Genomic DNA, 269,865 nt, shown 5'->3' on the forward strand with positions numbered 1-269,865 from the left:
AGGAAATACTTAGTCACACTATGCACAGTCAACATGTGAAACTTGTTGCCAGAGGATGTTGTTAAGGCCAAAAGTGTAACTGGGTTAAAAAAAGAATTAGACATATTCATGGAGGATAGGTCCATCAATGGCTATTAGCCAAGATGGTCAGGGATGCTACCCCATCTCTGGGTGTTCCTAAGCCTCTGACTGCCAGAAGCTGGGAATGCGTGACAAGGGATGGATCACTGAATGATTATCTGTTCTGTTCATTCCCTCTCAAGCACCTGGCATTGGCCACTATAGGAAGACAGGATCCTGAGCTAGATAGACCATTGGTCTGACCCAGTCTGGCTGTTCTTTTTTTCTCAACTACTGGGTAGGTGGGATTCCATGCAGGAGGTCAAACTAGATGATCATAAAGTTGTCTTCTGGCCTGAAAATCTGTGAGTTCTCAGAAAAAGACAAGGGGAAATGGATCTCATTAACCAGCTTCTGGTACGTAGCTTTTCCTGTTATAATGCAGAGGCAGGACAGGCCCAGATGCAAAGTATAAACAAGCAAATACATTTAACAGAGGGGAGCACACTCTCAGCCAGTCCTTTCTGGGAAGCCCTTGACTTTGGAATGGAAGAGGTTATGCTGTAATTTATGTTTTGTCAGGCCCCAAAGCCACATGGACCACATGGTCATTAATAAGTTACCACCAAGCCACTTAGTAATGCTTCTTACACAGCCATAGAGGTCAAGCCAGAAAATGTTGCACTTCTTCTGTAGACTGCTGGGTCAGAAGTTCCCTCCTATTGTTCGAGGCACAGCCCTCAGAGAAGCTGGACCAGAGTAGATGGATTTTTCCATTCACTGGCAATTCCTGGGGAAAAAATTGGGGGTCAAAAGTTTTAGCAAATTGAAAAAGTTTTAAAAAATTGTTTCAGGTCAAACAGAATGTCTTATTCAACCTTAAACAAAGTATTTTGTTTAGCTGTTGAGCCTTTTCCATCTTTTTTTGATTAGTTCTTTAATAAAATTGAAGGAAATTTCAAACCAAAACCTTATGTTGAACAAGGGAAAAATCAAAACATTTTGGGGAAATTCTTTGCAAAAGCTGGTTAGGGCTGAAAGAATTGAGTGACACTGACGTGCGTTCGCTAAAAATTTTGGTGTCATCAAATGTGCATTTTTCACTGAAAAAAGTTTCAGCTGGAAAACTTTCACTCGGCTCTAGCTCAGAGCCTGTTTGGCCTGTGCCGGGGGAGGATCTGAGCCAGCGTATTTCATCTCATACCACAGAACAGAGGATAAGCAAAACAACACAGCCAGAGTCATGAGAGGCTAGAGGATCCAGATGTGGATATGGAGTTGGGCATCAGTTTATTGCTAGAATTATTTATACTTCAATGAGGGCTGGTCAATTTGATCATTGCAAAAGCTCCAGTAAATTTCATTCACTATTTCCCCACATCCTCTAGTGTCAGTCTGTATTAATATATAACAATGTTTTCCATATATGTAAATAATGACCCCACAACGAGCCAGGGATTGAACCAGCATCAAAGGCATAAGCTTCTGCCACTGGAACCAAAGGAGCAACTCCATCAGCTGGCACTAGTAGTAAGCTTTTATCTTCTGTGTAGATTAGCTATTAGAAGGGGGCACAACTCACTCAGCCAGTGTGTTTTTACACAGAAACAGGTGCCCATTTGAAGGGATGGAAAAAGTGTGTCTTCAACAAATGACTAATAAACCTAACTTTCAGGGTCCGATTGCTGCTGGAGCTCCCACTGGGATGGGAGTGCTTGGCTCCGCCCCCTACAGGTGCCTTAAAGGCACAATCTAGCCCAAAATCTTTTTAAAGTAAAACTCAGTGATCTCTGACTCCCCTGTGTGGCTGGTGATGCCGAGGGGCTCGTCGCTCTTCTGGGAGGTGCAACGGAACCATCCCAGGTAGGTGGCTGATTCGAAGTGGTGGGTGCTGCCTGTGAGAGTGTTGTTGAACATGAAGCTCTTCGTTTCCTCAGGGTGTTTATACAGGTCCATGATGAGCCTGTCCTGCGAGAAGCAGAGAAGGAGACACTGCCATAGGGGAGATATGAACATTCTTCCCTCTGCTTTGATCCTGTGGGGAGCAGCTTAGGGGGGCCCCTTGTGTGGCACCACGGGGCAGCACAGGCTGGGAGGTAGAGAGCCTGAGAGAACCCCAGAGTCTGTCTGGATCCAGCAGCCTCAATAGCAAGTCCCCTTTAGATTCATCACAGCCAAGTCCTGACTCTTCTCTGAAATGGAAGGCATCACAAGCCTTGCACAGGACCCAGCCTACCTCCAGCTAGAACCCAGAGAGAGGTGTGTTCAGAGCAGAGTCTCCGATTACTTTCACTCTGGAATTTTACAAACTGGTTTTGAATTAACATTGCAAAACACCACCTAGATAAGAGGGAGTTGCTAAAACCCTGGTCTCAGGAGCACTCATCTCCAGATACAGCACAGGCTGGGCCACTGAGCCGGAGGATAGACAGCACTTCCTGTCACGGACACCCATAATGATAGCAAAGCTTTTGACACGGATTCCCACAGTATTCTTTCCAGCAAGTTAAAGAAGTATGGGCTGGATGAATGGACTATAAGGTGGATGGAAAGCTGGCTAGATTGTCAGGCATAATGGGTAGTGACCAATGGCTCCATGTCTAATTGGCAGCCGGTATCAAGTGGAATGCCGAAAGGGTCAGTCCTGGGGCCAGTTTTGTTCAATATCTTCATTAATGATCTGGAGGACGGCGTGGATTGCACCCTCAGCAAGTTTGCAGATGACACTAAACTGGGAGGAGAGGTAGATACGCTGGAGGGGAGGGATAGGGTACAGCGGGCCCTAGACAAATCAGAGTATTGGACCAAAAGAAATCTGACGAGGTTCAACAAGGACAAGTGCAGAGTCCTGCACTTAGGACGGAAGAATCCCATGCACCACTACAGACTAGGGACCGAATGGCTAGGCAGCAGTTCTGCAGAAAAGGACCTAGGGGTTACATTGGATGAGAAGCTGGATATGAGTCAACAGTGTGCCCTTGTCAAGAAGGCCAATGGCATTTTGGGGTGTATAAGTAGGGGCATAGCAAGCAGATCGAGGGATGTGATCGTTCCCCTCTGTTCAACATTGGTGAGGCCTCATCTGGAGTACTGTGTCCAGTTTTGGGCCCCACACTACAAGGATGTGAAAAAATTAAGGGTTAAACTTCCAGGATGGTAAAAGTGCCCCCTCCAGGATGGTGAATTCAGGTGGTGCTGTGATGCTTCAGCACCTTCTCTCTGGTCTCCTACCCTGTAAGCAGTCCCTGCCAGGGTGTCTGGAGGGGAGTAACAGCCCAGGACCTGCTGTTGCTGCTCAGCCCAGGTTCCTGGGTCATGAGTCAGTTTAAAATTGGGAGATTCCAGTTTCCTTTTGCAATGGCCCAGTCCCCAGGCAGGATCCTTTCTGGACCTTCACAGGAATTAGAATCCTCCCTCAGAGCCGATCCTGGGCAAGCGGATTTAGATCACACCAAACACATTTGTGTCAGGGTGAATCAGGAATAAGGGGTGAATTTAGCCCCTGGCCTTATGGTTTGCCTGCATGTCACTGACTCAATAGCAAGAATAATGAACCACGTTGGACCCATAGATTATCCCTGTTCTGTAAGTCTATAGTTAGAAATCAGACCTCTCAAAGGGTTCTTGCCAAGTGCACTGAACTTGCTGAACAAATCTTCCATGTCTTTATCAACATGGGGCACCCTGGGGCGTTATCCTCTCTCTTTGCCAGGCCCCTGTTGTATCAACCAGGCAAGGTACTAACAAGCTTCAACAGGACTTTGTTTTTAAAAAGTGGAAACTTCTTTACCAAGCTGTGGCTGCACCCTCTGTAGCTTTCTCCCAGCCTCTCAACTCCTCACCCCACCTTCCTGTTTCCTGTCCTTTCAGACTCCCAACAGCCAGTGTTCCCAATTCTAATAATTACAAGCAACATCTAAACACCACATTCCCTCCTCTCTTAAGAAACTCTCCCAATTACAATAAACGTTGTTCTAACCACAGGAACAAATATGAAACAAGACACTATACTATTGGCAGAAATATTACACTGAAAACACTGTAGATACTACATAACATAGTCTAGTCCAGACAGGTGGTCATCTGGGTTTGACAGGCTGTCTCTCAAGCCCCAGTTCCAGTGCAATGTCTTGTTGTGTTGATACTATGGTGAAGTCATCCAATGCAGACTGGGTGTTGGCATAATCTCCTCTTGGTGTATAGGCAGGTGCAAGATAAGAGCATTCCATACCCGCCCATCAGAAAGTCGATAGGTGTAAGGTCCCTTCTTCTCTATGATTTTAAGAGGAGCTGTGAATTTATGGTCCCCTTTGTGTAAAATTCCAGGTGTTCGTATTCTAACGAAGGAACCACACTCAAACTTTGGTTCCTTAGCACCCTGCCGCTTGTCTGTGAAAGCCTTAGACTTTGTTTGGTTCTGTTCAACTGTTTTTCTCACATCATCCTCGTTTGGGGCAACAGGTCGTGCCTTTAACAATCAAGCAATGTTCAGTTTGGTATTCATCTGTTTCCCATGCAGTAACTCTGTGGGTGATCTTTGCATTGTGGCATGTCGTGTAGCTTGGTGTACTTGCAATAAATCAGAAGTGAAGGTTATCCACAATCAACCTTCCAGTTTAGCCGTTTGCAAACTCTCTTTCAAACTTCTGTTAAACCGCTCAATTTCCCCATTGGCTTGAGGGTAATATAGGGATGACCTTCTGTGTAAAATGTGTAAGATGACCTTCTGTGCTAGAAAAGTTTCGAACTCCAGGGAAGTAAATTGACTACCATTATCTGAAACCAGTTCTTTGGGGTTACCTTCCCTGCTAAAAACTGAAGAGAGGAACTTAATTACTGTAGCAAAAGAGATTTGCAATGTAAACACTACCTCAAGCCATTTACTGAAATAGTCTATTAAGGTGATGGCATAACGGCAGTCAATTGAAGCAGTATCAAAGGGTCCTACAAATGTCAATTGCCACTTTTTCCCATGCAGATTCAGGAAGAGGAACAGGCTGTAATGCACAGGTACATGTCACTGCTGTCTTATCATGCATTTGGCAAATGACACAGGATTTTATGAGTGCTTCAGTTTGAGAGTCCATCCCTGGCCACCAATACAGATCTCGTAGTCGTTGTTTGGTTCGGACAATTCCTTGATGAGTATCGTGTGCCAGGTGTATGAGTTTTGACTATAATTCTTCTGGCACAAGGAGCTGGTGTATACCTTGTAGCAGACAGCCATCAAACAAAGAAAGTTCACCCCAAACTCTAAAATAAGGCAGCAAAACTGGGTCAAGGTTTTTAGGGTTACTGGGGCATCTCTGTCAGAAATTCCCATAGTGTTTTTGTTGAATTGGACATGCTGCACAAGCAGCTTGAAATTGTTCTCTTGTAACTGCAGTGAGAGTGCTTGTAATAAGCGCACGCAACCACTACATCCTCATCCTCCGGTGGACATCTGGTGAAGGCAAAGGCAGGCGAGAAAGGCAATCAGCGACCACATTTTGGTTTCCAGGCTTATATTCCAGTTCATAATTGAAAGAGAGTAATCTTGCAGACCATCTAGCAATACAATATCCTGCTCTTCCCAGTTCTTTCGTGGTGAGCAACATTGTCAAAGGGCTGTGGTCTGTGCGCAACTTGAACGTGCGGCCCCACAGGTAAGTTCTCCATTTTTCAGTACCCCAGACACAAGCAAGTGCTTCTTTTTCAACTGTAGAATATTTTCTCTCAGCATTACTTAGTGTCCTTGAAGCAAATGCAACAGTCCTCTCTGTGTTGTCCTCATGCAGTTGTGTGAGAAAAGCCCCAAGTCCATAATCAGAAGCATCAGTAGTTACAATTGTGGGCAATGCAGGACTGAATAGTGCAAGTACTGGACTATGTACAATCAAATCTTTCACCGTTTCGAAACTAGCTTTTGCATCTTCTTGTCCATGCTAAGGTTGAATTTCTCCGTAGTAATTCCCGTAACGGTTCAATGACAGAAGCATAATTGGGAATGAATTTTGCATACCAGGAGGTAAGATCCAAGAAGGAACGTAAGGTTTGCAAATCTGTTGGAGGAGGAGCATTTGAAATTGCCAGGATATGATCTGGATCAGGTTTTAGTCCAGCCTGTGAAATTGAATGCCCCAGAAAGGAGAGTTCAGTTTGTCTAAATTTGCATTTGGACCTATTGAGCTTGAGGCCTGCTTTGCTGAGGCAGTTTAGTACAGACTGCAGGTTATTGTCATGCTCCTCAGAAGTATTTCCAAACACAATATCATCCAGATAGCACTGAACTCCATGTTGATCCTTCAGAATCAATTACATCATTTTTTGGAAGGCACTTGGGGCAGATGCAAGACCGTATGGAACATGAAAGGAGAGGAAAGTGATCAGGAACAGCCAGCATGGATTCACCAAGGGAAGGTCATGCCTGACTAATCTAATTGCCTTTTATGATGAGATTACTGGTTCTGTGGATGAAGGGAAAGCAGTGGATGTATTGTTTCTTGACTTTAGCAAAGCTTTTGACACGGTCTCCCACAGTATTCTTGTCAGCAAGTTAAGGAAGTATGGGCTGGATGAATGCACTATAAGGTGGGTAGAAAGCTGGCTAGCTTGTCGGGCTCAACGGGTAGTGATCAATGGCTCCATGTCTAGTTGGCAGCCGGTATCAAGTGGAGTGCCCCAAGGGTCGGTCCTGGGGCCGGTTTTGTTCAATATCTTCATAAATGATCTGGAGGATGGTGTGGATTGCACTCTCAGCAAATTTGCGGATGATACTAAACTGGGAGGAGTGGTAGATACGCTGGAGGGGAGGGATAGGATACAGAAGGACCTAGACAAATTGGAGGATTGGGCCAAAAGAAATCTGATGAGGTTCAATAAGGATAAGTGCAGGGTCCTGCACTTAGGATGGAAGAATCCAATGCACCGCTGCAGACTAGAGACCGAATGGCTAGGCAGCAGTTCTGCGGAAAAGGACCTAGGGGTGACAGTGGACGAGAAGCTGGATATGAGTCAGCAGTGTGCCCTTGTTGCCAAGAAGGCCAATGGCATTTTGGGATGTATAAGTAGGGGCATAGCAAGCAGATCGAGGGACGTGATCGTTCCCCTCTATTCGACATTGGTGAGGCCTCATCTGAAATACTGTGTCCAGTTTTGGGCCCCACACTACAAGAAGGATGTGGATAAATTGGAGAGAGTCCAGCGAAGGGCAACAAAAATGATTAGGGGTCTAGAACACATGACTTATGAGGAGAGGCTGAGGGAGCTGGGATTGTTTAGCCTGCAGAAGAGAAGAATGAGGGGGGATTTGATAGCTGCTTTCAACTACCTGAAAGGGGGTTCCAAAGAGGATGGCTCTAGACTGTTCTCAATGGTAGCAGATGACAGAACGAGATGAAGTGAGCTGTAGTTCACGAAAGCTTATGCTCTAATAAATTGGTTAGTCTCTAAGGTGCTACAAGTACTCCTTTTCTTTTTGCGAATACAGACTAACACGGCTGTTACTCTGAAACCTGTCAGAACGAGGAGTAATGGTCTCAAGTTGCAGTGGGGGAGGTTTAGATTGGATATTAGGAAAATCTTTTTCACTAAGAGGGTGGTGAAACACTGGAATGCGTTACCTAGGGAGGTGGTAGAATCTCCTTCCTTAGAGGTTTTTAAGGTCAGGCTTGACAAAGCCCTGGCTTGGATGATTTAACTGGGAATTGGTCCTGCTTCGAGCAGGGGGTTGGACTAGATGACCTTCTGGGGTCCCTTCCAACCGTGATATTCTATGATTCTATGTTTAAAACGAAATAGTCCCTCATGTGTAATAAATGCTGTGAGGCCTCTGCTGTCTCATGCAAAATAACCTGGTGGTATGCGCTCTGCAAACCAAGAGTAGAAAACATCTTTGCTCCACAGAGTTCTGCAAATACTTCTTCTAGGTGAGGAAGAGGATGGTTGTCAATCACAATAGCTTTATTTGGCTCCCTTAAGTCCACACAAAGGCGAATGCCTCCATCCTTCTTCTGCATAACTACTATAGGTGAAACCCATTCCAAGGAGTCAATCTCTTCAATAATGTCCTTTTGAGCAAGTTTTCTAAGTTCCTCTGAAACAGCTTCCCTGACTGAAAATGGTAAGTGCCGTAACCTCTGTCGTACAGGCATCACATTATTCCACATTTTAACTTTATGCAGAAATCCATAAGCACAGCCGAGTTTCTCCTCAACCTGGTGTTGGGTCCCAGTTGAAACTGGTGTGTGTACCGCAAGAGTGCTTTGCTGAGGAAGATCAATTCATCCATTAACTACCCTGAGATTTAAAGCAGCCAATAAATCTCTGCCAAGGATAGGAGTGCCTTTGTGGACAATGTAGAACTCTGCAGTTACACAGCAATCACCAAAAGTAACTATTGCTGGCAGGCAGCCATGTACTGGAACATGGTTTTTCAAATAGCACACCAAGTGAAGTTTGGGTTCAGTAAGAGGCACATCTCTAAAGTAATGCAGATAGATGGAATCAGGTAGTATAGACACTGCTGACCCAGTGCCCAACATTAGTTGAATAGAGTGTGATTTGTCTGAGGGTATGGCGGAAACGTTTACCGTGCACTTTATTTGTTCTGGAATATGTGCAGTAGTGATTTTGTCCACGCTCAGCACAGTAACATCTGGTGTTGTAACTGCATGCACCTGTTAATTGAACTGGCTACTGCGATATACTTTAGCAAAAAGTCCAATCTTTTTGCAATGATTGCACTGAGCTATTTTTGCCGGACATCCTGTGTAGCTTGCAAGGTTTCATGGGAATCCACAGCGAAAACATGCTTTTACTGTATTTTGAATTTGCTGATTCGGTGGTTTTTCATTAGTTTTCCTCTTGCAATTGTGTGTCTGCAGCGATAGTGAACTTTTCTGCAAAGGAGTCACAGCCTGGACTGTGCCTCCTGTATCCATGCTCATTATTTTGGCTTCAGCTGTAGCTGACTCAATCTGAGTAGCAATGGTTATTGCTTTTTCTAATGTAAGTTGTGGTTCTAGAAGTAAGCGTTCTCTTACATGAAGCATGGTTGTTTTCTCAATGAGCTGGTCTCTAATCATCTCATCTGCCATATTCCCAATCAGACTCCTCAGGGAAGCAATATACTGCATTATAGTTTCCCCTGGTTTCTGCTCACACTGGTGAAATCTGTAGCGATTAGCTACTACATTCACTTTTGGCACAAAAAATTCTTTAATGCAGTGAGTGCAGTCTCATATTTATCATCTGCAAGGGGAAAAGTGTAAAATATATGCTGCCCTTCTGCTCCAAGGCAGTGGATTAGCAGAGCACCCTTTCTTACTTCAGAAATCTCTGTAGCAGTGATTGCAAGCAGAGAAGTCTCAAACATATGGATACAGGTAGTAAAAGCAATTGGAGGCTCACGTGGGCTTTGCAGAAAGGGTGCAGGTGGATTCAGAGGCAGAAGATCCATCCTCATCTCCAAAATGTTTTTTTAACCAGGCGAGGTACTAACAAGCTTCAACAGGACTTTATTTTAAAAAGTGGAAACCTCTTTACCAAGCTGCTGCTGCACCCTCTGTAGCTTTCTCCCAGCCTCTCAACTCCTCCCCCCTCCTTCCTGTTTCCTGTCCTTTCAGACTCCCAACAGCCAGTGCTCCCAATTCTAATAATTACAAGCAACATCTAAACACCACAGCCCCTCACTGTGCCTAGCTGCTGATGGGTGCTCGGTGGAAGCCAGCTGGGTGCCTGGGGTGTCCTCATGGCTTGAGTGTTGAGCAGCGTTCTGCGGCTGTGAAATACAGATGGGCATCGGTTATTAGCTATACCACTTCTTCAGAGCTCAGCTATCAAAGGCTGGAGCTTTTCTCCCCCCTCACCCACCTCCTTTAAAACCAAGGTTGCATTTGCAATTCTATCCCATCGCCACCCTCAAGGCCCAGGACCCCTCGCTGCTAGAGATGGGAGAGCAGCCCCTTTCAAAGCAGGCACCAGACGAGGTCCTTGCCAAGATGGATAAGGAAGGGCTGGGTCCCCCTGCCAGGAGAGGTTATGCCCATAACGGTTTTCTATTGCCCATTGCTCTGTATATGGCTGCCTTGTGCTCTGGGCTTGACTGTGATTCTTGGATAATCAGCCCACTTGTCCTTTATAACCATGGCGTGATTGCAACTGTAGCAGAGGGACAACTCACTAGTGTGGCACTTCCTGCTGGTCATCTGGGAATTAGCTCTTTTCCAGCATATGGAGCATATGGAATCTCCTTCCTTAGAAGTTTTTAAGGTCAGGCTTGACAAAGCCCTGGCTGGGATGATTTAATTGGGTATGGGTCCTGCTTTTGAGCAGGGGTTGGACTAGATGACCTCCTGAGGTCCCTTCCAACCCTGATATTCTATGATTCTATGCTGCAGGCCGGTGTCTCACCTGCCAGTGGCCCCGTGTCCCTCCCAGACCCCGGTAACCCTCTAAACCCACCTTGCCTCAGTGGCTACTGCCAGTCATCATCTAGCCCCCACTCACTGCAGTCCATGATGGCCACTCATCATTGGCAAGGGGTTTAGGACCTTCTGCCTTTGCCTATCCCCAGGCTGTATCTCTGCAGCCCCAGTACCTCTGTAGGCCTTCACCAAGGCCTGCAGCCTGGGGGTTTAACAGGCTGGAGCTCCCCAGCTTCTCTTGCCCTTCCCCAGCACTGCTCTACTTCAGGTACCTTGCTCTCAGGAAGCTAGCCCTTCCCATTCCAGGGCTAGAGTGAGACTCCTCCAGGTCCTGGCCCCCAGTCCTGTTATCAGGGCCAGCTGGGCCCTGACTGAGCTAGCCACGCCTGTGGTCAGCTACTCCCTCAGCTACTTTCACTCCTTTTCCCAGCCGCAGCCCTCTCCAGAGCTGCTTTTAACCCCTGTTCTGCGGGAATGGGGCAGTTGCCCAATTGCAGGGAGAGGTCAGTCTACGTGGGCTGCCCTCCTAGCTGGAGCTCTCCCTCCCTTGGGCCGCTGCTGCTGGCTGGAGCTCCCTGCCTTCCTCCCTGGGTCACTGCTGGCTGAAGCTCTTCTTCCCTGGGCCGCTGCTGGCTGGAGCCCTTCCTCCCTTGAGCCACTGCTGCTGACTGGAGCTCTCCTTCCCTGGGTTGCTGCTGGCTGGGACCCCTTCTGGCAGCTGCTGTTGTGGGGAAGGGGGGGACTTGCTGGCCTGCCCCCCCCCATCCCCACTCCTTTGGAGGAAGGAGAAGCAAGGACCCCACTACCACCTCTTCTGCCTGGGTCCTCCCCTGGCTGGCCACCGCCTGCTTGCTGCTGCTGTTCCTGAGCCTGCTGCCCCGTCAAGGAGGAGAAAGACTGTTGTGAGAACTGTGGAGGGGACTGAGTACTATAACTGGACTGAGTGACTAACACCTGTGCTTCTGGGGTGGTGGTAGCCTCTGCTGTTGTGGGGGACCAGGGGAGTGGCATGAAGCCCTCCCCCAGTCCAGCTGCCCCCCCGCCCCCCCACTGCCACCCCCTCCACTGACCCAGCTAACTACCAACATCTGCTGCTCGCTCCTTGACGGGGCCACCTGCTCCCATCCCCACCACCACCACCTGGGACTGCCTGAAGCAGCAAGCAAGGACTGGAGTGAGCCCCACAAGTGCTCCTGGGTGCACTCCCCCCTCCCCTTTTTTTGGGCTTGGTCCCCATTCCCCGGTTGCATTGGGCGGGGGTGTAACAACGCTGGTTCTGGCGGGACCCAACTGAGAGTGCCAATTCAGGACAAATTGCTCTAAGCAGGGCAGTTACAACCCAAGGCTGGGGTTTCTATGCACACCAAGGCAAACCAAACCAGCCAGACAGAGAAGACTTTGGTTTTACCCCACTGGCTAACCACAAGTCACACAAGCAATTCCCTTAGACACTCCAGTTTCTCAGTATCACCATCAATGCCATTCGTTATGGGGACAGATGGTTATGAAAACCAATACCCCAGTAAAAGAAAAAAGGGTCTCTTGATGCCAAAGGACCAAGCCCCAGACCCAGGTCAATACACTAATCAGATCTTACCCACAAATCACACTGTTGCCAATCCTTTAGAATCTAAAATCTAAAGGTGTAATCATACAGGGAAAAAGATATAGATGAGAGCTAGAATTGGTTTAATGGAATCAATTACATACAGTAACGACAAAATTCTTAATTCAGGCTTGTAGCAATGATGGAATAAACTGCAGGTTCAAATCAAGTCTCTGGAGAACATCCACACCTGGGATGGGTCATCAGTCCTTTGTTTAGAGCTTCCTTTTGTAGCAAAGTCCCTCCAGAGATATGAAGCAGGATTGAAGACCAGATGGAGATGAGGCATCAGCCTTTTATAGTCTTTTCCAGGTGTAAGAACCGTTCTTTGTTCTTACTGTGGAAAATTACAGCAAAATGGAGTTTGGAGTCACATGGGCAGGTCCCTGCATACCTTGCTGAGTCACAAGGCTTATCTGCCTTTTCTCAATGGGTCAGTTGTGTAGCTGTTGGTCCTTAATAGGCCATCAAGCAGGCTAGACAGAGCTGACACCAATTTATCTGGGGTGTCACCCAGAAGCATAGCACAAGTTTGAACTACAGACAGTATAGAGCCAATATTCATAACTTTAACTACAAAAATGATACCCACATATAGACAGCATAATCATAACCAGCAAACCCTAACCTTGTCTTAGACACCTGATTTGACCCGCTTTATACAAGATTTGGTGCCACTACACGACCTTTGTTGCAACAATGATCTACACAGTCCCAGATTATGTCAATAACGTCACAGGGGAGCCTCCCCAGAACCCTCCAGCCCAGTTTATTCCCTCCCTCCCTCCCTCCCTCCCATAGCTCCCCAGAAGATTTTCCCCTGTTTGTTTGCCCGCCCTGCCCCAACCGCTGCAAGTTTGTTGCTTTGTCTGCCCCGCCCTTCCCCTGGAAGTTTGGTCCCCCCTTGTGCTCTCCCTCCCCCGCCCTCAGCTATTTCCTGTTCCCCCTACCTCCCGCTGGCCCCTGCTCCACTCCCTGAGCACTTGTGCCCCCCGCCTTTAAGTTGTATACCCTGATCACCCCACTCCCCTGATGCCATTGTAGCTCTTCCCCATCCGAGTGCAGCTGGTGCCCCACACTGCGCCCATGATTGTCCTCCTCCCGTTCCGCCCCTGTGTCCCTCTACCATTGGCATGCTCCTCCCCTATAGAATCAGAGAATATCAGGGTTGGAAGGGTCCTCAAGAGGTCATCTAGTCCAACCCCCTGCTCAAAGCAGGACCAATCCCCAACTAAATCATCCCAGCCAGGGCTTTGTCAAGCCTGACCTTAAAAACTTCTAAGGAGGGAGATTTCACCACTTCCCTAGGTAACGCATTCCAGTGTTTCACCACCCTCCTAGTGAAAAAGTTTTTCCTAATATCCAACCTAAACCTCCCCCACTGCAACTTGAGACCAGTACTCCTTGTTCTGTCATCAGCTACCACTGAGAACAGTCTAGAGCCATCCTCTTTGGAACCCCCTTTCAGGTAGTTGAAAGCAGCTATAAAACCCCCCCTCATTCTTCTCTTCTGCAGACTAAACAATCCCAGCTCCCTCAGCCTCTCCTCATAAGTCATGTGTTCCAGTCCCCTAATCATTTTTTGTTGCCCTCTGCTGGATGTTTTCCAATTTTTCCACATCCTTCTTGTAGTGTGGGGCCCAAAACTGGACACAGTACTCCAGATGAGGCCTCACCAATGTCGAATAGAGGGGAACGATCACGTCCCTCGATCTGCTGGCAATGCCCCTACATATACATCCCAAAATGCCATTGGCCTTCTTGGCAACAAGGGCACATTGCTGACTCATATCCAGCTTCTCATCCACCGTAACCCCTAGGTCCTTTTCTGCAGAACTGCTGCCGAGCCATTCGGTCCCTAGTCTGGAGCAGTGCATGGGATTCTTCCATCCTAAGTGCAGGACTCTGCACTTGTCTTTGTTGAACCTCATCAGATTTCTTTTAGCCCAATCCTCTAATTTGTCTAGGTCCCTCTGTATCCTCCAGTGTATCTACCTCTCCTCCCAGTTTAGTGGCATCTGCAAACTTGCTGAGGGTGCAATCCACACCATCCTCCAGATCATTTATGAAGATATTGAACAAAACTGGCCCGAGGACCGACCCTTGAAGCACTCCACTTGATACCGGCTGCCAACTAGACATGGAGCCATAGATCACCACCTGTTGACCCCGACAATCTAGCCAACTTTCTATCCACATTACAGTCCATTCATCCAGCCCATACTTCTTTAACTTGCTGGCAAGAATACTGTGGGAGACTGTGTCAAAAGCTTTGCTAAAGTCAAGGAATAACACGTCCACTGCTTTCCCCTCATCTACAGAGCCAGTTCTCTCGTCATAGAAGGCAATTAGGTTAGTCAGGCATGACTTGCCCTTGGTGAATCCATGCTGACTGTTCCTGATCACTTTCCTCTTCTCTAAGTGCTTCAGAATTGATTCCTTGAGGACCTGCTCCATGATTTTTCCACTGACTGAGGTGAGGCTGACTGGCCTGTAGTTCCCCGGATCCTCCTCCTATCCTTTTTTAAAGATGGGCACTACATTAGCCTTTTTCCAGTCGTCCGGGACTTCCCCTGATTGACATGAGTTTTCAAAGATAATGGCCAATGGCTCTGCAATCACATCTGCCAACTCCTTTAGCACTCTCGGATGCAATGCATCCGGCCCCATGGACTTGTGCTCGTCCAGCTTTTCTAAATAGTCCCGAACCACTTCTTTCTCCACAGGGGGCTGGTCCCCTCCTCCCCATGCTGTGCTGCCCAGTGCAGTAGTCTGGGAGCTGACCTTGTTTTTGAAGACAGAGGCAAAAAACCATTGAGTACATTAGCTTTTTCCACATCCTCTGTCACTAGGTGGCCTCCCTCATTCAGTAAAGGGCCCACACTTTTCTTGACTTTCTTCTTGTTGCTAACATACCTGAAGAAACCCTTCTTGTTACTCTTAACATCTCTTGCTAGCTGCAACTCCAGGTGTGATTTGGCCTTCCTGATTTCACTCCTGCATGCCCGAGCAATATTTTTATACTCTTCCCTGGTCATTTGTCCAATCTTCCACTTCTTGTAAGCTTCTTTTTTGTGTTTAAGATCAGCAAGGATTTCACTGTTAAGCCAAGCTGGTCACCTGCCATATTTACTATTCTTTCTACACATCGGGATGGTTTGTCTCTGTAACCTCAATAAGGATTCTTTAAAATACAGCCAGCTTTCCTGGCCTCCTTTCCCCCTCATGTTATTCTCCCAGGGCATCCTGCCCATCAGTTCCCTGAGGGAGTCAAAGTCTGCTTTTCTGAAGTCCAGGGTACATATTCTGCTGCTCTCCTTTCTTCCCTGTGTCAGGATCCTGAACTCGACCATCTCATGGTCACTGCCTCCCAGGTTCCCATCCCCTTTAGCTTCCCCTACTAATTCTTCCCGGTTTGTGAGCAGGTTAAGAAGAGCTCTGCCCCTAGTTGGTTCCTCCAGCACTTGCACCAGGAAATTGTCCTCTACACTTTCCAAAAACTTCCTGGATTGTCTGTGCACCGCTGTATTGCTCTTCCAGCAGATATCAGGGTGATTGAAGTCTCCCATGAGAACCAAGGCCTGCGATCTAGTAACTTCCGTGAGTTGCCAGAAGAAAGCCTCGTCCACCTCATCCCCCTGGTCCGGTGGTCTACAGCAGACTCCCACCACGACATCACCCTTGTTGCTCACACTTCTAAACTTAATCCAGAGACACTCGGGTTTTTCTGCAGTTTCATACTTGAGCTCTGAGTAGTCATACTGCTCCCTTACATACAGTGCAACTCCCCCACCTTTTCTGCCCTGCCTGTCCTTCCTGAACAGTTTATATCCATCCATGACAGTATTCCAGTCATGTGAGTTATCCCACCAAGTCTCTGTTATTCCAATCACATCATAATTCCTTGACTGTGCCAGGACTTCCAGTTCTCCCTGCTTGTTTCCCTGGCTTCTTGCATTTGTGTATAGGCACTTGAGTTAACTCGCTGATCGTCCCTCTTTCTCAGTATGAGGCAGGAGCCCTGCCCTCTCGCACGCTCCTACTCGTGCTTCCTCCCGGTATCCCACTTCCCCACTTACCTCAGGGCTTTGGTCTCCTTCCCCCCATTGAACCTAGTTTAAAGCCCTCCTCACTAAGTTAGCTAGCCTGCTTGCGAAGATGCTCTTCCCTCTCTTCGTTAGGTGGAGCCCGTCTCTGCCTAGCACTCCTCCTTCTTGGAACGCCATCCCATGGTCAAAGAATCCAAAGCCTTCTCTCCGACACCACCTGCGTAGCCATTTGTTGACTTCCACGATTCGACGGTCTCTATCCAGGCCTTTTCCTTACATGGGGAGGATGGTCGAGAAGACCACTTGCGCCTCAAACTCCTTTATCCTTCTTCCCAGAGCCATGTAGTCCGCAGTGATCCGCTCAAGGTCATTCTTGGCAGTATCATTGGTGCCCACGTGGAGAAGCAGGAAGGGGTAGCGATCCGAGGGCTTGATGAGTCTTGGCAGTCTCTCCATCACATCGTGAATCCTAGCTCCTGGCAAGCAGCGGACTTCTCGGTTTTCCCGGTCGGAAAACCGGGTGGTGTTGAAGTCCCCGCCCAGGACCAGGCACTCGAGAGGATCCAGGGTGCTGAGGAAGGCCGATGCCTGCTGGTAGAAACGCACTTGTTCTGGGCCCGTGTTCAGGGCGTAAACATTGACCAGGTGTAATGTCAGCCCCCCCCCCACAGGCTGGATGTGCAGCAGGCAACCCAGCACGACCTCGGCGAGTGCCTGGTCCTGGGCGGGGACTTCAACACCACCCTCGAGGACCGGGACTGCTCAGGAGTCGAGACATCCCAGGCAGCCGCGGGTGTCCTCAGGGAGATCGTGAACCATCACTCCCAGGTGGTCTGGCGCGACCATCACCTGGACAACGATGTCACCTTCACCTATGTCCGGGTGGAGGAGGACCAGTCATGCCACTCCCGGTTGGACCACATTTATTTCTCGTGTTTCCATCTGGCAAGAGCCCACGCCTCCGGTGTCCGGCCAGCCCCATTCTCGGATCAACACTTGGTGACCGTGACGGCTTCTCTCAGCTCGGAGAGGCCGGGGCTGGCCTATTGGCATTTTAATAACAGTTTGCTGGTGGACGTGGGCTTTGTGGCGTCCTTGTGGGAGTTCTGGCTGGCTTGGTGGGGGCAGCGACACGCCTTCCCCTCGGCAAGGCAGTGGTGGGATGTGGGGAAGGTGTGCGCACGGCTCTTCTGCCGTGACTACACCCGGGGCTCCAGCCAGCGGAGGGATGCAGTGATAGGGCAGTTGGAGCGGGAGGTCTTAGAGATAGAGAGGCATCTGGCCTCCGGACCCGAGGATCCACCCCTCCGTGCAACGTACCGGGAGAAGTGGGAGGAGCTCCAGGCCCTGGAGGACCATCGGGCCCAGGGCGCCTTCATTTGATCCCACATCTGTCTCCTTCGGGAGATGGATCGCAGCTCCTGCTCCTTCTATGCCCTGGAGAAAAGGAGGGTGGCCAAAAAGCATGTCACCTGCCTCCTGGTGGAGGATGGCACCCCCCTCACGGATCCAGAGGAGATATGTGGAAGGGCCAGGGCCTTCTATGCCAGCCTCTTCTCCCCGGATCCGACCGATGCCTAAGCCTGCAGGGTGCTCTGGACCGAACTCCCGACGGTCAGCGCGGGCGACCGAGACTGGCTGGAGCTGCCTCTCTCTCTAGCCGAGCTCTCAGAAGCCCTCCTTCTCATACCCACCAACAAATCCCCGGGCATGAATGGGCTGACCGTGGAGTTCTGGGACGTCCTAGGCCCGGACTTTGTCACTGTCTGGGCCGAGTCCTGGCAAAGCGGGGTCCTCCCTCTCTTGTGCAGGTGAGCCGTGCTCGCCTTAATGCTGAAGAAGGGGGACCTCCGCGACCTACAGAATTGGCATCCCATCTCGCTCCTCAGCATGGACTATAAGGTTGTAGTGAAGGCCATCTCGCTGCGGCTATGGTCCATGCTGGTGGACATGGTCCATCCCGACCAGACTTACACCGTCCTGGGCCGGACCATATTTGATACCTTGTATTTGGTCCGGGACTTCTTGGAGCTGGGGCCTAGGGGTGGTCTGTCGTTCGCCCTCCTGTCTCTGGACCAGGAGAAAGCATTCGACAGGATGGACCACGGGTATCTCCTGGGCACTCTGTGGGCATTCGGCTTTGGGCCCCAGCTCTTGGGCTTTCTCCAGGTGCTGTATGCTGACGCGGAGTGTCTGGTCAGGTTCAACTGCACCCTGCCCGAACCAGTCAGCTTCGGGCAGAGAGTACGGCCGGGATGCCCCCTCTCGAGCCAGCTGTATGCTCTGGTGATCTAGCCCTTCCTCTGTCTCCTCCGCTGGAGGTTGACAGGGATGGCACTTCAGGAGCCAGAGCTGCAGCTGGTCCTGTCGGCGTACGCCGACAACGTGCTCTTCGTGGTCCAGGACCCGGATGACCTGGTGCAGGTGGAGGCCTGCCAGGCCGTTTACTTGACAGCCTCCTCCGCCCGGGTCAGCTGGGTCAAGAGCTCTGGTCTGGTGGTCGGGGACGGGTGGCAGGCGAGCTCCCTCCCACCCGCACTTCAAGCCATCCGGTGGAGCACGGGTCCGCTGCTCTATCTTGGCATTTATCTATCTGCCACGCATCCTTCTCCACTGGAGAACTGGCAGGGTTTGGAGGCCAGGGTGGGTGAGCGGCTGCGGAGATGGACAGGACTGCTCCGATGTCTCAAACTGTGAGGGAGGGCGCTGGTGCTGAACCAGCTAGTTCTGTCCACGCTCTGGCACCGGCTCAACACCCTGAGCCCGACCCAAGGGATCCTGGCCAGGCTCCAGAGGATGGCTCTGGAGTTTTTCTGGCCGGGGCTGCACTGGGTCTCTGCAGGGGTCCTGAGTCTTCCCCTGGAGGAAGGAGGACAGGGTCTGGTCTGCCTTTGTAGCCAGGTCCATATCTTCCGCCTCCAGGCCCTGCAGAGACTCCTTTACGGTGCAGGTAGTCCGGCATGGAGCACGTTGGCACACACCTTCCTCCGCCTCCTCCGAGGGCTCCGATACAAACGGCAGCTCTTTTTTCTCCACCCGAGGGGCCTTCTGCGAGACCTCTCCGAGCTGCCGGTCTTCTACCAGGACCTCCTCCAGACCTGGAAGCTTTTTTCAACGTCCAGGTCCTTTGTGGCCACCAAGGGGGCGGACCTCCTGTTACACAGCCCCTGTTACACAGCCCCAATCTACGTGTGCAGGTGGCAGAGTCTCCCTTGGTGCGCTGGAGGTTGGTCCTGGCAGAGACCACCAGAGTCAGAGAGCTCCTGGACTACAACGGGGGGACTGGGTGGCGCCCCGCGTGCTCAGTCGACGCATGGGGCTCTCCACCTTTCCAACCCCCAGGCGCGTACTCCAGGAGGTGGAGGCCGCCTTGTCACCCATTTCTGTCATCTTCCTGTGGTGGGCCCTGCGAGAGCCCCCACACCCCCAGCCCTCTGGACATTTTTCTTTGGCCCCTGTTCTGCAAGCCCCCCCCGGCCTCCCCACTCCCACACACCGAGCCGACTGCGCTCCCTGCAGCCGGTTCACTTCCAAACCATGCCCAGGGACCAACTGTACACACTCGTGTGCCACACACTGCATTTCCTCACCCTCGCGTCCTGCCCTGACACCAATGGTAGGACTATCTTCCACTTAAAGAGGGTGAGGAGCCAGCCTTTATTCCACCTTGGTCCCACGGCCTGCCGGGGACATCGGTTGGCGGCTCCTTCATGGAGCCGTGAGCACGGGCATGCACCTGGCGTGGTTCACCCCTATACCCGAGGCCTGCCCCTTTTGCAGCGTGAGGGAGAACCTGGCGCACACCTATCTTGAATGCGCCAGGTTGCAGCCCCTATTCCGGCTCCTCCAGAACCTCTTGTTGAGGTTCTGGCTGCACTTTTCCCCGCACTTGTTCCTTTTTGCACATCCCATCCGTGGCCCCATGAAGTCGCGAGACCTCCTGGTCAATCTCCTCCTGGCCCTGGCTACAGTCTCCATCTATAAAACCAGGAGGAGGATGTTGGACCAGGGGGTGCTCTGCGACTGTGGGGCCTATTTCCGTTCCTCCCTCGTCTCATGCATCCGGGCAGAGTTCCACTGGGCAGCGTCCGCTGGCTCCCTTGTTACCTTCGCGGAGCAGTGGGCGCTGTCCGGGGTTCTCTGCTCAGTATCCTCATCCAGTACCCTCGTTTTGAACCTATGACCTTCACTCCGATCCCTGTTTTTCATTAGTTGTCCTCCGCATTTATTTGGTCCCTGGGTCCAGTGGTCCCTCCCGCTAGTCTGGGGGAGGGGCCTTTAGAAGTGGGTGGGCTTGTGCCCGCCCACCTCCCGGGTTTCCAATACAACTACAGCAACTAACACAGGTCCATACCATGACCATGGAAGCCAATCCTACAGAGACGGGGTTACTGGGTTACTGGGGAAGAAAACAAAGGAAGATGAGATTTCTCTCCCTTCTTAGCATAGGTGGCAGGTATAATAGGCCAGAGGAGGCTAAGTCTCCCTTGGCGCAGCCACCGCTGACCTGCCACCAGACACCTGAGCTTCCCTTCCCTGTGCTGCTCCCTTCCCCGAGGCCCCCACCGCCCGCCGCTGCCTGGCTGAGTCCCTCCTCTCCTCCACTCCACCCGACCTCTCTGCAGGTCCCCACCACTTACTGCATCCCTCCTCTCCTCCACCCTCCTCCTACCTCATGAGGCTCCTCTGCCCACCATATCCCTGTGGGCAGAGGGAGCCTCATGGGGAAGGGGGTGGAGGAGAGGAGGGACATGGCAAGTGGCAGCAGGGGGGCTGAGTGGGAGCAGGGACGGGGCCTGGGGCGGAGCAGGGACGGGGCCTGGGGCAGAAGAGGTGGGGCTGTGGGCAGAAGAGGCAGGACAGGGAGCTAGCCTCCCCCGGGGAAGCTTCACTTGCCGCCAATGCTTTAGATCCCAGTGGCTTGGAGGCATGGGAGTGCTCCCGCCTTTTTGTTTTGTTCTGTTGTGTAAATGCTGATAGAAGTTTTCTTATAAAACTTTGCCATCTCTAGACACTCCAGATTCCTTCCTCAGGGCCTGAACAGGTCTCGGCAAATTGCCAGTCCCGCTTGTGAAGTCCTGGCTGCTACCTCCAGGCCAAAACAAACCAGTAGGGACCACAACCACCCATGGAGTCCTCTTCCAACACCTGCACCAAGTTCCCCTGCCAGGGATTTTTCTTTCTCAGCATCCCCACGGTTGTGCTGCTCAGTCATGCCTCAAACCTGGGCTTTCCTGTTCTCCAGCCTCCTGGAGGCAGCCCAGTCCCATGCCACACGGGGTCTGCTATACTGTTCCCTTTAAATCAATACCCACTGTACTCCAAAGGTAGCATACTCAGACAGCGAGGAACTTGCCCTTTCACCCAGGAAAGTCCTTAGTTCTGCTGGCTATCTGCAAATCTCTCTTCCTTCCATCCCAGCGAAGGAAGGATTTACATAGGCTCTTCTCCCAGCATGCCTTGATTCAGCCTAGGACTACAGCAGCCTTGGGAACTACAAATCCCAGCAGCCCCTCAAAGCTGAGAAAGTTGGCTGGGGGATGAGGGGATTCTTGCTGACCATGGAGCCTATTTCTTTTGACTTGTTTATATCATGCTTCTGGGTGGCTTCTTCTGACTCCCTAATGTTTCCCATAGAGACGGGATAGATAATAAGACAGTAAATATAATAATGTAACTATATAAATCCTTGGTATGCCCATATCTTGAGTATGGTGTGCAGTTCTGGTCGCCCCATCTCAGAAAAGATATGTTAGAAATGGAAAAGGTACAGAGAAGGGCAACTATAATGATTAGGGCTACGGAACATTTCCCATCTGAGGAGAGATTAAAAAGATTAGGACTTTTCAGCTTGGAAAAGAGATAACTAAGGGGGATATGACAGAGGTTTATGAAATCATGACTGGTATGGAGAAAGTGAATAGGGAAGTGTTATTTACACCTTCACATAACATCAGAACCAGGGTCACCCAATGAAATTGATAGGCAGCAGGCTTAAAAAAAAAAAAATTACTTCCTCACACAAGGCACAAGTCAACCTGTGGAACTCATTGCCAGGGGATGTTGTGAAGGCCAAAAGTATAACTGCGTTCAAAAAAGAATTAGATAAGTTCATGGACGACAGGTCCACCAGTGGCTATGAGCCAAGATGGTCAGGGCCTCTATGCTCTGGGAGTCCCTCAGCCTCTGAGTGTCAGATGCTGGGACTGGACAACAGGGGATGGATCACTCGATAGTTGCCCTGTTCTGTTCATTCTCTCTGAAGCATCTGGCACCAACCACTGTCGGAAGACAGGATACTGGGCTAGATGGACCTTTGGTCTGACCCAGTATGGCCGTCCTTATGTTCTTATATTCTCTGCCTATTGTCCCTTACTGGATTCCTCCTTCTGAGCCTGGGACCTCACTTCTGTTCCCATTTTCATCATCTTGAGCCATTCAGTTGATCCCTGGGTCCTTTGAGCTCTCCCCTTTGTTGGGGGGCAGGGGTGTTGCTGTTTGCATGCTGTTTGCCACATGGGGATCTAAGGAACCCTCCGTGCTAAGGGGAGCTCCAGCCCACCTTGCAGCTTGGGACTGGACAGAGGCAGCCATTCAAAGCTTCTCCTTGCATTCACACCGCCCTCCCAAGAGTGCTGTTGTGCAGAGGCCTCTCCCCTGAGTCATCCAAGGGATCAAGAGCCCAGATCAGTCTGTTACATAAAATTGTTCATGACAATCAGCAAAAGCTGGAGACAAACTGGGACAGAAGGGCAGAAAGGCCACCCAAATCTGGCCAGGTGATGAGCCTCTGAATAAAAATCTCAGTTCGCACATGCTCGGTAGAGACTTGTTAGTGTTTGGTGGCTAAATTTTTCGAAGATTCTATCCACACTGAGCATGCTCGATCACATGGCTGCCAGGGTGGAGCAGGACCAAGGATTATTATTATTTGTTGGGATTGCAGTAGTTGGTAAGCCCCAGTCAGGACGTGGGCCCTATTGTGCTAGGTGCTGAGACCAACACCCGTCATCCTGCCCAACATTGTCTCATTGTTTCCTTGGGCTCCCCTGTTGGTCTGTCTGTCTCCACCTGTTGTCTCTTGTGTTATATTTAGATTGTTCTCTCTTTGGACACACACACACATACACAAAAATACAGTCCCTGTCTCAAACATTCCTATATCTTTACAAGCTACTCCTCTCTGTCTCTCTTTGGCCCCTTCTGTGGCGTAATGACCCCACGGGGATATTTCTAACGCCTGTCTCTCAGCATATTTAGGGTAAGAAAAGCAAGAAATGAGCGAAGCCAAAGGCGGAAAAGAGGCTGTGCCATACATTGCTGAACCCCAGAAAGGCGAAATCACCCCAGAGACACGCTTCTAGCTGCCAGACTGTAGTTTGCACACAACTCCCAGCTCTCTGATCCATTCCTTGGCTCTCCCACAAAGCCGGAGAGCTCTCTGTGGAGGACCCAGGCAGCCATCTCTTCAGCCGTCCCCCAGCGATTTGTACTGTAATATAGGCGAGGCGGTTTCCCCTGGGGTAACCTTGGGAGTGCAAAATATTCACCTCACATTAGAGGAATTCCAGGAAAGAAGCAGGGGCAAAATATAGGTCGGGCCGGAAGACACAAAAGTAGGAATGGAAACCTGGGTGTCACCAGTGTCCTGGGGTACGGCCCTGCGGCAGCAAGTCTCAGAGGCCAGGCCTACAGACTCATGTGATGGAGCTAAACATAGCAGGGTAAACTTTCCCGCTCGGGCTGGAGTTTGGCTCCAAAACCTGGAGCTGGGAGGGGATGAGGGGGGAAGCCCAGTCTCAGAGCCTGAGCTCTAGCCTGAGCAGAAACGGCTACATTCCTATTTTTAGCCCTGTCGTGCAAACCTGAGTCTGTAGAACCAGACTCAGACTCACGGCTGTGGATCTTTTATTTTATTCTGCATTGTAGACGTGGCCCTGGGACCCATGCCTCCTTGCTAGCCCCTCCCAGCCCCACAGACATGTCGAGCGATAGCACTGACCAGACATCACCCTGCCTAAGTGAACACGGGGGCGTCTCGGGGTATGAGACCAACTCCCCACATGACCCTCTGGGGCTTCCTAAACAGGCAAAGCACAGAGCTGACCAGAGGATCTCCATCTACCCATGTAGCCAAGGCAGCTGGCAGAGCACATAGAGACCAAGTGAGTTCCCCAAGGCCACCCAGCAGTCTAGTGGCAGAGCCCAGAACAGGTTTCCTGAGTCCCAGCCCAGCACTCTATCCACTAGGCGGCACTGCCTCTGGACTCAATACTTGCCTGTTGCCAGCCAGGACGGACATGGCTATACGGACACATTGCACCCTCTACTCCAGGCAGCATCGCCAGAGCTGCGGGTGCATGTTGCAGACACTGAAGAGACTCTGTGTTTGCTCCCCCAACAATCAGTTCTGCCAGACATCTCCTCCCTGCTCAGAGAGATCTTATCTGTGAAGGAACCTGAACACGCCTCACTCTGCAAACATCCGATCCTATCTCTGGATACCGACCGGATTAACCGGGCTGTCTGCTGCCCAGGATTGGCCTTTGCAGTTACAGGGCTGTAGGCACGGTACCGGTCCACCCCCTGCTGCCCAGCCCCGGGGTATGAGTCCTAAGACCCAGTTCTAAATGGGACTTGTGCCATAAGCACGCCAGCTATTGTCTAGTACAGAGGCTTACTTCTCCTCCTGCCTGTGATCCTGACTGGAGCAGGTACTAGGGTCCCCAGGTTTTATGGCTAGCAAATACTGCTGCGTGTACAGCACCGGACACCCAGAGCCTTTATTTTTACACAGAACAGGCGCAGTGTGGGTCAGCCTTCCACACAGACCCACCCCTGCATCTCAACCCTGCTTGGAGGGCGCTCTTTCAGGGGCAACTTCGGAGCTCAGCCTCCCTGGCCCACTCATTCCCTTGCCTCTCTGAAGAGGGGCCAGTCAGTGGCGGATATTTCATGCAGCTCCATTACGTTCTGTTCAGAGTTCACCAAGTCACTTCCCAAAGTGCGACCACATACTATAGCTAGCAGAGAATACCAATGACCCAGGGTCACTGGTACACTCAGGGCTGACCCTAAGGAAAATGGCGCCCTGGGTCCACTTGTATTTTGGTACCCCTGGACTCCACTGCCTCCCTCTTGCCTCCCCACCATCACCCCTGTCCTCCACTGCCTCTCCAGGCTCCCACCCATCCCCCCATCAACCCTGGACCACACTGCCTCCCTGGGCGCCCGCCCCCGCCCCTCCACAATCATCCTCCAGCCCCGCTGCCTCTTCCTCCCTCCATTGCCCCGAGCTCCCTTCTGTGACCTCTCACCCGAGGCCCGCCCTGCTCTTTGCCTTTTGCGCATGGTGCCCCTCTGACCACGGTGCCCTGGGTGGTCTCTCCAGTCACCCACCCATAAGGCCAGCCCTGGGTGCACTGGCCATGGACCTAAAATTAAAGGTTCTGTCTCATCACCCTTCCCCTGAACCATCAAATCTCCCAGACAAGGTGGCTGGACCAAGGTGTGAACTATGCCAGTTTAGACTCAAAAAGAACAGGAGGACTTGTGGCACCTTAGAGACTAACCAATTTATTTGAGCATGAGCTTTCGTGAGCTACAGCTCACTTCATCGGATGCATACTGTGGAAAATACAGTGGGGATAGATTTCCACTCCATACGGCTAAATTCAGTGCCTTGCATAATGACAGGTTTCAGAGTAGCAGCCGTGTTAGTCTGTATCCACAAAAAGAACAGGAGGACTTGTGGCATCTTAGAGACTAACCAATTTATTTGAGCATGAGCTTTCGTGAGCTACAGCTCACTTCATCGGATGCGTGAGCTGGGCCCCAATTTCAGCCATCAGTGGCCTGACCCAGGAGAAGCTCCAGCTGTGGAAACCTTTAGAATAGACAAGCTAAACCACTGTCAGCCATGACTGACTTGGGAACAGTGCTCACCGCAGTTTATACCAGTGCCGCCAGTTTCATTTCAGTGAAAGAAATGTGCAAGGTAGATTGCCCCAGCTCTCGCTACAGCTTCCCTAAAGTGGGTCAGCAAAGTGCAAAAAGTGACCACAGTGGAGATTCTGAGTCAGAAAATATTTATTTCCTCTTGCTTGCTCCCATACAGAATTTCCAAGCTGCATTTAACCATGGGGGAAAACCAGAAAAGGAAGTCACTCATCACAATGTTTCAGAGTAGCAGCCGTGTTAGTCTGTATCTGCAAAAAGAAAAGGAGGACTTGTGGGACCTTAGAGACTAACCAATTTGTTAGTCGCTAAGGTCCCACAAGTCCTCCTTTTCTTTTTACTCATCACAATCTATCTGAGCTGCAGTGAGTGAATATCCGCTAAGTGGAAGTTTGGTTAGAAAAAGGCCAAACAGATACTGGGATGTGATCACAGTATTTCTGAAGGAGCCGTAAGCAAAGCCACCAACATGTACAATCCAACCACACAGCTCCCCATCTAGCCAGCGGCCCAGAGCTTGAACTATATTTCAAAGCATTTTATAGAGGTCTCAAAGCGAGATCCCCATTGACCTTAATGAAAGTGGCACTAAATTATCCAGGTGGTAATTTAATAATTCAAGGGATAATGTTTGGCATGTCCAGCCATGTTTCTGATGAATGTAACAAAACATCTTCATCTGAATATCTACAGGGGTATTTATTATCGTATTTCACTCATACACAGCACATGGTGACCCGGCTAATCTGCACTTCCCATTGAGTTCATATAGCAGAGGGTAGTCTAAAAATCCAAAGTATGGTGGGTTCACACTTAATAAAACACCAAAGGGTAGTGTTAGGGTTCCTTCCCCACTCTGAACTCTAGGGTATAGATGTGGGGACTCGCATGAAAGACCCCCTAAGCTTATTCTTACCAGCTTTGGTTAAAAACTTCCCCAGGGTACAAACTTTGCCTTGTCCTTGAGCAGTATGCTGCCACCACCAAGCGTTTTAAACAAAGAACAGGGAAAGAGCCCACTTGGAGATGTCTTCCCCCCAAAATATCCCCCCAAGCCCTACACACCCCCTTTCCTGGGGAGGCTTGAGAATAATATCCTAACCAATTTGTTACAAAATCATCAAAGACCCAAACCCCTGGATCTTGGAACAATGGAAAAATCAGTCAGGTTCTTAAAAGAAGGGTTTTGTTAAAAAAAAAGAAAGGTAAAAATCATCTCTGTAAAATCAGGATGGAAAATACTTTACAGGGTATTCAGATTCAAAACACAGAGGATCCCCCTCTGGGCAAAACCTTAAAGTTACAGAAAACAGAAATAAACCTCCCTCTCAACACAGGGAAAATTCACATAAACCAAAAGATAAACTAATCAGCCTTGCCTGGCTTACCTCTACTGGTTGCAATATTGGAGACTTGGATTAGGATGGGTTGGAGAAGATGGATTTCTGTCTGGCCTCTCTCAGTCCCAAGAGAGAACAACCACGTAAACAAAGAGCACAAACAAAAGCCTTCCCCCCACCCAAGATTTGAAAGTATCTTGTCCCCTTATTGGTCCTTTGGGTCAGGTGCCAGCCAGGTTAGCTGAGCTTCTTAACCCTTTACAGGTAACAGGATGTTGCCTCTGGCCAGGAGGGATTTTATAGCGCTGTATGCAGAAAGGTGGTTACCTTTCCCTTTATATTTATGACAGGTAGGTTAAGAAACAGTTTAACATTTTTAGCAATTACTTAGAAGAAAACATAAAAGCATCACTGAAAATTTGCAGATGACACAAAAATTGGGAGAGTGGTATATAACGAAGAGGACAGGTCACTGATACAGAGCGATCTGGATTGCTTGGTAAACTGGGCACAACTAAACAATATGTGTTTTAATACGACTAAATGGATACATCTGGGAACAAAGAAGGCAGGCCATATTGACATGACAGGGGACTCTACCCTAGGAAGCAGGGCCGCTGAAACAGATTTGGGGGGCACGGTGGGTCATCAGCTGAACATGAGCTCCCAGTGCAACGCTGTAGCCGAAAGAGCTCCTGTGATCCTGAGATGCACAAACGGGGGAATCTCGAGCAGGAGCAGGGAGGTGATTTTCCTTCTATATCTGACACTGCTGCGACCACAGCTGGAATCCTGTGTCCAGTTCTGGTGCCCACAGTTCAAGGATGTTGGTAAATGGGAGAGAGATCAAAGAAGAGCCACAAGAATGATTAAAGGATTAGAAAACCTGCATTACAGTGAGACACTCAAAGAGCTCCATCTATTTAGCTTAACAAAGAGAAGGGGTGGTTGATCAAAGTCTATAAGTATCTACAGGGGGAACAAGTATTTAATAATGGGCTCTTCAGTCTAGCAGAGGAAGGTCTAACAAGAGCCAATGGCTGGAAGTTGAAGCTAAATAAATTCAGACTGGAAATCAGATGTACCTTTTTAATAGTGAGAGTAATTAACCATGGGAACAATTTACCCAAGATCATGATGGATTCTCCATCACCGGGAATTTTTAAATCTATATGGGATGTTTTTTCTAACAGCTGTGCTCCAGGGATTATTGTGGACAGTTGTCTGGCTTGTGTGTCTCACAATGGTCCCTTCTGGCCTTGGAATCTGGGAATCTATGTGAGGGAGTGTAAATCTGGTGAGAGATGTCTAAGGACTCAGTCCAGCTAACACCTTAATCTTGCCTCTGCTGCTTCCTACTGCGAGGAGTTCTGCTGACTGCAATGAGCATGCAATGAATAGCCAGCAGCACACCCCGGAGTAAAGTGGCTGCAGAAACAGGCCTGTACCCATAGCATCCAAGCACTATAAGGTGTCTCATGGGATCTGGGAGCTTTCTAAGGAGATCAGAACCTGCACCATGGCCCTGAGTCAGGAAAGCACATGAGCCGCACTAATTTGAAGCATGTGTTTAAGTGCTGTATTGCCCACAGCTGCTTTCCTGCCCTGGATCCCATGCAAGGAGTGCTAGGGGACCACCAGAGTATGCAGGGCTGCAGAATGCCAGACGGTGGGTATTCTCCAGCGGGGTGCCCTTGTGAGTCCCTGTGCTGATGGCAGATCATAGAATCATAGAATATCAGGGTTGGAAGGGACCTCAGGAGGTCATCTAGTCCAACCTCCTGCTCAAAAGCAGGACCCATCCCCAATTAAATCATCCCAGCCAGGGCTTTGTCAAGCCTGACCTTAAAAACTTCTAAGGAAGGAGATTCCACCACCTCCCTAGGCAACGCATTCCAGTGTTTCACCACCCTCCTAGTGAAAAAGTTTTTCCTAATATCCAAGCTAAACCTCCCTCACTGCAACTTGAGACCAGTACTCCTTGTCCTGTCCTCTTCCACCACTGAGAATAGTCTAGAACCATCCTCTCTGGAACTACCTCTCAGGTAGTTGAAAGCAGCTATCAAATCCCCCCTCATTCTTCTCTTCCGCAGACTAAACAATCCCAGTTCCCTCAGCCTCTCCTCATAAGTCATGTGTTCCAGACCCCTAATCATTTTTGTTGCCCTTCGCTGGACTCTCTCCAATTTATCCACATCCTTCTTGTAGTGTGGGGCCCAAAACTGGACACAGTACTCCAGATGAGGCCTCACCAATGTCGAATAGAGGGGGACGATCACGTCCCTCGATCTGCTCGCTATGCCCCTACTTATACATCCCAAAATGCCATTGGCCTTCTTGGCAACAAGGGCACACTGCTGACTCATATCCAGCTTCTCGTCCACTGTCATCCCTAGGTCCTTTTCCGCAGAACTGCTGCCTAGCCATTCGGTCCCTAGTCTGTAGCTGTGCATTGGGTTCTTCCGTCCTAAGTGCAGGACCCTGCACTTATCCTTATTGAACCTCATCAGATTTCTTTTGGCCCAATCCTCCAATTTGTCTAGGTCCCTCTGTATCCCATCCCTGCCCTCCAGTGTATCTACCACTCCTCCCAGTTTAGTATCATCCACAAATTTGCTGAGAGTGCAATCCACACCATCCTCCAGATCATTTATGAAGATATTGAACAAAACCGGCCCCAGGACCGACCCCTGGGGCATTCCACTTGACACCGGCTGCCAACTAGACATGGAGCCATTGATCACTACCCGTTGAGCCCAACAATCTAGCCAGCTTTCTACCCACAGATCTAAGAGGGTCAGTGTCTGAACATGTTGCGTGCTCCGTTAATGGTTCTGCAGCATTTCCATGGGGCCACATGCTACGTGGGACCATATTTGTTAGTGCAATGCCCAATCCTATGTGAAACCATGTGACTGGGTCATGGGACCCTTGACGGTTGGCCCCAATGCAGGGGCTGGAGCTCCTTTTGGGATGGCTAGTGGGTACCTAGTGATGCTGGAACAGAGATTCCGAGAGTGGGGGCTCATCCTGCCCTGCTCTGCTCTGCTCTGAGTTTGCTGGCTGTGACCTTTTGCAGGATCTTTAATAGCAAAAGCTTTGCTCCCAACTGTGTGTTGAGTATTTTTGTTAACTGGAAGTTAATAAAAAACAAGATAATAAAAGCCAGCCTGGCAAAATATCCCATCCCCTCTCAGCTGCTCAGGATTTGCTTCCTTGGTGTGGGTGATGTCATAATGCCATGAGTTCCAGAGTCACCAGAGAGTCTCCCAGGAAAAGGAGAGTAGACAATACTTTAATTTCCAGCACTAAAAAGAAAAAGGCAATATTGTCTGGGGTGTGCAGGGGAACTTCTGCAGCCTTCTTCCCATCGCAGGCGGCTATTGGGTCAGAATCCTTTTGAAATAGAACTCAGTGATCTCTGTCTCGCCCGGGTGGTTGGTGATGCGGATGGGCTCGCTGCTCTTCTGGGAGGTGCAGAGAAACCAGCCCGGGTAGGTGGCTGACTCGAAGCGGTGGGTGCTGCCTTCGGGAATGTTGTGGAAAGTGAAGCGAGCGGCTTGCTCCTTGTCTTCAAACAATTCCATTATTTTCTTATCCTGAGCGGGGAACAGAAAGGAAGATGCCGTTGCAGGAAGCTGGATTATTTCCTGGGAACAACATTCCCTGGGCGTTTAGCCCTTAGTTCTGCTCGCACATCGGTGAGCTGACTGATCAGGAGTTCTGCAAGCGTCTCTGTTATTCCTAACCAGCCTCAGGACCAGCTAGGATAACAGTTATCAGCCTATTGGTTATTTGTGCATGGTCACTGTCGGCAATTGGTCACCAAAGTCACACGCTACTGATCCTGCTCGCTGATTGGCTGAATGTTGTTTTATAAACAGGGGACTAAGAAATCGTGAATATCCCTGTTGGCAGGTGACAATGGATGGTTATCTATCCCTTCCCCAAACATTTATGGGAACATAAGCCCACTCGTAGCAAGGGCTTACCCGCCTCTGGCTTTGGGCCTGTCTGCTGCCTCGGTTTCCCTTTCCTCCCCAAAAAGAAAAGGAGTACTTGTGGCACCTTAGAGACTAACCAATTTATTTGACTGAACTTCACGCTGCCAGTGTTTTCTCAATAACTCTCCCCTTCCGGGAGCCTGGTTTATTAGCACAAAGTTCTAAACACACAGATCTTCCCTGAGCCTTCCTAGGGGGCTCACCGCCTCGGGTCCAGGCTCTGAGTCCACTCCCTGCTGAGCCATCCTTCCTAGCAGGTCTCTCTCCCAGCTCTTCCAGCTCTGCAGAGACCCTCTACCTAGATCTCCTTGCCAGCTCTTTCCTAGAAGTGAAGCGAGCATCCACCCCCAGGTCTGCTCTCCCTGCAGTCTCCTCTGATTGCCCTCATATCCTGCAGCAGGCCTCGTACACCCCATCACATGACCCTTGTCTTCATTCCCTCCACCCAGGCAGGTGGGCTAAGATTGGCAGGGTCAGATCAAGATGAAAGGGTCAGATTGCCCTATGACTCTGTCCATACAGATGCCCATGAACCGTGCATCGCATGGGGCCACAAACATGGCAAATGGGGCAGCAGTTCAGAGCTCCGATGCATTTTATTAAGCACCATTCAGTCCATATTGGACCAGCTCCATGGTGGGGAGAGAAGATACCTTCATCAGCTCCGCTCCTGCCGGTGGCAAGGACAAATCCCGCTGAAAGTGAAACCAACCAGTGCCAGACTGTGGTTTCAAGGCCTGGGCAAGTGGGCTCAGAAGCTGAGGGGCAGGGGTCGGACCCTGATTTCCCCTGCCCCCATTGTGTCTCCATGATGGGGCAGGGTCCTGGGCAGGGCCTGCTGTCCCTCAGCTTCTTGCTGCCCCCTGATGGGCACATGGGTCCTACTCACCAAGCTCCCACGTGGGCAGCCTTATCCGGGAACCAAGTCCACTTAGCCCCCAGCACTTGTCTGATCCACGAGGAGCCCCGCAATGGCCAGACCAGAGCAGCCCACTGCCCCAGCTACTTCAGGATCCTGTCCCTGGTGGGGGCCACAAGCTGCCACCTCAGAGGAAGGTGCAAATTCTGCCCCCCAAAGCTGGTAACTACCCAGCTGAGGACACTCACCTCCAGCTGCAGCTTGGGTTGGGACAACGTTCCGCATGACAGGCAGCTACTTCCTCCCTGGACGCCCAGGATGATGGGGTACTGTTTGCCCTGTACGAACCGGTTAGGCACCACACTGAGTTTCTCTGCAGGTGGAACATGAGAGGGCTCAGGTCTCTAGACTGCCAAGAGTCACTTTTCCACAGGGGCACTCAGATGCCAGCGAGAGGCAGCATTACTTCACCCCCCCCAGGGAGCAACCATGCAGGCAGCCCTTGAACCACAGACCTGGCCCCCTTGTGCCCCAGCCTGGCTCCTGCTCTGCATTGAGCTCCCTTTCAGAATCCGCTGGGCTGGGGAGAGCGAGAGATTCAGTACACAGATTTCCTCCTCGCAGGGCACCACCCCGGAGAGGGCAACACGGCCCTCAATCCTCTCTGCCTCGGCTGGGGGAAAGCAGCAGGACAGCCAGCAAGAGTGGGAAATGAGAGGGAGCATGGAGCTCACCAGGGTCTGAGTTGGAGGCCTCAGCCACAAGATTGTTGCTCTGCAAGCGAATGACCTTCTGCTTGGCGTCACGCAGGGTGAAGATGAACGGCATGGGGAGGTCCGGAGGATTGGGAACACCATCTTCTGGATGATCGGGAAAGGCAAAATGTTAATGCAGGATCTTTAACAGTAGAAATTCTCCTATGGTGACGAGAACTAAAGGGATCTGCCCCCCACCCCCCGACAGCCCCATAGCTCCTTGCACTCATAGAATATCAGGGTTGGAAGGGACCTCAGGGTCATCCCCTCCTCCCCTTCATTGCCCTGCAATGTCATAGCTCCCGGCACCCCATGACCCCTCAGTGTGAATGGTGAATTCAGCTCCTTCCCTCTTAACTTGTCCCCTATAAACTATCCCAGGGCGAGCTCCTTCAAGGAAGCAGGTAACTGTGCGGGGCTTGCTGCTGCCCCTGCATCCGGTCCCCTGGGCTGTGCTCCAATGATACAGACTGGACTCTAAGAAATTGCATCTCCCTTTTCATGAGAGTCCGCTCCCCGGGAAGGATCTGGAAACTGGAGTTTTTCCCTGACATATGACCATAAAGCGAGCTGCTAGATCCCAGGGGAGATGGTTTAGACTGCACATAATTCAGGGCATGGCCCTGGGGCCAGATTCTGTTCTCAGGGATGCTGCTGTAAACTGGGGGTGCAAGCAGAGATACTGGAACAATTGTATAGTGGGGGTGCTGAGATCCATTGAACTATACTGTAAACCAGGGGGTGCAGCAGCACCCCCACACTCCTAGTTCCAGCACCTATCGGTGCAAGGCTTGTCATCTGACCCTGCCACGCCCCTCTTCGGCACTGGGCTGAGGACAAGAGTGAGCAGGAATTCAGCCGATGAGAAGGCACAAGAGGGGGTTTTGCCAGGGAGCCCTCTCAGGCCCTGAGGTTCTCCTTTATCTGGACCCCATGCCCAGAGACCCACCTTTCTTAATGAATGTGTCGAACAAATCCCTCATGTCTTTGTCCTGATTCCCACAGGGTCCACTCGGCCGTCTCCCTGTCCCTGCTCCTGGCTGGGATGCCATTGTGGTGGACGTGTGCCTGGTGTCTGTCATGTCCTGGCGGGAGCGGGGTGGCTGGGAAGGACAGATGGACACGAGCTCTCAGGCAGGCTGGTCCCATAGGGGGAGTCCCATTGGCCCTGCTGAGCCAAGTTCCCCCCTGGGGGGGGGAGGTCAGGGCCCATCTTTGGCCCACAGCCCCCTTCAGATCTTGGTAGCCAGCAGCACATAGCATGGGGTGTGGGAGTAAGCGCCATCTGCCGAGCAATCTGATTGGCTTGGATCTTGGTGGGCAGCCAATCAAGGCTCGTTCCCCGTCTCACCCCCCTTGGCCCAGCTCCGGGGCAGCTCCCCATGGAATCGCCAAAGGGGCCGCCAGCCCCGTGGCCGCAGCAGGAGGAAGGGCATGGACCAGCCACTGGCGATGCTGCCGGGGGTGGGATGCTTCCCCACTAGGGCCTGGCCCCAGGACGCAGCTGTGGGGACTATGGGCGGTGACCCCTCTCTGCACCGACAGGGCTCAGCCAGCCCAGGATGCCCTATGTAGCAGGATCCAGGCCTCACAGTGCCTGTTAGCTGCTGGCGGGATGTGCTGGGCAAAGGGTGTTTCTCCAGCCAGGCCAGAGCCAGGGAATGAGACAGACACCAGGGTCAGTTAGTAACTGACCCCCCCTTAACCTAATAGGCCACTGGCAATCCCGCCCCTCACTGCTCTGCCCAGGACAGGTCCCTGGGGGTAGAGCCAGGGAACAGCCTCTGCAAAGCAGGCCCCAGAGTGGGTCCAGGAGGCCAGGCTGGGTCCCCACCAGGAGGCTGTGCCCCTTTGGAACCCACTATGGCCAGCGCTCTGTGTATCCAACTGCCCCTGACCCTGGGCGGGGTGACATGAGCACAGATCAGTACTGTGTGTGTGGAGGCCGATCCTGCCGCTGAGACTGGGCCCTCAGGGTAACTGGGGAAAGAACAAGGAGCTGTGAAATTTCTCTTTCTTGGGGGAGCTGAGGGTCTCAGACATGGGAGCAGCATCTGCCTCACTCCCCATTTACACCTTGGTATGAAATTACTGTCAGAGATTATGAGCGCAGACACTCTGCTGCCCTCCCAGCCCCCCTCCAGGCCCACTGACCCCTGCTCTGCTAGTTTGGCTGCTCTTCTATGATGAGGACAGGGGAAGATCTGATCAGTTCTGGAATTTAGTACCCAGAAGTTCCTTCATTTCTTCAACCCTCTGTCTCCCATAAATAGCGTCTCTACCTTGCATTGTCTCTTTCTCAAGGTGTGATGTATATGATGGTGGTGGTGTAGTAACATACGCCCCGCCCCCCCACCCAGAGGTACAGCCGCACCAGAGTTTATATCCACATCTGCTGTGTTAATATTGCAAAACGCCTCGATGGATGCAGCATTTCTTGCCAGAGCCACAGAGTCTAAAGTGCTGCTGTCTCCTAAAAGCATTGTCCATACAATGGGAACAGACTTACCTGGAGACGGTCCTCAGATCCGTTGGTTTTGTAAGATCTCTTGGCAGGGCTGATTCTGAAAAGGAAAGAGAGAAAGAGAGAATTGTTTCTTTATGCTTCCCCATCTGTCTGTACCCACCTGCTCTTACTTGGCTTATCCTTAGATTATCAACTCTTTGGGTTCTGTGTCTGTACAGTGCCTAGCACAGCAGGAGACTTGGCCGTGACTAGTGCTCCTAGGTGCTACCACAATATAAATAAAATAATAGAAAAGCATCCAGAGGACAAGCACAGTAACAAGCAAAGCTAGAGGAAGGGCCAAAGCCATCTTGGGTGTTGCTGAAGGCCCAGGGGCTAGCAGTGGAAGGAGTATTCCCAGCAGCAGACCTGTCAACAGCAAAACCTGTTGGGTGTCTAGTGTCCTTCTGTCACATGCAGGCTCAGGCTGAGTTCTCTGTAGCAATCACCCAGCTATTTATACTGGGAGGAACGGGGAGGGGTGGTTCTCATGAGAATGACTTCAACATGCAAATAACCCACACATTAGGATTTCCAGCATGGATAAAAGATCCTTCTGGACAAACCGGCGGAGTAGTTGAAAAGAGCCAGGTACCAACTCATCCAGGAGACTCCTTCTGCAGACCCCCAACCAGGCTGGCTTCCAACAGCAGATGTCCTATTGTAGCTAATCAGCCACAGATAACTCAATGTAGCCCACTGGTGGGAGCACTAGGTCTGAGCATGCTGAGATGCACCAAGTGCCCACAAGCACATGGACAATGTGCTGTTCACACGCTCAGGGAGGGGGCCCTACTCTGCTCTCATTTACTCCAGTGTAGATCCAGAGTAACTGCATTGAGGGCCCAATCCAGTGACCAGTATTCAATGGCATTATGTCCACTGGCCCAGTGAAGAACACGACAATCGCAGCATCAAGTCCGGAGGGCGCTTGTCTCCTTTGGTTGTTTAGTAATTTTTCCTCCCGACTCGGTTCCCTATTGCTTGCTGAGCTTGGCAGGCCCAGAACTCCTGTAGTTGTCCCAGCAGCAGCAAAGCTGCAATCATGTAACCACCGGACTTGGAGCTTGGACTAGGAGATGCCATGGGGAGTCTCTGGTGTAGGTGTGTAACCCACTGGTGAGTGCGTGTTCCAAGGCGCCTCCATGCCTGATCCATAGAGGAGAGGAGCCTGGTATGGCCCCAGCAAAGACACGAGGCTATGCCAGGTCGGAAGGTCCCGAGGCGATGACAATTCCCCATAGAGGGTTACACTTGAGATTGGTCAGCGAGCTGGTATTTAATAGGGACTCACTGATTTGGTACAAGGCTAATTTTGTAATCAGAACATCTTGTGATACTAAATCAAATGCCTGCCAGAAGCTTGTTTTGTTAACACAGCTACATTTGTCAGCCCAATGTGTAATCTCATTGGGACCTGCTTTTCATGCTGACAGGTGTGCATTACCCTGCCATCTTGTAACTCTTTGTTCGTTCAATTCTGGATCAGTCTGGGATGGACATCAGGCTAATCAGCCTCTAGTGACCCAAGTCACCCTATATAAATATTGGCCCATCATAAGCTTTATGAGGCCCTTCATGCGGGGAAGGGAAGAAACCCCCCTTCGTGGCTGTAGAAGCCCCACCCCCACCCCACCCCACCTGTCATGCTTGCTCTCTGAGCGGGGGCATGGCCAATGGATCTGTGCAGTCACAGCCACCACTGGGACCCTTCCCCGGCTGCCCCCCAAGCCTCTCTATGGCAAAGTGGATGAAGCCTCCTGGAGCAAAGAGCTGCAGCACGCAAGTGTGCAGACCCCCCCGCCCCTCCCTTTACACAGTGGAACACCCAGGCTGCATTGGGCTCCAGGCCCAACCCCCACTCGTTCCAGTCCCCCCCTCCCTCCGTCATTTGCTCTCCCCCACCCTCACTTACTTTCACCAGGCCCAAGCCTGGTGAAGGCTCCAGCTGGGGGTGCGGGCTCTGTGGTGGGGCTGGGGATAAGGGGTTTGGGGTACAGAAGGGGGCTCAGGGCTGGGGCAGCGGGTTGGGGTGTGGTGTGTGTGTGGGCTCTGGGGTGGGGCCAGGGATTAGAGGTTTGGGGTGAAGGAGGGGGCTCAGGCTTGGGGCAGGGGCTTGGAGTGTTGGGGGGGTGTGGGCTCCGGGAGTTTGGGTGCAGGAGGGGACTCCGGGCTAGAGCAGGGGGTTGGGGTGCAGGAGGGGGTTTGGGATGCGGGATCCCGGTGGCGCTTACCCAGGAGGCAGCCACCAGGCCCCGCAGTGCAGCCCCTAGGCATATGGGCGACCAGGGAGGCTCTGCGTGCTTGTGCCCACAGGCGTCGCCCTCGCAGCTCCCTTTGGTTACAGTTCCCAGCCAATGGGAGCTGTAGAGCCAGCACTAGGGGTGGGGTCAGCATGCGAATCCTCCCTGGCCCCCCATGCACCTAGGGGCTGCAAGGACCTGGCAGCCACTTCTGGGAGCTGTGCAGAGCTAGGACAGGCGGGGAGCCTGCCTTAGATGCAAGCCCCTGCTGTGGCGCTGACTGGACTTTTAATGGCCCAGTTGACGGTGCCGACCGGAGCCACCAGGGTCCCTTTTTCTTATGAATTACACCTGGTAGGACACGCACACCAGTGCTGCGAATTACACCTGGTAGGACACGCACACCAGTGCTGCGAATTACACCTGGTAGGACACGCACACCAATGCTGCGAATTACACCTGGTAGGACACGCACACCAATGCTGCGAATTATACCTGACAGGTCATGCACAGTTCGAATCTAGGCTGAGGCACATAAACAAAGTCCACAACTGCAGAGGTCCCAAAGATACTAAGTTTATTACACTCGAGCGTGGTGCCTCCCTGCTAGCCAGGAGGGGACCCTGAATACAGATTATACAAAGGTTATATACTTTTTAGCAAAGCATGTTGCCCTCGTGCATTGGAAACCTTAGCCAATAAACAAACCCTTGTCTTATCTACCACCTATCCCTGCTTGGTGCATTCCTCGTGCTAAACCAGTATGTTAATTACACAGCATGGTCCTAAAGCCATGCATCAGTAACCTTTATTATTAGGATGGGAGGCCTCACATCAAGGCCAAGAGACAGGGAGTTAGAGACTGACAAAAACCAGATACTGGGAGTCAAGGCAGGCTGGAGACATGGAGGAGGATTTTCACAGGGATTCAGTATCTAAGGATCACTCCTCCTGGTGTATGATGTGCTGGCATTTAAACAATGGTGGGCCCCAAACCAAAATGGAGTCACATGTGCTAACTTTTTCTTAACATTTTCGACTGGGCGTTCAGGTCAAAAACCAGACATCTGGCAACCCTATTCCCAACAGCAACTCTGAGCAGCTGGCCCCTCCCATGTGTTTGTCATCTTCCTCGTCACTGCGGAAGGCAGGACGGAGCAGAGTCTACGCAACATGAACAATGCAGGGCGTGAAGGGGAGACCAGCCCACTAACTCAATCTCCTTGCTCAAGTTAAACTGGTGCAATGATAATCATACAAAGAGTTGTAAACACTTGGCCTGCCTGAGTGTGCTTCACTTCCTTAGCAGTCAGGATTCAATGAGTTTCCTACTCATCCTTAGAGTCATCCTGGACAGGGCGAGGCCTGAATTTTGTCATCTGCCTCTGAACTTCGCAGTGGAGAATCAAACACAAAACACCTGCAAAACAAACACCTCTCAGGTCTTCACCTACCGCAAAGGAGCCAAAGCCACATTTTTTAACATTGCAGGTCACCCAGAAGCTCCCTCTAGTGTTTGCCTCCCTGTGCTGCATTTGCTCCCTCCTGCTTTAGTCCAGTGCCATGAGCCTGGGTACGTTTCCTCATCGTTGTGATTCAGCCATGCTGAGAGACCCCCTGCGACCCTAGGCAGCGGGGACCGGGCCCAGTTGGCTCTGGCAGTGCATGGAGATTCCCAGGTGGCACCAGCACCTCTCACACACCTGTCTCTCCAGTTTGTTTCTTTGTCCTTTTTGTTTGGTTTATTGACAGGTGTAAATAGTCCCCTCCTGCCTGCCCTCCAGCCTGGAAGCATCACTCACCTCTGCCAAAGGATGCCACACACAAGGTGGGCTCCTGACCAGCGCCCCTCAGTCCCCTCAGTCCCTTCGGTTTTGCTCCTCGGATGCAGCTGGGGAGCGGATAGAGTTGGCCCATGACTCACACTTCTGCTTATTGTTTCCTGCCTGGTTCTGTGACTCATGGGGATCCTTTGCGGACGGCTGAGAACTGTCCAGGCTCTCTGCTCAGCATCCTCCTTCGGCGCCTTCCTTTGGATCTCCACCACCATCAGTTTTTGTCCCCCAGAACCTGTTGTTTTCTGGGTCTTACAGAGGGGTCAGTTGAGGGGGTGGGTCTTGAGTTCTGGGCGGGCCAAGGATTCATATAGGCCTGTCTGGTTCTGCTCTGACCTGTGCCAGGTGATCTTTGGTGCTGGGTAAATGACAGATGTTTGCTCTGTTAACTGGCCCTTTCCTGTGCTGCGAATCTGTTCCCCAGCTGTCCCATGCTCACCTGCGGCATTTACAGAGCTAAAAGATTTTCATTCTACTCCCATTAGCTCTGCAGAAACCAACCCTGACCCAGATGAGGGGGCTGACATGCAGCCTGGTTTGCGCATCAACAACAGTCGTTCCAGGTGTGGGAATCTTTCTGGGGGTTGATGCATGGGCCAGGAAGAGCCCCACTTAGCTCTCAGATCCCAGGGTAGGTTGGCAGGGAGCTTTGACCTGGAGGCACAATAAACATGGAGCCCATGAGCCTCTTCTGACTGTCACTTTTCAGCACAGAGCCGCTCTTTAACTGCCAGTGCAGCTGAATCTCTCGCTCAGTTGCCCAACACCAGCTGGGTCTTGACAGTTTGCCTGCACTGACTCAGCTTGTGGCAGTTCCTCTTGCAGACCTACAGCTAGTTGTAGCAGTTCATCATAAATGCTCTGCTGGAAGTTGCTCAGGTCTGGCACAAAGGCAAGTGGTGTTTTCTGGTTAGTCTCCCACCCCCACCCTTTTTTTTTTAGCACTAGTGGATCCATGTTGTGCAGCAAATATCTCCACTGGCCATAGATGGGACACTAGATGGGAAGGGCTCTTAGTTACTAGAGAGAATTCTTTCCCAGGTGTCTGGCTGGTGGGTCTTACCCACATGCTCAGGGTCGAACCGATTGCCAGATTTGGGTCAGGAAGGAATTTCCCCCGGGTCAGATTGGCAGAGACCCTAGGGAGGTTTCACCTTCCTCTGCAGCGTGGGGCCCAGGTCACTTGCAGGTTTAAACTAGTGGAAATGGAGGATTCTCTGTAACTTGGGTTCTTTAAACTATGAATTTAGGACATCAGTCACTCAGCCAGAGGTTCAGGGTCTGTTACAGGAGGGAGTGGGTGCAGTTCTGTGGCCTGCAATGTGCAGGAGGTCAGACTAGACGATCAGGATGGTCCATTCTGACCGTAAAGTCTATGAGTCTACCAGAGCCGGGATCAACACAGAAGCCCTGATCCAAACACTCCAGGCTCTGAGAACGTTTGGAATCCAGATCAGAAGGCAGTAGCTCAAACACTTTGGTTACCAGCTGCTCCTGACTGAGGCATACGGTGTAGGGAATCCAACACACGTCGCAGCCACATGCAGTCCATGTGTGAGAGCCATGTCTCTCTGCTGGCATTGTCCCAGGCACCTCATCTGGCATGCAGGGCTGGGCTAATGAGTGTGAAAGGGAGGAAACGAGATGACACAAGGTGAGTCAAACAAGGCTCAACTCAGAGGTTGCAAAAGAGGTTACAGGAAGCAAGGGGACGAGGTGCTGCCCCAGGCCCTGCTCCCTGACTAACAATAATTGCTCTGAATTTCCTCCATTGCTACTTGAGTGACATCTGCTTAGAGAAAAAAGAAAAGGAGGACTAGTGGCACCTTAGAGACTAACACATTTATTTGAGCATGAGCTTTCGTGAGCTACATGCATCCGATGAAGTGAGCCGTAGCCCACGAAAGCTCAGGCTCAAATAAATGTGTTAGTCTCTAAGGTGCCACAAGTACTCCTTTTCTTTTTGCGAATACAGACTAACACGGCTGCTACTCTGAAACCTGCTTAGCGAAGTGTGAGCGAGTCAGAATGGCTTCCCCTCGTGTGCTAACATGACCCTATATATCCTTCCCCACTGCCGGGTCTCTTCTCCTTGAGGGTAGGACAAGTCTAGCATTATTTCTATCCAACACAATCTCCGTCACCTGACCCTCACCCCCCACCAGTGTCTGAAAGACAAGGAAGGAAGGAAAAAAGTGATGGGGCCATGGCTCCCTAACCCGCCCCCCGTTCTGGTGCCCCTGCCTTGCGTAATATCAGTACTGCACCCACCTGCCCAGCCTCACCTGTTCCAGTGCTTTGCTGATTCGTTATCCTCACCTCTGGCTTTCTTGCGCCCAAACGCAGACTGTAACCTCGTCAGGGCAGGTCGCTGCCCGCACCCAGCCCTGCGCACTCAGCAGGGCGCACACCAAATGGGGTGGAGTTCAGGATCCCTGACACTAGGCCCACCTGCTAGAGAGGAATGACAACAGATTTGTGAGCCCAGATCCTCAGATCCTCTGCAGAGCTGGGCCATAGAGTCTAAGGCCAGAAGGGACCATAGTGGTCATCTAGTCATCTGTCAACTGTTTGAAATGGGATACCTTGTTTACATTGGCCTCATTAACACTAAAAAAGTGATTTGCACTCCTTCTTGTCAACTGTTGAGAATTGCCTACTTCCAACTTAAATTGAATTAGCTCGTTAGCACAGACCCCCCACTTGGTAAGGCAACTCCCATCTTTTCATATGCAGTGTATTTATACCTCCCTACTGAATGTTCCACTCCATCCATCTGATGAAGTGGGTTTTAGCCCATGAAAGCTTATGCCCAAATACATTTGTTAGTCTCTAAAGTTCCACAAGGACTCCTCGTTGTTTTTGCTGATACAGACTAACACGGCTACCACTCTGAAACTAGTCCGATCTCCTGCACAACACAGGCCAGAGAACTGCCCTGCATTACTTCCTGCATGACCTTGAGCCGATCTGTTGGAAAAACATCCCAGCTTGAGTTAGAAATGATCCATGATGGAGCCTCCACCCCAGCCCTCGGTAAATTATTCTTGTGCGGAATTGCTCTCACTTTTAAAGATCTGCACCGTGTTCCCAGTCTGAATTTGTCTAGCTTCACTCCGCTCATTAGGCCTTTGGCTGCTAGAGGGGGGTCACCAGATCAGATTCATCGCCAGCTGCAAGTGAGTGACAGAAGCCTCGTGGAGGCAAACGCAGAGCAAATGAGGGCTGATCTTAGATGAGATTGTCATTCTTCAGGGCAGGGGCTATGGTTTTGTCCTGGGTTTGTACAGTCCTGGCGCAATGGGGGTCCTGGTCCAGAACGGGGGCTGCTGGTCAGTCCAGCAATCCAGGTAATCAATAAGAGGTACGGTTATGCCTGTGCAAATTAAGAAGGATTTAGTGTTACTGACACCAACTCAGCATCGTCCCTTACCGGGGGGCTGGAACAATGTGTACAGTGGGGGTGCTGAGAGCCATTGAACCAAACTGTAAACCCTGGATATGATGGAAACCACTTCAAGCCAGGGGGTGCTGCACCCCTAATTCCAGCACCTCTGCTCCTCACTAAGCCATCTCACAGCTGGCCAGCGAGAGCTGCTGAGTGTGCAGACCAATAGCTCCGTGCTGGAGGTGCATGCTCAATCCACTTCCCCTTCAAAGTGTTGCCTCATTGGGTTTCCCCTCTTATTTACTGAATCCCCTCACTCATCAGTTTCAGTGACTGCCGGTATAAATCATAGAAATGCTGGGCAGGAAAGGCTCTCGACAGGACTTCTATGATTCTATAATCTAGTCCAATCCCCTGCACTCAGGCAGGAGCAAGTAAACTAAGACCAGCCCTGCCAGGGGTTTGTCCAGCCTGTTCTTAAAAACCTCCAGTGACGGGGATTCCACAACCTCCCTTGGGAGCCTGGTCCAGAGCCTTAGAGATAGACAGTTTTTCCTGCTATGTAACCTAAATCTCCCTTGCTGCAGATTAAGCACATTGCGTCTTGTCCTACCTTCAGTGGACATGGAGAACATTTGATCACAGTCCTCTTTCTAACAGCCCTTAACATGTTATCAGGTCCCCTCTCAGTCTTCTTTTCCCAAGACTAAATGTGCTCAGTTTTTTAACCTTTCCTTGCAGCTCAGGTTTGCTTTGACCATTTTTGTTGCTCTCACCTCAACGTGCTCCAGTTTGTCCCCATCTTTGCTAAAGTGTGGCGCCCAGAACTGGACACAGGACTCCAGCTGAGACCTCACCAGTGCCAAGTAGAGTGGGACAGTTACCTGCAGTGTCTTACCTACAACAGTCCTGCTTATTCACCTCAGAATGGTATTAGCCTTTTTCACAACTGCATCACAGTGTTCGCTCATATTCAATTTATGATCCACTACAACCCCCAGGTCCTTTGCATCAGGACTACCACCTACACTGTTATTCCCCATTTTGTAGGTGTGCATTTGATTTTTTTCCTTCCTAAATGTAGTTCTTTATTGAATTTCATTAAATTGATTTCAGACCAATTCTCCAATTTGTCAAGGTTGTTTTGAATTCTAATCCTGCCTTCCAAAGTGCTTGCAACCCTTCCCAGCTTGGTGCCATCTGCAAATTTTATAAGCCTATTCTCCAGTCCATTATCCAAGTCATTAATGAAAATGTTGAGTAGGATCAGACCAGGATTGACCCCTGTGGGACCCCACTAGATACATTACCCTAATTTGACAGCAAACCATTGATAACTACTCTTTAAGTAGGATCTTTCAACCAACTTTGCATCCACCTTGTAGTAATTTCACCTAGACCACATTTCCTCAGTTTGCTTATGAGAATCATATGGGACTGTGTCAAAAGCATTACAAAAATCAAGCTATATCACATCTATAGCTCACCCGCCCCATCCACTAGGCCAGTAACCCAGCTCCAGCCCCAGAGTCAGTGCCTATAAAAGGAGCCTCATGTGACGTATTACCCCATAATGCTTGATGGAAATATGCTTATGAGTGTAAATATGACATAACTGGAATATGTTTTATGCTAGATATGCCATGTAAAATATCTTTGCAAAGGTTATGTGCTTCTGCATGTATTCATCCTATTTGTATGCATGTATCATTTTTGTATTCAAAGTTATGAATATTGGCTGTGTACTTGTTTGATTTTAAGTAGCCTTAGTAAGGCATTTCATCAGCTTCTGAAGAAAGGAATTTGCAAGTTAAGCGCCCAATCAAGAAACACTGAATGGACAATGGACCTTGGAAGACTCCAAGCCACGTAAGAAGTCTACTTGAGGGTGTTCAAAGTAGCATGTGAGCAATGTCTGCCACCTGTAAAGTTCTGAGTCATGCATGGACATGTGACTTGTCCATGTGACTCCAAAACTCTATCTTGTAGCTGGGATTCTACACAGGGGGAGGGAGGGGTGTCCACCCACAAGAGAGGAACTATATAAAATCCTGGGAGACCCCTCCATTTTATCTTCAGCTGGCTGAAGAGATCACCACCTGGGAGAGGTTTAGATTGGATATTAGGAAAAACTTTTTCACTAAGAGGGTGGTGAAACACTGGAATGCGTTACCTAGGGAGGTGGTAGAATCTCCTTCCTTAGAGGTTTTTAAGGTCAGGCTTGACAAAGCCCTGGCTGGGATGATTTAACTGGGAATTGGTCCTGCTTTGAGCAGGGGGTTGGACTAGATGACCTTCTGGGGTCCCTTCCAACCCTGATATTCTATGATTCTATGATTCTACCTCTCCACCCCCAAGGATACCTGAAAGAAACTGGAATGACTACAGGAGGTGGGAGTGATTGCTGGACCCAGACTAGAAGGAGACTAGTCTGTAAAAGGAAGTTTACTGGAATTCCTCTAAGGGTGAGGTTTTTATCTGTATTCAGTTTTCTTTCTGTATTAGACATAGACTTGCGTGTTCTATTTTATTTTGTTTGGTAATTCACTTTGTTCTGTCTGCTATTACTCGGAACCACTTAAATCCTACTTTCTGTATTTAATAAAATCACTTTTTACTTATTAATTAATCCAGAATATGTATTAATACTTGGGGGGGGCAAACAGCTGTGCATATCTCTCTATCAGTGTTATAGAGCGCAAACAATATATGAGTTTACCCTGTATAAGCTTTATACAGGATAAAACGGATTTATTTGGGGTTTGGACCCCATTGGGAGTTGGGTATCTGAGTGTTAAAGACAAGAACACTTCTTAACCTGCTTTCAATTAAGCCTACAGCTGTTCGGGGACGTGGTTCAGACCTGGGTCTGGGTTTGCAGCAGGCTAGCGGGTCTGGCTCAAACCAGGCAGGGCTCTGAAGTCCCAAGCTGGGAGGGCAGGGAAAGCAGGGGCAGAAGCAGTCTTGGCACATCAGTTGGCAGCCCCAAGGGGGTTTCTGTGATCCAACCTGTCACAGCATCAACCTAATAAGGTAATTTGGTCAGAGATGTGCCAGAAAGGCTTCAGCAAGGTAAAAGCACTCTTGTCTGCGGAGCCTGTGCTGGCTAGCCCTGACTTTGATAAGCCTTCTGAATTGTGTACTGATGCATCAGACACAGGGTTGGATGCTGTGCTGATGCAAACAGGGGAAGACAGCAAGAAGCATCCCATTGCCTTCCTAAGTAAAAAGCTGTCCCCTGTCAAACAGAATTACTCTGTCGTAGAGAAGGAGTGCTATGGCATTGTGTTGGCCGTCAAACAACTAAGGCCTTAACACTTCAATAGGAGGTTCAGAATTGTAACTGATCATTCAGCTTTGGTATGGCTTCACCAGACTAAGGGCACAAACTCCAAACTGCTGTGCTGGAACCTGGTCCTGCAGGAATTTGACATGGAGATTATGCATATTAAAGGAAAGGAGAACTGGGTAGCAGATGCCCTGTCCAGAAAAGAGGAATTTTAGGTATACTGCCTCTGCCATGGACAGCGTCCAAGTCTCTGGCACTAAGTTCAGGAGAAGGGTGTGATGTTGCACCCCATAATGCTTTATGGAAATATGCTTATGAGTGTAAATATGACATAACTGGAATATGTTTTATGCTAGTTATGCCATGTAGAATATTTTTGCAAAGGTTATGTTCTTCTGCATGTATTCATCCTATTTGTATGCATGTATCATTTTTGTATTCAAAGTTATGAATACTGGCTGTGTACTTGTTTGATTTTAAGTAGCCTTAGTAAGGCATTTGGTCAGCTTCTGAAGAAAGGAATTTGCAAGTTAAGAGCCCAAACAAGAAACACTTAACGGACAATGGACCTTGGAAGACTCCAATCCACATAAGAAGTCTACTTGGGGGTGTTCAAAGTAGCATGTGAGCAATGTCTGCCACCTGTAAAGTTCTGAGTCATGCATGGACATGTGACTTGCCCATGTGACTCCAAAACTCCATCTAGTAGCTGGGATTCTACACAGGGAGAGGGAGGGGTGTCCACCCACAAGAGAGGAACTATATAAAGTCTTGGGAGACCCCTCCATTTTGTCTTCAGCTGGCTCAAGAGATAGCCTCTCCATCCCCAAAGGATACCTGAAAGAAACTGGAACCAAGGACAATGACCACAGGGGTGCGTGTGATTGCTGGACCCAGACTAGAAGGAGAGTAGTCTATAAAAGAAGCTTATTGGAACATCTCTGAGGGTAAGATTTCATTTGTAATCACTTTCTTACTGTATTAGGCTTAGACGTGCATGTTTTATTTTATCTTGCTTGGTAATTCACTTTGTTCTGTCTGTTATTACTTGGAACTTAAATCCTACTTTGTGTATTTAACAAAATCACATTTTATTTAATAATTAACCCAGATTACGTATTAATATCTAGGGGGGGCAAACAGTTGTGCATATCTCTCTATCAGTGTTATAGATGGTAAGCAATTTATGAGTTTACCTTGTATAAGCTTTATACAAGGTAAAATGGATTTATTTGGGTTTGGACCCCATTGGGAGCTGGGTACCTGAGTGTTGGAGACAGGAACACTTCTTAAGCTGTTTTGAGTTAAGCCTGCAGCTTTTGCGGGACGTGGTTCAGACCTGGGTCTGTGTTTGTAGTCGCCTAGCTTGTCTGGCACAACCAGGCAGGGCTCTGAAGTCCAAAGCTACCAGGGAAAATGGGCTTAGAGGTAGTCTCAGCACATCAGTTGGCAGTTTCCAAGGGGATTTCTGTGACCCAGCCCGTCACACCGCATATTAACTTCTGAAGAGCCGGAGCCACAGGTTGGCCACCTCTGAGCTAGTATATGGATAATGGCTGCTATGACTCATCAAAGCATGCAAGGGCATGTAACTAGATCATGTGATACTGGACTCCATTGTGGAAGAAAACTCAGTCTTCACTCTTAGGTTGGTTGCAACATGTCAGAGACAATTTATTCTCAAACAATAGCAAAAAGGTGAGTGTGCACGGACAGGGATTCCCCCTTCCTAGGCAGGTCTCCGCCAGATAAACAATTAGAGCAAGCATTTATACCTTTTGTTGCATACAATAATGATCAACAGCCGCATTTTGCTTTACATATTCCTTCCTGATATCTTACTTTTTCGCAACGGTTCCTGCTACAGTCTCCATTCCAATTCTTATCTAACACAAGGTCAAAATACAGGTTTCAGAGGAACAGCCGTGTTAGTCTGTATTCGCAAAAAGAAAAGGAGTACTTGTGGCACCTTAGAGACTAACCAATTTATTTGAGCATGAGCTTTCGTGAGCTACAGCTCACTTCATCAGATGTTTACCGTGGAAACTGCAGCAGACTTTATATACACACAGAAATCATGAAACAATACCTCCTCCCACCCCACTGTCCTGCTGGTAATAGCTTATCTAAAGTGATCAACAGGTGGGCCATTTCCAGCACAAATCCAGGTTTTCTCACCCTCCACCCCCCCACACAAATTCACTCTCCTGCTGGTGCTAGCCCATCCAAAGTGACAACTCTTTACATAATCAAGTCGGGCTATTTCCTGCATAGATCAAGGTTTTCTCACATCCCCCCCACCCCCATACACACACAAACTCACTCTCCTGCTGGTAATAGCTCATCTAAACTGACCATTCTCCAGGTTTAAATCCAAGTTAAACCAGAACATCTGGGGGGGGGGGTAGGAAAAAACAAGAGGAAACAGGCTACCTTGCATAATGACTTAGCCACTCCCAGTCTCTATTTAAGCCTAAATTAATAGTATCCAATTTGCAAATGAATTCCAATTCAGCAGTTTCTCGCTGGAGTCTGGATTTGAAGTTTTTTTGTTTTAAGATAGCGACCTTCATGTCTGTGATTGCGTGACCAGAGAGATTGAAGTGTTCTCCGACTGGTTTATGAATGTTATAATTCTTGACATCTGATTTGTGTCCATTTATTCTTTTACGTAGAGACTGTCCAGTTTGACCAATGTACATGGCAGAGGGGCATTGCTGGCACATGATGGCATAGATCACATTGGTGGATGTGCAGGTGAACGAGCCTCTGATAGTGTGGCTGATGTTATTAGGCCCTGTGATGGTGTCCCCTGAATAGATATGTGGGCACAATTGGCAACGGGCTTTGTTGCAAGGATAAGTTCCTGGGTTAGTGGTTCTGTTGTGTGGTATGTGGTTGTTGGTGAGTATTTGCTTCAGGTTGCGGGGCTGTCTGTAGGCAAGGACTGGCCTGTCTCCCAAGACTTGTGAGAGTGTTGGGTCATCCTTTAGGATAGGTTGTAGATCCTTAATAATGCGTTGGAGGGGTTTTAGTTGGGGGCTGAAGGTGACGGCTAGTGGCGTTCTGTTATTTTCTTTGTTAGGCCTGTCCTGTAGTAGGTAACTTCTGGGAACTCTTCTGGCTCTATCAATCTGTTTCTTTACTTCTGCAGGTGGGTATTGTAGTTGTAAGAAAGCTTGACAGAGATCTTGTAGGTGTTTGTCTCTGTCTGAGGGGTTGGAGCAAATGCGGTTGTATCGCAGAGCTTGGCTGTAGACGATGGATCGTGTGGTGTGGTCAGGGTGAAAGCTGGAGGCATGCAGGTAGGAATAGCGGTCAGTAGGTTTACGGTATAGGGTGGTGTTTATGTGGCCATTGTTTATTAGCACTGTAGTGTCCAGGAAGTGGATCTCTTGTGTGGACTGGACCAGGCTGAGGTTGGTGGTGGGATGGAAATTGTTGAAATCATGGTGGAATTCCTCAAGGGCTTCTTTTCCATGGGTCCAGATGATGAAGATGTCATCAATATAGCGCAAGTAGAGTAGGGGCTTTAGGGGACGAGAGCTGAGGAAGCGTTGTTCTAAATCAGCCCCACAGTATGCCAACATTTTTATGGCTGATTTAGAACAACGCTTCCTCAGCTCTCGTCCCCTAAAGCCCCTACTCTACTTGCGCTATATTGATGACATCTTCATCATCTGGACCCATGGAAAAGAAGCCCTTGAGGAATTCCACCATGATTTCAACAATTTCCATCCCACCACCAACCTCAGCCTGGTCCAGTCCACACAAGAGATCCACTTCCTGGACACTACAGTGCTAATAAACAATGGCCACATAAACACCACCCTATACCGTAAACCTACTGACCGCTATTCCTACCTGCATGCCTCCAGCTTTCACCCTGACCACACCACACGATCCATCGTCTACAGCCAAGCTCTGCGATACAACCGCATTTGCTCCAACCCCTCAGACAGAGACAAACACCTACAAGATCTCTGTCAAGCTTTCTTACAACTACAATACCCACCTGCAGAAGTAAAGAAACAGATTGATAGAGCCAGAAGAGTTCCCAGAAGTTACCTACTACAGGACAGGCCTAACAAAGAAAATAACAGAACGCCACTAGCCGTCACCTTCAGCCCCCAACTAAAACCCCTCCAACGCATTATTAAGGATCTACAACCTATCCTAAAGGATGACCCAACACTCTCACAAGTCTTGGGAGACAGGCCAGTCCTTGCCTACAGACAGCCCCGCAACCTGAAGCAAATACTCACCAACAACCACATACCACACAACAGAACCACTAACCCAGGAACTTATCCTTGCAACAAAGCCCGTTGCCAATTGTGCCCACATATCTATTCAGGGGACACCATCACAGGGCCTAATAACATCAGCCACACTATCAGAGGCTCGTTCACCTGCACATCCACCAATGTGATCTATGCCATCATGTGCCAGCAATGCCCCTCTGCCATGTACATTGGTCAAACTGGACAGTCTCTACGTAAAAGAATAAATGGACACAAATCAGATGTCAAGAATTATAACATTCATAAACCAGTCGGAGAACACTTCAATCTCTCTGGTCACGCAATCACAGACATGAAGGTCGCTATCTTAAAACAAAAAAACTTCAAATCCAGACTCCAGCGAGAAACTGCTGAATTGGAATTCATTTGCAAATTGGATACTATTAATTTAGGCTTAAATAGAGACTGGGAGTGGCTAAGTCATTATGCAAGGTAGCCTGTTTCCTCTTGTTTTTTCCTACCCCCCCCCCCAGATGTTCTGGTTTAACTTGGATTTAAACCTGGAGAGTGGTCAGTTTGGATGAGCTATTACCAGCAGGAGAGTGAGTTTGTGTGTGTATGGGGGTGGGGGGGATGTGAGAAAACCTTGATCTATGCAGGAAATAGCCCGACTTGATTATGTAAAGAGTTGTCACTTTGGATGGGCTAGCACCAGCAGGAGAGTGAATTTGTGTGGGGGGGTGGAGGGTGAGAAAACCTGGATTTGTGCTGGAAATGGCCCACCTGTTGATCACTTTAGATAAGCTATTACCAGCAGGACAGTGGGGTGGGAGGAGGTATTGTTTCATGATTTCTGTGTGTATATAAAGTCTGCTGCAGTTTCCACGGTAAACATCTGATGAAGTGAGCTGTAGCTCACGAAAGCTCATGCTCAAATAAATTGGTTAGTCTCTAAGGTGCCACAAGTACTCCTTTTCTTTTTAAGGTCAAAATAGCATCTCTTTCAGTTTTCCCACTCGCTTCCCATTCGCCCAGGCCCTGCCTTCAAGTCTCGCGTTATTAGAGTGAGAGTTAGCCTGATCCTTGCTCTATTCCAAAATCTGAGATGTCTGCATTCAAATTCCCTTTATCCCTTTTTCTACTTCCCCACTCCCCCTTTTGTGCTTCCAGCCCAACTATCAGTCTTAAACCTCCATTTTCATCAAACCTTGTATTTCTGACTCTAGGTCAAATGGTTCAGCCTCATGGGTTTGGCTGGATACAACGACAACACGCGGTTAGTATGAACGTAGACGGCGTTACTATTATTACATCCTTTTCTACAACAATAACATAACCCTAAACTGAACAGCAACAATGAAAGCATTAACATTCCCATGGCGATAACATGATGGGGTTGTCTTATAGCCTTAGTTACCTAGCACAATGCATCAGAATTAGTACATAACGTAAACACTCTATAGGCTGTATGAAAGGCATATTTTTCAATTTGCTACATATTTTGAAGCATATGAATTTGACCTTGTAATTCAGAGATTTCTCGGACCTCTGGTAGGAGTGAAAGCAAATTTTGGAACCGGGCAGGTACTAAGGCAGGTACTAAGGCAGTTCAATTAAAGGGTCACTGAAACCTAAGGGCTGATTGCAGGATTCTATCCACAGGCCAATAAATGATATAATTTCCTGCAGCAGTGGTGAGATTAAAATGTATGTCTTGCAAAGTGGTGACCTTAACATACACACAACTGTCATTAGCTTGGAAGAGCAGGTGTCCTGTCAGGGTAGTTCCTTGTCCCATACTCTCCCAACAAACATTATCATGAACAGTGACAACTTCCCCTGGCTTCAGTTTTCGTACACTGAAGCTGTGGGGGTTCTAAAGGCCAGAGTGTCCATTGACTCCCTATCCCTATCCAACTGTGCTGGGAACTTTGCTTGGAACAATGATATTCCGTCCACATGAAAGAAGCTCTAAAAGGGGGAAGTGACATTGTCCCTTCAGCTCACTCCCGCGCAGAACTGAATACCTGGAAACATGGCTAGATGACAAAGACTTTGACTGGGGAGGGGGTCCCAGGATGGAAAGGAGGAACCCCAGCCTGTGTGTGGAAGATTTGTGAACTGTTTGTACCATCAGGGTGAGACACTGCTTAATTCAAATCCTGTCTGGTTAATAGAACCCAGATTGTGAATTTGTTTTATTTCTTAGGTAATCAACTTTGATCTGTTTTATACTTATTACTTATAATCACTTAAAATCTTTCTGTAGTTAATAAATCTGCTTTATATTTTACCTAAAAGCAGTGTGGTTTGAGTGAAGTGCATGAAAAAAATCTTAGCTCAGTTAACAAAACCCTGTGCATGTCCTCTCCACTTTGAGGGAGGGGCAGAATGGGTTATAAACTTACACTGGCCAGCCTTTTGACCAGGGCAGAATGGTACAATTCTGGGGCCCTAGGGGTGTCACATATAGACACACTGAACCAGTGTAGAATGGGGCTTGTGCTGGTGCATCTGACTGGGCCAGCACATCTGCACTGGTGAATTACATCAGTGGTGCTATATTGGGGTCAAAAAACCCAGTTTAGATGGGGCCTCAGAGGGGAGGGTAGAAGCACATGGGAACCTCACTGGGTCGAGACCCCCTCCTCCTCCACAACAAAGAGGTGAGAGCACCTTTATCTCAGCAGAGGAAAAGGGGCTACGTGCTTCTCTCTCTGCCTATACAAAGTGCCCATGAGGGCAGTATCTGGGCATAGGATCCTTCCCAGGGTTCTGATGGGGAGTTTTGCAGGTGAGAAGGGGGGAAGCTGTAGCTGTGGTTACACTCTGTGATTTCAGTTGCAGAAGAACAGGAAAGCGCCTGCAGGTTATAATGGGTTGGTGGTTTGCAGCTCGCATGCAAGGTCAGGAAGTAGGAGGCTGGGGTATTTTTTTATTTGCAGAAAGTGTCTGTTCTGGAACCCCAAGCTGGCCCTGAAGCCATGACGCACTGGAACCCAGCGGCCACAATCACTCTGAGTTCAGTAGAAGTATCCCAGGGTGAGTTTAGCATCGACTCTCTGGACTTGCAAGCCACAAGTTCCACACCTGCTAGCTAGACATCCTCCATGACTCACAAGAGGAAACCGATGGTGCAAGTGCCCTGTCCTAGTTAGCAATAGCAAAGGAGCCCAGCAGAGCCATGTCCTAGTTAGCAATAGCAAAGGAGCCCAGCAGAGCCATGTCCTCACTGCAGGTCAAGCTGTGTTGGACGGTTCCAAGTGACCCAGTTATATCAGCTGTCCTAACCCCTGGACGTGGACCCTTTTCCAGTTGGGGATCTGCCCCCTGTCACACTCTGCTGGGTCCCTGTTCTCCACATAGACCCTGCATCCGATGCTGCACTCCCTGACCGGCAAACCCTTCTCCCTGCCACATTGTCTAAGAGTCTATGACACAGATCTTGTGTAATTTCACAATGAAGCCTGGTCTCTGTGCTGAAAAGTTTTGCTACTAGATCTATGTTGGATAGGGGTGAGGGCGGGAGGGATTTTCCACTGACATGCTGGCAAAAGCCCTAATGGAGACACAATTATACCATCAATAATGGGCTCTTCAATCTAGCAAAGAAAGATCTAACACAGGGGTCTCAAACTGAAATGACCATGAAAGCCACATGAGGACTAGTACATTGGCCCGAGGGTTGCACTACTGACCCCGCCCACTGCCCTGGCCCCACCCCCACTCCACCCCTTCTGTGAGGCCCTGCTCCTGCCCCACCTCTTCCCACCCCTTCCCTGTGCCCATTCCTACCCCTTTCCTGAAATCTGATTTGTGTCCATTTATTCTTTTACATTGGGACTGTCCAGTTTGGCCAATGTACATGGCAGAGGGGCATTGCTGGCACATGATGGTATCAAACTGGACAGTCTCTACGTAAAAGAATAAATAGACACAAATCAGATGTAAAGAATTATTTTGAATTATAACATTCAAAAACCAGTCGGAGAACACTTCAATCTCTTCGGTCTCTCGATTACAGACCTAAAAGTGGACATTCTTCAACAAAAAAACTTCAAAAACAGACTTCAACGAGAGACTGCTGAATTGAAATTAATTTGCAAACTGGATACAATTAACTTAGGCTTGAATAAAGACTGGGAGTGAATGGGTCATTACACAAAGTCCCCGTCCCCCCCCCCCCCGCATTCCTCAGATGTTCTTGTCAACTGCTGGAAATCGCCCACCTTGATTATCACCACAAAAGGTTCCCCCCCTCCCCCGCCCCGCTCTCCTGCTGGTAATAGCTCACCTTACCTGATCACTCTCCTTACAGTGTGGATGGTAACACCCATTGTTTCATGTTCTCTATGTATATAAATCTCCTCACTGTATTTTCCACTGAATGCATCCAATGAAGTGAGCTGTAGCTCATGAAAGCTTATGCTCAAATAAATTTGTTAGTCTCTAAGGTGCCACAAGTCCTCCTTTTCTTTTTGCGGATACAGACTAACACGGCTGCTACTCTGAAACCTAAAATTATTAGGGTTTTGGAACGGGTCCCATATAAGGAGAGATTAAAGAGGCTAGGACTTTTCAGCTTGGAAACGAGTAGACTAAGGGGGGATGTGATAGAGGTCTACAAAATCATGAGTGGTGTGGAGAAAGTGAATAAGGAAAAATTATTTACTTGTTCCCATAATATAAGAACTAGGGGCCACCAAATGAAATTAATGGGCAGCAGGTTTAAAACAAATAAAAGGAAGTTCTTCACACAGCGCAGTCAACATGTGGAACTCCTTGCCTGAGGAGGTTGTGAAGGCTAGGACTATAACAGGGTTTAAAAGAGAAAACTGGATAAATTCATGGAGGTTAAGTCCATTAATGGCTATTAGCCAGGATGGGTAAGGAATGGTGTCCCTACCCTCTGTTTGTCAGAGGGTGGAGATGGATGACAGGAGAGAGATCACTTCATCATTACCTGTTAGGTTCACTCCCTCTGGGGCACCTGGCATTGGCCACTGTCGGTAGACAGGATACTGGGCTGGATGGACCTTTGGTCTGACGCAGTATAGCCATTCTTATGGTCTTATGTTCTTAACCTCCAATGCTTAAAGACAGAACTGATCAGACTCAGCTGAGGATTCTCTTAGCTGTTTGGTGATCAGAAGAGCTGAAGTCACCAATAGGCTAGGACCTGGTGAGGCAGTGAAATACAGCAGTGAGGTTCCCCCCACTCACTGAAATCACTAAGAATTGGGCTAGGTGGGGGAACCTCCGAATGCAGAGGTTTCATCACTTGCCCGCTCAAGCGGTTGGAAGTAAACCCACCTGGGCTCTGGGATTTTGCTGGCTGAAAGTTCTGCCCGAGGTCACACAGGGTGGAGTTGGGATTGGAACCCAGGTCTCCAAAGTCCTAGGTACACACCCTAACCATTAGGCCATCCTGCCTCCATAGTCACAGTGACTTCAACGGCACTGCACCGAGTTCCCCTGTGGATGCTATGGCTGACAGTTCTGAAGAGATGCTGAGCAGAAGGATGTGGAATGTGGACCGGTGGTTCCCTGCCCGTTCTCCTGCCACAGCGAGAATTCCCCAGTAGCAGAGAAATGCCCACATTGCTCCTTGGCAAGATTGCTCAAGCAAAGGTGCTTCTGTCGCAGTCTCACTTCCCTCCCAGCAGGGATTTTCAGTCTCTTCCTTGCCGGGTGTGTGTCACTTTAGGGCAGTTCCAGGCTTTCCACAGCAGGAAAGATGGCAAATAAAGAATGCTCCCGGGGCTGGGGTGGGGGGTTGTTAGATGCACAATGGAAGGTAAACTGAGGCAGCAACGGCGCTGGAAGTCAGGCCAGGTAAGGCCCTGCTATGAGGTTTAAATCAAAGGAGAGCGAGTGATGCTGATCAGACCAGGAGCCCAGAGAAATGTAAATGCAGGCCCTTCCCCAGAAACTAACCAATTCCGTGGCCTCCTCCCTCTGCTGCATGTGTTAGGTCAGATCTTATAAGAGGGAATAAAATGCAACCTCATTGGAACCAGTTGGACCAATGTAATGCAACGACAGGGCAAGGAAAAGAACCCGCTCACGCAGATTGTTTACACTGCAATTACTTGCAGTACATTCAGGAAAGAGGGGCAGGGGTTATAAGTCTGTGACGCGCCACCCGGAGGCCAGACCAAGCGTCCTTTCTGTACCTGCAGAGTGACTCAGTACGAGGAAGGGGTAAAAGGACAAGGGAAAACCTGTTTTTCCGACCAACCTAGGCTGCCCCATCCGGGGCCAGTGAGGCAAAGGGATGGAGGGTGGGAGCGTGTTCTCGAGGAGAGACAGAAGGCTTGAGAGATGCCCCAAGACATCCCCAGAGCGCATTATTGATCAGAGGCCAGCGGCCACTCCACGGCCAGGAGAACAATTCCTTCTAGCCAGGGCTATCCACCGCCCCCTCAGCACTGCAGTCCTCCCAGCAGCAGTATCGCTGTCCACCCCGTAGGAGGACAGTTAGAAATATACCTGCCCACTCGGGTGTGTGTAGCCAGCCCCTTGCACTTGATTTTTTGTAACTGATGTTTCATAAAGTTCTCTCTTGTGGCAACCAGATTGATGGTCTTTGTCTGATGGAGGCAAACGTCCCCTGAGGCAATAGCACCCCTTCCCAAGAACACCCCCACCACCACCACCCCATATCCACAACTGATAACATTGGCTGGCTCCTACAGCCTGTCACTGTGCTCCTAGAGACACCCTCATCTGCACAGCACTCTCAGAGTATGCCTACACTGCAATGTACGCCCGGGCTCAATGCTAACCCCCTTGTGTCCACACTGCAATTGCCCTAACCTAGTGCTCAGACCCTGCAGGGCTGGAAGGTCCGAGCTCGAGTTAAGCCAGGACCCAGGGTCCGAGCCCTATTGTTTTGCAATGTAGACGCAGCCCCACTTGACTCGGCCCCTGGGAGTCAACCAGAAGTATCCCACAATTCCATGGGCCAACTTGCTCAGTCCTCCCTATCCCAACAATCTGTTATCCACTCTACTGAAAATGGACTCCTGCCCCACTTTGCAAACAGCAGTGGCTCAGGTCAGTGTTAACCATTGTCTTCTGAGCACTGATCTGCAAGCGCCCTTGCAGAGAGCCTCCTGGCTCTGTGATGGAGAGCCAACCAGTGGAGCCTTTTACAAAGCAAGCTTGTGATGGGGCACACTTCTCATCTGGCCCCACCTCCTGGCCACTCTGGGGATTAGTTCATCAGGCCAACACCCCTTCCCATGGCTGCATGCCGTCTCTCCCACTGGTCTGCAGCCCCTCCCTCACTCCAGGAACCGCAGCATCCTCTTCATGACAGCCCTTATATCAAAGTCTTTCCTTTAGCAGTCCTGGGCAGTCTTCCCATTCACTGCCTCAGGTGCCACTCTCTCAGTGGCTGGCAGGGGAACCCAACCCCATCCTCTACTCCAGATTCCAGACCAGGGACCCTCCAGCCAGCCATTCTGGGCTTTCCTCTCCCAGCCCTCACTGCTCCTTCCCTGGACTGCTTCCTGCACTCCTGGTTCCCCCACTTTCCCTGGGAGCTCCAACTCCCTTTTCCCTGGGAGTGACTGCCCCTTCCCAGCAGCCCCTGTCTGGTGCCAGCTTCCTGGCTTTAGCGGCCTTGCCTGTTCCTGCCTGAGCGTTCCGGTAATCAATTCCCTGCTCCCTGGCTCTTCCTCCAGGTGCAGCCTGTGGAGTTAACTGGTCTACCTGGCCACCTTAACTCCTTCCAGTCCTGGGTGGGGTGGGCACCCCATCACAGAGCCGCTTCCCGGTACCGGGCAGGGCAGGCAGTAAAGTTTTCCCACAGTACACCTTGGTTCTAGGGCTAGAGCAGCCACATTTTGGGGGCGGGTCCCTAGGAACTCTGGGATACGATTGCTTTGACTCGGGTCTGCACACCAGTGTGGACACCAGAGCCCCAGGTTCAAGCGCACGTCAGAAAATCTTTAACCTATGGTTAAAATACAGGGTAGATGCTCCAGTCCAGGGTTCCCTGATACGGGTCGGCTGCCTCAAGTCCCACTAACCCTGAGCTCACATGGAAGTGTAGACATTCCCTCGGGGTGCTAGTGACTGGCCTTGTCTCAGGCTGCTGGAAATCAGTGACCAGCCCGGCCACCTCCCCACTCCCCTTTGGCAGCTGCGCCTCCCGCTCGGCCTCACAGATGTTATGCAATACACAGCGTGCCACAAGAGCCTCAGCAAGGTTTCCTCCCTGAGATCCAGGCCTGTCATGAGACACCTCCACCTGTCCTGTGATCGGCCACGGGCCCCTCCACGGCTGCCCTGCATCAGCACAGGTGTGGGTTAAATCTGTCCTTGCTGCTGTCCAGGTGCATGGACAGCCCCCAGCATAGGTCGCCCACCCCCACACTGATTGTCTCATCCTTAGCCAAGTTAGCTACGTTAGTTCTCTGTGTGCCTTGCATCAGCACTTCCTCCAGTTACAGCATTTGCGGCCAGGAGTGATTCACCCTGTGACGTGGGAGCGGGCTCCATGCAAGGACGTGGCAGGGCTGAAATGCTATTTTCACGGCAGGCTGCTGTTTGGCTGCCTCCAGAGATCCTGCAAAGGGAAGCGTTCATCCCCACCGTTCATCCTCAGCGACTCCTGCTTCGCCCATCCACCCACCCTTAGCCTTCTCAGCAGCCAGAGAGGTGGCCACACTGCTACGGACAGTACTGGGTTTCCAGCGCCCTCTCATTTGCACCTGGGTATTTCCTTTGGCCTGTTATAAATGAGGGTCTTTTGGATTTGGGATTTTGAATGCTCACAGCATTCAGGGGCAGGGGGGGTGGCTTGGATCAGGGTCCCCGTTTCTCAGCAGAGATTTTCACAGCAAAGAGAACGTTGGCGTGATCTATGCTCACACGCACATTGGTTTAATTACACTTGTCATTAGTAGCTTACATTCCCTTCACAAAGGACATGGCAGGCGATTTATAACCAGGCTGTAGAGCAGGAAGAATCTAAACTGACCCACTCCTGGGAACAAGCCTGTGACACAGAAGCTGTGGGAGCAGGGCTCCCTGAGGAGTTCATTGCCTGTTCCCTTGCTATTCTCAGCCACAGCTGTCAGCAATAGCCCGCAGCCAACCTCCCAGCCTCTAGTAGAGATCAGCAAGGATTTCTGGCAGCTGTGACCCCAAAGGGCCAGTCTGTGCCTGGCTGCACGAGGTGGAGGGGGCCAGAAGCTGAGGAAAAGCCCTCAGCCTGCCTCATGAACAGGGCCAGATTAAGGTTATGAGGGGCCTAAGGTTAATGGGAGGGAAGGGCCTAAGTATGAATTACATAGTGCAAAAAAAATTATGAAGTCATCAAACTTGTATCTACATACATATTTACATGTTATTTATTTATGTCAAATTAAAAAACGTATTCTACTCTCATGACACTCAAATCCTCAAACAAACCATTTTCCCCCCCAGCTTTAGCTGTGGCAAAGTCATGAATGATGTCATTGTAATTCAAAGACTTGATGATTTCATTCTCAATGCTCAAGAGGGACAAAGCACCAAGATGCTCTTGAGTTATGGTGGATCAAGGACATATTTCACCCTTGTTATAAAAGAGAAGGAACGTTCTCCACTACAGCAAGTGATCATTAGTGACAAATACAGCCATAAGGCAGTTTCAACATTTGGGAAACATTCGATCACATTGGGTTCAATGATAACTCGGTACATCCAAATAGATTTGCTTTCGTCATCTTTTCTCTCTTTATCTGAGGGTGATGTGAATTCAAAAAATTGAAGAAATTCTTTAGTAAAATCTACTGGGAAATTGTCTGGGTACTTCTGACACAGACATTTGATACCTTCACTGATTTCGGAACTTGAAATGTTAGCATTTTGCAAGCTTAGACTCCACCTGCTGAATGGCTGAAGTATATCATTGCAGACCTCACACAAAATACCAGTTTCCAAAGTATGCATTGCATCACTCAGGATCGTTGCATCTTTTCTTGTTGCTGATTTTTTAGATTCATCATTCTTGATGCTCTCTAGTGCTTCAAGGTTGTTGGAGTTTCCCAGAACAACTGCATTCACAGCTTCAGCTAACTGACAATGTATGCTGTTCACTCATTGCATGATTGGTAATGTATGCAGTATTCTTCCAATCACTGAAGACTTCGCAGAACATGCCCCACTTTTTGGTATCATAAAACAGGTGGCAATAAAAACAATACTTTCTTCTTAGAAGGCAAATAGATGAGCAATTCTCGTGTGCCATTCTGTTTGTTAGGCTTCACATATTCAAATATTTGGTCAGATAATGATTCTAATTGGTGTACTCTTGCTTTGTCAATGAAAAGTCAGCACCTAGATTCTGGCATTTCTGTGGGCCCTTCTCAGTCCAATATGCAATGAAATCTTGAGAAGTCAAGTCCCACTTGCCTGGATCATTGGAGAAGGAGGTGTTTGTGTTACTATCACTGGGAAACTCTTCAGGGGAGTGGGGTCAGACTGCAGCTAGAGAAGTCACAGGAGGCTGCTCCTTTTCATCAGGCACAGGTGCAACAGATTCACTTGGGCAGGTATTTGCCTGGACTTCCTCACCACCAGACTTAGTAGTAGGAAAAAACATTAGGCGAGAAGGAGTTCCTTCCAGCACTGCATCTTGTCTTTGCCATCTTTCTCTGGTCTCCTTCAGGGAGGGATCGGGGGGGGGGGGACGACAATCACATGACCGGCAGCCCCGTCTGCATTCCTGCCACTCGGCTAAATTCTCATGCACCTGTCAGGGAAGGCGGCAGGCATTTGCCTGCACTTGCACATTTTCGCTGCTAGGGGATGCTCTTGTGCCTGTGGAGCGGGGAGCCTGCCTGGCACCTCCCCTCCCTGCTGGAGCAGGACAGGAAAGAGCATCTGGGAGGCAGTGGCGGCTGGAGGAGAAGGTGACTAAGGAAGCAACCTGATGAGGTGCCAGGTGCTGGCTCCAGACTGTCTCACCCGTCCGCTGCCCAGAGTCACAGCACCCACCCAGCCCCGGAACCCCAACTCCAGCCATCAGCAGGGGCCTCCTGCCCCCAGAGCAAGGCCAGGCACCTACCCCCACTCAGACTGTTGCACCCAGGCACCCGTGAGCACCACCCACCCCAGCCACTCTCCGTGCAGCGCCGGGTCCTGCTCCCAGCTGGCCCCAGTGCTGTATTGCAGTTATATCATAGCCCCTCCGTACATGCCCCACCGGGAAATGGCTTCTTTTCCAAACAGAAAAACAAGGCTCCCCTCGCATCCAGTCACACAGTACACATGACTCAAGCTATGGGACATATTCAAGCACCTAACTTTCACCCAGCTACCACTCCGTTGGCAATAAGACAGTGTCCTGAACTGCAGGTTTAATATTAATCCACTAAAGCAGATTGCAGCCATCTTCAGAGGAATCCTCCAAGCAGCCAGGTCTGAGGGCCAGGGCAGAGGTGAGGCCCTGAGAGTCATGCAAGCGGTCTGTTGCAGAGCAGTGAACTGAACCCTGAGTCCCAGGGTAGTACCCTAACCACTGGACCATCCTCCCTCTGTGCTCCCCTTGGCTCTGCACACACCTGTGTGTGCTGCATGCACTCAAGGCTGAGTTACAGCTACTGCAGGACCCAGAAATATGGCACTTGTGCACTTCTGCACAGCGTCCCTTGACCACGGCGCCCTGGACAGTTGCCCGAGCAACCCACCCCTAAGACCAGCCCTGTTACTCCCTAACTCCTGGGCAGTGAAAAACTCAGTCTTAGCGGAGCAGGGAAACCTGGTGTCCTGGGGGAAAGGAAATAGGGCAAATCATATAATGTGATCCATTCAGGCACTGCTGAGGCTTTATTTTCCCTAGTATCTGCAATACCGGGGTGGGGGGGGGGCTGCAATACTCATGGGAGGGGCTTTTTGGCAGCAGGGAGGGAGTTACAAGCAACAAATCCTGAGATCACGAGTGAGAAGAACGTTAGACTGAAATCTGCCTTTAAAAGGCAAACGTCACTTTCCTGGATTAGTTGATGGCAAGTAGGGGCTGGCGAGAGGTGCAGGTCAGCGACATATGTATTATGGTCATGCCTCAGGGCCAGCCAAGCATGGGGCCCCATTGTGCTAGGTGCTGGACAAACAGTGATTCTTAGATTCCCAGACCAGAAGGGACCATTGTGGTCAGCAGGTCTGAGCTCCTGTATAACACAGGCCAGAGACCTGCCCCAAAATAATTCCTAGGACAGATGTTTTAGAAAAAACATCCAATCTTGGTTTAAAAAATTGCCACTGATGGAGAATCCACTACAACCCTTGGTAAATTGTTCCCATGGTTAATTACTCTCACTGTTAAAAATATACATCTCATTTCCAGTCTGAATTTGTCTAGCTTCAACATCCAGCTAGTGGATCATGTTAGACCTTCCTCTGCTAGATTGAAGAGCCCTTTATTAAATATTTGTTCCCCATGTAGATACTGACAGACTGGGATCCAGTCCCCCCTTAACTGTCTCTTTGTTGAGCAAAATAGATTGAGCTCCTTGAGTCTCTCACTCTTAGGGTATATCTACACTACGAAATTAGGTAGAATTTATAGAAGCCAAATTTTTAGAAAGCGATTTTATACAGTCGATTGTGTGTGTCCCCACTTAAGACCATACGGAGTGCGTCCACAGTACCGAGGCTAGAGTCGACTTCTGGTGCGTTGCACTATGGGTAGCTATCCCACAGTTCCCGCAGTCTCTGCCACCCATTGGAATTCTGGTTTGAGATCCCAATGCCTGATGGGGCAAAAAACATTGTCGTTGATGGTTCTGGGTACATGTCAGGCCCCCATTCCCTCCCTCCCACTGTGAAAGCAACAACAGACAATCATTTCACTCCTTTTTTCCTGGGTTACCCGTGCAGACACCATACCATGGCAAGCATGGAGCCCGCTCAGCTCACCGTCACCGTACGTCTCTTGGGTGCTGGCAGACGTGGGACTGCATTGCTACACAGCAGCAGCTCATTGCCTTGTGGCAGCAGATAGTGCAGTACGACCAGTAGCCATCCTTGTCGTCTCCTGGGTGCTCTTGGCCGGCCTTGGTCAGGTCGGCAGGGGTGCCTGGGCAGACATGGGTGCTCCTGGCAGATCTCGGTGAGATCTGTCAGGGGTACCTGCACATAAATGGGAGTGATTCAGGTCATGCTCTTCTTTAAGTTTTGTCTAATGGAGATTCAGTCCTGCCTGGAATATTGGCAGAGGGATAGCTCAGTGCTTTGAGCATTGGCCTGCTAAACCCAGGGCTGTGAGTTCAATCCTTGAGGGGGCCATTCTGCCTCAGGCTGCTCTCCCACCCAGCAGCACCATCTGCTGCCAGCCTACCCCTTGCACCTCCCACCGTGAAAGCAACTACCAACAATCATTTCATGCCTTTTTCCGTGCAGGCGCCATATTGCTGTCAGCATCGTCATCCACCCGCCGCTTCCGCTGCTACTCTGCTCTCCTGCTCACAGCAAGCACGGAGCCTGCTCAGATCACTGTGGCAGTTGTGACCACTCTAAACACCACATGCATTATCATGCAGTATATGCAGAACCAGAACCTGCAAAAGCAGGCGAGTAGACGACGGCAGCGCGGTGAGGAGAGTGATGAGGACATGGACACAGACTTCTCTTAAAGAAGTCTGATGGGCCCCGGCAATTTGGCCATCCTTGTGGCAATGGGGCAGGCTCATGCCATGGAACGCTGATTCTGGGCCAGGGAAACAAGCACAGACTGGTGGGACCGCATAGTGTTGCGGATGATTCCCTGTGGCTGCGAAACTTTCGCATGCATAAGGGCACTTTCATGGAACTTTGTGACTTGCTTTTCCCTGCCCTGAAGCACAAGAATATCAAGATGAGAGCAGCCTTCAAAGTTCACAAGCGAGTGGCAATAGCCTTCTGGAAGCTTGCAACGCCAGACAGCTTCCGCTCAGTCGGGAATCAATTTGGAGTGGGCAAATCTACTGTGGGGGCTGCTGTGATGCAAGTAGCCAATGCGATTACTGAGCTGCTGCTATCAAGGGTAGGGACTCTGGGAAATGTGCAGGTCATAGTGGATGGCTTTGCTGCAATGGGATTCCCGAACGCATATCCCTATCTTGCATATCAGTTTGATCCTCCAGTAGCCTCAGCATTGCATCCTGCCTCCTCTCATCACACTGACTCCACCTCTCCTCTCGCTCGTCCCTCCTCTCCTCGCGTTCATTTTGTGCTTTCATAGATTCATAGATATTTAGGCCAGAAGGGACCATTATGATCATCTAGTCTGACCTCCTGCACAATGCAGGCCACAGAATTTCACCCACCACTCCTAAAAAAGACCTCACACCTATATCTGTGCTATTGAAGTCCTCAAATTGTAGTTTGAAGACCTCAAGGAGCAGAGAATCCTCCAGCAAGTGACCCGTGCCCCATGCTACAGAGGAAGGCGAAAAACCTCCAGGGCCTCTTCCAATCTGTCCTGGAGGAAAATTCCTTCCCGACCCCAAATATGGCGATCAGCTAAACCCTGAGCATATGGGCAAGATTCATCAGCCAGATACTATAGAAAATTCTTTCCCGGTAACTTGGATGTTACCCCATCTAAAAACCTATCACAGGCCATTGGGCCTATTTACCATGAATATTTAATTACCAAAACCATGTTATCCCATCATACCATCTCCTCCATAAACTTATCGAGTTTAATCTTAAAGCAAGATAGATCTTTTGCCCCCACTACTTCCCTCGGAAGGCTATTCCAAAACTTCACTCCTCTGATGGTTAGAAACCTTCGTCTAATTTCTAATCTAAATTTCCTAGTGGCCAGTTTATATCCATTTGTTCTTGTGTCCACATTGGTACTGAGTTTAAATAATTCCTCTCCCTCTCTGATATTTATCCCTCTGATATATTTATAGAGAGCAATCATATCTCCCCTCAACCTTCTTTTAGTTAGGCTAAACAAGCCAAGCTCCCTGAGTCTCCTTTCATAAGACAAGTTTTCTATTCCTCGGATCATCCTAGTAGCTCTTCTCTGTACCTGTTCCAGTTTGAATTCATCCTTCTTAAACATGGGAGACCAGAACTGCACACAGTATTCCAGGTGAGGTCTCACCAGTGCCTTATATAACGGTACTAAAACCTCCTTATCCCTACTGGAAATACCTCTCCTGATGCATCCCAAGACGACATTAGCTTTTTTCACAGCCATATCACATTGGCAGCTCATAGTCATCCTATGATCAACCAATACTCCAAGGTCCTTTTCCTCCTCCGTTACTTCTAATTGATGCGTCCCTAGCTTATAACTAAAATTCTTGTTATTAATCCCTAAATGCATGACCTTACACTTCTCACTATTAAATTTCATCCTATTCCTATTATTCCAGTTTACAAGGTCATCCAGATCCTCCTGTAGGGTATCCCTGTCCTTCTCTAAATTAGCAATACCTCCCAGCTTTGTATCATCTGCAAACTTTATTAGCACACTCCCACTTTTTGTGCCCAGGTCAGTAATAAAAAGATTAAATAAGATTGGTCCCAAAACTGATCCTTGAGGAACTCCACTGGTAACCTCCCTCCAACTTGACAGTTCACCTTTCAGTAGGACCCATTGTAGTCTCCCCTTTAACCAATTCCCTATCCACCTTTCAATTTTCCTATTGATGCCCATCTTATCCAATTTAACTAATAATTCCCCATGTGGCACAGTATCAAACGCCTTACTAAAATCTAAGTAAATTAGATCCACTGCGTTTCCTTTATCTAAAAAATCTGTTACTCTCTCAAAGAAGGAAATCAGGTTGGTTTGGCACGATCTACCTTTTGTAAAACCATGTTGTATTTTGTCCCATTTACCATTGACTTCAATGTCCTTAACTACCTTCTCCTTCAAAATTTTTTCCAAGACCTTGCATGCTACAGATGTCAAACTAACAGGCCTATAATTACTTGGATCACTTTTTTTCCCTTTCTTAAAAATAGGAACTATGTTAGCAATTCTCCAATCATACGGTACAGCCCCTGAGTTTACAGATTCATTAAAAATTCTTGCTAATGGGCTTGCAATTTCTTGTGCCAATTCTTTTAATATTCCTGGATGAAGATTATCTGGGCCCCCCGATTTAGTCCCATTAAGCTGTTTGAGTTTCGCTTCTACCTCAGATATGGTGATGTCTACCTCCATATCCTCATTCCCATTTATCATGCTACCATTATCCCTAAGATCCTCTTTAGTCTTATTAAAGACTGAGGCAAAGTATTTGTTTAGATATTGGGCCATGCCTAGATTATCCTTGACCTCCACTCCATCCTCAGTTTTTAGCGGTCCCACTTCTTTCTTTGTTTTCTTCCTATTTATATGACTATAGAACCTTTTACTATTGGTTTTAATTCCCTTTGCAAGGTCCAACTCTACTTGACTTTTAGCCTGTCTCACTTTATCCCTACATATTCTGACCTCAATAAGGTAGCTTTCCTTACTGATCCCTCCCTTCTTCCACTCCCTATATGCTTTCTGCTTTTTCTTAATTACCTCTCTAAGATGCTTGCTCATCCAGCTTGGTCTACAACTCCTGCCTATGAATTTTTTCCCCTTTCTTGGGATGCAGGCTTCCGATAGCTTCTGCAGCTTTAATTTAAAATAATCCCAGGCCTCCTCTACCTTTAAACCCATAAATTCTTCAGTCCAATCCACTTCCCTAACTAATTTCCTTAATTTTTGAAAGTCAGCCCTTTTGAAATCAAAAACCCTAGTTGCAGATTTATTTTTGTTAATCCTTCCATTCAATTTGAACTGAATTAGCTCATGATCACTTGAGCCAAGATTATCCCCTACAACCATTTCCTCTATGAGGTCCTCATTACTCACCAAGACCAAATCTAAAATGGCATCCCCTCTAGTCGGTTCAGCAACTACTTGCTGAAGGAATCCATCAGCTATCGCATCTAGGAAAATCTGAGCCCTTTTATTATTACTAGCACTCGTCCTCCAGTCTATATCTGGGAAGTTAAAGTCTCCCATGATCACACAGTTTCCATTAGTATTTACTTTATTAAAAACATTAAAAAGGGCTCTATCCATATCCAAATTAGATCCCGGCGGTCTATAGCACACCCCAAGCACTATCCCAGGGGAGGCTCTAATAGTTTTCTTCCCCAATTTAATTGTTGCCCAGACAGACTCAGTCATATCCATTTCATCGCTTCTTATTTCTTTACATTCTATCTCATCATTGATATACAGTGCTACTCCACCACCTTTACCTTTATTTCGGTCTTTCCTAAACAGCACAGACCCTTCAATACCTGTAGCCCAGTCATGACGACTATTCCACCAGGTCTCTGTTATACCTAGAATAGCTGGTTTCACTTCCTGCACCAGTAACTCTAATTCCTCCATTTTGTTACCTAGGCTCCTCGCATTAGTGTACAAACATCTTAATTTTTGCTGTTTGGCCTCACTCACATTCTGTACCCTATTAGGCACGGTTATTTTACTACCAGTATAACCTATTAGACTTGTATCTACACTGCCCTTCCTCCTACCTACAGCTGTATCCACTCTTACTTCATTTTCTTTCCACTCTATGCTAAATTCTGGCGTGGCGATTACCTGGACATCTCCCAACCATCTCCCCCAAATTCCTAGTTTAAAGCTCTCTTAATCAGTTGTGCCAGCCTCCGTCCTAGAAGTCTATTTCCTTCCCTACTCAGATGAAGTCCATCCCGAGAGAACTGTCCTCTATCCATGAATGCCTCCCAATGGCCATACATCCCAAAGCCCTCCTTATAGCACCACTGCCTAAGCCATCTATTGATAGTCATAATCTTGTCACACCTTTCTTGCCCTTCTCTAGGAACAGGCAGAATCCCACTAAAGATCACCTGAGCCTCAATTTCCTTAAGCGTCCTCCCCAGCCTAGCATAGTCTCCCTTAATACTTTCCAGCGAGAATCTAGCCGTATCATTTGTTCCCACATGAAGGATAATTAGGGGATTCTTTCCTGCTCCCTTTAGAATCCTTTTCAACCTCAGGTCTACATCCCGTATCTTAGCACCTGGAAGACAGCACACCCTCCTATTTTCTGGATCAGCTCTGGTTACAGGCCTATCTATTCTTCTCAGTAAAGAGTCCCCAATCACATAGACCTGCCTTTTCCTAGTGACGGTGCTATTCTCCACTCTATCCCCTGTTCCCTCTGGCTGCAAATTCTTTCCATTCCCATTCTCCCTTGTAATCCTTTTTAACCCATCCTGTATCCTCCTGGGGCTCATATTTGGTGTAATCTCCATTAACTCTTCCCCTTTTCCTATAGGACTAACCGCTCTTCTCTTCTTCCTTGCCCTGTCACCTTCAGTGACTACCTGCTGAGCCCCTTCTTCATTTCCCAACTCTGCAAACCTATTCTGAAGCTCTATTTCTCCTTCACTAGCCCGTCTTTTCCTCTGCCTAGTTCTTTTAGTCACATGCTTCCACTGACCACTTTCCTCACCCAGTCTCCCCTCAGAATTCCCTAGTCCTGCTTCCATCTGGAAGTCTGAGCTTTTCCCTTCAGATACCTCATGTCTTTGCTCCATAATCTGCTCAAACCCCTTCCTAAACTCTACCAGACTTTCCACCTGCATCTCCAAACCTCTGATCTTTTCCTCCATCAGCTCTATCAGACGGCATTTCATGCAGACAAAACTCTTACCAGGTGCCCCCTCCAGGATCATGTACATACCACAGCTTCCACATCCAGTCATCTTCATTGTGTCATCTGCTACATGGGTCACTCCCACTGCCACCTCTGAATCTGTCATAGCCTTCCCACCTAAATCCTGTTAGTCTGGGAAACACAAACCACACCAAAACACCACCACCCACAGCAAAACCAAACCCCACACAAGCACCACAAGACAAACTCCCCTTTCAAACTCCCCTGTTTACAGCTCTGTTTGCTAGCTCCTGTGCCGCTGCAGCTGTCTGACTCCACCTCTCCTCTCGCTCGTCCCTCCTCTCCTCGCGTTCATTTTGTGCTTTCCTGGACTCTGACATTGTCTCCCTCCATGCATTGTGCTGGGCTCTTTCAGCGTGGGAGGCCTGTGTGAGCTCAGAGAACATTTCATCGCGAGTGTGTTTTTTTCGGCTTCTAATCTTTGATAGCCTCTGGGACGGAAATGATATGTGGAGCGATGAAACATTTGAAGCTGTGGGAGGGAAAAAAGGGAGATTAGTCTTTAAAATGAGACATTTTAGAGAACAATGGGTAGACTCTTTCACCGTGAACCAAGCTGTTAACATTACATAGCACGTGTGCTTTCTTTACAAGGTTGCATTTTGCCTCTTATAGCGAGGGCCTGCCGGTATGGTGTGAGAGATCACACATGCAGGGCTGGCGGGCAACAGAATTCGGCTTGCAGGCAGACATGGTAAGCCACAGTCTTTTGGCATCTTTAACCTTCCTAACATGTGGGAATGGTTTCAAACAGCACCCTCATTTCACATACCAAGCACCCGTTGGGTTGGCCCTTTAAAATGGGTTGGCCATTTAAAAGGAGGGGCTGCGGTTTTCGGGTTAATGTGCAGCACAAACCCAACTAACACCCCCCCACACACACACACACAATTCTCTGTGATGATCGCTTCACCCCTCCCCCCACCGCATGGCTAACAGCAGGGATGATTTCTGTTCAGCCACAGGCAAACAGCCCAGCAGGAACAGCCACTTCTGAATCTCCCCTTAATAAAATTCCCCTATTTCAACCAGGTGACCATGAATGATATCACTCTCCTGAGGATAACACAGAGAGAAAAACAATGGATGTTGCTTGAATACCAGCAAACACCGGGACCATACACTGCCATGCTTTGTCATGCAATGATTCCAGACTATGTGCTGCTGGCCTGCCATGGTAAAGTGTCCTACCATGGAGGAAGGAATAAGGCGGCCCTCCCCAGAAACCTTTTGCAAAGTCTTTGGGAGTACATCCAGGAGAGCTTCATGGAGATGTCCCTGGAGGATTTCCGCTCCATCCCCACGTTAACAGACTTTTCCAGTAGCTGTACTGGCCGCGAATGCATCCCGAGTCTTCAGAGCAAATTAATCATTAAACACGCTTGCTTTTAAACCCTGTATTATATTTACAAAGGTACACTCACCAGAGGTCCCTTCTCCGCCTTCTAGGTCTGGGAGCCTGACTTCGGTGGGTTGGGAGGGTACTAGATCCAGGGTGAGAAACAGTTCCTGGCTGTTGGGGGAAAACAGTTTCTCCGCTCGCTTGCTTGCTGTGCTTCAACCTCCTCCTCCTCCTCATCTTCCTCTTCCCCAAAATTCGCATCCCTGTTGCATGAGAGTCCATTGACAGAGTCCACGCACAGGGCTGGGGTAGTTGTAGGGGTACCCCCTAGAATGGTATGCAGCTCATCATAGAAGCGGCATGTCTGGGGCTCTGACCTGGAGTGGCCGTTTGCCTCTCTGGTTCTTTGGTAGGCTTGCCTGAGCTCCTTAAGTTTCACTCTGCACTGCTGCGGGTCCCAAGTATAGCCTCTGTCCTTCATGCCCTTGGAGACTTTTTCAAATATTTTGGCATTTCGTCTTTTTGAATGGAGTTCTGATAGCACGGATTCGTCTCCCCATACAGCGATCAGATCCAGTACCTCCTGTTCGGTCCATGCTGGAGCTCTTTTGCGATTCTGGGACTGCATGGTCACCTGTGCTGAAGAGCTCTGCATGGTCACCTGTGCTGATCCGCTCGCCAAACAGGAAATGAAATTCAAAAGTTGGCAGGGCTTTTCCTGTCTACCTGGCCAGTGCATCTGAGTTGAGAGTGCTGTCCAGAGCAGTCACAATGGAGCACTCTGGGATAGCTCCCGGAGTCCAATACCGTTGAATTGCGTCCACACTACCCCAAATTGGACCCAGCAAGGTTGATTTCAGCGCTAATCCACTCGTCGGGGAGGAGTACAGAAACCGATTTTAAGAGCCCTTAAAGTAGGAAAAAATGGCTTCATAGTATGGACGAGTGCAGGACTAAACTGATCTAATGCTGCTAAATCTGACCTAAACTCATAGTGTAGACCAGGGCTAAGGCAGGTTTTCTAATTCTTTAATCATATATAAATCATAATATATATATAATCATCTATATATAACCATATCTTTAATATACACCATTATGTGCCAGCAATGCCCCTCTGCTATGTACATTGGCCAAACTGGACAGTCCCTATGTAAAAGGATAAATGGACACAAATCAGATATTAGGAATGGCAATATACAAAAACCTGTAGGAGAACACTTCAACCTCCCTGGACACACAATAGCAGATTTCAAGGTAGCCATCCTGCAGCCAAAAAACTTGAGGCCCAGACTTCAAAGAGAAACTGCTGAGCTTCAGTTCATTTGCAAATTTGACACCATCAGCTCAGGATTAAACAGACTGTGACTGGCTCCCCAACGACAAAAGCAATTTCTCCTCCCTTGGTGTTCACACCTCAACTGCTAGAAGAGGGCCCCATCCCCCCTGATTGAACTAACCTCGTTATCCCTAGTCTGATTCTTGCTTGCATATTTATACCTGCCTCTGGAAATTTCCACTTCATGCATCTGATGAAGTGGGTATTCACCCACGAAAGCTTATGCTCCAATACGTCTGTTAGTCTATAAGGTGCCACAGGACTCTTTGCCGCTTTTAATCATTCTCGTGGCTCTTCTCTGCCCCCTCTCCAATTTATCAACACCCCTCCTGAATTGTGGGCATTAGAACTGGGCACCAGATCCTAGCAGCAGTCGCACCAGTGCCAAAAACAGAGGTGAAATAACCACTCTGCTTCTACTTGAAATTCCTCTATTTATGCATCCCAGATCACATTAGCCCTTTTGGCCACAGCATCACACTGGGAACTTGTGTTCTGCTGATTATCCACCATGACCTGCAAATCTTTTTCAGAGTCCCTGCTTCCCAGGATAGAGTCCCCCAGCCTGTGAGTGTGGCTCACATTCTTTGTTCCCAGATGGTCCCTGCCCCAAAGAGCTTTCAGTCTCAATAGACAAGAGCAATAGGGGGTGGGAGAAGGGCAATAGGGGGTGGGAGAAGGGCAATGACACACAAGCGCAATGGCAGCAAATAGCACTTTAGGGCCTTTGTTTTTGTTGGGTGGGTTTATGCAGAAGGGGAGCAGCCAGTGGTGAGCTGGAGACAGTTCCCACCAGTTTGCTAGAACCGGTTGTTAAATTTAGAAAACCGGTTCTAAAAGGGTTCTAAATTTAACGGGCCAAACGTGGCGCCTTAGGCGCCGACTCCGTGTGTGCTCTGGGGCTGGAGCACCCATGGGGAAAATTTGATGGGTGCAGAGCACCCACCGGCAGCTCCCCGCCCCGCCCCGTGCCCGGCCCCAGCTCACCTCCACTCCACCTCCGCCCCTGAACGCGCTGCCCCGCTCTGCTTCTCCGCCCCCCGGCCCCGGCTTCCCGTGAATCAGCTGTTCGCGCGGGAAGCCGGGGCAGGCTGAGAAGCAGGCGGCGGCTTCACGCTCAGGCCCAGGGAGACGAAGGTGAGCTGGGGTGGGGGGGGCACAAGGAGGGCTGCCCGCGCCGCAGCAGGTAACCCCGGGGGGGGGACGGGGGGGCAGGGGAACCACTCCCCCCCCAGCTCACCTCCATCTCCCTGGGCCTGAGCAGGAAGCTGCCACCTGCTTCTCAGCCCTCCCAGGCTTCCCGTGTGAACAGCTGATTTATGGGAAGCGGGGGCAGTGGGGGGTGCAGAGAAGCAGAGCGGGGCGGCACATTCGGGGAGGAGGCGGAGCGGAGGTGAGCTGGGGCCAGGCATGAGGAGCTGCTGGTGGGGGCTCTGCACCCATCAAATTTTCACCGTGGGTGCTCCAGCCCTGGCGCACCCACGGAGTCGGCGCCTAAGGTGCCACTTTTGATGTGATCAGTGGGGGGAGCGGCCACTCCCCCTGCTCCCCCCAGCTATGCTCCCCCACCCCTAGGAGCCAGAGGGACCTGCTGGATGCTTCCTGGGAGCTGCCCCAGGTAAGCACTGCCGGGACTCCCCACCTCGCCCCCCGGCAGGTCCCTCTGACTCTTAGGGGCGGGGTGGGCACCCACTACGGTGGCCCACGAGACCCTCCTGCCTAGTTCTGGGGGCAGTCAGGGGACAGGGGAAGGTGGTGGATGGGGCAGGGGTCCTGGGGGGGGGGCGTCAAGGAACGTGGGGGGGGTTGGATGAGTTAGGAGTCCCCGGGGCGCGGGGGTAGGCCACAACCCCTCGTGGGGTGAGAAGGGAGCCGGTTGTTAAGATTTTGGCAGCTCATCACTGGGAGCATCTAAATGGAAAGGCCGGGAGGCAGGGCAGAGGAGAAGAGGGTGAGGTGTGGAGTGCATCACACACCCATCATCAGCCGCTAACTAGAGGGTGCAGGGCGGGGGCCATCCATGATATGCACATATACAGCTGCAGCACTGCATGGGAGCTAGACTGGACTTGAGCCCAGGTCCTGCCAGCCAAGTGCGGAGGAGCAGCTCCACTGAGGCTAATGGTGAGATGTCAGGATTCATTCTTTCCCGGAGCCAGACCCTTCGTCCATGGCTTTGTGTCCATTCAAGGAAGAGTCCCCCGCCTCGGTTTATCCCTGGGGCCACAGTGGACCCCCTGCCTGGCCCAGGATCTGCATGCCAGGAAGGCTGGGATGGAGGGATGGGTGTAACCCCCCTAGGTGGTGCTCTGGCCTCCTCTAGTGGTAGCCAGGCCACATACACAGGTGGCTGAGCCTGCTACAGCCTTGCCCAACACAGCTGGGGTTTCTCATTCAGGCAGCAAGGCTCCCGGATTTAGCTCCAGAGACCCACGCTTCCATCTTGACTGTGGACGATCCAGCAAGGGGCTTGGTGTTACGTGTGCATTGTTTTCTATCTACAGCCCGGGGGACGGTCCTAGACCTGCAGTGACAGGGTTTTAGGGGAGCTGCTGGGGACACAAGGCTGTGCTGCGGGGTTTGGGTGTGCCTGCCATGGGGGATTACACCTGGGCCCCTGGAGATGGAGCATTCAGAGGAGTCTCCTGGGGGTGCATTCCTGGGCTTCCCACCATCTGGGCCAGGATGGTCCCATGCAGCACATGTGGATTTGCCATGGAAATGCTCTGTGCTGAGAACACTGTGATCCTACAGCCACCTTCACCTGGACTCTAACATCCTGTCCCCCAACTCCACACTGAGGAAATGATCATACCTGTTCACCCAGCCAGCTCTGTGCGTGAGCCCTGCCAGGTCCCTGCAGTCAGAGGCAGAGTGTGCCCCCGCCTGGCAGGAAATGGACACAGGACAATGGGGAAAAAATCCAATCCAGGGTCACTGGTAGCAGGTGCTGCACTAGGGTGGACTAGAGCTGGGAGTGATTGGCTGGTCACCCTGCATCCTGAGATCAGCACCGGCTGCCAGGGAAACTTCAGGAGATTAACCTCTAAATGCTTTGCAGCTGGCTCCCGGAGAAATCTCCTGGCTTCTTGGGTGACCAGCGGAGTCACTAATTTGGGGGCTCCCTGCCAGGGCAATTTCTTGGCCTCCCCCTGCCTCTGTGCTGAAAACCCAGACATTTTAGGACACAGGGTGCAGGAGGATGGGTCCATCAATGGCTATTAGTCAAGATGGGCAGGGACGCAGTCCCATGCTCTGGGTGTCCATAAACCTCAGAAGCTGGGAGTGGACGACAGGAGATGTCTCACACAATAATTGCCCTGTGCTGTTCATTCCCTCTGAAGCACCTGTCAGAAAACAGGATACTGGGTTAGCCAGACCATTGGTCTGACCCAATATAGCCATTCTTATGGGGGTGGAGGGTTGTTACTGGGAAGACCCCTGCTGTTTGATTCCTCTGGAAAGTCTTCCCAAGACATCAACTGTTGCAATGGAGTTGAAAGGGTCCCAGCACCCCTTGCACCAGGAGGAACCTGCTGGGACTTCCCACTGGGCCAGAGCAGCTGGCCTGTATTGCTCTTACAACCCAAATACCGCCAGCCCCACAAGGAAATCTAGTGACTCTTGGGGCATTGGTGTAGGGTTGGGCCCAGTCCTCCCTCTTCCCCCAGCTCCTTTAGTAGCCAAGCTCCTGCTGGCACCCTGCCTGCTGCTGCCCCTCCTCTCTGGGATGCTGGTGTGCAGAGGAAGAAAGAACTTCAGGTGGCACTGACAGGGCAGGTATAAAGTGAGATGCCAAATTGCTGTCAGATCAGCATTGAGCTGTAGGCTCAAAGTAGGGATTGAGCTGTAGGCTTCAAAGCCAGAAGGGCCCATTGTGACCATTGAGTTGACATCATGCAACACACAGAGAACCCAGAAAACCCAGAGAACCTTAGCCAGCGATTCCTGCATCCAGACGTATCAGGTGGTTGAGCTAGAAGGGATCTTATAGATAGAGACATCCAGTCTTGATGTAGACACTCCAAGCAATGGAGAATCCACCACCTCCCTAGGCCAGCTGCTCCCTGGTTAACTAGCTGCCCTGGTTACACTGCCTTGTTTCCAGTGGGAGGGGGGATGGTGTCCTGGAGAGATGCCACCCCTCAGCCCAGCCTCTCTGGTGGAGGAGAGGGAAAGCAGGCCATGGAGCCACTGACACCAGCCCCCTACTCATCCCTTTCCCCCTCCCTGCCTCTCCCCAGCAGAGGGGAGCCCAGGCCTAGTGCTGAGCGCTGCATCCCACCTTCAGCACACTCATACACATGCCTGCCGAGTGACATGCAGCCTTTAGGGGGGAAATGGGGGAATGGCTTTATTGCCCCTGGAAGCTCACACAGCCCAGAGCTGGGGGGAGAGGGAGCCTGTGTTACAGCTTAGCTACCACTTAGAAGCTGAAGACAGCAGAGTCTAGTGGTTAGAGCCAGGGCCTGGATTCTGCTCCCTGCTCTGCCATGGTGTGAAGCTACTGCCTCTTTCTGTGCCTCACTTTCCCCATCTGCAGGGTGGATGCAGGGATGCTGGAACAATGTGTATAGCGGGGGTGCTGAGAGCCATTGAACCAAACTGTAAACCCTGGATATGATGGATACCATTTCAAGCCAAGAAGTGAAGCTGCACCCCCAGCACCCCAAGCTCCAGCACCTATGGACAGATCGAAGGAGCTGCAACCAGGTACAGCGAGGCTGGGATGAGGAATGTTAGCTTCTAGCTCCCCCTAGCTAGCTTCTAGCTCCCCCTAGCTAGCTTCTAGCTCCCCCTAGTGGATGCCTTTATGGATCCATGAGCCCTGCGCAGATATAAAATTTGTATCTGCATCCAACCAGCGATCCACAAACACAGCCCGCGGATATCTGCAGATTTGTAGAGCTCTATGGATCAACCCTTTCTGCAGGGACTTAAGCAACGAGATCCTGATTCGGCACATGCTGACCTTGAAGCCCGAGCTATGTGCGGCATGAATTGCACTGGGCCAGCTCCACCCCAGTGCAGACAAAGGAATCATCTGCTATGGGGCAAGTGGGCAGTTGGCCCCTCCCACAGCTTGATTCCTCCACACACACACACACACACACTTTTTCCATTATGTCTCCCACGCCACCCCTTCCCCAGGCTTTGCAGGATACAATAGAATTGCATGTAATGCTCTGTATGCTGCCACATCCCGGTCCTCTGAATTTTTCTGAAAGCAGGCCCCTGTGGGCAGGGATATTCAGGGCCTGGCCCCCAGTGCAGGATAGGGCAGTCCTCACTTGTGTCCCTGTTACAATAGCCCCTATGGACCATTGCAGGGGTGCAGGTCTGCCCCATCCACAACCCCTCCTGCCACAGCACAGGGGCTTGGTTGTGACAACTCCTTTTCCAGCAGCTTGGCCCGGCTCAGTGGTGCCTGCTGGCCAGCCTGGTACAGCAACTGCCTGGCAGGCATACTGGTCTCTGCTCCATCAACAGCCGTTTTGAATGTGGTGCCACTGAGAAGGCTGTGAGGAGAGTTGTGATACAGTCCCCGGTATTTCTAACACCCACTCAAGCCCTACCTGTAGCAGGACCAAGACAGGGGAAGAGGAAAGCTCAGCAGCTCAGATCTGTGCATGAACTCACCCTCCATGGGCAGGAATCCTGCAGCTGAGCAAAGGGCTCTGACTAAATGTGCTTTCCCTGCTGCTTGAATGCCACAAGCTCAAGAAGTATAAATCATGCAGAGACGGGATTGTATCATAGTGTATCATATCTCATACCATGCCTTGCCGTGTCCTAGAGCAGCACAACTCCCTTCTTTATTCTAGGAGGAATAGTTCTAGGAGGAACACACCTGTCTTTTAAGGCTTTCAATCTGAATTTAACAAACTTCTGGCAGACAGGCAGTGACCCCCTGAGCTGCCTCTCCCTTCCCTGGCATCACTCCTTTTCCTATTCCATCATTCATCTCCTTGGTCCTTCTCAACCCTCATAGCAACCCTGGGGGCTGGCAGAATAGATCAGACCAGGGGCCTGTGTCACCCAGTATGCCATCTCTGACAGGGCTTGGTCCCAGCCACATCAGAGGTTGGCGCAAGGAGCCCCCTGCCCTGACAGTGTGACCTGCCCCTTAGGAAAGGCCACTCATGAATTCAAGGCTGGCTTGTGCCCTAAAGAAAGAGTAATAGTTATTATAACTGTGATTGTTCCCATTCTCCATAACAACCTCTGATTCCTTAGCCTCACAGAGTTCTTGTGGCAGTCAGTTCCACAGGTTCCTTTGTCTTATGTGACATCTATCATCCTCACATCCACTCACCCCTCCCTGTCCCTTGTTGCTTCTCCTTTCCTTCAGGGCAGTAACTAGGCAGAAGCTGGTCTCCTGTAATGAGACCTGTCTGGAACCCTTCCACACACCCCTGTTACCCATAGGCCCCATCCATAGCCCCTTTCTTTCTGTGAGGCCATTAACACATACCCTGTATGGCCCATCCACAGAACCCATTATCCACTGTAGGGCTCATATACAACCCCAACCCCAACCCCACCCCCACCCCCCGGGGCCTATCCACAGCTCCCCTGCCTTCCATGGGCCCATCCACACACACAGCCCCAATAGGACCAATCCACAACCCTCCTTAGGGCCCATGGGTTTATTTGTCTAGTGTGGCTAGACATCCATGTTCTAACCCTTTCGTTCAGTGTAAGACAATCCTCTGACCAGGCGGGTTGGAACAACTTGTGCAGTGAGGGTGCTGAAAGCCATTGAACCAAACTGTAAACCCTGGATATGATGGAAACCACTTCAAGTCAGGGGGTGAGGCACCACCCCTAGTTCCATCACCTACACCTCTGACCTGGCTCCACCACCCACACCATGTCCCAAACCGGCATCAGATGCCCCAGCCTGGTTGGCAGCATGACATAGGGATGCCATATTTGAGGAACGGGCCTAGGAGCAGCGCTGCCCCACGAAGACTGGAGGGGGCTGTCAGACATTGATGAACGTTGTTTCTCAGTGAATTAATGCAGACTCAAGACTTCATTTTACAGGGTGTGTGGGCATGCATGCGTGTTAACACAGTGTCTCATTTTGCCGGAGGTGTGCATATAATTCCTCCCCTCCACCCCCAGTCTAGATAACATGGGGCAGGATAAGCCAATTGGCAGACTGGAGCAGAGTCAGGCACAGGTTCTGTTGTGCAAGAGGCGGTTGTGGAAAGGGGCCAACCATCTGGATTGCGACACCTTTAGCTTTGGCAACAAGATTCAGTACAGACATTCCTGCCTGTATTTACATGGAAGGCACCCAGATACTACAGTAATGGACAGCCAGATAAAACCTTAAGACAGATAGTGCCCCAGCCAAGACCAGGTATCTGCAATTGGAATGACTGCAGGCATCCTAGGTGCAGGATACATTCAGCTCCACTAGGGGAGCAACTGGTCCATGAATTTCTGATGTGAGACTTTGATCTGGTTTATACAGGATTTACACTAGCACAATCATTCCAAGTACACTGGGTGGCAGGTACATCTGGAATCAATTGGTTAATAAAAAGCCAGCAGTGGTAGTAAATGTCTCTCTCTCTCCTAGGAACGGCACATTGAACACCTGGAGTTTCAGGCAGTCGTTTAAGATATCCTGCAAACCAGGCCCCTTGTATCTATCTCCCCCATTAGTGCAATCCTGCCTGCCCCAGGCAGATACTTTGGAGAGCACTTCCCTGGTACCTTTCCATGGCCACAGAGTCATTGAAACTGACTTGAATGTGGAGTGCGCAGGAGGGTGTGTGCGTGAGGGCAAGGTTTGTCTCAGGGGTGGGTTTGGCAGCTGGATGACTGGGTCCTCTTCCTTGTTTCTCCTCTCCTCACCCTTTCAGTTGATCAACAGCAATCTGGTTGACATGCATAGGAGGAGGCAGCAGCAAGCCCCTTGGGGAATCACATTCTTCAGTGGCATTATCTGTCTTCGGACACTGCTGAGCTTTATGGTCTCACAATGGCTTAGGGGTCTACATGCATCCCAGCCAGCTCTTAGCCCTGCTCTTTGCCAGGTGACAGCTAGATGGCAAACTGCAGCTGCAAGGTGTGCTCTGCCCATCAGTTCCACTCCCCTGGGACTTACTCTACCTCGGGAGGTGGTAATTTCTGCACCTAGTTACATACATGAAGTGACAACTAATGTGAAGGGGAGCTCATTCGGGCTCGCTTTGAGCACTCCTGCCCCCTGATTTCTCCTGGCCAGAGAAGACACTTGTCAGAGGGTTTACTATCAGAAGGACGGATTAGTCCATCTACTCAACAGACTCTCTGAACAGAAAGACCAACAGCAATAGCTGGTCTGGAGCCAGCAAGGACCCAGCACCTCCTGGAGGCCTTCTTGTGATTTTAGGGGCTGATATTGCGGCACTGGGGCAATGCCTTAGCATAGACATGCTGGACTGGTGCATATGTGACTTGCTCTAGCACATTGGGGTAGCTACTCCAGTGGCCAGCGCCCCACAGCACTGGGTGGTGAAGGCACGGGCAGGACAGCCCGTGCAGAAAAGGTTCATTGTGTTGGAAGCAAGGAGACCTTTTCCCCATAATGCCCTGCACACAAGGAGTTGCATAAGCGACAGGCCCTTCCCTTGTCTCTGGCCTGCCTTCAAAATAGAACTGTTTGCAGGCCCAGGAGCTGCTCTAACCCCAGTTTATCTTCACGGGTCAGTGCAGGTTAAACTAAAGTGAGCTCAATCTTCCCCTGAAGAGAGCTTATGGTTCTGTACTAGTCTGCAGACAGCGTCCCTGGCACAATTTTAAATAGGGCCTGGCTTGACGCCTCCTTCTCAGCTCATAAACTTGTTAATTAGCCCCTAGTTCTACACTGAAACAATTAAAGCCAAGCACATGCCAAACAGTAATGAAGCCTGGGCACCCTGGTGGCATGGGTAATTATTACCCTCTCCATTTTACAGCCTGAACCATGCAGCCAGTCAGTAGCAGAGCCAGACATAGAGCCCAGGAGCTATGATCCCTGGTTCAGTGCTCTAATCACTAAGCCACATGCTCCTCACAGCCAGGAACAAAACTCAGGCGCTCTGGTTCCCAGTCCCCAGCTCATGCTGACAAGGTGCTGGCAACTGCTGGTGCTTTTATCACACATTGTAAAGCCCGGCTCTGCGAAGAATTAGATGACACAGCAGTGGATGTAAGCAAACTCCAAGGTGATCCCCACATGTGTTCAGGGCAGCACTGAGGGTTGGTAGGTGTTTTGGATCTCCCTGGCTAGGCTGTGAGGGTACCCCGCAGAACCTGGTTCAGACATACAGGAAGCAGTGCATGGAGCTGGCACGGCCAGCTAAAGAGCTTTCCTGAAGTGGGTGAATGGGCAAGGGCTAAACTGTCCCAATCCTCTGTGCCCAGAACCATCACTCAGGCTTGACTGATGCCTCCACCCCATCCCCACCAGTGCCTAGCACCCTCTCCCACCTATGCCCCCCCATCACCAACCACCTCCAGTGCCCTGCACCCACCCCATCACCACCCAGCCCCACCTAATCCTGCATCTGCCCCCCATCACCAACCACCTCCAGCGCCCTGCACCCACCCCATCAGCACCCAGCCCCACCTAATCCTGCATCTGCCCCCCATTACCAACCACCTCCAGGGCCCTGTACCCACCCCATCACCACCCAGCCCCACCTAATCCTGCACCTGCCCCCCATCACCAACCACCTCCAACATGGGGAATAGATGGCCAACCCTCTGTGGAGAAAGAGGTGGTTAGGGACTATTTAGAAAAGCTGGACGTGCACAAGTCCATGGGGCCGGACGGGTTGCATCCGAGAGTGCTAAAGGAACTGGCGGCTGTGATTGCAGAGCCATTGGCCATTATCTTTGAAAACTCGTGGCGAACGGGGAAGTCCCGGATGACTGGAAAAAGGCTAATGTAGTGCCAATCTTTAAAAAAGGGAAGAAGGAGGATCCTGGGAACTACAGGCCAGTCAGCCTCACCTCAGTCCCCGGAAAAATCATGGAGCAGGTCCTCAAAGAATCAATCCTGAAGCACTTACATGAGAGGAAAGTGATCAGGAACAGTCAGCATGGATTCACCAAGGGAAGGTCATGCCTGACTAATCTAATCGCCTTCTATGATGAGATTACTGGTTCTGTGGATGAAGGGAAAGCAGTGGATGTATTGTTTCTTGACTTTAGCAAAGCTTTTGACACGGTCTCCCACAGTATTCTTGTCAGCAAGTTAAAGAAGTATGGGCTGGATGAATGCACTATAAGGTGGGTAGAAAGTTGGCTAGATTGTCGGGCTCAACGGGTAGTGATCAATGGCTCCATGTCTAGTTGGCAGCTGGTGTCAAGTGGAGTGCCCCAGGGGTTGGTCCTGGGCCGGTTTTGTTCAATATCTTCATAAATGATCTGGAGGATGGTGTGGATTGCACTCTCAGCAAATTTGCGGATGATACTAAACTGGGAGGAGTGGTAGATACGCTGGAGGGCAGGGATAGGATACAGAGAGACCTAGACAAATTGGAGGATTGGGCCAAAAGAAATCTGATGAGGTTCAATAAGGATAAGTGCAGGGTCCTGCACTTAGGATGGAAGAACCCAATGCACAGCTACAGACTAGGGACCGAATGGCTAGGCAGCAGTTCTGCGGAAAAGGACCTAGGGGTGACAGTGGACGAGAAGCTGGATATATGAGTCAGCAGTGTGCCCTTGTTGCCAAGAAGGCCAATGGCATTTTGGGATGTATACGTAGGGGCATAGCGAGCAGATCAAGGGACGTGATCGTTCCCCTCTATTCGACATTGGTGAGGCCTCATCCAGAGTACTGCGTCCAGTTTTGGGCCCCACACTACAAGAAGAATGTGGAAAAATTGGAGAGTCCAGCGAAGAGCAACAAAAATGATTAGGAGTCTGGAACACATGACTTATGAGGAGAGGCTGAGGGAGCTGGGATTGTTTAGTCTGCAGAAGAGAAGAATGAGAGGGGATTTTATAGCTGCTTTCAACTACCTGAAAGGGGGTTCCAAAGAGGATGGCTCTAGACTGTTCTCAATGGTAGCAGATGACAGAACGAGGAGTAATGGTCTCAAGTTGCAGTGGGGGAGGTTTAGGTTGGATATTAGGAAAAACTTTTTCACTAGGAGGGTGGTGAAACACTGGAATGCGTTACCTAGGGAGGTGGTAGAATCTCCTTCCTTAGAGGTTTTTAAGGTCAGGCTTGACAAAGCCCTGGCTGGGATGATTTAACTGGGAATTGGTCCTGCTTCGAGCAGGGGGTTGGACTAGATGACCTTCTGGGGTCCCTTCCAACCCTGATAGTCTATGATTCCAGGGCCCTGCACCCACCCCATCACCACCCACCGCCCGCCATGTTCTGCACACACCCCTTGGCCCCCCCGCCTCGCTTTGGTCACGTGGTGGCGAGGCGGGCCCTCACGCATCGGCGGGGAACCCAGCGCGTCGCCGCCGGACGGGTCAAGGGCGACTCCCCGACACGTGACCTGGGCGTGGGCGCGGCGGCGCGGTGACGCAGGGGGCGGGGTGGCGGTAGTTGGCGCGCAGAGCGGCGGCCGCTGTCAGAGCACAACGGCGGGCGGGCGGGCCGGACGCGCCAGCAGGTACCGAGTGGCTTGGGGGGGAGGGCGCCGAGCGGGCGCGGGGAGCCCGTCTGCGGGGAGAGGGCGCCGCCTCGTGCCCCCCGCCGCCGCCCCCGGAGTGCCCTTGGCGCCGCCGCTCGGGCGCCTCAGGCGAGGGGAGGGTGGGGTCACGGGGAGTGACGGCAGCAATGGCCAATAAGGAGGCGGCGCGCTGCCATCCCCGCTGTGGCTAGGTCGGGCCGTCGGCGGGAGCTGAGGCGGGGCCGCTCGCTGATTGGATGGCGGGGGGCGGGGCCGCAGTCGCGAGTGGCCGAGACCCCAGCCCCGTGGAGGCCAGGAGCGCGCAGCCCCACGTGGAGGGAGCTGGGGCGGGGGTCCCCTCGCCCCTGCGGGGTCTGGGCCCTGCTCCCTGGAGAGGGAGCCGGCACCGTCACCCCGCTCGCGCAGGCGGGGAAACTGAGGCACAGAGCGAGTCAGGGGCCGGGCCGGGGCTGGAGCCCGAGCGCCCGGCCAGCTCTGCCCGGTCCCATCGGGGCTCGGCACTGAGCCACGCTGCCCTTTCCCCGCGTGGCGCTGTGGTTGGGTACCTCGGGGGCAGGCACGGGACCGGCTCATGGGGAAGCGGTTCCCCCCCGCCGCCGTAATGCTGCGGCCTAGTAGTGGCGAGCCCGTATCTCTCCCCTCCCGCGGGGTCTTGGTGCCTGGAGGTGGGAGCGGCCCTTTCCCTTCGCGGTCAGGTGGTGGCAGGAACAGCTTCCATGGCATCGGGTAGCTCCTAGCCAGAGGTCAGTATCGTGGTGAGAAGCCCCGAGTCCTTTTGCTTCTCGCTCCTTGGGGGTGGGTGCCAGCCTGCTCCCTCCAGCCTTTCCCAAGGAGCGTGCTTGTGGGTACCCTACTCACCTTCATGTTGACCTATGGTTGGTGGATTTTGCCTTGCTAGAAGTTATCTAACACAGTTACCAAGGCTGTGACCTCCATTTCCTCTTTTGCATGACTTAAACTCTTTCATGTAAACAAATTCCAGCCTCTGGGGAATGTGCCCTGCTTCTCTGCCTGGCACCTCCTAGCAAGAATTGGAAACTGTTAGGGCAAAAAGGAAGCTGCTGGTCCAGGCCTGACCCTTCTGGGCATTAACTATTGTGTGAGTCAGTGCTTGTCTTCCTGTGCAGCTGCTCTGCTGTCGCACTGCACATGAAGATGCTGCTGCACTGGCGGGAGAAGCAGCGTAATTAATCCACCTTTGCAATTAATCCACCTTTGCGAGAGGTAGCTGTGTTGGTGGGAGAAGCTCTTCTGTTGACATAGCGCTGTGTACACTGGGGCTGAAACCTGTGTTGCTCAGTGGTGTGGTTTTTTTTACACCCCTAAGCAATGTAGTTGTACCAATATATGTGTCTGTAGTACAGACTTGGCCATAGTCCTAGTCTTCAGTGAATGCTGTTAAATGTCCCTTCATGCCCACTTGGCCTATTTGAAAAAGAGAATTCTAATAGTGAAATTCAGCAGGTTTAATTGGCTCAAGTCAGGGAAGTGTAGGGTTGGTATGAAAAGTATTCTTACTGCTTGAATTACTGCTCTTCACTGCTTGATGTCATGATTTTGATTTAAAAATCTGATAGGGAGTTGAATGTAAGACACTCATTATACACAGAAGGTATGTTCTCACTGCAGTTAACAGAGATCTGGGAACCTAGATTGGCCAAGGTTGCATGTGAGCATCCACCCTGAGAAACCACACTCAAGTCAGACTGGTGAGCTGCATCTACTCTGATGTTTCAGTAACCTGGGTTAAGTGGTAGGATTTGTGGGGGTGTATCCCATGGTTCTTAGTACTGCACTAAGCTGCAGCGCTCTGTGATGTGAACCTCTGGCCAGGTAGTGGCATGCTGGGATGAGGATGACATCACTATTCAGAAAAAGAAAAGGAGGACTTGTGGCACCTTAGAGACTAACCAATTTATTAGAGCATAAGCTTTCGTGAGCTACAGCTCACTTCCTCAGATGCATATCGTGGAAACTGCAGCAGGCTTTATATATACACAGAGAATATGAAACAATACCTATTCCCACCCCACTATCTGTTACTCTGAAACCTATCACTATTCAGGTGTTTGTGGGCTGTGTGGAATGGGTTTAAATGCCAAACTAGTGTATATAAGCACTGAGTGCTGGTGCAGAAGAAGGGAGTGGGTAGAAAGATAGGAAAATACACCCCTGAGGGAATTGTGGGATGGTTTTGGAGGACTGTCAGCACTTAAGTTAAATAACTTGAGTTACAGCTAGATCCATACTACCAAATGAGCAGGTTACAGTCTGAATTAAAGCAGAACCAGGGTTCTGACCTGTACCCTCAACCAGATAAGGTAGTGCAGGCCCAAAAAACCTCCAAATCTGGGTCAAAGGTTTTTGTGTGTGGGTAGTAGGAGGCCTTGGACTAAAACCCACGTAAGCGCCTGTGTTAACTTGTAGCGAAGACATAGTTTGTCTTTGGATATCAGAAATGGCTTGCACAAAGAGGTGGACATATGCTGACAGTGGGGAGGAATGCAAGTGCCATTTTTATACACAGAATAGAATATGCTTGCTTTGCCTTTTAATAAAGTTGAAAAGTTTTGTTTTCATACAGATAGATCATTCTTGGTTTAAACCCTGTTGACTTCAGGGGAGTTATACATCGGATGAATGTGCACCATTCACTTTATTATAATACTAAACAGCTCAGCGATTGTATCTTGAGGGCAGAAAGCTATGACCTGCATAGATTCCTATAGGATAAATGTGATCAGGAACCTCATTTAGACAGAATGTCCTGCGGAAAACTCTTCAATATTTTTAAGAGAAGTGGTCAAGATTTTTTGGGGGTCATTTTTACCTTGTCATTTACTTTGTTATTAGTCCTGGTTGTAAGAGCTAATTGTCAGGAGTCTGTCTTTTTTTCAGTAGGCACTACTGAATAGCTTAAGGTTAAACAAACTGATAGCATGTGTTCTGTAGTTGTTTAGAAACTACTGTCCCATCACGTCTGGATCAGTTTGTTTAGTGGGGTTGCACTGAATATGTGTGTCAGGGTTTTAGTTATTGGGAACATGACTGGATTGACTTTCTTAGTGCATTTTTTTTTTTTTAACTCCAAATGAATTTTCAGCCCTAGCTGAGTGGAGGAAAAACTCACTCCATTTCCTGGTAGCACTATACTTAGTTGTCGTAGCTCCTGACCGAACCGTTCGAGGTGACCTTGAATAAGTACAGACCATCTTTAACAATAAAATGACTCTCTACAGCAGTAGTTAATGGTAAACATACTCAGACAGCCTCGGCCCCTTTCAACAAAAAAGTGCAAATTAATAGTTTTTACCAATATAAAAAAAATACAACTATCATTTGGTCACCTAGTAAGGAACCTGTGTTTTTAAAACTAATAACTGCACTTAGCAGTCTCAAAATATTTAACAAATGTTAGCAAAACTCAGACACTTCAAGATTTTTTCTTTCCTGTTACTCTGATTCTTAGATACATTGGGTTCATTGCACTTACTTAGCAGCCTGATTTTCCTCTAATCAAACATTAATTCTATTTAAATCCTCTGTTTGTTTGGCTTGGTTCTGATTTAACTAAAAACAATTCCGAAGTATCTATTTTCAATGGCAGGTTTCATTGACTCTTCTGGCTGCTTTGGGGCCAAATTAGTAGCTTAATCTACATTGTTTAATAGTATATTCTTGCATAGTTTGAACACTAGGTTTATTATGAATATTCTCATTCATTGATCTTTCAGTGAAAACAACTAAAAACAGGGAATTAGGGAAATTGTGAGTTCAAATCCAGCTTTAACGCTGCAGCCTTGCCCACACAGAAAGTTGTATATGTGATACGTTGTATGTTTTAATACTGTTTTAGTTAAACTGGTGCAGCTTTGTGTCTAAACTCTTATCAGTTTATCTTGTATCAGTAAACTTACAGACACAAGCTAAACTGAAGTATTTCATTTTAAACCAATATGAGTCCCCACAGACAGAAGTTGTAATGTTGTAACTAAGCTGATTCAAGTTAAACCTGTGACGCTTCTGTATATAGACAAGCTCAAGCACACTATTTGGAGCTGGACAGATCTCTTCTAAGCCAATGGATGCCTCAATTCTTAGGAGCCTAATAAGGACTTGTATACACAGAGTTGTTGCTGAATAACTCCATGTGTAGGCATTGTTATTTTGGAACAAGGGTGCCCTGTCCCTATTTTAAAGTGGGTTAAGCTAAACAGGAGCAAGGCAGTTTTGTTCCAAAATAAGAGTGTCTACACTTGGAGTTATTAAGAATAGCTATTGCTTGTTTCTACCTCCTTCACTGAGAGACGCAGAACCCCCATCAATTGCAGATATGAAATCAATAAACTTGTGTCCCAAAAGGCTGCCTTTTTTGTTTTATTGTGTTTGAAGCAAAACCATTGGGAATCTGGCAAGAGAGTTGGTGAGCTGTTGGCATACGAATAAGCAAAAGGCTAATAGAAATAAGATCGCTGCTATTTGTGATAGTAGCAATAAATTATATACAACAGTCAGATATTAATAAACAATTTTATTCAAAACTATGGCCAAAAGGGGAATCAGTAAAGATACCCTAGTTGACTTTTTTTAGTGGATTGTCTCTGTCACAGTTTTGACTCTCAGAAAGAACTTTCTGATGCTTCTCTAGAAATTGCAGAAATTACTCAGGCTATGAAAGAAATGAAGGTTGGAAAGACGCCTGGAGCAGATGGATTCCCAATTGAATTTTACAAAAAGTTCTCTGAAACTTTAACACCTAGATTATTGAATATGTTCAGTGCGGCCAAGAATGAGCACTCTCACCTACTCTAGCAGAAGCTGTTATTTCAGTTATTCGTAAACCTGGGAAAGAACTTGGACTATGTAGTAATTACAGGCCAGTTTCTTTAATCAATCGTGACACTATGATTTTAGCCAAAGTTTTTGTTATGCAATTGTACAAAGGTGTCTCACACAAGACAAGCTTGTCACATTAGACAGGTTCTAATTGGAATGCTTGGACCTGACTTTCAGAGATGTTGAGCTCTCACAGCAGTCATTGAGCACTGTAAGTGCTCAGCATCTTTGCAGGTCAGATCCAAAATGTCTTAGGACATGGCTACACTTGCAGATGTAGAGCGCTTTGAGTTAAACCCATCTTCAGAGAGTGCAGTAGGGAAAGCGCTGCAGTCTGTCCACACTGACAGGAACAAGTGCACTGGTGTGGCCACATTTGCTGCACTTGAAGCGGCATTGGGAGCGGTGCATTATGGGCAGCTACCCCACAGAACACCTCTTCCCATTCTGGCGCTGTGGCTTGTGGGAAGGGGGCGGGGGTTGCAGGGCATTCTGGGTCCTGTCCTAACACCCCGTCATGCATCGGTTCGCATCCCAGCAATCCCTGTGCTTCCGTCCACATTTGGTGCCATCTTTCAACGTTTTTTGTACTGCGTGCTCTGTCTTACCTTTCGGTCTGCGGGAATGGAGCCCAAACTGCTGAGGAGTATGCTGATGAGTCATAGAATCATAGAATAATAGAATATCAGGGTTGGAAGGGACCCCAGAAGGTCATCTAGTCCAACCCCCTGCTCAAAGCAGGACCAATTCCCAGTTAAATAATCCCAGCCAGGGCTTTGTCAAGCCTGACCTTAAAAACCTCTAAGGAAGGAGATTCTACCACCTCCCTAGGTAACGCATTCCAGTGTTTCACCACCCTCTTAGTGAAAAAGTTTTTCCTAATATCCAATCTAAACCTCCCCCACTGCAACTTGAGACCATTACTCCTCGTTCTGTCATCTGCTACCATTGAGAACAGTCTAGAGCCATCCTCTTTGGAACCCCCTTTCAGGTAGTTGAAAGCAGCTATCAAATCCCCCCTCATTCTTCTCTTCTGCAGGCTAAACAATCCCAGCTCCCTCAGCCTCTCCTCATAACTCATGTGTTCCAGTCCCCTAATCATTTTTGTTGCCCTTCGCTGGACTCTCTCCAATTTATCCACATCCTTCTTGAAGTGTGGGGCCCAAAACTGGACACAGTACTCCAGATGAGGCCTCACCAATGTCGAATAGAGGGGAACGATCACGTCCCTTGATCTGCTCGCTATGCCCCTACTTATACATCCCAAAATGCCATTGGCCTTCTTGGCAACAAGGGCACACTGCTGACTCATATCCAGCTTCTCGTCCACTGTCACCCCTAGGTCCTTTTCTGCAGAACTGCTGCCTAGCCATTCGGTCCCTAGTCTGTAGCTGTGCATTGGGTTCTTCCGTCCTAAGTGCAGGACCCTGCACTTATCCTTATTGAACCTCATCAGATTCCTTTTGGCCCAATCTTCCAATTGGTTTAGGTCCTTCTGTATCCTATCCCTCCCCTCCAGCATATCTACCACTCCTCCCAGTTTAGTATCATCCGCAAATTTGCTGAGAGTACAATCCACACCATCCTCCAGATCATTTATGAAGATATTGAATAAAACCGGCCCCAGGACCGACCCTTGGGGCACTCCACTTGATACCGGCTGCCAACTAGACATGGAGCCATTGATCACTACCCGTTGAGCCCGACAATCTAGCCAGCTTTCTACCCACCTTATAGTGCATTCATCCAGCCCATACTTCCTTAACTTGGTGACAAGAATACTATGGGAGACTGTGTCAAAGCTTTGCTAAAGTCAAGAAACAATACATCCACTGCTTTCCCTTCATCCACAGAACCAGTAATCTCATCATAAAAGGCGATTAGATTAGTCAGGCATGACCTTCCCTTGGTGAATCCATGCTGGCTGTTCCTGATCACTTTCCTCTCATGCAAGTGCTTCAGGATTGATTCTTTGAGGACCTGCTCCATGATTTTTCCGGGGACTGAGGTGAGGCTGACTGGCCTGTAGTTCCCAGGATCTTCCTTCTTCCCTTTTTTAAAGATTGGCACTACATTAGCCTTTTTCCAGTCATCTGGGACTTCCCCGGTTCGCCACGAGTTTTCAAAGATAATGGCCAGTGGCTCTGCAATCACAGCCGCCAATTCCTTCAGCACTCTCGGATGCAACTCGTCCGGCCCCATGGACTTGTGCACGTCCAGCTTTTCTAAATAGTCCCTAACCACCTCTTTCTCCACAGAGGGCTGGCCATCTCTTCCACATTTTGTGATGCCCAGCGCAGCAGTCTGAGAGCTGACCTTGTTAGTGAAAACAGAGGCAAAAAAAGCATTGAGTACATTAGCTTTTTCCACATCCTCTGTCACTAGGTTGCCTCCCTCATTCAGTAAGGGGCCCACACATTCCTTGGCTTTCTTCTTGTTGCCAACATACCTGAAGAAACCCTTCTTGTTACTCTTGACATCTCTGGCTAGCTGCAGCTCCAGGTGCGATTTGGCCCTCCTGATAACATTCCTACATGCCCGAGCAATATTTTTATACTCTTCCCTGGTCATATGTCCAACCTTCCACTTCTTGTAAGCTTCTTTTTTATGTTTAAGATCCGCTAGGATTTCACCATTAAGCCAAGCTGGTCGCCTGCCATATTTACTATTCTTTCGACTCATCGGGATGGTTTGTTCCTGTAACCTCAACAGGGATTCCTTGAAATACAGCCAGCTCTCCTGGACTCCTTTCCCCTTCAAGTTAGTCCCCCAGGGGATCCTGGCCATCCGTTCCCTGAGGGAGTCGAAGTCTGCTTTCCTGAAGTCCAGGGTCCTTATCCTGCTGCTTACCTTTCTTCCCTGCGTCAGGATCCTGAACTCAACCAACTCATGGTCACTGCCTCCCAGATTCCCATCCACTTTTGCTTCCCCCACTAATTCTACCCAGTTTGTGAGCAGCAGGTCAAGAAAAGCGCCCCCCCTAGTTGGCTCCTCTAGCACTTGCGCCAGGAAATTGTCCCCTACGCTTTCCAAAAACTTCCTGGATTGTCTATGCACCGCTGTATTGCTCTCCCAGCAGATATCAGGAAAATTAAAGTCACCCATGAGAATCAGGGCATGCGATCTAGTAGCTTCCGTGAGCTGCCGGAAGAAAGCCTCATCCACCTCATCCCCCTGGTCCGGTGGTCTATAGCAGACTCCCACCACTACATCACTCTTGTTGCACACACTTCTAAACTTAATCCAGAGACACTCAGGTTTTTCTGCAGTTTCGTACCGGAGCTCTGAGCAGTCATACTGCTCCCTTACATACAGTGCTACTCCCCCACCTTTTCTGCCCTGCCTGTCCTTCCTGAACAGTTTATAACCATCCATGACAGTACTCCAGTCATGTGAGTTATCCCACCAAGTCTCTGTTATTCCGATCACGTCATAGTTCCTTGACATCACCAGGACCTCCAGTTCTCCCTGCTTGTTTCCAAGGCTTTGTGCATTTGTATATAAGCACTTGAGATAACCTGTTGATCGCCCCTCATTGCCAGTATGAGGCAGGAGCCCTCCCCTCACAGACATTCCTGCCTGTGCTTCCTCCCGGTATCCCGCTTTCCCACTTACCTCAGGGCTTTGGTCTCCTTCCCCCGGTGAACCTAGTTTAAAGCCCTCCTCACTAGGTTAGCCAGCCTGCTGGCAAAGATGCTCTTCCCTCTCTTCATAAGATGGAGCCCGTCTCTGCCCAGCACTCCTCCTTCATGGAACACCATCCCATGGTCAAAGAAACCAAAGCCTTCTCTCCGACACCACCTGCGTAGCCATTCGTTGACTTCCACGATTCGACGCTCCCTACCTAGGCCTTTTCCTTCCACGGGGAGGATGGACGAGAACACCACTTGCGCCTCCAACTCCTTTATCCTTCTTCCTAGAGCCACATAGTCTTGCCAGCACGTCACGTTTGGCAGTCGAGTTATTATGATCCAAAGTGACAGTGAGGGCTCAGACGATGATATCGACTCAAGTAACGCATATGACGCAAGTTTGCGTGTGGCATTCATGGGCATGCTCACCACCGTGGAACACCACATTTGGGCTCAGGAAACAAGCACTGAGTGGTAGGATCGCATTGTCATGCAAGTCTGGGATGACGAGCAGTTGCTGCAGAACTTTCGGATGAGAAAAGCCACTTTCATGGGACTGTGTGAGGAGCTTGCTCCCACCCTGCAGCACAAGGACACGAGATTGAGAGCTGCCTTGACGATGGAGAAGCGGGTGGCTATTGCAATCTGGAAGCTGGCAACTCCAGATAGCTACCAATCGGTCGCTAAGCAGTTTGGAGTGGGGAAGTCGACCGTTGGAATCATGTTGATGCAAGTTTGCAGGGCCATTAATCGCATCCTGCTCAGAAGAACCGTGGCTCCCAATAATGTGCATGACATTGTGGATGGCTTTGCACAAATGGGTTTCCCTAACTGTGGAAGGGCGATAGATGGCACACACATTCCAATTTTGGCACCAGCCCAGCTAGCCTCCGAGTACATAAATCGGAAGGGGTATTTCTCTATGGTTCTCCAGGAGCTTGTGGATCACTGTGGGCGTTTCATTGACATTAACGCAGGCTGGCCTGGAAAAGTGCATGACGCATGCATCTTTTGGAACACAGGCCTGTTCAGGAAGCTGCAAGCCAGGACTTTCTTTCCAGACCAGAAGATCACTGTAGGGGAAGTCAAAATGCCTATTGTGATCCTTGGAGACCCCACTTACCCTTTAATGCCGTGGCTCATGAAACCCTACACAGGGAGCCTTGACAGCAGCAAGGAGCGGTTCAACAACAGGCTGAGTCGGTGCAGAATGGCTGTGGAGTGTGCTTTTGGCCGTTTAAAGGGCCGTTGGCACGCTCTGTATGGGAAGCTGGACCTGGCCAATGACAGCGTCCCTGTGGTTATATCCGCATGCTGTACCCTCCATAACATTTGTGAAGGGAAGGGTGAAAGATTCACTCGGGCATGGAACTCGGAGGTTCAACACCTGGAGGCTGAATTTGAACAGCCAGAGAGCAGGGCTATTAGAGGGGCCCAGCGTGGGGCTGCAAGGATTAGGGATGTCTTGAGGGACCAATTTGAGGCTGAAAGCCACCAGTAATATCTGGTGCCCTGCACAGGAATGAAGTGCAGTGGTTCCAATGTTAGTAGGAATCTGTGTTTGCTACGCTGACTTGCAGTACCTGTTTCTTTCCTGAGCTAAGGTATCTTACTTTATGCAATAATAAATAATGTTTTCAAAGCCAAAAAATCCATTTATTGAAAAGAAACACAACTGCTTGGGAAACAGGGCAAGGGGGTGGGGTGGGGAACGGTACAATCACAGATTTGCTTATGTCCTGTTATCATACTCAGCCTTCCTGTCTGGTGTGCTGTGCAATGAGTGCTGCACTTCAGGATGGCTGTACTGCATGGTGATGGGGGTTGAGTGCAGAGGGTAAGGGTCATAGTTTTTAGGGCTGGGTGGTGAAGCTACAGGTGTTGGAGGCAGCTGATGGCAGGAAGAACCCAGATGTTGGGGAAAGTGGGTTGGAGGTGTGATACAGCATGGCCAGAGGGCAGTAGGAGAGTGTTAGAAGGGAGCCTTATTCCCTGTAGAGGGAAGAAAGTTTGCTATAAATTAACTAAAGCACCTGAAGCCAGTCACATGATAAAACCATCCTGCTTCAATCAGACAAGAGGAGGAATTGAAGCAGGATTGGTGTTGGAGCAGAGAGCAGTTTGGAGGAGTTGAAGCAGAGGAGAGTTTGGAGAAGTGCTGCAGTGAGCTAAGAAGACCAAGACCCTAGGTAAAGGGACAGCTGGTTTGTGCAGAGGGAGGGCAGGAAGCCCCACAAGCTGAAGGGCAGGAGAGGGAAGTAGCCCAGGGGAAGGAACCGCTAGTTCTAGTGGTTTACTGCTATCCCTAGGGCCCCTGCACTGGGACCCAGAGTAGAGGGTGCGCCTGGGTCCCTCTCTCTCCACTCCCTCCTCTAGGACACTAGTGGGGCAGTTAATACCCCAGTTCAGGGGCAAGAAACGGTGCCCTGAACATCATCTCCCCCCCCAGAAGAGAGAGCGCAAGACCCATCAAGACCCATCATTTGCCACAGAGGTGATATGGGGGCACAAGGAAAAGAGTTTTGCGACAAGGGCTGCAGGGGGGGCGGGCTTGGTAGCGTTCCACATGCATGGCTACAAGTTTCTGGATCGAGTCCGCTTGGCGCTCCGTTATGCTTATCAGCCGATCTGTGCTTTGCCGCCGGAGCACCGCACTTTTGTGCCGGCGCCCCTCATTCTGCTGGCTGATCCTTCTTTCACTGTCCCGCCACTCCTGCACTTTTTGATTTTCATTACTTGAATGCTGCATTATTTCATGCAACATGTCTTCCTTGCTTCTACGTGGCATCTTTCTGATGCTTTGGAGTCTTTCAGCCAGTGATAACACGGACCCCTGAGATCTCAAGGTTGCATCTGTAAAGGCAAAATGCAACACTTAACAGAGGCAGCTTTGTTCACACCAGATAGAGCAATGATTCCCCGTACTTAAGGGCAAGCACAGGCTAAACAGTAGCATAATTTGCCTGTCCCAAAGCGAGTGCACATAATCCACAGGAGCCCCAAAATGGTGAGTAAGCACAGGGTCAAGCATGACTGATTGTTTCATGGCTGTACTGTCCTCTGGGTTTCTGTGCCTTGGGGACAGCCAACAGTGGCAGGGGGCTCTATACTGAACACTGTCCCCACATTTTCCACAGGAGTTCATCTTGGAAGATATCTCGCTGCTGAGGGTGACCTGGGAAGCAAGGGAGGGTCTTCTGCCACTATGCGGATTCCGCCCTGTCCCATATGCAGCTTGCCTGTGTGCAACAATGGTCCCCCCTGCCCCTCACGGCACAGTGGCTTGGATAAGTTAGCCTTACTGGGACAAGGAACACGGTGGCTCTCCCGAGAAATCTGCGCAAGCGCATTGCCCAAGTTCTGGATGAGACCTTTGAAGAGATCACTGAGGCCAGTTACCGTGATGTGAGAGGGCACGTCAATGCCCTATTCCGCATCTAGGCGTGCATTCAGCCCTAACCCTCCTCGCCCCAAGAGCCCGCACCAAATAACTTACTTCCCAAATTAAAAGCCGCTTACCGGGAACCTCCTCTGGTGTTTGTCCTTCCCCCAGCACTGGCTGCCACGACTGGCTACCTTCTTCCTGGCTCCTGACTGCGTTCATCTAGGGATTCCGGGGTGTCTTCCTCCACCTCAGCACCCTCGCTCCCACTTTTCTGCTCCTCCTCCTCCCGCCTTGTTGAACTGGGCTCTGAAGTGTCCATAGTGGTACTTGGAGTGGAGGTGGGGTCGGCCCCAAGTATCACGTCCAGCTCTTTGTAGAAATGGCAAGTCGCAGAGGCAGCACTGGAGCAGCTGTTTTCCTCGCGGGCTTTGCTGTAGGCATTCCACAGCTCCTTCACTTTAATCCTGCACTGCAGTGTGTCCCGCTCATGGCCCCTTTCCATCATGTCCCTTGATATCTGCCCGAAGGTATTGTAATTCCTACGGCTGGAGCTCAGCTGGGACTGGACAGCTTCCTCCCCTCAAACACTGATGAGGTCCAGCACCTCACCATTGCTCCATACTGGGGGATCGCCTGGCGCGTGGAGGCATGGTCACCTGGAAAGATTCACCAAGAGCACTCCACGCCTGGCTGAGCAAACAGGAAGGAGATTTTCAAAATTCCCAGAGAATTTAAAGGGCGTTTCTGACGGTTGGTCACCTGAGGGCAGGGCAGTAGAGTTCAAAGTGATGACCAGAGTGGCTAGCTCAGGCATTGTGGGACACGTCTGGAGGCCGATCAGAGTGCACTAACAGACCAGGGCGTCCACGCTGGCGCCGCAGTGTGGACAGGTAGTGAACTAGTGTGCCCTGGGCTCCTTTAATGCGCTGTAACTCACAAGTGTAGCCACTTGTTGGGCACCTAAATTAGAGGCTACTCTATAAGAAAAGTTGGTCCATAAGCCTCTCAGCATGAGGTAACTTCCATGAGGTAAAATCCTAGTGAAGACAAGGCAGTTTGTAGTTTTTCAAACAAGTTAGCAGGTCAACTTAAAGGCTATGTTTTCACTGCTAAAAAAAGTGTGGGTAAGCGGGTTAGAGTGAGTTATTTTGCTGTAAGATGCCACTCCTTTCTGTCAGAGAAGACATAGCCATAGACTGGGAGGGAGCTTAGGTGCTAAGTCATGTGAGAAACTGCAGCCTACCTTATCTTCACCACCCCTTAACTAACTCAAATTAAGAGCATACCTTTTTTCCTAGTGAAGATACAGCATAGGGTTGTGGCCTTTCAGTTCTTAGTCCCTGTTCTGAGACCTCTAACAAAGGAACCTGTTGCTAGGAGCCTTTGATGTGAACACCTGCCTCCTAGGAGCAGAACTGAGGCCCTAACTCATTTCACAGGTGTCATTTGCTAATGTGACCGACCGCTCTGTATCCTGTCACAAGTTTCCTGAGGCATTCAGTTCCATGACCTGTGTTCTTTGTCTTCATGAGCTCCCTTTTTAATAGTGCTGTGATGGGTGCATAGCAAGAAAGGTACTATACTTTTCAACTAGCACTCGACTGAATTTGGGCCAAAAGCACAATGATTGCTGAATGAGCAATGCAGCAAAATTGTATTTAGAAGAAAAAGTGCTGTTCCTGTTAACCAGTTTAAACTCTCAGCCAGTGCCTGCTAAATAGGAAAGAGGATAATGGAAAATGTTTCTAAGCTGGGTTCATGTAACTGAAGTTGTTTTCTTGTGGCTTTGGCTGTGATGGAGAGTTGTGCACTGTTTGAGTACATAGTCTTCACATTAGATTGGAACTGACAAAGTGTGACATTGAGCACTAAAATCCAGCTGCCAGACAAACGTTGCCAATGCTCAGCTAGGGATAGATCTGTTTTGATGTCCATTTAATGGGCACTCAGTGAACAAACTTAGGGGGTTTTTTTTTGTGAATGTTTTGTAAACCAAAGGCTTAACCACAATCTCCTCCCCATCTTCCTCCAAACATTTTCTCAAACTTGCAAGCCAGTATGCTGTGGAAGTAATTTCCAGGAAGTAATTCCCAGCTCGTGTGTCACTGTCTTAGGAAGGTCACTAAAGGCAGTTCTACACTACCGTAGGGATCAGTGCTCTGAGATCGTTACGCTGGCGGTCGATTTAGCGGGTCTAGTAAAGACCTGCCAGGTCAACTGCAGATCGCTCTCCAGTCAATCTCTGTACTCTACCCCGGACAAGAAGAGTAAGGTAAGTTGATGGGAGATTTTCTCTCGTTGACCCCCTGGAGTGTATACCCCATGGTAACTCGACCTAAGGTATGTCGACTCCAGCTACGTTATTCACGTAGCTAGAGTTGCATAGCATAGGTTGACTTACCATGGTAGTGTAGACATAGTCTGAGTGGTCACTGCCTTTCTTCTTCTTAAGATGGGTTTTAAAAAAAAAAAAAAAACTGCTTGGTATTCTGTGGCCTAATCATAGCTCTGCTAACACATTCAGTTGTTTTATCTGTGCAACTAGATGCCGTCATAACTTTTTCACAGTCATTCTTTTTTAAAGGGGAGTGAGTGTTTATCTCAAGCACTTGATTTGAAATGTTAACAGGAATAGCTGGTGAGGTGAGCAAAGGTGTAAGGGCCAGATTTTCAAATGTGTTCCATCCACTCCCATTGAAAAAATTTTCCTTTTTTTTTAAATGGGAAAAGGCAACTGTAAAAGGAATTTGGCAGAAGGACCAGAAATTATCTGAAGCTTTTTTTGAAGTCGACTTGATAATTATAGTACCTTCTCAGCTGAATTAATGTCATAGAATCATAGAATATCAGGATTGGAAGGGACCTCAGGAGGTTATCTAGTCCAACCCCTTACTCAAAGCAGGACCAATCCCCAACTCAATCATCCAATATGCTTTAGGCATAAAATAACTTGAGGAGTCTGGCTAACTAAGGCTAAGTCTTCACTGCAAAAAAAAAAACTGCATTTTTTTTTTTTAAATGTTGAGATCGCTGTCTTGATGTAAAATCGTAATGGAGAAAAGGCACAGGTAGTTTTTACATCAAGGTTGCTACTTGTGGTCAACCCTATGATCTCTCCTCTCCACCTGGAGTTTACCTCCATGTAGCTACACAAAGGCAAGAAATATTTTTGTCTTGTCTCCACTAAGATTTTGCTTTGAGATGTTAAAATGGAACCTTTTATTTTTTTCAGTGAAGAGAGAACCTCTGAATTCCAGTCCTCCACTCTCAAAAAGTGGAAATATGGGTTTCTAGCTATCTCTCAGCATTCTTAGTTGGTCAGCAAATCCATTAAGACTTTGTCCTTTTATACTTCTCACATGTAACTCCTTTAATTTTGCCTGATGATAGCTGATAATTTTTGCCCTGAAGCTTTAAGGACCTCTTCCTAGTGCAAGTAGGGACCAGTGGAGCACATGCTGTGAAATGCCGTGCATGCACTGTGCTGCAAGGAAGGACTGTTTTTTCCCTATTTCAGAAGTGAACACTAGTAAGGGCAAAAAGGTGAAGAGAACTGCAGAGAGGTGGGAATGGGAATAAAGTTCATCAGAAGTGTTGCTGTCTGAGTGGCAGTCTTAATCGCATGAAATAACCACTTTGCAGCCACTGCTTCCCATTAGTTATAATTACATTCTCTGGTGGGGTGCCTGCTCCTGTCAATAAATCCCAGTTCCCCACCATCCCCTTTGTTTATAATCATCCTTATCTCTTCTCTAACCTTGCTTCTGGTGGTCTTTGTCAGGAACCTAGTGACCAGCTTTCTCTGATCAAATTTACAGCCAAGATTTCCCTCCTCCATTCCTGTGCCCCGACAAGTATAAATGATGAGATCTTTCTCCTTTTGTCAGCTGTCATTAGAAAAAAATAGAACATCTATTCACAATGTAGTTGTACTTGATAACTGTGGAACTTACAAGTTAAGATATTAAATTCAGTTGCACCTGATATAAATTGAAAACAAAATAGGGGAGAAAAAAGTTGATGTTAGGTTTGATTGACAAATTTACATGTTTGGCTCAAAGCCATAAGTGATAACTACCCCCCCCCCAAAAAAAAAAAAAAGCTATTCCATTTTCTACTTTAAATTCCCTTCCCCTAATGACTGCCTGCGACTTGCTGGGGTGATAACCCAAAAGGATACTAGTCCATATCTTAAATTAGTAGTTATCCAATGCCAATACCTGTATTAAACTATTGGTTTCAAGTAGCCTAATTAGAAATCAGATTATGTAGGGGATGCAGTGTGGCCTCATGGATGGAGCATTGCACTAGGACATGTTAGTGGCTCTGCTACTGGTCTGCTGGGTGACCTCTCTGTGCCTCCATTTCCCCATCTGTAAAATGGAGATTGAGACTGATCTTTGAGAAGGGCTTTGAGATCTATGGATGAAAAATACTAAACAGCTAGGTGGTTATTAGGTTGATTTCTCTTTGTATACTGTGCATTGTTCTTCTGTAATGTCTAAAATACTTCTTATTCCTATACCAACAGGAGCTTGTGAGCGGCTACAGGACAAAAATGTTTCACTTAAGGACTTGTGCTGCTAAATTGAGGCCGTTGACGGCCTCACAGACTGTTAAGACAATTTCTCAACACAAGCCAGCAGCACCACGGACGTTTCAACAAATCAGGTGCTACAGTGCACCTGTTGCTGCTGAGCCATTTTTGAGTGGGACTAGTTCGAACTATGTGGAGGAAATGTACTATGCTTGGCTGGAAAATCCCAAAAGTGTACATAAGGTAAGGAGGAGCACCTGCCCCAGGATATTGTTGCTTCATCGCCTCTGTGTGTGCATGTGTGTGAGAGCCAAATGGCATGTTCAGGTAAGTGCAAATGTCCAGAAGGAATGTGGCACGAAGAGCCTGTGAATCATGAATCATCAGTTCTACGTCTGCTTTTGCGAAAAGAATCAACAGCATTTAGCTGAACAGTAGCAAAACAATATGATTTGTCTTTGTTCTGGATTGAATCTGACAAGCCCAGAGCATTCCGTCAATATTGGATATTCCACTTCGGGAATCAAACATGGATATGAAGAGGAGGAGTTGCCTTTCTTGGGAATCCCCCCTTTTGCTGAGCTGCTGCTTTTCCTTTGATGAAATGTAGGGAGAGCAGGGAGGAGGGAATTGAGTTCAAATTCTGATCTTTGTCCATTCCACTATTAATATGTAATTGTGCTCGATGCTGCTGTATTTGTTTTATGTGTAAGTACACTGACTCTGCTTTAGAGTTGTTCTTATAACACCATTTGGATGGCAGAAATGTGGCTAAAAAATTCAGCCTGCCACTACAACCTGGTGATGGGACTGGTTCAAATCCCCCATTGTGGTGAGCAGTGATCTTTCTACCAGCCATTTCTTAACTTTCCCTCAAGCAACTAACTTAAGAAGCTAACTGTTATAAGGTTGAAAGGTGCAGAACTGTAGTGGACATTAGTCTACGCAGAGTTTATATCGGGGAGCATGCCACCTCAAAATCTGTCACTAACGTACACGTAGCTTTGGGCTAATGGCCATCAGAATACAATCAAATTTAACATGCTCCCTGTGTTAAATTATTATACACTGAAACTTGTAGCCCTATTAGAAGGCCATATTCAACCATATATAAATGTGTGCAACTCTATTTGGCATAAGTGGCACTTAAATCCCTCTTCAGCAGGCCTGAATTTGGACTGCAGAATGCTGTCAGTTGGATGGTAATTGCTAGGAGCCATTATCAAGGGAAGTATCACTGGGAAGTCTGTGGAGTAATTGTGAGAAGCTAATAATAGACATTGAAGTAAGGCAGCTGTTGCTGTACACTGTGTAGTCTTAGTTTTATAAAATGTGAAATTAAAAACACTGCCACTAGGAAGGAATGATTGGTGGGGCTAGGAGGTAATCTTCTGCCTCATGTGTAAGGAAAGTCTGCTTTGCCTTCTCATCTCTGGCCAAGCTCTGGAGAGGCAGTTAACTGAGACCTAGAAGTGTGTGTGGAGAACTGAAGTTCTGAAAGCCTACTGCATGTCCCTCTTAATCTGGCATATGTAGCAAGATTTCTCTTCTGAGTAATTCAGATCTGCTAGTGTCATGGGAATTTATAAAGATTGCACTGAGAGATCTACATGTCCCTTGAGATACAAAGCAACAGAACAGGATTTCAGTTCATGTTCAGTGAACTATAATGAACACCAGAACAAACATCCCACAAACCAAAACTCACTCATTTATTCCCCTTTTCATAAATGTTGCGCTTTTGATAGCAAATCTGCCCTCAACAGTTATGCATGTCAATATTAAATACCTGTGAAATTTCGGTAGTGGTCTCATACAGCCAGAATACATAGCTCTATCTATCTCTGGGATGGTATTTGGCCAAAAGGCTTTCGGATGGGAGGAAAGCCAAATTTTGGCCTCCCTCTTAAATAAACAAGGGTTGTTTTTTTTTGTTTGTTAAACAATGGGTGTTTTTCCTAGGATTGTGGGGGTGGGGCACCTAAATACACAACTGCTCCCAGTCAAGGCCTTCTGTGTTTAATTATTGACACAGAGAGCACTTAACTCTGAAAGAACAAAACTACATAATTTTGGATTATGTGCCATTTGGCACAGCAGTAATTTAAGAAGAAAGTTGTGTATTTTTCATGCAGTTCTTCTGTTATGTGGAATAAATTATTTTAAAAGGTGGCATATAGAACTTCTAAACTGCTACACATGCATCTTAGTCTTATAATCTAATTTATAGTAAAGTGAGTAGGCGTCCTAACACTCATCCTTTTGATACATATGACTACACCCCTTAAAGAGCCCCACAACAGACTTCTTTAAAACGTGGTGGATTTGCCAGTCCACAGACCCTACTTAACACATCCTTCAAGGGATGTTCAAGGCAAAACACTGACCTGGTAATAAACTGAGAGCAATCTGTTGCAAGTGTCCTGTGAGTAACTTCAGGGCATGTTGGGCTTTTCAAAAATCTCATCTGCCCTCCCCCGCCCCCTTTTTTTTTTTTTTAAATATATATACACACTAAAGCAGGCTGTGTGCTGGCTGTGACCCTAAAATAAGAGTTACGTTTTTTCTTTATATAGACACATCGATACAGCTTAAGGTCAGATGAGACCGTTAGGTCCTCTGGTCTCACCTCCTGCACACTACATGCCATGGAATATCATCACAATTTCTTGTGACTAGGCTTCTGTGTAAGCCAGAACGCTATCCAAGGTGTATAGTTCTTGTTAACATAAGCAAAAACCCTTAACCCTGAGAAATGCAGGTAACTGGCACTAGATACATTCCAGAAACATTTTCCAAGAAGTATTTGTAAAGTGTAAGAATACTTAATACTCTCTGAACTTCTAACGCTGTTGTCCTTTGTTTGATGTTTCACATACTGCAGGAGAAGACTTCTAAAATAATCAGCTGATTTTTAAAGCCGCCCTCCTAGAACTGTGTAAGCCACCAGCAGCTAAAATATACACAAGTTCTTGCTGTCTTGTGATCTTGCTCCAGGAGCAACCTTGTGTGCAAGGTTAGGGCTTATGGGTGGTAATTAAAAACCTGGTGCCTCTTTTCTACAGATACAACAGTTGAGCCATAAGTGGTAGAAAACTGGAAGTCAGCAGCTGAATTGTGCCTGCTGTTAGCCATGGAAACAGAGGTCAGGTCAGCTGAAATAACCTTCATATCCTGCTTTTCTAAACAACTTCATATTTATGTAGTTCCCTCTGGCCCCTGTTTCCATGGCTAGGCTGCTGGTAACTGGCAAGCAGCCATACCTGAGAGCGAACTTGCTTGTAGATGTCAACTGCTAACTCTTTAATGTAATCTCCATATTGACACTTCTAAAATCCATAGTTGGTTTCTGGAGCCTTTTGGTAACATAAAACCGTGGTCCTCAAATCAGAGAAATTGATCAAGATGTTATTTGGATGGGCAAACTGGTTACATAGCTGCACAGCTTGGTTAACCGTGTGATTTAAAATCTTTGCTAGCCAGCCAGGCCACTGTTTTTATAGTAATTGCCTTCTAATGGCGTGGAGGGATGAGTACAAGAGTTGGGAGTCTGCAGTCCTAGGTTCTAATCCCGGGGTCGGCAGCCTTTTAGAAGTGGTGTGCCGAGTCTTCATTTATTCACTTTAATTCAAGGTTTTGCGTGCCAGTCATACATTTTAACGTTTTTTAGGAGGTGTCTCTCTCTATATAATATATAACTAAACTATTGTCGTATGTAAACAAAATTTTCAAAATGTTTAAGAAGCTTCATTTAAAATTAAATTAAAATGCTGATCTTATGCCACCGGCCCGCTCAGCCCGTTGCTGGCCTGGGGTTCCGTTCACCTAGACCGGCAGCGGGCTGAGCGGGGCCTGTGGCCGGGACCCTGGCTGGCAAGGGACAGGCAGCCAGAACCCCAGACTGGCAGCGGGCTGAGCCGCTCAGCCCACTGCCGGTCTGGGGTTCCATCTGCCGGCTCCTGCCAGCTTCTGCCAGCCAGGGTCCCGGCTGCTGGCCCAGAATCCCGGCCCTGTCCACACTGAGTAAGTACCTACCTTCTCCCTGGTTCTAGCCATTCTCTTACCCTCTCTGCACTGAGATGAGGGTGGGAGTGTGCTGAGAACAGGGCTGGGGGTGAAGGAGCAGGCTGGGGGTTGGGGTGCAGGGTCTGGCCAGGAGCTAGAATGAGGGAGGGGGCTCAGGGTTGGGGCAGGAGGTTTGGGTGTGGAGCGCTTACCTGGTCAGCTCCCATTTGGTGCAAGGGGTGCAGGTGGGAATGTGTGGGGGGGGGGGTGCAGGAGCTCCCGATTGGTGCTCAGGGTGGGAGTGGGGATGTGGGGGGTGCAAGAGTCAGGGCATGGGGGGGCTGGGTATGTGTGTGGGGGTGCAGGAGTCAGGGCAGGGGGCTGAGGGTGTGTGAGGAGGGTGCAGGAGTCAGGGCAGGGGGTTGGGGGGCTGGGTATGTGTGGGGGGTGCCGGAGTCAGGGCTGGGGTGGGGGGGGCAGGGCACGGGACTGGGGGGGGTGCAGGGGTGAGGGCAGAGGGCTGGGGGTGTGTGAGGGGGGTGCAGGGGTCAGGGCAGGGGGTGTGTGAGGGGGGTGCAGGGGTCAGGGCAGAGGGCTGGGGTATGTGGGGGGGTGCAGGGGACAGGGCAGACGACTGGGGGTGTGGGCTGGAGTCGTGGGTGTGTTCCCAGCCCCCTACCCTGAGCATCTCACAGCAGGGGGCTGGAGGGGATGTGCCCTGATTCCACCCCCTTCCCCAAGGTCCCGGAGCAGAGAGCGTGCTGCGGCTCCCGCTTTTACCTCTCCCACCCCTGGCAAGGGCTGTCAGCTCATCCGCAGCAGGGAGAGAGGGGAGGAGGGACAGGAACCCAGCACGCTGGGGGAAGAGGCGGAGGGAGGGGGAAGCTTGCCTGCCCTGCAAGGAGAGAACGGTGGGCAGGGGGTGGAAAAGAGTGGGCTGGGCAGGATTTTTAGTGGCACACTACTGTCTGCCCGGGTCCAGCAGACAGCAGCGTGCCATTAAAAATTGGCTCATGTGCCGTGTTTGGCACGCGGGCCATAGGTTGCCGACCTCTGTTCTAATCCCAGCACTGCAACTGATTTGCAGTGTGGTGTTGGACAAATCACTTTTCCCTCTGTGTTAAATGTGACTTCTTCAGAGATGTGAGGATTAATGTTTGTAAGGCACTTTGAATATTAACGTAGGTGTTCAAGTGTTATAAGCGTAATTTTAGAAAGCAGACGAATAAGCAAGACCATGCAGGTACAGTGCGGAGTAAAGACTCAACATGCATGTGGTGTTTAGAACAGTGGATAGGTTCTAATTTAGTTCTTCTAATTTAACAGTGTCCCTAGGTTAAGGATTAAACCTTGGATACCCAAGCTAAACTGCCTCTCAAACTCTGCTGAGTTGCAACTGAGAATTGGAGGTTTAATTCTTAGTTATGAATGATCCAACTCTGTCCGCATGGTGTGCTAATAGTGTGCCACTGTTTGTGGCAAGTGCCTCCAGGCATGAACAGATATTGCATAAAACGGAAACGTGTCTGCTTCTCACAGGGAAGCAAACTTGGTGTTTAAAAAAGCAAATGTATGTTAAATTGCTTTTTTAAAAAACCCCAAACTTTGCATGTATGATATTTAAAATGGGTTCTTGCTCTAGGGATTGGGGGATCACAGTTTTTATATTTCCTGCTTTTAAAACTTTTCTGGGCACTAAAATTTTTTTCCTAGTCTTGCAGACTTTCGGCATAGACTTTCATTTGTTCTTTCCTGTTTTTGGATCATTTTGGCTCGTGAAAAATCCATTTCAGTTGGAAGCCTTGTAACTGAGGATACAGGGTCCATGTGTTAGTATTTCTTCTATCCAAGATATCTGCCGTTTCTTGAAGCTGCGGTGTTAAATGAGAATATCATGGCTTTCCTTGCATTTGTCTTCAGGACAATGACTTCCAGTTCTGGCACTAACAATCATAATGCAGCATCATCAATATCATGCTGGTGGTTATTTAGTTGAGGGCCAGATGGCCATAAATCTAAGCTGCCATTTATCAGTGGCTTAGAAATCCCTCCTCCACCAACATCCCTAAATAGCCTCTTAAAATAAAAATATACTAACATGCACAGAGTACCCTTAGTCCAGTCCCAAGTGCTGCTGGCTTGGTGGGGTAATGTATACTGTCAGCAGTATCTTAATTGGACCAAAAAGAACAGGATATGAAATTTTGTCTCTTATGGGTCTGTTAACCATCAAACTCTTGCCTGCCCTTTGTGTGACCATAATATCGCTTTCTGTTTCTGTACCTTTCCTGGCAGCATTAGCTTAAGTAAACACTTGACAGGATGGATTTTTCAGTAGCTTTCTTACATGCCCCTTCCAAACATCTTGTTTTTCTGCTCTCTTCCTCTGATCTTGTTCTCACAAGTCTGACAGCAAGCTTCCTTTTGACTCTGGCAACAAGGAGTTAGCTTCCTTATCTGGTTTTCACTGTGTGCTGACACACCCAGTTATTGCAGTAATTAGTGTAGTGCATTTATTGTTCTACACAAGTACAAATTTTTCTACTAGCTTCTCCAGGAGCAAACAGGGCACTGATCCCTGTGTGCACTTTAGTGCATTAGTGTTAGTATACCCTGTCCATGGCGAAATCTTTCAGTAGGGTCACAACTTGATGTCATAGAATATTGGTGGGGAGGGGGTAACTATGGTTGAGGGAGCTCCAAACCTGTCCCCACAGGAACAATGGACAGCAGTGAAGCCCATAAAGCCTCTCCGGAATTAGCATTGCTCAGAGTGGGTGTTTTACCTTACTGAAAACAAGCCTGCTCTCTTTTCATCGTACTTTTGTTGTATGTTGCTTTAAGCAACCTAATGGATAGAGCAGGGCACAGGACTGGATTCAACTCCTTGCTCTGCCCCAGCTGCCTATATAACCTTGGACAAGTTATGTCCCCTCTGCCTCAGTTCCTCCACCTGTAAAATAGGGATAGTGAAAACACTCTGAGATCTTCTGATGAAAACAGGTAAGCTAGATCACTATTGAAGTAGAGGCTGCCATGTCAAGTAAGTGGCACCAGACCAGAAACAGAGGTTTCAGACTAGTGAATGTACCATCATGTACCATGAATGTACCTCCTGCTCTCCATATTATCTTTCTGCTTCTCAAGTGGCTGTGATAGTGGAACTAATGTCTGAGTCTTTATTGCACTCTGCACTTGGATAGCTTTCTTCACTAAAATCAGCAGACATTGGGCACAGTTTTTACCCATCATTTCCAAGTTAGTGTCATTCTCTTGTGTCCTTTTCTCTGGCCTTGAGAAATCCCTTCCTGCCCTGCTCATATCCATTCACAATGCTGCTTTGGAAAACCTGCTGTAAAAATCACTTTCTGGCCTGTCTCTTTGACCACGTCAGCCCTCCACTGGTTCCCCTTTCTCCATCCCATCAAACATAAGCTACTTATCTTCACTTCCAAGGCCCTTTGCAGTCTATCCCTATCCTACCTATCATCTCACGTGCTAGTGAGGTGTTGACAGCTGCCTGTGCTCTGCCAATCATGGTAGCCTTCATTGTCCACTTGCTATTCTTTCAGACCAGCTCCTTTGTGCTTTTTCCCCATGCCTGGGAGGAGCTCCCCACAAACATTGGCGGAGCCAGCTCATTGTCCTCCTTTATAGCTCTTCTCAGCCATGGTGCCTACAAAAAACTTGACAGTGGTTAAGCACATGCTGTGCGGTGAGCATTGCCAAAGGTCCAGGGTAATCCCAGCCTTTGTGCATACGTTTGCATGGTCTTGGCAACAAATATAAACTTGCTCTGTCAGTTGATGTTTTTGAAACACTAAATGGGCTCTGGTGGTCTCTGACTGTAGCGCTTTATTTTCCCATTATGATTGTTGCTGTTTGTGTACTTGTATAGTGCCATTCAGTTTGAAGGCTTCCAAAGTGACTGAGGGATTATGGGTTTATCTTTGGAATACTTTATTTAGTCTTTCCTGTGGTGGTTGTACTATCTGAGCACTTACACCTCCTTACCAGCTGGATATGTGAACTCAGCTGGCTCTAATATATTGTACTAGTTTATAACAGACCTTTTCTTAGTCCTACATCTCTTGTACACACAGCATGTAACATGATGGTCCAATGCTAATCACACTATCTCAGTTTTCGTACAAAGAACAAACTTTCACAGAATTTCCCCCAGGAGTTATAACTTGTGAAAACGGGTCCACAAAATGTACTCTTGTCATTTTGTTGAATAAAGTTAATGCTGATTGGGTTTTTTTTATTCCCCCATACATACAATCGCTCAAACTCTAACCCCTGAGTCATCTTATAATTCATTTAACCCACAAACTTGAAGCTAAACTTTGTGGGGAAGGTTTAAGCCAGGGTAAGTATTGGGATCTTCTGAGGCCTTTTCTAAATGGCTTTTGCACTGGGGTGTCAGGATTGTGCATCTCTCATATGCACATGCACACTATCGCCCCAATATAGTTAAAGCAGTTCATCCCCAAATGTGGAACCAGTTATACTCATAGGTTTCAGAGTAACAGCCGTGTTAGTCTGCATTCACAAAAAGAAAAGGAGTACTTGTAGCACCTTAGAGACTAACCATTTATTTGAGCATGAGCTTTCGTGAGCTACAGCTCACTTCATCGGATGCATACCGTGGAAACTGCAGCAGACTTTATATACACACAGAGATCATGAAACAATACCTCCTCCCACCCCACTGTCCTGCTGGTAATAGCTTATCTAAAGTGATCATCAAGTTGGACCATTTCCAGCACAAATCCAGGTTTTCTCACCCTCCACCCCCCCCACACACAAATTCACTCTCCTGCTGGTAATACTCATATAGCTTATTCCCCTTCCTATATGATGATAACTATACCAGTATAAGCATCCTGATACCAGTCAAAGTGCATCTATGCTGTGCAGGTTATATACTGGTTAGTTAAAGCAGTACAATTTTCTAGTATAGTGAAGGCTTTTGTGCCAGTGAGTGATCTGAATCTCCTCTCCTTCTATGTTTCTTTGAAAAGATGATTTATCCAGCTGTGCGGAGCCTGCTAACATAGCTCTGGAGTATTGGTTTAATACTTGCTTATTCCCCAGAGGCACGATCTTCTGCAACATTGTGGGTTTCCTTAGTGATCTCCCATCAAAGTCCTGAGCTGGGTTGACCCTGAATAGCTTCACATGTAAACTAAAGCAAATCTGTGACATGGTCACAAATGCCACTGTAAAAAGTCTTGTATAAATCCTGTTGCATGTGTGTGAGCAAAAGGTGCATCTCAAGTGCAGTGATCTGGTAACGCTCCAGTGCCTCCCTGATGCTCCCAGAGCAGACTTATTTCACTTAAACTTGCTTTCAGTGACCGGGCAAAAAATGTGTGTATCTATATCTAACGCATTGAATAGAATCTGCAACAGCCAAGGGCCTTGCACTGTACTATTTAACTTCTTAAGCCTAAAAAAGGTCAAACTAGCACAATTTAAGTGCAAATCTAACCTTGAGACCACTCTGTGTAATCCTTATCTCCCCTCTCTGCTCTTATTCATGTCCCGTATCCCTTGTCATATTTCCCTGTTACACCTAATGTAGGGCTAGTTTGTGGAGTTACCATGAGCTCCCAGTGGGGGATGGTACATAGACTGGACCAAGAATTGTATTGTAACTTGAAATCCTTGCTCAAGGGAGAGGTAAGCTGTGCCATCCTATACCTAGTTCTGTTTACTCCCATCCCCCTTTCGAGCTGACTTAGTTGAGCTGGCTGGTGTGTTGCAGTGAGCAAATCAGTGCTCCCCACCTGCTCTCTACCCACAGCCAAGCCATGTGAGCAAACTGCATAGGGCAGGGAGGAGGTGTTTTTATGCACCTTACTCCTGTGCATCGGTATGTAGAGAGCTAGGGTACTTAGAAGGTCTTCAGTCTTTTTAGCTGGCTGTAGCTTCAATCTTGACACTGTTAGTAACAAACACTTGGTTCTGCATCTAGGGCCTAGTTCTGTAATCTTTACTGCTGTAAAGGTTGCAGGATTGGTCCCCTAATGTGTAGTGTGATGTAGGAGGCCTGGTGGTGCCTTGCTTGAACTGTTTGCAAGGTTACACTAATACTTTCTGGCCAGGAGGTGGAGGGATTGGCTAGTGCTAGCCGGGGAAAACTACAACTCTTCCTGTATATATTATTGTTAGTTATAGCTGGGATACATCTGTTCTGAGCCTTGATTAATAAGTTTAACTTTTCACACTGTTACATTGAAATGAAATATCAGCTTGATCCTACGTTTCCATCAATCCAGTACTGTTCACGAGTAGGGCAAGCTCCATGTGAGAGAACTGCACTGCTGTGAGATGACCATATCTGTGGACGCATCCTTGCGTATAACTGAAGTTGCCTGGCCTGTTATCACGCAGTGTATCCCTAACGCCACTTGGAACTATTGACTATGGCACAGCAAGTAACTGAATTGTAACTGAATCTTGCAAAACCATAGGGCATTTAATAAATATTTCCTTGCAATAGGATCTCTGAGTCTGCAGAAAGATGAAAGGAAAACAAAAGCCAGGTGATTCTTTTCAAGTTAATGTACAATGGCATGCAAAGAAGTAAGTCTCTGACTGCTTAGTTTGGAGCCATTGGGCCGAGAAGGCCAGCTGGCTTCCTGACTTTGAGGCGAGGACTAGAGAGTTCTATGTGAGTGCTCTGTATAATCTGTTAGGACTCAGCAGGGATTGGTGTGGGGGAGATGTTCTTGAAGGAAAACTTTAAATAAAAAATAAATAAAAAAATCTGGTGTTATAATATGTATGATTTTTAGAACATGAAGCTAGCCTTGAATTTTGGCTTAGTATTAAGAGCAAGATGCTGTATCATGTTTGCTCCTCCTGTCCCATGCAGTGAGTGTGCTCAGCAAATGACAGACAGCATATACCTTTGGGATCCCTAAGGCCTGGTCGAAACTTTCAAGTTTCACCCTCAACTATGTTTGGGGTGTGACTTTCTTTTTCCTCCGGATATAGCTATACCATACAAGACCTAGTGTAGACAGCTATACAAGTATAAAGATGGTTATCCCAGTATAGCTTATTCCCTCATGAAGCTTTTAAAGTCGCAGTTTAAATCTTAGCAAAGAGGGGAGAAGGTTGAATAATGCTTCTCTGTGTTCTCTGTCTTTTAAAAGATGTGCCCAACCTCTCTGGCTATTTTGTAAACCTTGTATTGTACATATCTGGCAGCTGCTCAGCACGGCCTGATATGTCTGGCCTCTTGTTTGCCTGCTGAACATAATGGGTCATATTTATGCCCCCAGCGTACACCACAGACTTCACTGCAGTTCCACTAGGGATGAATATAGACCAGCGAGTGACCTTTTTACTCAGATATGTTAGCCGCACTGTGTGTGTGAGCACTGGGATTGCCTTACCCACATGCATGAAGGTTGGAAAAAGCAATTAGGCTGCTGTGATACCCTCAGGGTGAGAGCTATGGAAATAGCTACTATAACAGTAGTGCAGGAATTTCTGCATTCTTTGGGCGAGGGAGGAAATGTGGGGTGGGGGGAGGGATTCCTTCCAGAAAAACAGTTTTTACTTTGAAATAGCATGAATTCCTGCTTGATGGCCTTTCTCCTCCCCAGACAGGAAATTGCTCCCTCTTCCTGGGAACTGTTCGCAGCAGTACTGGCTCCCAGACAGCATCTCTGCCTTTCCTCTAGAGAGGAAAGGGACCCAGGAGTACAGCCCTCCCTCTGGGACCTTGGGAGGAGGGCTAGAGGAGCTAGAAATGAATGCTGTGTGCTGTTTGCAAAAAGAAAAGGAGTACTTGTGGCACCTTAGAGACTAACCAATTTATTAGAGCATGATGAAGTGAGCTGTAGCTCACGAAAGCTTATGCTCTAATAAATTGGTTAGTCTCTAAGGTGCTACAAGTCCTCCTTTTCTTTTTGCGAATACAGACTAACACGGCTGTTACTCTGAAACCTGTGTGCTGTTTGACTGTCTCTAAAGCCAGGCCACTAAAAGTCCTCACATGATCCAGCTTCTTAAACACAACTTGCTTCAATGTTAAAGCCTCAGTTCTTTGTTCTCTGAGGATGATTTGAAAACACAAGTATGTGATCCAGTCACAATCTAGTGACTCATAGAATCATAGAATATCAGGGTTGGAAGGGACCCCAGAAGGTCATCTAGTCCAACCCCCTGCTCGAAGCAGGACCAATTCCCAGTTAAATCATCCCAGCCCGGGCTTTGTCAAGCCTGACCTTAAAAACCTCTAAGGAAGGAGATTCTACCACCTCCCTAGGTAACGCATTCCAGTGTTTCACCACCCTCTTAGTGAAAAAGTTTTTCCTAATATCCGATCTAAACCTCCCCCACTGCAACTTGAGACCATTACTCCTCGTTCTGTCATCTGCTACCATTGAGAACAGTCTAGAGCCATCCTCTTTGGAACCCCCTTTCAGGTAGTTGAAAGCAGCTATCAAATCCCCCCTCATTCTTCTCTTCTGCAGGCTAAACAATCCCAGCTCCCTCAGCCTCTCCTCATAACTCATGTGTTCTAGACCCCTAATCATTTTTGTTGCCCTTCGCTGGACTCTCTCCAATTTCTCCACATCCTTCTTGAAGTGTGGGGCCCAAAACTGGACACAGTACTCCAGATGAGGCCTCACCAATGTCGAATAGAGGGGAACGATCACGTCCCTCGATCTGCTCGCTATGCCCCTACTTATACATCCCAAAATGCCATTGGCCTTCTTGGCAACAAGGGCACACTGCTGACTCATATCCAGCTTCTCATCCACTGTCACCCCTAGGTCCATTTCCGCAGAACTGCTGCCTAGCCATTCGGTCCCTAGTCTGTAGCTGTGCATTGGGTTCTTCCGTCCTAAGTGCAGGACCCTGCACTTATCCTTATTGAACCTCATCAGATTTCTTTTGGCCCAATCCTCCAATTTGTCTAGGTCCTTCTGTATCCTATCCCTGCCCTCCAGCGTATCTACCACTCCTCCCAGTTTAGTATCATCCGCAAATTTGCTGAGAGTGCAATCCACACCATCCTCCAGATCATTTATGAAGATATTGAACAAAACCGGCCCCAGGACCAACCCTTGGGGCACTCCACTTGATACCGGCTGCCAACTAGACGTGGAGCCATTGATCACTACCCGTTGAGCCCGACAATCTAGCCAGCTTTCTACCCACCTTATAGTGCATTCATTCAGCCCATACTTCCTTAACTTGCTGACAAGAATACTGTGGGAGACCGTGTCAAAAGCTTTGCTAAAGTCAAGAAACAATACATCCACTGCTTTCCCTTCATCCACAGAACCAGTAATCTCATCATAAAAGGCGATTAGATTAGTCAGGCATGACCTTCCCTTGGTGAATCCATGCTGGCTGTTCCTGATCACTTTCCTCATGCAAGTGCTTCAGGATTGATTCTTTGAGGACCTGCTCCATGATTTTTCCAGGGACTGAGGTGAGGCTGACTGGCCTGTAGTTCCCAGGATCCTCCTTCTTCCCTTTTTTAAAGATTGGCGCTACATTAGCCTTTTTCCAGTCATCTGTGACTTCCCAGGTTCGCCACGAGTTTTCAAAGTTTTCATCTTTCTTCAAACCATTCTTCTTCAAACCATCTTTCTTCAAACCATTTTCCAGCATTATAACAGTTAATTCTGGGACCAAGAGAAACAGAAAATTACATGCCACCCTTTGCTCCCTCACAAAAAAAGCAGGAACAATTAGCTAAACTGTCTCTAGAGGCTAGACTGTTTCCTTCAGTAATCTTCTCTTGGGCAGCAAGTCTGAAGTATAGGTATTTGCAAGTCCTATCTGGGTCCATGTGCATCCATCCTTTTGTTCAGCAATGCTGTCAAGCAGTTATAAATGACCGCAAAGATTTTTAGCTGAAGCTGGAAGACTAGGCATAAGTTCAGTATAGACCCCAGCTGAGTGTTCCAGCTATGGGAGAGTGATGTGTAAATCTCTGGATTTGTGTGCCTGGTTTATCTGATGGGAATAGGAACTTGGGTGTCAAGGCAAAAGGGAGCTGAGATTGCCAGTAGTAAATTATGTAAAGTTTCTGGGCTAGCATCCATGCTTGAAACGTGTCTAGTTGTTTATAGTGCAAAGTACAGTACACACGTTTGGGTAAACTGAGGTGATAAATGATTCCCTTCATGGTCATACTGAAGACAGGCTTTGTTGCAATATGTTTTGCAGAATTCACAAGATCTGTCAGTGTACAAGGTCTCATCTCAAAAGTCTTTCTGGCATGACTCAAACAGACTTGTTTGGCTGACACTGCCCTTTACAATCAAATGAAGTTGTGAAGATGAAAGCTAAGGATCCCAGCTTTTCAATGTGCTGGACCTTTTAACCCTTGATCTCCTAAACGATCAGACCAAGACAGTCGATGGCCATCGAGGTCTCTAGGTGGTCATTGGTTCATAAGTCTACCAGTGCATGTTTTGCTCCGATCAGAGTAACTTTCATATCCTACCCGTTGGTCGTCTGGCTTCTCTTGAACAAGATGTGACTGACTAGCAAACACTTAATTCCCGACAGCTGTGATGATACAAGGTCTGTGTTTCTCTGTAGATCAGGTATGAGAGCGGTCAGCCATGGACAGCTGGGAATCAGATTGTTGAGGAGACCATTTGAAAGAAAACAGAGGTCAGTAACAGTGGCCTTCACTGACTGTAGCAGAGAAAGATGCACTTCCCCTTACATGTTACACATGGGCTGTTTGAGATGGATCCAACTCTGTGTGGTTCAGTGGTTCCTAATCACCAATCTAGATTTTAATACTTTGCCTGTTTTGTGGTATCTGGGCCTGGGGAATGATACCTGGCCTAGTACTGATTGTGCCCCAGTGACTGGCACTGACTTTGTCCTGTCCTTTAGTGAGCCTCTGTATAGCGCCTGTGTGTTGCCAGTCTGCCACATTCCATGGGCACCGAAACCCACAGTGGAGTGTGAGCTCTTTCCAATCAGAGCTGTCACTCATTAGGAGAGTGTGTGGAGTTGTCTGGATGCTGCTTGGTGAGATGTTGCTGAGCAACTGGGCTAGTAAGGGACCCGCTTATAAATTTGTATTTGTGACGTGAGTTTAGTTCAAATGATCCACAACCACAAAATGGCACATTATTTTCGTTATGAGAATATTCATGTTTATATCTGTCTTGTAAATTTAATTGTATTTAGCTGTTGACTCTCCCAAGGCTATAAAATGGTACTTGTGGCTTGGTGGCCCAGTGGGGGAAGGTACAACATGGCTCCCAGCGCTCGGAGCCTGTCTACACTAGCGCTTTAAAGTGTTCAGACTTGCTGCGCTCAAGGGGGTGATTTTTTTTCACCCCCCTGAGCCAGCAAGTTAGAACACTAAAATGTAAGTGTAGACATACCCTAAGCCTCTCTCACTAAAACCAGCCAAAATCTGATCCAGTAGTTACTGAAAGGGAAAGACGACATTCTGTGTGCGCACTGTGGAAGTGTCTGTAATGACTCCCTAGTTAATGTTGTGTTGTGACTTGCTTTCCAAGCAGAACTAACATCCCTCTCTCATACCAATAGTTGAAGTTAGTTTCCAAGCTTGACACCATAACCCTGTGAAGGACAACTGAAACTTTCTATAATGCTTTGCCAAGATATTATCATATAAAGGGCTTCCTGACACTGCTGTTCTTGTCCTCTGAGCACAGACTCGGCAGTGCCTGGGTGCAGGCATCTTAGTCCCCCGATGCTGCATCCTTGACTCTGACACGTCCAGCAACAGCAGTGCTAGTGGAGCGTCTCAGCATTGGCGCCTTAAGGGCTCCACTGGCAGCAGTGTCAGGAGAGTCCTTTCTGCATGATGCAGAGAAACTGAGCCCCTGTCCATACCCAAAATCTCTTCTCCGCCACCTGCCACCACACCGCTTCCCCCGAACACTCCTGCTCACTACCACCACCCTGTCGTGTTTCCACTGGCACACTATGCAGCAGCTCTCTCGAGAGCCAAGACGGGGCGAGCAGCTGCGTAGGTGGAGTAGGGTTTTTGTAAGGGGAAACCCAGGCGAAGGGGATGCATTCGGCTGTATGGAGTCAGTGGTGTGGGGAGGGGATGATCAAGGATGTGCGGAAGAGGTATGGAGGAGCAGGGCTGTGTAGGGGGAGCACTGCCAGAAGGTGGGGCTTCAGCTGGAAGGAAAGAAGTGAAAGGGAGAGGAGCTATGTTTTTATATTCTTAATAAGGTGTTCTCAAAGGGCTCCACACTCTCTGGAGGGTGCTGGTTATTAGGAAGGCTTTTGGGGAGGTCTGTGACATTTTTGAGAGTAACTAACTCTGCCATGCTTCTAAAGCATGAAAAGCAAAAACTGAAATAACTAATTCAGGTAAAATAAAAATGTCCAGACTTCCAGATGTTTAGATGTATAATGTTCTCTTGACTTGTGGTAGCTACATCTAACTTACCCTTAATGCTCAATATTAAGGGTTCTGGTGTCGTTATGAATAAACAAGCTCTCAAACCTGGGAGTGGGCAAAGGAAGAGGTATTTGGAGGGAGTACAGTATCTCCTAGGAGCTTTGTCTGTAATTCCAGTAAAGCAAGTGTGTATCAGAATTGCTCTGGGCTGAGTTAGCCATAACAAATAAGAGCAGGAGGGAAAGAACAAGGAGTTTTGGCAATAATTGTCTTGTGTACCATCTTCCTCAGGTGCACAGATCTTCTGTTTGTCAAGGTGGGTGCTGCTCAAAAAGCTAGAGCATTCATGCAAACCAGTTCTTCCCACCAGTCTCTTGTAGTAGCAAGGTTTAGAATTGCATTTATCTTCATTCATTTGAGCAATGCTTGGAACACGGTCATGAGTACAAAGGAAGGTCAGAGGGAGGGAAACCTGATTAGAGTAATTGCATGCTGCAATTGACCTTCAGCATTTGCTGAAGTAAAAGTCAAAGTACATCGTCCTATGATAAGCCAAGATAGCATTTGGGAGGAGGATATTTAGTCATTTTCAAAAACATCTGTGCAGTATAAAGGGTTTCCAAAGGGCAGACCAAATGTAGCCCCCAGACTCCATTAATCGTTACAGTGGCGGTAAGGCTCCATGTTCTCAAATCTCCTGGTTTTATTGGCTGTGCCAAAGTTAGAAGCAACACAACAATCATCAACTTCTATAACTTCGTTTATAACCCCAACTTCAAATACATTAAATTAGCAGCCCTCAGTGAGGGCAAAGCCTGTGGTAAGTTTGAAATGTTTGGGAGTTATCCAGTGTGATAAAGTACCTGGAAAAACATATCTGAGCGTGAGTGTGTACCACAGTTTGAAAATGGCTGAATGAAATTTTGTTTAATTTACTTTACTTTCAGCCTAATGAGTAACTTGAAGGCTCAGGCACCAGGGGCTAGTGATGACCGTAACTGTGGTGGTGTCATGTGGACTAGGCTATAGGTAGGGCTCTTTGTTTTCAGTTTCTATTTAATTTTTCCCAGAAATTCATCAGTGTTTATTACCGTAACAACAAAAGCAGGTGAAAATCCGTGCAAAAAGCTAGTAATTTTTCTGGGTAAATATCCGGGTTTATTTGGGTAGATGGAAAGACGGGGAAAAAAGTATTCAGTAGATTGCTTTGAATTCCGTTCGTCAGTGTGGTTTGCTGCAGAACTAAAACAGAACTCAAAACACGGTGTCACCTCTGAGTTTAAGAAGACAGTATATCTCTAATCACCAAATAAAACTTTTCATTTGAATAAACAGTTGACTGTTATGGACTAATAGTTCTGTGTCTACAAGTATGTACATACACTCAACTTCATCCTTTTCTCCTGTTTTTGTGTTTTAAAACTTTTGACTATTTCCTTGTTCTGAAACATTGTGATACAGATTTTCATTTTCTTCCTATTTTAGTGTGTCAGATCTTTAAATCGTTATCTGCTAACCGCTGGAAATGTGTATGTGGTGGGCATGAGATTCATCAGTACGTTTAGATGCACACGCACTTCAGAATTTGCCTGCGTGCCTGTTTGTGTATCTTCTAGACTAACAAATAGCCTTACTTCAACAGACAGCTTTGCATATACCCACAGACTAAAGTATTTTCATAATAAAGCAAGTTATTTTTTATATATTTGAATGATACAAAAGTAGGGTGAAAATCAGAAAAAAATGAATAATTTTGTAAAACCTGGGAATTTTTCAATAAAAACCCGTTTAAACTGAGAATGAAGGGGCTTAGCTATAAGTAAAGCTACGATTTTTGTCACAGAGATCACAGAAATCACAGAATCCGTGACTTCCAAAGACCTCTGTGACTTCAGCCAGCGGTGGTTGGGAGCTGCAGGGTCCCACCGCCACCCACAGCGACTGGGAGCTGTGGGGTACCCTGGCTGCCCCCAGTGGAGCCCCGAAGCTACAAGCTGCTGTGGGGGACCCTGGACCTCAGCCCCCACAGGTGGTGGGGGGCCCTGGAGATCTGAGCTGGCCCTCACTGCTGCTTAACAGCTCCCCATTTTGTCATGAATTTTTTTAGTAAAAGTCAGGGACAGGTCACAGGCTTCTGTGAATTTTTCTTTATTGTCCCTGACTTTTACTAAAAAATATCCTTGACAGAAATCTTAGCCGTAGTTATAAGTGACCATTGGTGAACTTGTCAAGTGAAGAGTGTGTTGGAAGAGAATCAGCCAGCATGTTTCAGGATGCATACTGACCCCACACAGGATAGCCTAGCTCTTCTCTCCTCCCCGACCCCAAAAGAATGTAACACTGTGTGTTTAGTTGAGTTGCATTGGTTTCCCCTACTTTTGAATCATCAGGTGCTAGAAACTGGATGAGATGGGCTGTTGGTTTGGAAGAAACAGGATGGCACTATTGCTGAAATGGGTACATTGTTAGTACTTCTGGTTGTATTCAGCTGTAGCCCATCAAAGAGATATTTGTGCCTTATAAGTTTTGATGGTGAATATAACTCCTTGTTGCAGGATTTAATACCCTTTCTAAAAGACTGTTTTGGTGCTGAAAGACCTGTATGAGATGGAGAGAGATCCTTATAGTTGAACAAAAAGATTCCTCATGCGGAAGAACCGAGATTCAGTGTGATCTCTGAGGGCTTTTCATAGAATCCTAGAATATCAGGGTTGGAAGGGACCTCAGGAGGTCATCTAGTCCGACCCCCTGCTCAAAGCAGGACCTTCGGGAGGGAGGGACAGCTCAGTGTTTTGAGCATTGGCCTGCTAAACCCAGGGTTGTGAGTTCCCTCCTTGAGAGGGCTATTTAGGGATCTGGGGCAAAAATTGGGGATTGGCCCTGCTTTGAGCAGGGGGTTGGACTAGATGACCTCCTGAGGTCCCTTCCAACCCTGATATTCTAGGATTCTGTGATTCAATCCCCAATTTTTGCCCCAGATCCCTAAGTGGCCTCCTCAAGGATTGAACTCACAACCCTGGGTTTAGCAGGCCAATGCTCAAACCACTGAGCTATTTGTTGACCTCCCCTACTTGTTTCATTTTATTTCTCATACTGCTAGCATTTGTTTGAACACAGTAATTTGTGGTGGTCTGTCACTGAACAGCTGTTGCTTAGTTAGGCGAGGAAAAGAACAGGTGGAGCACTGCTGGGCTCTTGGTCCTGCATATGATACATGGAGAGCAAAAATTACTTTCTGCATTTTGTTTGAGGAAGAAACTACTGCTTTTGTGTGTTGTAACCCTTGTTTTGTGTAGTGGATGAAGCAATGGACTGAGACTTGGGGTTCTGTTCCCTGCTGGGTGACCTTGGGCAAGTCGTGAACTCTGTCCATCAGTTCCCCCCCTGTAAAATAGGGATAATGTTGCTGACCTTCCCTGAGGTGCTTTAAGATCTATGATGAAAAAGCAATATCTAAGAGCTAATAATGTTAGAGTGCCAGATTGGGGTGGTGGAGGGTGTTTAAGTTGCTCATATCTGCCTATGTGGTGGTTCTCCTAATCTCTGAGCCCCTGAATGGGAAGATCAATTTGACATCCCATGTCTGAGACCCAGCAATTGGGAACTCCGCCTTAAACCTGACAAAAGCCAAAGCCTCCCGAGTCTTCATCCTGCTCTGAGTCCCACATTTAAATCTGTCTTGAGAAATCTGGCAGCTGCACAGGATACTGTCAGCTGAGGAGAAAATCTCTCTGGTGCAGTCTCCCCATTTCTCAGTTCCCTTCCCAGACCTTTCTTTGGTCTCGAAATTCAGGCTTTTCGAATCTGTAGGAAAGCAAAGCAGAGACAAACTCCCTCCCATCAAAAGCAGCATTAATTATCTCTTCAGATTCCATCATTATAATGTCTGAGCCATTGTGATGTTTATCACAATATCCAGCAGTATAGTGAGTTTGTGTGTGTGGTTTTTGAGAAGGGGGGTGAGGGGGTGAGAGAACCTGGATTTGTGCAGGAAATGGCCCAACTTGATTATCATGCACATTGTGTAAAGAGTTGTCACTTTGGATGGGCTATCACCAGCAGGAGAGTGAATTTGTGTGGGGGGGTGGAGGGTGAGAAAACCTGGATTTGTGCTGGAAATGGCCCAACCTGATGATCACTTTAGATAAGCTATTACCAGCAGAACAGTGGGGTGGGAGGAGGTATTGTTTCATATTCTCTGTGTGTATATAAAGTCTGCTGCAGTTTCCACGGTATGCATCCGATGAAGTGAGCTGTAGCTCACGAAAGCTCATGCTCAAATAAATTGGTTAGTCTCTAAGGTGCCACAAGTCCTCCTTTTCTTTTTGCGAATACAGACTAACACGGCTGTTACTCTGAAACCTAAAAGAATCCTGCAGCTTTCCACAGCACTGCTGTGATGAAGACAAGTATTGACTAAATGTGTTGCTTTGTTTCAGAATCCCTGTACCTAGCACTGCTTTGACAAGTAGCTGTCAGGCCAGAGTGAGGCTTATCAGGACAGGTATGGAGAACAGACATGGGTATTAGACTGCTAGAGTTCATCAGATTTTTATAGCACCATGACTTTTAAATCCAAAGAAAAGAAATGGGTAGGGTATATGTTTCTGCTCAGTCATAGAATCATAGAATATCAGGGTTGGAAGGGACCTCAGGAGGTCATCTAGTCCAACCCCCTGCTCAAAGCAAGATCAATCCCCAACTAAAGCATCCCAGCCAGGGCTTTGTCAAGCCTGACCTTAAACTTCTAAGGAAGGAGATTCCACCACCTCCCTACCTAACGCATTCCAGTCAGCATTTCAGACCCAGACTAGTGTGTGGCTAATTTGGTATTGTTCCACATTAGTTACTGGAAGTGTCAGAATGGGCACTGTGGCACAAAGGGTCCCTCAGAAAAGCCTTGATTTAAGAATCTTCCTCTGTCTCATAGCCCTACCTTCTTTTGACCGTGGGTCCCTTTTTTATGTCATGGTTAGTCTGATGCCTGATTAACATGATTAAAATACAGAGAGCTCTTTGGCGCCAGGACCAATAAGTGAATTTTTAAAAACCACGGCTTATTTTCCTGCATTATGACCTCTTTCTAAATGTGTCACCTTGTGGAGCCATGTGAATGGTAGTCTGTAAATCAGAACGTCTGGAAATAGCTTCCCATTACCATGTGATCAGAGCAGAGCTCTTGCAGTGCTGGCAGAACACCAGTCCCTGGAAAACACCTGCTAGCAGAGAAAAGACTATTTTGCTTTCTGCAGAGCTTGGATGTATGTGTGTTCTGGCTTTCAGTAGTACTTGCTATTTCCTGACACCTGTAAACTCAGTTTTTTCTGACACTTGAACAGAAAAGGCACTGAAATGGATCTGAAAGCCATCCTAGTATTAGCCAAAATTATGTTCAGTGCTTTAAGTGCTGCTGTGGATACGATGTAGTCCTATAAAAGTTACTGCATGTTGTAGCAAGGTCTGCGTGGTAGCATTCACATCTCCTTTTGGAACCTGACCTTTAGCGTTGCCCTCCTCTCTCTCTCTCTCTCTCCTTTCATTTGAGGATTAATTTCAAAGCTCTTCAAAAACTTCTCACAAAGACCCCATCTGCGGGTAGATACTATATATGTTTCAGAGGTGAAGAGAGTAAATCACAGAGAAGGGAAGTGACTAGCCCGTGGTAACACAGCATGTCAGTGTAGTGTCAGCAAAGGGGCCCAGAACTCATGACCCCCACACTGTAGCCATGAGACTGTATTTTCTAAGAATAGCAAGAGCTAACATTACGGAACTATTTCTTAGTTCTTCCCTTTTATCTTAGAGGAGTTTCTTCCTCAGATAGCTGATCCCATTCACCACTAAGTCTGCAGGTAGACCGTTTATAAACTTCCCGCCGTTGTTAATACTGGTTCATAGACTTCAAGGCCAGAAGAGACCATTATGCACATGTAGTCTGTTCAGTTTAGCGCTCCCAGTGTTGCTAACACCAGTTAACATGGACAGGCCACCAGTTGCTGCACATGGTTTGTTAACAGTGTGTCATGGCTAATCAATATGAGGCTCAAAATGCTGGGAGAAGCCTGTCTACACTGCAGAAAAGTGGGCTGTGTTCGTTCTGAATAAGCCATATACAACTTGGGACAGTTGGAAGGTAGAAATTTGAGTTTGTCGTGTAAACGAACAAAGGGCCATCCATTAAGACCAGCTTTTGGTCACTCCTCTGTAAAATACAGATATGCTTGCAATAACTTTGATACAGTCACCCTCAGCCATTAGTTTGGTTTTCTTTCTAGCATAGGGTGTGAGGGCGAGTATTTAAATTAATGCATGAATGCTGGCTGCCTTTAAAAGTAACAAAACCATTTGAACAGAAACTTAACAGTCTGAGTGGGGCAAAGAGCGACACTAGAAAATGGGACCTCCTCTGGCTTCTAGGTGACTGGTTCAAAGCACACTAGTGACCAAAGCCCTCATGAATGGATGGCTCTTTGTTGGCTGTTGTAAAACAAGTTGCCCTTCCTACCATGCAACTGTCCCAAATTGCATTTGGCCTTATATCTAGGTACCTGTGTGGCCTACTTCCCTGCAGTATCTGAGTGCATCATTAGCAACCTGCAAAGAGAGAACTAGGATTAGATGTGTCATGCAGGCCCACCTATCCCTTCACTCTTAGGGTATGTCGACACTACGAAATTAGGTCGAATTTATAAAAGTCAAGTTATTAGCGGTTTTATACAGTCAGGTCATTCCCTTCTTTAAGTTTTGTCTAATGAAGATTCAGTCCTGCCTGGAATAGTGGCAGAGGGATAGCATTGGCCTGCTAAACCCAGGGTTGTGAGTTCAATCCTTGAGGGGGCCATTCTGCCTCAGGCTGCTCTCCCAGCCAGCAGCACCACGAGCACCCAGGAGACGATGACAGCTAGCAGTCGTACTGCACTGTCTGCTGCCAGCCTACCCCTTGCTCCCCCCCTCCCTCCCTCCATGAAAGCAATGGCCAACAATCGTTTCGTGCCTTTTTCCGTGCAGGCGCCATATTGCTGTCAGCATCGTCATCCACCCACCGCTTCCGCTGCCACTCTGCTCTCCTGCAGACGCAAACATGGAGCCCACTCGGATCACCGAAGCAGTTGTGACCGTTCTAAACACCATGCGCATTATCCAGCAGTATATCCAGAACCAGAACCTGCAAAAGCAGGCGAGCATGTGACAGCAGCGTGGTGAGGAGTGTGGTGAGGAAATGGACACAGACTTCTCTCAAAGTACAGGCCCTGGCAATTTGGCCATCCTGGTGGCAGTGGGGCAGGCTCATGCTGTGGAAGCCGATTCTGAGCCTAGGAAACAAGCACAGACTGGTGGGACCGCATAGTATTGCAGGTCTGGGATGATTCCCAATGACTGCAAAACTTTCGCATGCGTAAGGGCACTTCCATGGAACTTTGTGACTTGCTTTCCACTGCCCTGAAGCGCAAGAATACCAAGATGAGAGCAGCCTTCACAGTTCACAAGCAAGTGGTGATAGCCCTCTGGAAGCATGCAATGCCAGACAGCTACCGGTCAGTCGGGAATCAATTTGGAGTGGGCAAATCTACTGTGGGAGCTGGTGTGACGCAAGTAGCCAACGCGATCCCTGAGCTGCTGCTAACAAGGGTAGTGACTCTGGGAAATGTGCAGGTCATAGTGGATGGCTTTGCTGTAATGGGATTCCCTAACTGTGGTGGGGCGATGGACAGAACGCATATCCCTATCTTGGGACCGGACCACCAAGGCAGCCAATACATAAAACGAAAGGGGTACTTTTTCAATGGTGCTGCAAGCGCTGGTGGAGCACAAGGGATGTTTCACCAACATCAACGTGGGAAGGCCGGGAAAGGTACATGACACTCGCACTTTTCTGGTCTTTGGGAACGGCTGCAGCAAGGGACTTACTTTCCAGAACAGAAAATAACTGTTGGGGATGTTGAAATGCCTATAGTTATCCTTGGGGACCCAGCCTACGCCTTAATGTGATGGCTCATGAAGCCATACACAGGCACCCTGGACAGTAGTCAGGAGCTGTTCAACTATCATAGAATCATAGAATATCAGGGTTGGAAGGGACCTCAGGAGGTCATCTAGTCCAACCCCCTGCTCAAAGCAGGACCGATCCCCAATTAAATCATCCCAGCCAGGGCTTTGTCAAGCCTGACCTTAAAAACTTCTAAGGAAGGAGATTCCACCACCTCCCTAGGCAACGCATTCCAGTGTTTCACCACCCTCCTAGTGAAAAAGTTTTTCCTAATATCCAACCTAAATCTCCCCCACTGCAACTTGAGACCATTACTCCTTGTTCTGTCATCTACTACCACTGAGAACAGTCTAGATCCATCCTCTTTGGAACCCCCTTTCAGATAGTTGAAAGCAGCTATTAAATCCCCCGTCATTCTTCTCTTCCGTAGACTAAACATCCCCAGTTCCCTCAGCCTCTCCTCATAAGTAATGTGTTCCAGTCCCCTAATCATTTTTGTTGCCCTCTGCTGGACTCTTTCCAATTTTTCCACATCCTTCTTATAGTGTGGGGCCCAAAACTGGACACATTACTCCAGATGAGGCCTCACCAATGTTGAATAGAGGGGAACGATCACGTCCCTCCATCTGCTGGCAATGCCCCTACTTATAGATCCCAAAATGCCATTGGCCTTCTTGGCAACAAGGGCACACTGTTGACTCATATATCCAGCTTCTTGTCCACTATAACCCCTAGGTCCTTTTCTGCAGAACTGCTGCCGAGCTATTCGGTCCCTAGTCTGTAGCGGAGCATTGGATTCTTCCATCCTAAGTGCAGGACTCTGCACTTGTCCTTGTTGAACCTCATCAGATTTCTTTTGGCCCAATCCTCCAATTTGTCTAGGTCCCTCTGTATTCTATCCCTACCCACCAGCGTATCTACCACTCCTCTCAGTTTAGTGTCAGCTATAGGCTGAGCAAATGCAGAATGGTGGTAGAATGTGCATTTGGACATTTAAAAGTGCGCTGGTGCAGTTTACTGACTCAGCTAGACCTCAGCGAAACCCATATTCCCATCGTTATTACTGCTTGCTGTGTGCTCCACAATATCTGTGAGAGTAAGGGGGAGACGTTTATGGCGGGGTGGGAGGTTGAGGCAAATCACCTGGTCGCTGATTACGCACAGCCAGACACCAGGGCTGTTAGAAGAGCACAGGAGGGCGTGCTGCGCATCAGAGAAGCTTTGAAAGCCAGTTTTATGACTTGCCAGGCTATGGTGTGACAATTGTGTTCGTTTCTCCTTGATGAAAACCGACCCCCTTGGTTCCCTCTGCTTCCCTGTAAGCCAACCGCCCTCCCCTCCCCACTTTGATTACAGCTTGCAGAGGCAATAAAGTCATTGTTTCAAATTCATGCATTTTTTATTAATTCATCACACAAATGGGGGATAACTGCCAAGGTAGCCTGGGTGGGGTGGGGTGGTACTTGATCCAGGGTGAGAAACAGTTCCTGGCTGTTGGGGAGAAAACAGTTTCTCCGCTCGCTTGCTTGCTGTGCTTCAAGCTCCTCCTCCTCATCTTCCTTTTCCCCAAAATCCACATCCCTTTTGCATGAGAGTCCATTGATGGAGTCCACGCACAGGGCTGGGGTAGTTGTAGGGGCACTCCCTAGAATGGCATGCAACTCATCATAGAAGCGGCATGTCTGGGGCTCTGACCCGGAGTGGCTGTTTGTCTCTCTGGTTCTTGGTAGATTGCCTGAGCTCCTTAAGTTTCACACGGCACTGCTGTGGGTCCCTATTATAGCCTCTGTCCTTCATGCCCTTGGAGATTTTTTCAAATATTTTTGCATTTTGTCTTTTCGAATGGAGTTCTGATAGCACGGATTCATCTCCCCATACAGCGATCAGATCCAGTACCTCCTGTTCGGTCCATGCTGGAGCTCTTTTGCGATTCTGGGACTGCATGGTCACCTGTGCTGAAGAGCTCTGCATGGTCACCTGTGCTGATCAGCTCACCACGCTCGCCAAACAGGAAATGAAATTCAAAAGTTGGCGGGACTTTTCCTTGTCTACCTGGCCAGTGCATCTGAGTTGAGAGTGCTGTCCAGAGCAGTCACAATGGAGCACTCTGGGTTAGCTCCCAGAGTCCAATACCGTTGAATTGTGTCCACACTATCCCAAATTGGCCCCAGCAAGGTCAATTTCAGCACTAATCCACTCGTCGGGGAGGAGTACAGAAACCGATTTTAAGAGCCCTTAAAGTAGGAAAAAATGGCTTCGTAGTGTGGACGGGTGCAGGGTTAAACTGATCTAATGCTGCTAAATCCTACCTAAACTCATAGTGTAGACCAGGGCTTAGAGGTACCCCACCATGTCAAGATCGAGATACCTTCGCAGAGCAGCTTGTGTGAGGCAGTTTGAATGACTGCTGCTTGCAGGGCATCTGCATAGGGCTGGGAGCTGTGAACTCCAGAGTTGTTCTCCCATTCCTGCCTCTGAAATACTGTTTGTGGCCTTGGTCAGGTGGTCTGAGGATCTGCTTTCTTGAGGTGGTCTGCGCCCCAAAAAATCAGACTGTTACCCTCAGGACTCCGTTTCCTCATTTGTAAAATGGGGGCAGTGCTTATCTGCCTTCTTCACTGGAGCAGGATTGAGGATCAATGAGCTAATGTGTGTGCTCAGAGCTGTCTGCAGTGGTGGTGTAGCTGTGTCAATTCCAGGATACTAGAGAGACAAAGTGGGAGAAGTAAAATCTTTTATTGGAGCAACTTCTGTTGGTGAAAGAGACAAGCTTTTGAGCTACAGAGCTCTTTTGCAGAAGAGCTTTGTGTAACTCAAATGCACAATGTGTAACTCAAATGGACAGTGGGGTGGGAGGAGGTATTGTTTCATATTCTCTGTGTATATATAAAGCCTGCTGCAGTTTCCACGATATGCATCTGAGGAAGTGAGCTGTAGCTCACGAAAGCTTATGCTCTAATAAATTGGTTAGTCTCTAAGGTGCCACAAGTCCTCCTTTTCTTTTTGCAAATACAGACTAACACGGCTGTTACTCTGAAACCTGTCAAATGCTTGTCTCTTTCACGAACAGAAGTTGCTCCAATAAAAGATTTTTTACCTCACTAACTTTATGGTTAGTACGGTCACTCCACCACACTCCCACATCCACAGCCTTTAGGGGGGCAGGGAAGCTGAAGTGTGGGGGGGACTTAAAATTCCTCCCTCCCACCAGGTTTTGAACCTTAAATCCGTAAAGAATGGGTTAAATGTAGTAAATTTCATTCCAATCTCCGCCTCTTTCCATGCTGCTCCATGTGCATGGAAATATTATCCTGAGTGCTTTGGCTCTACCATTCATTCCTCCTATACATCTGCTACTTCCATGTTACTCACAAGTGAATTGTCCCATTGAAAATATATATATGTGCATATAGTTTATAAGTTTATACCAGAGGGTAGTAACCATATAACCTTATTACTGTAACCCTTCTCTTTTCTCATGCTAATTCTGTCTGGTGTGTTGTATGGTCTCTCAGTTTGTCACAGATCTTAAGTACTCTTGGGGCAGGGACCCTGTCAATGCCATCTCTTGCCCTCTCTACTTTCTGTGAATTGTACACAACATTATCTTAAATATGTTGTGGAGGGGGGATTTGTCCCAGTCATGCAATGTGTGCCATTCATGTGGAGCTGTGTTGGAAAAATCTATTAATTCATTAATTGCTCAGTGTTAGCAAGTCTACATTGTTAATATTTAAAATCTTAAATTGTGTGCTTGGCCTGTAGGGTGGTGCATGGTCATGAGGCAGCTGTGTGTCTTCTTCCCCCAACCCCTTAAAATTCATCACTGTTGGCTGCCAAGAAGGTAGCACTAGTGTAGACTAGTCTCTAGAGTAAAGAGGTTCTGTTATCTCTGTGTCTGGCTCTGGTGTGACTGCCGCTGGTGTCCAGTTCTGCTGTCGAGATTCAAGAAGGATGTTGATCAATTGGAGAGGGTTTGAAGAAGAGCCATGAGAATGATTAAAGGATTGGAAATCCCGCTTTAGACTGAAAGGGTCAAAGAACTCAATCTCCTTAATTTAACAAAGAGAAGGGAGGGATAGCTCAGTGTTTTGAGTATTGGCCTGCTAAACCCAGGGTTGTGAGTTCAATCCTTGAAGGGGCCGTTTAGGGATCTGGGGCAAAAATTGGGGATTGGTCCTGCTTTGAGCAGGGGGTTGGACTAGATGACCTCCTGAGGTCTCTTCCAACCCTGATATTCTATGATTCTAAGGTTAAGAGGTGACTTAAGCGGTCTGGAAGTACTTACGTGGGGAACAGAAATTTGATAACAGAGGTGTGATGGGTTGGACGCCCTCGGAAGTCACCTGGTGTGCTGAGCTGACTATTCCACCAGCCTGGGCCCCCTTTTACCTTGTCGTGCTGGGCTAGGCTCCCCAACATCTTCCAGCCAAGCACACAGGCAGGGCCACGCCACGCTGCACAGAGAGACAGAGGTCCACTCTGAGAAGGCTAAGCTTAAGGGGTTTGCCACAGCACCCAGATGTCCACCCCCACTTGGAGTACAAACCCAAAATTATATGAAATTTGCCTCTCCTCTCAATGTGGAGAAGGATATGCACAACTTCCCCTGCCCCCCCCCGCGTTAAAAATCACATAAATTGGGTTATATTGTAAACCAGAAATAAATTTATTAACTATAATGGTTACATGTAAGTTCTCACCCTTATGTGATTCTAGTCGTCATCTTCACAGACCAGACGCCCTTCCAGACTGGGTTCGGTTCTTTCACCCCCAGTTAGTCTTTGTTGTTTCTTGCAGTCATCTTGGGTGGGGTAGCAGGGGAGAACTCACAACTTGGATTACCTCACTCCCCACGTCCTTTATTTCCTAGTGTGACATTCTTCTTCTCTCCCCTCCCACCCCCAGCTTCTGGTGGAAAAGTACAGAATTCGAGATGGGTTTCAGTATCAGGTGACGTGGTCACATGCCTCTGTAGGGTCCTGTAGCCATTCTTCACAGGCTGACCCACATGTTCGCAGGAAGACTAAGGTCTTTTACAGTCCATTGTCTCTTGCTGATGGGCCATCACAGGCTTTTTCATTGTTGTACTTGAAGTGTTAGCAGGGGGTGTCACCCAAAGTAACACAGTTGAAATATAGATACGTAGTCAGTAATCCTAATTTCAGATACAGACATGATACATGCATACAAATAGGATAATCATATTCAGTAAATCATAACCTGTCCAGCGATACCTTACAAGGCCCTTCTTGCTTAAAGTACATCTTGGTTATGTCATACTCCTATCACAAGCATATTTTCATAAAGAATATGGAGTATAATGTCACGAGGGCTCTTCAGTGTGGCAGGGAAAAAGTATAACAGGATCCAATGGCTGAAAGTTGAAGCTAGACAAATTCTAACTGGAAATAAGGCACAAATTTTTAACAATAAGGGTAATTGATTGTTGGAACAACTTACCAACACTTGTAGTGGATTCTGCGTTAACAGAAAATTTGTAAATCAAGATTGGATGTCTTTCTAAAAGATATTCTCTAGTTCATGCGCAGCAATTGGACTTGCAGATGGATTTAATTCAGGGCAGTCATATGGCTTGTTTTATGCAGGGGATCAGACTACGCTACCACAGTGGTGCCTTCTGGCCATCAAATCTGACTCTCCAGCTGCTGTCAGTGTGTTTAGCTGTGTGAAACGGCAACTGTGAATAAGTGGGAGATCTTAGGCTACTGGGAGCCTGTCTACACTTGAAATGCTACAGTGGCGCAGCTGCACTGCTATAGTTCTTCAGTGTAGACACTACCCATGCCGACAGGAGGGGGTTCTCCTGTTGGTGTAGTTAAGGAACCCCTGCCCTCTCCCCTGACACCTTCCCCCCCCCCCCCCCCCCCCGCAAGAGGGAGTAGCTAAGTTGATAGAACAATTTTTCCAGAAACCTAGTCCTGTCTACACCAGAGGTTAGGTTGGCTTAAGTAATCGTTAAGAGGTGTGTGGATTTTTCACACCCCTGAGTGGTGTAGCTGGGTTGACCTAACTTTTGAGTGTAGATCAGTCCTAATGCTAGTGTAGACAAGGTCTGGGGTAGAGTTTAATGCTTTTGAATTTTTGTGCAATGGATTTATCACTCTTTTTCCTTTTGTCTCCTTAGTCATGGGACATATTCTTTCGCAATGCCAATGCTGGAGCTGCTCCAGGTACTGCTTACCAAAGCCCCCCTCCACTGAGCACCAGCCTGTCTGCACTGACGCAAGCACAGTCCCTGGTTCAAGCACAGCCAAATGTAGATAAACTAGTGGACGACCATCTTGCAGTGCAATCTCTTATCAGGGCATATCAGGTAAGAACACTTTTTTGTGTGGTGGTAGTGAATGGATACCAGTCTTCAGTTCAGGATTTGCTCCTTTTTAAAGACATGGGGCCTGATTCTTGACTGCCTGCAGCTTGTATAGCCATTGCCACTTGCCTTGCACTGGTGTCAATGCCTCCTAGACAAAGTGCAGCGTAATGGAGAATCAGCCCTGTTACTATTCAAGTTGTTGCCTGAAATCACATGCAGAATTTTGGTGACTGGGTCAGCAAACTGCGTGCTGTGCCACTTTTCTGAACTCCTGGTGGAGCTAAACCTGTTACTCTTGGGTGCTGGAAAAGGCTTCCATGTTCTGGCTGTTTTATGTTGCATTTACATGGTAAGTATATCTTAAGAATGTTTTCTTGCTGTTCTGTGTGTAAAATCTACCTAATTTTAACTGCAAGCCACTGATCTGTTGGCGAGGACGCATTAGCTGACGCTTCCTAGATAATAGGAGAGCCAAAACCATTGTTTTTACCCAAACAAATTGATTATCGCAGCTAAGCTAGTTATTCACCCCATCCCGGCAACTGCAAAACAAGAGACATACCTTTGCCCACCCCTACCTGTTTGGTTGATGATTAGTTTCTAGAATTAACTTCTTAACAATAATGCATCTCCCACTTCATTCCTAGCTTAAAACGTGCTGCTGTACAACAACTCTGTCTCCAGTGTTCCCAACATACTTCCAGGATTAATCCCTGATACCCTAAAATAAAAATGCAGGATACATTTCTCATCTGCAGTTAGGAAGAGGCCATGCTGTCGCTGACTACTTAAATATGTTTAAATATGCTGGCTGAAACATTCGGATCAATACAAAGCTTGATGCCAAAAATCAACCTGTCAAGGGGAGCAGGCATCCTGTCTTGGAGAGAACATCTATAAACTATGGAATCTGTACTGCTTCTGATTTCCTTGCAGAGGCTGGTTTTTCTCAAGATGCTCTTCAATTTACTTTGTTTTTGGTTTGTAGTGGTTTCCCATGCTGCTGCTGAGGGTGGTTCATATATTTTTTTAATTGCTCTCCACTTTGTCAGGCCTGTGATCTTTATTGTGCACAAGTCTCTCGCAATTTATACGCTTCAAAAAGAAAGTAATCTCATCTGATCATCCCTTCAACTCCACACACATTGTACCATCCCCTTTATTAGCAGCCCCATAGCAGGTTTGCAAAACTGCTAATTACCATTCAGGACTCTTTATTCTTAACTCTTGTCTCACCATCTCCCAGCTGCTGTCTGGCACTGCCGCTAAGGAAGAGCTCCCATGAGAAATTGGGATCACTCCAGGCATTGTAGGGGCCTGATCGCATTTGGAACTGTTGCCTAGGAAACTGGGTCAAGCCTATGCTTTCATAAAGGCTAGGTTTGTTTTCCCAGCCCCTGAATGCAAACCTTGTTACCTGAACTGTGTCGCCACTGGGAGAGCTGAAATGAGCTCAGTTAATACAGCTGTTCCAGCAGGATCGCTGTTGAGAGACATTGTGGCACCTCTGTTCCTCCTGCTGCAGAGCTGAGTCTCTTCTCTGCAGGACTCTAGGCTTTGCATGCTCATGCAACAAGTGGTCAAGTTTGCAGTACTTAGCTCATACCCTGCTTGGTAATGCATAGGCACTGGTTCTAGGCCAAAAGTCGGGCCATCGCTCAAGGTAAAGTTGAAATCTGCTGTAGATGGTCTTGGATCTCGTCCCTGATTGTGTGGCAGAATCATCCACTTCACTCTACTTCCCTCAGTCCCAATGCTAATTTATGTTAGCAGCTAAACCCAATGTCTGCCCATTCTTGGTTTGTAGAATAAGCAGGCAAACCAAAGAGAAAGATACTTGGATTTTAGTTGTGTATACATAGTCCAGCCTGAGGTTATTGTGGGTTTTGTTTTTTAAATCCGGTTACTGGTAAATATCAAATTCCCATTTCCTCCTTTTTTTCTCCCTGCCTTTGAAATGGCAGAATAAGAGTGTCCACACAGTGAGTTATACTGGTATAACTATTCTAGTAAAGTAGTGCCAGGATATCTCTCCCATGTAGAGAAGCCCATAAAGAAAGGGCTACAGAGCCTGGCAGATAAAGCAGATGTTTGTGACATATGGCCTCTTTAAAAGTACCAGGCAATTACCATCTTAAAAACTGGATTGAACGCGAATATCTCCAGATTAATCATAGGGGAACAGTGACCCTACTCTGCTGAGTTTCGTAATGGCAGCAATGGTGGTTTACTTTCTAATCATACCAGTAGTTATGTGTCTGATTAATTTTTGTAATGGCTGGTAGAGACTTGTTTTCCTGCCTTTGTATGATTGTAATGAAGGAAATAGTCATATGCCACCAACTCAGGCGGACTTCTATACCTTGCTGCTCTCATGGCTGCCTACACGGTTCAGCATGTCTGCACTGCAGAGCTGCTTTGTGTTAAATGTAGAAGATAAAAGGAAACTAACTTCTCCCAGTTCCCACACTCATTCAGGGATTTGGGACTTGGGTTAGAAACCAGACAACTATCAAATCCATCTCCTGGTGCTCTGAGTTCTGAGCTGTTTGACAGCCATAACCAGCCAATCTGACCCTCCTCTGTTCACCGTTTCCGAAGAACAGGATTTCTAGTATTGGAACCCCAGACCACTTGACATGCATGATTTGAGAAGCTGAACTGGTTGATCTAATGGGTCTCTCCATCTTTCAGTTACAGGACAATCTTCATCGATTATCACAGGCCTGTTCAAAGGGTGTGGAGTGGGTCCCAGACGGGTGCAGGGGAACTTTTTTCTTATTCTAATCCAAGACTGTGTGGGGATTCATCAGCAGTAGCTCTGGAGATGTCACATGATGTAGGTGCTCAGCGCTTTCTCAGTGAGTTCCCCTAATTTCAAACACTAAATTATGGCTCCTCAACGGATTAAACCACAGAAATCACTTCCTAAACCTCACTGGGATCCTTTACAGTACTAAGGCCTTGTCTATACATCCAAGTTGTGCCACTAACTATGCCAATATAGCTACATCCCAGTTATATTCAGGAAAGGAAATTAACAATACCATACAGCGGTATAGCTTTATCTGTATAACTGGGTCCACACTCGAGTGGGAGCTGCAAATATGATATCCTAACTTACAACTCAGAGTGGGAGCTGATCAGGAAGGGAGTCAAAATGTCTGCAAAATCCAGAGGCCTGGTCACCAAGATCAGGCAAGATACTGCCTTCAACTTGTAGTAAGCTTTCAGAAATCAAACTTTGTCTCTAGGCCCCCTAACTGAAACAGCAGGTCTGTTTCAAAATCAGCTGACACCAGTGGAATAAAGAACAGCAGTGTTTTAAGGCCCAAACAGATAGTTGTCCAGAAGCTGCAGATGGGTATATCTGTCTCCTAGCTGGAGCATAAAACTATAGATATTGAAAATAGAAGCTATTAACTCAAAGTTTCATCAGCTGAGCAAGCAGTTGGTGGGAATGACCCCAGTGGTTTCTGAGGGAAGAATTCATAACTCATTAGCAGGAAACTGTTTGGCATGAGACTTATTAAAACGACTAAGTTCTGATCTGGCATAGCATCTCTCATTGTGGGGTTAGGAAGCCAAGTCTCTCTGCATGTGTGAGCAATATCCAGATCAGAGCCCTCAGTAACACTTTCCTGAGTTTGAGTGTTATCTTCCCAACCTTTTCTGATATCAGAAGCTGAACTCCTGAAGCTGTTTCTGAAGAATACCTAGCAACAATTCACATAAGTAGAAAACAACCCAAAGTCTGTAATAGACCAGAGAGAGACTGAGAAACATCCTTTATCAAACCAATGTCTGCACAGCCTTTAGAATTTTCTCTGTCTGGGTGTCTATACTGTGCTCCTTGCTGTGGTATCTGAGTGCCTATACTTATTCCTTAACAGCCTAAAGCTCTTTAGAAAGATAATCTCTGAATCTGACTTGTAATATTGGCCTTTGATGGGTAACATCCTGCTTAGTCTGGAACTTGGTGTCAGTGGTAAGGTGGGGGCTCCGCTAGAATGAAAAAGACTAAACCATTTTGAGACTCACCTTAGGACCATCCTCTGTGTTGGAAGCACTTTGCTATTTCTGTGCTGAAACTTGTTGAGTAGTTTAAGTCTTGTTCCTTGGTTCAGTCAATCACCTGTGAAATGGAACTGATGTATCTGCCCAACTTCAGTCTTGGAGTGCTACCAGCTGCTTTTCTGCTCCCAATCCAGCCCGCAACTCCTTCTCTTTGGAATTATTGTTGCAATGCAACAGGACTATATCTCTGCACTAACTAGTCATTCGCATTTAAGCCTGCCAGCCAACTTGACATTGGTCTGATCGCTAGCTGCCATTATTGATTTGGGAGTTGGCTCTTAACGTGCTATGGTGCTTACAGGTTAGTCATGGCTGAGTTCTTAAATTCTGGAAACTTGTATGATAACAAGTGCCTCTCCTATACAGATCCAAGGTGGTGGTAGGTCTACTCTTAACTAATCCACAGAGACCTCCCTACTAACACTACAAAAAGAAGGATTCTAGGTGGACTCCTCCTGAAGGTCGAGACAGCAGACTGGACTTCTACATAGAGTGCTTCCGCCGACGTGCATGGGCTGAAATTGTGTGAAAGCAGCATCACTTGCCCCACAACCTCAGCCGTGCAGAACACAACGCCATCCACAGCCTCAGAAACAACTCTGACATCATAATCAAAAAGGCTGACAAAGGAGGTTTTGTTGTTCATATTCCGACGTATTCATGATGACAAGAGGCTGCTTGGCAGCTCTCCAACACCACTTTCTACAAGCCATTACCCTCTGATCCCACTGAGAGTTACCAATAGAAACTACAGCATTTGCTCAAGAAACTCCCTGAAAAAGCACAAGATCAAATCTGCACAGACATACCCCTGGAACCCCGACCTGGGATAGTCTATCTACTACCCAAGATCCATAAACCTGGAAATCCTGGGCGCCCCATCATCTCAGGCATTGGCACCCTGACAGCAGGATTGTCTGGCTATGTAGACTCCCTCCTCAGGCCCTAGGCTACCAGCACTCCCAGCTACCTTCGAGACACCACTGACTTCCTGAGGAAACTACAATCCATCGGTGATCTTCCTGATAACACCATCCTGGCCACTATGGATGTAGAAGCCCTCTACTCCAACATTCCACACAAAGATGGACTACAAGCCGTCAGGAACACTATCCCCGATAATGTTACAGCTAACCTGGTGGCTGAACTTTGTGACTTTGTCCTTACCCATAACTATTTTACATTTGGGGACAATGTATACCTTCAAATCAGCGGCACTGCTATGGGTACCTGCATGGCCCCACAGTATGCCAACATTTTTATGGCTGACTTAGAACAACGCTTCCTCAGCTCTCGTCCCCTAACGCCCCTACTCTACTTGCGCTATATTGATGACATCTTCATCATCTGGACCCATGGAAAAGAAGCCCTTGAGGAATTCCACCATGATTTCAACAATTTCCATCCCACCATCAACCTCAGCCTGGTCCAGTCCACACAAGAGATCCACTTCTTGGACACTACAGTGCTAATATATGATGGTCACATAAACACCACCCTATACTGGAAACCTACTGACCGCTATTCCTACCTACATGCCTCCAGCTTTCACCCTGACCACACCACATGATCTATTGTCTACAGCCAAGCTCTGAGATACAACCGCATTTGCTCCAACCCCTCAGACAGACACAAACACCTACAAGATCTCTGTCAAGCATTCTTACAACTACAATACCCACCTGCGGAAGTGAAGAAACAGATTGATAGAGCCAGAAGAGTTCCCAGAAGTCACCTACTGCAGGACAGGCCTAACAAAGAAAATAACAGAACGCCACTAGCCGTCACCTTCAGCCCCCAACTAAAACCCCTCCAACGCATTATCAAGGATCTACAACCTATCCTGAAGGATGACCCAACACTCTCTCTCAAATCTTGGGAGACAGGCCAGTCCTTGCCTACAGACAGCCCCCCAACCTGAAGCGAATACTCACCAGCAACCACATACCACACAATAGAACCACTAACCCAGGAACCTATCCTTGCAACAAAGCCCGTTGCCAACTGTGCGCACATATCTATTCAGGGGACACCATCACAGCGCCTAATAACACGCTATCAGAGGCTCGTTCACCTGCACATCCACCAATGTGATATATGCCATCATGTGCCAGCAATGCCCCTCTGCCATGTACATTGGTCAAACTGGACAGTCTCTACATAAAAGAATAAATGGACACAAATCAGATGTCAAGAATTATAACATTCATAAACCAGTCGGAGAACACTTCAATCTCTCTGGTCACGCGATTACAGACATGAAAGTTGCGATTTTACAACAGAAAAACTTCAAAACCAGACTCCAGCGAGAGACTGCTGAATTGGAATTCATTTGCAAATTGGATGCAATTAAGTTAGGCTTGAATAGAGACTGGGAGTGGCTAAGTTATTATGCAAGGTATTTTCCCCTTGTTCCCCCCCTCCCCCCCACTCCGTTCCTCAGATGTTCTTGTTAAACCCTGGATTTGTGCTGGAAATGGCCCACCTTGATTATCATACACATTGTAAGGAGAATGATCACTTTGGATAAGCTATTACCAGCAGGAGAGTGGGGTGGGGGGAGAGAAAACCTTTGTAGTTTTAAACACCCATTTTTTCATGGTTTGTGTGTATAAAAACATCTTCTGTATTTTCCACAGTATGCATCTGATGAAGTGAGCTGTAGCTCATGAAAGCTTATGCTCAAATAAATTGGTTAGTCTCTAAGGTGCCACAAGTACTCCTTTTCTTTCAGCAAAGAAGAAAATCTTTGCTTTGCCTGTATTGAATTTGACCCCCAGTATTATAAATTTCTTCACTGTGGAGAAGGTTTCTGCTGCATTCATAACCATGTGAGCCTTCTGGGCTGCTATCTGCTGTTGAGCTGAGAAACTTCACACTGTAAATGTTTTAAATATAAAACCAGGACATCCTATTGGTCCAAGCAGAAACAAAATACGAACAACTTACCAAACCACAGAGCATGCAATAGGTCTACTTTCTTGTGTCCTAGCTACTGTGGGTTGGACGGGAACCTTAGAATCTGATTGGGACCAAGAGGCTATTAATAATGTTTCACTTAGGCATGTGTTCAGGTCATGCTTGTCAATCCCTTGACCTGTTTAGGAAATGCTTTCAGAAATTATCTGACAGAGCTCAAAAGTCCCTTTGCAGAACGTGAAGACATAATCCCTTCCCCAAAGCGCTTACAGCCTAAGTAATCATAGAATATTAGGGTTGGAAGGGACCTCAGGAGGTCATCTAGTCCAACCCCCTGCTCAAAAGCAGGACCCATCCCCAACTAAATCATCCCAGCCAGGGCTTTGGCAAGCCTGATCTTAAAAGCCTCTATGGAAGGAGATTCCACCACTTCCCTAGGTAACCCATTCCAGTGCTTCACCACCCTCCTAGTGAAAAAGTTTTTCCCAACCTAAAACTCCCCCACTGCAACTTGAGACCTGTACTCCTTGTTCTGTCATCTGCTACCACTGAGAACAGTCTAGATTCATCCGCTTTGGAACTCCCTTTCAGGTAGTTGAAAGCAGCTATCAAACCCCCTTCATTCTTCTCTTCTGCAGACTAAACAATCCCAGTTCCCTCAGCCTCTCCTCATAAGTCATGTGCTCCAGCCCCCTAATCATTTTTGTTGCCCTCTGCTGGATGTTTTCCAATTTTTCCACATCCTTCTTGTAGTGTGGGACCCAAAACTGGACATGGTACTGCAGATGAGGCCTTACCAATGCCGAATAGAGGGGAATGATCACATCCCTTGATCTGCTGGCAGTGCTCCTACTTACACAGCCCAAAATGCCGTTAGCCTCTTTGGCAACAAGGGCCCACTGTTGACTCATATCCAGCTTCTCATCCACCGTAACCCCTTTTAGGTCCTTTTCTGCAGATCTGCTGCCTCGCCACTCGGTCTCTAGTCTGTAGCAGTGCATGGGATTCTTCCTTCCTTCCTGGGACTCTGCACTTGTTCTTGTTGAACCTCATCAGATTTCTTTTGGCCCAATCGTTTAATTTGTTTAGGTCCCTCTGTATTCTATCCCTACCCTCCAGCATACCTACCATTCCTCCCAGTTTAGTGTCATCTGCAGACTTGCTGAGGGTGCAATCTACGCCATCCTCCAGATCATTAATGAAGATATTGAACAAAACCAGCCCCAGAACCGACCTTTGGGCCACTCCACTTGATACCAGCTGCCAACTAGACAGGGAGCCATTGATCACTACCCATTGAGCCCAATGAACTAGCCAGCTTTCTATCCACCTTGAACACCATGAACACCTCATGGAGATGGGTGTTCATGCTTCCTTTCCTTAACGTCCCTTGCTACTGGAATCCTCAAAGAGCATTGCTGCTTTCTCGTCAACAGGCTGCTGCTGCTTCTAGGGGCCATGATGGTAGCCCTCAGCAAATTGGAGAAGATAGGAGCTTTGTTGGTATTCGCCATGCAAGAATAGTGCAGTCAAAAAGAAATCTCTTTCTTGAAATACCCCCAGTCATATGTCATGGTGCTAATTTTGTGACAGTGCTGTTGCATTCCTTAATATCCCCTCCACAGTTTACTTTGATCTGTAAAATGGAGTTAATAATGGCTAACTCGGGGGGAGGGGCGGTGGCAGGAAGTTCTGGGGCCATATTGATAAACTTTGTATATAGTGTATACTCCATGTTGTTCTTAAACACAAGTTGTGATGTTTATGGGCAACTTTTTTATACATTCATGCAATGGATCCCTTTTGTACAGTGGCTTTGCAGGAAGGGTGGAATGTGAAAATGTGTGTGTCTCTTTTAATGAGCTTGTTTAATAACTGATCTATGTTGTTGCTTCCAGGTCAGGGGTCACCACATTGCAAAGCTTGATCCTCTCGGCATTAGTTGTGTAAATTTTGATGATGCACCAGTAACTGTTTCTCCAAACGTCGGTGAGAATTACTCTGCAAATTAATTTGAATGTAATTTAACTTTTTTTATCCCTTCCCTCCTTTTTTTTCTTTTTCTTTTACCCTCTCCCTTTTTGGTATCCACTTTCCTTTCCATTCCTGGCCCATTTCATAGATTCGAGGGCATCATGTAGCACAGCTCGACCCACTGGGAATCTTGGATGCAGATCTGGACTCGTGCGTTCCAGCTGATATTATCACATCCTCAGACAAACTGGGTGAGGGCTTTGAGAACAGTTAGTGCCGCATTGCTTGAGCTCCTCTCTCACTTTCACAGCTTTGTTGTAGATAGAACGCTTCACCAGGAAGAAAAGGAGTACTTGTGGCACCTTAGAGACTAACCAATTTATTTGAGCATGAGCTTTCGTGAGCTACAGCTCACTTCATCGGATGCATACCGTGGAAACTGCAGCAGACTTTATATACACACAGAGATCATGAAACAATACCTCCTCCCACCCCACTGTCCTGCTGGTAATAGCTTATCTAAAGTGATCATCAAGTTGGGCCATTTCCAGCACAAATCCAGGTTTGTGTGTATGGGGGTGGGGGGTGAGAAAACCTGGATTTGTGCTGGAAATGGCCCACCTTGATGATCATGCACATTGTAGGGAGAGTGGTCACTTTGGATGAGCTATTACCAGCAGGATAGTGAGTTTGTGTGTGTGGTTTTTGGAGGGGGGTGAGAGAACCTGGATTTGTGCTGGAAATGGCCATCTTGATTATCATGCACATTGTGTAGAGAGTTGTCACTTTGGATGGGCTATTACCAGCAGGAGAGTGAGTTTGTGTGTGGGGGGGGTGGAGGGTGAGAGAACCTGGATTTGTGCTGGAAATGGCCCAACTTGATGATCACTTTAGATAAGCTATTACCAGCAGGACAGTGGGGTGGGAGGAGGTATTGTTTCATGATCTCTGTGTGTATATAAAGTCTGCTGCAGTTTCCACGGTATGCATCCGATGAAGTGAGCTGTAGCTCACGAAAGCTCATGCTCGAATAAATTGGTTAGTCTCTAAGGTGCCACAAGTACTCCTTTTCCTTTTGCGAATACAGACTAACACGGCTGTTACTCTGAAATCTGTCACCAGGAAGAGGGGTCTTAAGTTTCCTTAGTAATGATCACACTCTCTAAATTTGTATCTGGTGAAACATTAGCTTCACCAGACTAGCTGCAACGCACCAGTTCGTCTACTCCTTCTAGTTATCCTAGTGGACGTGTATTGTGCCATGTGGTAGATCTAGGAGCCATGTTCTCTCTCGTCTCCTATCAACATTTGTTAATTTCACATTGCAGTTGTAAGGGGACTGACTAGTCCAATGCTGCAAACAATTGCATTTCTGTGGAAATATAAAGTGATAGGAGGAGACAGGTTTCATGGAGATGGGTGTTCATGCTTCCTTTCCTTAGCATCCCTTGCTACTGGAATCCTCAAAGAGCATTGCTGTTTTCTCATCAGCAGGCTGCTGCTGCTTCTAGGGGCCATGATGGTAGCCCTCAGCAGGTTGGAGAAGACAGGCGCTTTGTTGGTATTCTCCACGCAAGAATAGTGCAGTCAAAAAGAATTCTCTCTTGAAATACCCACAGTCATATATCATGGTGCTAATTCTGTGACAATGTTGTTGCATTCCTTAGTTCCTTGGCTTGCTGTGGGACTTTAAAACAAGTTGAATGCACAGTTTCAATTTTGACCAATAATTATCTGCTAGTGATCATGACAAGGAAGCTTTGGAATGCCTTCCCATATTAAGTAGAGAGGTTGAAAATACAGTGCTTTTGGTTGGAAGATGCATGTATGTTGCACAGATGACTGTGTATTGTTCAGTACTTGAAATTCTATCCCAAAGGTGCTGAAATTCCAGTACCTCGCAACAGTTTCTAATTTTGATCTCTGTAGTATGCTGCTGTTCTTCTAGTCTAGATTATGGTGGCTGATCTCTGTCAACTTGCTGGTACTTTCCAAGGGTTTATAAACCTGATTCTGTAAGCTCTCCCAAGCGGCATGCTTCTAACGTAGACTAGAGCAAGTGTAATGACCACTAACCCTGACATGGGTGAAACACCTGATCAGAATATATTGTGCATGTAAATGTATTTGATGATGTCTTGTCCAGCTACCAGTACAGGAAAAGGAACATCCTGCTGGAATCTATTCCGAAGTGTGCGAGGGGAAATAATTACAAAAATCAACTTGTTTAGCTTGGCTGAAGCATATAGGGTTATTGAAGCAGTAGTTGCATTGTGGCTATGAAGGGCAGGTAATCCTGTCTACGATCATTCATTGTTCCTAGAGCTCTTGACAGTTGGGTCCGATTTTGTATTAAGATTTATCGTTCACCATTCCTTCCCTTGTGGTGCAGTGCAACTTTAAAACAAAGTCTTAGCTGGTGCTGATTCTGTCAGGGAGCAATAATGAGGAACTTGCTTTCAGACACCCAGATTCACCAAATAAGGGGAAACCTTCCGCAATCTCAGCACAATGTCCAGAAAATGCGTATCTAAATAGAGTTGTCTGGGTCTCTGCCACAAAGACCAGTGAACTCTGGGTGAAGCTAGTTCTGTGGCTGGAATCCTTCACGTTGATGGCTTAGCCTGTCAGTTCCCAAGAGTCCAGATCAAGGAAAGAAAAGGAACGTTTAATCTGATGTCTGCTAACTGCATCACTGGAAACACCTGATGAGCATTTAAAATCATTTGATGGCTCTCATTCTAGTTCTTTGCCCATGTTTGTGGAAGCAGAAGGGGTAAAGGTGGTTTTGAGCCACATCTTGTGTTCCCTGGATTTTGAGATTGTGTGGCACCCTGCACAGCCCCTCATGTAAATTAAAGCAGCCTCGTGCTTCTTTAATTTTAAGCTCTACTTCCTGTAACTCCTGGAAAACAAAGAAAAGTCATAGTGAGTGCGTTATGGCCATGACTCCAATGCACCCCCTACAGCTGGGGGATGGCTGAGAGAAGGGGCAGTGTAGACCCTGACACCAGTCTGAACACCAGCTGTGGGGGCCTCTGTGCTCAGTATTCTCATGAGGCTCTTTCTGCCCTCTGAGGCCACTTTTATGCTGCCAAAGTGGCCTAAAGGGGCATTAGTGTAGGCGAGAATCGGGCCCCATATCACAGCACTAAAAGGAAGAAACTTCTTGAGAACTAAATTAAATTTAACGCTGAGCGGAGTACTGTTCTAATCTGGAAAATGCCTTGTTTAAAGGTATAGTAGGTCTGTGCTTCACAGATTCAATATTCATTTTTAGATGCAAAACTGTTTGTTTTTTGTTGGGATTCTGCTCTTATTCTCAGCTCGTCGGCTTTGCGGCACTGACAGAAAACACATTTTAACTTGTTTAGTAACATTGTATTGATGTATGAGCTAGAATAGAGCTGGAGCCGAGCAGGCTGAAATCCTTTAAGGGACAAATTGAGGGCCAGCGCAAAACGTACCTGTATGCACCAGTTTAAGACCTATCCTGAGACTTTAAGTGGTGTGTAGGCTATCCGCTGATTCTAGACCCTGACTAGACTTGGGAATGTATTAACATGTTTTCTAAACATACCGCTCAAAATCACCAGTTACTTTTGAAATCTTGATCTTAACATCTTTTCCCCCAATCTTTACTAAGATCAGTGTAAAAAGCTACATAGGATTTTCAAGATTAGCAGGGTTACTATTTACAGCATTTTCCCCATCCTGTTGAGGAAACAATTTCAGCAGTACATCTGAGCATCCGGTTAAACACAGGTTGTTCTGCTCTGGCACAGTCCTCACCAGGATCGAAGTGTTTGCTTCATTAAATAAAAAGAATTTAAAACTGGATGTCTTCCCCAAATGGACATTGCAAGATCTAAAAGCAGGAGCAGTGGACAGTGGAAAGGCTGTAGGAACATCTGGTGGGTCAACAAACATAAGAGAAAAGTAAACACTAGCACAGATGTCTGCTGAAGAGTTCCTGCATTCTGTCAAAGTCTGTGTCAAGTAAAATCCTAACATTGTTAAAGAACAAGATAGGAAGCCAGTAAGAATGTTGTAGAACTTTTGTCTTTTGAGTGTCTCAGCTTTCCCTGCTGCAGTTAAAACTCATTGTGGAGGAATCTAATCTGTCAGGAAGTTCTAAATGAAATTAGCTGGCTTAGCTGTGAGCAGATGTGCATCGGCTAAGACTCCAAAGGAAGAAATAGTCTTAGTAGCAAGTATAGTCTAGTTATGCTGAGGGAACAGACTTTCAGAAGACCGCTTTGCCCCCAGCAGCTAAACTGGAGTGTGTTTGAAAAGCTGGTTGCTTCATTTAGGAGCCAAAGGCCTTATCTAAACACACAAGATGTACTGCTTTAACTATGCCAATATAGTTAAGTAGTTAAAACACAATACGCACAAATATACAACCATGCTAGGGATTTTACTTGTATAACTAGATCAGTTTAAAAAAAATGCATCCCAGCCCAACCTAGTTTATACCAGTACAAAATCTGTGAGTAGGCCAGACCTAAATGAGCATCTGGCCCCAGGTGCTTAACCTGGCAAGAATTTGAGTTCAGCTCTCTTTAGAAGAGATTAAGTGGTGAAGAGCAGCCCAGGGAGACTTGTGAAGGACTTAGCGCCGCAGGGGAGGAAACTAAATCTACAAAGCAGATGTCTAGGATTCCTTTCTACAGAGAGACTTTGACACTAGCTCTAAGCAGAAGGCTGTGGGGTGGTTGGGGAAATATACTGTGCATTACTTGGTGTGTGGGCCAAATACTGTATTGAAATCAAAGCCCCTTGTGGCTGTTCAGGCAGTGCAAGGCAGCTGGGAATGGGCTGCAGCTGACCTGCAGAAATTTCCTCTGGTGTAGGGGGGCTCCCTGCTGGCTCAGATGTGCTTGATCTGAGCCCTGTCTGCACCTGGCACCTGGCCCACCACCAGTGCAGTGAGGAGGGAAGGAGCATGCCGGAGCTCACCACGTTGGTGCCCTCACTGGGGCAGACTGTGGGTTCCATTTAGGACCCTACACCAGTGGTGCAACTTCGAGCTGCTTATTGGCAGTTCCAGGTGGCGGTGGTGCTGGAGGGTCTGGGAGCTGTAACTGGTTACCTGCTGCTCCCTCCATCCTCTGGTGCTGATGGCGTCGGGGAGACTCTGGCATAGCGTTTCTCTGTAGTGCCTTTTCCTTTGGAAGGGCAGTGTGGATTGTCTGACCCTGCCAGGAAGTCATAATGCTGAATACATGGTACTTATCACACCAGCATCAGTGTGAAGTTACAAATAGGAGCAAGAGAAGAGTCGGAATGAACATTGCAACAGCTTTGGTGGGGCAGTTCCATCTCATTTATTGAGATGAATCATAGAAATGTAGAGCCAGAAGGGACCTCAAGAAGTCATCTAGTCCATCCCCAGCACTGAGGCAGGATTAGACCATCCCATCTACACCATGAATTTTGTTTAATTCTGATTATCTGAAAGCTCACCCCGGAATGAACGTCTCAAAGAGCTGGGCTATGCAAGGTTCTTGGACTGATTTAATCTTTGGCTAGGGGTGTGATTTGTTTTACCAAAATAGGTAAATCATTGCAGACTTCAGAGAAGCAGGCCTGATTCCCAGTGGAGGGCCTTCTGCAGCAGATGTGTTAATAGGAAAACAAAACTCTGCAATACTAGCTTGTCAATGAGAGTGCCCATAGGAAAATATCGGTGACAATGCCATAGGGAGGTACAGTCGAGGACACACCCAGGACATCTATTTGTACTGCAAGTGCTGACCTGACCTTCTCTGGAGCAGCTGGAATCCCATTAGAGAGATTAGAGTTCAAGAGGAGACAGATATGACTTATATGCAGTACTGCAAATAGCAGTACTGCCTTTCACAGCAAGACTGAGTCAAACCCAGCTGCAAAATCCCACATCATTGGTAGGCAAGTGTTGCTGGGATTTCCTTTTTTTAAATTTTAACAATCTCCAGAGCCAGAAAGTGGGTCTAGATTGATGAGAATTATGTTCTGATATGGCACCATAGCCAATCTAGTTCAGATCTTTGCCATCCTAAAAGCCATATGTGGCTGCTGAGTTCAGTCTGAAACCAGTGGGTTTGCAAGAGGTGCAAATTAACACATAGCTCTGGCCTATTGGATCAGATTGTGAAAAGGCAAGCTAAAAAGCTGTTGTGCAGTCAATGTTTTTAAAGCTTAAAAAAAAAAAAGTGGTGACTGACAAAAACATACAACTGATCTGCCAGCTATGCAGCTTGGCTTACTCTCTGTTCCCTAAATTAGCCCCACCCCTTGGGGCTGCCACTGCCCTAGCAAGTAAACAAAGTTGTAGTGGTTGGACTTCATAAGAAACAGGACAAAACCAGATGTTTTCCAGATGCCAAAGAGCACAGTCAGAAAGCAGTAATTTCCCCTTCTTCAGACTTCTCTGCTATAAACAGAGGAGAGGTACTAAAAACAGAATAATTCACAAAGTTATTGTTTTGAAAACTGAGACTCTGATTGGATGGATGTTGGCGCATGATATAATCTAGCGACAAGTAAAGAGGTTGCCTTGCTCTGTTGTTCCAGGACATCCACAGCTGCGTAGTCAAGAGCCAGGCTGGCATCTTGCCACGAGCCCCAGGAGTGTAGAGATGTAGAACTGTGGGGATTACAGGACCCAGAGTGCATTATACCACTTTGATTGGAGCAGTCCAGTCTCATTACACAGCTGGACCTTTAATCTCTAGAATAAAATTGAGGGCAACACCAGAGCACCGTGGGCCATGTCTGGCTATGTAACTGTTGGCTGCGTACTGGCCACCTCTGTTTTTACTGAGGTATCCCTCGCTGCTCCTCCTCTCTTCTAGGAGTGAGAATCTGAGCGCCTCATTCTGAGCTCGTTTACAGCGGTGTGAATCACTGAAGTGGGTCGGGGAGAGGAGAATAGGGGTCTGTGTGTCTCTTGGTTTAATGCCTCTTGTGGGGAGGGATAGCTCAGTGGTTTGAGCATTGGCCTGCTAAATCCAGGGTTGTGAGTTCAATCCTTGAGGGGGCCATTTAGGCAAAAATTGGGGATTGGTCCTGCTTTGAGCAGGGGGTTGGACTAGATGATCTCCTGCAGTCCCTTCCAATCTTGATATGCTATGATTCTGCACTCATTTTTGGGATGGGTGGAGGAATAGCTCAGTGGTTTGAGCATTGGCCTGCTAAACCCAGGGTTGTCATTTCAATCCTTGAGGGGGCCATTTAGGAATCTGGGGCAAAAATTGGCGATTGGTCCTACTTTGAACAGGGGGTTAGACTAGATGACCTCCTGAGATCCCTTCCAACCCTGATATTCTATGATTCTATGAATGCCTTTCCCTATGTATGCCTTATTCATCTAAATCCCAATTTCAGCACTGGTACCCCCATGGCCTTAGGCAAAGACACCTATGCCTCTATTTCCTAGTCTAGAGGTATATACTTGCCTAGCATTCAGGACTGCTGGGACGTATATACTTTTGGTAAAGTGCTTTGACTGTGGGGAAATGCTATACTAGTGTCAGGCGATCATGTACTGTTACTCTTGCCACTGGGGGGCAGTTAGCAGACCTCTCTACCAGTGCTGTTCACTGGCTAGTAGCTCAGGGACCATTAGAGGGAGGAGGAACACCTAGGCCTTCTCTTACAACTTGATCTTTGCATACTTAGAGTCAGCAGCAAGACAAATACAGATATTCTGGCTACTGGCCTGGGATCTGCAGTAGCCTGTTTATCACATATGAAGCTAATTTCTAAGCAAATCATGCTCAGTTTTGTATTAAAATGGTTTCCTGACACTTGGGCTGCAGTTAACAAGCAGAATGGTTAGTTGCTCAATGATTTTATTTGTCCTAGTGACACAACCTGCTTTCAACGTCCATGGAGTGAAATACATGGAGATCAGCTTTAGTACAAGTTCTGTAGCTAATAGTTTAGGTACAAGATACTGTTGGGTGTATGCTGTACTTAAGAGGGGAGTAGCACAGAGCCAGTTTCCGAAACTTGATCTCTTGCTTTTCAAATGGCTTTTATTTAGCAATTTGCTATTATCTCTGCTCCTTCGGAAACTCCTTTTGACTTAAACAATGTGACCCCTTTCATGCCGAGAAATGTGTAAGAGTATTGAAGCTTGTGTGAGAAGAAGGTTGAGGTTGGGATCTCCAGAAAGACTTAAGCACCCAGTTTCTCTGGAATGTTAGTGGGGTGTGAGTGCTGAACTTCCTTATTTTCCTTTGAAAATTCCAGCCTAACTCCCTGCTGCCAGTAATGGATCTGATGGACAGTGATACAAAGAGAGCCATGTTAGCTGTTAAAACCCAAGGTGTGCCTTGAGTCTTCGCAGCAGATTCCACCCTATGCTAGATGCTGGGGGAGCGGAGGGAACATATTGAAATCAAGGTACAGCAAGTGGTGCTTTCCTGTTCAAAATCTAGCCCCAAGAAGCTCAACAAGCAGGTGATTTCCCAAACCCAGACTGATCTTCTGTGTTGCTTATGTGATCACTGGGCAGCGTACAAGATTATTTGTAACCAGAGGCTCCCAAACATGAAAATCTCATTCACAAGCCAGTGAGTTTCAGTAGCACATTGGTCAGATCCAGTCCTGCCTAGATCTTGAATATGGAAGTGCACTGCTTCCTTTCTCACCAAGACTGCTGTGAACTTGGCCTTCACAGTTCACACTGGGGGTTTATGCTCCACATTCTCTGCTGCAGAGGTGCCCAGAGTGTAATCTGCTAAGAGCTGGCTGCTCATCTGTTGCTGGCTCTCCTCCTTTCTGGCTGCTAAAATGTCATTAAGACAGCTGAAAACACACTGCATACTTCACTGTTCTCCATGTAAACAATTGCCTAGGGCCGTTGTGGAGCAGCCAAAGGGAGGAGAGGGTCTCAGATGTGGTCCATGCTATGAAAATGGTTGAGCCCCCCATCTTTCTAACCCACAAATGGAGCTTTGGCACTACTAACCAGCTGTAGCCCATCCTGCGCAGGAGTCCAGCGTGTTGACTGCCTGTGTCCCCAGCATGTCCGACTCCATCCAGCATGCTCACAGCCAGTGTCAGAAATGACAAAGCATTTTGCATGCGTGGCTCTCCATTAAATGAGCAAGCCATTAATAACATTTAGACACCGGGCAGACTTGAGTCAGTGCAAAGACTGTGATCAGAACGACATCCCCATAAGGACAGGTGTGCATCCCTGCGTCTGTCAGTGTGCAGAGAACCTGTTCTCCTCTCTGTGCCTTGCACTGATGTTGCAGAGGCAGCTGCACTGCAGCTCTACATCCAGTTTCCTTGTAGCTGAATGCTGTCAGCAAATCCATCGTTGCTCTTTAGGGGTGACCTTGAAAATCATATCTCCCACCAGCAGCAATTGATCAGAGGAGTTGAGGCATTCAAAACACTGGCATTTGCAGAACAATTCCCAGCTTGATAAACTAGCTGTGAAGAAAGGACAGGGTCCCTTGTTCAGCGTCTGGAACTCTGTGTATGATACCTCCCCGTAAGGCTTTATGCTGCTACAACGGCTTTTGACAGATAGTTGGTTTCCAGAACTTTGTCAGACTCCTGGCTGCTGTTACATGCCAGTGTGCTGTAATCTTCTCATGTGCATGTTTCGTTTAGGGGAACAATAAGAGGAGATCTCAAACCATGCAGCTCAATTGCTCCCCGGTGTCAGTGACATCCCTCACTCTCACCTGCACCCTCTTTGCGGCTGGCTTTCTGAAGGATTTCATCATGGATCTCTTCCCCAGTATAATGCATAGTCATCCCCCATACTAAACCTTCTCTCCTATGGTGGTTTTGACCATATTTGAATAATTTTTTTTTAACTTGTGCTTTCCATGACTTCTCTTCACAGTTCTGGTTTTACTAACTTTGACTGCATCTCTCTGTCTTCTCCCTTCTGCATCCCACCTTTCCCTCCCCTCCCAGATCTTGCAGTGTTCAAGGAGCGGCTGAGATTGCTAACAGTAGGAGGTATGCAAATAATGAGCCTTTAACCCTTCTGGAGTTCAGGACTCTCTTTGAATAGGTTATTCTGGGCATGTGCAGAGCGGGTAAAGTTACAAAACCCTCCCATGTTTCATCAACAGTGTCAAATGTTTTGTATCATTTTTTAATGTCTCTCTCTGAATAACAGTGCCTGAGCTAAATGCTTGGTTAGTGATGCTGCCAACACGCATAGATTTATTTTAATCCTGAGTTTTTCAGGTGCTTTCCATATTGTCCACTTGCTTGCCCGACTTGCCAGAAATCCCATTTCGTTGTGCTCAGTCATTCTCTGGCATCCTGATGTCTTCTAGAGCCTACAACCTGTTTTGAACTGGCATAATAGTTGGGTAGCTTTCAATGCACCTACCTTTCTTTGACCAGATGACATTCATATTACTAGGTCCACTTTGCTTTCATCTGAATCGTTATTGTGCATGGAGGCCAATTTGCCCTGTTGGGCACCTAAAGTCAGGCCCTTCTCTGTTTCAGCCTCTAAACAGTTAGTCTGTCAGAGGTGCTGAGCATCTGTGTTGCCATTGACTTCCATATGCTCAGCACATTTGAAAAATCAAGCACCTAAAGAAACGGCCTAACTTCCAGGCATCCAAGCTGTGGAATTTTGGGCCAGTGTTTTAAAGAGGTGATCTCTGTGTTAGAATAAAATGACCCCTGTATGGCGAATAAATAGAAAAGTTAGGGAGAGCCCGACCACACTGTACTGCCATTGGACCACGTCTGTGTGCTTCTTCATAGTCCTGTTCTACAGGTTACATGCGGTGACATGGAGAAGTATGGGGGTGGGTAGCAAGGGAATTTGTCCCAGCTGTGTGGACTGGAAGCAGCCCACAATCAGATGTGCCCTCTTACAGACTGATTATATTCCTTTTTCCTGCTGTCACTAGATCGTTGAATCTCACCCTCCTGACTTGCGTCTGACCTAGATCTAAATTGCCTGTGTGCGAACTCTGCCCCTAATCCACACCCTCTCACACCCAGTTGTATGAATAGATCTCTGGGTTTCTATAAATACCAACATTAATCAAAAAGCTGGAGTGTAGCAAGTGAGCAGAGAAACAAAGGTCTGAAAACAACACTGAACGTTGATCCTAGTGTTCACGTAGCCACCATAAAATTAAAATTCAAAGCAAAAAGTCAAGGGAAGCTCAGAAACCTGAATCTGTAACTGCAGTCCCATTGTTCCCAGGTGCCCTCAAGCTTAGCATATCCCTTCTAGAGAGGAGGATGAAGGAGTGGGTGAGCCACCACCTTGCAAAGAGCAGGAGGAGGCAACCAGCCTGCACGCACCTAGCAGCTGTTGGGGAAACCTAAAGGAATGCTCCTCTATCTCCTGGGTCTGTAGTTCATCCTCCTCTCTTCCTAGTGTCCTGTTGGGTTCTGGGATGTGGGCGGGGGCAAGCCTGCCCACAGCTAAAGGCCTCTCTCCCAACCTATGGGGAGCCTCCCTTGCCAGTGTGGCAGGCAGGCTTGGAGGGCCCCAGCCTAGTACCAAACAGTTTCGAAATGGCAGGTGGCTTTTCAGAAAACTCATTGGCATTAAGCACCCGCTTCCTTCTTGAGGCCAAATTTCTGCCGAAAGGCAGCATGGCCATGGCTGAGTTATCCGTTCAGGGCAGTGTATCACTTCCCTGCTGCCTGTGCTTTTTTAGCACTGCTGCTGGAGTAGAACTGAAATCCTATGTCCATCTTAATCCTCACTGCCTTTTAGGGCTTGACTACATGGGGAAACTGTTCCCGAATAAGGTAAGGTGTGAATTTAAAGCACTATAGGTATTGCGGAATAAGTGTCCACTGTGGGAGCTATTCTGATCAATTTCCTCATGTAGATTTCCCATTACACATCCTTACTCCTGTTGGGGGAACTGCCCTTAATCTAGTCACTGACTCAGCGTCCCTGAGGCTCTCAGCATTTTCTTTGGCATCAGAAAACCCCCAGCCTAGGACTGTTTAGGTGGCTGCCTGCTAGTCATGGAGAAGGAGTAAGGCACTCTGTGCAATGTAGTCCCATCTCCTATCCAGTGACCTTGCTGCATCTCACACAGAGGCTGTTTTGGCTTCTCCCCGGTGTGTGTAATTTATATATAAACAACAAATATATAAATAAGCTTCACTTAAATTGAGTTTAATTGCTCAGCACAGCCAAAAGCAAAGGCTGAGTTGAGCAATTGCTGGGCAAGCAATAAGTGATAGAGGAGGTAAAGAGACCAACTCTTTTTATGCTTATGGAGCCAGATTCTGCCCTTTACTCCCTTTGAAGGCAGTGGGCTCAATTATACCCCAGAGCAAGGGTGGGCAAACTCTTTGGCCCAAGGGCCACATCTGGGTGGGGAAATTGTATGCAGGGCCATGAATGTAGGGCTGGGGCAGGGAGTTGGGGTGTGGGAGGGGGGTGCGGTGTGCAGGAAGGGGCTCAGGGCAAGGGGTTGGAGTGCGGCAGGGGGCTTGGGGCAGGGGGTTGGGTGCAGGAGGGGTGTAGCGGGGGCTCAAGGCAGGGGGTTAGGGGAGTCAGGGCAGGGGGTTGGGTGCGGGCTCCAGCCTGGCACCGCTTACCTCGAGTGGCTCTGGGGTGGCAGTGATGTGCAGCAGGACTAAGGCAGTCTCCCTGCCTGCCCTGGCTCTGCGCCACTCCCGGAAGTGGCCAGTATGTCTGGCAGTGGCTCCTGGGAGTGGGCGGGGGTGGCAGGTGGCTTTGCTGCACGCTGCCCTCACCTGCGGGTACCACCCCCAGAGCTCCCATTGGCCAGGAATGGGGAACCGCAGCCAATGGGAGCTGCGGGGGGTGGTGCCTGCAAGTGAGGGTAGCACATGGAGCTCTCTGCCCCTCTCCTTCCCCCTTGGGGGGGTGAGGGGCCGGGGGGCCACAGGGACGTTGTGCTGGCCGCTTCCAGGAGCGGTAATCCCATGGGCCTGATCGAAAGCCTGGATGGGCCAGATCTGGCTGTAGTTTGCCCTCCTCTGCCCCAGAGGTATAAAATCCTATTGTGGAGAGGAGGCAGCACAAACCACCTGCCACTGCAGTTCAGCTGGAGGCCCCAGATCTAGCTGGCTTGGCCTGGACAGGGCAAGAGCATCTTGGAGAAACACTGAATGCAGCGCACATGCCAGCAGCAGGACTCTGGAACTCCTCCAGCTGCTCCTTCACCCCCACAGAGAGTGACTGCCACTTTGCTCATCACTTGCCCACGCCCAGGGTGACTCACCTGTGGTGCAATAGCGCAGGGATACGCCCACTGAAGTAACTCAGCACCGCTGTGATTTGAGCATTAGAAAAGCCAAGACGACAGACCAGGAAGTTGCCATGGACAGGTCCCTGCCCCATGGAGACTCCACTCTAGCCCATAGGATGTATAGTCATCTAATTGAGGCTTTAACTGCAGTCTTAAATTTGTGTTACTAAAGTTGCACCCTCCCCGCAAGGCAGAAAATTCTGAACAGCACCCATATTGTGGCCTCATGTAGCACAGCACGTACAGTGTGGGGAACGTAGGGACTGCGTAATACTGAGTTGAAACTTTAGAGGGCCTAGACTGTAGACCCAGAGGAGGTCACACACATTCAAAGACAGGAGTGTTGATATGAGCTGCAATGACTTTTCTGTGTCATTCAGGCTTCGGCCACTTCATGGAAAGTGTATACTGCCATGTGGCCCCTAACCCTTCCTGTGGAAGGCACTAGTCACTCTGTAAATGTGTATTTAACCACCCAGTAACAATCTTACTCCGTGATCTTACCCATCCCTTTGGTGTCATCCTGCCAACCTGTGTGTGGCAGGTTTCCAGAGTTGTCACTGTTATGACACATGGCTACTCATCCCCATACAAGTGCAGAGGAGCTGCAGTGACTGCACAGATGCAAGTGGGACGGCCTGAGCCCTGGGCTGGGTTAAACCCTATATCAAAGCTAAGCAGATTTTTCAGCAGCAAAAGAGAACAAATCCTGTTTGTTTGCTTTTACTAGTTCACCACACTTCTAGTTAATAGGTAAGTGTGGCCTAATGGTTAAAGAGGGGACTGGGGGGGGTCAGGATTCCAGGGTCCTGTTCCCAGCTCTGCCACTGACTTGCTAGGTTATGAAAGGAAAGTCCTTTTCAGTGCCTCAGTTTCTCTGTCTCAAGCATTTTGACCTACCTCACAGAGGTTGAGGTTTCATGTTTCACTCATTTTGAGTTCCACTGAGGTGCTATAGGGCAGGATAGTAACTATTGAACATCAACAGGAAGGCTATTTTTGTGGATTTAAAAATACCCCCTTCACAACTTGAAACTTCCTGTCCAGAGTTCCAGCTTAGTTCTGTGGCCCATTTATGCCCTTTAAAAAAGGGCGTGACAGTATAAAAGCTAATGGGCACATGTCTGTAATTAGCTATGCTAATTATCTGCCTGTTTTACTAGTTCCCTCAAATGATGTTAAACAACCTTCAAATACATTCATGCCAATACATCATCCATGATTAAATTGCTCCATCAGTGCTCACTTTTAAATCCATGTACACAGAGGTCCTTCCACTTTCAAAAGTGGGCACTGAAAGGTGCTCTGATAGAGGGAGCCCTAAAAGGCCATTAACATAGAGTGACCTTGTCTAGATTTGACTTGGCAGCTGAGAATGGAGACAAACCACTGCATGGACACAGGATGGCTCCTATCAGTGGACTCCAGTTACCGCAGGCAGGTCAGGGACTCTGTCTCTGCCCAGAGGAGTTATTGCTAGTCCAAAAATATGGAATGAAAATAGAATTTCTTAGCAGATCTCTCTCTGCTTTGAAACCAGGTACAAGGAGCAGGGTTGAGTTGCATGTAAATAAGGGTGTGTGTACTAGCCAAACAGTCCCACCTATCTGCCTGCTTCTAAAAGGAGATGATCTTCTGCTCAGAGAGACCATTGTAATGGTGTTTAAATTTTAATCATGTGGGCCAGCGTATAGCTTTGGTAATGTCTGGGGGAGGTTGGTGGGGAAGAAACTGTGTGGCACAATTAGCCTGTTGGTAGAGGAGGAATGGCACATATAGGGCCATATCGGTAACATCTCTGGTTATCACTGGCGTACAGGTTAATCATTAAGGGATTGCCTCTGGTAATAGGATGTTGCATAGGCATTGCTGCCCTGTTCTGAGCCCCTCACCTCTCCCTTCCCAGTTCTTTGCTTTGAGCCTTGTATTTGAGTCCCGTGTAGATTTCCTTACAGACCATTAATTTATTTTAAGCTGAAACTTCCCATTTACTATGCTGAAGGCTTCAGCATCGCCCCCTCAGATACACCACACCCACCACATTTTGGTAAGAACCTGCCCACCACAGGGGAAAACAGAGCTCCAAGGGTGGCCAAGTTTAAACCCATAGGCCTGAACAGGCTAACTGGGCCATCTCTTGGGAAGAGTAGCAAAATCCGCCTGCCTGCCTGCAAAGAGGGCTTTGCTCAAAGCACGTGGGTCCCATTTATTGTAAAACACTTCTCTCCCCTGCATGAGCTATTCAGAAGAGTCCACTGCAGAATCCTGAAACTGATGCAGCTTTCTTTATCTTGCTTTCCTTCCTTATTTTTTATTGTTTTGGGTCGGTCCATTTAACCTTTTTGTTTTCTGCTTCAACTTTGTTTAATTCCAAACGTGGTGAAATCTGTTTGCTCAATGACTCTGGCCAATCCTCTTTGTTTTTTCTTCTCTCACCTATATTATATTCCTGAAATGTATTTTGTGTATGTGGGACTCCAATCCTTCTCAATTCAACGCTCAATTTAATTACCAATTTATATGCATATATATTGCTTTGTTTTGTTTGTATCCTGGTGTTGCCTGCGTGCCTTTTGTAATAACCTTTTTGTTCTGTGCTCGCGTGTCTAATTACTGCTTGGTTATTTATTTACACAAACCTCCTTCATGCTTATTTTTTGTTTTTGTGCTGCTTTTTTGTCATCCTCCCCACAACCCTGGTTCCTGTGTGACTATCCGTGTCCAAAACATGCCCCCCCCCCCTCTCTCTCCTGCTTTGGCTTGTCCTACCCATGAAAATCCTGCAGGGTTTTATGGACTGGATGAATCGGATCTCGACAAGGTCTTCCACTTGCCCACGACCACTTTCATTGGAGGCAATGAGTCGGCTCTTCCACTCCGCGAGATCATCCGCCGCCTGGAGGTAAGACAAGTGCAGGGGAATTGCACAGCTTTCAGAAAACTACGCTGTTCCATTTGGTTCCGAATTCAGGATCTTTATTGGGAGACTTAATAATAAAACTCTGAATGCCACTTCCCCCTGCCTCACCAGAGATTAGGATTCTTTGTTCTCCTTTCCTTTATTACTCATATTCAGCACTTAACATGGCACTCTTCATCCATGGATCTCTGAGGTCTTCAAAGCAATAGGAAGCTCTGTTGTTCCCATTTTACAGCTGGAGAAAGAGGCCATGAGAGATTGCGATATGCCCGAGATCACACAGTTCTTACTACCAATCCAGAGACCAGTATTGCCAACCCCAAGTGTTCAGATTTCATAAGTGGGATCCCTCCCCAAGAATCATGAGATCTTAATAAAAATACTCCCAAATTTATCATTTGCCTTTTGGATTTTGAGCCTTTAGGATCACATTTTCTAGTCACACACTGCGATCATGAGGGAATAGAAACTTGTTTTTCACTTATGAAAGGTGAGATTCTCCCATCATCACAAGACTCCAGGAGCTGGGAATTCAAGAAAAAACCTAGATCTCATACGGCTCATAAATATTATGAGAGTTAGTAACACTGAGAGCCTGACCCACTGCAGACATCCCCAAAACATTACTGAAAGCAGGAGAATGTCACTCCCAGCTCTGCTCTCCAAGATAACAGTGGATGGAGGAAGCGCCTGGGACCTGTAACTCAGGGCTTGGCAGGGAGAAAGCTTACTGTCCCATGATGGACATTTGTAGTACTCCTCTCTTCCAGCAGCCATGTTATGTATCTGGAAGGCTCCGTGCCTCAGTCTGGGATTGCAGCAAATCTTTCCAACCCATAGTTGTGCTCTCATGCCAGGAGTTGGATTTCGGGAACTGGTGCTACATGGCAGTGGGGTGCTGTCATAAGTAACTTGTGCACCCTTCTGCCTCATCCAAGGAGCCACTATAGGGAGAATGAGAGCCAGATGCTTGTTAGGATGGTGGGTGCTAAACCCACTGGATGTCTGCGGATGGAGGAGTGAAGTGATTGCCAAAGTCAGCCTGCTGTTATGGGGTGGGCAGGCACAAGGAGGGAGAGCTGGGCACCGTCCCTCGAACAGATTCACTAAGGAGTTGAGATGGGGGGGAAGAGAAGCCCTGGCACAAGCAGATGCCTTCTTCTGTCAGTGGTTGGAGCATGTACCCTTGGCCTGCCCCTCTTGCAGGAGTAGGGAGGGAGCAGGTGCTGCAGATCCTGCTTCCAATGAAGGAAGTAGGGCAAGGAGCCAGTTACTCGGGTACCGTCACTTCTTTGTGCACCTAGTCACAACAGGCGCGACGATCCAACTTCCCAGCCCAGCTTTGTTCATTCACGCTATGAAGCTCCCTTCCCCCTGGGAGCCACTGGGTTTCATGCTTCACCCCGGTCCATAGAAGGACCGTGATCACCTTCTATGCCTTGATGGTGGCAGCCACACTGTAACACCTTATATACTTCAAGGGGTTGTGCAAACCCCAGATGATAAATATTGCACATGCTACGTTACCTTGATTATGAAAGGAGGAGCTGTGCATGGTAACCGTTCTGTCCCGAGGGCCGTGTTCTGGAGCTGTTGCTCTCAGAACCAGTCAGTGTTCAGAAAGCGGTGTGTAATCTGTGGCTCACAATCTCAAATACAGTACATTTTCTCAGTAAGATGCATCTAGTCCAGGGGTGGGCAAACTTTTTGGCCCGAGGGCCACATCGGGGTTGCGAAACGGTATGGAGGGCCGGGTAGGGAAGGCTGCGCCTCCGCAAACAGCCTGGCCCCCTCCCACTTCCCACCCCCTGACTGCCCCCCTCAGAACCTCCCACCCATGCAACCCCCCTTCTCCTTGTCCCCTAACCACCCCTCAGGACCCCACCCCCTATCTAAGCCCCCCGCTCCTTGTCCCCTGACTGCCCCGACCCCTATCCACACCCTTGTCCCCTGACTGACCCCACCCCCTATCCAACCCTCCCTGTCTCCTGACCGCCCCCTGTCCCCTGACTGCCCCCCGGGACCTCCTCCCCCTGCCCCCCTACCATGCTGCTCAGAGCGGCAGGACAGGCTTGTTGGAAAGCCTGGGAGGTGAGCGGGCGCAAGCTGCGCTTCTCGCGCTGTGGTGTGGCTACGGGAGAGGGGGGACAACAGGGGAGGGGCCGGGGGTGAGCCTCCCCAGCCGGGAGCTCAAGGGCCGGGCAGGACAGTCCCATGGGCCGTAGTTTGCCCACCTCTGATCTTGTCTGAAACCATCAGCACAGCTTAAAAAAAAATAGGCCAAGCCATCGTCTCTTCATACCATCAACATCAAATCCTGAGTGATAGGTTCTATGTGCTAACATTAAGGACCAGATTTCCAAGAAAGCTGAATGCATTGGGTCCTGAGCAATCGTGACAATCTGGCTCCATATATCTTGTGCCTCAGCATGCTCTTCTCTGGTTGTCAGGCAAGTTCTTGTTCCAGGTAACTCCCTAATATGCACTGTGCTATTGACAATGCATCGCCCACACAACCCCATTGGGGCTATGCCTGTACCTTCTGCAGAATTCCTCTATTCTGTAAGTATGGATTAACCAGCTCCCTGGAGCCACTCTATGGCTGATACAACCTCAGCATCTTAGTGCAATGCTGGGGAATAGCTTGGGAGAGGAGTCAGCAGTCTGTATCAAGGCTGGATTTCACAAAACACTGGCAGGTCTCTTCGCTTTCTGATGTGCCAGCATGCCCTGGTGTTAGGGGGATTCAGAAGGCCATTCTAGTACTGCTTGGGCCTTCTGTGCCATTTGCAGGGCTCCTTGAATTCTGAACGAGAAGCCCATGCCACATGCGGTGACAGGCATTTATTACATTTTATACCCTGCAGGGCAAAAGTGCCTTAAATCTCCTGCTTTACCTTATGTTCCTCTTTCCTGTGTTAAATAGATGGCTTACTGCCAGCACGTTGGCGTGGAGTTCATGTTTATCAATGACCTGGAGCAATGTCAGTGGATACGGCAGAAATTTGAGACTCCAGGTATCATGCAGTTCACCACTGATGAGAAACGCACCCTACTGGCAAGGCTGGTGCGCTCAACAAGGTATTCTGCCTATCTTTGGTGTCCTCCTGGTGCCGTCTGGATGGGGTGGTTCAGTGATGTCTCACGGAGTTCTTAGTGCCACTGATTTGCCTGTGGTACTTGTCCGGTCCCGTCACCTATGTAACTGAAACTCTCACCCTTTTTAATGTATTTATCTCACAATACCCTGTTATACAGATGGGGCAGTTAAGGCACAGACAGGCTACAGGACTTACCCAAGTCTGTAGCAGAGTAGGGACTTGAATTCAGGGTTCCTGAGTCCCAGCCTAGAGCCCTAACCACGGGCCATCCTGCCTCTGGAGGTCCTTTGTGAGGCCTGTCAGTCAAGTGACTCCACTTGTGATCACCCAAAAATTGTGGCTTTAAACTATTTATAGGATCGATCTCTCTCTCTCTCTCTCTCTCTCTCTCTCTCTCACGCTCACACAGAAATCACATAGATTTGCCTCTGGACAGTTATTTAAATATCATATTAGCAGGTGTAATCCAAATGTTAACACGTCTTTTCTGTGTGTTACACATATAAGCATGGTGAATGCCTTGGAGTAGGAGAGGGTAGCTGGGACTTTATCTTAATGTCCGCAGAAATGCAGTTCTTCTTCGAGTGCTTGCTCATATCAATTACTGTTAGGTGTGTGCACATGCCGAGTGCACGGCTGCCGGAAACTTTTCCCTTGCAACTACCCATCGGGCCAGCTGTGGACCCCCTGAAGTGGCGCAAGTATGGCACTCTATATACGACCCTGCTGGCCCGACCCCCCTTCAGTTCCAACAACCGTCACTTGCGGTAAGAAGGAACAGTGGTCTCTTGCTTGCAAGTGTCCCACTAATCCCTAGCTCTTCTGCTAATCTCTGTATATAGTTACCCCTTGTTAGTTAATAGTTCTTAGTTAGTTAATTGTAGTCACGCTACTTAGCGGGTTGTGGCGGCTCCCCCTCCAACACGTGTCCCGGAGGGCCTCCGGGCATGCTGTCTCAGGGCTTCAAATCCTGTAGTTCCTGCACTAAGCCTATACCCACGGGTGACCCCCACGACTCCTGCCTCCAATGTCTGGGGAGAAGCCCATCAGTTGGACAAGTGCAAGATCTGCAAGACTTTCAGGCCTCGCACCAGGAAGGAGAGGAACATACGCCTAAAGCAACTCCTCATGGAGTTAGCCCTCCGTCCGCAGCAGGACCCGGCCCCGAGCGCCTTGGTGCGGAGTGCTTCTCATTCTGCGGTGCTGAGAAAGGACTCGGCACACCAACCCAGGAGCTGCCAGTCCCCCAGGCCCCAGAAGCCCTCTCCCCAGCACTGCTCTCAATCCCCAGCTGCCTGCAAGAAACAGGCCAAAGGGAAATCTCCCCAGCGGGTTGCTACGGCTACTGCACCCCCAGAAGGGGATGGTGCCAGGGACGGGCCTATGGCCGACAGACCCTCGGGCCATGCGCAGCCATCACAGACCCCTGTCTCTCCAGGAAGTCCTACTCTCCTGTACTCACCGCGGTTGCATGTGGGGGAAGTTATGATGCCTTCCACCCCAAACACCTTCAGAGCCGCTAGGGGGCTCATCGAGATGATGGCACCTAAGTCTCCCACTATAAGGACTAAGCCTCCACTCCCTTGGAGCATGGCACCATCTAGAGGCAAGCCTGCCATGTTGTGTCTGTCTGCCCCCTGACCTGGATCTCCCCGCCACTCTGAGTCCCGGCACTCCTCTGACTAGTGGCACTGGTCTGGCAGCCTTGATCCTCGGAGCCACTCCCATTCGAGGTGGTCATCAGCAGATAAGTCGTGGTCCTGCTTGAGGTCCAGATCCCGTTCTGTGAGCTTGCAGCACTGTGCTCCGCACTGGCCTCAGCCTGCATGCTGTTCACCTTCCAGGTGTCGCTCCCCGACGCGGCACGACTCCCACTCGAGAGCCATGTCACGGCACCTCTCCCCACTTCGGCACCGTCCTTGATCGCTGCACCGTTCTTCATCACGGCATCGTTCCCCACCTCAGCGCAGCTATATGTGATGGCATGCTCTACTTCGCTGCACCATTCCACACCCTGCCATCATTCCCCACAGCGGCACCATCCTGCATCGTGGCACCGATTGACATCGCAGCCCCGCTCCACTTCACAGCACGCATCCTGCCCATCGTAGGAGGATGTTTCTCCGGTGCAGTCCCGCACCGCTGCCCCTTGGCTGTCCCGCTCAAGGTCGCCCTTCCTCCACTGAGGCAAGGCATCGGGGGCATCTGAGGCGCCCAGATCAGGGCTGCGCAGCCTAAGGCCGGATGCTTCAGCGCCCCAATGGCAGCCTCAGTGGCCATTCTGGACCCCATCAGATCCAGGGCACCCCTCTTGGTATTCCACCGCCTCCCCGTTCGGGATCTCGCCTCCCTGAGGCAACTCTCAGCCGCCCACCCCAGGACCCTCCACAAAACCCAGACCCAGCACCACCTTTGCCAGTAGAGGCTACATCCAGTGCCTGTGAGGACCTGGTCCCTAAAGATCAAGAGGCTACCACGGAACCGGTCCTACTGCTGGCTTCCTCCTCATCGTCCCCTGATAAGGTGGTGGCAGGCACCTCCACCTTTGGGCCGCCACCCACGGATCACAGGGCCCTGCAGAAACTCCTCTGACGGATAGCCCTGAATATGAATCTTCAGGTGGAGGAAGTGGTCGAACAGGAGGACCCAATGGTGGACATCCTGGCACCAGAGGGCCTCTCTAGGGTAGCCTTATCCATTATAAAAACTATTCAATCCAATGCCAAAACCATTTGGCAAACATCTGCCTCCATCCCCACTACGGCCAAGGGGGCTGAACATAAATACTTTGTTCCCACTAAGGAATATGAGTATCTCTTCACCCATCCTCCCCCATGCTCTCTCGTGGTGGAAGCGGTGAATGAAAAAGAGAGGCAAGGTCAGCAGGCCCCCGCAAGGGAAGCTAAATGGCTTGATTTGTTTGGAAGGAAAATTTATTCCACGGGGGGTCTCTCTCTCAGGATTACAAACCAACTCGCATCCCTGAGTAGATACAACTATAACTCATGGTCCTCAATCCTGAAATTTAAGGAGCTCCTCCCCTCTGAGTCACAAGCGGAGTTGGGGGCCGTTGCTGAAGAGGGTAAAGCTGTCGCCCGGACTTCCCTCCAAGGCTCCCTCGATGCCGCGGACTCTGCGGCAAGTACTCTGGTGTCCGGGCTTGCAATGAGGAGCAATGCTTGGCTCCAGTCCTCTGGTCTTCCCCTGGAGGTCCAGCAGACCCTATAGGACCTTCCCTTTGATGGCCAGGGCCTATTTGCTGAGCAAACAAATTCCAGACTGCATAGCCTAAAGGACTACCAGAGCACAATAAAGTCAGAGAATCATAGAATATCAGGGTTGGAAGGGACCTCAGGACGTCATCTAGTCCAACCCCCTGCTCAAAGCAGGACCAATCCCCAATTTTTGCCCCAGATCCTTAAATGGCCTCCTCAAGGATTAAGCTCACAACCCTCAGTTTAGCAGGCCAATGCTCAAACCACTGAGCTATCCCTCCTCCCTCGGCATGCACACTCCGGTGACCCAAAGGAAGCCCTTTAAACTGCAGGCCACCCAGCAGTGGTCTTTTTCCCCTAGGCCCAGACAGGACTTCTCTCGTAAGAGAAGTAGATACAATTGACGCATACCGTTGCGTCCTCCATCTGGGCAGGGCCAAGGGCAATCCAAACCCCCTTTGGACCCTGAGTGCCCCTTTTGAACATGTGCACGAGGACAGAATACCAGTCCACAACCCGGTTGCCTCCCCTCCTTTCCTGAACCATCTATCCCGCTTCTACCTTGCATGGTCCCTTATTACGTCAGACCGGTTGGGTGCTCCGCACTGTAGAAGTGGGATATTCTATCCAATTCTGCTCTTTCCCACCCTTCCATCCCCCTTGCCCGTCCCTCTTCAGGGACCCCTCTCACGAGCAACTTCTTGTCCAGGAGGTCCAGGCTCTCCTCGCCCTAGGAGCGGTGGAGAAGGTCCCTCAGAAACTCAAAGGCAAGGGTTTCTACTCCCAATAATTCCTCGTCCCAAAAGTGAAGGGAAGTCTCCAGCCCATTCTGGACTGCGGGAACTCAACAAGTTCATAGTCAGCTTGAAGTTCCGCATGTTCTCCCTAAGCACAATCATCCCTTCCCTAGACCCGGGAGACTGGTACTTCGCCCTCAACATGAAGGATGTTTATTTCCATCTATCTATCACCCCGGCTCACAGATGGTTCCTCCACTTCATGGTGAACAAGGTGCATTACCAGTTCACAGCCCTCCTGTTCGGGCTTTGCACAGCGCCTCGCGTCTTCACCAAGTGCATGGCAGTTGTAAAGAACTCAATAATAGTGGGGAATTTCAATTATCCCCGTATTGACTGGGTACATGTCACCTTAGGATGAAATGCAGAGACAAATTTCTCAATACTTTAAATGACTGCTTCTTGGAGCAGCTGGTACAGGAACCCACAAGGGGAGAGGGCAGTCCTCAATTTAGTCCTGAGTGGAGTGCAGGATCTGGTCCAAGAGGTAACTATAACAGGACCACTTGGAAATAGTGACCATAAAGTAATGTTCCTGTGGTGGGAAGAACACCTCAACAGCCCAACACTGTGGCATTTGGTTTCAGAAAGGGGAACTATGCAAAAATGAGGAGGTTAGTTAAACAGAAATTAAAAGGTAGAGTGACTAGAATGAAATCCCAACAAGCTGCATGGACACTTTTCAAAGACACCATAATAGAGGCCCAAGTTAAATGTATACCCCCAAATTAAAAAACACAGTAAAAGAACTAAAAAAGAGCCACCATGGCTTAACAACCATGTAAAAGAAGCAGTGAGAGATAAAAAGGCATCTTTTTAAAAAGTGGAAGTCAGCTCCTAGTGAGGTAAATGGAAAGGAGCATAAACACTGCCAAATTAAGTGTAAAAATGTAATAAGAAAAGCCAAAAAGGAGTTTGAAGAACAGCTAGCCAAAAACTCAAAAGGTAATAAAATGCTTTTTAAGTACATCAGAAGCAGGAAGCCTGCTAAACAACCAGTGGGGCCCCTGGACGATCAAGATACAAAAGGAGCACTTAAAGACTATTAAGTCATCGCAGAGAAACTAAATGAATTCTTTGCTTCAGTCTTCACGTCTGAGGATGTTAGGGAGATTCCCAAACCTGAGCCGTCCTTTGTAGGTGACAAATCTGAGGAATTGTCACAGATTGAAGTGTCACTAGAGGAGGTTTTGGAATTAATTGATAAACTTAACAGTAACAAGTCACCGGGACCAGATGGCATTCACCCAAGAGTTCTGAAAGAACTCAAATATGAAATTGCGGAACAATTAACTGTGGTTTGTAACCTGTCCTTTTAAATCAGCTTCTGTACCCAGTGACTGGAAGATAGCTAATGTAACACCAGTATTTAAAAAGAGCTCTAGAGGTGATCCCGGCAATTACAGATCGGTAAGTCTAATGTCAGTACCAGGCACATTAGTTGAAACAATAGTTAAGAATAAAATAGTCAGACACAGAAGAACACAAATTGTTGCGCAAAAGTCAACATGGTTTCTGTAAAGGGAAATTGTCTTACTAATCTATTAGAGTTCTTTGAGGGGGGTCAACAACCGTGTGGACAAGGGGGATCCAGTGGATGTAGTGTACGTAGATTTCCAGAAAGCCTTTGACAAGGTCCCTCACCAAAGGCTCTTACATAAATTTAAGTTCTTCTTCGAGTGCTTGCTCATATCTATTCCAATTAGGTGTGTGTGTGCACTGCATGCATGGCCGTCGGAGAATTTTTACCCTAGTAACACCCGGTGGGTCAGCTGTGGAGCCGCCTGGAGTGGCACCTTCATGGCGCTCAATAGATACCCCAGCCGACCCAGCGCCCCCTTAGTTCCTTCTTACCACCCATGATGGTCATTGGAACTGTGGAGTCCTGCTTCGTTGCTCTCCACTCTCCCTAGTGTATAGTTAATAGTTATAGTTGGTTTACTTATTGTTAGTGCGGTTAGGGGGCGGTGGTTTCCCCTCCTCCCCGGTTCTTCTCTCGGGCTCATGCCCAAGGCTCCGGGATTCAGGCCCTGGGGTTCCTGCTCTAAGCCCATGCCAACGGGCAACCCCCATGACTCTTGCCTGAAGTGTCTGGGGGGGTCTCATCAAGCAGAGAAGTACAGGATCTGCAAAGGGTTTCGTCCCCGGATTAAGAAGAAGTGGGACTTTCATTTAAAACAGCTCCTAGTGGAGGCCGCTCTTAGCCCTCAACCCCCTGCGGCGCACCAAGATCTGGCACCAAGCGCCTCGGTGCACAGCACCCCGGCGGCAGCAGTAGGAGTGGCACCACAGTTGGAATAAATTATGTCAAGGAATTATGACGTGATTGGAATAACAGAGACTTGGTGGGATAGCTCACATGACTGGAGTACTATCATGGATGGTTATAAACTGTTCAGGAAGGACAGGCAGGGCAGAAAAGGTGGGGGAGTAGCACTGTATGTAAGGGAGTAGTATGACTGCTCAGAGCTCCGCTACGATACTGTAGAAAAACCTGAGTGTCTCTGGATTAAGTTTAGAAGTGTGAGCAACAGGAGTGATGTAGTGGTGGGAGTCTGCTATAGACCACCGGACCAGGGGGATGAGGTGGATGAGGCTTTCTTCTGGCAGCTTGTGGAAGCTACTAGATCGCATGCCCTGGTTCTCATGGGTGACTTTAATTTTCCTGATATCTGCTGGGAGAGCAATACAGCGGTGCATAGACAATCCAGGAAGTTTTTGGAAAGCATAGGGGACAATTTCCTGGTGCAAGTGCTAGAGGAGCCAACTAGGGGGGGAGCTTTTCTTGACCTGCTGCTCACAAACTGGGAAGAATTAGTAGAGGAAGCAAAAGTGGATGGGAATCTGGGAGGCAGTGACCATGAGTTGGTTGAGTTCAGGATCCTGACACAGGGAAGAAAGGTAAGCAGCAGAATACGGACCCTGGACTTCAGGAAAGCAGATTTGGACTCCCTCAGGGAACGGATGGGTAGGATCCCCTGGGGGACTAACATGAAGGGGAAAGGAGTCCAGGAGAGCTGGCTGTATTTCAAGGAATCCCTGTTGAGGTTACAGGGACAAACCATCCCGATGTGTCGAAAGAATAGTAAATATGGCAGACGACCAGCTTGGCTTAACGGTGAAATCCTAGCGGATCTTAAGCATAAAAAAGAAGCTTACAAGAAGTGGAAGGTTGGACATATGACCAGGGAGGAGTATAAAAATATTGCTCGGGCATGTAGGAATGAAATTAGGAGGGCCAAATCGCACCTGGAGCTGCAGCTAGCGAGAGATGTTAAGAGTAACAAGAAGGGTTTCTTCAGGTATGTTGCCAACAAGAAGAAAGCCAAGGAAAGTGTGGGCCCCTTAATGAATGAGGGAGGCAACCTAGTGACGGAGAATGTGGAAAAAGCTAATGTACTCAATGCTTTTTTTGCCTCCGTCTTCACGAACAAGGTCAGCTCCCAGACTGCTGCACTGGGCATCACAACATGGGGAATAGATGGCCAGCCCTCTGTGGAGAAAGAGGTGTTTAGGGACTATTTAGAAAAGCTGGACGTGCACAGTTGCATCCAAGAGTGCTAAAGGAACTGGCGGCTGTGATTGCAGAGCCATTGGCCATTATCTTTGAAAACTCGTGGTGAACGGGGGAAGTCCCGGATGACTGGAAAAAGGCTAATGTAGTGCCAATCTTTAAAAAAGGGAAGAAGGAGGATCCTGGGAACTACAGGCCCGATATTTCCTAATCCCCGAGGCAAAGGGTGGGCTTTGGCCCATTCTGGACCTGAGCGGACTCAACAAGTTCATGGTAAAGTTGAAGTCCCACATGGTCTCCTTGGGCGCTATTATACCTTCCCTGGATCCTGGAGACTGTTACGCCGCCCTCAACATGAAGGACGTGCATTTCCACATAGCAATTCATCTGGCGCACAGACATTTCCCCCGCTTTGTGGTCAACCACGAACACTATCAGTTCACGGCCCTTCCCTTCGGTGTCTCCGCGGCCCCCCAAATGTTCACCAAATGTATGGCAGTCATGGCGGCCTTCCTTTGTTGACAGCGGGTACAGGTAGACGCTCACCTCAACGACTAGCTTATCTGGGGCCGCACCAGAGAACAGGTGCGGTCCCACTTCCGCTTGGTCATGAATACGTTTAGTCAGTTAGGGCTCCTTCTCAACGTGGCAAAGTCAACATTAGAAGCGACCTAGAGAATAGAATTCATCAGGGCAGTTCTGGACTCCATGCAGGCATGAGCCCTCCTGCTGGATGCTCGTTTCCAGGCTATAGTGGTCCTCGTCTGGAGCCTTCAGAGCTTCCCAACCTTGTCGGCAAGAAGTTGCTTGAGTCTTTTCGGCCACATGGCTTCCTGCACATACGTGACCACGCACGCCAGACTTCGACTACGTCCATTACAAGCCTGGCTGGCATCAGTCTATCGCCCAGATCGAGACAGCCTGGACTTGGTGGTCACCGTCCTGGAGCCTTCCTCAAGGTTCTTCTTTTCCATGGGTCCAGATGATGAAGATGTCATCAATATAGCGCAAGTAGAGTAGGGGCATTAGGGGACAAAAGCTGAGGAAGCGTTGTTCTAAGTCAGCAGAAGCCCTTGAGGAATTCCACCATGATTTCAACAATTTCCATCCCACCATCAACCTCAGCCTGGTCCAGTCCACACAAGAGATCCACTTCCTGGACACTACAGTGCTAATAAACGATGGTCACGTAAACACCACCCTATACCAGAAACCTACTGACCGCTGTTCCTACCTACATGCCTCCAGCTTTCGAGCCGCTGGCCACCTGCTCTTTTATACCTCTCCTGGAAAACGGCTTTCCCTGTCACTGTCACGTTGGTGAGGCGTGTCTCCGAGCTCAGAGCCCTTACCTCAGAACCACCCTACACGATCTTCCATAAAGATAAACTGCAGCTTTGGCCTCACCCGGCCTTTCTTCCCACGGTGGTATCGGCCTTTCATATCAGCCAGGACATTTTTCTTCCATTTTTTTTATCCAAAACCGCACGCCAGTCACCAGGAACAGCAGCTGCACTCCCTCGATGTCTGTAGGGCCCTTGCCTTCTACACTGAGTGTACAAAGCCGTTCAGGAAGACAACCCAGCTCTTCGTTGTGGTGGCAGACCGGATTAAAAGCCTCCTGGTCTCCTCTCAGCAGATCTCTTCATGGATCACGTTCTGCATCCGTGCTTGCTATGATGTGGCCGGTGTTCTGACCCCGCCTATCACTGCTCACTCCACAAGGGCCCAGGCCTCGGTGGTGGCTTTTCTGGCCCAGGTGCCAATCCAGGAGATCTGCAGAGCCGCAACTTGGTCCTTGGTACACACTTTTGCTTCGCACTATGCCATCGTCTGGCACGCCAGAGGCGATGTGGCGTTTGGTACAGCAGTCCTACAATCCACGTTGCTTCACTCCGACCCCACTGCCTAGGTAGGGCTTGGGAGTCACCTAATTGGAATAGATATGAGCAAACACTCGAAGAAGAAAAAAGGGTTATTCACCATTGTAACTGTTGTTCTTGGAGACGTGTTGCTCACGTCCATTCCAAACCCGCCCCCTTCCACCTCTGTTGCAGTAGCCGGCAAGAAGGAACTGAGGGGGCAGGGCGCTGGGTCAGCTAGGGTATGTACCGAGAGCCATGAAGGCGCCACTCCAGGGGGCTCCAGAGCCAACCCACTGGGTGTTGCTAGGGTAAAAATTCTCTGACAGCCGTGCACGCAGCGTGCACACACCTAATTGGAATGGATATGAGCAACACATCTCAAAGAACAACAGTTACAAAGGTGAGTAACCATTTTTTGTCATGGGATAAAATCCTTTTATGGACTGAGAATTGGTTAAAAGACAGGGAACAAAGGATAGGAATAAATGATAAATTTTCAGAATGGAGAGGGGTAACTACTGGTGTTCCCCAAGGGTCAGTCCTAGGACCAATCCTATTCAACTTATTCATAAATGATCTGGAGAAAGGGGTAAACAGTGAAGTGGCAAAGTTTGCAGACGATACTAAACTGCTCAAGATAGTTAAGGCCAAAGCAGATTGTGAAGAACTTCAAAAAGATCTCACAAAACTAAGTGATTGGGCTACAAAATGGCAAATGAAATTTCATGTGGATAAATGTAAAATAATGCACGTTGGAAAAAATAACTCCAATTTATACATATAATATGATGGGGGCTAATATAGCTACAACTAATCAAGAAAGAGATCTTTGAGTCATCGTGAATAGTTCTCTGAAGATGTCCATGCAGTGTGCAGCGGCAGTCAAAAAAGCAAACGGGATGTTAGGAATCATTAAAAAAGGGATAGAGAATAAGACAGAGAATATCTTATTGCCCTTATATAAATCCATGATACGCCCACATCTTGAATACTGCCTACAGATGATGTCTCCTCATTTCAAAAAAGATATACTGGCATTAGAAAAGGTTCAGAGAAGGGTAACTAAAATGTTTAGGGGTTTGGAACAGGTCCCATATGAGGAGAGATTGAAGAGGCTAGGACTTTTCAGCTTGGAAAAGAGGAGACATGATAGAGGTCTATAAAATCATGAGTGGTGTAGAGAAAGTGAATAAGGAAAAATTATTTACTTGTTCCCATAATATAAGAACTAGGGGCCACCAAATGAAATTAATGGACAGCAGGTTTAAAACAAATAAAAGGAAGTTCTTCTTCACTCAGCGCACAGTCAATCTGTGGAATTCCTTGCCTGAGGAGGTTGAGAAGGCTAGGACTATAACAGGGTTTAAAAGAGAAACTGGATAAATTCATGGAGGTTAAATCCATTAATGGCTACTAGTCAGGATGGGTAAGGAATGGTGTCCCTAGCCTCCGTTTGTCAGAGGGTGGAGTTGGATAGCAGGAGATAGATCACTTGATCATTACCTGTTAAGTTCACTCCCTCTGGGGCACTTGGCATTGGCCACTGTCGGCAGACAGGATACTGGGCTGGATGGACCTTTGGTCTGATCCAGTATGGCCATTCTTATGTTCCTATGTTAAGCGTTTCTCCGCCGCCACCACGTGCATGTCTACCCTTATCTGGACGAGTGGCTCCTCCGGGGCCGCTCCTGTCAGCAGGTGGAATCACAGGTGCAGTTAGTCGGAGACACATTCGACCAATTAGGTATCATACTCAATGTCAGCAAATCAGTGCTTACCTCAACTCAAAGGATAGAGTTCATTGGAGCCGTTCTGGATGCGACTCAAGAACGTACCTGCCAGGGACGTGTCACTTGGCCCTCTCGCAGATAATCGGCAACCTTTGCAGCTTTCCTACCACAATGGCGAGGCAGTGTCTCAGGCTGTTAGGCCATATGGCATCCTGCACATATGTGGTTCAACACGCCCGGCTGCAACTCAGACCCTTGCAAGCGTGACTCGCGTCTGTGTATTGCCTGAGCCACGACAGTCTGGACACAGTGCTGACCATCCCTTGGCACACCCTCGATTCCCTACGGTGGTGGCTGAATCCCCGCGCGATAGTCGCCAGGGTTCCTTTTCACCCACCCCAACCCACCTTGACCTTAGTCACGGACACGTCTGCGTTGAGCTGTGGAGCGCATCTGGGAAGCCTGACAACTTGGGGCCTATGGCAAGTAGAGGAAGTGGATCTGAATATCAACGTCAAAGAACTCGGGGCAATCCGCCTCACCTGACCAGCTTTTCTGATTCGCTTGCAGGGCCACTGCGTTGCGGTATTGACGGGAAACCCCGCAGCTATGTTTTATATTAAGAAGCAAGGCAAAGCTTGCTTGTCTCTTCTGTGTCAGGAAACCCTCCTACTGTATGAATTTTGCCTAGCCTACTCCATCCTTCTGCAGGCTTCATACCTGCAGGGTGTTCAGAACATGCTAGCAGACGGCCTGAGCAGACATTTCCTCACACGAGTGGTCGATTCGCCCAGACATCATCCACTCCGTATTCCACAGTTGGGGGTTTCCCCAAATCAACCTGTTCACCACACGAGCCAACAGGAATTCCCCAACCTTTTGCTCCTTCAGGAGCCGTAGCCCAGGCTCAGTCATAGATGCGTTCATGATTCCATGGTCCAGGCAGCTGCTATATGCCTTCCTGCCATTCCCGTTCATCCACAAAGTGTTTCTCAAAATCCGCAGGGACAAGGCGGACGTCCATTTTGGTGGCCCTAGCCTAGCCTTGCCAGTGCTGGTAACCCACCCTCATGGACTTGTCGGTCCAGTCACCGATACGGATACCTCTCATTCCCGACCTTATTATACAGGACCGCAGTCGCCTCCTTCACCCAGACCTTCAGTCTCTCCACCTCACAGCCTGGAGAATCCGTGGCTGAATCAGGCAGAGGTCGCCTGTTCGGATCCGATGAGGCAGGTAGTTCTGGAAAGCCGCAAGCTGTCTACTAGTGCCACATACAGGGCGAAATGGAAGAGGTTGTCCAGCTGGTGTGCCCAAAGGCAGGTGTTCCCACTCCAGGCTCCCATTCTTTGTATCCTGGACTATCTTCTGTACCTAAAGGACCAGCGTCTGGCGTTTGGTTCCCTCAAGGTCCACCTCGCAACCATTTCAGCCTTTCACCCAGGCAATTCTGGGCGTTCGATGTTCGCTCACCCCATCATGAGGCCTTTTCTGAAAGGCCTGGAGAAGATACATTCCCCCCCCCCCCCCGATGAAGCCCCCCATCCTGGCCTGGGATCTTAACGTAGTCTTCTCCCGCTTCATGGTCCCTCCCTTTGAGCCTTTAGCTTCTTGCTCACTCCTCTACCTCTCTTGGAAAGTAGCTTTTCTGGTGGCTATCACCTCGGTACGACGTGTGTCTGGGCTGCAGGTCCTCACCTCTGAGCCCCCGTACATGATCTTTCATAAAGATAAGGTACAACTTAGACCTCACCCAGCTTTCCTTCCCAAGGTGGTGTCCCACTTCCATATTAGCCAGGACATCTTCCAGCCAGTCTTTTATCCAAAGTCGCACAACAGTCCTCAAGAACTACATCTGCACTCACTGGATGTTAGGAGAATGCTCACTTTTTATATTGAGCGAGCAAAGCTGTTCCGAAACACAACCCAGTTGTTCATTGCTATAGCAGAGCGGATGAAGGGATTGCCAGTCTCTTCCCAGTGGATCTCCTCCTGGATCACAGCTTGTATCTGCGCCTGTTATGACTTGGCGAAGGTTCCTCCGCCTGCCATCACTCCACGAGGGCTCAGGCCTTGTCGGCAGCCTTTCTAGCCCAAATACCTCTCCAGGAAATTTGCAGGGCTGTGACATGGTCTTCTGTGCATACTTTCACGTTGCACTATGCCATCGTCCACCAATCTAGGAATGATGTGGCCTTCAGCAGAGCGGTACTTTGATCGGCAATACCTTGACTCTGACCCCACCTCCTCGGTAAGGCTTGGAAGTCACCTAACTGGAATTGATATGAGCAAGCACTCGAAGAAAAAACGGTTACTCACCTTTTGTAACTGTTGTTCTTCGAGACGTGTTGCTTATATCTATTCCATTCCCCCCACCTACCCTCTGTTGGAGTATCCTGCAAGAAGGAACTGAAGGGGGGGTCGGGCCGGCAGGGTTGTATATAGAGCTCCATACCCAGTGCCACTCCAGGGGGCTCCACAGCCGGCCCGACGGGTAGCTCCTAGGGGAAAGTTTCCGACAGCCGTGTACGCGGCGCGCGCACACACCTAACTGGAATAGATATGAGCACCGCATCTCGAAGAACAACAGTTACAAAAGGTGAGTAACCGTTGTTGGTTTTTTGTTTTTTTTTCTGTATTGAGTCTGATCTCTAGCAACCTCATTCGCTGAGACCTCTGTTATCTCACTGACATCCTGTTTGACCCCTCGGCCTTCCATCTCTTTTCCACTGCCTCCTTGTTGACCTTAACCGTGGATTAATTCCCACACTCCTCACAATGGCTCCTCTCTCGACCTTGTCTGAGCACTGCTCTCACCAATCTCCCATCACCAAGTTCCTTCTCTCAGGTCACCATATCGTCTCTTTCAACATCACCTCCTGCCCCACACCCCGAAGCTTTCTGTGGTCTCCAGACCGTCAACGCCTTTGATGGCCTTGCTGTTCTCAGATGTTTCCTCTGTTGGTTTTTGTTGTGGAACCTCGCTCTGCTGTCCCCTGATTCCTCTGCTCCTAAATGTTTCCAGGGGGAGCTTTGATGAAGTGAGCTGTAGCTCACGAAAGCTCATGCTCAAATAAATTGGTTAGTCTCTAAGGTGCCACAAGTACTCCTTTTCTTTTTGCATTATGGGTGTGTTACTCTTCCTTCAATCCTACCCTCCTCTTTGCCATACAGTGCTATTCATCACTGCCCACTAGTTCCAGCTCACAGAAACTCAGCCTTTGCCTCCCTTCTGAAATGCCTCCCATCTTGCATCTTTTTCCCTCCCCGCTCAAGGTCTTCTCGGCTCCTTCAAGGAGATCAGCAAGATTGAGTCTTCCACCAGCCCCCACTTTCCTTCTTCTCTCCTGTCACGGACAGAGGTTTTTGATTGCTCCCTACCTTTGCCTCCTCCCCCTTTCCCCCCCATCTCCATTCACTATCACTACCCCCTGCGCCTTTCTTCTAACTCCTGGAACCCCCCCACTTGGACTTTGCCTCCATTCCATTCACTGCATCCACTCTTCCCAAGTTCCCGCTTTGCAGCCGCTTCTCAGGGCCCTCTTCTGCCACCCCTCTGCAGCTTTTGATGCTCTTGATTATAACCTTCCATTTTGAAATCTTGACCCCCTTTTGGTTTCCACCACTCCAGCCTACCTCTGCCTGTCAGCCAGCTGGCTGTTGGCTGCTGTGACTGTATGAGTGTAATATAATATCTCATTGAAAGGTGACGGGGCCAGAAAGAGTTAATTAGAATCATAGAATATCAGGGTTGGAAGGGACCCCAGAAGGTCATCTAGTCCAACCCCCTGCTCAAAGCAGGACCAATTCCCAGTTAAATCATCCCAGCCAGGGCTTTGTCAAGCCTGACCTTAAAAACCTCTAAGGAAGGAGATTCTACCACCTCCCTAGGTAACGCATTCCAGTGTTTCACCACCCTCCTCGTGAAAAAGTTTTTCCTAATATCCAATCTAAACCTCCCACAATTAACTCACAGACTGACCTGACCCTTGGCCGAACTTTAAAGATTGGTTAGGAAGATATGTAAATGAATAGAGCTTTGAAATGCAAGCCTGCATTGTTAGAGATAGAAGGGTAGATGTTTGCTCAGGTCTTGTGATATAAGCAAACATGTCTTGTCTATTGCTATAGCTTTGATTCAAAGATCAAAAGAGGAATATTAACATTTAGGAAGACACTTGAGTGAAATAGAATTATTGTCTATGCCTGTTTGAAGGTTATGATAACCTGTATCTGAACTGTTTAATGGATAAATTATCCTGTGCTAATTGCCATGATGTTTGGAAGATGGAAATGTATAAAAACCTTAGGACACGATCCTTCTTCATCTCAAATCTGCTTTGGGTTTCAAGAGGGGGAAACCTTAAGCCACAAGGATTGAGATCCCCAGTCACTGACTGGAGTCGCCCTGAATGTGGCCATTGGACTATAACTTATGGACTATTTCTAAAAGGACTTTTGGCCACTACAAACTCATCTCCGCTCTGTATCTGAACCTCAAGAATTGAATTGTATGTATATTGATCTTTTAACCAACACTCTCTCTTTTCTTTTTAAATACATTTTAGTTTAGTTAACAAGAATTGACTATAAGCGTGTATTTTGGGTAAGATCTAAGTTATTATTTGACCTGAGTCTGGGGCTTGGTCCTTTGAGATCCGGAGAACCTTTTCTTTTATATGATGAAATAAGATTTTCAGAATTTATCATCCTATGTTTGACATGTGTGTCTGGATGGAGACCTGAGGCTGGGTACTTTAAGGGAACTGCATTATTTGAACGTCTGAGTACCCAGGGAGGTGCTATAGAAGCTGTTTTGTGCTAGCTGGGTAAATCTAAGTATTGAAATATCCACCAGAGTTTGTGGTTTGTTTGCCCCATTCTGTTTGCAGTTCACCCTAATTGAGTGACCACAGGCAGCACCGTCACAGCTGCTCATGGGAATTCTTGCATTTACTTAAGGCTATATTTCGATTGTATATTTTATCCTTCTCTCTTGCCCTTCATATGTTCCTTTCATTCTTAGATTAGGACCAATGTTGGGCAGGGACTGTACTGGGTGTGGCTAGCACTTTGTATATAGTGGGTTCTATCCTAGTAGTAATAGTTATAAAGGCATAATGCAGCCAATGGTGCATAGAAGAATCACTTGCACAAGTGACCTGTCAGTCTATGAGTACTTGTGGCACCTTAGAGACTAAGTTAGACTTAGTTCGCCTCTAAGGTGCCACAATTACTCCTTTTCTTTTTGCGAATACAGACTAACACGGCTGTTACTCTGAAACCTGTCAGCCTATATCATTCATCTGTGACTCCCCCACTAATGTCTCTGTGGGTTCTCTGGCCCACGCAATAGGCTGTAGCCTGACCATTGACTTCTGTCTGACTCTGTCTTTCAGGTTTGAGGAGTTCCTCCATCGGAAATGGTCTTCGGAGAAGCGTTTTGGCTTGGAAGGTTGCGAGGTGCTTATTCCAGCCTTAAAGACTATCATTGACAAGTCAAGTGAGAATGGAGTCGATTATGTTATCATGGGGATGCCACACAGGTAATAGGATCCTTATCTCCCCACCCCATATTTTGGCGGCAGGAGCAGCTGGCAAGTCAGAAAGATGCGGGCGGGTGGCAGTTGGCGGGGCTGAGGTTTAAAGGGAAGCTGGCTTCCCCTAGAACTCTTGCTCCTGGCATAAGCTGACTGTTTTTCCAAAGATTAAGTTTAATTTGATTGAAAATGATATAAACAAACTGAGATTCAAATGCATCTTGGGCATTAGCATCACCCATTCATAGCTAACATCACCCATTATACAAGGCTGCAGGAAATGTATCTTAATTTACAGGGAACACACTGTGCTTTCTAAACAAAATGCCCAGCAAGCCCTTGTTTATTATCTGCATAACTGCATGCGGGGATCTGCAGAATAATAGCTTCCCCAGTGAGTCCTTAATCTAGGATATGTGTTGTATCTCCTGCAGAGGAGACTGGGATTGCCTGTGGATATTGAGGCCCCATTGCACAGGTGCACAATACTAGGCAATTTGGACCTGCGTTTGAAGAAGGTCTGGCCTTGCACCACGGATTTAACTGGTGTCTGGATCCAAATTAATTGGGAAGTGTAAAGAACAGTCTTTCTGAGGTGGCTTCCAGCATAGGGGAATCTCATGTGGCTGTTTCTTCCTGAGTCCAGCATGAGTAAATCACAGTATTGTGAAAAGAACCCCTCATGAGACAGGGTGCTGCCAGGTGACCCACCTTGCTTTCCTCTTCAGAAGGAGCGCAGGGTACCAGTACCAGTTTGTCAGGGCGTGGGGAAGAGTAAAACTGCTTGTTCTTGGTGTAACATAGGAAGAGGAATGGGTCCTTTGCCTTGGCTTGAAGCATGGGGTGAGAAGCACTCTCTCCAGACAGGCAGCATAGAGTGCAAGGTGAGCTGTCCACCTGTAGCTGACTGTGGCATTCATTTCACAGAGGGCGTCTGAATGTTCTCGCCAACGTGATCAGGAAGGAGTTGGAGCAGATCTTCTGTCAGTTCGATTCCAAGCTGGAGGCTGCTGATGAGGTGAGTGAGGTTTGAGTAGAGTCTAAGCAAGCAGCCACGTGAGAGTATAGGTACAATATGCAGCAGGGCTCTTTCTCCAGACAGCAGACTACACTTGGCAATCCCTGTCACCGAGGGTCCCATCTAGCCTGGTATCCCATCTCTGACAGTGGCCAGCACCAGCTGTATCAGAGGGAGGTGCAAGAATCCCCTTAGTGGGCAATTCTGGAATAACCTGTCCATGTGGGAAACCTCTGCCTGTTCCTGACCCTCGTCAGTTATTGACTTGCTTGCCCTGAACCAGGAAGGTTCATAACCCTTCTGTTTTCCTTATCCTGTGAATTATCGCTGGGTGTTCTCATTATCCAGACGGATAACTAGTTATTTATTGGTCCTGCTCAGTTCGTGGCCTCAATACCTTGTGGCAGTGAATTCTGCAGGGTAGATGTTGTTTTAAATGTGTTGTCTCAGTTGATCCAGTTTCCAAGCCAAGATAGTACTTCTACCCCATGACTGTTCTGTCTACCTTAATAGCTTCTTGTGAGACTTGGTAGCCTCTTCAAAGTAGTCTTGAGAGTCCAGCAAATTATGAATCTTGGTTTTCCTGTAGCCTCTGCCTTGCTGTCAGATATGCTAGCGGATTAGAGAGACGTGACTGTTCCTTGGCACAATATGGGCTGATATGTCCCTATCCTATCATGAGCTTCTAGGTCAGGCTTCCCCCTTTGTTCCATAGTGTGGCCCACATGTTGGTAGAGAGATAGTCTTATGGAGCACTTCCCCTCTATAGCATGTTCTGATTTTTGGCCACATGCCATGCCACTAGCAGCTATAATAATTCCTTGTTCTTCAAGTGATTGCTGATGTGCATTCCACAATAGTTGTGTGTGCTTGACACATGCACCAATGCGGGAAGATTTTCCCTTAGCAGTACCCCGTAGGGGAGTGCCCCTAGCGACTCCTGGCGTGGTGCCACCATGGCGCAGTATAAGGGGCGCTGCACACTCCCCCACCATCAGTTTCTTCTTGCTGCCAGTGTAGGTGCTTCAGAACTGCTCTGCTCCAGCTCTGCTGTAGCTTTCTTTCTTGGACTCCGTTAGTTCATAGTTAGTGCCTGTAGTTTAAAAACAAAACCAAAAAGTAGCTTTAGTTAGTTCGTTAAGTGTGCCCGGGTCGGGGCATGCCGCATGCCCCGGGCTTTAAGTCGTGTGACACTTGCAAACGGCCTATGCCCATGAGTGATCCGCACGCGAACTATTTACAGTCTGGGGGAAACCCATCCGCAGCAAGATCTGCAGATCTTTCAAACCTCGGACCAAGAAGGAGCAGGACATTTGGCTCCAAACCATTTTGATGGAGTCTGCCCTGACCCCGACACCGCTGCACTGCTCCGAGTCAGCACCGAGCACCGCGGCATCAGTGCATGGCAACCCAACGGTGCCCTCCACCAGTCGGCACTGCTCCCTGTCCATGGGACACTCTAAAAAGGCAAAGAAGAGGTTTTATCTGCCAAGGCACCGGAGCAGGACTGGGGGAGAGACTAGACCCACATTGGGCAGCTCTCAGTCCCCACCAGCCTTGTGGTCTCCGACTCAAGTTGAGCGGAGTAGCCCAGCCTGCTCCAAGCCGACTTCCCCGGATGCCAGTGGCCACGTTCAGGTGCCCTCCATGCCAGAGGACCTGCAGGCGGCTCGAGACTTTGTCTCCACCGGTACCAGTAGCACCGCTGTCGTTGGCTCCCCAGTCCAGAGGCAAGCCACCTCTCGGACCCCCACAGTCACCGCCTGGACAGTACCACTCACAGTCGAGGGAAGGTTCCCGACTCCGTTCCCTGCTCAGTGATTGCCCTGTTCGCAGTCTGCGCTGATCCCAGTCGACCTCCACTAGGTTGTCTGGCTGGGTACCAACCGGCAGGGGTTCCAGGCACCATTCCACCTTGAGGGGGAACGTAGACTTCACAAAGAGAGCGTACCCTGGCAAGACCGGGACAGATGGCACCAGAGGTCGTTACCTCCAAGAAGCTACCATAGCCCCTTGCGATACACATGTCGATGCTGTTCCCGCTCTTCATCTCGCTCGAGGTCCCTGCCGCAGCACTGCTCCCGCAGCCCCAGGGGCCAATCGCCTGCACCCTGCCGTTGCAGATCCACCCATCAGAGCCGTTCGCGGAGCAGCTGCTACAGATGGTACTCCCGCTTCTCCACGCCAGCATCACTGCCTCGCGTTTGGCATCACTCCCGATGCCGCCACTCATCCCAGTCCCGGGACAGTGGTCGATCGTGCGCCAGCCCGGCCTCCCTTCGGAGTCGTCAGTCGATGGGTCAGGCTAGTCAGGCTGGACAGTCTGCTTCACTGGTGCCACAGCAGATGCACTGGCACCGGGCTCCCTGGCTGGCACCATGATACCAGTGGGCCCCAACGCAGCCCCCAGTGGTGGCTCACTTGGTGGCCGGAGCCTTGGAAAGACCGTCGGCCTCCCTCTCTCAGTTGCTCATCCTCGTTCCTGTGCTCAGAAGGGGACCAAGTGGTGGGACCTGCGGTACCGGTGGGGACACAGAGTACGGCATCCACAGCCGCCTCCTCTCCAGATGAGGTGATCACAGCCCCTCCTGCTCCCATCCCACAGGAGGACACAAAAGCCCACCAAGAGCTGTTGAAAAGCATCAAGCTTCAGCCTACAAACCGAGGAGGTGGAGGAATCCCTCGGACTCCCTGTTCAACATCCTCTTGGCTTCGGCTCCGGCCAGGGTGGCTCTCCCACTTCATGAAGGAGTGGCAAAGATCTTGAACACCTTGTGGCGAACCCCGGCTTCCTTGCCCCCCATCTCTAAGAGGGCAGAACAAAAGTATTTTGTGCCTGCCAAGGGGCATGAATACCTATACACCCACCTGCCCCCAACTTGAGTCAGTCAACCATGGGGAGCAGCAAGGTCAACCTGCTATTACTCCTAAAAATAAGGACTCAAGGAGACTAGATCTATTCGGTAGAAAGGTTTATTCATCCTTGAGCTTCCAACTGAGGGTGGCGGACCACCAAGCCCTGCTGGGTAGATACTATTTCAATTTGTGGAGCTTTATGCCCAAATTTGCAGACTCCCTCCAGGAGCGTGGTAAGGAGTTCAAGGCCCTGGTCGAGGAGGGCACGGCTGCCTCCAGGGCAGTCCTTCAGGCAGCCTCGGACGCCGCAGATATGGCTGCACGGTCTATGGCCGCCGCAGTTTCCATGAGAAGAGCATCGTGGCTCCTGCTGTCTGGGTTGTCCAGCGAGGCACAGAACTCCTTATAGGACCTTCCATTCGATGGCAAGGCCCTTTTTGCGGAACAAACAGACTTGAAGTTACACGGTCTGAAGGACTCCAGAACAACATTAAAGACCCTCAGCCTCTATGTCCCGGCCCCGGCCAGGACCAAGTTCAAACCGAAGCAGGCTCCCAGTCAGGCCACCCACTCCAGATATGAGCCCCCTTATAAAAAATCAAGGGACTATAAAGAGCACCCACAAAGGCAATCCCGGCCTGGGCCCTCTAAGGGCAAACAAGTGGGGAAGCGCCAGTTTTGACAGGACACCCGGGGGTGACTTACCAGTTCATACCAGGGATCCACCCGGAATAAAACTTCCCTTCTCCAACCAGTTGTGTGCTTTTTTCTCTGAGTGGTCTCAGCTGACCTCAGACCGATGGGTCCTCAACACCGTCTCCCGGGGCTATACCCTCCAGTTTATTTCTACCCCATGCACCTTCCCTCCCCATCCCTCTTCAGGGACCCCTCTCACAAGAGTCTACTTGAACAGGTGGTGAGGCAGCTCCTTGGCTTAGGAGCGGTGGAGGTGGTGCCAGCGGAGTTCAGACGCAAGGGGTTCTACTCCTGTTATTTCCTTATCCCGAAGGCCAAAGGGGGCCTCAGGCCCATCCTGAACCTGTGAGGCCTGAACTAGTACATGGTAAAGCTCAAGTTTCAGATGGTCTCTCTGGCCTCCATCATCACCGCCCTCGATCTACAGGACGCATACTTCCACATTCATATATTCGAGGGACACAGGTATTTCCTCCGCTTCCAAGTTGGGCAGGAACACTATCAGTTCACTGTCCTCCCGTTTGGCCTATCGGATCAGGGTCTTCACAAAGTGTATGTCTGTGGTAGTGGCCTACCTCAGACGTCGGGGGTGTCCAGATCTTCCCCTACCTCGACGACTGACTGGTCAGGGGCAGCTCCAGGTCACAGGTACAGGATCACGTAGCACTCCTCCTGTCCACATGCACCACACTGGGGCTGTTGGTAAACGACACCAAGTTCACGTTGGTTCCGGTGCAGTGCATAGAGTTCATTGGGGCAATTCTGGACACGTCAGCCAGAGCCTCCCTCCCACAAGACAGATTTGAAACCCTAAGGGAGCTCATCAGTGCAATCACAAGGTTCCCCGTGACGACAGCCAGAGCATGCCTCCAACTCCTGGGTCATATGTCAGTGTGTACGCATATGGTTCATCACCCCAGACTCAGGATGTGGCCCCTCCAGCTCTAGTTGGCCTCGGTATTCTCCCAGTCCAGAGACAGGATGGACAAAGTCCTCACTGTGCCCAAACCAGTGATAGCCTCCCTAGGCTGGTGGTCCTCCCCGGGGAACATGCTCCAAGAGGTCCCGTTCATGGGCTGATTCCCGACTGGAATTAGTGTCCGATGCGTCGGACCTGGGGTGGGGCGCCCATGTGGGAAACCTCTAGACCCAAGATCTGTGTTCCACGCAGGACCTTGCCCTGCACACAAATGTCAAAGAGCTCAGGGCAGTTTGTCCGACGTGTGTGGCCTTCCGCTCGCACCTGGAGGGCAGAGTGGTCAAGGTTCTCACGGACAATACGGCCTCGATGTTCTACATCAACAGGCAAGGCAGGGCCCGTTCCTCAGCCCTCTGCCAGGAAGCCCTCAGGCTGTGGGACTTCTGCATAGCCCACTATGTTTACCTGTTTCAGCGTAACAGCCGTGTTTAGTCTGTATTCGCAAAAAGAAAAGGAGTACTTGTGGCACCTTAGAGACTAACCAATTTATTTGAGCATGAGCTTTCGTGAGCTACAGCTCACTTCATCGGATGCTCATGCTCAAATAAATTGGTTAGTCTCTAAGGTGCCACAAGTACTCCTTTTTTATGTTTACCTGGAAGCCCACCACTTACTGGGCATCCGGAACTCTCGGGCGGATCGGCTGAGCCAGGACTTCTCCTCTCAGCACAAATGGTCACTTCACCCAGAGGTGGTGCACAGGATTTTCCAAACATGGGGCACTCCCCAAGTGAACCTGTTCGCAACCTGGCAGAACCACCAGTGTCCCCGCTTCTGCTTCAGGGGAGGGTTGGGCATGGGCGCAATCTCCGACGCCTTCCTTCTGTCCTAGTCAGGCCAGCTGTTCTATGCCTTTCCCCCATTTCCAGTGATCGGCAAGGTCTTGGAAAAGATAAAAACAGACAGGGCCCAGGTCCTCCTGTTCGCCCCGGCATGGCACAGGCAACATTGGTACGGGACTCTCACAAACCTGGCAGTCGCCCCGCCGTAGCCGTTGGCACCAGCTCTCGGACCTGCTCTCCTGGGACCTGCTCTTCCAGGACCAAGGTCATCTCCTCCACCCCAAACTAGCAGCACTCCACCTCACGGCATGGCTGCTCAGTGGTTAGGTTGGGGGGAGAGGACTTGCTCGGAAGGGGTTCAGCGCATCCTCCTGGAGAGCAGGCGGCCCTCCATTCATCAGGCCTACCTGGCAAAATGGTCTCGGTTTTCCCGGTGGGCTGCTGATCGGGGCTTCTTGCCTGTGGCTGCTCTGATCCAGCTTATACTAGACTACCTCCTTCATCTTAGAGCCCTGGGCCTAGCGCTCTTGTTCTTCAAGGTGCACTTGGCAGCCATATCGGCCTTCCACCCGCCAGTACAGGTTCACACGATATTCTCTCATGCCATTACTGGCCAATTCCTTAAGGCAGGGATGGCCAACCTGTGGCTCCAGAGCCACATGCGGCTCTTCAGAAGTTGATATGCGGCTTCCTGCATAGGCACCGACTCTGGGGCTGGAGCTACAGGCACCAACTTCCCAATGTGCTCTACCCCCACTCCACCGCTTCCCGCGCCCTCCCTTGAGCCTGCCATGCCCTCGCTCCTCCCCCCTCCCTCGTGGAGCCTCCTGCACGCCACGAAACAGCTGATCAGGAGGTGTGGTGAAGGAGGGGGAGCTGATGGGGGGCTGCTGACATGTTACTGTGGCTCTTTGGCAACATACATTGGTAAATTCTGGTTCCTTCTCAGGCTCAAGTTGGCCACCCCTGCTTTAAGGGTTTGGATCACCTCTTCCCGTATGTTAGGCCCCCAGTCCCACAGTGGGACCCGAACTTGGTGCTGGCCAGGTTAACTGGACCTCCATTTGAACCGCTAGCTACATGCTCCTGGTTACACCTCTCTTAGAAGGTAGCCTTCCTGGTGGCGATCAGGTCCACTGGGAGGGTCTTGGAGCTCCAGGCACTGACCTCCGAACCCCCATACACGGTGTTCCATAAGGATAAGGTCCAGCTCCGACCACATCCTTCATTCCTCCCTAAGGTGGTCTCTGCCTACCATATGGGCCAAGACATTTTCCTGCCGGTGCTCTGTCCCAAACCCCATGTGTCCAGCGAGGTGTGCTGCCTCCACATGCTGGATGTGGGACAGGCTCTGGCCTTATACCTGGCATGTACGAAACCGTTCAGGAAGTGCTCACAACAGTTCATTGCCTCGGCCGAACACATAAGAGGCCAGCCGATCTCCATTCGGCTGCTCGTGTATCTGTACTTGTTATGACCTGGCGGGAGTTCCCCCGCCACCGATTGTGAGGGCACACTCGACTAGGGTGTGAGCCTCGTTGGCTGCCTTACTGGCCCACGACCCTATTCAGGACATCTGTAGGATGGCCACATGATCATTGGTTCACAATTTCACCTCGCATTATGCAATCATCTCCCAAACCAGAGAGGACACTGGGTTTGGCAGGGCATTGCTTCGTCCTGAGTGTCTGTGAACTGCTACCCACCTCCAACAGATATAGCTTGGAATCGCCTATTGTGGAATGCACGTGAGCAATCACTCAAAGAAAAGACAGTTCCGTAACTGTTGTTCTTCGAGATGTGTCGCTCATGTCCATTCCACATCCCGCCCTCCTTCCCCTCTGTCAGAGTTGTCTGGCAAGAAGGAACTGAGGGTGGGGGGAGCACGCAGAGCCCCTTGTACTGCACCATGGCGGCACCACACTCACTAGGGATGATCCCTTATGACTACTGCTAATGGAAAAACTTACGGCACCAGTGCACATGGCAAGCACACACACCTATTGTGGAATGGACATGAGCAACACATCTCGAAGAACACCAGTTACGGAAAGGTAACTGTCTTTTTGGGGGGAAGGGGAAGCTTGTGTATATTTGTGCCCCTTCTTACACTTACACAATTTTACTTCACCGGTCCCAATATTTCTCCCACCTAGTGAGTTTCATAGTCTGTCAGGGTTGGAAGGGACCTCAGGAGGTCATCTAGTCCAACCCCCTGCTCAAAGCAGGACCCATCCCCAACTTTATTCCCACTTCTTCTTGATCTCCCTCTTCCAGACCCTGCTTCCTTCTCTCCTCTCCTCTCCCCTGCCCCATCCACCTCCCTTGCCCTCTCCAGACCCCATGCACCTGCCTCCCAACCAGTCCTTGCCTCCTTTCCTTTCCTCAGTGCTTCTACCTCCTGGCTGTTCTCCCATCTCCAGGGTATACATGAGGCCAAACGCTTGTCAGAGGTGCACAGAATACAGCTGGTGACCAGGACCCATGTTGTTGAACTTGGATGCTTAAAGCTAGTAGGAACCCAAGCAAGAACCCTGCCCTGGCGTCAGTGGGAGCAGGATTGGGTGCTTAAACCATATAAACGATTTTCACCTTTGTGGCCAATATTTGGGCCATCTCTGTGCTGCTCTTACTCTCCGATATCAGCAAATGCACATGCTCTGTGGGCTCCATGTTTCTGGTAATTGCAGCTCTAGCTGAAGAGCTCCAAATTCATGGCCCTTATATACTCCACGCAGCACTAGCAGATGCCGCGTACGCATGCTGTGAGTCTGTGAATGACGGGAGGCATCAGGGACTCCTGCTCTCAATCTCCCCAAGCTCTGCCACCCACGCTCCTTTCTTGGCCCTGCTCTTTCTCTCCAGGGCTCGGGAGACGTGAAGTACCACTTGGGAATGTACCACCGGAGGATTAACCGCGTCACTGAGAGGAACATCACCCTCTCCTTGGTGGCAAACCCATCTCACTTGGAGGCTGCAGATCCAGTGGTTATGGGCAAGACGAAGGCAGAGCAGTTTTATTGTGGGGACACTAAAGGAAAGAAGGTAAAGGGCACCGAATACCTCTGATCCAGTGTCTGTTATAAGTTTATTCAGACTTGACTTGTAGTTGACCGAAGGGAGGCAAACTGCTCCATGAGGGAGCCAGATTAGCCAAGGAAATCCATGTGGTTTGTTTCAGTCTGAATTTCCCCAGAGATCTGGAATGCTGTCTGCCACAGGAAGAGTTCTGGTCCCATGTAAAGCACCCTCTCCTGTTTTATTGCTCCATCAACCGTCAGAACCGTGCTGCTTCTGTCCTGCTCCAACTTAACCAAGCCATAGCGAGCAGCGGAAGTAGCAGCTCAGCCAAAACGTATTCTCTGATTTGGGTGGCTTGGAGTGGGAGGCCAGATTGTTAGAAACGGTGGACGCACGAATCTCCAGTTCAAGTCAGGGGAAGGGATGGGTGTTCAGCACCTCTGAAAATGGGGCTCAGGGTATTGCAACTGGGGCATCTGAGAACCAAGGCACCCCAAATCGGTGGCCATTTAAAAAAAAAAAAAATCAGCTTGGTCCTCGTGCTGTGCTGCTACTCAGCAGCAGCTGGAGGCCGGGGCGGTATTCTTGGAGGGGCCGGGGCTGGGAATGGGAGGGGTATTGACGTTGTTGAGATGGCAGAAGGTTGAGAGCATGCCACAATTAAGCTTTGTATAACTTGCTGGAAAGGGATAAGCCAGTATTTGGTGGCTGTGGTGGTGGGTTACAGATCTAGGCATGGCCATGTCTAGGTGATGCAAAGGGGATTCACTCAGACTCAGAACCACTGGCAGTTACTCTGGAAGTCACTGAGAACAGCAGAGACTGGAGAGAAACAGAACAGCAGAAAGGGTTGGAGAAAAATATCTGTGGTGCGGATCCTCAAAAAGAAAAATAGAATGATCCTGGCAATTTACCAGCCAGGTTCCCCTGTAAAAAGACACCAGGTGAGTGACTGGCCCATGAGTAATAAGAGATGGGGCTTTTGTGGAATCATCGCAGACTCTTCTTCACTTTGGTCTACTAACAAAATGTACAGGTTTCAGAGTAGCAGCCATGTTAGTCTGTATTCGCAAAAAGAAAAGGAGTACTTGTGGCACCTTAGAGACTAACAAATTTATTTATTTGTTAGTCTCTAAGGTGCCACAAGTACTCCTTTTCTTTTAAAAAAAAGTAGTGGAGGAAGAGGATGGAGAATCTGTTTGTTTCGGTGAATTCGATCAAGTGCCTCATTTAGTTCAGATGCCCTTGTATAGGGACACTCTTTTAGGGTCTGGACAATGTCTTAAGGCATATTGTAAAGTGGGGTAATGGAAAGCCCCAGTGAATGGACCCATGAGTGTCGTCAGTGAGATCAGGGTTAGATCCATTCTGAAAGAGTGGTTAACAACCAGACCCACCCTGGAACTGCAAACCCCACCAGCAAAGAAATAACATTAAGAAACCTCAAGAGGGAGTAATGTGAGAGTCAGGCCGCAATGATGCGGACTAAGGCATCAGGGGATGGGGAGGGAGGTCCCTCTTGCAGTAGGAGATCGCTGGGACAAGTAACCAGGTGTGAGACTGTATGGGTCACGTCCTGGCTCCATAGCAGTTGGTGGGAGTTTTGCCACTGACTTCAGCATAGCCAGGAGTTGAATGTCTGGAGGCATGTTGTGCAGCAGGGGGTCACTTTCTCTTATAGAAAACTACTATAAACAAACTCTCCCTCCCCAGATAAATCTGACCAAACTGAAGGAACTGAATGTAAATTGAGGATCACTGTGATCCTGAGATATGTCGTTGGCTTGGAATAGGTAGTGGGGACCAGAGGATCCATTCCTTGAGAGAGAACAGCTGTGTCCTTCAACATGTACCCTAATATGAAAGAACAAGCCACAAAAAATGGGCTGTTGTAAGCAGCTTCAGTGTCTGGCTTATAACAAACGTATCCAATACCGTGGGAGAGGTATACGGGTAGCTCCAATGAGATCAAAAATAACCCTGGTCCTTTGTGGGAGGACGGAGAATATACCAAGACAAACACTGTCCTCTGGTACGGCAACATCTGTAGACAGCAATCCACGTCTAGTGTGATTAGGCAGAAGCCTCACACAGATACTGGTGGAATTCCCATTTTAATGGCTGCACCTGAAGTGTCCTCACTAACGTTTGAAGTGGCTTGTGAAATGCACATCCTTTCTCTATGCGCATGAATTTTTTCAGCCCACACTTGGGAGGGAAGTCTGTTATCAGTAAAATCAAAAGAAACCACTTAATTTTCATTTAGGATATTCCCTTTTTCCAAAAGCTGGAGAAGTGAGATGGGCACTGGTTGGTGCTCAGTAAACTTCATCCACCACTGGAACTGGTTCCAGTGTAATACTCAGTTGATAAGTTAATCGGCATAATCCACTGATTGCCTTTAATTCCAAGAATCACGTTTTAACTAGGGCTGTAAATTAATCGCGGTTAACTCACGCAATTAACTCAAAAAAATCATGATTAAAAAAATTAATCACAATTAATCGCACTGTTAAACAATAGAATACCAATTGAAATTTATTAAATATTTTTGGATGTTTTCTATGTTTTCAAATATATTGATTTCAATTACAACACAGAATACAAAGTATACAGTGTTCACTTTGTTTATTTTTGATTACAAATATTTGTACTGTAAAAAACAAAAGAAATAGTATTTTTCAATTCACCTAATACAAGTACTGTAGTGCAATCTCTTTATCATGAAAGTTGAACTTACAAATGTAGAATTATGTACCAAAAAATAACTGCATTCAAAAACAAAACAATGTAAAACTTAGGAGCCTACCAGTCCACTCGCTCAGACAAACAAGTTGGGTTAAAATTTGCAGGAGATAATGCTGCCCGCTTCTTGTTTACAGTGTCACCTGAAGATGAGAACAGGCATTCGCATGGCACTTTTATAGCCGGTGTTGCAAGGTATTTACGTGTCAGATATGTTAAACGTTCGTATGCTCCTTCATTCCTCAGCCACCATTCCAGAGGACATGCTTCCATGCTGATGATGCTTGTTAAAAAAAATAGTGCATTAATTAATTTTGTGGCTGAACTCCTTGGGGGGAGAATTGTATGTCTCCTGTTCTGATTTACCTGTATTCTGCCATGTTTCATGTCATAGCAGTCTCAGATGATGACCCAGCACATGTTCATTTTAAGAACACTTACTTTCACAGCAGATTTGACAAAAGGCAAAGAAGGTACCAATGTGAGATTTATAAAAATAGCTACAGCACTCAACCCAAGGTTTAAGAATCTGAAGTGCCTTCTAAAATCTGAGAGGGATGAGGTCTGTGGCATGCTTTGAGAAGACTTAAAAGAGCAACACTCCAATGCAAAAACTCCAGAACCCAAACCACCAAAAAAGAAAATCAGCCTTCTGCTGGTGGCATCTGACTCAGATGATGAAAATTAATATGCATACGCACTGCTTTGGATCGTTACTGAGCAGAACCCATCATCAGCATGGACGCATATCCTCTGGAATGGTGGTTGAAGCATGAAGGGACATATGAATCTTTAGCGCATCTGGCACGTAAATATCTTGTGGCGCCGGCTACAACAGTGCCATGTTCTCACTTTCAGGTGACATTGTAAACAAGAACCTGGCGCATTATCTCCTGCAAATGTAACCAAACTTGTTTGTCTGAGGGATTGGCTCAATCAAGTAGGACTGAGTGAATGTGCAGGCTCTACAATTTTACATTGTTTTATTTTTGAATGCAGGGGTTTTTGTACATAATTCTACATTTGTAAGTTCAACTTTCATGATAAAGAGATTGCACTATAGTACTTGTATTAGGTGAATTGAAAAATACTATTTCTTTTGGTTTTTTACAGTACAAATATTTGTAATCAAAATTAAATATAAAGTGAGCACTGTACGCTTTGTATTCTGTGTTGTAATTGAAAACATATTTGAAAATGTAGAAAACATCCAAAATATTTAAATAAATGGTATTCTATTATTGTTTAACAGCGCAATTAATTTTTTTAATCGCTTAACAGCCCTAATTTTAACCTAGTCTTCTAGAATTTCAGGAGGGGAGGGCTGTGAATCCACCCAGTATCTTCCTGAGTCATTGCACCAGAGACACTAGCCATAGTCTGTTCAGATCCAGCCTCACATGGAGGAGCTTTGTTGAAACATCAAACTGAAACCTCACTTCCTAGTGCAGTCACCTGGGGGCTAAAGTATCAGATCTTCCTTGCTATGAAGGTTACGGACAGACAATGAAAAGGATGGGGCAAAGAAGCTGCCACCAGAGAGATGTGGAGATGTATGTACAGTGGGGAGATGAAGAACAGTTTTCCATGCCCAGTCAGAGCCTGCTTGTAGCTGCTGCCCCATCCTAGCCAATAGCCCCTCCTTCCCCAACAATGCTGGGCCCCCTCTGTGTGCACTTCTGGGCACCTTTAATGCTGAAAAGAAGCCAACAAGCCACCAGCCTTCAGTTTGATCCTCTTGTCCCCACAGGTGATGTCCATTCTCTTGCACGGAGATGCAGCTTTTGCCGGGCAGGGTATAGTGTATGAGACGTTCCATTTGAGCGACTTGCCATCCTACACTACGCATGGGACAGTTCATGTGGTTGTGAACAACCAGGTAAAAACTGGGCCCCATGGCTGCAAGACTGGGTCCACTGATACCAGAATCTTTGAGAACATGCACTTTAAATGCCATGGGAAGGGAGAGTGGTTTGTCCGTCTCTGACGTATCATACTGGTGTGCTAGCAATGGTAAGCATGTGTCAAGGATGTGTTTTATGCTAGGGATGGAGCCCTGCATCAGGGTCTTCTCCCACTAAAATGGTGCTGTGTTGTACCTGTGAAATTCCAGTTATGGTTCAGTGCCGGAATTGGGGCTTCTGGGGATGTATATAGGCAGATCTATAAGCAGGAGAGCTCCTATGAGACAAGGCTAAGGAACAAGAAGAACTGATGATAACTTGCTCTGGGCTATAACGGTGAAGTCCCTAGTGTCTAGGGCCTGGTCTACACTACAAACTTAGGTTGACATAAGGCAGGTTACTTCAGCCTAATTATGTCAGTGTACACACTACAGCCTTGCTCCCACTGATGTAAGTGCCGATGTAACTCCATCTCCACAAGAGGCATAGGGCTTATGTTGGCATAGTTAGCGAGAAGCAGTGTCACTGCAGGTTACTTACATGGGTTGCTGGCTGTCATTCTTGTCAACTTCATGGCTCCATGCTGGCATCCTGAAATTGACAAGAAAGCCGGGCTGTCGACCCCGGGATTTAGGGGGGGCTCCAGCTAAAGCCCGACTGCCCCCTGGGTCCCTGCTCCCCACTCCCAGCCTGGCAGCTACCCAGGCTCCCCTCTCCCAGCCCAGCTGCTCCCCCTGGTCCTGGCTCCCAGTCCAGTTGCGTCCCACTACCCAGGGGTTCCTGAGCAGGGAGCTGCATGCAGAGCTGACAGCCCACTCTCTCAGCTCCCTCACACTTAAGTCATTGGAAGCGCTCCTGGTGATGACACGCATCACCGACAGGAGGAGGGCAGTGTGGACATGAACCACCACAGTGGTGGCTGTAAGTCGACCTACCATAGGTCAACTTAAGTTTATAGTGTAGACATGCCCTAAATTATTGTGTCTTTTATCCCCTGTTCTGTTTTGAGCTCAGGTGACACTGACTTGATTGATATCCCGTTCCCTGATGCTGGGCGGGCTGGTTCTGAGCAGAGTCCAGTGGGAGAATGAGGGGGACTGTTTGAGCTTTAATATGGTCTCTCTGAAAGAGTCTTTACCCCTGTCTTACCTCTCACAAGCACCACCCTTTATGTGGACTCCATTAATGCTCTACCCTGGTGACTGCCCTCCCTCTGCTGAACAGAGCATAACAAAATCACAACAGAGCTAACTTAAAACTGACCTGGATAGCTTCTCTAGCTAGACCAGGGATCTCAAACTCAAATCACCACGAGGGCCACATGAGAACTAGTACATTGGCCTGAGGGCCGCATCACTGAAACCTTTTCATACAACGATACAAAAGTATAGTCAAAAATTTTTAAAAAATGAAGAGTAATATAGTATGCTATTAAAAGTCAATTTATTAACTTTTTAAAAACTGTAATGCAAAAAGTCAGTGCTAATTTTGACAGTCATTTCATTTTTGACCACTTAGAGTATGTCTACACTACGAAATTAGGTTGAATTTATAGAAGTCGATTTTTAGGAAGCAATTTTATACAGTCGATTGTATGTGACCCCACTAAGCGCATTAAGTCAGCGGAGTGCGTCCACAGTACTGTGGCTAGCATCGACTTTCGGAGCGTTGCACTGTAGGTAGCTATCCCACAGTTTCCGCAGTCTCCGCTGCCCATTGAAATTCTGGGTTGAGCTCCCAATGCCTGTTGGGACAAAAACATTGTCGCGGGTGGTTTTGGGTACATGTCAGTCGCCCCTTCCTCCGTGAAAGCAACGGCAGACAATCGTTCCGCACCTATTTTCCGTGCAGACATCATACTGCTGTCAGCAGACGGTGCAGTAGGACTGCTAACCCTTGTCATCCACCACTTCCGCTGCAACTTTGCTCTCTTGGTGCCATGAATCCATCTCGCAGGTCCTCTCTTCGTTCTGTATAAATATCTATTCTCGTGGCAACCGTCGTCATCCACCGCTTCCGCTGCAACTCTTTTCTCCTGCAGACACCATACCAAGGCAAGCATGGAGCCCGCTCAGCTCACCACTACTGTTGTGAGGATTGTAAACACTTCGCGCATTATCCTGCACTATGTGCAGAACCTGCAAAAGCAGGCGAGGAGGCGACGACCGCGCGATCACGATAGTGATGAGGACATGGACACAGACTTCTCTCAAAGCACAGGCCCTGGCAATTTGGACATTGTGGTGGTAATGGGGCAGGTTCATGCCATGGAATGCCGATTCTGGGCCCGGGAAACAAGCACAGACTGGTGGGACCACATAGTGTTGCCGGTCTGGGACAATTCCCAGTGGCTGCGAAATTTTTCCATGCATAAGGGCGCTTTCATGGAACTTTGTGACTTGCTTTCCTCTGCCCTGAAGCACAAGAATACCAAGATGAGAACAGCCCTCACAGTTGAGAAGCGAGTGGCGATAGCCCTCTGGAAACTTGCAACGCCAGACAGCTACCAGTCAGTTGGGAATCAATTTGGAGTGGGTAAATCTACTGTGGGGGGCTACTGTGATCCGAGTAGCCAATGCAATCACTGAACTGCCTCTATCCAGGGTAGTGACTCTGGGAAATGTGCAGGTCATAGTGGATGGCTTTGCTGCAATGGGATTCCCTAACTGTTGTGGGGCGATAGACGGAACTCGTATCCCTATCTTGGGCCCGGACCACCTTGGCAGCCAGTACGTAAACCGCAAGGGGTACTTTTCAATGGTGCTGCAAGCACTGGTGGATCACAAGGGACGTTTCACTGACATCATAGAATCATAGAATATCAGGGTTGGAAGGGACCTCAGGAGGTCATCTAATCCAACCCCCTGCTCAAAGCAGGACCAATCCCCAACTAAATCATCCAGCCAGAGCTTTGTCAAGCCTGACCTTAAAAACCTCAAAGGAAGGAGATTCTACCACCTTCCTAGGTAACCCATTCCAGTGCTTCACCACCCTCCTAGTGAAAAAGTTTTTCCTTATATCCAACCTAAACCTCCCCCACTGCAACCTGAGACCAGTACTCCTTGTTCTGTCATCTGCTACCATTGAGAACAGCCTAGAGCCATCCTCTTTGGAACCCCCTTTCAGGTAGTTGAAAGCAGCTATCAAATCCCCCCTCATTCTTCTCTTCTGCAGGCTAAACAATCCCAGCTCCCTCAGCCTCTCCTCATAAGTCATGTGTTCTAGACCCCTAATCATTTTTTTGCCCTTCGCTGGACTCTCTCCAATTTATCCACATCCTTCTTGTAGTGTGGGGCCCAAAACTGGACACAGTACTCCAGATAAGGCCTCACCAATGTCCAATAGAGGGGAGCGATCACGTCCCCCGATCTGCTGGAAATGCCCCTACTTATACAGCCAAAAATGCCGTTAGCCTTCTTGGCAACAAGGGAACGCTGTTGACTCATATCCAGCTTCTCGTCCACTGTAACCCTTATGTCCTTTTCTGCAGAACTTCTGCCTAGCCTATCAGTCCCTAGTCTGTAGCGGTGCATGGGATTCTTCCGTACTAAGTGCAGGACTCTGCACTTGTCTTTGTTGAACCTCAACAGATTTCTTTTGGCCTAATCCTCTAATTTGTCTAGGTCCCTCTGTATCCTTCCCTACCCTCCAGCGTATCTACCACTCCTCCCAGTTTAGTGTCCTCTGCAAACTTGCTGAGGGTGCAATCCACACCATCCTCCAGATCATTAATGAAGATACTGAACAAAACCGGCCCCAGGACCGATCCTTGGGGCGTTCCGCTTGATACCAGCTGCCAAGTAGACATGGAGCCATTGATCACTACCCATTGAGCCCAACAATCTAGCTAGCTTTCTATCCACCTTATAGTCTATTCATCCAGCCCATACTTCTTTAACTTGCTGGCAAGAATACTGTGGGCCATACCAAAAGCTTTGCTAAAGTCAAGGAATAACACATCCACTGCTTTCCCCTCATCCACAGAGCCAGTTATCTCGTTATACAAGACAATTAGGTTAGTCAGGCATGACTTTTTGGTGAATCCATACTGACTGTTCCTGATCACTTTCTTCTAAGTGCTTCAGAATTGATTCCTTGAGGACCTGCTCCATGATTTTTCCAGGGATTGAGGCTGACTGGCCTGTAGTTCCCCAGATTATCCTTCTTCCCTTTTTTAAAGATGGGCACTACATTAGCCTTTTTCCTGTCGTCCGGGACCTCCCCGATCGCCATGAGTTTTCAAAGATCATGGCCAATGGCTCTGCAATCGCATCCACCAATTCCTTTAGCACTCTCGGATGCAACGCATCCGGCCCCATGGGCTTGTGCTCTTGTAGCTTTTCTAAATAGTCCCGAACCACTTCTTTCTCCACAGAGGGCTGGTCACCTCCTCCCCGTGCTGTGCTTCCCAGTGAAGTAGTCTGGGAGCTGACCTTGTTCATGAAGACAGAGGCAAAAAAAGCATTGAGTACATCAACGTGGGATGTCCGGGAAAGGTGAATGACAATCATATCTTCAGGAACTCTGGTCTGTTTGAACAGCTGCAGGAAGGAACTTACTTCCCAGACCAGAAATTACCATTGAGGATATTGAAATCTTATAGTTATTTTTGGGGACCCAGCCTACCCCTTAATGCCGTGGCTCATGAAGCCATACACAGGCACCCTGGACAGTAGTCAGGAGCTGTTCAACTATAGGCTGAGCAAGTGCAGAATGGTGGTAGAATGTGCATTTGGATGTTTAAAAGCTTGCTGGCACAGTTTACTGACTAGGTTAGACCTTAGCGAAACCAGTATTTCCATTGTTGTTGCTGCTTGCTGTGTGCTCCACAATATCTGTGAGACTAAGGGGGAGACAAATATTTTATGGTGGGGTGGGAGGTTGAGGCAAATCGCCTGGCGGCCGATTACGCACAGCCAGACACCAGGGCTGTTAGAAGAGCACAGGAGGGCGCTCTGCGTATCAGAGAAGCTTTGAAAACCAGTTTCATGACTGGCCAGGCTACCGTGTGACAGTTCTGTTTTTCTCCTTGATGAAAACCCGCCCCCTTGGTTGACTCTACTTCCCTGTAAGCCAACTGACCTCCCTTCTTCGATCACTGCTTTCAGAAGCAATAAAATCATTGTTTCAAAATCATGCATTCTTTATTAATTTATCATACAAATAGGGGGAAAACTCGCAAGGTAGCCCAGGATCGGTGGGTGAGGAGGGAAGCACCGGGTGGGGTGGTGGATGAGGGGAAGAGGGAAGGACAGGGCCACACTACAGTTCAAAACTTACTGAATGCCAGCCTTCTGTTGCTTGGGCAATCTTCTGGGGTGGAGTGTGAGGAGGATATGGAACTTGGGGAGGAGGGCAGGAGGTTATACAGGGGCTGCAGCGGCAGCCTGTGCTCCTGCTGCCTTTCCTGCAGCTCTACCAGACGCCTGAACATGTCAGTTTGCTCCCCCATTAGCCTCAGCATTGCATCCTGCCTCCTCTCAGTGTGCTCCTCCCTCCTCTCATCATGTTCATTTAATGCTATCCTGGACTCTCCATTGTTTGCCTCCACGCATTCTGCTGAGCTCTTTCAGTGCGGGAGGACTGCATGAGCTCTGAGAATATGTCATCACGAATGCGGTTTTTTTTCACCTTCTAATCTGCACTAGCCTCTGGGACGGAGATGATAGGGGAAGCATAGAAACATTTGCAGTGCAGGAGGAAAAAAAGGGAGAGTAGTATTTAAAAAGATACATTTTAGAGAACAAAGGGAAGACTATTTCACACTAAATCAAGTGATTCACGTTACATAGCACATGTGCTTTTGGTAAAAGGTCGCATTTTGCCTCTTATATTGAGTGCCTGCCGGTTTGAATCATAGAATATCAGGGTTGGAAGGGACCTCAGGAGGTCATCTAGTCCAACCCCCTGCTCAAAGTAGGACCAATCCCCAACTAAATCCCCAACTAAATGCTTAGTGTGAGACATGGAGCAGGTCCTCAAAGAATCAATCCTGAAGCACTTGCATGAGAGGAAAGTGATCAGGAACAGCCAGCATGGATTCACCAAGGGAAGGTCATGCCTGACTAATCTAATCGCTTTTTATGATGAGATTACTGGTTCTGTGGATGAAGGGAAAGCAGTGGATGTATTGTTTCTTGACTTTAGCAAAGCTTTTGACACGGTCTCCCATAGTATTCTTGTCAGCAAGTTAAGGAAGTATGGGCTGGATGAATGCACTATAAGGTGGGTAGAAAGCTGGCTAAATTGTCGGGCTCAACGGGTAGTGATCAATGGCTCCATGTCTAGTTGGCAGCCGGTATCAAGTGGAGTGCCCCAAGGGTCGGTCCTGGGGCCGGTTTTATTCAATATCTTCATAAATGATCTGGAGGATGGTGTGGATTGCACTCTCAGCAAATTTGCGGATGATACTAAACTGGGAGGAGTGGTAGATACGCTGGAGGGGAGGGATAGGATACAGAAGGACCTAGACCAATTGGAAGATTGGGCCAAAAGGAATCTGATGAGGTTCAATAAGGATAAGTGCAGGGTCCTGCACTTAGGACAGAAGAACCCAATGCACAGCTACAGACTAGGGACCGAATGGCTAGGCAGCAGTTCTGCAGAAAAGGACCTAGGGGTGACAGTGGACGAGAAGCTGGATATGAGTCAGCAGTGTGCCCTTGTTGCCAAGAAGGCCAATGGCATTTTGGGATGTATAAGTAGGGTCATAGCGAGCAGATCGAGGGACGTGATCGTTCCCCTCTATTCGACATTGGTGAGGCCTCATCTGGAGTACTGTGTCCAGTTTTGGGCCCCACACTTCAAGAAGGATGTGGATAAATTGGAGAGAGTCCAGCGAAGGGCAACAAAAATGATTAGGGGACTGGAACACATGAGTTATGAGGAGAGGCTGAGGGAGCTGGGATTGTTTAGCCTGCAGAAGAGAAGAATGAGGGGGGATTTGATAGCTGCTTTCAACTACCTGAAAGGGGGTTCCAAAGAGGATGGCTCTAGACTGTTCTCAATGGTAGCAGATGACAGAACGAGGAGTAATGGTCTCAAGTTGCAGTGGGGGAGGTTTAGATTGGATATTAGGAAAAACTTTTTCACTAAGAGGGTGGTGAAACACTGGAATGCGTTACCTAGGGAGGTGGTAGAATCTCCTTCCTTAGAGGTTTTTAAGGTCAGGCTTGACAAAGCCCTGGCTGGGATGATTTAACTGGGAATTGGTCCTGCTTTGAGCAGGGGGTTGGACTAGATGACCTTCTGGGGTCCCTTCCAACCCTGATATTCTATGATTCTATGATCACACACGCTCGGCTGGGCAAAAGAATTCGGCTTGCAAGCAGCCTTGGTAAGGCAAAGGGTTTCAGCTTCTTCAACCTTCATAACGTGTGGGAACAGTTTCAAACAGCAGTGCCCTGCTTTCCCATACCAAGCAAAGGAGGGGCTGCAGTTTTAGGGTGAATGTGCAGCACAATCCAAACCCCCCGACCCCAATTCTCTGGGATGATCTCTTCACCACCACCCCATGCGCGCGCACACACACACTGCGTGGCTAGTATCATGGAAGATCCCTGTCAGCCAAACGCAAACAGCTCAGCATGAACGGGCCTCCCCCCACCGCGTGGCTAACAGCGGGGATGATTTATTTTCCGCCAAAGGCAAACAGCCCAGCAGGAACGGGCACTTCTGAATGTCCCCTTAAACAAATTTCCTGTATTTCAACCAGGTGACCATGAAAGATATCACTCTCCTGAGGCTAACACAGAGAGATAAAGAACAGATGTTGCTTGAATGCCACCAAAGCCCGGGCCCATTCGCTGCAATGCTTGTTCTGCAATGATTCCAGACTACTTGCTCGTGGCTTGGCGTGGTAAAGTGTCCTACTATGGAGGACGGAATAAGGCTGCCCTCCCCAGAAACCTTCTGCAAAGGCTTCTAGAGTACCTCCAGGAGAGCTTCTTGGAGATGTCCCTGGAGGATTTCCACTCCATCCCCAGAGACGTTAACAGACTTTTCCAGTAGCTATACTGGTCGCAAATGCATCCCAAGTCTTCGGAGCAAATTAATCATTAAACACGCTTGCTTTTAAACCCCTGTTTTATATTTGCAAAGGTACACTCACCAGAGGTGCCTTCTCCGGCTTCATGGTCCGGGAGCCAGTGTTGGGAGGGTATTGGCTCCAGGGTGATGAACAGTTCCTGGCTGCTGGGGAGAAGGGATTCTCCGCTTGCCTGCTGTGTGCTATCCTCAACCTCCTCCTCATCATCATCTTCCTCATCCACAAAATCCTCATCCCTGTTGCTTGAGATTCCCCCCTCGCAGGTGTCCACGGACAGTGGTGGGGTAGCGGTAGCCCCCCCCCCCCCCCCCAGAATTGCATGCAGCTCATCATGGAAGCTGCATGTCTGGGGCTCTGACCCGGAGCGACCGTTTGCATCCTTTGTTTTTTGGTAGGCTTGCCTCAGCTCCTTAACTTTCACACAGCACTGCTGTGTATTTCTGTTGTAGCCTCTGTCCATCATGCCCTTGGAGATTTTGGCAAATATATTGGCATTTCGTCTTTTGGAACACAGTTCTGCCTGCACGGATTCTTCTCCCCATACAGCGATCAGATCCAGTACCTCCCATTTGGTCCATGCTGGAGCTCTTTTGCGATTCTGGGACTCCATGGTCACCTGTGCTGATCAGCTCACCATGCTGGCCAAACAGGAAATTAAATTCAAAAGTTCCCGGGGCCTTTCCTGTCTACCTGGCCAGTGTATCTGAGTTGAGAGTGCAGTCCAGAGCAGTCACAATGGAGCACTCTGGGATAGCTCCCGGAGGCCAGTACCGTCGAATTACATCCACATTACCCCAAATTTGACCCAGTGAGGTTGATTTTAGCGCTAAACCCCTCACCGCGGAGGAGTACAGAAATCAATTTTAAGAGCCCTTTAAGTCAACAAAACAGGCTTGGTCATGTGGACGGGTAGGGTTAAATCGACCTAATGCTGCTAAATTCGACCTAAACTCATAGTGTAGACCAGGGCTTAGTTGGCAGCGTTTTCCATCAACCAGAGCATCAATATAAGGTTTGATATGCTGAGACGAAACCAATCTCAGTGTTGCTTTCAAATGTTCATCAGTGAGCCGTGACTTTAGAATCATAGAATATCAGGGTCGGAAGGGACCTCAGGAGGTCATCTAATCCAACCCCCTGCTCAAAGCAGGACCAGTCCCCAACTAAATCATCCCAGCCAGGGCTTTGTCAAGCCTGACCTTGAAAACCTCTAAGGAAGGAGATTCCACCACCTCCCTAGGTAACCCATTCCAGTGCTTCACCACTCTCCTAGTGAAAAAGTTTTTCCTAATATCTAAGCTAAACCTCCCCCACTGCAACTTCAGACCATTACTCCTCGTTCTGTCATCTGCTACCATTGAGAACAGTCTAGATCCATCCTCTTTGGAACCCCCTTTCAGGTAGTTGAAAGCAGCTATAAAAACCCCCCTCATTCTTCTCTTCCGCAGACTAAACAATCCCAGTTCCCTCAGCCTCTCCTCATAAGTCATGTGTTCCAGTCCCCTAATCATTTTTGTTGCCCTCTGCTGGACATTTTCCAATTTTTCCACATCCTTCTTGTAGTGTGGGGCCCAAAACTGGACACAGTACTCCAGATGAGGCCTCACCAATGTCGAATAGAGGGGAACGATCACGTCCCTTGATCTGCTCACTATGCCCCTACTTATACTTCCCAAAATGCCATTGGCCTTCTTGGCAACAAGGGCATACTGTTGACTCATATCCAGCTTTTTGTCCACTGTAACCCCTAGGTTACTGAAACTCCAGGTGTGACCCTGAAACTCAAGGGTCGGTCCTCGGGCCGGTTTTGTTCTATATCTTCATAAATGATCTGGAGGATGGTGTGGATTACACCCTCAGCAAGTTTGCAGATGACACTAAACTGGGAGGAGAGGTAGATACGCTGGAGGGTAGGGATAGGATACAGAGGGACCTAGACAAATTGGAGGATTGGGCCAAAAGAAATCTGATGAGGTTCAACAATGGCAAGTGCAGAGTCCTGCACTTAGGACGGAAGAACCCCCTGCACTGCGACAGACTAGGGACCGAATGGCTCAGCAGCAGTTCTGCAGAGAAGGACCTAGGGGTGACAGTGGACGAGAAGCTGGATATGAGTCAACAGTGTGCCCTTGTTGCCAAGAAGGCCAGTGGCATTTTGGGGTGTATAAGTAGGGGCATTGCCAGCAGATCGAGGGATGTGATTGTTCCCCTCTATTCGACATTGGTGAGGCCTCATCTGGAGTACTGTGTCCAGTTTTGGGCCCCACACTACAACAAGGATGTGGAGAAATTGGAGAGAGTCCAGCGAAGGGCAACAAAAATGATTAGGGGTCTGGAACACATGACTTGTGAGGAGAGGCTGAGGGAACTGGGATTGTTTAGTCTACGGAAGAGAAGAATGAGGGATTTGATAGCTGCTTTTAACTACCTGAAAGGTGGATCCAAAGAGGATGGATCTAGACTATTCCCAGTGATAGCAGATGACAGGACAAGGAGTAATGGTCTCAAGTTGCAGTGGGGGAGATTTAGGTTGGATATTAGGAAAAACTTTTTCACTAGGAGGGTGGTGAAACACTGGAATGTGTTACCTGGGGGGGGGGGGGGTGGAATCCCCTTCCTTAGAAGTTTTCAAGGTCAGGCTTGACAAAGCCCTGGCTGGGATGATTTAGTTGGGATTGGTCCTGCTCTGGGCAGGGGGTTGGACTAGATGACCTCCAGAGGTCCCTTCCAACTCTGATATTCTATGATTCTATCTTCCACTTCTTGTAAGCTTCTTTTTTGTGTTCAAGATCAGCAAGGATTTCACTGTTAAGCCAAGCTGGTCGCCTGCCATATTTACTATTCTTTCTACACATCGGGATGGTTTGTCCCTGTAATCTCAATAAAGATTCTTTAAAATACAGCCAGCTCTCCTGGACTCCTTTCCCCCTCATGTTATTCTTCCAGGGGATCCTGCCCATCAGTTCCCTGAGGGAGTCTAAGTCTGCTTTTCTGAAGTCCAGGGTCCGTATTCTGCTGCTCTCCTTTCTTCCCTGTGTCAGGATCCTGAACTCAACCATCTCATGATCACTGCCTCCCAGGTTCCCATCCACTTTAGCTTCCCGTACTAATTCTTCCTGGTTTGTGAGCAGCAGGTCAAGAAGAGCTCTGCCCCTAGTTGGTTCCTCCAGTACTTGCACCAGGAAATTGTCCCCTACCCTTTCCAAAAACTTCTTGGATTGTCTGTGCACCTTCTTCTCTTCTGCAGACTAAACAATCCCAGTTCCCTCAGCTTTAACACAGATTTGTTAATCTTCATGGAAGAGAAAAACTGTTCACATATATATGTACTTCCAAACATTGCCATTATCCTTGCAGAAGCAGAGAATAACATGAAATTTTTCTTGTGAAAGAAACCTGTAGAATTCTGAAATTCCAACATCTGTAGGATTCTGCTTCAAAATGGTATCACACTGAAGCTCCACTCACTCCATCTGCATTTCCTCTGCAATATTGTCAATTTCCACAGCAAATGGTGTGGAAAAAAGTTTAAAATGTGGTTCAAGTGCCTTGAAATCTTTAAACCGCACATCAAACTGCTTGTGTAAGTTAGAAATGATATCTGCATATTCTTTCAAGGATTTTGGTTCAACTTTTCCTTAGGAATTCAGAGTCGAGAAATGGACCAAATTGCCAGCAGTCAGCTGTTTCCCCCACAAAGTAAGCTTGACTTTGACTGACTTAACACTGTCATACATGTGTGTTATATCACCTGTTTTCTACCCTGAAGCTTCAAGTTCAGTGCATTCAGGTGATCAGTTACATCTGTTAGAAAAGCAAGGTTGCAGATAAAAGTGGAATCAGCAAGCTGTGGAGCCTCCTTGTTTTTCATGAACGAATCAATCTCCTCTAAGTGGAAAAAAACACTTCAAAACATTTCCATGACTCAGCCATCTAACTTGAGTGTGATACAGAAGTTCCCCATATTTGCTGTCCATACTTGCTAGAAAAGAAGTGAACTGTCTGTGATTCAGCCCTCGTGCATGTATAAAATTAACAGTATTAACAACTACGTCCATAACTTCCTTCATTTGTAGACTTTTATTACACAGGGCTTCTTGGTGCAAAATACAATGTGTATTGGTGACGCTAATTCCTGGTATATTGAGGCTGTTCAGGTTGGTCTTCAATCATCCAACCACACCAACGTTTTCAGAGCACGCTGATGGCGCACCGTCCGTAGCCCAAGATACGAGTTTGTTCCATGGCAGCGCAGCTTTTTCAATGCACTCTTCCAGTCCTTGAACTATGTCTCGTCCCGTTGTGGGACCCTTCAGTGGCATTAAGTCTAGCAATTCTTCAGTTATATTCAAATTGCAGTCCACACCCCTAATGAACACTGCACTCTGTGCGGTATCTGATACATCTGTACTCTCATCAAGAGCAATTGAAAATGCTTTAAAGTCTTTTGCCATTTGAATCAATTGTTTTTGCACATTATCTGCTAAATCCGTTATCCTGCAGGAAGCCGCATTGGCAGACAGCTTATGCCTTCAAAAACTTTCTTCCTATCAGGACATATCCATATGGCTCCATATCTAGTTGGCAGCCGGTATCAAGTGGAGTACCCCAAGGGTCGGTCCTGGGGCCGGTTTTGTTCAATATCTTCATAAATGATCTGGAGGATGGTGTGGATTGCACTCTCAGCAAATTTGCGGATGATGCTAAACTGGGAGGAGTGGTAGATACGCTGGAGGGGAGGGATAGGATACAGAAAGACCTAGACAAATTGGAGGATTGGGCCAAAAGAAATCTGATGAGGTTCAATAAGGATAAGTGCAGGGTCCTGCACTTAGTACGGAAGAACCCAATGTACAGCTACAGACTAGGGACCGAATGGCTAGACAGCAGTTCTGCGGAAAAGGACCTAGGGGTGACAGTGGACGAGAAGCTGGATATGAGTCAGCAGTGTGCCCTTGTTGCCAAGAAGGCCAATGGCATTTTGGGATGTATAAGTAGGGTCATAGCGAGCAGATCGAGGGACGTGATCGTTCCCCTCTATTCGACATTGGTGAGGCCTCATCTGGAGTACTGTGTCCAGTTTTGGGCCCCACACTTCAAGAAGGATGTGGATAAATTGGAGAGAGTCCAGTGAAGGGCAACAAAAATTATTAGGGGACTGGAACACACGAGTTATGAGGAGAGGCTGAGGGAGCTGGGATTGTTTAGCCTGCAGAAGAGAAGAATGAGGGGGGATTTGATAGCTGCTTTCAACTACCTGAAAGGGGGTTCCAAAGAGGATGGCTCTAGACTGTTCTCAATGGTAGCAGATGACAGAACGAGGAGTAATGGTCTCAAGTTGCAGTGGGGGAGGTTTAGATTGGATATTAGGAAAAACTTTTTCACTAAGAGGGTGGTGAAACACTGGAATGCGTTACCTAGGGAGGTGGTAGAATCTCCTTCCTTAGAGGTTTTTAAGGTCAGGCTTGACAAAGCCCTGGCTGGGATGATTTAACTGGGAATTGGTCCTGCTTTGAGCAGGGGGTTGGACTAGATGACCTTCTGGGGTCCCTTCCAACCCTGATATTCTGTGATTCTATGACATAAAATTTCGCTGGCCTTCATGAGACATTCTTTTACGAATAGGCCTTCTGTAAAGAGTCGCAATGATTTAGCTATCATTTCGCTTATCACAAAACTTGCTCTTACTGAATCTTCACTAGACTTGTTAATCTCCAAAAAGAAATGTCTTTGCTTGACAAATGCTGCTTTAAGTTGCCGAACTTTTTCCAGTGAATGCATCATATTTTTCACAGTGCATCGGGTCGAAGTGCCGATGCACGTTTTACTCCTTGGGAACAGCAATCGTTTGCTGACAAAAAAGGCATCGAATTTGATCTTTTTCCTCTGTGAAAAAAATATAAATATAAATTCTCCCATTTGTCTTGGAAAACTCTTTTCTTCCATGAGTGTTCTTTTTTTCAACTAAGTCATTTCCGAGCAGTTTTAATAAAATACATACACGCAGTAATGCACCTCACTCAAAGGACAAAACACACACTTAGTTTTAGAATTACTTCTGTTAAAGCCCGCACTCTGGCCCTGCCCCCACTCCACCCCTTCCCCAAAGTCCACACCCCAACTCCGCCCCCTCCCCGTCCCTATTCCAAACCCTTCCCCAAATCCCTGCCCTGCCTCTTCTCCCTCTCCTCCCTTTAGTGGCCTTGGAAGCTTTCTCCAGTATCTTAACCTCCTCCTAGGAAAGGTGTTATCCTTGTTCTGTAATACTTACCTCTGGTTGGAGCTCTATTATCCAGCAGGTGGGGTAAACTGTTGTAAAAAATCTCATCATCAATCATGACAGCTCCTTGGTCTAACCTGACATGGAGGCAGTGTGGCCTTGTGGTTAGAGCGGGGATGAGTAGGTAGTTGGAAGCTTGCAAATTTACTCCCAGCTCTGCCAACAACTCGCTTAAAATCTGTCTGTTTTCCTTCTGCAAAGTGGAGGGAACTCTCCTTTCCCCCACTCTGTGTGAAGCATTTTGAGATATTGAGTGATGGGCACTTTCTGATTGCCAAGCAAAACTGTTTTCTAGACCTTTCTGTATCTGCCTTCTTCTGTTTTCCATGATGGCCCCAAATTGCTCTCTTTCCAGATCGGATTCACTACAGACCCTCGTATGGCCCGTTCCTCTCCGTACCCAACCGACGTTGCCCGGGTGGTGAATGCACCTATTTTCCATGTCAATGCGGATGACCCAGAGGCAGTGGTGTATGTGTGCAATGTAGCAGCAGAATGGAGAAGCACTTTCCACAAGGATGTGGTGGTTGACTTGGTAAATGATTGAGAACCAGTTGGGGCTTTGCTAAAATCCTGGCTTTGTTTAGTGAACTTCTGGGGAAATGACAAAATGCTCTTCAGATGGACCATTGGAGGCGTCTTGGACTGTTTGTACAGCACCTAGCACAATGGGTTCGTGGGCCATGACTGGGGCTCAGAGGTGCTACTGTAATCCAAATACATCTCTACCCTGATATAACATGACCCGATATAACACGGGTTCGCATACAACACAGTAAAGCAGGCCTCCACACCCCCCACAATGGTCTGGGGGGCAGGAGCTGTGGGGGGCATTTTTGGGGGTCCCGCAGGCCCAGAGTGGCCTGGGTGATTAGTGGGGGGCTGGGAGCAGCCCGCTCCGCTTCCCTCGCCCCGGCCCCCGCACTCACTAGCGGTGGGAAGCGGAACGCCACAGCTGGGAGCTGGCGGAGTGGAGTGGGCTGGGGCCACGTTGCTCCGCTTCCCACCACTGCCGGTGAGTGCCTGTCAGGGGGCGGGGGTGTGGATAGGGGGCGGGGCAGACAAGGAGCAGGGGGTTTGGCTAGGGAGTGGAGTCCTGGGGGTGATTAGGGATGGGGGTCTCTGGAGGGGGTGGTCAGGGGACAAAGAGCAGGGGAGCCAAAGCAAGTTCGATATAACGCAGTTTCACATATAACGCGTTAAGATTTTTTGGCTCCCATAGACTGCGTTCTATCGGGGTAGAGGTGTAATAAATAATGACCCTCTTGTGCTTCTTTGCACCTTAACCCTTTGTTCTCTGGTTCTGGTAGTTGTGGTGGAGAAGCATCTAAAGAAATATTTAAGCGAAAACAAGGCACTGAAAATGTAGCTGTGTTGTGCTTGAAGAAAAGTAGATGCTAATTTTCCTGTAACAGCTCAAATAGCTGTAGTTTTTCTTTTAAACTGGGGTGAAACCATTCCATTAAGTCATTAGTTACTCTAGTTTTACACCAGTGTCACTCCATTGACTTCTGTGGAACCTATTCCTGATTTACACTAGTCTAAATGAGATCAAAATCAGGCCCTCTGCCTTCAGGCTGTACATGATTTCCTTCATCATGGGTACATCCCACATACAGATCAATGTAAATGCGACTGCTTTTTTGGCTTCTGAAATAGGGATTGAAGACTGGCTATTTTTATGGCTTTCTTTCCTCGTGCACTAGGTGTGTTACAGGCGGAATGGTCATAACGAGATGGACGAACCCATGTTCACCCAGCCGTTGATGTACAAGCAGATCCGGAAGCAGAAACCTGTGCTGCAAAAATACGCCGAGATGTTAATTTCAGAGGGGGTGGTAAATCAGCCGGAGTACGAGGTATTGTCCCCCAGTGCTTTAGAAGAAAGATGCAGTCCGTGATCAGTCACAACCCCTTAAATCTAGCTGGCAAATAAGAATGCTGAATGGGGGGAAATGCAAATGTAATATAATGCAAGAAATATGTGAAGGTTACCAGTGTACCAAGCATAGTTGCATAACATGACTGCACCCCTCCCTGCTGACTTGGCAGTGTAGTGTAGTGTAGCATTGCCTTGCCCTGAGGGGTCTGGGTTGGGGAGTACTGAAGGGGTGCCTAAAGATCTGCTGATGTGTTTGTAAGGAAGGAGCTCAGAGTTAGGCATCCAAGGGTCCTCAATACTTGTTGCTAGCATTCCTAGCAAGGTTTCCCTGACTAAAGAAGCTAATGCTGTTTCTGAGAGCAGCACAAGACCATCCATGCTGTTGATTAGAACCTGCTCTTGGGCAGAAAATCCCTCTCTGCACTGGTCGTGGAAACACACGGACTCCATTTAAACCCAGTTGTAGCTGGTACAGTTATAGACCCAGTGTGAATAAGGCCTGTGGTCCAATCTACGCTTTATATGCTACCATTTTGGTTACCCACTTACAATACAGTAATTGTACCAGCATCGTTCCACCTTCAGTGTATTTGGGGCACAGCAGTAATTATCTGTGTTTTTGAGCCATGCTGCAGTCTTGGGGTGAAACCCTGGCCCCATTGACATCCATGGCAAAACTCCCTTGGATTTTAATGGGGCCAGGGTTTCACCCTTGGATTTTAGTAGGGTTGTAGACATAGTTCAGGAACACAGGTGACTCGTGCACTATAAGCCTTGCCTGCACTAGAAGATCAGACAGTATTGTACCTGTGCTCCTCACATAGTTGCTTGCATTGTGTCAATGGGACCTAACTGAAAAGTGCTTTATTCTGCCTCTTGAGCATTCAGACCCATTGACTGGCTGCGGCATTTCCTAATGTCAGGGATATATGGGATGCCTCACTGGAACTGGATTTTGTATTTCATGTAGCTTTGGCATCAGTGAAGGACATAAGCTCTTAACTGGCACACAGCCAGCAGTAGGCAGTGCCCTGGCAGTGGTGACCTCTCGTCCCTAATGTCGTATGGTCAGGCACAAGCACAGCAGCGTGCAGCAGCCATGAATGTGATGCGAGGCACATTTGTGGTCCAGGTCCTAACTGATGAGTGGGGGATAGGGTTTAAAGTGTCTGAAGAGGAGGTGGATGTGAAAATGCCCCCTCTGGGATCCACGTAGACTTTGTGCTGAAATGGAGAGGGAGCAGCAAGGAGAGGCATGGCCTTTAACCCCAGCACTCTTACTTGGCTACTTCTCAGTAATGATATTCTGCCCTATTGCTCTCAGGAGGAAATTTCCAAGTATGATAGGATCTGTGAAGAGGCCCATGCCAGATCCAAGGATGAAAAAATCCTGCACATCAAGCACTGGCTGGATTCCCCCTGGCCTGGTAAGTAACTAGTGGCTTCCCTGACAAATGGCCACAGTTCAGGAACTACTTCTGCCTCCAATGGATTAGACCTTTGACTTCTGGCACAGATAGGAGCTGTATGTCTCCAAGGACATGTAATGAAGAGAGTGGGAAATATACCAGTCGAGCCTGGTGAACAAAATGCATCTCTTGGGAAAGCATAGGGGACTGTATCACTGTATGGGCTCTGTCTGTCTGCACTGACAGAGGTGGAACAGCTCAGGGTTTGCTCTGCATCCCAAATTCCCTTCCACATCAGAGAGTACAGAAGGTTCTGTAACATAGTCATCAAATACTCTAACTACAGAGACAGCCTGGCGTTCACCAGGTCACGGATGATCTCTCCTCCTTCCCCAGGTTTCTTCACTCTTGAGGGCCAGCCCCGGAGCATGACCTGTCCCTCTACTGGTCTGAATGAAGAAGACTTGGCCCATATAGGCAAGGTGGCCAGCTCAGTGCCTGTTGAGGATTTCACAATTCATGGAGGTACAGACGTGCTGGAGTAGATGCCCCTGGCACCCCAGTCTTGGCGGTGGTTATTCTGTGTAGAGCTGGATGCTTTACGGAGTAGAGGAGATGGTTAATACTGTGGGTTTTTTACCCACAAAAGCTTATGCCCAAATCTGTTAATCTTTAAGGTGCCACTGGACTCCTCATTTTTTTGTGGATACAGACTAACACGGCTACCCCTGTGATATGTGAGTGAGAGTTGTTCCACCACCATCTACAGGGAGTCGTGGTCTCTGGTGCTGTAGACTGAAGCCGTAGGCCAGCCTGGGGAGTGGGAGAGAGAAGGTCTGCTAGAATGGTTAACTATTGGAACAAACTACTAAGGGAAATGGTGGGTTCTCCCTCTCTTGGTGCCTTCAGATGGACTGGCTGCTTTTCTGGAGATGCTTTAGTCATACACAAGTTGTTGGGCCAGCAAAGGGGTAACTGGATGAAATTCCTTGGCCTGTGTGCTGTACAGGACTAGATGATCTAATGTCCCTTCTGATCTTCCACTCTGAGTAAACAGGGACTTCAATATGGTGGTTCAGACCCAAAGTATGATGATTGGGATGTGGGTGACCACCTGAGTGCTAATGAGACTTCTGAGGGTGCTTATCTGGCCCCCATTACTAGTATCTGAGATGTTTCCCATCTTCACTGTGTTTATCCTCATACCTCTGTGGGGCAAGCAGGGCTGGTATCGCCATTGTGCAGAGGGGAAACTGAGGCCCAGAGAGGCTAAGGGACTAGCTCAGGTCACATGGGCAGCCTGAGGCAGAGCAGGGACTCGAACCCAGATGTCCCATGTCCTAGGTTAGTGCCCTAACCACTGGACCATCCTTCCTCTCAAAAAAAAGAAAAAAAGCCTCCTTATGGCAATGCCCAAAGGCCCCAGCTGGTATTTACAGAGATTCATAGAATATCAGGGTTGGAAGGGACCTTAGGAGGTCATCTAGTCCAACCCCCTGCTCAAAGCAGGACCAATCCCCAACTAAATCATCCCAGCCAGGGCTTTGTCAAGCCTGACCTTAAAACCTCAAAGGAAGGAGATTCCACCACCTCCCTAGGTAACCCATTCCAGCACTTCACAACCCTCCTAGTGAAAAAGTTTTTCCTAATATCCAACCTAAACCTCCCCCACTGCAACTTGAGACCAGTACTCCTTGTTCTGTCATCTGGTACCACTGAGAACAGTCTAGATTCATCCTCTCTGCAACCCTCTTTCAGGTAGTTGAAAGCAACTATCAAATCCCCCCTCATTCTTCTCTTCTGCAGACTAAATAATCCCAGTTCCCTCAGCCTCTCCTCATAAGTCATGTGCTCCAGCTACCTAATCATTTTTGTTGCCCTCCGCTGGACGTTTTCCAATTTTTCCACATCCTTCTTGTAGTGTGGGGCCCAAAACTGGACACACTACTCCAGATGAGGCCTCAGCAATGCCGAATAGATTGCCAGACTGGCTCCTTGAATCTTGCTAAGTTCTTGTCCTTTAGAGCTTCTTGTGAGTTCCACAGTCAGGTGACATGAATCTAGACCCCTCATCCTCATTATAAACACATTAACCATACCTGTCGCCCTCGGAGTGGCTAATCTTTCCTCTGCTGCACCAGCCTACCCAGTTTGTTTGTAGTACCTTCTGGCCGTGGGCCTGGCAATGCCCATGCTTTTGACCCAGCCCTCAGAAATTGTTCTCTCCACTACCACTTGGACTCCTCTGAGATTAGAGTTCAGGTCTCCTCTCCCGGCGGGTGATGTCTGGCAGTGAGTGCTTCTAATGCTGGTGAAGTTGGCTCAGTGAAAACCATGTTTGTAAAAGAAAACAGAGAATGACCAGGAACTCCAGTTGTTTTTCAGAGCTGGTCTCCTCTGCTCTTTACCCTGCCTTTACCCTGTGCTAAGCTGGAACAGTCCACCTCCCTTTTGTCCCGTTCTGTCCAGAGCGTCTGCATGTCAGGGAATCCAGATTGCCGATGGATGGGTTGATAGTGTGAGCTGTGTTGCCCCAACCTCAGGCTGCTTGCATAGTATGTTGCTGCAGTTCCTCTCCAGCGGGCTGCAAACTGTTTTTTATCTCTGCAGGTTTGAGCCGGATTCTGAAAACCCGCTGGGAATTGGTTAAGAACAGGACAGTAGACTGGGCATTAGCAGAGTACATGGCATTTGGCTCCCTCCTCAAAGAGGGAATCCACATCCGACTGAGTGGCCAGGATGTCGAGAGGGGGACATTCAGGTAAAGCCGGGGGTTTCCCCCAGTAAAAGATGATCCCAGCCCTCCTCAAGGGGCTGCTGAGTGGGGAATAGAAGAGGCCAGTCTTAAATTGCCTGCCAGGCTGGAGCTCTGCTGAAAGGCAAGGGAGGAGCCCAAATTGTGGGTGGAGGGGTCCCTTTCACAGCACTAATGGTGTTAGTATGGGCAGCTTCTAGATATGATCGTAACCTGGCTTCATTGCATTCGACAGTTGCAAGCCAAGCCTCTCAGCAGAGCAGCGTGAACCAGGCAGCCACTTGCGTGCAGGCGCTTACTCTGACCCATTGGGTAGGATAACACTTAAGTAACATTACTGCTGGACGTTGTCTCCTCCCACAGCCATCGTCACCATGTCCTGCATGACCAGAATGTAGACAAGAGGACCTGCATCCCCATGAACCACCTCTGGCCAAACCAAGCTCCTTACACTGTCTGCAACAGCTCCCTGTCGGAGTATGGAGTCCTAGGTCAGTGTCGATGGGGGTTCTTCGCCTGGCTCATGACAGCCACAGGGCTAGTTAGTGCTGGGCTGTCTGTGCCAGGTGCTGGTGGATATGGCCTCTTCACTCTTCTTCTCTCTTCTCTGCAGGTTTCGAGCTGGGCTTTGCTATGGCCAGTCCCAATGCCTTAGTGCTGTGGGAGGCCCAGTTCGGTGACTTCCACAACACTGCTCAATGCATCATTGACCAGTTCATCTGCCCCGGCCAGGCCAAGTGGGTGAGACAGAATGGCATCGTGCTGCTGCTGCCCCATGGCATGGAGGGCATGGTAAGGATGCACTCACTTCCTATCTTTCTGGGCAGTACTGACAGCTCAATGCCACAGTTCTCATCGCGCCCCAGGACGCTTCCTCAGGCCAGACACTGCATAGACCAGGTCTCTGTGCGACCAGTCACCTGGGAGCATTGGGGTAGTCCTGCAATCTGGAGATTGCCCACCTCTTTAGCTGTATTACCTGGCCTGCACCAGCCCATGTCACTGCATTCCGTACAGCTGTGTGTTAACAGCTTGCAGAGGGGCCTGGACTCCATGTGGCTGGGAGCAGTGCCAGCCGCTCTGCAGGTGAGAGTATCTGGCTGAATGGAAGAGGATTGGGAGCAACAGGGCTCAGCCTAGGGGCTTGTTGGGGCTGTGGGAGTGGAGTCTAGAGTTCAGTACTAAGGGACGGCTGCAGCTGTTCGACCTACTTCTTAGTAAAAATCAAAACTTCTGCACTTTTAAACCAGAGTGAAATCCTGTTGGGCAGTACATACCAAGGTCCTCCTCAAACAGTGACTAGCATCAGCCAGCCTCTCTACGAGGCGTGGAGAGCTCTCTTAAAGATGGAAACTTGCATGTGTGGTTCGCTTCACCTCTTGTTGGTTTTGCCCACAGGGTCCCGAGCACTCGTCAGCCAGGCCAGAGCGATTCCTGCAGATGTGCAACGACGATCCAGATGTCTTCCCCGTAAGTGTCTGGCTGTGCTGAATTCACACACTTTCCCTTTGGGGCCTTTCCCATCTCTCCCCTCCTGCATCTTGGAGCCCTTGCTCTGTCCCTGACTCTGACCACTACACAGCAAAGGCTTCCAGAAACAGCTTTGGGGGATTTTGTGGATAGGATGGTAACACATGGAACAATTTTACAGAGCACCTGGATTCTGGGCAGCAGGCCGGGGGAGCAGGATATAGGAAGCAGTGTTGTGCTGGTGACTCACATTTAATGACTCCTGGGCTTCCCCTGTCCCCAGAGTCAGGAAGACTTAGGTTGGGTTATCAAGGGGGACTCAGAAATGTCCCTTGCTGTGTTAGCACAGAATGAGCAGAGCTCTAGTTAGTGCACTAACGTGGGGGCAGTAAAGGCTGGCTGTAACCCAAGCAAGGCCAGCGCATGGAACTCCATGCTTCTCCTCTTTCCTCCTTGGCTTTCTCCAAAAGCTGTCATCAGAGTCACACCCATTGCTCTCAGGCCCATTTGCTCATTTATATTAGGGAGCGATTTCCCAGTGCCATAGCTGGGGGGGTTTATTGGAGTACTTCGGAGTGGCTCCAAAAGCCCTGTACAAACCTGCAGCTCCCCTGCTCTCAGCCTGTGCTGTCTCCACAGCTGGCCCATGCACTTAGAGGGGCTGTCCCTTTTTGGGTTAGGGACACGGAGGCACTAAGAAGCCGGGATAGGCTGAAAACCACCTAAGGGGATCATGTAAAAGGGAAAGTAGAAAGTTACACTGGCCCAGGATTTGCTGTGTTTATTCTTGAGCAGTGTCCTAAAAGCCCTGCTAGGCAGAAAAATCAATGGAGAGTATAGATCGGGACTCCAGTGGCTTTGAGATACCTGCTGCTAAAATCCTACCTCAGTTGAAATGGAAAAACTAAAGTGACACACTTAACTAAGGTTTCAGAGTAGCAGCCGTGTTAGTCTGTATTCGCAAAAAGAAAAGGAGGACTTGTGGCACCTTAGAGACTAACCAATTTATTTGAGCATAAGCTTTCATAAGCATACTTTTTAGGTACACTTAACTAAACTTGACTTTTAAGAGCCAAGTTGTCCCAATTTGCCTGGGCTTGAAATACTCTAAGGTTGAGCTTGCAGGTTAGGGCCGCTGCATTCAGCTAACCACTGGTCCTGGGCTAGTGATGAGCAAGAGAGACTCTTGGCCCCCATGTTGGGGTACTGCAGTTGACTCACATGGCATGTCTCTGTTCATATTGGAGCCGCTGGCAGGCATAAATGCAGGTTGTTAATGTGGGACGTTCGCGATTTTGTCTAAACCGTTTCTACTTTTCATATGCTGTAGAAACTCGATGACTTTGACGTACGCCAGCTGTACGACTGTAACTGGATCGTTGTGAACTGCTCCACTCCAGCAAACTTCTTCCACGTCCTGCGGAGGCAGATACACCTCCCGTTCCGGAAACCGGTCAGTGAGCTCTAGACACTGCCCTGGTATGGACCCGGCCACGCACCATTGTCTTGTAGCTCAAGTGCTAGGTTAAAGCCAATGCTTGGGGGGGGGGGGGGGGGGCATGGGTGCTGGTGCTGGGAGGGCTTAGGACCTGGATTTAAAGCTAATTTCTAGAGTGCTCCAGTAGGGCTAGTCAAATTTTCCACCAAAACTGTTTTTCAGCAGAAAATTGAGATTTTGACCAAAATTTTTGCAAAATGTGTTTGCTTTCCATGCAAAAAAATAAAATTTTTTGTCCAAAAATAAAACAAAAAAACTGAGCACCCAAAAACAAAAATACTTCAATTCTGGAATGCTGCCAAGGTGCCTTGTTCTTCAGGTGCTTCATGTTCTCTTCTGTGAGCTGGGTTCCCCCAGCCAGACTGCAGGGGGGCTCCTGGCACCTGAGAGACGAACCCATTTATTTGGGCACAAGCTTTCATGGTCTAAAACCCACGTCATCGGATGCATGCCGTGGAAAATATAGGAAGAGATATATACGCAGAGAACATGAAACAATGGGTGTTACCTTACACACTGTAACGAGAGTGATCAGGTAAGGTGAGCTATTACCAGCAGGAGAGAAAAAAAACCTTTTGTAGTGATGATCAAGATGGGCCATTTCCAGCAGTTGACAAGAACGTGTGTGGAACAGTAGGGGGGAAAAATAAACATGGGGAAATAGTTTTACTTTGTGTAATGACCCATCCACTCCCAGTCTTTATTCAAGTCTAAGTTAATGGTGTCCAGTTTACAAATTAATTCCAATTCAGTAGTCTCTCGTTGGAGTCTGTTTTTGAAGTTTTTTTGTTGTAATATTGCAACTTTTAGGTCTGTAATTGAGTGACCAGGGAGATTGAAGTGTTCTCCGACTGTTTTTTTAATGTTATGATAACACCCATTGTTTCATGGTGTGTGTGTGTGTGTATCTTCCTACTGTATTTTCCACTGCATGCATTCAGTGAAGTGGGTTTTAGCCCACGAAAGCTCATGCTCAAATAAATTTGTTAGTCTCTAAGGTACCACAAGTCCTCCTGTTCTTTTTGCTGATACAGACTAACATGGCTGCTACTCTAAAACCAGCCAGACTGCACTTCCCATGATGCACTACAGTCACATGACTGCCATAGAGCATAGCCTCCTCTCCCAAGAGCGGTGATTGTGATGCATCATGGGAGATGTAGTCCAACAGGGAGCCCTGACTATAGAGAACTACAACTCCCATAGGGCACTACGGTGGCATTTCAGGATTGAAATATTTTGCCAAAAACTCCCCTTTTGGAAGGAGGGAAACCCAGTTGTCTGACCAGTTCTGTGCTCTGTCCTTTACCTGGTTAATGGATAGATACTAACAAGCTCTGGTAAAGGTCTATTGCCTAATAAGAGACACCGGTATTAGGAACAGCCGTACAAAGCCAGGTATAAATGGGGAAGTCCTGTTAAAGGCTGGGCAGTCTGTGCCTGTACATTGGTAATGTACAGGTGAGCTGTACATTACCAAGCACACTGGGGCTCTGTGACTGGCACTTATTAAATAACCATGTCTGCCAAGGTTCATTTGAGCTCTGCCCAGACTGGAAACGCCTGTCCTTCTATCTCGGCAGTGGCATTTGAGCCACCTTCACGTTATTCCATAACGAAAGGGCTAGAAGGAGCAAGTAGCCCTGAGTGCTGTGCAAAGGAAGCAACACGCAACCAGACCTGCTGGCAGGGCCAGAGTTCTGCACACTGCTTCACGTTGCCCTGCCCCAGAGCAGCCTTTGGCTTCAGTCTTTCTCTCTGGCTGGCATGGGAGAATTAGGACATTTCTGTGATTCCTGCCTGGATTAAACATACAGTTCATCAATGGCACTTGAATTAGGGGGCTGGGCAGAGGCTGGGCGGGAACCAGCTGACCGGAGACTGGGGTGTGGAGGGAGGGTCTGTGCTCTGGCTCTTGTAGTGATGATCCAGTCTCCAATGTGCAGCTTGTGTGCCAGAAAGGCTATTTCCAGCCCATTCTGATTGCCTTGCCTTGATCTTCCAGCTGATCATCTTCACTCCAAAGTCACTGCTGCGCCACCCTGAAGCCCGCTCCAGCTTTGATGATATGTTGCCAGGTATGAAGGGTGTTTCCAATGTCCAAGGGTGCGAGTGAACCGGAGAGACACAGAACAGGGTTCATACCACAAGAGGGCAGTTTCTCTCTCCTCTTTACAGCACCCTGCCCTGCTCCCAGGTCTCTGAATTCTGGCTCCTGTCCACATGTGTGACAGTCCAGAACTGCACCAGGACGGTGTGTGCTTCAGACTGCTTGTTTCCCCCGTCTCTCTCCCTGCACAGCCCCCAGCTCAATGGAGTCCCAATCTCAGTGGGGTCTCTAGGCCTTAACCATCTCTGAGCTAGCCTGGTCCTTCTGCAGGCGTAGCCAGTCCCGCAGGGTCCAGGCCCGCAGCTGGCCCCATTAACATTCCCCCTCCCACCACGTGTGGCCCCTGGGATGTCGAGGCGTGTCCCCGACTGCTGTCTGTGCTCCACTACAGGCACGAACTTCCTGCGCGTAATCCCCGAGAGCGGCCCTGCAGCCCAGAACCCCGGCAGCGTCCAGAGGGTGCTCTTCTGCACTGGCAAAGTGTACTATGAGCTCACCCGGGAGCGCAAGGCCCGGGACATGGAGCCAGACGTGGCCATCACCAGGGTGGAGCAGGTGAGCGTGTCTGTACCACAGGGGGCTCCACGTAGGCCAGGGGCCAATGGCCAGTCCCGCTGCTACCCTGCTTCAGCTCATCACTGGGCTTACTCCACATCCCCAGGAGCCATGAGGCGTTTGAGCCACAGCAGACACGTCTTGGATTAGACATAGAGCGCTCTGTCCCTTGCCCCACTCCCACTGCTTAATGGCCCGGCCCAGCCTCAGGGCAGAGAGCAGGCAGAAATACATCACCACCACACCTGAGAAGGGACGGACAGAGGGGCCAGCTCGATCCTGTCTCTTCAGTCTGAGCCCAGGAGACGCTGCGCAGCACCCCTGGGTGGGCAGCAAGGGCAGAGCTGAGGTATCTGTACAGATTTGCAGGGGAGAGCCTGTTGCTGGTGGGAGTGGTGCTGGCCAGCCCAGCGTGCTCCCCACCGTACAAGCTCCTGGGCCTGGAAGGGTTGTTCAGGCTCAGCCCAGCCGACCCCAGAGCTTCGAAGTGTGTCCGTGAGGGATTGGGAGATGCTGCTGAGACAGCACAGGCTGAACTGTGAGCACGGAGGCTGCATGGCCCACTGCACAGCCCAACAGTGGCTGCAGCTGCCTGCACCCTGCCTCCGCTGCTTGCGTGCCCCAGTGGAACTGAGCCCTCCCCATTCCCCTGCAGCTGTCCCCGTTCCCCTTCGACCTCCTCCAGAGGGAAGCGCTGAAGTACCCCAACGCCGAGCTGGCCTGGTGCCAGGAGGAGCACAAGAACCAGGGCTACTACGACTACGTGAAACCCCGGCTCCGCACGACTATCGACCGTGCCAAACCCGTGTGGTAAGGGCCATCCCTCTGCACCGTGACGGGCAAGTGCCGTGGGAGGCTGCCGCACCTTGTCCTGTTCTCAGGACCTCCCCACGGGTGGGCAGTGTGGCATGGTGCTACAGGTGGTATATCTCAGGCCACTGGCTCCCTAGTGGATTTCAATGTCGCGTGGAAGTAGGGATGGAGATCTCACAGTGGCGCTGGGGAGTGGAGTCTTTTGGGTGGGTGTGACAGAGTCACAGGCCCGATGCTCTGGAACTGCTTTTTATGAAGCCAGGCAGGACTCTGGGGTGGCGCAACTCCCTTCAGGCTGTCCAGAGCAAAAAGCCTCCTTGGCTATGGCCTTCCTGGGACTGACCTCGGAGCTTTCAGCATCCCTGTTCACACACCGTATTCTTCCCCTTGGTGGGACCACCTAGACAGGACCCCTGGGGAAGCCAGAGGGCCCTGCACCCCTGCTCCACAGCCAGCTGTGACTCTCCGCCAGTATGTAACACAAGTTTATTAGTTGATAGGAACGCAGCATAGAACAGAGCTTGTTAGCACAGGAATCATAGAATATTAGGGTTGGAAGAGACCTCAAGAGGTCATCTTGTGCAACCCCCTGCTCAAAGCAGGACCAACACCAACTAAATCATCCCAGCCAAGGCTTTGTCAAGCCGGGCCTTAAAAACCTCTAAGGATGGAGTTTCTACCACCTCCCCAGGGAACCCATTCCAGTGCTTCACCACCCTCCTAGTGAAATAGTGTTCCCTAAAATCCAACTTAGACCTCTCCCACTGCAACTTGAGACCATCGCTTCTTGTTTTGTCATCTGCTACCACTGAGAACAGCCTAGCTCCATCCTCTTTGGAACCCCCTTTCAGGTAATTGAAGGTTGCTATCAAATCCCCCCCTCACTCCTCTCTTCGGCAGACTAAATAACCCCAATTCCCTCAGCCTCTCCTCGTAAGTCATGTGCCCCAGCCTCCTAATCATTTTTGTTGCCCTTCGCTGGATTCTCTCCAATTTGTCCACATCCCTTCTGTAGTGGGGGGACCAAAACTGGACACACTACTCCAGGTGTGGCCTCACCATTGCCGAATAGAGGGGAACAATCAGTTCCCTCAATCTGCTGGTAATGCTCCCACTAATACAGCCCAATATGCCATTGGCCTTCTTGGCAACAAGGGCACACTGCTGACTCATATCCAGCTTCTTGACCACTGTAATCCCTAGGTCCTTTTCTGCAGAACTGCGGCTTAGCCAGTTGGTCCCCAGCCTGTAGCAGTGCATGGGATTCTTCCGTCCTAAGTGCAGAACTCTGCACTTGTCCTTGTTGAACCTCATCAGATTTCTTTTGGCCCAATCCTCCAATTTGTCTAGGTCACTATCCCTACCCTCCATCGTATCTACCTTTTCCCCCCAGTTTAGTGTCATCTGCAAACTTGCTGAGGATGCAATTAATCCCATCATCCAGATCATTAATAAAGATGTTGAACAAAACCGGCCCCAGGACTAACCCCTGGGGCACGCCGCTTGATACCGGCTGCCAACTAGACATCGAGCCGTTGATCACAACCTGTTGAGCCCGACAATCTAGCCAGCTGTCTATCCACCTTATAGTCCATTCATCCAACCCGTACTTCTTTAACTTGTTGGCAAGAATACTGTGGGAGATCATATCAAAAGCTTTGCTAAAGTCAAGATGTATCACATCCACCGTTTTCCCATATCCACAGACCCAGTTATCTCATCACAGAAGGCGATCAGGTTGGTCAGGCATGACGTGTCCTTGGTGAATCCATGTTGACTGTTCCTTCCTCCCCTCCAAGTGCTTCAAATTGGATTCCTTGAGGACCTGCTCCATGATTTTGCCAGGGACTGAAGTGAGGCTGACCAGTCTGTAGTACCCCAGGTTCTCTCTTTTCCCTTTTTTTAAAGATGGGCACTAGAGTTGCATTTTTTCCAATCATCTGGGACCTCCCCCAGTCACCACAAATTTTCAAAGATAATGACCAGTGGCTCTGCAATCACATCAGCCAACTCCCTCTGCACCCTTGGATGCATTAGATCTGGACCCATGGACTTCTGCATGTCCAGCTTTTCTAAATAGTCCATAACCTGTTCTTCCACCACTGAGGGCTGCTCACCTACTCCCCATGCTGTGTTGCCCAGTGCAACAGTCTGGGAGCTACCCTGGTCTGTCAAGACCAAGGCAAAAAAACGCATTGAGTACTTCAGCTTTTTCCACATCATCTATCACTATGTTGCCTCCCCCATTCAGTAAGAGTCGCACACTTCCAGTGAGTTTCAGCCAAATCCATCTTGCGGGGACCCCAGGTCGGACGCACTGGACTCCCCCGGTCCAAGTCCCAAACAGGAGACTGCCCAGCTTCCAGTGACTTGACCCCTGACACACCTGTTGCCCCTCTTCTTGGTCTTTGTCCTCCGGTCTCCTCCCGCTCCTGGGTCTCAGGTTACAAAGGGCATCAGCCATCACTTTATGTGCAGGCAGCTGGAGCTTCCTCACCTGCCCCCGAGGGTCTCAGCAAAAGTCACACACCCTTATTCCCACCACCTAGGCATTGGTGCAATATACAGGGAAACTGAGGCACACACAGCATTCATGCAAAACAGTAAGACTCATAGGCTCATGTATAACCTAATAAGGAGGAAAGATCCGCTTGGTCTCAGTGGGCATGTTGCTCTCATGGCACTCTCCGCAAGATGGTAACTGAGTGAGGGACAAGGGCTTGATACAGGGTCTGTGCTGTGGCCAACAACCAGGGGTGGGGTGCTGCAGGCAGCCGGGGCTAGTCCCTGGTTGGTGGGCACTGGGCTTTGGGCAGTGGGGGTCTGCACATGATACAGCATTTCTTTCTAGGCGAGGTGACTAGATCTTGGCCCTCTCTCTCTTCCATCCAGCTTTCCTGTTGCTAGACCAGGCCTGTATGTAGCTGTCCCAGACCTGAGTCCAGCATAATGCCCCGTCCCTGCACTGGCCCTCATCTGAGCTGCTTCTTCTCCCTCCCTTGCCATAGGTACGCCGGCCGCGACCCAGCTGCTGCACCAGCCACTGGCAACAAGAAGACCCACCTGACTGAGCTCCATCGCTTCCTGGACATCGCCTTCAACCTGGATGCCTACAAGGGCTTCTCCTAGACCCCACGTGGCTGCTGCAGCACGCTCTGTCTGTCTCTTGCTCACCTCCTGTGTCCGTCCTTAACTACAGACCTTGTAAACTAAACACCCGTGCCTGGAGTCCTTGTTCATCGCTCTGGATTGTTGCCTTTCACTAAAATCCCTCTGCAGGATGCTTGGGTTTTAACTCCCGTGTCCCCCCCCGTTCCCCCCCTTGCTCTGTCCCTGAGGGGATGCAGTCTCTGTGCTCCCATAAACTGGCCAACTCTACCCCAACACTGCCCCAGAAGCCCCCAGTGCCAGCCAGCTGAGGAGGCCCTGCGATCAGCCTTTGCTAACTTCTGTCCTTAGCAGCCCCACAGAGAGGGGATGGGCTGCGCTGCCCTGTATCAGGCTCAGGGGAGCAGGTGGGGTTGGCAGAGCCAGAAGGAGGTACATTGCAGGCACGCCTCTCCCCGGCAGAGGTAAGCTGCTCACAGCAGGGGATGCAGTTAGGCTCTCCATAAAGAGGAGAACGTTCCTTTTTCCTTCTGCCTGTGGCGGTTCCTCCCCAAAGATCAGAGCCTCTGTGGCTAACTCCCTCAATCGCTCCTGGCCGGCTGTGCTTGGGTCATAGCCTCAGGCCCCTGGGACTGCAGCCCGCTCAGTCAGATTAAGATTTAGTGAGGCTCTAGGCACAAAAAACCATTTGGATCCCAAAGCCAGAGCTGAGCCGTGGTTAGAGCTGCCCAGGGAGCCCTGGCCACTGTGGGGAGCCCTGGACCCTCCACCTGCCCTGGGCAGTATGCCCTAGGGGGCAGGGACATGGGCCGGAAGCTGGAAGGGCCGGAGCTCAGCTCCTTAAGAGCTGCCGTACCACAGCCTAGAGTGAGTATGTGTCCCATTTTGGCTGGGACAGTCCCCTTTTTAAGCCCTGAGCCAGACATCCTGACAAATGTCCAGTTTTGCCAAAAAGGGCCTGGGGAGGGGGCGGGGGGATGAGCGGCATGGTTTGGGTGGGGACCCTTGGACATGGTCTTGTGGGCCTGTCTGTTAATCTGCCACTGAGTCCACTCCCAGCTGTGTAACCCCAGATCCCTGCCACCTTGCTAACAAACCCCAGGGCAGGGCACATCCCTCATGCCCCCAGTGCATGTCCACCCCGCAACTGCTGTCAAAGGAACCCGGTGTTGGGTTTTCAGAGCCCCGTGCGCTGGGTAACTGGGCCTTGGCTGAATCACGGGCGCTTGCTGCTTGGCTGAGCCCGGCAGGGCCGTCTCTAGTGCAGGGACAGGGATGTTGGCGTGACTCTACTGTGCTCCAGTGAAGGGGGGAACCTGGGACAGCGCTGCTGAGAAGGAATGGCAGATTCCTCAGAGCACTCTCTACTATGGCCTGTCTCTCCCCAGGAGGAAGGGGCCACTTGACTTTAAACAGCTTTCCTACCACCAACCATTAATCTCCAGGGTTGCATGGAGCCTGGGTCTGTTTCTAAACACTGCAGCAAGGGGACTGTGGGTGCTGGAAGGCTGCAGAGCCAGTGTTGGGCTAGCATGGATCTCTCCAGAGCTCTGCTTACAGCACAGGCAAGTCCTTCAAGTCTTTCTGCCCCCCAGCTCTTCTCTCCGCACCCCCCAGGGGAAGTCCCAGCCACATGCCCGCACCCAGCAGCTGGCCCTGGGCTGTAGTCTTGGGCCTGCTGCCCTCCAGGCCGCCCTGCCTTCTCTGCTGGAGCCCCTCATCCCCAGTACAGGCAGCCCCTGAGCCTGACAGCCTCAGCCGTGGCTGGGGCAGTGCAAGCCTATGGCCCAGCCCCACTGCGGCTGAGTGCAGCACTCTGCTTCTCCTTGAACAGCCAACATCAAACCTGCTGGGGGTGGGGAACACCCTGAACCAAGGGCCCTTCCTCTGCTGCTCAGCCCAAGAGGCTTTGAGTCATTTCCCCAAGATGCACCCTGCTCCCAGCTGCTCTAGGTGAGCCACCAGCACCCCTCTGTCCTCCATGTGAGCAGAGCTCCTAGCCTGGTACCTTCCCTAGCTCCCAGCACCTGCCCTCGCCCAGCCCCTCTCTAGGGAGCCCATTCACTCTCCCAGCACGGCCAGCTGTGCTGCTTGGGTGGGGCTTACACCCTGCGAGGCTTTCACTCAGCTCTGAGCCCAGCCTAGGTAGCGGGATAGTGCTCTTGAGACGACTCCTGAAGCCCAGCCCTGGGGAACCATCCCTTCCTGGGCCATCCAGCACCCATTGCTGCCCCTTGTCAGTCAGGTCTCTCCCCTGAGCTCTTCAGACTGCTCTGTGTATGCTGCTCACTTGTCCCTGTGTTGGAGAACATCCCCCTTGCCTTCATGGATCGCAGCAGCTTTTCCCTCATTTCCACAGGAGCCCAACTGCTTTGCCTTCTGCGCCAGGTGCCCAGGGCCTAGGCTGCAGGCCCCGTCCTGGCTTATTGCTCGTATGGCACTGAAACATGCAACGCCTCTTAAGGGTGAAGGCTGCTCTGATCTCGCTGGGCCAGAGCCAGGCTGCGTACAGCGATGCAAAGCCATGTTGCCCCTGGGCATTGCTTTGCCACCTCCCTCCCCCCACATGCTCTCAGACTGACTTATTTTGGTTTTAAAGAAAAAAGAGCTAAGCGCTGAGCTTGTCTCTGGTTTCCCCAATAAAAGCTGAGGCTCCTCCTCTCATTCCTCATGGTGCCTGCTGCTGGGCCCTTCACCCATCTGGGCCCCATCAAATGGCCCTGACAGTACCCATGGGCCAGGCCTGTGCACTTCTGGTTCATCCTCTGGCTCCAGGCCTGTACAGTGCCCCTGGGCTCACCACTCAGCCAGAGGGGGTGTGGCCCCTGCTTGCCCAGGTCCTGCCTCTGCCGCCTTCTTCCTGGGGGCAGCTCAGATCCTGCACTCCTTGCTCCCAGCTTCCACGATCTAGCCTCCCTGGGAGAGGGCCAGGGTCCTACCTTGGCTAATACCCCCCTTGGCCCAGGATGGGGGTCCAAGCGTGAGGGTCCTTTGGGCCGAGCCTAGCGCCCGTTAGAGCAGCCGTGTGCTCCTCAGGCCCAGGAATTGCCCTGTGCTTGGGGCAGTGATAGCCCTCTGGCCTCTTTTCCCTGGGGAGGCCTGTCTCTAGGGGTCGGGCAGCAGCGATGCAGCCCCAGGGCTAGTTCTAGCAAAGCCCCCTATTGCCCCCGCTGGGCCTGGGTTACACCCGGGGGCACCAGTCATGCAAACTGCATCCACTAGGTGTCCCTGGTGTACCACAGCCTTGCCCCATGTCAGTATTGGGGGTGGCCTGGGAGTGGGGTATGTCAGGCAGCAAGCCCTGCTCTGCCTTTGGTGGTAATTTGGGGGGTGGGGGTTCAGCGTGTGGCTCCTTCCCCTGGGCCCAGAAATCTCGGGCCTTTCCCTTTCCCAGCGCCTGACCAGGAGCAGGGCTGCCCCTCTGCAATTCCAGCACAGCATCCCCCAGTGCCGCAGCCTGCTGCTGTGGTCAGTCCTAGGGCTTAGAGGCACAGCACCCCACCACTGCATTGGGGTCAGCAGGGGCTATGGGGAGAGCGCCCCCTGCAGCACAGGGCCCCTACTACTGCGCTGGGGTCAGCAACCCCCTCCTCTCCCTTGGGCTCCCACCCAAGCAGTGATGAGTTTGGCGCCTGTCAGGGCTGTGAGTGGATGGTATCCCTGTGTGAACCCAACCCTCCACCCCTGTACATCCCCAAGGGGGGGGAAGCAATGCACATACAGCCTTTGCCCCTGGGCACAGAGGGCTCTGCCCGCTGCTGGGTGCTGCTCCCAGCCAGCACCTTAGCTCACCTCGGGGCCCGGCTGGCTGAACACACTAGGATTTTGTCCTAGGTGTGTGCCTCAGGGAGGCCTGAGCCTGCAAACTGCTGACTGTTCCCCTTACCCCCCATTTTGTGTCAGCCTCTTGTCTCCCTGCTGTGCAGTGGGGGGTCTCCTGGCCCCCAGCAGGCCTGTGCTCCTGCCTGGCGGCACTTCCCTAAGGGTACCAGAACCAGTGTGTGTGAGGGGTCCCCTTGGGGCCCCATTCACAGCGGCTCTGAGTGTGTTGCAGCCCCAGCCTCTTGCTTCGACTGGAACGGCCCCTGGCTCATGCCCTGGTGTCGGCAGAGATGGCAGGGTTCCCATTAGCTTCATGTGCCCCCTCAGCCTCCCCCAGGGAAATGTGACCAGACCCCTGACGGGGGATACCTGGGCACCCCCTGGTTTAGGGCCATGTTTGCCTCATCAGAACTAGGGGTCACCCCCAGCCCTCGCCAGCTAGGCAGCCCCCTCTGCTCTCAAACTGGCTGGAGCCAGGTTTCCAGGCTAGGAATGGAGTTTGGCCACCCAGTCCCCAGCAGCAGGGACAGACACCTTTGACAAAGGCAGTGTATTAGATGAGAGGGACAAGGAGGGACCCAGCAGCTACCTGCACCGCTCCAGTGTCAATTATTCCGTCCTCAAGGCTACTACATGGTGGCAGAGCATTGGCAAAGCAGCCAGGGGCCCAGGGTGGCAAAGCCCAGGAACCATCTTACACCCAAAGACAGGAGAAGTGGACACCTGGCTGGCGAGAGGCAGGGCTGTGGGCAGTGCCTGGGGAGCTGAGGGTCTGCATGGTGCAGGGGTCTGAGCAGTGGCCTTGCTCAGAGAAAATATGTCTGTTTTCTGGCTGTCATCCCCACAGGGACGTTTCTGAACTTCCCACAAACGCCAGGGGGTTGGTGTAATTGTCCGTTTCTGTTCAGCCAAGGCCTAGGGCAAGAATGGCTGCACACTGGGATGCAGCGGGATTGGCAGAACTGTGGGGAGACAAATGCAGGGCTGGGTTAGCAGGGGGCTGCGGGTCAGGCTTAAGGGGCACTGGCAGACCTGGGGTGGGAGAGCCCAGGGCTAGGATAGCAGAGCACAGTGGGTTGGGATCCAGGGGCTCCAGCAGAGCTGTGTGTGCAGAGGGAGCCCGGGGCTGGGATCGCGGAGGGCTGCAGGTCAGGACCAGAAGAGCTGGGGCAGGGAGGGAAGCCCAGGGCTGGGCTAGCAATGTGGGTTTGTGGGTTTTTTGTGTCGGGGTAGGAGCATCAATTTTCATGGCATTTTGCTTAGTTCTGCAGAGGCTGGGCACGCTCATGGCACTGGTGCCAGTGCTTGGCTACCCCTCCCTTCCCAGCCTGGGAGATGACCCCCCACTGCTCTTCCCCTTTATATTTCAATCCTTGACTCTTAATCCAAAGTAGCTTTTGGGAGCTCACAAAGCATCTGAATTGGGCTTACCTGAGATCCCTGACAGCAGCCGGACAAGGAAGATAGTGAGAGAGGTGTAGCAGGAAGGAATATTAACATCTGCCAGTGGGGGAACACATGGTATGGCGCAATAATTCTGGAGAGAGAGAAGTACACAGAGAAGAATCAGGGAGGGGCTGCTTGGAGCTGACAAAAGAACCAGCCTGAAGTGCAGAGGCTACTAAGTCCACATATTCTCTTGGCTAAGGTTTGTAAGGAAAACATACCGGGCCTGCTTCTCCCAGCACTGAGCAGCAACTAGACTGTTGCACGGTGGGGCGGAGTCTGACTTGGGCACGGGTGTAAATGCCACCATGGTGCCAGGCAGGGCAAAATAAAGATGGCACCCAAAAGGCTAACTAGAGCAACAGGGAATTTTGAAATTCCATCGGCATAGAGAGAAAGCAAATCCTTTAATAACCAAGGTCCAGAGGTGAACTTAATAATGAGACCCTGAACTCTTAAATCCGATGGCATCAAATGAAAGTAGACGGACAGGAAGAACTTATAAAATAGAGGCAGGCACACTCGGAACATATAAATCAATGAATCTCTGGGCAATTGCCAGAGCAAAACAACAGCCTGAGGATTATTTTAGAAAAGGAAGGTAGCGGGAGCTTGGGATAAAAGCAAACGTGGTACCACTAAGAAAAAGGATCCTGGCGATGACTTAGTGCTAATTATTAATGTTGTTTATTAATTAACTTCTGACCCTTGTGAAATAATAGAAGCTTCCGGAGGAGTGATGAGAAATAGGCCATGGAAGTGCTTAAAAATAATAGAACAGTCAAACAACTCCTGACTGGGAAGAATTTCACAATGGACTGACACCATTGTGTTGCCTGCATTCTTACGCATGGATTCTGTTAAATGGGGATTGAAAATTCAGCTGGGGGCCCATGACGAAAAGATCGACCCATACAGTGCTGAGTTAGAGTGGAGGTGTTTAGTTAGGTGCTGCGGGAACCTGCATCCTACCTGGTTTTATTTCTTCTCTTCTTTAATGAGCTGGAAGAGAGTGGAGAGAACGTTCATTAATTGCATTGGCTAGATGGGGCAGGGCTGCGAATACCAGTGAGGATGGAGAAATAACCAAAGGAGACATAGAGGTCATAAAACTTGGGGGAGAACATAAGATCATGGCACTTAGTTGAGAGGAAGGATTGCCCAATGGTTAGGGAGCTAGCGTTCAGGTTCCTAATCTGCACTGTGTGACTTCAGGTAGGTCAGTTAGGCCCAGATCCTCAAAGGTATTGGACGCCCCACTCCCAGTGAGTTCATACCACTGAGTATCTGTGCCTCAGTTTTCCATCTGTACAATGGGAACAATAGCTCTGCCCTGCCACACAGAGGTGTCGTGAGGATAAAAGCTGGGGGGGGTCTAGCTGCCATCCTTCAGTTATGATAGGTGTACAAGACAGTGCGACTCCATTATGAGATAATAGCAGTCTTCACCCCAAATGTGGCCCAAAACAAAGGCACACATGGGTCTGCTGAGGACTCAGAGCTATGTGGGTGAAGGAAGTTTTGCTTGGCAGTGTTTGGTGGGAGCATGTGCCTCTGAGAGAAGAGGCAGAAGCAGCCAAAAAGCCAGGCAGACAGTAACAGAAGGACTGATATTGCAGCCCTGAGAGAAAGCCTATCAAAATCCAAGCAGTGCTGCGCACTTCTGCCCCTAGGTGGGGAGTTTCTTTCCCTCCTCTAGGATTTCTCGCACCCTGTAGGATCTCAGAGGCATGTCCAGCCATTTACATGAACCAGAGTCATCGGAAGAGGTCATTCCCTTGGAAGCTTCAGTGGGAGGGTTAGGCACCTTCTGGCTCCTCGGGTAGCTGGTCCCCCAGACAGTAGCCCTCCACGGACACAGCTCTCCCCCCTCACCCCCCGCCCCTGGGGCTGCCCTGAAGCTGCATTGCCCTGGAAGAATTCTGCGGGAGGGTGGTGGGTGGAGCAGCCAGTTCTGCTGGAGGCAGGACCTGGCTTGGGAGGATAAGACCAAAAGCCTTGAGCTGGCTTCAGGTGCAGGGGCAGCTCGGGAGGGACAGATGTCACACTCTGCTGGGGACAGTTCTGTAGTTACCCTGGGCAGCGGTGTCACTAACCAAGACATGAACTGTTACTTTTGGTTCCTTCTAGTGTGTCTCAGCGGCATGAGGCCAAGCAGGATTCAGCCCTGGACCGACAATGCTCTGGGAGCCCTATGCCTCCCTGCCCGCGTGGCCGGGCTGGTCCAAGGTCCCTGACCTCTTCCTCGCTCCTTGGTCTGTCTGTGCACTGAGTCCCATCCTGTGGGAGCCACGGAGCCCCTGTGGGATTGCAGCAGCTTTGAGCCTGGGCTGGCTTTGACCCGTGACCTTGGAGCCAAAAGGCAGGGGGGGATAATCTCACACCCAGCCTTGCACAGCCTGGCCCCGCTGCTTCCTGCACTAGTCTGGCTTCTCTCGAGCGCCGGGTGTGAGTGCTGGAGCCTGCGGGGAACATAATGGCAGGGCCCGGGCAGCAACTGGCCAAACTGGACCCTTGCTCCAGCCCCTCAGGAAGGGGAAAGGAGCTGCTCCCTGGATGAGTCATTTCCTGGCCTCCTGCTCGCCGCCTACTTCCTTCCTCCCACAGGGCCATGGCACAGGACCGCCTCCTGCCTGAGGCAGGAGATGGTGCCTGTCCTACGGGGCGGGGGGCCAATTAAGACTGGGGTGGGGTGGACTAAGAAAATGATGTGTCGGTGTGTGAGAGACTGAACGGGGGGAAGTTTTAATCCCAGCCCCTCAAAGAACATGGGCCCCGAGGGCAGGGGGGCCCAGCCGCCCTGTGCCCCCAGCTTGCTGCCCATCTCTCCTCTGGCTGTCCTTCACAGCATTCCTGCCTCCTCCCCAGCTGATGGCTACGCTGAGGTGGGGCAGGAGGCAGAGGCTCAGCAGCCGCCCTTCGGGCTGCCTGGCTAACCAGGGCTGCCTGGCTAACCGCTGCTGCAGGGCGAGCGAAGCATAGTGGGAGCATAGCTGCTGTTGCCACGGCAACAGCCATTCACCCTGCCTGGCAGCAAGAGACGTGGCGGGAGGGAGCAATACAGCCCCCCTCTGTCCTGCTTCCCGTTCCCTCTCTTTCAGCCAGGCTTGCGGGGCTGAGAGAGGAGCCAGAGGTGCCAGCAGCATGGCCCATAGGCTGCCGGGAGCGGCCCACGGGGTCCTGCCCACACTCCCTCTGAGCCAGGCTCCATGGTGGTGAAAGGCCCAGGGCACCAGCCTGAGCAGCCCCCACCCAGTTCATGCCACCAAGGGCTGCTGAGCAGCTTGGCACCATGCTGGGGGGCCGAGGGGTTGCCACCCAGCCCTGGGGGGTCAGCATTGGCCCTATGCAGCAAGCTGGGAAAGGGGCCGCTAGACTCCTAGTGAGGGAGGTGCAGGTGTGGGAAGCCCCAGATGGGTCGAGGGGGAGCAGACCCGCAACCAGGAGAGAACAGGAGCTCAGGCAGCCTCAGCATCTCACAGATCAGGGCCCCAAATCAGCTGGGAATGATGCAGCTGACCCCCTCCGATGCTTCTCAGGGCAGCCTCCCCCCAGCATGAGGGGCTCTGCTGCTTGTGCCAGCTGGGAGTGAGCTCCCCGCCACTCACACGCTCTCCTCCAGGCCATGCCAGCCCTGCCTTTGCCCTGCTGGTTGCACCCTAGCCCCAGAGTTCCTTCAATGTGCCCCCTGCAGTGTCCAGCCACTGATCATGGGATCCCCACAAAAACCCCAGCACCGCCATTCCCAAAGGTATAGCGTCCTGCAGCATAGCAGCCTTCCCATCACCCACCACTCCCGGGCCACACGCAGCCCTGCAGGCCAAGGAGAGTGAAGCAAAAGGAAATGTATTATGAGGAAAAACAGAGACTCAAACAAAAGCAAGTGTGAGTGATGGTCACAGCTGGTTACAGTGCAACAGATATGACAGAAGGCGAGCTAGGCCTCGGAGCACGAGTAGTCTCATCCCGTGCTCAGCAAGGAGCCTCTCGCCCCCATAGGCAGGGCTGCAGCACTTGCCAGCCAGCAGATAGGCCCAGCGTTTCATCAAGTCCTGACTCATTGAGGTACAGCCTCAGGAGATGGGTACAGAGGGTCCTACCACTCCGGGCTGTACTGCATCAGGCTTCTGGCTTACATACACAGACACACACACTCTCTCGCTCTCTGTCCTATCTCACAAACACACACAGCGGTTATAATCTGCCTTTGCTGGGTTCCCATTGATTTTTCTGGGTTGATGCAAAGGTGGACACTTGAGCAATACCTTACGTCAACGGTCACGTCAATGGTGGCTGGTCTGTGTCATGCTAGGAGCTCGACAGCTGCTGCTTGCCAAGAGGAGGTGTCTGGCACCAGCTTTTACAGCTGGGTGCACTGTGCCGGACTCTCCCTCCAACAGTGTGGGGACATCCGGCACTCACCTAGTGCAGCGCTACGACCCTGCACACACCTGGCCAAAGCACCTGCATTTATCTCCCCATGTGTGTGGGCCAGGAGCAGGGGAGGTGCGAGCAGCCAGGTGCCTTGATTGGGAGAGTCAAACTCCCCTCCAATCCTCCCTCTTCACCACAGTCCCTCTGCCTTGCACCTGCCCCCCTGGGGGAGGGGATTCCAGCTCCTCTGTCTTGGCCTTACTGGAGACTTCCTACTATCATCGAGTGAAAATCTCCCTCTCAGCCTTGTGCTTCTGACATAGGTCAGCAGGGACCACTGGAGGGCAGGGGCCAGGGGTTGGCATACCCCTGGATCCAGAGCTGCTCTGCACCCCCAATTGCTTATTTGAATGATTTGGGGGTTCTGCTGGAGAGCTCATATTGGACACCAGTCCCTCCCTCTCAGCCTCTAGGATCGCTATCCTTTGTAGGAGTTGTGAACTAATTGATGAGCTTGCACTGTCCAAGGGACTCTTGAGCAGTGTAAGATGGTATATTTCTGGGGTGCAGGGCTGGGTGATTGGCCGGTGCCTCTCTCTGTATAATTCATGACTGGCTTGGAGAGCCTTCATGTAATTTAGCTGGGTGTGGATCTCCACATGCTGATGGCTGAGTGATCACACTGCCTGGAGGGGTTTGCTGTTTGTCACTGGCATAGCTTTGTGACAGACATCCCAGGGTGGAGAGGTAAGGGGGCCCAGCAATCCCACAGTTCCAGGTTGTACCCCAAGGATCCCATCACAGTGGTGCAGTGAGCAGGATGAAATACACAGCTTGTAGCTCTGAGAGAGATTCTAAGTGAAACTTTAAGTGTAGAGGCTCGAAACAGTCAAGGAAAGGTTACGCTTTTTCTGACACTCTGTACCTTGGGGGGAGCACCCTGCATCCCCATGTTCATCCTTGTACTACGATTGTGTGGTATCCAATGCAAAGTTTGTCATGTCAGGCATCTTCAGAAGGCTCATGATGCACTGAGCATTGTTGTTATAGTAATGTTATAGGTTGTATTTTCATGTATATAGTTACGAAGCTGAAAATGTGTCCTCATGGCTAAAACAAGCCCAGGCAAAAACTCTCTGGGAGGCAGTGACCATGAGATGGTCGAGTTCAGGATCCTGACACAAGGAAGAAAGGAAAGCAGCAGAATACAGACCCTGGACTTCAGAAAAGCAGACTTTGACTCCCTCAGGGAACTGATGGGCAGGATCCCCTGGGAGAATAACATGAGGGGGAAAGGAGTCCAGGAGAGCTGGCTGTATTTTAAAGAATCCTTATTGTGGTTACAGGGACAAACCATCCCGATGTGTAGAAAGAATAGTAAATATGGCAGACGACCAGCTTGGCTTAACAGTGAAATCCTTGCTGATCTTAAACACAAAAAAGAGGCTTACAAGAAGTGGAAGATTGGACAAATGACCAGGGATGAGTATATAAATATTGCTCGGGCATGTAGGAATGAAATCAGGAAGGCTAAATCACACCTGGAGTTGCAGCTAGCGAGGGATGTTAAGAGTAACAAGAAGGGTTTCTTCAGGTATGTTGGCAACAAGAAGAAAGCCAAGGAAAGTGTGGGCCCCTTACTGAATGAGGGAGGCAACCTAGTGACAGAGGATGTGGAAAAAGCTAATGTACTCAATGCTTTTTTTGCCTCCGTCTTCACAAACAAGGTCAGCTCCCAGACTACTGCACTGGGCAGCACAGCCTGGGGAGGAGGTGGCCAGCCCTCTGTGAAGGAAGAAGTGGTTTGGGACTATTTAGAAAAGCTGCACGAGCACAAGTCCATGGGGCCGGATGCGTTGCATCCGAGAGCGCTAAAGGAGCTGGCGGATGTGATTGCAGAGCCATTGGCCATTATCTTTGAAAACTCATGGCAATCAGGGGAAGTCCCAGAAGACTGGAAAAAGGCTAATATAATGCCAATCTTTAAAAAAGGGAAGAAGGAGGATCCTGGGAACTACAGGCCAGTCAGCCTCACCTCAGTCCCCGGAAAAATCATGAAGCAGGTCCTCAAGGAATCAATTCTGAAGCACTTAGAGGAGAGGAAAGTGATCAGGAACAGTCAGCATGGATTCACCAAGGGAAAGTCATGCCTGACTAATCTAATTGCCTTCTATGGTGAGATAACTGGTTCTGTGGATGAAGGGAAAGCAGTGGACGTGTTATTCCTCAACTTTAGCAAAACTTTTGACACGGTCTCCCACAGTATTCTTGTCAGCAAGTTAAAGAAGTATGGGCTGGATGGATGCACTACAAGGTAGATAGAAAGTTTGCTAGATTGTCGGGCTCAACAGGTAGTGATCAATGGCTCCATGTCTAGTTGGCAGCCGGTATCAAGGATTGGTCCTAGGGCTGGTTTTGTTCAATATCTTCATTAATGATCCGGAGGATGGTGTGGATTGCACCCTCAGCAAGTTTGCAGATGACCCTAAACTGGGAGGAGTGGTAGATACGCTGGAGGGTAGGGATAGAATACAGAGGGACCTAGACAAATTGGAGGATTGGGCCAAAAGGAATCTGATGAGGTTCAACAAGGACAAGTGCAGAGTCCTGCACTTAGGATGGAAGAATCCAATGCACTGCTACAGACTAGGGACCGAATGGCTTGGCAGCAGTTCTGCAGAGAAAGACCTAGTGGACGAGAAGCTGGATATGAGTCAACAGTGTGCCCTTGTTGCCAAGAAGGCCAATGGCATTTTGGGGTGTAGGGGCATTGCCAGCAGATCGAGGGACGTGATCGTTCCCCTCTATTCGACATTGGTGAGGCCTCATCTGGAGTACTGTGTCCAGTTTTGGGCCTCACACTACAACAAGGATGTGGAGAAATTGGAGAGAGTCCAGCGAAGGGCAACAAAAATGATTAGGGGTCTGGAACACATGACTTGTGAGGAGAGGCTGAGGGAACTGGGATTGTTTAGTCTACAGAAGAGAAGAATCAGGGGGGATTTGATAGCTGCTTTTAACAACCTGAAAGGTGGATCCAAAGAGGATGGATCTAGACTATTCTCAGTGATAGCAGATGACAGGACAAGGAGTAATGGTCTCAAGTTGCAGTGGGGGAGATTTAGGTTGGATATTAGGAAAAACTTTTTCACTAGGAGGGTGGTGAAATACTGGAATGTGTTACCTAGGGAGGTGGTGGAATCCCCTTCCTTAGAAGTTTTTAAGGTCAGGCTTGACAAAGCCCTGGCTGGGATGATTTAGTTGGGATTGGACCTGCTTTGAGCAGGGGGTTGGACTACATGACCTCCAGAGGTCCCTTCCAACCCTGATATTCTATGATTCTATGAATCTCCAGGAGCAGAGGCCCAGGCAAAACTCTCCAGAAGCAGCTCACACCTCATCAGGGCAAGTATGGGACAAACCCAGCCCAGGCTCACAGAAAGAAAGGACACTGGCCTAGGCAGTAACAAAGGGTCTGTTGGACTCTTGAGTGAGTTATTCCCTTTCTCTTGGTCAGTTTGGGACTACGATGAGGTAATGCTCACCCAACTCTGAAGGCGGGGGGGGGGGCAAAGCCAAGGGGGAAGAAAGAACATGGTAAAAGGGAGAGATGTCTGCCATGCTCTTCCTCTCTCTTCCATCTACATCTACAGACACCACCACCACCAAGCGACTGAAGCACTGATCAAAGGGGAGAGCCTGGCTGAAGAGCAACCAGCCAGCCTGCGGTGAGAAGCGTCTCTGGGCTTGGCTACACTTGCAAGTTACAGTGCAATAAAGGAGCCACGGGCGCACTAGCTCACTACTCATCCACACTGGCAAGGCACACAGAGCACTCTGACTCTGCAGCTACAGCGGTACTGTTACTCCACCTCAGCGAGTGGAATAACATTTGCTGTGCCCTCACTGGAGCGCCGTGGCACCACTGTGGACAAGGTGTTGCTTTACTGTGCTCTGATCAGCCTATGGAAACATCCCATAATCCCCTTAAGTCAAGTGGCCATTCTTGTCATTGTTTGGAATAGGCTGTAGGAATGCGGAAATGCCCTTTGAAAGCTCTGTTTCTGACAGCCGACTGCTTATCTCCTCCGAGACAAAGCAATCATAAGTGTGGAATGCTGTGTGTGAGAAAGAGAGGCCGGAGGGGTGAGGGGGGTCTGCTGCTGTCTGAACTTACAAGTTCCCCAAAAACTCACTCTCACTCCCCACACATACACACAACACACTCCCTGTCACACTCCACCCCACCCCATCCCACCCCATTTGAAAAGCATGCTCCCAGTGCCGCTGCAAGTGCTGCAAATGTGGCCATGCCAGTGAGCTTGAAGCTGTCAGTGTGGACAGACAGCAGCGCTTTCCCTACTGCACTCTACGAAGGCTGGTTTAACTCAAAGCGCTCTACATCTGCAAGTGTAGCCATGCCCTAAGTTTGTAAGAGTATTGAAAGTGTTAAGATCAGCTTAGAATGTGTTTTGCTTTTATTTCATTTGACCATATCTGACTTCTTGTGCTTTTATTTATAAACACTTAAAATCTACCTTTTGTAGTTAATAAATTTGTTTGTTTATTCTACCTGAAGCGGTGTGTTTGGTTTGAAGCATGTCAGAGACTCCCCTTGGGATAACAAGCCTGGTACATATCAATTTCTTTGTTAAGTTGATGAACTCATATAAACTTGCAGCATCCAGCGGGCACAACTGGACACTGCAAGATGGAGGTTCCTAAGATCGTGTCTGGGACCAGAGATATTGGCTAGTGTCATTTGGTTGCACAAGCCAAACAGTGGCTGGCCAAAAGTGCTCACTCACAGAACTGGGAGCAGCTTACATGCTAGAGGCTGTCTGTGACCAGCCCAGGAGTGGGGGTTCTCACAGCAGAGCAGGGTAAGGCTGGCTCCCAGAGTCAAGGACTGGAGTGATCTAGCAGATCACTGATCCAGATAACACCAGGGGAACATCACACTTTTGTTATTTTCTGTTTGCTTACTTTGGGAAAGTGAAATAGAAACAGAAAGGCATAAAAAGGACAAGGAGCGAGGGTGATGCAGTTGCAAGGTTAGCGCTGTAGAAACTGCATGTAGCAGAAAAGGAGAAAGAGCACTAACGAATCTTGGAGCTAAAAGAGGCAGAAAAGGCCAAAGAGGAAGCTGCACATAAAAGGGCCATGGAACTGAAAGAACTGGAAATAAGGGCCCAGAAACAAGCTACAGCATTAGCACATTGGAGGGCCTTGGAACTGAAGCAGGTAGAGGTAGCAGCAAATCAGTAGGCTCTAGAGCTACAAGCCAAAGAAGCTGAGAAAAAGGAAGAAGAGCAGAGACACCAGTTGGACTTGCTAGAAAAGCAGAACCAGAACCCACCCCACTATTCCCATTGCTCCAAAATTCCACAAATGGGACCAATTGTGCCCTGCATACAAAGAGACAGATGATATCATGGAATATTTTACTACTTTGGAGAGGCTGAGTGCAGTTCATGAAATTTCTGATAACAAGAGGATCCCCACTTTGGTTGCAAAGTTAACTGGTAAAGCTCTAAATACAGTCAATGAGATGCCAATTCAAGATGCTTTAGGCTACTGTAATTTCAAAGAAATTGTTTTGAAACAATTGCAGACTACCCCTGAAACTTATAGGGTGAAATTCAGAAATCTTAAGAGAAATGCTGGTATGAGTAATGGAGAATATGTAAACAGGATGAAAGATCGAAAGAGAAAGTGAATGAGGGGAAAAGGTGTTGAAAGTTTTGAACAAATGTTTGACCTCGTTGCTCAGGAGCATTTAATGTGAAACGGTGTCTATGAGATGAAAAGGCAAAAGCTGTGGATGACCTGATGTCTCTAGTCAGTGCCTTTGAGCAGAGCCAGGCATCTATTGAGAGTAAATTGCAGACAGGAGGGTTTAAACCTGGTGGGAAGGGAGGGTCCCATTTTACCCCTGGGAATAAGGAGAATGGCTCACCTCCCCAGAACCATTCCTCTCATCCCGGTCCCAACCCCCCTGTAAAAACAGACGAGCACCTATTGGTGTAATTCCACTGATCCCCTGAGGAATAAGTGCCCTGTGCTGGGAGGAAGCAGGCAGCCCGTAGCCCCTGTTAATACTGCTGTCCTCAGCACAGAAGCCTCTGAGGCACCTGACACATCATTCTGGTTGTGTGGGATTGGAGCACATAAAGGTTGTCAAAATGAATGGCAGGGAATACTTAGGATGGGAAGATACAGGTGCAGAGATTTCTGTGGTTAAGCAGAGTGTAATTTAAGAAGGTGACAAATTGCCAGGGCAGATGGCAGAGCTTTTCTTAGTAAGAGGTGTCAGGATTCTTGTGCCTCTGGCCAAAATGCACATAGAAACTGAGGGTTTAGAGAGTGTATTACAAGTGGGAGTGGTGGAAGATATCCCCATTGACATGCTTACTGGAAATGCTTTTTTCCATGTAGCTCACACTGGTAAGGTGTTTGCCTGCAGTAAGAAGGAGCATCCTGCTGGGACCTCAGAGGGAAAGGGTAAAGCCCCAGGAACAGCTGAAGGAAAGGGAGAAAGTCTCTGTGATTCCTCTGCAGCAGAAAGAAGCAGCTTGCTTTCAGGTATGTGTGTTGAGAGATCTGAGACCGGCTCCTACACTGCTGCTGAAGGCAGCTCCTCCTCGGGGAGTGGGATAGAGTGCCTATCACTGAGAGACTTGTTCCAGCTGTGAGCCCCTTGCAACTGAACCAGGGATACATCCTGCTTTACACAGCACAGAGAAGGTCCTAGAGGGGTCCCAGAGAAGGAAAATGGGGTAAGAATAGAGGGAGCACATGAATGTCTCCTCACTGGTCCTCACTTTGGGAGAGGATTGCCCAGGAGAGAGTGGCTGATTCGGAATCTGTGCACCTAGGCACGCAGCCTGTGACTCAAGTTTTGAGAGGGAACTATGCAACTGACCTTCCAGAGTGGAGCAGTCACACAGCTGACCTCTCGGGGACAGAGAAAGGGGTGATGGAGGGTACCCCAATCCAGGTCCGTTTTCCAGGACACTGGTCCAGACATGCTTGTGGTAAGTAGCTGTCTTTCTTTAAGTCAAGATGCAGCTCCCACACCTGTAACAGCCAAGAAGTGGAGTCCAGGAAGTTGCCAGGCAGAGGTTGTCTGTGAACATGCAAAGGACCCAGCTGGCAGAGGGGAGGGGGGTTTCCCCCAGGCGGGTAAGACACAGAAAACAGCTGAGTAAGCTGCTGGGAAAAGGTGCATCTGACCAAAGAGCAGACACTCTTAGCCCAGAGAGCACAGATCACAACCCTCTAGGAAAAGGGGGCAGGAAAGGTCCCCGTGCTGGGAGTGGGGATCACAGGGTAACCCCAAGGGGGGAGATGGATTTTTTGCATATGTCCAGTCCTGGGGTTGGGACACAGCTCCACAGGGGGCCAGCCAATATGCAGAATCCCCTTACATCCTCAGCTCACCAGGCCCTGGAGTACCAAAGCCCCAAAGAAATGGCTGAACTGAGAACCCGTACTGAATGAAAAAACAGGAACTGATTACAGGCAAAGGTTCAGGAAGGAGTTAAAAGACACAATGGGTATGGAAAAAACCAGACGGTCTAAACATGGGGCATGCTATGGCAAAGACACTTGAGAATGCCCAACTGTGATAAAGGGTTTGGTTCTACTGTCAAACCTCAGGATAAAACATTTGAAGCTAATATTAAACCTGATAACAGAAAATTTGGTACTGATGGTAAACCCTAGGAAAAAGGTGCAATCTGCATGATTTCCTTAGCCATGCTGGGAGTGGTAAATAAGAACACACCCTGTGTTATGAAGCCCTATGGTAATGCTGCTTCTCAGCTGCTACCTGCAAACAGACTTGAAGCTTGTCACAGCCTTGGAAACCATAATAAATCTGGCCTGCTGAATGGAAGGGGAAACTGAGGCATACTTCATTGCTTTGATGGCTGAATGCCAAGATACCTACACTCTGGAAAACATTAATATCTGCACTGAGTTAATGCCAGCTGGAAAAGCAGAAAGGTTAACAATGCTGCCCTGATACAAAGAGATGCTATCTAGCAACCCAGGGAAGGCACACTGGCTAACTTTTGAGATCAGACTGATCCACAAAGTGTGAGAAGGTACACAGAGCTTTGCAAGAGCATATGTGGGTAACACAACAATGTTCAGCAACACTTGGGACTTATGTGGTCAAAACCTAAAGAGGAACTTTGGCACACTGCCTCCGCATTAGTCAGTGACCAACAGTCCTGCAGTAAACTAAAGGGGGGCCGGGGGAGGAGTGACACTATATATGTCAAAATAGCACCCTGTAGTTCCCACATTCACCACTGTGATGTGATGATGATGTGTTTTGTACAATGCAGGCCTACTGAGGTACCATTTAAAAAACATTGTTCTGTTGAATATTAATACCCTGTTGAATTGTGTGTGCTCTCCCAGTATGGGAAGTCATGGAGTATTGCTATTGTATAAGCCCCTTTGTTTTCAGTTTAAACCGATTTTTACACACATGTTCCTGGATTTTACAAAAAGCATTGTTCAGTTTTTTCTGATTTTCACCTTAGTTTTGTATCATTCAAATATATAAACCATAACTTGTTTTATTAGAAAAATACAGTACATTGCATAGGATCTATGCATGATGATAATCCATTAGTCTGTGTATAGATGCAAAGCTGCCTGTTGAAGTAAGGCTCTGTATCAGTCTAGAAGATACGCCCAATAAACAAACAACTCTGCAGTGCGTGTGCATCTGAACGTACTGATGGTATTCTTGTCAGCAAGTTAAGGAAGTATGGGCTGGATGAATGCACTATAAGGTGGGTAGAAAGCTGGCTAGATTGTCGGGATCAATGGGTAGTGATCAATGGCTCCATGTCTAGTTGGCAGCCGGTATCAAGTGGAGTGCCCCAAGGGTCGGTCCTGAGGCCGGTTTTGTTCAATATCTTCATAAATGATCTGGAGGATGGTGTGGATTGCACTCTCAGCAAATTTGCGGATGATACTAAACTGGGAGGAGTGGTAGATACACTGGAGGGGAGGGATAGGATACAGAAGGACCTAGACAAATTGGAGGATTGGGCCAGAAGAAATCTGATGAGGTTCAATAAGGATAAGTGCAGGGTCCTGCACTTAGGACGGAAGAACCCAATGCACAGCTACAGACTAGGGACCGAATGGCTAGGCAGCAGTTCTGCGGAAAAGGACCTAGGGGTGACAGTGGACGAGAAGCTGGATATGAGTCAGCAGTGTGCCCTTGTTGCCAAGAAGGCCAATGGCATTTTGGGATGTATAAGTAGGGGCATAGCGAGCAGATCGAGGGACGTGATCGTTCCCCTCTATTTGACATTGGTGAGGCCTCATCTGGAGTACTGTGTCCAGTTTTGGGCCCCGCACTTCAAGAAGGATGTGGATAAATTGGAGAGAGTCCAGCGAAGGGCAACAAAAATGATTAGGGGACTGGAACACATGAGTTATGAGGAGAGGCTGAGGGAGCTGGGATTGTTTAGCCTGCAGAAGAGAAGAATGAGGGGGGATTTGATAGCTGCTTTCAACTACCTGAAAGGGGGTTCCAAAGAGGATGGCTCTAGACTGTTCTCAACGGTAGCAGATGACAGAACGAGGAGTAATGGTCTCAAGTTGCAGTGGGGGAGGTTTAGATTGGATATTAGGAAAAACTTTTTCACTAAGAGGGTGGTGAAACACTGGAATGCGTTACCTAGGGAGGTGGTAGAACCTCCTTCCTTAGAGGTTTTTAAGGTCAGGCTTGACAAAGCTCTGGCTGGGATGATTTAACTGGGAATTGGTCCTGCTTTGAGCAGGAGGTTGGACTAGATGACCTTCTGGGGTCCCTTCCATCCCTGATATTCTATGATTCTATAAAACAGGTTAACTACAGAAAGATCGATTGCAAGTGATTATAAGTAGCAGGCTGTGTGGCTGGGCTCCGCCTGCTGCTGGTTGAGTGCTCACGCCGCCTGGAGGGGTTCACGGCTTGTCACTGGCATGGCTTTGGGAGACATCCCAGGCTGGAGAATTAAGGTGGCACAGCAGTCCCAAGGCTCCAGGTTGTACCCCGGGGATCCCATCACATCCCCCTAGCCCACCTGGAGATCGCTTGCATGTGCTGGATCATGGTGCCACCCCCGTCCACCATGTGCCCTGCCACTGCATACAGCTCGCACAGGCATGTGCCCGACCCCCATGTTATGGGAGCGCACCCTCCTGATCTGCCCAGTGCATGCACAAACTAACCATCCGGGAGATGCCCACAGAGCACAGAGGGGGCGGGTATCTGGCTGATTCCCCCTTCCAGTGGAGCGGGTTGCAAGACAGATTCCCTTAAGGATTGAGCACAATGATGATTCCCGCATGGCAGCCTGCTGGAGGGAGCTGATCGTAACAGAGATGCCCATCTCCCTGTGTCGGGGGTCAGGAAGGGCAGATCAGTTCCAGGCCCTGGCACCCCATTGGGCATAGCCGCAACCTGATGTGCTGCACAAGGAACCTCTCCTGGGGAACCAGCACTCTGCAGGCAACGACAGGGCAGCTCACTGTCTGGCATCGGTGGCAGGGATGCCCATGCGTGTACGCAGAGCACACGTCTGCAATCCCCCCTTCCCCCGGTGCCCCTGTGCGATGCCCCCTGGATGTGCCAGAGGACAGGAGTGACACAGCTGTGGTGGACCTGTCTGATTTATAACCCCCTGGCCCTGGAGCACCAAGGCCACAGACAGCATGTGGCCATGGCTTCATCCAATTAAAATGCCCCTCTCTCCTCTTTCTTTGTGACATCTTGGCACCTAAGCTTGCCACTGCCCAGCCCAGACAGCCCAAGGAGCCAAGCTCCCTGGCCCAGCGCCTACAGGATTGAGGCCAGCCAGCCAGCTGGCAGCATAGCACTGCTGTGCCTTTAAGCCATTGCACACTTTGGACTCAGCTCTTCGAGCTGTGCTGAGCCCTTGGCTGGCTGGGTGGGTGCCCGCACGGCAGAGACTCCTGCAGGCTGCACTGTGCGAGGAGGGGTGTCGGTGCCAGGGTGCCCTGCTCCCCCCAGTGCCCTGATCTGTTAGACCCCCCCTGGGATGCAGCCAATAAAAGCCCCCCAGGCCCAACCCAGAGTGTTTCCCCTTTTTGCTCTGCAGAGATTGGATCTGTGCCGCCTAGCACATGCCTCCTCCAAGGAGAGGGTGAAATGCCCATTCTTCACTATCAGGCCGCACTCATCAGCTCTGGTGGGGGAAGGAGGGAGGGACTTAAGGTGACAAAGAGAGAAAAAATTAAGGTGGCACAATCTGGGATTGCAGCCGCGTGCAGCAAATAATCCTGGTGGCCAGCAGAGGCCAGGATGCCAGCACCCTGGAGCCTTCTACGCTGCCAGAGCCAGCTGTGTCAGGGCTGACTGCGCGATGGACAAGTGCCCCCCGGCCATGGCTGCTGCTCTGGGCGGGCCATGTTTACAGCTGAGTCTCTCTGCTTAGGGGAACAGGCCCTAGAGTTATCAGCCAAGTTTTTTGCCTGACCCTACTCTGCCGGCCCAGGAAACCTCCCAACCCAATGGGTAGTACCGGAGCTCCCAGGTCTGCCTCTGTTCCCCTCCCCACCTGCCCCTAGGGTCCCTCCAACCCTGGTACCTAAGGGAATAGACCCCTATAGAAGGCACGGATGCCACTCTTCGGTGATGCTCCAGGGACTTCCAGGAAGCAGCACAGAAAGCACTGGGTCAATCTCCCTGCTGATCACGCAGTCGCCCGCATCCTCCCTCGCACATGCAGGTGCCACTGGCCCTCTCAGCCTGGCTGTGACTCACCCAGAAAGGCAGCCGTGCAGAGCAGGTTCTCTCAGCGTGTGGGTCACTGTGTGATAGCCAGGGCCCGTGCTATGGAAATGACCTGAGCCATCGTGCCGTGAGTCCAGGCCCACGAGACTGCTGCGTGGCCAGGAGGAACGTTGCTGTAGCAGCCAGGCCAGAACCCAGTTCTTCCTGCTCCCGGAACTAAAGGAGACTCCCCACTAGTTGTTGGTACTATAGTGCATATGGTAAACACCCAAGAGTTTGGATTCTCTCCAGTAGACGGCAGCATTGTTTTCTAGACATGTACTTTAATTATAACATGCGCCTTCGCTGGTGGCAGCCCTAGGTCAGTACTTTTACTAGGTCCCTGCAACTCTTCAGCAGCACTTCCTCCGCGAAGGGAGCCTGCACCTTAGCCCTTGGCTGCAGCTGCCAGGCTGGTCAGTGGAGCTCAAGTGTCTCCCTCCCTGGGCTCCTACTCCCAAGGCCCCCCAGTACAATCTGTGCTACACACGCAGCACAAGACCTGCTGGGCAGCGGCTCCCCAGCACCATTCAGCTGTGCGCTGCATTGGCACCTGCCCTCATTCCAGGAGGCACCTCTGCAATGGAGAGGACTGGGGACATGTTATGAGCCAGGGCACCAGTAGATTATAGTATCATAGAATATCAGGGTTGGAAGGGACCTCAGGAGTTCATCTAGTCCAACCCCCCTGCTCAAAGCAGGACCAAGCCCCAATTTTGGGCTTAGATCCCTAAATGGCTCCCTCAAGGATTGAACTCACAACCCTGGGTTTAGCAGACCAATGCTCAAACCACTGAGCTACACCTTCCCCATGGTGTTCACGAACCCACAGCTAACCCGATAATAACTATTGTCCTGTGCAAATGGCGTTTTCTGTGCAGCTCCACTCAGACCTCATAGCATTATCTAGCTCCATATGCACCCCTCTGTGGGCTGGTCCTCTGTCCCTCTGTCCCCAGGCACACTCATCTAGCTATACTCTGTCCCCATACACCTCCTCTATCTAATTCAATACACACCCTTCTCACTATCTCCCTGCACACACACCCTATCTAATCTATCTAGCCATCTACCCCGTCCACACCCTCCTCGCTATTCACATACACACCCAGCTATCCAATCCTGCCATCTCCTCACATGCCCCTTTATGTATCTATCTCCGTACACATCTATCTGTCCATCATTTCGCTACTGCAGTCCCAGCATTATGAAGGGCAGCAGACAAATTTCCCTTTTCCAGCCCAGCTTATGCAGCTCTTCCTCGCAGATTGCCTGAGCCAGAGCAGCAGGACAGGCACATGGCACTGCAGCTGACTGTGGGCTCTGGGCCCCCACAGGACTCAGGCTGTCCATGTGGCTTGCTGTCTTCCCCTGGCATCTAGGCGACTCTGGGCCCCTGGTTTGGTCTACACGGCAAGGTTTCAGGCTTTTCTGCAGGGCCCCCTGTTTGCTATGAACCTGAAACACTTTGAGGCTGCAGCAGCCCTCACCTCAAAGGGAATCGAAAGGAAATTCTTTACAGCTAGACCTTGGGGGGGGCCTCTCTAACTCCCAGCCAGCCCTGCTCAGTGTCCCTCCATGGGACCTCCTGGAAGCCTGGCCTGAGCAGTCACAGAAGGGACCACTGATTGCAACTCAAGAGTAACTGAGCGGCAAAGCCAATCTTCACACGGGCTTGGCAGGGAGTGGCAGAGTTGTTAACTGGTTACATTTCTGTCTCAGTACTTCTCCGCCCGCATCACCCTGATGTCCAAGCCCCTTGCAATCCCAAGTGGCCCGAAGCCTTTTCGTTGTACAGATGGGAAACTGAGGCACAGAAAGAACAAGTGACTGCCTTCAGGGCGTGCAGGAATTGAACCCAGGGCTCCGCAAGCCCATGCCAGTGGCCTGTCCCCAGGCCCAGCTTCCTCGCCCCTAGCCCCACAAATCTTGATCTGACACATCAAGCTGCATGTGAGTTTCAGCCCCTGTTGCTGCATGGGCCATTCCTTTTCTCCTGGCCACAGAGACGTGACACCACCCCTGCGTGATCTGTAGAGTCTCCCCTTTCTTACTGCAAAGGAGGGAGAAACCACTCCATTGTGGTGTGGGATATTTACAGCACAGGGGAGCTGGGGAGGCGGCGGCTTGGAAGTCAGTCTAGTCCCACCTCTGAGAGCAATGCAGTCTAGTGGCTAGAGCTGGGGGAAACTAGGAGTTGAGACTTCTGGGATTCTTCCAGTGACCCCCTGTGTTACCTTACACAAGTCACGTCCCCCCATCTCTTTGCCTCAGTTTTTTCCCTCTGTGAACTGGAGATCCTGATTCTCACCCACCTGCTAGGGGCATTCATGAATGCTTGTCAAATGCTTTGAGAGCCTCAAATATTTGTCCAGACTCGGTCACACTGGGTGTGTCACCCTGCCCAGCTCCAGGTCTTCGCTTCACGGCCCAGATGCTCCAGCAGAGGCTGCCTGCTGGCCCGGGACGGTTTGGGCTTGGACCAATGTCGGGGGTGGGGGTCCTGCGCATGACACTGCGGGTAGCACTGAAGAGGCTCATGGGAAAAATTGCTTGTTATCTTCTCAGGGTCAGGAAAACGAAGAGGAACTTCTGGCTGCCCTTGGGCTGCCAATGTATGGGATCTTCCTGCCTGCTGGAGCTGGGGGACCAGGCCTTGGCGTGACCTTCTGCAGCGCTAGAGGGGCTGGCGATGTTTACAGCAAATCCTTCTGGGGCTGCCGCATCTGTGGGAGGTTGCAGCTGGGAAAACTAGCAGCTCTCTGGGCAGCATTGCCCACTGAATAGAGCACAGGACTCACTCCTGGGGGCTAGCACTCAGGAGACCTGCGTTCTCTTCCCAGCTCTGCCGCTGGCCTGCTAGGTGACCATCCCCGCTCTGTGCCTCAGTTTCCCCATCTATAAAATGGGGGTAATGACACTGCTCCTCTTTGTAGAGCATTTTGAGAATTAGGTGTTCACTTGTTATCGTCTGGCTACCCATTTCCTCCCCTCCAGCCCTCCTGTCCTTTTTCAGCCAGTCAGTTGTTTTCAGGGATCTATGCCCTCTGCGGGCTCCAGGAGAGAGCAAGGTCTAGAGGGACCCAACCCTGACCCCCACAGCTGGAGGTGCTGGGTGGGGTTCTGGGGATGTCCCTGCTCTGGGAGCAGAAAGGTTGGATGGATGGCATCCGACCGCTGGCTGAACCAAGTGCTCAGCTGATCGTCTTGACTGGTCTGCACCTTTGGCTGTGATTCTGACGGTGTTGCAGGCTAGGGCAGGACAGGTGAGCTGGGCCTGGGGGGACCTTCAGGGAAAACAGAGGGCTGCCAGGGTTGCAGATGGCCTTTTCCTCTCAGAGGCATTGTTAAGCCCCATGCCTGGGGGCGGGGGGGGGGGCGGACGACACTGTGCTGCAGGGCACTTCCTTTCTGCATCAGTGCTGCCCCCCAGCGTCACAGTGCAGCGCTAGGGGATACTGCGCTGCAGGGAGCAGGATGGGGGGCTCAGCAGGGGGGCTCCCCTTCAAAGGTGATGCTGACCCCAGTGCCCCAGCCCATTGCCTTTAGAGCTGTGATCTTTCAGAATAGAAGCCGGTCTGAGGCCCTAAATGTGAGGTCATCAAAGACCCCATGGCCCTTTCTGAGAGCGCTGGGAAGCAACCCTGGCACCTGTAATGCTTAGACCTGGTCTACACTAAAAAGTGAGGTTGACCCAGCGACATTGCTCAGGGGGTGTGAAAAATACCCACCCCCCAAGGGCAGTACTTAAGCCGACCTAAGCCCCGCGCAGGCAATGCTAGGTTGAGGGAAGAATTCTTCCACTGGTTTAGCTATCGCCTCTCAGAGGTAGATTACAATGATGGGAGAACCCCTCCCCCCTCGGCATACCTGGTGTCTACACTGAAGCACCACACCTTTGCCGCTGAAGCATTTCAAGTATAGCCAAGCCCTTCATGGGCTTTCTGGAGGCAGGCAGGAAGGCGGGGGAAGCCCCAGCCCTTCATCAGCTGGGTCAACCCTCAGCTTGGTCCAAGTTCACCCAGCATCTGCAAACAGTCTGCTCGCACTAGGCACACTCAGATGTTTAACCCAGACATGAGCAAAGTCTTGCTCATACTGGTAACTACACACCCAGCCTTACACTCCCAGACTGGACACAGTATCTGCTAGATAAGGGGCTTTGTGTAGTGTTCCACATAGCACACAATTAACCTGTGGAACTCACTGCCAGGGGATGTTGTGAAGGCCAAAACAGAGCTAGGTAAGTTCAAGGAGGATAGGTCTGTCAATAGTTATTAGCCAACATGGTCAGGGATGCAACCATATGCTCTGGGTGTCACTAATCTCTGACTCCCAAAAGCTGGGAGGAGAAGACAGGGGTGTCTCTCTTCAGCTTCCCTGTTTGGGACACTCCCTCTGAAGCACCTGGCACTGGCCACTGTCAGAGACAGGATACTGGGCTAAATGGACCATTGGTCTGACCCAGTATGGCAGTTCTTGTGTTCCAGTTTATCCCAGCAACAAAAGGGTTAATTCTTTCCACAGGGGAGGCTGGAGTCACCTGAGTGGCTTATGTGCTTGGCTGGAAGTGAAAGATAGTGCATTCATGGTCTAATCTTCACCAAGCTTTAATGCATCGGCCACACTCTGCTGGGTACAGAGCTATGGGGAGGTGCCTTGCAGAGCTGTCTGGCAATTTCCTGGTCTCAACTCCTCTGCTGTCACAGGCGTTGGAGCTGCATCTTGATGTAAAGAGACACAGTTACTTTCCAAACAGTTATCAGGAATAGCATCCTGAAAAACTGGAACCTGGATTGGGGTGCCCTCCGCCACCCCTTTCTCTGTCCCTGGGAAGTCAGCTGTGTGACTGCTCCCCTCCAGGAGGTCAGTTACACAAATCCCTCTCAAAACCTGACCCAGCCATCCTGCTAGTGTCCTGGGCATCCTGTCCCAAGTGTCTAGGGTGGAAACATTCCTGTACTCCCACTATTCCTTCCCCAGTTTCCTCCTCTGGGCCCCATCCCAAAACACAATTTTTCGTGCTCCCTAGGAAGGGTTCTATCTTTTGTTCATCTGCAAAACTCTGCCAGCTAACAACTGGGACAGTTAAAGTTTCCTTAATCACTGACCACCCCTCTCCTGCCCCTGCGCCTGAGGGCATGTTGCCTTCTGCTGGAAAGGAGCTTGTCTCAGCCCCTCCCATGCTTGGAAGCACCCTGCTTCCCTGTGTTACAGAGTCACAGGAATCCTCACCCACCTCAGTGGTTTCTGAGATTCCCTGCCCGTTCTCCAGGCTCTCTGAGACCCATTTCTCTCTGCTCCCTAGAGCTGGGTCTGTCTCTGGTTCAGCTGAAATTTGCTGGCCGCTAACAACCTGGACAGTTCTCTCCCTGGCAGGCATCACGCCCCCATCCCTTCCCGAGGTGCTGTTGCCTCCAGCTGCAGTGCAGAGATTGGTCTCAACCACCCTCCCGCCTGGAACCATGTGGCTTCCCCCTGCTGCTGAAGAATCAAGGAGACTCCCTCCCATTCTCTCAGCAGTTCCCGAGACCTTCCCCTTTCCCTCGAGGGTCCCAGCATAACACGCGCTCCTGCTGCAGGCAAATACTTTAACCTGAGCTACACGGAAAAAATCATTCCCCAGGAGCAGGTCGACTAGGAGGTGTTCTATTACCCCCACAGTCAGAACACTTTCCAAACCTTCCCAGACCACATGGATTTTAGCTAGTGGCACAAGGAATCTGCTTTCACCCTCCCCCACAATCTCTGCCATTTGGCCAGGTAACATACTGGCCTTTGGGACCACACCCTGCTTAACCGGAGAGATCTGGGCCCCTGCATCCCTCTGCCCCAAGCGTTCCCTGCCATCGATTTGGGCAGCCGTTACATGCTCCATGTCTGGTTCTGCAGAGGCTAACCTCACAAAACCAACGTGATCGGTTTCAGTGGTGAGGGCAGCAGAACTAACAGGAGCTATTGGTTGCCTGCTTCCGCCCAGCACAGGGCGTTTATTCCTCAGGGGATCAGTGGAATTACACAGATAGCACCTTCTGGGCTCTTCTGCTTTTACAGGAGGTTTGGGAGGACAGTTAGAGGAATGTTTTGGGGTAAGGGAATGTTTAAGCTCCCAACCCCCTTCTCTCTTTCCAGGGGCAAAATGGGATCCTCCCTTCCCACCAGTTTTAAACCCTCTTTCTGTGGCCTGCCCTCAATAGACGCCTGATTCTGTTTGAAGGCATCAGCAAAAAAAGCCAGCTGCTCCCCAGACTTTCCATCTTTGTCCCATAGACACTGGGTCACATCCGCCTCCCACACGCCTAGGAAATGCTCTTGAGCAACAAGATCCAACATTCCCTCAAAACTTGCCACCTCTTTACCCTTCACCCCTTTTCCCAACAAATCTTTCATATTGTTTACATTATTACTCATTACTCATCCCAATATCCCCCTTAAGATTCCTAAATTTAACTCTATGTTTCAGGGGTAATCTTAAAGATAGTGTTTTGCGAAGTTTTCAATGTACAATAGTCTAAAGCATCTTCAATAGGCATTCCGCTGAATACATTTCGAGCTTTACCAGTTAATTTCGCAATCAGGGTACAAATGCTCTTATCAGGGATTTCATGTATTACACACAGCCTTCGAAGGTAGTCAGATATTCCGCAATATTATCGTCCTCACTGTGTGTAGGACATAAGCATTCCCACCTGTGGATTTTTGGAGTGATGGGAGTCATTGGGGTCGATGGGTTCTGGTTCTGCTTCTCTAGCAGGTCCAGTTGGTGTTTTTGCTCTCTTTCTTCTCTTACTTTTTCTTTTATCTCCAGTTTTTTGAGTTGCAATAATCTCTGGTGCTCCCTCTCCTTTTCTGCAGACTGTAGCCTAAAAAGCTCCAACTTTGCAATTGCTTCATTGTTTTCACTCATTTCCCCTTTCCCAAAATAAGCAAACAGAAAATAATAAAACTGTGACCTCCTCCAGACTGTTCTTAGCCACTGCACTTAAGACTCACTTTAAGCACTGATATTTGTGATTTTAAGTGTGAACTTCACTTGGAGTAACAAGCTGCACATACACCCTGCTCGCAGCGCCACTGTAACGTTCCCCTCTGGTATTATCTGGACCGGTGATCTGCTAGGTCCCCCAATCCTTGACTCTGGGAGCCAGTCGTACCCTGCTCTGCTGTGAGAACCCCCATTCCTAGGCTGTTCTTGCACAGCCTCTGGCATGTAAGCTGCTCCTTGGATTTTGCAACCAAATGACACTAGCCAATATCTCCGGTCCCAGACAAAACTCTAGGACCCTCCGTCTTGCAGTGTCCAGTTATGCCCACTGGATGCTGCAAGCTTATATGAGTTTGTCAATTTAACAAAGAAATTTATATGTATTAGGCGTGTTATCCCAAGGGGAGTCTCTGACACGCTTCAAACCAAATGCACTGCTTCAGGTAGAACAAACAAACAGATTTATTAACTACAAAGATACATTTTAAGTGATTATAACTCAAAGCATAAGTCAGATTTGGTCAAATGAAATAAAAGTTAAGTTTAAGAAGTTTATTAAGTTTAGAAGTGTGAGCAACAAGAGTGATGTAGTGGTGGGAGTCTGCTATAGACCACCGGACCAGGGGGATGAGGTGGATGAGGCTTTCTTCCGGCAACTCGCAGAAGCTACTAGATTGTACGCCCTGGTTCTCATGGGTGACTTTAATTTTCCTGATATCTGCTGGGAGAGCAATACAGCAGTGCATAGACAATCCAGGAAGTTTTTGGAAAACGTAGGGGACAATTTCCTGGTGCAAGTGCTAGACGAGCCAACTAGGGGGGGAGCTTTTCTTGACCTGCTGCTCACAAACCAGGAAGAATTAGTGGGGGAAGCAAAAGTGGATGGGAATCTGGGAGGCAGTGACCATGAGTTGGTTGAGTTCAGGATCCTAACACAGGGAAGAAAGGAAAGCAGCAGGATACGGACCCTGGACTTCAGGAAAGCAGACTTCGACTCCCTCAGGGAACGGATAGGTAGGATCCCCTGGGGGACTAACATGAAGGGGAAAGGAATCCCTTTTTCAAGGAATCCCTGTTGAGGTTACAGGGACAAACCATCCCGATGTGTCGAAAGAATAGTAAATATGGCAGGCGACCAGCTTGGCTTAACGGTAAAATCCTAGCGGATCTTAAACATAAAAAAGAAGCTGACGAGAAGTGGAAGGTTGGACATATGACCAGGGAAGAGTATAAAAATATTGCTCAGGCATGTAGGAATGAAATCAGGAGGGCCAAATCGCACCTGGAGTTGCAGCTAGCGAGGGATGTTAAGAGTAACAAGAAGGGTTTCTTCAGGTATGCTGGCAACAAGAAGAAAGCCAAGGAAAGTGTGGGCCCCTTACTGAATGAGGGAGGCAACCTAGTGACAGAGGATGTGGAAAAAGCTAATGTACTCAATACTTTTTTTGCCTCTGTCTTCACGAACAAGGTCAGCTCCCAGACTGCTGCGCTGGGCAGCACAGCATGGGGAGTAGATGGCCAGCCCTCTGTGGAGAAAGAGGTGGTTAGGGACTATTTAGAAAAGCTGGACGAGCACAAGTCCATGGGGCCGGATGCATTGCATCCGAGAGTGCTAAAGGAGCTGGCGGCTGTGATTGCAGAGCCACTGGCCATTATCTTTGAAAACTCGTGGCGAACGGGGAAGTCCCGGATGACTGGAAAAAGGCTAATGTAGTGCCAATCTTTAAAAAAGGGAAGAAGGAGGATCCTGGGAACTACAGGCCAGTCAGCCTCACCTCAGTCCCCAGAAAAATCATGGAGCAGGTCCTCAAAGAATCAATCCTGAAGCACTTACATGAGAGGAAAGTGATCAGGAACAGTCAGCATGGATTCACCAAGGGAAAGTCATGCCTGACTAATCTAATCGCCTTCTATGATGAGATTACTGGTTCTGTAGATGAAGGGAAAGCAGTGGATGTATTGTTTCTTGACTTTAGCAAAGCTTTTGACACGGTCTCCCACAGTATTCTTGTCAGCAAGTTAAAGAAGTATGCGCTGGATGAATGCACTATAAGGTGGGTAGAAAGTTGGCTAGATTGTTGGGCTCAACGGGTCGTGATGAATGGCTCCATGTCTAGTTGGCAGCCGGCATCAAGTGGAGTGCCCCAGGGGTCTGTTCTGGGGCTGGTTTTGTTCAATATCTTCATAAATGATCTGGAGGATGGTGTGGATTGCACTCTCAGCAAATTTGCGGATGATACTAAACTAGGAGGAGTGGTAGATACGCTGGAGGGCAGGGATAGGATACAGAGGGACCTAGACAAATTGGAGGATTGGGCCAAAAGAAATCTGATGAGGTTCAATAAGGATAAGTGCAGGGTCCTGCACTTAGGACGGAAGAACCCAATGCACCGCTACAGACTAGGGACCGAATAGCTAGGCAGCAGTTCTGCAGAAAAGGACCTAGGGGTGACAGTGGACGAGAAGCTGGATATGAGTCAGCAGTGTGCCCTTGTTGCCAAGGAGGCCAATGGCATTTTGGGATGTATAAGTAGGGGCATAGCGAGCAGATCGAGGGACGTGATCGTTCCCCTCTATTTGACATTGGTGAGGCCTCATATGGAGTATTGTGTCCAGTTTTGGGCCCCACACTACAAGAAGGATGTGGATATATTGGAGAGAGTCCAGCAAAGGGCAACAAAAATGATTAGGGGTCTAGAACTTATGAGGAGAGGCTGAGGGAACGGGATTGTTTAGTCTGCAGAAGAGAAGAATGAGAGGGCATTTGATAGCTGCTTTCAACTACCTGAGAGGTGGTTCCAGAGAGGATGGTTCTAGACTATTCTCAGTGGTAGAAGAGGACAGGACAAGGAGTAATGGTCTCAAGTTGCAGTGGGGAAGGTTTAGGTTGGATATTAGGAAAAACTTTTTCACTAGGAGGGTGGTGAAACACTGGAATGCATTACCTAGGGAGGTGGTGGAATCTCCTTCCTTAGAAGTTTTTAAGGTCAGGCTTGACAAAGCCCTGGCTGGGATTGGTCCTGCTTTGAGCAGGGGGTTGGACTAGATGAGCTCCTGAGGTCCCTTCCAACCCTGATATTCTATGATTCTATGAAAAGCAAAATGCATTCTAAGATGATCTTAACACTTTCAGTGTCCTTACAAACTTAGATGCATCTCACCAAAAGGTGGCTGGTTGCCCTTCGGCCAGGCTGTCCCCTTTGATCAGCGCTTCAGTCGCTTGGTGGTTGTGGGAGTGGTGTCATCTGTAGATGTAGGTAGAAGAGAGAGGAAGCATGGCAAACATCTCTCCCTTTTATCATGTTCTTTTTTCCCTCTTGGCTTTGCCCCCCTGAGTCAGGTGAGCATTACCTCATTGCAGTTACAAAGGGACCAAAGGAAGGGTGGGGTGCGACTCACTTGAGAGTCCAACAAATCCTTTTGTTGCTGCCTAGGCCAGCGTCCTTTGTTCCTGTGAGCCTGGGCTGGGTTTGTCCCATACATGCCCTGATGAGGTGTGAACTGTCTCTCAGCTCTTGGAGAGTTTTTGCCTGGGCTTATTTTAAACCATGAAGACACATTTTTTCAGCCTTATAGGTTATAATTTCATGTATTTAGTTTAACATTGCTGTAACAATTACTACAACAACAATGCTCAGTGCATCATGAGCCTTCCAAAGACACTCAACAGGACAAACTTTGCATTGGATACCACACAATCATTTTATAAAGATGAACATGGGGGTGTAAGGTGTTTCCTCAAGGTACAGAGCCTCACAGAGAGCCAAGCCGTGCTGCAAGGAAGAATTTTACAGGAAAGAATGTGAGTAGAGCAGGTGGAAGGGAGGAGCTGGGAGTCAGGACTCTTGAGTTCTGTCCTGGGCTATTGGAGGGGAGTCGGGTCTAGTCTAGTGGTAACAGCAAGGACTGGGAGTCAGGACTCCTGGATTCCATTCTTAGCTCTGACACTCACTATGTCTGTTTGGCCTTGGGCAAGCCCTTTGCCCGCGGTGTGCCTTAGTTTCCCCCATGCACCAGGGGACCAATCACCCTCACCTGCTGCTTTCTGTGGTTAAGTCAGGGCTGATAAGTCCACTGAGATCCTTGTGTGCTACACGGTGCAGAACCCCCTGGGAGCTGAGGGAAGGGAAGGCTCATACCACAGACTCCTCCCTGCGTGATACACAGGCCGAGGCGTACGAGCGCTGACAGGGAAGGCCACTGAAGCCATGGCAGGCAGGGCTGTGTGTAATGTTCTCTGTCTGACGAACACCGGGAAAGGTCAAGCCAGGTGAGTGCCAGCCTGCCTGGCTCCCAGGGACCTGCCAGATATGCAGCTTTGCCCATCAGTGGAGCATCTGAGCCACACTGCATTCAGGGAAGACATCTCTAGGTGGGCTGGGCGCATGGACTGGAAGGTGTCCTAGCAGTAAGCCAAGAGCTTGCCTGTGGCAGAGGCAGGGCAGTGGCTCATTCCCCATCTGGGGAGCTGGGTTTAGTGAGTTAGAGCAGCTGGAGCCCAGTGAGGTCAGTGCTGAATTCCCCTCTGTTCTGCTGCTTCCCAGGGTCCTTGAAGCAGGGCCCCAGAGCTCGCCCCTGCTGGTGTCAGCAGTCACTTCCAGATGACCCCCTCTTCCTTGCCCCGGGGGTGTGCTTGAATAATCAGGGGGTGCACAGAAGAGGCAGACAGGGCATGCACTGGCAATGCCATTGGGGTCAGAACCCCAGGGTGATGCCACAGCCAAGGCAAATGGGCCATGGGGGGCAAGAGTAGTGTTGGGGTGTTGCAAAGTGCCCCTGAGATGTCCTTGGCCAAGTGTTAACTTGCTCTCTCTGGCATGTAGTTTGCCCCTCCTCCAACCACCACGTAGCCTGAGCACCTTCCCACCTGTCATGCCTTGATCCTCTGGGGGAGGGCAGGCAGCACACTGTACAGATGGGAAACACAGGCATGTAGCAACTCAATGATTCACCCAGGGGCAGCTTTGGTAGAGCAGGGAACAGAACCCAGGTGTCCTGAGGCCCCAGCTTGCCAGGCAGCCCTGCCTCTCTTACACACAGCCTGGTAGACCCAGGGAGCTTAGACAATGAACCAAAGGCCTAGTTAAGGGTTCCCTGAAAACACACCCAGGTTCAATCAGACTCAGTTAGGCAGCTCCGGGGCTGTCACATGGGCAGAGCTAAGCCATGGCCCCTCAGCAAGGACATTAGCTGCACGATAAGATCCTACATCTCAGTTCCTGCTTCTGCGCTGAGCAGGGCCCAGGTGCAAGTGACTCAGATCTTCAGGCTGCTCCCAGGCAGTAGCAAATAGCCAGAGCACAGTAGGCTGTGCCCACAGCTCCTCCCCTAACTGTGCCCTTGCGCCCTGGCACAACGCGGGCCCAGAGCATGGTATGAGGGCCTGAAAAGGTGGTGAGTGTAAAGGAGTGTAAATGGCAGCAGGATGTAAGTTGTGACACTTTCCCAGGGGGCACCCACAGTTCATTAACACCAAAGTCTTGTCCTAATGAGACCATCCCAGCCAGGCCTCATATATTGACCAACCATCTGGACCACAGGGACAGTGGTCTCTATGTTCTTGGTGGGCTTAAGGCACCCAGGTTTCTCCTACCCATAACTGGGTGGGCAGGGCAGGAAGAGGGGACTGGCATAAATGCAGCAGCCCCCCAGAGAAGGTCCAGGCAGAAGGGGAACAGGAGTGACCTGGAGATACCTGGCTGGCACAGACTGACAGGAACTGGGGGCATCTTGCAGTGTGGGGGAGCCTGTCTGTCCCCTGGATGAGTGGGCAGGAGACCAGCTGGCTGAGGGCTCCCCACTCTGTATGGGGTGCACACACCGGTAAGGCAGCTGTCAGAGGGGTAGCTGTCAGAGGGGTAGCTGTCAGAGGGGTAGCTGTGTTAGTCTGTAGCCACAGAAACAATGAGAAGTCCGGTGGCACATTAAAGACTAACATTTATATGGGCATAAGCTTTCGTGGGTTAAAAAAAAGCCCACTACTTCAGATGCTTGGAGTGAAAATTACAGATACAGGCATAAATATACTGGCACATGAAGAGAAGGGAGTTACCTTACAAGTGGAGAGCCAGTGTTGACAAGGTTAACTACAATGCATTGGTGATCTTCCTGAAAACACCATCCTGGCCACCATGGATGTAGATAGAAGCTTCTTACACCAATATTCCATCCAAGGATGGACTACAAGCTGTCAGGAACAGTATCCCTGATGAGGCCACATCACACCTGGTGGATGAGCTTTGTGACTTTGTCCTCACCCACAACCATTTCAGATTTGGGGACAACTTATACCTTCAAGTCAGTGGCACTGCTATGGGTACCTGCATGGCGCCACAGTGTGCCCACATTTTTATGGCTGACTTAGAGGAGGGGTGCTAGGGAACGAGAGCTGAGGAAGCGTTGTTCTACTTGTGCTACATTGAGGACATATGGACCCACAGGAAGGAGGCCCTCGGAGAATTCCACCTGGATTTCAACAATTTCCATCCCACCATCAACCTCAGCCTGGCCCAGTCCACACAAGAGATCCACTTCCTGGACACTACAGGGCAAATAAGTGATGATCACAACCACCACCCTATACCAGAAACCCACTGACCGCTATACTTACCTACATGCCTCCAGTTTTCATCCAGACCACATCACAGGATCCATTTTCTACAGCCAAGCCCTCAGATACAACCGCATTTGCTCCAATCCCTCAGACAGAGACAAACACCTACAAGATCTTTATCAAGCATTCTTAAAACTACAATACCCACCTGGGGAAGTGAGGAAGCAGATTGACAGAGCAAGACAGGTACTCCAAAGTCACCTACTAGGATAGGCCCAACAAGGAAAACAACAGACCACCACTTGAAAACGTACAGTCCCCAGCTAAAACCTCTCCATCGCATCATCAACGATCCTTCACTCTCACAGATCTTGGGAGACAGGCCAGTCCTCACTTACAGACAGCCCTCCCAACCTGAAACAAATACTCACCAGCAACTACACACCACAGAAACATTAACCCAGGAACTAATCCCTGTAAAAAACCCTGTTGCCTACTCTGTGCCCATATCTACTCTAGTGACACCATCAGAGGACCCAACCACATTAGCCACACTATCAGGGGCTCATCCACCTGCACATCTACTAATGTGATATCTGCCATCATGTGCCAGCCATGCCCCTCTGCCACGTACATTGGTCAAACCGGACACCCTCTATGTAAAAGAGTGAACAGACACAAATCAGACATCAGCCAGTAGAACACTTCAATCTCCCTGAATATGCAGCAACAGATTTAAAAAACAGCCATCCTTCAACAAAAAAAAACTTCAAAGACAGACTTCAAAGAGAAACTGCAGAGCTACAATTCATTTGCAAACTTGGACTTGAATAGGGACTGGGAGTGGCTGGCTCACTACAAGAGCAATTTTCCCTCTTGGTATTGACACCACCTCCTCAATTATTGGGAGTGGACCACATCCACCCTGACTGAATTGGCCTTGTCAACACTGGTTCTCCACTTGTAACTCCCCTCTCTTCATATGCCAGTATATCTATGCCTGTATATGTAATTTTCACTCCATGCATCTGAAGTGGGTTTTTTTTAAACCTATGAAAGCTTATGCTCAAATAAATCTGTTAGTCTTTAAAGTGCAGCAGGGTGACACTTCCCAGTCCTTGCTGTGGGGTGGGATGGACTGGCCCTGGGCTGAAGGTTTATTGGCTCATGTGGAACTGCTCTCCCGCCCCAGCCAAGACGCCCACTGTCCTCATCGTGCAGAGCCTCCTTTGCTGCCTGCCTATCAGGCTGGGCAGCAGGTGGGGGAGGCAGGAGCCTGTTCCTGCCCCCCAATGATGGGGGGTTGGGGCTGGCGAGGGTTGTATGGGGGCAGTCTGAGAGGGGCCATGAAGCATCTGGGGCAGCCCCAGGATCTACACTGGCCTGGCACCAGCAGAGGGAGCTGCCTGAAATGGGGGGGTGGGGAGGGTATGACAGCCCTGGCGGCCTCAAGGAGAAACTACAGGTTTCCCATGGCCCTGCTGGCTGCAGGAGGCTAGTGCCAAACAGGGGAGCTTTGCGAGGGAGTTTACAGGAGGAGTGTGAGCAGGGTTAGAACTCAACATTCTTTAAACTTAAAAACCAGAAACACTCTCCTTGATATAAACAAAACAAAGGAACCAGCTGCAGGCAGAAGTCCAACAGCAGCATGGGAGCTACCCAGTTTATAGCAGCACGTATGATTACCTGCCCTATAGGCAGGTGGCATAGGTGTGCTTTCAGTGCAAGGAGCTCCTGGCCCTCAGAGACCGTGTACAGGCTTTGGAGACCAGAGTGGCTGACCTGGACGAGCGGAGGAAGACAGAGAGATACATAGATGAGACTTTCCGGGACACAGTAGAACGGTCCCACACCTGGTCTGACAGCCAGCTTCTGTGCTGCTGAAGAGGATAAAGTCCCAGGGAAGAAGCTCTAGCTCACAAAAGCTTATGCTCAAATAAGCTGGTTAGTCTAAGGTGCTACAAGTCCTCCTTTTCTTATTAAAAAGGTTGCAGAGCAGATTTTAAACTAAGGGCTGGGGGAAAGCTGACAGGTGCGGAGGAGCACGTGGGTCGGACATCCCTTAGGGGAGGATCTATTAATAGAGAATCTCTATCTCCTAGTGAGGACAAGAGGATGGAAAATGATAAAAATACAGGCAGGGTCTGATCAGAAACAATCAAATAATAATAATAAAAGAGTCCCATTCAATTACATTGTGTAATGGCAGACAGCTAAAAGGAGACAAGTTTTTACAGTGCTGATATACCAATGCTAGAAGTCTAAATAATAAAATGCGTGAATTAGAATGCCTCGTATTAAATGAGGCTATTGAGATAGGTATCACAGAAACTTGGTGGAATGAGGATAATCAATGGGAAACAGTAATACCAGGGTACAAAATATATCAGAAGGACAGAACAGGTCGTGCTGGTGGGGGAGTGGCATTATATGTGAAAGAAACCATAGAATCAAGAGAAGTAAAAATAGTAAATGAATCAAACTGTACCATAGAATGTCTGGATAGAAATGCCATAGTCTTCTTGTTAGAGCATAGCGGTAGGGATATATCACCCACCACCTGACCAGGATGGTGATAGGAACTGTGAAATGCTCAGGAAAATTAGAGACGCTATTAAAATTTAAAAAAACCTCAATAATAAATAAGGGATTTCAATTATCCTCATATTGACTGGGTCCATGTCACCTCAGGACAGGATGCAGAGATAAAGTTTCTTGACACTTTAAATGGCTGCTTCTTGAAGCAGCTGGCCCTGGAACCCAACAGAGGAGGGGCAATTCTTGATTTAGTCTGAAGTGGAGCACAGGATCTGGTCCAAGAGGTGAAATATAGCTGGACTGCTTAGTAATAGTGACCATAATATAATTAAATTTATTATCCCTGTGGCAGGAAAAACACCACAGTGGCCCAACCCGGTAGCATTTAATTTCAGAAAGGGGAACTACACAAAAATGAAGAGTTTCAGAGTAACAGCCATGTTAGTCTCTAAGGTGCCACAAGTACTCCTTTTTTTTAAAAAAAAATGAAGAGGTTAGTCAAACAGAAATTAAAGGGTACAGTGCCAAAAATGAAATCTCTGCAAGCTGCGTGGAAACTTTTTAAAGACACCACAATAGAGGCTCAACTTAATGTATATCCCAAATTAAAAATCATAGTAAGAGAACCAAAAGAGAGTCACCGTGGCTAAACAAAGTAAAGCAGTAGTCAGAGGCAAAAAGGCATCCTCTAAAAAGTGGAATCATAGAATCATAGAATATCAGGGTTGGAAGGGACCCCAGAAGGTCATCTAGTCCAACCCCCTGCTCAAAGCAGGACCAGTTCCCAGTTAAATCATCCCAGCCAGGACTTTGTCAAGCCTGACCTTAAAAACCTCTAAGGAAGGAGATTCTACCACCTCCCTAGGTAACGCATTCAGTGTTTCACCACCCTCTTAGTGAAAAAGTTTTTCCTAATATCCAATCTAAACCTCCCCCACTGCAACTTGAGACCATTACTCCTCGTTCTGTCATCTGCTACCATTGAGAACAGTCTAGAGCCATCCTCTTTGGAACCCCCTTTCAGGTAGTTGAAAGCAGCTATCAAATCCCCCCTCATTCTTCTCTTCTGCAGGCTAAACAATCCCAGTTCCCTCAGCCTCTCCTCATAACTCATGTGTTTCAGTCCCCTAATCATTTTTGTTGCCCTTCGCTGGACTCTCTCCAATTTATCCACATCCTTCTTGAAGTGTGGGGCCCAAAACTGGAGACAGTACTCCAGATGAGGCCTCACCAATGTCAAATAGAGGGGAACGATCACGTCCCTCGATCTGCTCGCTATGCCCCTACTTATACATCCCAAAATGCCATTGGCCTTCTTGGCAACAAGGGCACACTGCTGACTCATATCCAGCTTCTCGTCCACTGTCACCCCTAGGTCCTTTTCCGCAGAACTGCTGCCTAGCCATTCGGTCCCTAGTCTGTAGCTGTGCATTGGGTTCTTCCGTCCTAAGTGCAGGACCCTGCACTTATCCTTATTGAACCTCATCAGATTTCTTTTGGCCCAATCCTCCAATTTGTCTAGGTCCTTCTGTATCCTATCCCTCCCCTCCAGTGTATCTACCACTCCTCCCAGTTTAGTATCATCCGCAAATTTGCTGAGAGTACAATCCACACCATCCTCCAGATCATTTATGAAGATATTGAACAAAACCGGCCCCAGGACCGACCCTTGGGGCACTCCACTTGATACCGGCTGCCAACTAGACATGGAGCCATTGATCACTACCCATTGAGCCCGACAATCTAGCCAGCTTTCTACCCACCTTATAGTGCATTCATCCAGCCCATACTTCCTTAACTTGCTGACAAGAATACTGTGGGAGACCGTGTCAAAAGCTTTGCTAAAGTCAAGAAACAATACATCCACTGTTTTCCCTTCATCCACAGAACCAGTAATCTCATCATAAAAGGCGATTAGATTAGTCAGGCATGACCATCCCTTGGTGAATCCATGCTGGCTGTTCCTGATCACTTTCCTCTCATGCAAGTGCATCAGGATTGATTCTTTGAGGACCTGCTCCATGATTTTTCCAGGGACTGAGGTGAGGCTGACTGGCCTGTAGTTCCCAGGATTCTCCTTCTTCCCTTTTTTAAAGATTGGAAATTAAATCCTCATGAGGAAAATAGAAAGGAGCATACACACTGGCAAATGAAGTGTAAAAATTTAATTAGGAAGGCCAAAAAAGAATTTGAGAAACAGTTAGCCAAAAAGTAATAGCAAAAAAAATTTTTAAGTGCATCAGATGCAGGAAGCCTTCTAAACAACCAGTGGGGCCACTGGACGATCAAGATGCTAAAGGAGCACTCAAGGACAATAAGGCCATTGCAGAGAAACTAAATGAATTCTTTGCATCAGTCCTCACAGCTGAGGATGTGAGGGAGTTTCCCCAAACCTGAGCTATTCCTTTTAGGTGACAGATCCGAGGAACTGTCCCAGATTGAGGTATCATTAGAGGACGTTTTGGAACAAAATTGACAAATTAAACAGCATTCACTCAAGAGCTCTGAAGGAACTCAAATGTGAAATTGCAGAACTACTAACCTTATCATAGAATATCCAGATTGGAAGGGACCTCAGGAGCAGGACCAAAGCAGGCCCTCAAAGCAGGACCAATCCTCAATTTTTCCCCCAGATCCCTAAATGGCCCCCTAAAAAATTGAACTCACAACCCTGGGTTGAGCAGGCCAGTGCTCAAACCACTGAGCTATCCAATCCCTCTGCCATAATCTCTAATTTATCATTTAAATCAGCTTCTGTACCAGATTAACTGGAGGCTAGCTAATGTGACGCCAATTTTTTAAAAAGGACTCCAGAGGGGATCCTGGCAATTACAGGCCTGTAAACCTGATTTCAGTACTGGGCAAACTGGCTGAAAGTATAATAAAGAACAATATTGTCAGACATATCGAACATAATTTGTTGAGGAAGAGTCAACATGGTTTTACTAAAGGGAAGTCATGCCTCACAAATCTACTAGAATTCTTTGAGGTGGTCAACAAGCATGTGGACCAAGTGGATATAGTGTACTTACATTTTCAGAAAACCTTTGACAAGGTCCCTTACCAAAGGCTCTTATGCAAAGTAAGCTGCCACAGGATAAGAGGGAAAGTGCTCTCATGGATTAGTAACTGGTTAAAAGATAGGAAACAAAGGGTAGGTATAAATGGTCCATTTTCAGAATGGAGAGAGGTAAATAGCGGTGTCCCCCAGGGGTGTGTTCTGGGACCAGGCCTTATAACAGACCACAGAGTCACTAGTTCGACACCTCCTGCTGGTCATCTGGGAATTAGCTTTTTTCAGCCTTAGAGCACCCTCTGCTGGCCAGTGGCTCGCCTGCCCCAGGCCCCTGTGTCCCTCCCTTCACCTCAGGATTCTGCCCCAGCAGTACCCCCACACTCTGGGTCTCCCCTCCCTGGGGAACCCCCAACCCCTCAGTAGCTACTGCCAGTCATCATCTAGCCCTCTCACTGGGGCAAACTGCAGTCTGTAAAAGCCACTCATCCTTGTGTAAGCAGGGGAACAGTCCCGCTCTTGTGGGGAACTTTCCTGGCTTCTGCACTACCCCAGTGAAGTGGGCTAGCGAAAGGATCCGAGTCCTCGCTCCCACTTCCTTTACCCAGTGGCCTCCCTGTCCTTGAGGGCTCCCCTTCCACTCTCCTTTCTGGAGGAGTCCTCGTAACCCCAACAAGGCTGGGCCCAGGAGTCCTGGGGGGCTCGACCCCCAACCCTGCTGTGGTCACCTAGGACAGGGGCTAGGGTGACCCCACTCCAGAGAACTCTCTCTGCACTGGGCACTTCTCCGACCCACTGACCGTTACATACAACGTATTTAATCAACAATTAATTGTAAAAAGAATAAAGGGGAAATGGGAAAGGTGAAAGGAAACATCACCCCAGCTCTGTGGCAGGGAACATCACAAACAGTGGCTCTGTAACGTCTGGGCAGTTCACAGTCTGCTCCTTGTAGGTCCCAGGCCCCTCCTCAGGCCCTGGCTGTGCTGCAGGGATGCTGTGGGTTGGACACTTGCTCTGGTGGTGGCCACTCGCTTTCAGGCTCTAAGTGGTAGGACCCTTCTGCCCAGTGTCGCCCCCAGCCTGTCAGGGTTACGATCCAAGTCTGGCCTGCAGAGCCCCTTGGCTGAGGCGTCTCCCTGTGCTGGGCCTGCTGCCCAGGGTCCCCCTCGCTCTCCCCAGCTGCTCCCTGCACCCAGCTCCGGATGGCTCCAGCCCCAGCTCCACCACTCGGTCTCTGCACCGCGGCTGCTCTGCCTCCAGCTCCCTGGGCTGCTTTTCTGGTCCCTCTGCATCTGGCCCAGCTCTGCTCCCCAGCTTAGTTTTGGCCCCTGCTTTCTCCTTAGCTCAGCCCCACTCTGTCTGACCCAAATCCAGCTCACACAGAGGATGGGACCTCCCTGGCCTCCTGACTCCCTGATTAGCCTGCCCGCCCTATCATTCAGGCTGACCTGGAGCATTGGCCTCTCCCCATTGTTCCTGGGGGCTGTCAGTTTCAGGGTCCTGATTCCCCATTGACCCTTCCCCCTTTTTAGTACTGGGAGCTAGCAACTAAAACACCCCACTGAATGTTGGTAAGGGGCAACAGTCCCCTTACACTTGTCAAGGGGGTTGGACCAGCTGCTTCTGCCTATCCCCAGGCTGCACCTCCCAGCCAGGGCCGGCTCTAAGTTTTTTGCCACCCCAAGAGTGCAACTCCCCAAGCAAAAAAATAAAATAAAAAAAAAAGATGGCTAGAATGCCACCTCAAGCATATGCTTGCTTTGCTGGTGCCTAGAGCCAGTCCTGCTCCCAGCCCCAGTACTTGTTTAGGCCTTTATCAAGGCCTCAGTCTGGGGAGTTGTCAGGCTGGAGCTCCCCAGCACTGCTCTGCTCTGCTCTGCTCTGCTTCAGGTACCCTGTTCTAGCTGGGTCCTTCTCCCTCCAAGGTGGGAAGGAGATTCCTTCAGCTCCTAGCCCCCCAGCCCTCTTATCAGGGCCAGCTAGGCCCTGACTGAGCTGACCACACCTGTTATCAGCTACTCCCTCATCTGCTCTCACTCCTTTTATCCCAGCCGCAGCCCTCTCCCAGGCTGCTTTTAACCCCTGTTCTGCTGGAGTGGGGTGGCTTTTCTAAATAGTCCTGAACCACTTCTTTCTCCACAGAGGGCTGGTCACCTCCTCCCCTTGCTGTGCTGCCCAGTGCAGCAGTCTGGGAGCTGACCTTGTTCGTGAAGACAGAGGCAAAAAAAGCATTGAGTACATTAGCTTTTTCCACATCCTCTGTCACTAGGTTGCCTCCCCCATTCAGTAAGGGGCCCACACTTTCCCTGACCTTCTTGTTGCTAACATACCTGTAGGAAACCCTTCTTGTTACTCTTAACATCCCTTGCTAGTTGCAACTCCAATTGTGATTTGGCCTTCCTGATTTCACTCCTGCATGTCTGAGCAATATTTTTATAGTCCTCCCTAGTCATTTGTCCAAGCTTCCACTTCTTGTAAGCCTCTTTTTTGTGTTTAAGATCAGCAAGGATTTCACTGTTAAGCCACACTGGTCACCTGCCATATTTACTATTCTTTCTACACATTGGGATGGTTTGTTCCTGCAACCTCAATAAGGATTCTTTAAAACTCCTTTCTCCCTCATGTTATTCTCCCAGGGGATCCTGCCCATCAGTTCCCTGAGGGAGTCAAAGTCTGTTTTCTTGAAGTCCAGGGTCCGTATTCTGCTGCTCTCCTTTCTTCCTTGTGTCAGGATCCTGAACTCCACCATCTCATGGTCACTGCCTCCCAGGTTCCCATCCACTTTTGCTTCCCCTACTAATTCTTCCTGGTTTGCGAGCAGCAGGTCAAGAAGAGCTCTGCCCCTAGTTGGTTCCTCCAGCACTTGCACCAGGAAATTGTCCTCTACACTTTCCAAAAACTTCCTGGATTGTCTGTGCACCACTGTATTGCTCTCCCAGCAGATATCAGGGTGATTTAAGTCTCCCATGAGAACCACGGCCTGCAATCTAGTAACTTCCGTTAGTTGCCGGAAGAAAGCCTCGTCCGCCTCATCCCCCTGGTCCGGTGGTCTATAGCAGACTCCCACCACGACATCACCCTTGTTGCTCACACTTCTAAACTTAATCCAGAGACACTCAGGTTTTTCTGCAGTTTCGTACCGGAGCTCTGAGCAGTCATACTGCTCCCTTACATACAGTGCAACTCCCCCCCCTTTTCTGCCCTGCCTGTCCTTATGAGCGACAGGGGATGGCTCACTGGATGATTCCCTGTTCTGTGCATTCCCTCTGGGGCACCTGTCACTGGCACTGACGCTGGTCGGAAGACAGGATCCTGGCCTAGATGGACCCTTGGTCTCACCCAGCTGGGTGCCCATCGGAAAGGAGGGGAGCAATGCCTGGCTGCTGACAGGTGGAAGTGTGCATTCCCCAGTCCAAGGCTTCCTGCCTGACATCCCAAGCCCTATTGATCTGCCAGTGAGGCTCCTGTACAGGAGCCATAGGGAAGGGGTGAGGGCCGCTCTGTGTCCCTATCTCGGGAACCCCCTGTGCTCAGCAGGCTGCAGAAGCCCTGGGCATGGGGTGGGCCAGAGGACGAAGGGGGGTGTGGCTGAAGTGGACCTGTCCCCAGAGATTCTTGCACCCCTGCAAAGCGCCAGAGAAATAGGGTCACAATTTAGGGTAGCCCTCAGGCCAAATTAGCTGCCAGATTGGAGAGGCAAAAACCGGTGCAGGGGTGACGGGCTCAGAGTGCGGGTCCTGGCTTAGGGAAAGTCAGCAAGGCCCAGGCTGTTCCAGCAGCACTGGTTCCCAGCTGTGAACATGTCTCCTCTGCCCACGGAGAAGGTGCTGGGAGAATGTGAAGGGTCCCAGACAAGAGCTCTTCTCCTTCTGCAGCTGCTGTCCTGACTCTGATTTGCCCCTTGCCCCTCTCTCTGCCCCTCCCCCGCCCATCCCTAGGAGCTCCTTCTCTGCCTTGCGCTGGCCTGGCTGCTCAGCGCTGCCCTTAACCCGGAGGGATGGTGATGGGGCACTGTGCTCTCCAGCTTGCCCAGGGGCTCCTTTTGGTCATTGTAAGAGCTAGCTGGACTCTAGCATCATGTCTGAGCTCCAGGCCAGCCAGCCCAGTAGCTGGGGGAGACAGGCTGTCTGGGTGTGGACTTGAAACGTTGGACTAGACATTCAAACAGAAGGCTCCACTTCAGCAAAAAGCACAGACGCTACGAAGTCTGGGGATGAACCTCAGGGATTCTTGCCGCTCGCGCCCGAGCGGTGAGCAGAAATCCAGGGCCTCACTGGCTTGTTTCTGTGAGGAGAGAAAATTGATGATACGAGGTAGGTATTTCTTTGGTGCCATCTTGTTTATTTATGGGGAATATACACTGTGTCCTCTTTCCCTGCACACAGTAGGAACAAAAAGCAGCAGGCAGTTTCCTTGCTCAGAAATCCCGCAGTCCACCTCTCCAGAGGGCTCCCTGCTTCCTCTCAGGGCCAGGCTCATGACTGCGTCTCTCAATACCAGCTTCTTCTGCTCCAGCATACACACCGTTTGCCAAATAATCCCTTGGCACCATAGGCACCAACTCTGTGGGTGCCTACAGGGAAAAATTAGTGGGTGCTCACGGGCAGCCAAGCTCCCTGCCCCACCCCACCTCACCTCACCTCTTCCCTGCCTCCTCCCCTGAGCACGCTCCTCTGCCTACCTCCCAGCACTTGCCGCTGCCAAACAGCTGTAGCAAGCTCCGGGAGGGACGGGGGAGGAGCGGGAATGTGGCACGCTCAGGGGAGGAGGCAGGGAAGAGGCAGGGCCAGGGCGGGGATTTGGGGAAGGAGTCGAATAGGGGCAGGGAGGGTGCGGAGTTGGGGCAGGGACTCTGGGGAAGCGGTTGGAAAGGGGGGCGGGAGGGGGCAGGACAGGGGTGGAGCCAGGGCAGGACTGGGAGCAGAGAGGGGTCAAGCTAAACTGGGAGGAGAGGTTGATACGCTGGAGGGCAGAGATAGGATACAGAGGGCCCTAGACAAATTGGAGGATTGGGCCAAAAGAAATCTGATGAGGTTCAATAAGGATAAGTGCAGGGTCCTGCACTTAGGATGGAAGAACCCAATGCACAGCTACAGACTAGGGACCAAATGGCTCGGCAGCAGTTCTGCGGAAAAGGACCTAGGGGTGACAGTGGACGAGAAGCTGGATATGAGTCAGCAGTGTGCCCTTGTTGCCAAGAAGGCCAATGGCATTTTGGGATGTATAAGTAGGGGCATAGCGAGCAGATCAAGGACGTGATCGTTCCCCTCTATTGGACATTGGTGAGGCCTCATCTGGAGTACTGCGTCCAGTTTTGGGCCCCACACTACAAGAAGGATGTGGATAAATTGGAGAGAGTCCAGCGAAGGGCAACAAAAATGATTAGGGGTCTGGAACACATGACTTATGAGGAGAGGCTGAGGGAACTGGGATTGTTTAGTCTGCAGAAGAGAAGAATGAGAGGGGATTTGATAGCTGCTTTCAACTACCTGAGAGGTGGTTCCAGAGAGGATGGTTCTAGACTATTCTCAGTGGTAGAAGAGGACAGGACAAGGAGTAATGGTCTCAAGTTGCAGTGGGGGAGGTTTAGGTTGGATATTAGGAAAAACTTCTTCACTAGGAGGGTGGTGAAACACTGGAATGCATTACCTAGGGAGATGGTAGAATCTCCTTCCTTAGAAGTTTTTAAGGTCAGGCTTGACAAAGCCCTGGCTGGGATGATTTAATTGGGGATTGGTCCTGCTTTGAGCAGGGGGTTGGACTAGATGAGCTCCTGAGGTCCCTTCCAACCCTGATATTCTATGATTCTATGAAGCACCCACTGGCGCCATTAGAAGTCAGCACCTATGCCTGGCACCCACATTTGCAACCAATTCCAAGGAAACCTCTCAGACCATACGGCCTAGTGCAGGGGTGGCCAACCTGTGGCTCCGGAGCCGCATGCTTCAGAGGTTAATGTGTGGCTTCTTGCATAGGCACTGACTCTGGACATAGGGCTGGAGCTACAGATGCTAACTTTCCAATGTGCTGGGGGGTGCTCACTGCTCAACCCCCTGCTCTGCCCCAGGCCCTGTCCCCACTCCACCCCTTCCCCCAAGGCCCCTGCCCCTTCCCCCGTGCCTGCCATGCCTTCGCTCCTCCCCCTCCCACACAGAGCCTCCTGCGCATGCCAAACAGCTGATTGCGGTACACAGGAGGCGCTGGGGGGGGAGCCGATGGGGGGCTGCTGACGTATTACTGTGGCTCTTTAGCAATGTACATTGGTAAATTCTGGCTTCTTCTCCGGCTCAGGTTGGCTACCCCTGGCCTAGTGCTTTGGGTGGTGTCTTCTATTGCTTCCAGCTATCGCTATATAAAGGGCCATTTAATTACTCCTTCCACTTAGTCTGAAAGAAAGGTGCTTAGCACACCAGGTCTGTGATTTTCCATGTATCAAATACCCACTTCATAGCAATCATTAACCCTTTGCAGCATGACGGCACAATTCTACAATCATGAACCAATTCATCACATCAGTAACCGGGAAATCAGCTAACTAGACTGTATCTTTGATCTGTTAACAGGCTCTGCGTTTTCTCAGCGAAGCACAGCATTCTCCAAGTGTCTCCCCCTAAGGTAGGTGACACATAGAAGTTAACAAAGATTTTTTTCCTGGTCATTTTCCCCATGTGCAATTGGCTTTATTCTCCGTTTGCAAATTGCTGCGTTGGCCCAGTTGTGACTTGGCTTCGTGCTCCAGGCAGGGATTGAGAGAGAGTCAAATCATGTAACATTTGCTGAAAGATTTGGAAACATCGTTTCTCTGAGGGATCTCCAGGGAGGTCACAGCAACCGCAAATCCCAGCTCTGCTCAACAGCCACCTGGAGGGAGAGTGAGCTTGGAGGGGGATGTTCCAGAAAGGTGACCTGCGAAGGAAATAACGATTCTTCAAGTCCTTGGCTGCTGTCTGATAGTGAACAAAGGCCTGAGATGAGCTTGCAGGAGGACTCCGAAGAGCTCTCTCAGCCTTTCTCTGGAGGGAAGAGGGTGCTGGATTGCAGAGAACTTTTCCCCCAAGGGTTTGGCAGGCATTTGAGAGAACTCTGAGGAGTCTGAAGCAGTCAGAGTTTGGTTGGCATTGTAACCCTGCCAGATCTCCAGCCATCTACAGGGCCTTCCAGGACCAGACCTGAATTTACAGTGTTGAAAAGCAACTGGGGCCCTCTCCAACTTGCGTTATCCGTCATTCAGAAGTGTCCCCCGCCCTTGCTGCTGACTCAGGAGTGGGGTACAAGGATCTGAGCCACCCTGGGCAAGTCTTCACCACATACACATTCCCCAGAAGTCCAGCCACAGCATGCAGCGGCTTCAGTGGTTGTTCAGTCTGTTTTTCAGCGGCAGATCAGGGAGGGGACATCCCCACGTCACTAGCTCCTGGCTTCATACCACAGCAGTGGGGGGTCGGGCAGTGAGCAGAGCCCTGACATGATGCCTATTATCTCAGCTTTGGACAGTGGGTAAAAATTAACATGTTCTTCTGTATCCAGGGCCAGTGGGAATAACTGCCTCAGAGCCCCTGCCCTCCTCTGAATGAAGGTCTCCTGTGGAGGAGCAGGAGTGAAATATCCAGTATGTCCTGCCAGATTTCAGCTTTCATTCAAGCAAAGCCCTTTTTAGCTGGGAAGGAGAAAAGCTTCTGTGTGAGACTAGGCTGCATTCCTGAGTCTGCAGCCAGCCAGTGTGAAGCAGTGTGCTGCATCCATTTAACAGGTTGTTGTTTGGAAGAGATGGACTTGGGGGAGAAAGGGAGGTGAGAATAATACTGTAGTGTGATCAGCTGTCCTTCCCATGACTGGGGACTCTGGGCCAGAACTTGGATAGACCCTCGGTCTGTTGGAAACTTGGAGAGGGTGCAGAGAAGTGCCACAACATTATTCAAGGGCTGGGTCTGTTCAGCTTGTCAAAAAGAAGCTCAAGAGGTGATGTGATTGCAGTGTGAGTATTATTATTATTATTCAATCTTTGTATTCTCATAGCACCTAAGAGCCCTTGTCCTGGACACTTTGTGCCCAGTGCTATACAAACACATAACACCCTTCCCAGGGAGAAAACACCAGGTGCTAATAGAGAGAAAGGCAGAGGCTGACACCAGACAAATTAAAATGAGAAATAAGGCACAGATTTGTACTAGCGCTGGTGAGTAACCACTGCAACAGACTCCTCAGGGAAGTGGTGGCTTCTACCTCTGTTGATGTCCTCAGATCAAGACTGGCTGCCTTTCTGGAGGATGCTGTAGCCAAACACAAGGTATTGGGCTGCATGAAGAGTTAAAATTCTCTGGCCTGTGTTATGCTCCTGAACCAACAGGCAGCAGCACCCTCCGCTGGGAATAGGCATGGCTGCTGTCTCCAGGGGTGCTAATACCAAGGAGTCAAGGAAGGGGGTGAAAAAGAGAAGAGCTGAAGAGGAAAAGCCAGGTGGAGGAAGTATAAAGGTGAGACTGGAGAGGCCTTTAACATCATCATCCCACCAAGCCACATGCCTGCATTTATTCTGCAACATCCATGGATGACTAACACAATCCATGGTGCTGAAACAGAGTTGTGTGCCTTGAGTGTTCATTCTGAACTCTAATGGGAAACCACATGGAAGTGCTGTGCACTATTCCACTGCTGATCAGCCGGGGCCTACTCTGAGAGCCCCGGTGGCTTGTGGCTGGCACTCTGGCATCCTCGCACCTATTTGTTTTGTGTTACAGCTTACAATACAGACGCCTCTGCACAGGGAAGGGCTCATGCTTCGGCACATGGAGGGCACCAAAATCCTACACCAAACTGTATTCCAAGCCAGTGGAGCGGGGGGGTGTGGGGTGTGGACAGACGGACGGATGACACATTCCCTGACTCTTTGGCTGCACTGCTGGAAGATAAAATGGTGATGAAATATGCCATTGAAACAAACTCAAGCAAACAACAAATCCGCTCCCAGGAGACACCCAGATCATGTCCTGGGGAAAACCAGACTAGTTAAGTGACAGGAAGGAACAGGAACTGTTTGAAAAAAAGAGGTAAAATGTTCCACTTTCGCCTGTCAGAGTGGGTGACAGCTGTTCCTCTGGGGCCCTGCAATGGGCTCCCCCCTGCGCATGAGCTCTGAGGCACCTCAGCAGAGGGGAACTGAAGCTGCTGTGTAGGCCCAAAGAGGAATGTGGCTGGGTTTTATAAAAACTGACCAGAGTTTCCTGGCTCCTTGGAAAGCTCCTGTCCCTAATGGCCTCTAGGGAGCAGTGATGCCCAGGGGAGGGATGGGTTCTTCCCTGCAGTGCTGCCTCTCCTGTTCAGGGCCTGATTCAAGCCCTGTGCATGTTCCACCATCATAGCACCATGGTGGCTGCAGCAGCAGGAAAACATCAGGTCAAAGGACTGCCCTGGCCAAACCTCCTCTTGCCCCCGTCATCTGACATGCTCCTGCCACAGGCTATTACTCAGAGAGCGCCTTATGCCTGTGGGTGTTCTATGTCATTGCTGGTCCATGGGGCTACCAGGGCCTTGGGGGAGTCTACATTCAGAGACGTTTCTACAATATACTGCACCTGAATCTCTACAGTACAGAGCATGGCAGCTCAGCTTGGCTCATTCAATGCAGGGTGTACCAGGGGTGTGTGTGGGGGGATGGGGGTTTTATGTTCATAACAATAATACATAGCTGTGCTTTTCATCTGGGGATTGTGTCCCAGCTGGTGAGCGTGGGAGATTGTTAGGGATGGAGTGCCTGGATGCAGGGCCGCTGGGCTGTTTTGCCTGAATTGCATAAGGTGCTGTGTTGGGGAGCAGAGTCGGGTGCACACA

At 49.2% G+C, this 269,865-nt stretch overlaps 2 protein-coding genes across 9 annotated transcripts; one reads left to right on the forward strand and one right to left on the reverse strand.

The window, feature by feature from the left end:
- Positions 1 to 30,726: 30,726 nt before the first annotated feature.
- LOC140903629 (interleukin-36 receptor antagonist protein) lies at positions 30,727 to 39,638 on the reverse strand. Of its 2 annotated transcripts, none has more exons than XM_073325194.1 (6): positions 39,588 to 39,638; positions 35,546 to 35,600; positions 33,986 to 34,139; positions 33,016 to 33,141; positions 32,530 to 32,654; positions 30,727 to 31,017 (listed from the first exon to the last, which is right to left on the reverse strand). In XM_073325194.1, the coding sequence occupies exons 3-6, from the start codon at positions 34,116 to 34,118 to the stop codon at positions 30,799 to 30,801; spliced, it is 603 nt and encodes a 200-aa protein (XP_073181295.1). In that variant the 5' UTR covers positions 34,119 to 34,139; positions 35,546 to 35,600; positions 39,588 to 39,638; the 3' UTR covers positions 30,727 to 30,798. The 2 variants fall into 2 exon arrangements, with proteins under 2 accessions (XP_073181295.1, XP_073181294.1); XM_073325193.1 differs by lacking the exon at positions 39,588 to 39,638 and adding an exon at positions 35,912 to 35,971.
- A 43,795-nt stretch (positions 39,639 to 83,433) lies between these two features.
- Positions 83,434 to 219,597, forward strand: OGDH (oxoglutarate dehydrogenase). 7 transcript variants are annotated; one of them, XM_073325334.1, is made up of 24 exons: positions 83,434 to 83,541; positions 99,947 to 100,195; positions 130,487 to 130,675; positions 139,570 to 139,660; positions 149,576 to 149,620; positions 155,667 to 155,782; positions 158,727 to 158,881; positions 175,423 to 175,569; positions 176,491 to 176,581; positions 184,760 to 184,939; positions 189,411 to 189,539; positions 204,247 to 204,426; positions 205,598 to 205,750; positions 207,098 to 207,200; positions 207,579 to 207,707; positions 209,793 to 209,943; positions 210,301 to 210,428; positions 210,551 to 210,729; positions 211,336 to 211,407; positions 212,738 to 212,860; positions 214,911 to 214,983; positions 215,407 to 215,570; positions 216,226 to 216,380; positions 219,392 to 219,597. In XM_073325334.1, exons 2-24 carry the CDS (start codon positions 99,974 to 99,976, stop codon positions 219,510 to 219,512), a joined length of 3,096 nt encoding a protein of 1,031 aa, XP_073181435.1. In that variant the 5' UTR covers positions 83,434 to 83,541; positions 99,947 to 99,973; the 3' UTR covers positions 219,513 to 219,597. The 7 variants fall into 7 exon arrangements, with proteins under 7 accessions (XP_073181435.1, XP_073181433.1, XP_073181437.1 ...); XM_073325332.1 differs by lacking the exon at positions 139,570 to 139,660 and adding an exon at positions 139,794 to 139,896; XM_073325333.2 differs by lacking the exons at positions 83,434 to 83,541; positions 139,570 to 139,660 and adding exons at positions 83,808 to 84,305; positions 139,794 to 139,896.
- Positions 219,598 to 269,865: the final 50,268 nt, after the last annotated feature.

This window comes from Lepidochelys kempii, chromosome 26 (genome assembly GCF_965140285.1).
Source record: "Lepidochelys kempii isolate rLepKem1 chromosome 26, rLepKem1.hap1, whole genome shotgun sequence".
In the NCBI taxonomy this organism is placed as follows: domain Eukaryota; kingdom Metazoa; phylum Chordata; order Testudines; family Cheloniidae; genus Lepidochelys; species Lepidochelys kempii.

Coding starts and splice junctions, on each gene's coding strand:
- LOC140903629 (XM_073325194.1), bottom strand. CDS start 34,118: ATGACAGACACCAGGCACACGTCCACCACAATGGCATCCCAGCCAGGA. Junction 32,655..33,015: donor GGCCTCCAACTCAGACCCTG/GTGAGCTCCATG, acceptor TTCCACCTGCAG/AGAAACTCAGTGTGGTGCCT. Junction 31,018..32,529: donor AACCCAAGCTGCAGCTGGAG/GTGAGTGTCCTC, acceptor TTCCCCGCTCAG/GATAAGAAAATAATGGAATT.
- OGDH (XM_073325332.1), top strand. CDS start 99,974: ATGTTTCACTTAAGGACTTGTGCTGCTAAATTGAGGCCGTTGACGGCC. Junction 100,196..130,486: donor ATCCCAAAAGTGTACATAAG/GTAAGGAGGAGC, acceptor TTGTCTCCTTAG/TCATGGGACATATTCTTTCG. Junction 130,676..139,793: donor CTCTTATCAGGGCATATCAG/GTAAGAACACTT, acceptor CCCATTTCATAG/ATTCGAGGGCATCATGTAGC.